Consider the following 279,648-nt stretch of genomic DNA (forward strand, 5'->3'; position numbering starts at 1 on the left):
GATTCTGAGCCACATGGCAGGTACATTTCTGAGATTCAGGACAGAATTTTGTTCAACACCGTTCTGAACTACCTAATAAAATAGTTCAGGATTACATAACTACGAAATGAGAGCTATATTGTCCTAGGAGACTAAGACTCATAAATTACAGCATCATAACTGACAACAAGTCACATCTTACTTTCAACCATTCACAAAATTATAGAAGAAAATTTTAATCTATTGAGATTTTTTAATAGTTGACAGGAGGGCAAGATGGAGTTCTTTACAATAGAGCATCGATGCATCCATCCATCCATCCATTCATCCATTACTTGCCCTGACAAAGACAATAAACCATTTTTATGCACTTCAAATCTGGAACAAACTCCTAGAGGACTATAAAGATGCTAAAAATACAGTTATTTGGAAATCTTTCCTTTTTTTATGCATGTATTTTGTTATTTTGCTATTTATTCTATCATTGTTACTTCCAAATTTGGACATTTGTTCAATTTTTTGAGTTGTTTGACTATTGGTCAAAGGAAACATCAAGTCTGGTATATCACATTTTTTCATCAGTATGGCAATTCAAATTCACCACAAAATATAAAACAGTAACCATTTATAAAACAAGCAACAAACATTACATTATGCCAAATGCCATCACCAAAATCATTAAGTAGATATATGTCAGATATATTAATCAATGTTCCAGTTCTTATGCATCAAACCTTTTTAAGGGATCTCAGTGTTGCGGCTGTTTTGCAGCTTTCTGGAAGTTTGTTCCAGACCCAGTCACAGATTACTCAACACCCTTCATTTTGTTGTCTTGCCTCACATTTTGAAAGGCATCTTAATTTGTCCAGTTTCACGATAACAAATGTGGAGCAATTCCTTTCAGAAAACTCACTTGATAGCATGATAATCTAAAAAAAGAGGTGGGGGGACGTCCAACTGTGGCAGTTACCAGAGAAACAACAGCCCCTGCTTTTTTCACAACAGAACCTGAAATCATTAACTTTAACAGCACCTGTTCTTACTTGGGGGTCTGTGGCACTCAGCAGATTCCCGGCTTAGCTTATCTACAGGAATCTGGAGCGGGTGGAATCCAAGAGTGGTTGGTTTGATTGTGGGCTATTATGGAAATGACTTTGTGTGCTATGAAGCTGTGACCGACCTCTCACATTCACAAACACATTCGTAGAGTCTCTATCTTATCCAAATGGAGACATTTCAGGACCAAATGCAGCAAAAGTGCTTCTGCCCTTTTATGTCCATAAAGGAGGGAGGGAATCAAATCAAATGAAGAGAGCAATCTGCCACCAACAGCAGTGTCACCGCAAACAAGAGCTACAAGAACAGAGGAGAAGTGCATTGTTGAACAGCGTGAAAACATGTGGGATGCAGCTGTGGAGCCGAGCGGCGTGCATCTGCGAAGGACAGAAAGATGAAGAGAAGCACAGTTTGACAGACCGCGCTTCTGAGCTGACAGACCAAGAGTAGCTCTCTAAACATACATAAACAGAAATCCATTCAACATTTCCATCTTTTAATTTCTGGCAGAAACAATAGACTTTAGCAGCGAACACAGGGCTGGATGGATGAAGCTAAATATCAATACTATTAATACTAGCGTGATAAGATCGATACTTTGTTTACAGTTTCTCTTCCATATGTCCATAAATTACTTGAATTTCTTCACAGAGTTCATACTAGTGCATATGTAGAAATTAAAATGCCAAATATGAAGAGTTTATATTACAATTTGAGCAAAGGATTTTATACCTTTGTAATGTTTGCAGTTAAAACATTTGCTTTTTTCAAATACAATCTGTTTAATAAGCACACTTTTACTATTATCTACTCAGGCAGTTGAAATAAATCTTACAGGAACTCAAGAATATATACACTTATGTAAAGATATACACCTCAAACCTGAAATGTGAATATGGCTGAATGTTAAATATTAAAGGAAAAATATTATTCTTATTTAGGTTACATGCAGATTGCAATTACAAACTCACTAGTCCTAATAAACAGTTGCTTGAAGTAGAAGGTAGTAAGGGAATTATGTTGTTTCTATGCTGCTACATTGCTTTCTAGTTAGTTAATAAAAAACACTTGTCATAACACTGATAATCGTCAATAATTAACTAATTGAAGTCAAATAGTGAAATTATTCAATAATAATGACATTATTTTTAAAAAAGGTATCTGTAGCAATATTGACAGTGCTGACCCTGTTAACTTAGTTTCTGATTAATAACAAAATTCACAGTATTGCACATCTTTTTCAGAAGTTAATCTTTTCCAGCCTACATTTCAGGAGCATTTTCTCCTACATTAAAAATACAAGAGAGTACATGAGCTAAAACCTGATCAACTTTCACTGCTGCTTCTGCTGTTTCAAACAGAAATCATTAAATATTGTAGGAACTACTGGGTGATAGATGTACCAGAATGACATATCTTCAACTTCAACATCTTTGATGATCTCAAATCATTTATATCCAGAGTTGGGTATAATTAGTTATATTTACGCTGTTAATTTTACATGAGTAACCTTTTGTGGAAAAATACTTATAGGAGTTTCTTTATTAAAGCTGTACTTTTTACTTTTACTCAAGTAATTTTTTTTAAATTAAGTATTGCTACTCTTACTTGAGTAAAATTTGTGCCCACTTTGAATACCTTCACTGAATGAAGAACAGGCTTATTTTAACGAAAAAAAAAAAAAAAACTACCAGACACAGACGAAGCAGTTTCATAAGTTTAATATAAAAAATTTAAAAAATTTGGAAAATGTGTTTTTATAATATGAATTATTTTCATTTTGACTTTACCAAACTTTTCACATATCTTTATATTTTGGTCTATTTATGTAATTTTAAAATTTTAAGTGATTGATGTTTTCATCAGTTACTCTGTACTTGTCTTTCCATTGAAAGACTTTCTAAGACACTGGAAAGAGTATTTTACTCTTATGAGTAAAACATGTTTTTACTCTTACTTGAACAATTTCTTGCACTTCTACTTTTTACTTTTACTTGAGTAAAAATAAGTTAAAGTAGTGCTACTCTTACTTGTGCATATTTTATTGGTATTCTACCCACCTCTGTTTATATCCACAAAAAAGGACCAAAATGTAGTAAATAGTGACACATGCATACATGTAGTACCTATTATATTTAAATACTCGTCATAGTTTATTGAAAATATAACTGAATAATGACAGCAGCAGATTGGTTGATCTGCAATGTGCTGAAATCCTGGTGAGTTTGTTTTCTGTTTCATCTTCCTCTTTTTCTGACTAAACAGCTAATTAACTAAAAAGCTATTTTTTTTGCCCCAGTCATTCTCTTGTAAAAATCGTATATCTGTGAGTGGAACAGAGTGATTCATCTCAGCCCAAAGAATATGAGAAGGTGAAGCTCCAGGAGTGTGGAGACCTTAAAGCACGTCAGGTGGTGCCTTTAGCACTCACTGGATTCAGTTTAATCAGAAACATTGATGCTTCTGAAAAGAACAGGTCTGAAAAGAACAGTGGACTTCACAGCGCCAACCAGATGTTTCTGGTGAGGTTAATAGAAAATACTCTGATGTCACAGATGTGTCTCATCTTCAAGATAAAATAAACTACTACTAGGCATGCTGTATTTAAGATAAATAATTATATCCTTTTGAAAATATAAGTATATCTATAAAATACATTAAGGTAGATACAATTTTAATTTAATATTAACATTAACACATTACTAAATTATAATTACATTTTGCATGGAACAGTGGCACCTGCATACATCTGGCCAATCATCAGGAAGTATGGAGGCATTTCACAGAGTCTGGTGTCCTTCCTTCCTTCCTTCCTTCCTTCCTTCCTTCCTTCCTTCCTTCCTTCCTTCCTTCCTTCCTTCCTTCCTTCCTTCCTTCCTTCCTTTCTTCCTTCCTTCCTTCCTTCCTTTCTTCCTTCCTTCCTTCCTTCCTTAGTTAGTTTGTTAGTTCCCCTGTTCTATCCTTTCTTCTTTACTTCGGTCTCTCCTTCCTTCCTTCCTTCCTTCCTTCCTTCCTTCCTTCCTTCCTTCCTTCCTTCCTTCCTTCCTTCCTTCCTTCCTTCCTTCCTTCCTTCCTTCCTTCCTTCCTTCCTTCCTTCCTTCCTTCAATTTTCCTTTAGTTTTTCCTTCTTGTCTTCCTTTGTTCATTTGTTAGTGCGTCAGTTCATTCCATCCTTCCTTTCTTCCCTCTTTCATTCTTCTGTTTCTCTCTTCCTTTGTTGAGTCCTTCCTTCCATTGTTTAGCTTTTAAAGGTAAAAACTGTATTTAAATCTTTAGACTCACCAGAGAAATATCTGCTGTGAATTAGTATGAAACTCTTATATTTATATGTTAGGAATGGGCCAGATTTATGTCTGGAAAAGTGTGGAATTTGGACACAAGAAACGTGCTGGAAAATTAACGAGACAAACATCACACTCAGTGTCAGCCTATCGCAGTCTTTATGTCTTATAAAGTTTAGCACAAACATGAAATCATAAAAGTCAGCCCGATGCTAACCATGTGTGTGCTTCCCTCTTCTGACAGCACACAGCAAGCAGCATTGTGTTCCTCTCACACCTACTTTAATGGCCCGGCTTTGTTTGGCAGTCGTATGCCATACGGCATACAGACCTCTGCAAGTGTTCACAATGCCATTAATAGTCCTGACAACAGCTTAATGAGCCTCTGCCATCTGTTTGTGAAGGCTTCAGGGTGGAGGGGGAAAAAAAGGAACAAGAAAATCAGACTCAGTAGCGATTTCCAGTCGTGTGAGTGCCTCTGATTTCCACTTGAACAGATCCAAACACATGAGGACATTTTAAGTGTAGTGACTTATGTAGCGTCATCCAGCCTGAGTCAGTGACTGAGGCTGGGCTGTCTGCCCAGCATCAACAGCCTCTAAATCACGGGCTTCAGCCATCAGACCACACAACCTCGCTTTTAGCTTCCTCGCCCCTCCTTCGCTCTGTACCACCCTGGAGTGTCCTTAGGCCTTGTTTGGCTGAAGTATACACATGGCATAAGTAAGAAAAGCCACCCAGGGCTCCCTAATGTGGTGGCACGAGACACATACAAAGTTGCAGAAGACAGTGACACTAATGTGTTGCCTGGTTAATGCCACCGTGGTGTCTTTAATTACGCCACGCAGGAAATTGGATTGCCTGGATTTGACGCTGCAATGCAGCAACTTCTTAGAACATTCCTGTTTCATTTTCAGCTGGACATGGAACAAAAAACTGTGTTCATATGTGAGGATTTTTAATCTGAAAAGTATTTATACAACTTGAACTGCTTCACTCACATTTCTAGAACTGCACTGCTTATGGTCTTTTACTTTCATTCTGATTTGTTCATTTTGTGGAGTTTTTGGACGTTGTGCTGCTGGAAGAGGGTCTGCTTTTATTTTTTCACTTTTTGACAGTTGCTATGATGTGAAACTTTGGCAACAAGGTGCTTTTCTTAAAACTAGGAGCAGCAGATTAGCATCTCCAAAGCTCAAATTATACCTGAACTACGACCCCAAATCCCAGGGGAGTGGAGAAGGAGGCTTCATGGATGCAGAGAAGAGAGAAAACCGTCTCTCCTATCGATCATAACGGTCAGGAATAGTATCCCCATCTCCAACATCTTTCCACCCGGCTTTCTAACAATATGGCTAGACTGACATGTAAAGAGGAGCAGCAAAAGCAAATGAGATGGCTTAGCAGTGTTTACCAACAACTGATCTTGTCATCCAGGACATGTCACTAGCATGTTTCCATTAATATATATTTTTAATTTTTTTTTCATGTGCATTTTGATGTACCATATTAGAAAGTTAGATGGAAATGGGAAAATTCGAAAAAAAAGAAAAGAAAAGAAAAACATCCTAAATTTCGCAAAAAGGTTTTTATGCTCACTTTGAATTTTCTAGAAGGGAGTTAATTTGTAAAAGGGGAAATGGAAACATATTTACCAAATTAGTTCTGACATAGTGAACTTAACTGGTGGGTCTGTGCACCACAAATTTCAAAGTCAACCTCTCCAAACAATTTTTTAAAAATTGCTCAAAATTTGCTTCACAATTGAATGGAAATGTAGAATATCGTCTCTGCTGCCCGGACATCGAGGCATTAGAATGTCATGACAGTCATACAGCAACAGTCTGCAGTCAGAGGTTTCTCTAGAGTTGTTGGAAGACAGACTGCTACCACAAGTTGCTCCTGCTCACAGCATCGCCATCCACAATTTCTCTTTGAAGATGCTTGGATATGAGTAATGACAACATTTAATTTTCCTTTAAGATTTATGAAGTACTTTTATAGTTGAATTGAATTTAAAGTTACAACAACAAAGTATTTTTATATATAATTTATTAGCATTTTATGTGATAGATCAACACAAGAAAGAGCTTTACTGTGAAGGGACAGGAAAATGAAATGAATGACTATTTTAGCCTTTTTTGTACAATATTAGAAATGCATTATAACACACAAATATACAAACGATTCAATTACTTTCTTAGGGAATGAAAATTGTATTGCCTAAAATGCAATAACAGAGCATTCCTTAAGTAAACACCTGATCATTTGTAGCAAAGGATGCATCTGTAGCTAACACAATATTTCCGACATCAACATGTGAAAAGCTCAATCCTTTCTGCTTGACTTAACGTCAAGCAGATGTTAAGTCAAGCAACAAATATGATGAGTGTTTGTTGCATTAGCTGATTAATAATTGTATAGCAATAGGTGCTTTTAAAGTATTTCAATAAACTAAAGCTGCCACTTAAGGAGCTCTGGGTAGAACATATGGACAAGCAAAGGTTTATTTTTTTTATCTTAAATGCAAGAACTAAATTAGTTAACCATTATTTCAATAATCAGTTCATCACAATTAATCCGTTCAATTGTTCTAAATATATAATGCTGGTAGAAACACTTTAAAAAGATTTGACTTTGTAACTGCAGACAAAAGTGACTCTAAAAAGTAAAAACAATAAGGAATGTGTGCAAATACACTCCAGATTTGGAAACCTATGTATATTTTTCCTTAAGCATCTCAATCAGGCACTTTAAATCAGAAGATTGCCAAAAAATATATTGTAGCTTGGGATGTGAATACTTTTGCGAAGCACTGTATTTCCCATCATAAAATCCCATATGAAATAGACTGCAACTTTAACAAATATCTTCTGGCTGAGTTAAATTTTACAAACTTGTTGACCTAAAATAGTTCCCCAGAACTGAAAAACTGATTTACTTTAAGTCAGTACCAGTGTTTTTACATTTTCTGTTGGGCGCAAAGTGGAGCAAGCTTATCTGTGCTTGAACAATATCTGCAGACTGATTGTCATATGAGGAGATTCTTCCCTGCATTCCTTGCCAACAGCAGACACGAGCCAAATCTAAGACATGCATCTGTTCTGCAGCGGTGAAACACAGAGCCAGGAAATATGTTGGACATCGTCTTAGTTTGTACGACAAGGGACGGATATTGAAATGCCTTCAACAGAAGGAGGGATATCTGGTCATCTTGTGCGCATCTAAAACCTTTAACTTCACTTTAATAATGGTATTTTGCATTCATAAAGTAGAAAACACAATTCATCTCTGTTTCAAAGTCTTTGTTCTCGCCTTACTCATACAATGAAGAATCCTTCAAAGGAAAATAAGGAGGTGATATGCATGTTTCTGTTTCGTGGTCGCTTGTCTGTAAAAGATTTGATCAGGATGAAAAAGATTTAAAAGATTTTAGGCGCAGTGCATGTATGTGCAAATTGCAGATTAATTACAGATAAGAGTCACTGTGCTGAAAACGGTTTGGTGGGATGGAGGTGGGCGGCTGGTGGTAAATGTTTGGTGTGGGCAGCAGTGATGGTGGTCCCTCTCTCTCTCCTCCTTCCCTCCCTTTGCTCCCTTCTTCCCAGTGTCCTGTTGTCCTCAACCCATCTGTTCCTGCTTGGCCTCCCAGGCTTTCCATCAGGTAGGCCTCAGTAACTGAATGCTACTTTAACTTATGGCATCTGAATATGTCTAGTTGAGGAATCTGTGTCCACCTGAATGTGGTTTTGCAACATTTTGTCTGTAATTGATGGTAAACACTCCTCTTGAGCTATAAGTGTGGTGAACTGATTGCATGTAATCAGATATAAACCTAAAATGATAAAATGGATGCAATTTTTTTCCTTCTGTTGGAGAAATTTTTAATTTAATTTATTTAATCGTTTCTTTTTTTGTTTCATGAATTACAAAACAACCTTTAATGTCAAATTGAAATCTGATTTCTACAGAATTAAACCGAATTAAAAATATTTCACATTAAATAAGTGATTGCATGATTATTCTCCCCCTTCAAGTCAGTATTTAATAGATGCACATCTGGATGCTGCAGTTTTCCTCCATTCTTCCTGCTAAGCTTTTCTATCTCTATCAGGATAATGATGTCTGGGCTTTGGCTAGGCCACTCCAGGACATCCACCTTATTGTCTTCAGACTATTTCTGTGTAGCTTCAGCTGAATATTTTGGGATCTCTGTCACAGCAGCTCTGCAGAAATCTTTATCTTTCAGCTTGTTGAGTTTTTATTTTTTTAAGTAAGCTTGGATTCTTCCAATAGATGACGAAGAGATTAAACTCTCCACAACAGACTTATATATTCAGCATCTTGCCGCAAACACTGAAGAAGCTCCCTCAACAAGTCCAGTGGAAATACCATCAAAGTTCTCCAGTTGTTTTGAGCCTGTAAAAAACGTCCACCTCTGCTTAAGGGTGGCTGATTATTACTAGAATAGAAGTGTGCAGGGACAGCAACAACAAAAACGATCACCACACCACATTCAGACCTTTGTCACTGTGGGAAACTGCACTGCAGCTGGTGTAGCATGAATCACAGACATAGAGAAGGACAAACAGCTCCAAATTGTGCCCACAATGGAAAAGGAGGACATTTTCTTCAAATTGCAGCTTTGTGGTATATAATACATGTATTTGTATTTTGCATTCTCTGTGCATGATTCCTTCTGATTACACTGCAAAAACAAAATTCTCACCAAGTATTTTCTGTTTGGTTGCTAATGCAAATATCTTAGTACCCTTGAAATAAGACGAAACTAACAATAAGTAACTTTCCATTGGATCCCATACTTTTTTAAAGTCAATATTAAGAAATTATTGACTTACAAGTTCCTATATCTTGCTGAAAAGTTGTTTGTAAGTTAGTTTTGTGTTATTTCAAGTGTACTAAGATATTTGTACTAGAAACTAAAAAAGAAATACTTCTAAAGATTTTGTGTTTTTGTAATGTGAGGAAGTGTTTAGGCACGAGTGAATGGCTGCCAGGGGAGATTAAAGGATTTCTCAAACATGCATCCGAGAATCAAAGCAACACTCCAGGTATGTTTTTGATGAGGGAGTAACATTATAACATGATATAAAGGTCAAAAAGAGTCAATTTTGCATAATACCTCTCCTTTAAATGTTTCAAATGATAAAACTAACTGCTCTAACTCTAAGCATTCTGAAGCTGATATCATCAGATGAGTAAGAGATTAAAAATTGATAAATAGATTACATGGGAAAAATTTATTGTTATAAGTTAAATAATCTGCCAGTGGTACTATAATTTTTTTTTCTACAATCAATTAAAGAATGCTGCTATGCCATGCTGAAAAGTTTCTTGTAAGTTTGTTTTGTCTTATTTCAAGAGTACTAAGATATTTGCACTAACAAAACATACTTGGTAGGATTTTGTGTTTTTGCAGTGTTAATCATTAAGCTGTCATCAACAAGCAAAAGGTTTTTCAGTGCTGAGAAAACTTCCAAACACAAGGCTGAAACCGATGGGAAATTGCAGAAACGTTGAGACAAGATAATGGAAGCAACCTTGTGCAGCGACGATTTAACTGCAGACATGCTGGTGGCAGCCATGTTCTATCAGTGTGATGAGAAGTTCTGGTGCTGGATAATGACGCTGTTCAACCGAGAGAGGCCTACCTGAGTGTGGCTGATCCCCAGGTGGGTCTAGACGGTGAGGTTGTTGTCGAACGGCAGCTCTGCTGTGGAGCATGGTGAGGGAACAGGACAACATCTGGGGGAAGAAGAAAATAGCAGGGACCTAATTGCTGATTACCAAGAATTCAGCAGCATGACCACCTTCACACTGCAGGGGGTCCTTCAGTGTTGTCATTATCCAGCCACTTCCTAATGGGCTGTATAAGTGGCGGAGAGCTTAGGGAGGCCTTCATCCTGTGTGAAGGTGGTCTTAACTTACACTACCAAAAAGATCACCCTCTCTAGTACATCATTGGACCACCTTCAGCTTTAATTATACCACACATTTGCTCTGGCATTGTTTCGATAAGCTTCTGCAATGTCACAACATTTATTTCCAGCCATTGATTTTTCATCAACATCTTGCACTGATGATGGGACATTCGGACCACTGAGCAAAACCTGCTTCAGAAAATCACAAAGATTTCCAACCGGGCTAAGGCCTGAACTCTGCGGAGGCCGATCCATGAGAAAATAATGTCTCATCCTCCCTGAACCGCTAATTCACAGTTTCATTTTGGAAAATCCTCGTGTCTATGCTTAGAGTAAGAGCAGCTAATTTAAACCACTGGCGGGACACAAACTACATTGAATTAAAAAATGCTAAAATGTGTTTATTGTGATTTTTTTTAGGTTTAATCTGCTCAACAAAAGCAGTGTTGTTATGAACTCTGTTTATCATCAAATATCCAAGGGCTTCTGACTGTTGCCTTATTAAAGGAGAAACAGACAACTTACAATTTTGGGTGATCAGTTGTTTTCTATTTTGTTGACCAAATTCTCGTCAACATGAATTTGTGGTCAGGGACCAAGTTAAATCATTTCAAGGGCCACAAACGGCCCCTGAGTCACACTTTAGTCACCCCCAGTGCAAATAATACAAATATATTTTGGAAAAGATGACTAACTTATAACATAAAGTAAGAAATTGATGCAAGAATTTAATCAGCATGTCAGTTTGTAAAGGTTTGCTGGGTAAATATAGAAAAATATTGATGTAATTTTGCAAATGTAGTTTTCATATTAAAAATAAATGCTTCAGTAAATTTAATTGGGCATTAGGAACAAAATGTATTTGGTTTTGTTTGGAAAATCCACATTCTCCACTTCTTTTTTTAACTTGATGTGAACCATAAAAGACAGAGCAGCCTTTCTCAAAAACTAAATCTGTTTGGGAACGTATTGCGGTTGCTTGTTCCCCAGAAACATTTTGAGTCCTCGTTTCAGAATAGCAATTTCTCAACAGTTTCTTTTTATTAATTCTTTTCAAATCTGAAGTGAAAACTTCCCCATTGTCGTGGGTCTGATTGCCAGGCATTAGTCATTTTTACAATGTGTTTTCCTATTTTTTTGCTCTAATCCCACTCACTTTATCCAAGATTGCATGAAAACACAGTCCAGTTCTTGGAGCATATTTTCCTTTTATATTCCCAAGTATAACTTAAACAGATCTCTGCCTTGCGATTATGGTCCATACAAGCCATGAGACATATTTAGTGGTACCTTTGAAGCAATGTGCAGAAAACTGTAAAATGCCAGATTTGCCACCTCTTTTATTAGCCTCCTTTGCCCTAAGCTCAGTGTGTCATTATTACCGTGTTTCATTTTTTATGTCCAGGTGTGTTTCTGCTATGCTGCTGAGTTTGTTCTTTATGTATCACTCACCACTTTAATAGCTACAAAGTCTCAGAATTGGTCATGACCGCCAGCATTTTTGATGTGTGCTGCCTCCTCATGGTCTTCAGGTTGTTTTCATTAATGGCAGGCAGAGCCTGGTGTCAGAAGGTGGTCTCCACGCTGGACTTGTTTCTAACAATGCTGGACTCAGTCATCACCAAAAATAAAATAAATTAAAAAGAAAGCAGGAAGAAGGAGAATATTAAAGTCACCACACAGCTAATAATGGGATTAAATGAAAAAATGTGGTAGTTGAGTAAATGTGTGGTTGCTTTAGCCCAAAAGCTCTGCAGCAATGTCCCAGCCAACCGTCCACTGGCCATTTATCCATTCATCCATTAATCCAACCATCCATCCATCCATACAATGGGGGCCAGTGATTATGATGTTTAGTACAGTAAACTAAGTACAGTGTAAAATATGAAACCAAACCAAACCTAAAGACATTAGTACAAGATAAATACTGTCAATTTGACTAAAGTCAAAGAGATGAAGAAAAAAACTGTTTCAGCAATCAATGCAATATAAATCAACTCTTGAAATTTCTGTGTGGCTCTTTACGGCGATGATGAGGTTCATTTGGCTCTTAATGGTGAACTGGTTTGCCACCCCTAATATGGCACATTTTAGCAACAAGGCAACAAGTGCTATATGCCATAAAAATACAGAAACCAATTGTGGAACAAAGGCCATCAACAAAATCATCAAGTAAATGTACATCAAATATTGTTGATTAATGTTCCATTAACTAGGAATCAAAGGCAACTCTAAACAGGTGAATTTTAGACAGGAACTCAATGTTTCCACTGTTGTTTTCTAGACGTTTCTTCCAGATTACAGGAGCATAAAATCTTAATGCTGCTTCTCCATGTTTGGTTCTGGTTCTGGTTGACTAGAACTAGAAGACCTGAGAGATCTGGAAGATTGATACAAAACAGCAGATCTTTAATGTATTTTGGTGCTAAGCCATTCAGTGATTCATAAACTACCAGAAGCATTTTAAAGTCTAGTCTGAGCTACAGAGAGTCAGTGTAAGAACTTAAGAACTGGGGTGATGTGCTCTATTATCCTAGTTTTAGTGAGAATGCAAGCAGCAGTGTTCTGGGTTTGACTTTTTAGGCAGAACTGCAAAAACACTGTTGAGGTAATCAATGCAACTAAAGATAACGTTTCTCAAGATTATGCTGTGACTTTCTCCTTTTAATCATGGAAATGTTCAGGTGATAAAGGCCGTCTTTGTAATTGTGTTTATGTGTCTCTGAAGTTTCCTTTCTATAAGGACAGACAACTACTGCAAACATCCATGTTTTTGATTCTTAATCCCAGCAATATTATTCAGAATAATAGAACAAAGCTAATAACCCAATAACTGAGGTGAGTTTTTTACACAGAGAGTGCTTGACTTATAAATGAGGAAATCTCAGCTTTTTGCTAATATTTATAACAACCCAGAGAAGCAAAGAGCACCTTGAAGCACTGAGTGGGGTTGAGCACTCACGTCTCATCCTCAGACTTCTCTCAACAGGGTTCATCTCCCACTAATGGGGTCACTACTGTCTGGCACTGTATACCCTTTCTCATTCGTCAAACCCTCCATAACAAAGACAGACAGACAGACAGACAGACAGACTCACAGATGTCTTCCATGCATCCATGCATGCACACAGACCAGTCTGCATGAGAAAACAAAATACGCAAACTGTTGCAGCGCTGTTACCGCCGAGCACTCAAAAACATAAACACTGGTTCATTATCAAGCCCTCCCTCATGTCCTCAAAGCCAATTAAAGCAGACAGCAAATTAACACAAGTTAGTGACCATAAAGACAGGCTGGATGTTTGGGCTTTCTTGTGGGAAAAATCATTTTGTAAATAATTGGGGGTTAAGGGATAAACGGGGACAGTTTAAACTAGGAGTTTATCTTTGGCTAATTGCAGAGATACGGAGCAGAGCTTTATGGGTGAAGTCGCCATGATGCTCCGTTCCAGATGTTGAGAGCAGCAACGGACCACCAAGGAGCGTTTCAAGATGAATGCATGAGCCGAGAAGAATGAGAGCTTTGATAAAACAGAAACACGTTTTCACTGGCAGAGATGCATCCAACCATGCATCCAACCAATGGACTGACTGGCCAATCATCCATCCATCCATCCATCCATCCATCCATCAATTCAACCATGCATCCAACCAATGGACTGACTGGCCAATCAATCATCCATCCAACCATACATCCAACCAATGGACCGACTGACCATCCATCCATCCATCCATCCATCCATCCATCCATCCATCCATCCATCCATCCATCCATCCATCCATCCATCCATCCATCCATCCATCCATCCATCCATCCATCCATCCATCAATTCAACCATACATCCAACCAATGGACCGACTGACCATCCATCCATCCATCCATCCATCCATCAATTCAACCATACATCCAACCAATGGACCGACTGACCATCCATCCATCCATCCATCCATCCATCCATCCATCCATCCATCCATCCATCCATCCATCCATCCATCCATCCATCCATCCATCCATCCATACATCCTGATTTTTCCCTGACAGCACAGCTGATGCTGTGTTTCATGTTCATATTTATGTAGTTATTAAAGTTTCTGGCATCTCAAATCTCTTTGGACTTTGGAAAAGGTTTAGCATAATTATAAACAGCGGCGTTGTTACACGAATTGCGGTCGTCATGAGCAGGTGTTTAGCGTCAGCGTTCGCAGATGTTGAATTTGTGGTAACATGCTGTAAATTGCTGTCTGTACCCCCAGCCCCCAATTGCCAGAGAAATATGAGGGAGTAAATTGGATTTCTTGCCAACATCAAGCCATAACTGCAATCTGACACAATGTCTTTGATTAGTAAGGCTGTTATGATTTTACAGGCCAGTACGTAGAAACCATACAGCATGTTTTACATTACGATGCTAAATGAACCGAGCCCTTATGTTCTTGCGGTGCATTCAGGCCACCAAAGAGCTGTGTGAATTCTGATATTCACGAGCTCGACAGTGCCAGGAAGATAAACCAGCGAGGAAATTAGAGGACATTTTAATCATAAATCATTTATGCTGCAGTGTACAACAGTCAGATGGATTTCAACACTTCTCCTTGGGAAAGTGGATTTTTTTTCCACCAATCTTTCACAACCTGTGACTTACAGGCTGTTTCAAAGAAAATGAGACTGCCAAACATCACTATAAACTCCACAAATATTTGTACGGTCATGTGGTGAGTGCTGTGCCCTTAGATTACATAAGTGATGCTAAAATACTCGTGTTTTGCAATCAGATATTCAAAGACCGAGGTTTTGCTCATACATACATTAAAGGATAGATTCATCTTTTTCTTCTTTTCTGCATTTAAATTATGTAATAAATTGTGATAAAATTGTTTCTTATTTGCAACAAAAAAAGTCCAAATCAACTTAAACTGCAACTGTAACTTTTCTTTATTATCCAAATCCAGGATATCTGGTGTTCTTATTTCTACAGTACCAGGTTCTTCAGTGATGAAAGATCAGTTACAGGCTTTGGTTCAATGGTTTCTTTATTTGTGTATGAAAGCTCTAAAAGTGGCTAACGTGAATACCAAAACCTTAGAAATAGCTAAACTACATATTGATGACTTTGGTTCTCTATACTGAGATATTTTAAGTTCAACTTCAAGTTGTCAGATAGTTTCAGTTTTGGAGTTTTTTGATTCAGTTGTTCAGACAGTAATCAGATCTGGTCATGTCTGTAGAACTTGAACCAAAAAAATGTGCTTGGACAGCAATAAATAGGAAAATTATGGATTTACAATAGTTTGGAAAGTTTTCCATCCTTTATAAAATGATTGAATATTTCAATGCTGTTTTTTAAAATTTTTTTTTTTGGGTTGACTCGTTAGATATTAACGTTTATTTAATGATGTGAAAAGTAATTTTACACTGAAATATTAACTGACAGGGGTGATTCCAGTTTTCCTGACTGGTCGTCTTCATAAATATGTTTCTCCACTCCTGGTCTGTTGGACCCTTTTCAGCTTTTCCATTCTGGATTTGTTTTTGTTTAGCGATTAATCACTTTAATAAAGACTTAAATATGTCACTTCTTAGAGTAACACAGCAACTGTAGTTTTGATTAATGCAAAACTAAGGTAAACACTTGTGTTTATTGAAAATGACAGCAAATCCAGTACAGTAATGTCTAAGACATTATTTGTGGACTTCACTGACAGATTCATTGGTTTAAGATCATATTTTACAAATGTTTGCACCAACGGGACAACTTCGCCAGCAGTCAAACAGAGACCAGCCATGTGTTCATAACTTAGAAATCCATTGCTTTCGTAAATTCAAATGACGAAATTGGTTTCCATAATAGAATACACAAATGAACTCTTTTATTATTCTGGATAGCACAATGTTATATTTGTAGTAAGTGTAATGTAATTTTTCACAACTTTTGTTTGTTTAACTCTCCTGGCAATAAGATATGCATGGTTTATTAGAATTTATTTATCAGAGCAAGTAAAAATATTTTGTTTAAACTATCCTCCAAAGTAAAACAACCCTCTGTGTGACATAAAAGTAGACCTTTGCTGGTTCAGGTTTTAGAAGGGAAATAGCGACAACCTGCTGCTGATCAGAAGCACCTGATTAACTCATCATCAGTGTGAGCATGTCAGGAGCTGCGTTTTCATTACAAATGTGCTCAGAACTTTGTCAATTTTGCAATTATGTTGTTTCCATTAAATAAAAAACAATTAAAATCACACTTGAATAAGTTTGTTCACACAATAAGTCATTAAAAAACATACCATGATCGTCCAACTACTCCCAGATGTCTCTGTGGTTTGCGCAAGTGGCAACATCCGGTTGATGATCATGTGAAAAAAAGTTTTCGTTGCAGCCATGCAAAATAAACAAATTTCGATATGGTCAAAAAATACTACCTCATCTCAGCACCAAAACTTTTTAACGAAAAACAAGATTTTTTTTTTGTTTCCATTGCATGTTCCCATTAAGCAAGTTTATTTCAAATGTCAGATTGTGCAGTTATATGGTCATTGGAAAAGCAGCTTATGAAAACAATATTTGCAGAGTACAGGTGTGATTTATTACAATGCCAGGACAGAAAGGCACTGTAACTGTCACCGCTCCCAACAAACTCAATATCTTATTTCTGTTGGTATTTGCACAGATTTATTGTCACTTATTGAAATTCACAAATATACATGCACAATTTGTAATTTCTTTTAATTAACTTACTTAATTGTACATTCCTTTGGATTGGAGGATCTATTTTGAATAACTGCACAATATTGTGTAATGTAAATTTGTAATAATGTACAGTATGTTCTTGATACTTTTTGTTTTGTTTTCATCTACATAATTTAACTACATGATTGATTCTGTTGCACCGGAATATCTCTACTCTGGAACAATGGAGGGCATTTTTATTCTATTCTATTCTATTCTATTCTATTCTATTCATTGCTCTTCCTTGGGTTTTTAGGACCCACCATTCACCGTCTCTGCGTTCTTATTCTTATTATCCAGTTCTGAAATGAGGTCATCTCGAAGACAAATTGGTAGAATTTCATTCAGTTGGTTTTACAAACATTTAGAGGGCAGGAACACAGTGAACCCAGCCACTGAATAATATTTATAGTGCCACCTTTGCAGCTCAAACTGTATGTTTTCTTGTTCTGCGGTATCAAAAAGAAAGTCAGGAACAGTTTGACATCTGAAGCTAACAGAATATCACAGAGCATTTTCAATCCAAATACTAAATCCTCACATGGAAACATGAAGGAGGCCGTGCAGTATACAGATGATGCCAGTGATAATTGTGTAGCAGGTTGTTTGGACTGGCTGTGTGTCACAGTCGGGAGTCCTGGCTAAATATTTACTGGCTGCTGCAAGGGGGTTTAGGAGGCATACTTGGCCTTGCTTGTGTCTCTGGTTCAGGCGCAAAGACACGAAGAGAGTCTAAGATGTTGAAATCATCGTCACCAACTGATGTTGTCAGAGAGAGCCCTGACGATCGCGTCTGACCCTTTTACCATTTAGGGGGTCCTCGGACTGATACGAGTGTTACTGACCCAGAGGCCATGTGTGGCATGTTTGGGGTCTGCAGAATATATCCCAAGCTTTAACCTATACAACAGAGCCAATTATAGCTGTGAAAGGCCAAACAATACAATCCATCAGTCAAGCTTCTTTGGTAAACAGGAGTGGGCGGCCCTGGTCCGGGTATAAACTCCAAGTCTCAGAGAAGCTAAGGGTCAGCGGAGCTGTTTGATTGTCTAATTGGGGGAAGGCCAGACTCCATCTTTTATCCTTCATGAGGCAAAATGAAGGATAAGAGCAGAATATAATCACAGGCATAAATAATCTCCAATACAATGTTTTGTTTTGTCTCTTTTTATTTGTGCATAGTCATTTTCTGATTTGGTTGCTTTGTTTTATTTTGGATAGTTAAAATATCTTTCAGTTCCAATGGAAATTGTTCTGTTCAAAATTAAACTTTGTTGGTTTTTGAGAGAGCAAATTGCATTATTATGCCATTTTAAATCTATTGCTTGAAATGGTCTCAAAACAGCGATATTTCAATTTATCGCAATAATTGCAGGGACAATTTATCATTTAGCAAAAATGTTTTATTGTGACAGGTCAATCAATGCAAAACTTTGGAAATAATTCTTCTAAATGAATCTTTAGGCTTTTTTTGTACTAATAATTAGGCAACTAATAAGCTGCTAGTTGAAATACCTGCAGTGGAGAGAACAATCAGCTGCTGCTGCTGCTCGTCTTCTGTCCAAAGTCCTGCTTCAGAAAGACATGATTTTCAGAAACTTCTCATCTTCTGTGACATTTCGCACATGACTGAACTGAGAATGAACGAAAAAGCAGAAAAATACAAAAGAACAAATCTAAAAAACCAACAGAAAATGAACAAAAACTCATGAGGAAGACAAGTTTAAAAGATTGAACCAATGTGCTTTAAGACTTTTGCACAGTTTATTTCAATGTGTGTGAGTGTGTGTGTACATCACATCTCAAACAGCGCAGGTCTACAGGCACAGAAACACCTAATGAATGTATGTTTGTTCTTCAGACCCCACACACATTTGTTTATTTGAACATGGGATAGTGTTCCTGAGCTGTTTTATCCTGCCCGTGTTTGCCACTTAACACATGCACCGCAGCGTCGGCCTGGTCGGCCTGCGCTCCACTTTTTTTTTTTCAGTTTTTTTCCCCCTCCTGCTTTTTTTGGAGAAAATTATAACTCTGCTCGAGAATAATGACAGACAAACAAGCTTTATCTTGTAGTTTGTGGACACAGTGTTCCCCTTCGTTACTGTTCGGTCTTCATTATGGAGCTGAGTTATAATCCAAACAGCGCCGGAGCGAGCCGTGCCAGAGGCAACGGGCCAACGGGAGATTGGCGGTCGGTTTAGTGTCAATGATGTGGTGATGTGGGTCAGGGACAGCAGCAGCAGTGGTCATTGCACAGTGGCTAAGAGCCCAGGGAGACCACCGGGGAGGAGGCTTTCACTCTTTTGCTCAGTCAATCACTCACACATGTGAATGATTCAAGCAAACACAAGCAGTCACTCTTGCTCACACCTTGACATCATAATTTAAAGCCAACCTTAAAATAGTACAAGATTTCAGTTCAAAGAACTCACAGCTTAACAGTGGTGAGTAAATTGCAAAGGATGCACAATGTTTGACTACTACCAGACCGGTTTCACCAACTTCTGTTTTTCTTATTAATGTTTTGTTTATGTGAGCATCTCTTACCTACTTCAAAACTCCCACAGCTCCGAAAACCAAATGAGAGTTGAAGCAAGTGATTTCTAAACTCTGAGAAATAGATCTGATTTTGATGTGAGGCAATGTTCCATCAACACATGCCACTGGTTTAGCCTTATATTTTCAGACCAAGCAAAAATGATTCAACCTCACAATTTTTAAAAATTGCAAAACCCAAAAACAGTTTGTAAACTTTGAAACAACTACCAGAAAGAATAAACCAAAACTTAAAGACAGCCTCATTTGATTTGGCATGAATACATTTCATCATTTTCATTTGGGATCTCCCAGGGCAAAATCAATCAGTCTTCACTTCTATTCATTTGTGGATCATAAATTAACACAACAGTGATAAATATGACAACACATTCACATTTAAAGTGTCATTAAATGTTTGAGCACCAAACACAACATGCTGTCATGATTTCACATGAGGTGGCGTTCATTTTCAGAATTGTAAGACTGTCTGTCGTTTAGCAGGAATCATAAATAAACCCCCTCCTCTGTTACCAAGCTGCTCGCAACACAGATGATGCAACGCCGCCAGAATCTCCCAGAGCCAGAAAAAAAGGTGTTCAGTTCAAGCACTGGACTGATTTGCTGGACACTTTTGTAACTTTTTAATATGAAATTTTCAATGACAAATTTGTATCATAATCAACTTTAATTGCCAAGTTTGTGCCTACAGAAAAGAAATTGGACTTTCTTTCTGCTTTTAATTTAAGACCTTATACATAAAAAAGGGGCAGAAATAAAAATAAAATTGTTCTTTCTGGTAAACAGGTATATGTGTAAATTGGTGTGCATGCATACAAGAGAAGTGGGGAAGGAACACACCCCTGAGGGGCGCCGGTGCTGATATATATAAATATGTATTTTTTTTGTAAGCTATGTTTTTTCAATTATTGTTAATTTTACGGTAAGGATGGCCAAAAATATCCATGCCCATTTATTCAAAAATAGACTTAGGCACACCCATTCATTAAACTTGGCTAAATACGGCGAAGGTTTTCGAAGGAAGTTCTGGTGTTTGTTTCTGGAAATAGACTGAAGATGTTTTCTCGACCAGGTGTCTGCAGCCTGTGGCTCCAGAGCTTTCAGTAACTTTGGCCAAGACGAGTTACAAACTGATCAATATTGTATTGAATTTCTAGAAAACTGTCCTACAGGTGAAATTCATCTTTTTTTAGGTAACAAGATTAATTTTTAAAATTTCCATAAATCTATAACTTAAGAAAATAAATTTATTCTCAGTTTATTAAAGTTAGGGGTTTATTTTCTTTGTGCTTCAATCTAAAATATATACAATTGTTTATTGATTTAATCATGGAACAAATAAAAATTCAGCAGTATAATGAGTGGACAAAGTTCATTTGGGACGACACAAGACAGACATGTCATGTTTTCATTAAATGTAAGCGAAAAATTGTGATAATGAACAGAAAAAAAGGTTTTCAAACATCCATCTATGTGTATTTAATCTATATAATGTGTTTCATTTAGTCATTAAGCGCCTAAGTTAAATGGATTTTTCAATAATATTGTAATTTATCAATGTTACAATATTACAATTACAATATTAATTTGTAATTTGTAACTTGTTTGCATTTTTAAAGAGGTTTTCACTCTTTTACTCAGTCAAATTTTTTTAAAACACACATTATGTTGTGTGTTATTAACTAGACTCATCTAGTTAAAAACGGTGCAGATAGTTTGGACACCAATGGTTCTCCAGTTTCCAAAATTGACTCCCTGAATCCCTGTCTGCGTGGATGAGTTCATAATTCATAACCTGATTCACATACATGTCTGATGTATGTGAAACCTGTGCTGTTCTACTGTACAATTTTCCCAAAATTTCAGAGTTCTTAAGAATAATGAGTCTTATTCCTAGACAGTTAAAATGAACTAGGTCTTCTAATAGTTAGCTACCTTTGCTACAAATAGTATCAGAGTAACACCAAGTCTGTAATGGAAAACAGCATCTCTAAATTTTAAAAGATTATTATTTTTTACAATATATCATGTTGATATGATATCAGATGAATGTTATTTTTAACATAATTAGCTAGTTTATTATTTTACAATACCTCATGCTGATTAAATATCAGATGGGTTTTATTTTGTAACATAACACTGATAATTTTGATATTTTTCCTTTTATTTCTATAGCATGTGTCAGCAACAAGGCAGTTCAAAGTGCTTTACAATCACCAAATATGAAACAAGCAAAACTTGATATTTATTAAACAAAATAAATATCAAGTTTTTCTACAATTTTAAATCAATTTCCCAGGCAGTCAGAATAAACGTGGATGCAGCAGTTGATGAGTTGAATATTTTCTCAGTGTATAAATCCTGCCAGCCCTCGCTGTTGTCTGCTGGTGATGCTGCGATGGCGCTCGCTGAGAGTCATTCTTCCAGAGTCTTTGAGTCGCCTCGAACGCTCTACTTCAGGGCAAGGCCTTATTGCCCACCCAGATAGGTTATAGGGATTCTCGACTGCCCTCTCTCTGCCTAAGTGGGTGGTCCTGTGGGGTATGGCTGAGACACAGGTGGATCATTGTAGGGGTGCTCACAAAAATACCCCCTCCACACACACAAACACACGCACACACACACACACACATACACACATACACACTCCTCATCAGCAGCACTTTTTCCCCTCTCTTTATGCTCATTGGAAAGGTAAACTTAATGTTGCACAACTGTTTATTGCATCAGTGAGACACTAATCTTGATAAGTCTCTGTTGGATGTGTGTAGGAAAACACATAGATCATCCCCTCACCAGTCTGACTAGCTAACCTGTAAGCAATGAGCAGTGAAGGGGGGTTGTGTCAATAAATAAATTGGTAAATAAATAAGACCGCCGCCGCCGTCGTCATTTACCAAAAATATTCCCAGGCTCTGGATTTGTAAATAATTAGAGTTCTGCTGAACTTCGTTTATAAAGTTTAACTTCAGTGCAGCCTATCTATTGTTTGGGACCCCACAAACCACCAGCAAGATGTTGACACATGGCAGTTCTGGTGTAGAGCACAAGGCATGGATTAGTTGGGAGCATAATAAACAGGAGGATAAAGAAGGACCTGTACAGGCTGCCGTAGGCTGACTCTCCTCAGACCTCCTTGTTTTTATGTCTCTCTTTCTGAGACTTCTCAGAGGCTGAAGTGGGAAGTAATGCAGGATTTGATCAAGTGACATTTCAGTGGTAGGTTGTTGATAGACACTTTCTATTGTGTCTGTCATAAAAACATTGGTGCACACAAAATATCACCATATAGGCGCATTTAGCCAGAGTTGGAACTAACTGGTTCCATTTACTTGAGTAACTTTATTATTAAGTTTCAATAGTCTTGAGTAAAATTTCTGGACAAGTGTGCTCTTCCCTGGTTGAAGAACAAACCAAAGATTTAACCAAAAATTCACCAGACACAGACACACACTTTTAGTTTTTGTTAAAGTTTCATAAGCTTTAAATTTAAAGAAATTGATTTGGAAAGATGTTTCTTTTGCTGAATTTTGTGATGTTGTAGTTATGTTATTTATATGAATCATACCAGTAAGTTATATAACTAAAACCAGAGACACAAGTGGATCCACACAGGTGGTGTATTCCTCAAAAAGGTGATATATTATGCTTCCTTGAACAGGTTAGGATCGGTCAAACCAGGACAAGTCTTTCTTTCCAGCAGCCATTGTGCAGCACACACACAATGGCTGCTGTTGAAATTGGGTGGAGGAGCTGAGTGGGTAAATAGTGAGAGCAAGCTTTTAGGAAACCTGAATGGTTGTCGTTTCAGATTGTATGAAAGAATCAAGGCAACAATCCGGGTATGCTTTTAATGTGGGAATAACTTTAAAACATGATAAATATGCACATATAAAAGTTCATAGAGCTGATTTTACATAATGCTCCCCAAACCCCTCTGAAAACAGAGTTCATACAAAGCCATTGTCACCTGAGACCTGAAGGCTGAGTGATGGATAAACTCCAGAAATATTTGATCTAAAGTGTCAGGTGCTGAAAGTTTCCAACCTCAAAAACTTAGTTTTGCTTCTTGCTCAATAAATTAATAAGAAACTATAAAAGGATCTGATCTCTGGAAAATGTTCTGCACACTGGTCAAGTTGTCCAGATGGTCCCACACAGAAAGACCAGCAGAGTTGATCTTCTTCATTAAATATTGCTGCAGGTCTCAGAGAAGTAAAAAAGAAGAAATGTGGAAGTTTTCGAATATCTTCATATACTTTTACTGTAGAGGATTTCTCTGAAAGCTGACAAATTTGGCAATGCCCGTGGACTCTCAGTAACAAGCATCTGAAGCAATGACTGGAATGTTAAAGAACCAGCCAACTTCATGTGAGGCTATCAGAGTTCCTATCCTCTGACGTCTCACATAACTTCCTACTCTGATCTTTTGCAAAGGCCAGATGGTTACATTGGCCACTGGGGAGAGCAACAAGCCCAGATAGACAGTTTTACAATGTGCAATTACTGGACAGATAAACTAAACGCTCAACAAAGCTAGGCATTTCCAGATCCCTGGCTTTTAGACTTTGATAAGGCAACAGTCTGCATTCCTTGGCCAATTTACTGCCTTCAAAACCGAAATACCTCTACTGATAGACACTTATGCTTTAGCTGATGAAGGAGACTTTTGTCCTGTGTGGTATTTTATATATTTATATCTAACAAAGTGCACTCTTGAAAACTAAATCCCTCAAATCTGACTAACATGTCTTCTGCTTGGCAAAACACCAACTGATGCTAAAGGGGATAGAGTTTCTTCACCAATGATCCTGGTTCCAAGTATTGCTACACTCTTACTTCAGCCTTTTTTGTTCCACATTAACATTTCACAGAAGATCAGGCGCCTGCCCTCTGAGCTTCACTCCAGGGAGCAAGAATCCCCCACAAACTGACACTGATACAATCTCCAGGTAATGGCCGCCCATTTGCGAGGCCAGGGGCCGTCTGACGAGATGCCGCTTGTGTGTGCACAAGTGCGTGTTTTGCTCGAAGGGGTACGCAGCTCATCTGGTGTGGTCACAGGGCCAAAGTTCACTCAAGAAATGTGTGGCCCGGGGTCGAGAGGTGCTACAGCCTCCGTTAGCTGTGAAGGTAGAGTTTCAGCGTCCAGCCTCACCTATTTCTACAGGCTGCGACTTTCATTTCTCACCGTGACACATGAATACCTGATCGTTAATCAGCTGGCAGAGGATGTGAGGAAAGTGATGAAAGAATATGTAAGTTGTCTCGATTTCGAGGAGTAAGAGTTTGTTTCCAAACACAAGCTCACCAAAAGTGATTACCCTTCATTTTAGGATGCTGTGATGCAACAAAAAGGAGGAAAGAATTGCAGCAACTTGCCCGGTTTGGATAAACATAGAAACAGAAGTGTGACAAAACAGTTTTTTTTCCCCTAAAAGGTGCCCCTATTCAGTCAGTCATTCTTTCTTCCTTTCCTTCCTTCTTTCTTCCTGCTTTTGGTACCTTTGGCAGTCTGCACTGGTACCAAGTCCTGCTGGAAAATGAAATCAGAATCTCCATAAAGCTTGTCAGCAGCATGAAGCATGAAACGCTCTAAAATTTCCTGGTAGACGGCTGCGTTGAAGGTGGACTCCAGAAAACACACCAGAGAGGAAATGAAATGCAAACTTTACTTTCATCTGAAAAAATGACTTTGGATCACTGAGCAAAATTAAATCTTTTTTCTCTGCTTAGCCAAAGTAAGACTTGTGTGCCATGATTTGTCTGTGTCTCTTAGGCTGCGTTCACACAGCAGGCAAATGAAACCTGTATCCAACTTTTTCATCGCAGTCCAATTCCAATCTTAAAAAAAAAAAAATAAAATCTGATCTGCACCACTTCCATATGTGGAACTAAATCGGATACGAATCTGATTTTCCTTCAAAGCATCTGTAGTCTGAGCGATCATTGATATGATATATGCTTCTTCATGATTCTGGATGTAAACAAACATAAATCTGGATGTAAACTGAAGATTATGATTATGAAATTCCGAACAAAGCCTGTGTCAGTGAAGAGCATGACATCACAATCCGGTCGGGTTTAGTTAATAATGACCACGCACAAAAATAAAAAGGATTTCAGCAAAAAACTCAGAAGTGAGCATCAGGACCTGCTGTGTGAACGAAGCCTTAATACCCTCAGTTCACTTCGTTTGAAGTTCCCCCAAATACTTCGCTTGATTTTTCTTGCCAAGTTTCTATGACTATGCTTGGATAAAGAACTGTGAGAACAACCAGCTTCTTGTGGACAGAGTCACCTGCTGTGTTTCCATTGCTGCGCGTCAATTTTGGAAAAACTAATTTTTTGATATAAGATGTGCGGTATAATGAGGTGGTTTGTGTTTTTCAGACAACGACTCCATCAGAGCTCTGACAGCATCACACAGTTCATAAAACCTTATGTGTGATTTGAAAGTGTTGAAATCAAAGCTCATCTATAAATTTGCTGATTACGACCTGATTAGATTGGGACAATATTTCCAATATTTCACTTTTAGTTAAATTAGATAGTTAAATGTGTTACATGCAATATATGAAATATTTCACAAAACTTAGCGACAATATATTTTATATTTATATTTTGTTGTAATAAGTTTACATAGATTGAGTCTGTATCGGGGATAACTGTCAGAGTTTTACTTTCTGGAATGAATGAACAGATGTTGAACTTTTTCAGGAGTTTTGAGCTTTATCTGTGCGTGGTAGAGTTCAATCAGTTAGTGATTAGAAATGAAGTCGTCATATGTGCCCGGTATTGTTTTTATTAGAGGAATTTAAATAATAAAAGTAGAAATAAGAAAAACATTGACCTATATTAGAATTTCTGCAAAATATTATTTTGATTAAAGACTATATAATCCCAATGAATATATTTTGTTTTCAAGCAAAGACAGTTTAATTCATTTGGATGAATTTCTGCATGAAAATATGTTTGCAAAATGTTACCTGCTGACTCAAGCAGCAAACTGGGGAAGCGATCTTTTCATTTATGAAGGACAGAGATTTGGAAAAATGTTTCTTCCTGCACAGTTTTGGGAGCCAATCAGTTTTTGTGGAATAATGTGAAGACGTCACCGATGTTCCTGTTCCAGTTCAACACCTTCCAACCGCAGCCACTCAAGGATGGCTGCATAAAAGTATGTGTAGTGAAAAAGGGAAATGGAAACCACAAAGCATCTATGACTTGAATTTTGGCTCTTTCTTGTATGGACTCATGTATTTCATTTGACATTTGTAAGATTCAGTCAGTGTTTTAAGCTCTGTGTTGTCTTTGTAAGAGATGTTGCGCAAAAGCAGTGAGCCAGATGTTGTCATGCATGGCTTTTTTATACGCTGACCGAACAAAAGGGCAAAAGGACACAATTAACAAAACTTATAAGAGAAGGAATCAAATAGAACCTTAGTAAAAAGAACAAAACCTTAAATATCATAAATGATTTTAACTTATGATGTCAGATTTGGTTCTCGCCTGGAATATTAGCGGGAGAGAGGCACCAGCAACCCTCCTGACCTCAGTAGGGACAAGGATGTATAGAAAATGGATGGATGGATGGATGGATGGATGGATGGATGGATGGATGGATGGATGGATGGATGGATGGATGGATGGATGGATGGATGGATGGATGGATGCCAGATTTGATTATTTAGCAAATGGTTTATTTAGTAAGGATGCTTTATATTTAGAAAATAAATTGTGGGATAAACTGTTTGAAGTGCTTAAGAATGAGGAAGATGAAAGAAACTGGTTATTCAGGAGCAACCCAGAAGCCATCAAGCTAAGAAGAACTGGAAACCATTGGGTTACCATCTACACAGAGGAAGACGCTTTAATATTCTGCTAATGTCAACAAAATGCAAACAATTTTGCAATTAAATGTTTCCAGTAAAGAAACTCAATAAAAAATCACACATGAATAAGTCTGATCCCTCAGTAAGTCATTAAAAAATATGCAGCGCCATCATCATCCTACAACATTGTGTCGTCTTCATCTTCCAGCAGTCGTCACATCTGGTTGTTGATCATACAACTCGTATGATGCAAAAGAATTTCTGCCATTGCAGTTTGGTGAAATACACATATTTGGATGCAGCCAAAAAACCACCTCATCCTAACGCAAAAACCTTTTATGGAAAAATGTGTGTTTCTTTTCTTTTCATTAGCGTGGATTTATTTTATTTTTTTTCGTGAAACAAAAATATGGATGAATGGATTGACTGAGAGTTAACATGGATTGGATGAATGGAGGGAAGAAAGATTTTGTTAGTTAAAATAAAATTTTGGTCAGATCTGAAAGGTTTATGTTGAAGAGGCTGCACCAGTTCTTTCAAGAGGAATGGGCCAAAATTACAGCAAACCTCTGTGAGAAGTGAATGTATGGATACCCAAAACGTTTGACCCAACTCAGACACTGTGAGGAAAATTCTACCAACACTGGGGAAATGTTTGTAATGTTTTAATAAAACTTTCAAAATGCCGTGGCTTGTTCTAGTATTTAGTAGGAATAGTTTATGTTTTCTGAATGGCTGTTAAAGAGTAAATGTTTAATGTCACACTGCAAAAACACAAAATGTTACCAAGAATTTTTGTCTTATTTCTAGTGAAAATATCTAAATAGAGTTAAAATAAGACTAAATTAACTTAAAAAAAAAACTTTTCAGCAAGATAAACTTATTTTAAGTCACAAATTCTTGATATTCTTGCCATTTATCTTGCTGAACAGGTATTTGCACTAGAAAGTATTTTTCCAGTACAGATTGTGAGGAAAAGTGTTTAAACATTTAGTCTGTAATGCACACAAACTAATATCTACGCCTTCGTAACATATTCAACATCTAAATGTCTAATTACTATAAATGCATGCTTTACTATTTTTTGATGTTTTATTTATAATACATAGAAAAGTTTTTTTATATCAAAGTAATTATTTGTCTAACACCAGATGAACAAAGACATCTCTCCCTGTTTTATTGCTGCATGATTCGCTGTGGAAAGCGGAGCTTCACAGTCCTTTTCCTTCTGCTTTGGAAGTGACCACTTCACGTAATATATGGTATTTTCTTTGCCACATGCTGCAAATTTGAACCCAGACAGCATGTGATCCTCAGACAGGAAAGTGTTTCCTCATCTTGTAAGATGTCCTGTCTGAAGGATCAGCGTGGCGAGGTCACCCAGACGCAGAGAGAGAAAGCAAATATCTGTTTTATCATGCTTCTGAGCCCAGAGGAGATTCTTCCTTATTGTTTCAGTTTTTTCATTCATTAAACTAAACTTGTCTGCTTTATATCATCTAGATTTTCTTTTATTGATACATTTTTATGACTCTTTCCAGTGCTTTTTATTTTATTATGTCATTTTTTTTCTGCCTTCACTGGTTTCCTCTCCCCTTTTTTCAGTCTCCTCTCCCTCTATCTCTGCCTCGGCGCTGGTGTTTTTCTGAAACATAACAAGGTCTGGAGCTGCGGTGCGTGTGCATGGATGCTCTGGCTGCACTGAGGTGGCTTCTTGTGTGGTCCCCCGGCAAACTTTATGATTTATTCAGCTAAAGGCAGAGGAGCACGACCCCCAGTGACCACAGAGAGAGAGCTGCACGTGGGTTTAATGATTTCACCACAAAAATGTCTGCTATGGCTGGGTCTGCGAGGAGCGAAGAGCCCCCCCACTGGATGGATGAGGAGCTGGGGGCCTGAAAAGAGAGCCTGGCTGACCGGCCTAAGTCAATACAAATCTTACCGCTGCATCTGTAGATGCAGGGATCAGGATGGAGGACAGAAAGCTACATCCGTTGGCTTGATGCAAATGTTTTGAACTCTTGCCTTTCAGCTAATCCTAAGTGTTTCCTCAGGTTGTATTTTTCTTCATTAAGCATTCTTTTTTCTCTCTCTCCCTATCCATGATGTATTATTGAAATGTGGACACATAAAATGATGTAATGAAGCTTTCATGACCAGAGAGATGGGGGTGGGGGGGGTAATAACTGGCGGTGTGGATGGGGGAGGCGGCAGAGGTATTTGGCATATTTTCTGTCGCTGCTGTCCAGGTCTGCTGGCCAAAGAGTGTGACTGCTGAGGGTTTGGATCTGGACACGATGCTTGGTCCAGCTTTTCTCTCTGTCTGTTTGGCTACAACTCCACAGAGCAAGATGATGTCATTCACAGGGATTTGTGAACATTTGTGATAAAGAAAGGAAATCACAAGGGCAAACCCTGTAACATGAACAGGCCAAAAAGCTTCACCGTTGCTTTCTATTAGCTCAGATTGAGATGGTCAGTCATTACGGCTCGCAGTGTTTATCAGGAGTTCAGAAAATGTTTATTTGTTTAATGTTTAATTTATTTAAAGTGTTAGTTTTAAGGGTCCTGGGAATGACTATTTCCCAATGGATTTATAGTAAGTTTTCATCAAAGCCTATTTTCAACCTGCAGTTCTTGCAAATGGCAATTTACAAAGACCTAAATAATACCTTCAAAAAAGTCTTAAGCTTTCTCATGGTGACTTTTTCCACTTTTAAAAAAGCATTATGTCATTTATTAATAAATGCAAACCTATTAAAGGGAAAGTATAATGTATTTTCCAGGAAGATAGTTCTATTTTATAGCACAATCAAGAAACTATGTTACCCCCAGTTGTTATAAAAATACTACATATATTAAATTTGACTTAAAAGTAATGTGACTTTCTAATTTAACTCCTTGAATTTGTGCCTCTGTCACTTTAAAAACTCCTGCTCTTTCTGAAACTCCACCTTCAGAAAGTCATATGTTAACAGTGGAAGTAGCTGGTTTAGGTGCAGATCCACCAGGTGTTTGCTAATTGCTCCTGGCTAGTCTGTAGGAGCTGAGTGGGGGAGTTGTGGGAGAGGGCTGCTCTGTAAGACACAAGCTTGGTAAATTGTAAATTGCAGCTCCAAGGAGGAGCTTCACCTTGAAGGCGGAGCTAGGTCCACCCTGGGGTTTTGCACAGCTAGATGGTTGCCATGGAGATTAAATTATTTATCAAATATAAAACAATCAAAGCAACACTCCAGGTATGTTTCTGATTAGGCAATTACATTATAACACCTTGTTATATTGTAAAACATGCAAAAAAAATTTTTTTGCATAATACTGCCCCTTTAAACTCAAAAGAACTCTGAATATGAGATAAATCAGCGGTTTCTGCTTGCAGGAAACAAATAAACATTGACAATAGAAGACTAAAGACACCATAAAAGTAGCATAAAATAAGTTGAAACCACATAAATGAAAAGCTGTACAGCAAAACGAGTGTATGCTGCTGCTGCCAGACACCAGACAGGCCTTTCATGTATGACAGGCTGAAACTCCTGAGTAATGTTGGTGTCTTTAGCTGCTGGAGGTTTCTGAACCAGCTACATGCATTCCTTCCCGTCTGATGTCCGGTTAGTGTACAGGCTTCATGCTCAACAGGAAATCACGGCACTGTCAAACTTGCACACGACACAACTATGATTAAACTCATCAAAAGCGGTGATGAGTGGGACTGCAGAGGAGAGGGAAAGCACCTGGGTGCATGGGAGCAATCACTGTGTGCATAATTATGAGGAAACAGATCAAAATCAGTCCAAAACATGGATAAACCTGGATTCCCAAAGAGTGTGTACAATTATCGGTCAGCTACTAGCATGCAGAATCTTTATGCAACTTAATGAGAAATAGAAATTCTCCCATCTCACTTGTTTAGTTGTATCTGCTAAAATGAAAATAATACCTTAATACAGAATTGTCTCCTTAATTATATAGCTCATGTGCATTTTGACCATGTTGACATTTTATGCATATTCTCCATATTCTTGTGAGCAGAAGAAGTATCGGTACTTATTGTTCTGCTAATGGAACAAAAAGTACTTGTTCCATTAGCAGATTATTTCACTTATAACCAGACATTTGTCCCATTTTATAAGGGAACATGCATAACACTTCTAACCCATGTTATAAATAAATAATACACCATTGGAACAAGTAGTTGTTTAAATCTATAGGAAGGAATTATTGACTTAAACCAAACTCCTATATCTTCCTAAAAATTACTTTGAGGTTAGTTTGGTCTTGTTTCAAGTGTGCTAAGATATTTGCACTAGAATCTAGACCAGAAAATACTTTACAATATTTTGTGGTTTTGCATTGAAGATATGCAAGTTCCTAAAATATCAAAACATTTTGGAAAAACAATCTTAAATGTTGATGGAACAGCAAAGTCTGTTATATATCCTAGTTGACACGGTCATTTGAATAATCTGTAAAGTTTATGGGTCTCAATGCGGTACAAGAGTTTCCTGCCTGTCCTCCAGTTCGTTAGCTCGGTCAATGACTGTCCGGTCAGCTAATATACTTTCCCTGAGGATGTAGAGCATTGTGCACTATAACCTTCTGTCCCAAATTTTCCCCAAAATTCACATAATTTTTGGGAGGATTCCTCCTCATCGTTGCACTGATTACCTGTACAAACCTGAATTTCATTTTCCTACTGAACTGTACAGAAGCTGATGTGTGGCAGTATCACTTACATCACAGCAGGTTTCTGTCTGCGTCTGCATGACTGTCTCCTGAGTGCCTCTGTATGTGTGTCAGAGAGTGAAACCATATCAAACCAGTCATCATTACTAGCTCATTCCATTACCCCAGGAGGGATTACACAACGGTCAGTGCACAGTGGGTGTGACACCAGCCTCTCTGTCAACCTCAGGCTCAGGGTGCGCAGTGAGTAATGATTCCACCCAGCACAACCCAAACCCACGCCCACGGCCCGACAACATGTGTGTGCTCACCGTGTCTGGAATGATAACCCCTCTCAACCCTCGTCTGGCCAGCAACAGGAACTAATATTTGACTTTGATCCCCCAAAATCCCTTTGACAGAACTTATTAAAAGGCCAACAATGTTAGTTTTAATCACTTCAAGCATCCTGTTGCTCCACAGCTGAACACGTCAACGTGGATGTCAGCCTCTCGATGCCTTGCAAAAAGTATCCCTATCTGACTATCTTTGTCAAATTTTGCTGCATTACAGCGGAAAACATGTTCATGTGATTTGTTTGGATTTAGTTTGAGACTCAAGTGGCACTGCAACTTTTAGATTAATCTCCGTTCCAATGCACCTGAACCAAAAGGCTGAATTCCCACATGAATCCCCCTCTCAGCTCCTTCAGACTAGCCAGCAGCAATTAGCAAGCACCTGGTGGAACTGTACATCTCATCCTCAGTGCAACTCTGATAAAAACTTTGTTAAAGGTTAATAGAAGAGCGATGTGATGACTTTCTGAAGGTGGAATTTCAGAAAGAGGAGGAGTTTTCATAATTTGAAGTTGTTAAGTTATTATACTAAATACAGGCTATCTCAGGAAGGAAACCAACACCTCAAGTTTGGAAACAAGTTCATCTGCAGCAACAGCTGATTTTCTGTCACAACGTGACCAACTATGAGCAGAGAAAAATGTTCAATATATGTAGTTTTTATATACACAAAACTTGGTTCTACAAGTTTTGTGTATATAAAAACTACAAAACTACATTATTTTACTGGCAAAATAATGTTGAAAACCAACTATACTTTTTTGCACTTTACAATTATGCTCTACTTTGTGTTTGTCTAACTTTAGAAAGATGCTGTAGGAGACAGATACCACCATGCAAAGAAAACACTAACCTAAAATATCCAGGTGTAATGAAGACAATAATCAGCTCCCAGTGGATTTTGTGCTGACATGTTAATTAGCCTTTTGAATGAATGATGCAGTAAATCCGCATCCAGGAACCTTGTTAAACAATTACAGCAGACTGTCTGAGTTCACAGCTTCACAATTCTAGGTTCTTGTAAAGTTAGGAGGAAAATTAAGGAGTTCCACCATCCACATTGGAAACTTGAGGGGAAAATGTGGTACGGATGTACATCCAGGCAATGAGAGCGCTTTTTGTTTGTCTTGTCTCTTTCCTCTGTCTCACCTCTTGTCATTCTGGTTTCCTCCTCCCTCCTCTTTGCTTCCTCCTGCTCTTTGGAAGGATTTGGTAATCCCACTTGGATCCAAGTGTGACATATCCACCCGTTCCTGCTCCCTTGCTCTTCCGTTCTTATCCCCCTCCCTTACGTCTTTGGCGCCCGGTCACTCTTTAGAGGACCGTTTGCATTGGGCCCGGTCACCAACCACGTAGCGCAGGACTCGAGCCTCAGCGGCGGGGAACCGACTCTTATTAATTATTGCAGTGCAGTTGAGTCATAAAGAGAGAGAGAGAGATGGTGACAAGCATTCTCTGCTATTTTTGGCCCCTGACATTGGCCCCATAAGCCACTTTGCTCTCCTCTCCCCCCTTCTCCCAGACCCTCTGATCTCTGGACCTCCTCAACAGATGAAACGATGACTCTGAGGAGGGCCCGAACTCTGGACCCGGTCCCGTGTCCGGTGGCCTGGTGTGAACAGCTGTCTGTTTTGGTTTGTGTCATACGTGCAAACATTCCCACACCGTGTTTGAGTTTGAGGCCTGTCTCAACAGGTCCTCAGTGTCCTGTGAGTTATGACGAACATTAATGTGCTGCCTTACACATTATTTGAGCACATGCTGCCAAAACAGAGTGTTTTCCTAAAGTATGGGTCAATTGACTGTGTAATGTTTGAACAGCTGTGTTGAGCAGTTAGCAGCAGAGGCAGGGAAATTCGCTATACATGAAGGTTTTATAATGAGAAGGGGACCATTTGGTCAGTCAATACAACATCTTACTCTTTGTGGTGTAGCTTATCCTAACTTAATGTTTTTATTCCATAGCAAAGGTTACATTTCAAGGGATCAACTGTAAAATAATAACGTCTAACGTTTCACAAAGACACTTGCATGTAGGAAACTGAAACAACTGCACTCACCCATTTAAAGCCACTAAAGTATGACCCAAATTAGACTATGAGCTAGTGTTGTAATGACTAGCTATGGCCCCAATCTTACCCCTCTCAAGTTTTAAATAGGGACCCATTTGCTGCAGCATCAGTGGTGTAGGTAGCAGAGCAGCGAGCCAACCATCCACTCTCAGCCAGAGAAATCTATCATTACTGGTGTAATAAAGGGATTTGACTACTTTCTGTCTTACAACTGAAAGCAAAATGAATGCTTCCACACAAAGTGATAATCATGAAGGGCTACCAAAGCTGAGATTGCACAAAAGTTACTGTTGCTTTCTTTTTGTGAGTTTTTCCCTGTGGTCTTGGAGGGTGTATTGTTGTTAGGTAGCACTGACAGAAAAGAAAGGAAAGGAAAGGAAGAGCTGATTAGAGCTGCATCCAGGTGAAAACCCAAGAATACTTCAGCTGGTTGGCTTGGAGTGTGACCCAGACAAGCTGTAAGTCTTTAAAGGGGCAGTATTGTGTATTTTCCAGGCACATAGCACCACTTTATATCAAGTAACTATGTTACCTCCAGTGCTATTTATATTAAATATGACTTTAAAAAAAAATTTGACAACGTAATTTTTCACCTTGAAATTGGGCCTCTGTCATTCTTCCTTGTGAAAGTCATCATAGCATTGCTCCTCTATTAAAACTTTAACAATGTTTTTTCCAGCTTTTCACTGAGAAGTATGATGAGCTCAGCAGCTGCACAGTTCCACCAGGTGTTTGCTAATTGCTTTTGACTAGTCTGAAGGAGCCGAGTTGGGGAAGCGCGCCTCAGTGAGGCGGAAAGCTGGAGGCCTGGAAGCTGCAGCTCTGAGGAGGAGCTGCGTCTGGAAGGCGGGGCTAAGTCCAATCAGGCGATTTGAACAGGTAAATGGTTGCCATGGAGATTAAAGGATTTCTCAAGCATGCATGAAATAATCAAGGCAATACTCCAGGTTTGTTTCAGATAAAGAAATAACATTAAAACACGACGCCCCTTTAAATAGAACAGCTACCTGCAATGCTTAGTCTTCTTAAGGCCTCATTCACATCAGATTAAGCTTCGGACTCCATGACCTCCACTGGTATTCAGAGTCCTGATGTTGCTGTTTTCTCATTGCTTGTAAAATCCAGTATTTTGACAGAATTTACTCTCATCTGCTTCATCTTGATGGACCTCACTTTGCTCACTGGTGTCGTGGTGTGAAGTCATTTAGAAACAGGAGGGAGCCATCCCCAAACTGTTTCCACAAGTTAGGAACAGGAAATCAAAAAACCTCATGATAATAATCTCGACACCAAAACATTACACTTTTACAAACCAAGTGTCATTCTTCTGCCTCGGTTTGGCAGATACTGAGAACTTGGCATGCAGCTTCCACCCAGCTCTCCAAACCGCTTTTCAGTTAACCTGACAGTTTGGATGTCTGAAGTTTTTGACTGCAGAAAGTTTGAATCCTGATAATTATTGCAATTTAACTGTATGTTGTATCACAACATCAAAGTTCTGTTTGTGTACTGTTTAGCCTGACAATATTTGGTAGGATGAAGTGCTAATTATATGTTGGGCCAGTAAGATGATCTTAAACTGTCCTTAATTCTCACTGATATACAGTTAAAACCAGATATTTACATACACAAAATCAAAAACTTTTCTTGTTTTAGTTTAGTTAGAAATACCAAAATGATTTATATTTGCTAAATGCAAAAAAGCTTAATTAGGATATTTTGTAGAGAATCTTGCTTTGCAACTTTCCTCGAATTTAGTTTACATATATTTGGTCAGTATCAGTTATAACTGTACCAGTAATATGTCCAAGCACCTACTTGGACATATTACTACGGTCAGAACTTTAGCAAATGATTAATTACATAGGCTTTAATTTTAACTGAATTAGTTGCATTTTGTTCTGGGAAATTGTCCCAAGACTGAAATTTCTCGTTGTGTTTCTGGTATCAGAAGTTCCTGAAATACTTAAAAGCTGAATGGGAATAATAGCACTTTGGATTATTGTCCAAAGTGCTATTTGGACAAGAGTCTTGTATTTCTTAAAAAATATAGTAGCAAAAAGTGGTTTTGACTTGAAATTATTGCTTATTTTGTAGATATATGGTTTTTGATTAATTACCCTGCAATTAACTTGATTATTAAAGAAATTACCGAGTCCCACCACTACTTTAAATGTGCTGTTCATTATGATGTATTTCTGCAAACAGCAAGTTTGTTCTCAGCTGTTTTGTGTTAGTCAAGATTCTGCTGAACTTTTGTTTTTGTTGAAAGAAACTTCCCTCCAGACATCCTAAGACAGAAAACTTTCTACCAACTGAACTTCACATTGTTTTAGAATTAGGATTGCATTGGATTATGATTACGATTGTCTAAATAATTTAGTTATGTATTTCTGTATATAAACTCCATCTGTTTGTCTTGTAAAGTGCCTTGAGACGACATTTAGTTGTGAATTAACACTACATCAACAAATGGTCGATGGTTTATTGTAGAGCTTTGTGCTTTTTTCTGTTATAAAACATCATTGACGCATGTTTTTTAAATTCTAAATCAGAGTTTAGGTCAGCCACTGTGTTGGAAATCACTTATTGTTGTGTGGTCTTCCACCCATTTTCCATTGTGTGGTCAAGGGAATTGAGAAAGCCTCATATAGCACTCCATCCTGCCCAGTCAACACACTAAACTGGTGGGGGTGGGGGCTTCTGTCAGCAACCAACAGTCATTTGAAGATGAGGTTTGTGGCTAGTTTCCACCCGCAGTGCCAAGCTGCCTCTGATTAGACCTGGGGATCTAATTTGAGTAAGGAGCCATGCGAGTGGGTTTGGGGTGTGCTTTAAGAGTCTGAGCAGAGGAGAAATCCTCACCGGGGCTTCAACAGAGGAGGGCAGAGGATCCTGTAAGAGCAGCACTACTTCAGCATATTTTTCTCAAGTAGGAGTAAAAAAAGTCTGGTAAAAAGTCTGCTCAAGTACTGAGTAACTGATCAAATGATCAATCATTTAATGTTTTAAAATTAAATAATCAGCTGGACTAAAATATAAAGTGGAAATTTTGGCATTTGAAGGACGAAAATGACAAAAATTCATAAAAGTAACAAAAAATAAAATCAGGAAAAGTAATTTTTTTCTAAATAAGTTTATTTCATTAAAAAACTTATGAAACTTTAACCAAAAACTGCAGGTGTGTCTCTGTCTGCTGAATTTTTGTTTTTCCTTCAGTGGGTAGAAAATCCAGACATTTTACTCAAATAAGACTAGCAATACTTCACAATAAAATTACTCAAGTAAAAGTTAAAAGTACAGTGTTCAAAAAAGTTACTCAACTAAATGTAACTAAGTAAACGTGACTAGTTACTACTCATCTCTGGGCTTCAAGCACAAGTACTTAAGTTTCTCTCACGAAATGCATCACGAAACACATTCCAAAAACTTCGAGTAATATGCCCCCTGTACACACTCATACACGTATAAAGCTTCTGCTGATCCCTGTAATCACAGCGCTGCTTGACCTGGTGACCTACGTGATGCAGCTCTGCGCACCGTGTCACCTCCCTCAGTGTTCTGGCTCCAGTCTGGGTCATGCATTGTCAGGAATGTTGATGAAAAATGACAGGCCATTATTACATGCTGTCCCCTCCTCCCTTTCCGACCGCCTCCGCCTTAATAGAGTGATACTTTTGAAAAATGATCAAGCCAAGTAGCTGCTTAAAAAAAAATCTATTTGCAAGCCCCATTTATGAGGAGCAATTTATTACACATTTTACACAAGGTTTAGCTGCCATTTCCTCTTTTTTCCCCTTCGTCCCACTCCGTTAGGTTCTGACGGACTCAGGTTTCTCTGTTGAGGTCATTGTAGTGCTAATGTTCTGCAGGGCAAGGAACAAAGCACAAAGCATGTAAGAGAGGGCTGGGTTCCTGAGGGAGGAGATGAAGCAGCTGCAGGCAACGGGTGTTAAGGTTTCGGTTACCTGTTCATTGCCCAAACGATCTGAATCTACAACCCACAGCTCAGGACTACCTGGGTGGGCCCTGCTACTCCTCAAGAAATCTTATAGTGTGGACACAAGCAGAGAGAGAGAGACACACACACAGCAGCAGCTAAATGATTATCACACACTCGGATGTGATGAGCCCACACAACTCAAGGCTCCACTGACCCATATCTGCTGCGCACAACTCCCAGGGTATTGGGTGGATGTCAGGAGGTGTGGTGGCTGTCAGCGGTGGCTGACCCTGCACCAGTTCCCTCATATCTCCTGTCACACATCACTGCTCAGGAAGCACTTTCCTTTCTCTTCTGGCCTCTGCACACTTCATCATGCTGTCTGACTGCAGCGAGGCTCTAACCACACACCGCCGACCCGCGTGAGGCCGTGTTTATGTGTGTGTGTGTGTGTGTGTGTGTGTGTGTGTGTGTGTGTGTGTGTGTGTGTGTGTGTGTGTGTGTGTGTGTGTGTGTGTGTGCGTGCGTGCGTATGTGTGTGTGTTTTAAGCAGGATTAGGGCTACGTGGAAGGTTTAGTTTGTGATTACTAAAACTTTTTTATTTTTTGCATTAATAACAGCAAATATGTATATTTACCATTTGATTATTATTCATTTCTCCTTTTTGTGAACAAACTAAGAAATAATTTTATTTGTCTGCTGCACGCTAAACACGTGAAGCGCGGCTCGCCGTCCGCTTGGACAGAGGTCAGGAACGTGGGTCAGGATTGCGATGTCCCTCCCGTGCACCTTATGAAGAATTCTGTTTCTTTATAAAAACGTATATTTTAGAAAAACCCTACACTGAAGCACTCTTATTGGTCACCATGTAAGTGTTGGTCTTATTTAAAGGAACTCTGCGTTTCTCATTGAGAGCTGAGGATCTTACCGTGAACAAAGCTGCTAGCAGTTTGACCTTTGGGGCATTTCGTCTCAAGTGTGGTTCTAATTATTAAAAGAGTTTAAAGAGATGAATACTTTGTCATTTTTTTAAAACAGTTTTCACAGTAAAACAATTATGTTGGTAATAATTTCACACTTATTAAAAATCAAAAGGTCTAATAAACAAATTTGTATCATTCTTAAACTTGGGGGGCACAAAAAAGCAAAACGGCACACCATCGGCCCTCAGGCCACACTTTGGACTCCCCTGACACATAACCCATTCAGATCTCCTGTCCCCATCAACAAATGGCTTGTCTGACAAGTCATATATATATATGTACATATGTGTAATGTCATTTTCTTGGCTCAAGTGGTCTTTTTTTGACAGTAAGTGGACAAACAAAGAGGGGCTGTAAGGAGGAAGACATTTAACAAAGGTCAAAAGGTCGAGACTTGACCTGAACCTGTGATGGCGGCGTCGAGGACTAAGGCCTCTGTATGTGGATTTTGCGCTTTGCCCCTGCGCCACTGCCGCACCACACATTTATATTTAAATGCATCTCTCCCAGAATTACCTGACATGAACATCATGCTTGTTTTTAAATGTTTTTTTGTAATGTTGTGTGTGTTTGTGTGTGTGTGTGTGTGTGTGTGTGTGGTGTGTTTTGAAGTGACAGGCTTTGTGGCCGACGGCAGACTCCTGACATTAAACACAGACGGCGCTCCTCAGTCTCACTCTGGACGTTTCCATTCATCCCCCTGTTGATGTTGCACTTGATCACCGTCCAGCGTCGAACACGTGGAGCGCGGCTCGCCGTCCACTTGGACACAGGTCAGGAACGTGGGTCAGGATCACGATGTCCCTCTCATGCACCTTCCTCTTTCAGCAACGAGACGTAAACAGCTTCAAGAGTATTTCACTGCGCCGCTTCCTGCTGCTATGTGTGTGGCGGCCTGCGTACGTCAGCTGATGAGACTTAAAGCGAGTCTGTTTTGGCCTGTTGTAAATACTCAGACACTGAATGGAAGCAGCCAAATTACCAAGGACTGTTTTGATTTAACTGTCAGAGTGTGGGGTGGGAGATCTTTCTGAAATTGATGATGATATGAAGCTGACAGTGACATGAAAATCATTTTTGGACGACGATGGTTTCTGGATGCCACACTGCAACACATCGGGTTGCAATGTGTTTTCCATGTAGAGTTATGATTTTAAAATGAGCAGAGAAGGTCAGACAGTAAAAAGATGTTTATCTTAAATATAATGGATTCTAAGCTTCATTGGATTGTTTCTCTTTCTCAACGAACCTTAGAAAATCAATTATTTGTGGAGTTCCACAAGGATCTAGTCTGGGATCATTTTTTTAGTTTAACATTTTGCTTTTATGTTTGTTGTTCAATAAAGGTCAACAGTTCTACTTTAATAAAAACCATTGTTTCGTTGTCTCACTGCAGTCAAAACCTGTTTATTTTGTTTTTTTGAACATTAGTCAACATCACACACTGCAAAAACACAAAATATTTTTGGTCTAGTTTCTAACACAAATATCTTAGTTACTTGAAATAGAACAAAACTTACAAGTAACTTTTCAGCAAGATATAGGAGATTACTTTATGTTACTAATTCCTTAATATTTATGAAAAAGTATTAGTTTCACTGGCAGATTATTTCATTTAAAATGTGAAAACAATCTTGTTACAAAATAATCTGACAGTGGAAGTAATAGTTTTTTAAATCAAAATTAATTAATTAGTGACTTAAAACAGACTTCTATATTTGTTGAAAAGTTACTTGTACATTAGTTTCATCTTATTTCAACTGTACTAAGATATTTGCAGTAGAAACTAGACATAAAATACTTGGTAAGATTTTGTGTTTTTCCAGTGCACTTGTTTCTTTAATGTTATGTAAATGCATTTGAACGTGTTTCCCCTTTACATCTAATCTTTGGTGAAAATAAGTGTAATACAGAAATGACTGAGAACAAAAATCACCGAGAGCCAAATATTTTATGTTCCTAGCAAAGATTTGGAGCTAATTCAGACACGAATCTGATTGTTTTCAAAGCGTCTGCAGGCATTTCGGATTTTATCTGGCTTTTATTTCAATCAATGTGAGACATGCGTCATAATTCTGCACCAGAAGACAACAGACGCGGTAAATCAGGATGTAAACAATGGCTAAAAATTATAATTATGGAATTATGAAAGAAGTCTGTGTCATAAAACAATCAGAAAACTACAGGCTCTGACTTCACATCCAAACAGACCTCCCTGCAGAAATGCTCCACAAAAAGCCATTGCTATTAGTTATCCTTTCTTTTTATTAGCTTCCTTCGTCTTGTTATGACCTCTACTGTCGGGTCTTTTTGCTGAATAAACTTTAAAATCAATCCATAAACGACTCCATCCGTTATAACTTCTGTAAACAGTGCGCTGCTGTGTGACGTCTATGTTCTTCTTCTGCTCATGCAGATCACTTTGGGAGCATAAATCCTTCAAACAGAAGAGTGATTGCAAGAGGATGAATGACCACGCAAAAAAAAAAAAAATCAGATTTCAGCTAAAAATTGGAAATGAATGCCAAAGTTTTAGACTCAGAAGGCCCTTGAAGTTTCTGGAGTGTGTTTGTAGCTGGACAAAGGCAAAGCAAAGATGGAAACTAAATAGAGAGCACGACTCCGTGACCCAGAGGTCGTCGGCATTAGATGATCTGCTATAAGCACAACTGATATCCTGTCAGTAATGATGGGGCCTAATGTTGGGAGAAACAAAAGCAGAGGGAGCTGCAGGAAAAATAGCAAACCTGCTGAGAACTCCCTTATGTTTTTTCTCATCTGAGTGCCAAATTAGGACGAGGAGGGGGTGAGGTGAGTGAAAGAGAGAGTGCAGATGGACCACACTGGCTGACTGGTTGGACTAATGTGGACGTTTTCTCTCCAGGGTCAGATATTTACTCTTAATTAGCTGGAGGAATGCGATGCATGAGAGCGGAACAGATACGTTACCGTTTTGGCCGGAATTTCCTTCCCTTCCGTGGCATGTGCTCCTTTAACCTGATTAGGTATGGCACTTATCAGGGAAGATGAAAGCGCTCAGGAGATCGGCGATGCATTGCTGGACACCCCAACTCACTTCACCCCTCATTTCCAGCGCGGCCCTGCTGATGGCCATTACTGTGTGGTGATACAACCTGAAACAGTCAAACCGCCACTCTGACCTCAGTCTGGCACCTTTTTTGGAACCAGATCAAAAAAGAAGTTTGATGAAGCTATGACGCTAGACTGGAATATAAAGTTGGGTATCAGAGCAGGTTTTGTGGTCATGGTTGATTTTAGGCCAGTCCTCCTCCTAATGAAGGATCGTATGGATTTAATGGCAGATGAGGTGAGTTGATACTGCCAGTTTGGTGTGGTTCGGCTTTGATCGGACACATTTGTGAGTTTCCAAACAAAAAAAAAGCCATCTTGACTTTTACTGTGGGATATTTTTCCTTCATCCATCATGTGTAAGAAGATTTGGTTCCAGTTCACAAAGATATGTGTGTTGGCACAATAAAAAATTATTCAGTTTATGCATTGTTGTTATTTTTTCAGATTTCTCCCCTCTTAGTGATTTATTTAGTTTTACCTTGTCTGGTTAGCTTTTTCATGTTTGGTGACATCACCAAAGTGTTTTATTGGGATTTGTGTGATAGACTGACAGTCTGAGAGGAAAGATAAAGTTTACAGCAAATAACGCAAACTGGAGAGTAGTAGAAGAAAAAAGCAGCAGAATGAGGAAAAGTGGTCAGTTTGTCCTCCAGCAGCCTAAACCCAAAGCAGCATAACTACAAAGAAAGTTCAGATAATTTACTGAATTATTTAATTTACTGAATTTACTGAAGTCAACCCAGAACACTGACTTCAGTCATTCACAAATGATTTTCACAAATCATTTGTGAAAAACTTGAGCTCCTCTGCCTTCTCCCAGTGCCACTGTTGCTGAAATGCACCGCTCCCAACCAAAAACATCCAGTCAGAACCTGGAGGAGGGTCTTAGCGCAGCCAATCAATCTCGTGTGCGTGCTGCTCAGTGTGCTCATGGCAGAGAAACAACTTACTGTTACAGGAAAACTGATTATCGTCTGCTGAAAATTCATGGAAGAATTCGCAGCATAACAGATTGAGAGGGGACGAGCACCACATACACAAGTATGATTGACAGGACTAATTGGTAATTTAGTTTGTTGTTTCAAGTTAGCACTGGGAGAAGGCAGAGAAGCTCATCTTTTCGCAGATCATGTCTCATAAACTGTCACAACACTGTGACATTTTCAACAAACGTGAAAACAAATGAAAGTTTATATTAGTTCCATTCTGCAGCTTTAATTCCCCAACCAGGTGCTTGTTGCTGAGCTCCAGGTGTAGCTCCAGGAGACGGCCTCAGTCTCACTAGTCTGGACAAAGTTCTCCATCAATTATCTGCTTCTGCCCACCTTCCAAACACATGCATGCTGTTAGCTACCAAATCTAAACGCTCCTTCGGTGTTTCTGTGAGCATGAATGATTTGTTTCTGTGTGTTTCTGTCCATGATGCAGCAACAGCCCAGTGAGCGCCTTCTGCCTCTGCCCTAATAACTGGTGGAATCGACTTCTGCTTATTGAAGCATGAGTTATATTATGTGAATGTGAACTCCATTCAGCGCAACCACAATCAAACCTTAATGTGTGTAGGGAGAAAGAGCTAAGCTTCGTTTCATGGAAGGACATGGTGGTCTTCCTATTGTGGGTACCACATTCCGGCTAAACAGATATTATTAAGAAAACCTCAAGACAAACAGAATCAATCACCTGCTGTCACACAAACCACCACTGAGGTGGAACTGCGTAACCATCAATCTTATCAGGAATCATTTTTTCAAGAAGTAAAAGACGACTGTTCGATTTAAACGATTTAGTCTCTGTCTTTCCTCCATCTCTGATCGTCTGATCAAAGAACAGCAATGATGCAACATTCCCCGCTGCTGCCATATGGCATATGAGAGCTATCACTTCTGATTGCTAGACCCACTTCTGCTTGTGGCCAGGGGCACATCTGCGTACCGTCTGTGGTGGTCTCTGCCTCTGTCAGTGGGCTTCATTTGAGTGCATGTCTCTGCGCACGTGAAGCAGACAAATACGCTCACAGAGCACAAACATGCTCACCAACAGTCGCAGGTGGGCCGACTGTATGATAGAAACAACATCACTGTCGATGCTTAATGAGCGAACTCTGTCCAGCATGTATTCCCAGACATGGAACACACTTCCTGCGCCTAATGTTCAAGCAGGACATGGTGCCTCAAAGCTAATAGTTAATGTGTAATCCCGTTACGGTAAATGACAATGAGGTAATACCCCTAATTTTCATTTTATACCCCACACAGAGCATGTTCCTGCTTTTACTGCTGCTTTCCTTCCTAAATACACACACACAGGCTGATAGACTGTATTTGCTCAGGAGTTACTGGAAGAGGCCACAGTGAAGTCTGGAAACAGAAGGACATCCAGGCTCAGTGCCTCCAGGCCCAGTGGTTCCACTGATTTGACCTAAAAAGAACCAAAGAGTCCCTATCATCAAGTCAATGCGTCTGCGCGTGAGAGCAGCATGTGTGTGGGCATGGATGTGCGTGTGTGTGTGGACACCACCTGACCACACACACAGTTGCATAAAGCATTATCATTTGCACATTAAACTCCTGCTAAAACGCTCCAGAAAAAGTTAGAGCCAAAATCTGTTTTGAGTCTGTCTTCACCTTCTTTCTTTAATCCCACATTAGACGGCCAACATCAGCGGCCTGTCAGACCTGTGAGTGTGTGTGTGTGTGTGTGTATGTGTGTGTGTCTGTGTGTGGTTGTGTATGGAAAGATGAAAGTCAGTATGCATCTTGTGACAGACAGAGAGATTAACCTCAGTCCAAAGTCCATCAATCCTGCTCTACTGTCAGGCTATGACTTTCCGTTAGTTTGGCCATTGATTAATCCCTTGATGTTTTTAATTTAAATGGCATGTTTTAGACCGAAACAATGCAACATAATTGATGACATTCATTACAGCTTAGAAGATGCAAGTGATGCTTAGCCAGCAAACTGTCGTATGATGTGGAAAACCCATAAAATATTTCAGGTATTGTAAAACCTATCATCAAGTAAAAACATTTGACTCTTCCTTAAAAATATTGTCAGTTCATACTATGATGTGCAGGACAGACTTGACAGAATGGACTCAAAGTAATTATTGCAAACTTCCAAGGCAAGAAACAACACATGTTTTCACACACAAATACACACACATGCATGCAAACACGCACACACAGGAGTTTGGATTCAGGTGTTTACAGATACACTCTATCTTGGGCTGCGGTTTCCGCTAAACGCATCTTGTACTAATTAGTACTTTTCTGTGATGTTGTTATATATGCATATGATGGTCGCTGTGGTTTCTCAGCTCTCGTTTTTTCTCTTCCTGCAGGTGCAGAATCAGATTTATAGGGTGCTCTCTTGTATTCTGGCCATCCTTTTTCTCTCCTTTACTTCTCAACTTTCTTGTGTTGCACCTCTGGCCCGCGTGTGTGTGCACGTGTCTAAGGTGTATGAGCTTGAAATTTCACATGCATGAAGTACGCCAGTCGCTCAACTGGATGAGGACAAGTAGCTGTCACCTCATCGTACAAGATTCATGGAAATGAACGGAAGGAACATTTCTGAATTAACATATAAAGCAAAATGGCTTCCTTTAAACCTTTCTGAATATAAAAACCTGGAAAACTGAGAATCTTCTGCCATGTTTTGGCAGAAATATTTTCTTAAACATCTTTTGAGTCCGTGCTTATCGTGGCGGTTGCCCAGTGTGGCATTAGAAAGTGGTGGGGCACCCAAGAACTAAAAAATAAAATATCTTATCTGTCAATTGTCCGTTGAACAAGTTTGGTACTACTTGTATGTACCAAACTTAGTGGACTAAGTTTCCCTTAGTTGCTGTTCAGTTTTGAAAGACTACATTACCGTTTTGTCCTTAGAAAACAATCATATAATTGCTTGCATTTTAATTGGTTGGAGTGCAGCACCTTTCCTCCAAGAACCACAATGGTGTGCAGTTTTTATTTCAAAATATATTTGTCCTAGCTAGTTCTTCAGTAAGTACACAAAGGTGGGTAGAGTACTCAAAAATTATCTAGTAACAGTCGTAATGTTCTTATATTTGTTTCATAAATTAGATAGGAACGAGGCGAGAGCCAGTTGTAAGCTTGTGTCTTGTCTATTGTTATAGCAACTCCATGGCAACTGCCTACCAAGATGGCAGTCAGCGACAAAGTTCCCAGAAGTGACGTCACGTAGTCTGTCTGTCGCAGCTTCATGCAAATCACTGGATACAGGGGCAGGAAGTGCATAATGCAGGTTTGGAGGTTGTAGTGCAAAATAAAGACCATGTGCTATAAGGAAATATCATCTGCTTTATGTCTCAGTGATGCTGTTGACAAATGGACAGTTTTACATTACATAGTCTTTACTAAACACCAACACTTCTTTTTACTTAACTTTCCTTGGCAGCCATTCTTCTTATTGCCGGCCGTCAACACCACCATCCCTTTCCTTTTTTTCACGTGCCCAGTTCCTATTTATATTGGACTTTCTGGTGTTTCACATCCCCATCAAACGGGGTAACAATGCCAATACTGTAAGCTGCTTTCATTCATCAAACACACTGACATCAGCTGAGTGATAAATCCACTCCGCACTGTGTGGGTGGTATGCACTGTGTTCTCTGGGTGGTCATATTTGGGGAAATGTGAAGTCCAATAAAGATGTATTATTTGGAGGGTAATTTCATTCAGCCTTCTCCAGATGTACACAATGCCCAGTGATAAACAGTTGTTGCAACACTTTGCAGATACGTGGTCTCAACATTCTCCCCAACCAAGTAAAAGTTTGAAATTTAATGAATTCCCTTGGAAGCAATTAAGAAATTCCAGGTTTTTTAATCACAAACCAATGAAATGAAATTTGTTTTCTTTCGCAGGAACTGGTCAGTCTCATGCCAAAATGAATGAATTTTGCTTTACACATGCATTTGTATTGCAAAACTTTCCTAATTCTTGGAGTTGATGGATGTAAGAAGCAAGTGGATAAGAGTGACCTTATAAGAAAAGTGACTGACAGAAGGCAGCGGGTAAGAAAGAAGGGAGCGGATGAGTGTTTTGGCTTTTTGACCTCCAAACACAAGAAATCTCTTAAGTTCAAACTCCAGTGATTATACGCTGAGCTGGTATATAAAGCGGCGCTGCTCCCCCTCAACCTCTCTTCGTCATGTGCAAATGTGCCAAAGTTTACTGCTTCAGTATAAGATATATAAACCTGTATATAGATGTGTGTGTGTGTGTGCGTGTGTGTGTGTGTGTGTGCATGTGCGTGTGTAGGGGTTTAGCTAAAAAGGTAAGCAGGGTCAGGGGTTGCTTGGTGGGGTTCTGGAGCCAGTGGGCCTTCTTCATTGTTCAGGCTGGAGGAGCAGAAGGGGGCAAAGAGTATTGATGCTGAAGATATTGCTTGCTTGCGGCAGGGGGTTAGCGTGAGTGTGTGTGTGTCCTTAAGCATGCGTGTGTGTGTGTGTGTGCGTGTGTGTGTGGGTGTGTGTGTGTGTGTGTGTGTGTGTGTGTGTGTGTGTGTGTGGGGGTGTGTGTGTGTGTGTGTGTGTGTGTACGTAGACACTCATTCCTGGAAGAACCCAGAAGGGGCGGGAAAGGGAAAGTAATTAGAGATGATATAGGACCAAAGAGAGGAAATTGATTAAAGAAAATGGCAGACCAGGAAGTACACGGGGGTCTTTGTTTCCCCTTCAATTACAGTGAAATGTTTCAGTGGTGTTTCTCTTTGAGCTGCACATGGCAGTGCTGGAGTGTGAGGGAAGTCAGGGGATCTCTTTGACGGAGGTTAAAGACTTTGACGTTGACAGATAGGTGGTCTTATAGACTCTGATACCCTCCATACCTTCTTATCTTGACTGTATTTATCAAAGCGGAGGCCATCATCTGTTGGTAGCCTGCAGTGGTGAACCCTTAAATAATAAAGTTTGTTGTAGGATTTTAAAAAGCAAACATGTTCATTTAAGGGAGTAACATGAGTGTCTAATCCCCAGCTATGTTAGAAATGCGTGCTAAAAGGCTGTTGACATTTAGATAACAGGGACAAGGTCTTATCACTCTGAAATATTGAGCTTGAGATGCTGGAACATACAGTATCTGTGAAGAAATGCTGCAGAATCAAATAGAGATTTGATCCTACCAGATTAGCTGAGGTACTTTGAACATGGTATCACACTGAACACCAAATAAATGTACATTTTCTGTATGACACCAAAAATTTACTCCAGTTAATAAACAAAACCGTATCAACAAGAGTTTACGTTAGAATTTAGATTGAACGTTTGAATAAATGCGTCATCATTTATCAAATGTTTTCTGTCAGGTTCACATGCTCAAGAATATTCTGGAGTTTAACATGCATTGTGAATCATGATAAATAATCTTTGTTGGTGAACTGATTGAAACTTTGAATAGTAATTTTGGCCCATTTATAAAATGTTTTTTTCAGATTTTCAACTCCGACCTACAAAATTACTTAGGACTAATGACAGATATCACAGAAACTGTATTCTACACTTGAATTATGATAAATATCAACCTTTGTAAGTGAATATGTCTAGATTTCAGACTGAACCACATGCATCTGATTCTTTCTGTTGCATTTTATTGGCTTTACAGAGTCCTAGTGGTTAGTCGAAACAGACAAAATGAAGACAAAGAAGAGGTGATACTTTTATAAAACATTTGAGATCTTCTGGGTTTAGCTGAAAAAAAAAATAGTCATTTAAACAAACAAATTGTGTCTTGTGTGTAAATGTCCGTTTTTCTACTAAACGTTTTCTCTTCCTCACATTTACTGTTACTCTTCTGTCCCCCTTTGGCAAACGTGTGCATACAGTATGAATAGTTTTACAAGGCCAAGGGAGGAATAACAGTGAAGGAAGCTGCTTGTGTGTGTGTGTGTGTGTGTGTGTGTAGGGGTGTGTGTGTGTGTGTGGGTGGGGGTGTGTGTGTGTGTGTGTGTGTGTGTGTAGGGGTGTGTGTGTGTGTGTGTGGGGGTGTGTGTGTGTGTGTGTGTGTGTGTGTGTGTGTGTGTGTGTGTGTGTGTGCGCGTGCGTGTGTGGGGTAAGGAGGGGGTAAAGAAAAAGAAAACAGGTTGTCAGTGTGGTTGAACAGCAAAATAGCATTTTCTCCCCTGGGCTCAGCCTCCACAGATGTTTCATTCAGGCCCCATGGCAGGGCCACTCTAAAAAGTGCTCCAGCCCGACACAATTCAGCCCCTTTGTGCGCTAAAGGAGAGAAGCTCGGCCCACTGTTTACTGCTCATCCACCACCACGGCCCTCTTGTCCGCCCCCCTCTCCCCACGCTAGCAGGCGGAACAATTGGGGAGGGCCTTGCACGGAGCCGGGGCAGTGTGGCAGGTCAACAGAATAGGCTGTGAATCCTGTGCCTCTGAATCCTCCGGGTGGGTGGTCCGGCTCTCTCTCCTCTCTGACTCTCTCCACACATTTGCACGGAAACAAACCATCTCCTCTCTCCGCGTCTGACGCTCCTGTTTGGGGTCTGTGACGTGGCGAGAGGTGGAAGCCGAGCGCGGGTCTTTCTACAGGATTAGTGGACTCCATGTCCCCCCCTCTAGCTCCCCGAGAAGGTCGCGAACACACCGGGTCAGGCCAGACGGCAGGAGGGGCCTGCAGTGGCCCACGTGGAGCCTGCCAGCAACTGGGTGGCAGTTAACACTAATCCTGCAGCTGATTACCATTGGCATGGGCAAATAAACAGTAATAAAATGAACCTCTAGGACCCAGCGTACATGCACACTCAAAACCATACAAGTAAAGCGACATTGACACACTTGTAGCATAGTGCACTCACACTGGGACAACCAGAACAACTGAGAAACAAAAATAGCCTCTAATCTCTTATTTTATCACTTGATAAACGGATTATTTGGTCCATAAAGATCCTGATATCAAAATAAAAGTTCTCATATTCAAAGTCTGTTAGTAGCCAGTTACATTTTTTTCAATTACATTTACTTAAATAACTTTTTTGAAAAAAATTACTTTTACTATGCTGTACATTTTCCTTTTACGTGAGTAAAATTTCTGGGTTCTCTACCCACTAAATGAAGAACAAACATGTTTTAACCAAAAATCCACCTGATAAAGACACACACCTGCAGTTTTTGTTAAAGTTTCAAAGGCTTTTTATTGAAAAAAACTGATTTGGAAAAAAAATTTATTTTGCCTGCTTCTGTTATTTTTTGCTATTTATATGAATTCCTGTCATTATATTTTGGTCTGTCTGATTATGTAATCTTTAAATATGAAATAATTGAATATTTGATCAGTTTCTCAGTACTTGAGTAGATTTTTTTGCCAAATATTTTTTATCCTTACTTGAGTAATTCCTTAGACAGCAACTTTTTACTTTTGCTTGAGTGAAAATATGCTGAAATAGTTCTTCTCTTACTTGAGTACAACTTTGCCCACCTCTGGAAATATTTCAATTCAAATAACAAAAACAAAGCACCTCATTAATATTTAATTAATTAAAGCAGATTTTGCATCTAAGAGGAAAGCACATTGATTATATATGAATGGATTTTGTTGTGGTGTAAATTTAATGACAAGTGTTCTGGTCATTTGCTGTTCGTCCATATAATGTGTTTTTCCTTAGTCACAGTGACATCTAGTGAGCGTAAACCTAAATAGCTACCTGCTACAGACAGAACTATTATGCAACATTCTCAGTGTCTCAGGAACAGGACAAGAAATCCTCTGTTTTAACCCATTAAAGTGTTATATTAAAAAGCACATTTTTAAAATAATAAAAAAGGTTTTTCTCTTTACTCGTTTAAGAAAAACTGAAGTGGCAGAGCAGCAGTTTCCTCTCCTCTAACCTGTTTGAGCAACAGTGTTTTTTTGTTGTTTTTTTTAGCATCCTGCTGTGGTCACAGGCAGGCGTTGATCCTCTTTTTGTTTCTTCAGATACGTGCAATACGTTGAAGAACTAAGGAAGTACCTCACCATATGAATGCATCACCTCTAAATGCGGAGCTGTACTCATTATCTTTCTGGACTTTTGGACTGGTGTCATCAAACAAGCTCAAAATGCCATCAATTTATTTGTTTTACCTTGGTAAGAGAACATTTTATCTATATTTTATAATAGAAACATGTTCTGATTATTTGCAAATGAATAAATAGAGGTAATGTCAGTCATCAGAACTGTAGATGTCTTATACAAAAATTTAAATTACATATATTTTTTGTCTTAAAAGTACAATTGTACCCTTTTCAACAATATTTTAATGTAATGTACATGGGTATGTGCATTTGTGTTCTCTTTTGTTCCCAAATTGCTAAATATGATTGCAAAATAGAGCAATAACTTGAATTTTCAACCATTAAATAATCTGTAGTATTAATATTTTGTTTAACCAGGAACGACCCATTGAGATTAAAAACCTCTTTTTCAAGGAACTCCTGTCTAAGATGTAGCAAATAATATACGGCACATACAAGAAAGAGGTCATCATACTACTCTCATCCATTATAATGGATGTTACTTAGGATTTTCTTTTTTTTGTTTGGTTTTCAAAGTCACAGTCTTTCCCTCGTCTTTAGCTTCCTGGCATCAGTTTGCATTGATTAATTAACAAAATCAAAATGTTTACTTGAAGCTGAGAGACTGCATGCCTCAACTTCATTATGCTAAGTTTTGACAGAATGAGAGACAGAATGTTGCTCCGTACGCAGTGAAGATGACTTAGTGTGGCTCAAACTGAGAATTGGAACAAAGGAAGAAAAGACGTTGTTCACTGATGTACTGGGACTTAATATCCAAAAAACATCCATTGTTCACCAGTTTGTAGAAGGTCTACTATTTAAATAATGTTGCATTTTCCATTAACCAAAAGCAATAAACTGGGGTCCTTTGCAGCTGCAGGACCCACTCTTTGAACAAATTAGTGGGTTTATATTAAAATAAAACTTTTTGTTTTATTTTAATATGTTATTATTTTTGTCATAATTTTTGGTGTTTCTTAGTATAGAGTAAAACGAACCCTCTGTTAAAACCTTTAGAACTGCCTATTGTAATAGTTCAAACACTAAATATACCTTCATATGCACTAATATACACAGTGTTTCAGTCTTAGCTCTACTACAGAAGCTAACGTCTTAGGGAGCGCCAAATTTTTCTTTTGAATAAATTAATAAATAAATTACATTTCTGCAACTAATTTGGAGTTTTGGTCCTGCAGAAAATCTGTGAATACTGAACCATGAATAGATGGCAATCCACTGATTTTGGTCAAAATAATGTGTTTTTTAATGTGCTTTAAAGGTAAATTGGCATTGAAGGAATTGACGTTATCAGTGAGAGTTTGTCCTGATAAATTGCTTGAGTACCACTGACATGTCTTGCCAGTAGGATAAAGTGCTAACAAATGTAGCATTGAGAGTCAATAACAAACAGTTGAATCTAAGTATATATATATATATATATATATATATATATATATATATATATATATATATATATATATATATATATATATATATATATATATATATAATAAATACCAGAGCAATAGAGGCTCAGATCTACCACACCAGACAAGACCCAAGGTGTAGGTTGTGCAAGGAGGCCTCTGAGACAGTCCAGCACATAACAGCAGGGTGCAAGATGCTGGCAGGGAAAGCGTACATGGAACGACATAACCAAGTGGCGGGCATAGTGTACAGGAACATCTGTGCCGAATATGGACTGGAAGCCCCGAGGTCAAAGTGGGGAACACCCCCAAAGGTGGTGGAGAATGACCGAGCTAAGATCCTGTGGGACTTCCAGATCCAGACAGACAAGATGGTAATGGCGAACCAACCGGACATTGTGGTGGTGGATAAAGAACAGAGGAAAGCCGTTGTGGTGGATGTAGCAATACCAAGTGACCACAACATCAGGAAAAAGGAACATGAGAAACTGGAGAAATACCAGGGCCTCAGAGAGGAACTGGAGAAGGCCTGGAAGGTGAAGACCACAGTGGTGCCTGTGGTCATCGGGGCCCTCGGGGCAGTCACCCCCAAACTGGAGCAGTGGCTCAAACAGATCCCAGGAACAACATCAGACATCTCAGTCCAGAAATGTGCAGTTCTAGGCACAGCCAAGATACTGCGCAGAACCCTCAAGCTCCCAGGCCTCTGGTAGAGGACCCGAGCTCAGAGGATGAAAGAGACCACCAATGCTAACTGAGCAAACTTGTTTCCTAGCATTCACAAAACTTATAAACATAATGCAATGATATTAGTTTTATTATAGGATACTGTTACGCCACTCTGTGGAAGAGGTTTGGTAATATCTGATCAAAATGGCAGTCAGTGAAAAATGATGAGGCTCCAGTCCCTTTTCAAGTCCTATAAACTAGGTCACAAGTTTGTTTGTTTTTCTGACAAGATAAAGCAGCATTTCAGAAGCTGTGGAAGGATACTTTGGTGAGATGGAGGTAGATGATCCACTGTGGTGCTGGTTCCCTAAAAACGAGCTGAAACAAAGGGCCCAAAAGCAATTTGAGTTGTCAAGACAGCTTGAATGTAATGCTAATAACATATCTACCACTTAACTGTTTTTCTGTAGGACTGGCTTTGACCTCCGTTCAGATGAGCACAACCCAGGATTCCAGTAGTCCAGAACCCATTATCTCCACAACCACTGGCCCAGTAGATACCAGTACCTCTTCCATGACCACCAGCATCACCACAGAGACCTTGAAAACCCCGGAGACCAACGGAAGCATGAATGCATCTGATAGTAACACCAACACCACAGCTACTCCAGGAGACAGGAATGGTGAGTGCCATGAACACAAGCCACTAAATGTTTTCTCCTTCAAGTCACATTTATTCCTTTTCTTAACATCTTTAAGAATTCCTAATATGTTTATGATTTTTAGAAACCCAGACCAGTGGTGGAGGTGTCGCCTACAGTACCACCCCCATGAAGCCTTCATCTATGTCTACTCTGACTCCCACAACTAAAACATTTTTATCTACAAAAAAGATAACAACAGGAAGACCAACAACCAAAACAAACCCCAAAAACAGTAAGCTGCAGCGGCTACAGAGCAATCACATGCTGTAGACATATTTGTATAAAAAGAATCCCTAAAACATGATATGAAAGTTAATTCACAATTATTATTTTTTTCGGGAGCAAATTACTCCCACAATAAAACAGGAAGTGGATCAGGTTTTGTTGGACAGATCTGACTCCCCACATCCACTCCTGAGCATTCATATGGAGAAAATTGATCTCCATAGGACTTTTTTGGAAAAAATGTCTTTTATATCATATCATTATTTTAATGTGAATAAATAGATAAATTTGAATATAAAACTTTGTTTGTGTTGTAAACACAGCATGCGTATTCACCTGAAAGTTTAATTTCAAATGCATCACTTATGAAGTAAAATGTGACAAACAACAGTAGGTTCCTAATTTTGTTTGGTGTGTTTGTGAAATATTTCCTCTTTGAAAATCAACATTTTGCATTTCTTACAGAAGGAGGGTCAAACGAGACTACCGGTGAGTTTTTTTTCTGTTTCAGAGGTTAAAATAAAGCCAACCTCTCAACAACCTCTCAACAAGCACAGAAAGACAGAATTTAAATCCAAAACCTGTATGAGTCCATCAGACCTAAATAAGACTCCATTTACTGCCTGATTACAAATATATTGATATCTCTTTGTCAGTTTGATGAGGAACATTTTAATTTCAACTGTAGCCTTTCAAGTAGTCTATGTTACATTTGGAGGAAAATATGTTATTTACATATTTGTTAAAACTGTCACTGGGTCATGACAGTACAGCATGAGAAAGATAATCTGTCAAAAAAGAAAAACTAACTCCTCCATCTCCTCTCTGATCCACTATCCCATCTGAAGAAAAGTGCCTCACCCAGTCAAAAACAACCAATCAGAGCCAGGAGGAGGGTCTTAGCGCTGTCAATCAATCTTGTGTACTCTGCCAATGTGCTAATGACAGAGAAGCAACTTCCTATTTCATTCAGTGGCCATGCTAACTAGCCTTAGCATTTGTAGCAGGATGTTATGGTGAACCAGCTGTAGCATAGCAGAGAGAAAGGGAGAGTGTGAGCAGTGTGTACACAAGCCAGTTCATTAAAAATTTCTCAGTATATCAAAAGATGTATTAAATGAGATAGCATTTATAATTTAAGCAGATCCAAGATAAGAGAAAAAATCACAATTAAACAAATGGAAAGTTAAATTTGCGTTTATGGAACAAATATGTGGAACAATCTGTGTCTAAAGAAACCAAAAACAGATAAATTAAGAAAAATATTACACATTCAGTAGATTCAGTAGAGTGCTGTATTATTGCAAAGATAAAAAGAAATTCTTTATTATGTTTACATATGCACGTTGCCTGCTTTGTGTATTAATATGTATCTGTATGGATAGTTGATTGATGCTTAGTTGCTTATAGTGAATTGACTTCCATAAAAACCCCGCATTGTTTCCGTTTGCGCACAATCTGAAAATGGAAGCAAATCTGGCTGAAGCTGACTAAGCCCCGCCCGTTGAGAAGGAGCTACTGACAGGTGAACATAATGAAACGTGTTCTCTTTATTCACAATCCCTGCTGCTCTGTCTTCAGGAATCATCGTCGTGGTCGTAATCGCCCTTGTAATCGTTGTGTTTGCTGTCGCTTGCGTCGTGTCACGGAGAAGAGGAAGGGTAAGAGGAGCAGGCCTTTAATTCAGCCACGTTGAATCTTATAGGGCTAATTATTCAGTGCAAAATAAAATGCTCTGTCTAAAGATTGCACATGATAACTAAAACATTGACTGACTGCCTTCTTTTGCAGCGCTACAATGTTGATTTTGCCGCTAGCCCCGATGAAAACGTCCCACTCGGCACCATGGACCCGGAAGTCCGTGCTGAGTCTGCGCCTCAAAACGGTCCGGCCAACATTTCCAAAAAACTATAACCTCAAAGGAAACATAATTTAGATCAAACAAGCCTTGTTTGTTTAATTAAAAAAAAATTGTACACTTTTCAGGTCTGAAAACCTTTAATAGCACAGAAGCGGCAGCTACTGAGCCAAAAGGACCAGAAGCAGCACCTGAAACACAGGAAGAGAAAAAAGGTGAGTTTTATGTTATTTTTTTGTTAAATAATAATAATAATAATAATAATAATAAGCAAACAAAAAATGTAGTGTGTAAATTACGTATTTGTAATAACTCGTGTAGGCATGAGTTGCAGGCGAATTGTGTGCTGTTTTCCTTCCTCTTTCCTAATAACATAAAAGAAGAGGAAGTTTGGTTCACACATTTAGCTAACTATCTTTTAACCATCTAAGTTTCATGATGTAAGTATGAGAGTGCATTTATAACTTGTATAGAGTGTTTTTTAATACAAAAACGCGTCAATATTATTTTACAACAAATATGGGTGGTGACAGCTGATGACGCTGATTCTCAGAAACCTAAAACTGACCAACTTCTTCTTCCTGTTTAGATCTGGTACTCATGACTACAAGTTCTTGCTGTGGCAACAATCTTACCTTCTTATCTTAAAAGCATTAGCATTATGTGCACATTTAAAATAAATGCATTATTAAGATATTTGTTAGCTTAGAAAGTTTGCTTTAAATCAAACAAAATTATTTTTTACTGAATTCATTTTTTTTGTTAGACATGGTAATCTGATTTCATTTTGTGAAAGGATCCATCTGAAATCTCATTATCAATCTAATTAGTAAACTCATTGCAATAAAGTATTAGCACAGTATCATTCTATCTTAGGAACCTTCCTTCTGATGCATTAAGAAAAGCATTTGCCAGGAAAAGAAAACAAGTCCAACATGTTAGAAATCTAAATGTGTTGGATTGCTTCTGTTCCTCACAGTCTGCCAAATACTGTCATAAATAAAGAGTGCAATCAAAATGTCCCACAAAAACAACTTTTTATAGCAGTTCAGGGCAATTTGGGGATGATCTGTGAATCTTCCCCTACAATGGAACATTGCATTACAATGTGGTAACAAAGAAGCTTAAATGGCAACATAATTAAATTTTGGACATGTGGTCATGAAACTCCACATCACCACAGTGAGAACATGCGGTCAGTTTAAAAAAAAAAAAGTGGTAAAGAAACAGAAGATAATAAACTGATCAACTTCAAGCACCAAGAACACCAGGATGGTGAATCACTTTAAAACTGAAAACATTTTTTAATTTTCTTTGGCATACCACAGGAATTTGCGTGGAAAAGAGGCAAAAGATGGTGAAGCCACAAAGTGCAGAAGTTTTTGTGGGTTATAAAGCTTCTGGGTTTGCCTGTAGAAAAGGATGCAGATCTTTGTAACACGTCCTCTGATATGAAAGGAAGTTTGGTTTTGTTGTTTTTCGGTTACTGTTGGCTTTTGGTAGAACACAAGTTTCATCATTGTTTCCGATCCCACCCAAAAAATGTTTTGAAATATTGGTGACGGAACGACTTCCTGATCGGAGGCAAATGAGCTGCAGTACTCTGATTGACCACAGGGTGGAAACAGAAGCTCAGATGGAGCTTTTAATGTGGCCGGTGCCTTTTAACACTGTGGTTTTCTGTACAGTTTAAGTGGCCAGTTGGAGAAATTTTGAAAGTTGTTTTGAAATTTGAAAAGTAAAAAAGATAAAGTATTTAATCGTGCAACTTCCTGTCTTTGTTAGTTGGTTATTTTATTAGGCAGAATCCTCATTTGAGACCAAGGTGCTCACATTTGCTTGTAAATGTACAAAGTGTTTCTGCTTTGTTCTGGGGGAGTTGGTGGGTTACAGGTAAACGGCGTCATCATGTCTGGGCTCGTCATTCTGCCTTGAGCCATACTGGAGTTAAATGGAGGCTGCTGATTTTAGGGACGGTTTAATCCCATAAGATTTACTTCCTGTGAAAAGAAACAGCCGAAAAAAACAGAAAATGTTTTCCTTTGCTTTTTATTTCCCAGTGGTAATTGCTGCAAACAGCTGTCAGATGGTGTGTTTGTTTGTTTGTTTGTGCTGCAATAAAAAAAAAACTCCCAAATTTACTCCTCTGAATCATCTTCTTGTGACAAATGTAAAATGTTTCTTATCATCAGGAGAAGTGTTTCTTCCTCAAAATGATTACTTCAGTGCTTGCAACATTTTTCCATCCAGAAAAGCTAACCCTCAACATTTGCATAAAAGGCCTGCTGGCAGAAAAAAAAGCTACTTTTTTTTTTTTTTAAAGATTTCCTGAGCTAATTTGGAAAGTTAAATGACAGGAAACTTTGTTTTATTACATGACCACTGACAGTAAGATGATGACGCAGTTTTATTTCAAGAACTTGGAGTTTTTCATTATCTCAGCTTTGAAGGGAATCAGAAGAATTAACACATTAAGCAGCATTTTTCAGCAGCAATACCTACAGGTGTTTCGTGGACATGAGCTCAGAGTCTGCACAGGTTCCACTGACATGAGGAAGGTCTAATCAGGTGCAGTAAGTGAAATCCCCTGTGTGGGTGGAACTTCGAGGACCGATGCCTTTAGCTAAGGCAGCGGAGGGAGTGTTATGATCTGCAGTTTCTGAAATACCCAGCCCTGCCCATCCAGGTTGAAACTCACTGAAATCAACTTTTTTTTTCACCTTTTTGATGCTCGATTTGTATCAGTGGCACTTTATTAGGAAAATCTTACTTACAGCTGGATGGGAAAAAAAACTTAAAACACAGAGTCAGAAAAACTGACAAAATCCTATTTTGTCAGTTTTTTGGGTAACACTTTATTTGAAGGGGGTTGAATAAGACTGACATGACACTGTCATAAACATGTCATAACACCTGTCATGAACATGAATAAGTCTTCATGAATATTTATGACTGTTGTCATAAAGCGCCATTCGGTAAATTATGACACTTTTAATACAAAGTTGACATTATTCAAAATGTCTTTGTTATGACAACTTGACATTAACCAGGAAATCATTACTGTTTAAACTTTACCTTTAATAACATAAAGTTACCTGATTTTTAAAGTGCAATCAGTAATACTTTTATAACAAATTTATATCAATAATGATTTATTGGTTAAATGGTTTTTGTTGTTTTAAAAATGTTTGTGTGCCTCATCGGTGTGGTTGCTACCTTTTCTAATCTTTTTCCTTTGGAAGGGATTCAAAGAAGGAAAAACTTGCAAAATTCCTTGCAGATATTTCTGAAGTAGCACCACAAAGTTAGTGAAAGGGTCTTCAGTCTATGTTGAAAACTGAGCCACAGGGAAATCATAATGAGGACATGAAGTGAAGTAACACCCACATTGTAAGTAAAAACCTTCCTGGGTGCCAACATGGCAGAATTATCGAGGCCATTTTTTTAAAAGAAGAAAACCAGGGAAACAATTGGCATTCAGAGAATTTGGCCAGTCCTCCTCTGGAAATCGCCTGAAGACAATCGACTTCACCAGCAGACTACAGCTCCTGCTGTGGTTCTATGTTGCTGTTGTATGTGAGACAAGAACCAAATTCCCAGCATTTAAAAAGAGAATAATAAGCAGAAAGTGATATTATAGGTTATGGTAGTGGTAGATTTATGCTTTGATCATCAAACGCCTTCCTATTCCCCTCGTCTCGCCTTTCCCTGCTGTGAAAACTGGGTCAGGTAATGATGGGGCAACCCGACTTTCCCACAGACTCCAAACAGCTGCATGTCTCTGGCTTGTTAGGAGCTGCCCAGTAATCAGTCGCCTCATTATAAACTCGCTGGCCCCCTAACAACGGCGTCGCACAGGAGAATTGCTGCCTGTGTACAAAAATGCCTCAGGCAGGATGGGTGAAAAGGTTTCTACTGCTGAGCAGCTCTGCATAAAACATGTGAATGATGAAGAAATTACCTGAAAATTTTACGCAACCTGAGCTGCAACGGTTGCGTTGCATGAAAGTGTTGCTTTCTTTCTAAATTTGGCCCATAGATGCAGATGGAAGCTTTTCATTTGTAATCAGGGTAAAAATTGTTACCATCATAATCTTCTTGCACAGCACAATGTAAACTACAACACAAAGTATTCGTCTTCTTGTAACCAAGTTTTAACAAAAGGTGAAACCAAGTTTACCCAGAGACTTTTACTGAGAAACCAACTTCGCTGCACCCAAGTGAGCTTTTATTCTTTCTTAAACTTGGCTGTAAATGCCAAGCATTTTGAAACAAAGTGACCCAAATCCTGTTCTTATTCCTGAAAATAATGTATTTGATTGAGCCCAAAAGAAAAGGAAATCTACAGTACTATTACTTTACTATTTAGCACAGTAAACATGCAAAAGAAAAAAAGTAGTACATTTCTGACAAAAGAGATTTTGCCAACATTTTTGAGCAATCTCAGAAAAAAAACAAAAAAAAAAACAAAAAAAAGCATCACATTTGCTGGAAAAACTATATAACATTTTTAAATATCAAAAAATTTCAGAATTTTAAATGTCAAAATTTTGGAGTTATTGGCGGAAATTTACTTATTTTTTTCTGTCAACGATGTCCCTAATACATGGTCATAAAAATCTTTTTCAAGGTTTGAATCTACAATAAATATCGGGCCACTTTATCTGCTTGATTTTATGTTGTTGTTTCTGGTTTTTTGCTACTTTGAGTCTACAGTTTTGGCCCACGCTGCAAAACGTTTGGACACCCCTGCCTTGCAGTAACTGTCATAAAAATGAAAGTATGTGTTAATCAATGTCGATATTTGATTTTGTTCAGAAGAGGCTGCCATATCTGCTGCTGCACCCAGCGCTGAGGCTGCTGCTCCACCCGAAGCTGCAGCTGCACCGGCACCAGAAGCTTCACCTGCTGCTCCACCAGAAGCTCCAGCTGCAGCTCCGTCTCCAGACACTTCAGAGGAAAAACCAAAAGCGGATGACGCCAAGCAGAGTTCCTCTGCACCCGTGGACCCTCCTGCTGAAGAGAAAACCGATGATGAAGGTGCCGTCTCCAACAAGACTTCGGTGGAGTCACTGAAGGAGACGAATGAGAACAACAGCAACAACTCTGGCCGCAGCCAGAGGAGAGGTTGGTGTTCAGGTCATATCTCCACTCAGTAGTTATAGTCTGTTTTCATAAATGTTATAATTTGCGAAGGTCTTAAAATGGGCACCATGAGTTCAAAATCATTCGTGGTCGTCCAACTTTCAGTCAAAAGTGTCTGAAGGCTTGAGACTGATTTTAATATTGGTCCTATCAGGAGTTTGTATGAGGCTGAGTAGTCATAAACCAGTATGTTGGATGTACAGGCACATTGACAGAGTTGTTGTTGAGCCAGATACTGAAACTCCTGGGCACATCAGGACACTCTTATATCTTAAAGCTACAGGATTTTTTCCATATTTGTTGAATCTGTATGATATGAAATGGATAATCTGAAAAGCTTGAGCTCCTCTAAACATCCTCAAAATACAATAATCACTTTGCAAACTTATCCCACTGGTTCACAGACTGGCAGAGGAGCAACACAATCTGGGAAGTCGGTGTGGACTGTCCAGTGTGAGGTGCGGTGTCCACCTTGGATTCCTGCTGTCCCTCAGAGACGAGGTAAGACAGCAGCTGATGCATGTTGAGCTTCAGCTGCTCAGCCTGTTAAGGTGCTCGTAAAATGGCGGCACCCCCTTCTCCACATTATAGGCTACAAGTCAACACACCACATTCAATCGGCTGGAGTTACAGCTTCCTGTCCTGATTTAATCTGTTATAAATAGAAAACTCATAACCATTAACTCTATAATTATGGCCTGTGCTTTTCCCTAAATTGTATATAGCCTGTCAGCTGGTGGTTAAAAATACACACTGCAAAAACTACTCTAAAATAAAACAGCATAAAAACATGTAACATTTTGCTTTCTTATTTTTCCATTTTTATTTTTAAAGTCAGCAGCTATTGGGTTGTGCATCATTTCATATTCAACATTCATGCAAAAGGTCTGAGACAATTTAATTATCAAAAATGCCGTTAGTTTCTTTTACAGTGACCTAATGAATTCTCTGCTTTTATAGCATGCAATATGGAAGTTAGTGAAATTTCAAATGGACCAAATTTAGTTCAGAGCAAAAAAATAGTCTTTTAATAACCACGATTCCTATAAAAGAAGGAAACTACACTTTAACTGTGCAGTGAGTTCGATTTCCTGGGAGAAAAACATCAAAACCTTCACGGCCCTGTGCGAAAAACTGATTTCTCCCTGACATTAATGACTGGTTGTTTCACCCATAGCAGTAACAACTGCAAACAAGCATTTGCAATAACTTGTAGTGAGTCTTTCACAGCTGTGCAGGAATTTTGACCTCATCTTTGCAGAATTGTTGTAATTCTGCCTCGTTTTCCAGCATGAACTGTTTTTAAGGTCATGCCACTGATGTTCTGAAACACTGAATTGTGACAAACATGCATTTCACATCTTTAAATAGTGGTTTTGTTTCTGTATACATTTCACAGTAATGTGAGTGTTGAGTTCAGCAAACTTCATGAATAAAACAGTTTCACAAGGAGGCATAAACATATTGTCTTATTAAAACACAAAGATTATTGAAATTTAGTTGATGTTTTTGTCACATAGTTGATACATTTTTATTAATTAGACTTTGTTGTTAAAATTATTGAAGTGAGATAAAACAAGCATACTCTACTTCCTTTTCCTTATATTTGAATATTTTTGCTTTGATTTATTTTGATGGGCAAAATAAAATTGCAGTTGAAAATGGGGTTTGTAAACCCAATACAATGATAACAACTAAAAAAACATGTTTATAACTAAATTTCTCTTGTTCTGGAAATATTAAACCGTTGACTTTAATCTTTCGTTCCTTTAACTGGCTGCTACGGATGGATGAGTGTCTTGCAGCGCGAGTAGAAACCTGGCCCTTGTCAATCTAATCATCAAATGCTCCAGGATGTGAGGTCCACACCTGCACCAGTTTCCTCTTCCTTCTGCTCATCAACACTTTGGGCTGCAGCAGCCCGGGGCGAAGGCATTCACACTGCTCCTCACAACTGGTGATAAGCTCACACCTGAGAGGACGGGCTCAGTTCGGCTCTTTTCTCACAGAAAGAAAAACACACTTTTCACCATAATATCACCACTACAGTCACGTCTGGTCTAGTGAAGCAGTACATGGATGTGGTTTTCATATTCTGGTTATTTATGTGATCTCCAGCATCTAAACCTGTGATACTTTAAGAAAAAATGTGGAAAAATGTAACTAAGTTCTACTCTCATTAATTCTATCAGTAAAACCTGTTGGCAGCTTCAAAGTTTTTGCACAGGTAAAGATTCTTTGCAAACTGTTTATGCATGGTGAAGCAGTTCCCAGACGTCTGTTGTGTCTTAGATTGTTGCTTAAATCCTCTGATTATATCTTAGATCTCGTCAGATTACTATAGCTGGAGCTTAAAAGTCTCTATAATTGCATAATTGATATTCAGAGATGTTGAACCTTTAAAAAAATCTACAAAGGGTGACGCAATATCAAACAGAAAATGGCTTAAGACATAACTTTAGATGCTTTTGATCTGATGTTGACATAATTTTTAATACTTAAGTCCTCCGCTTTTCACTTCCTCACTCTCTCAATGCGCTTCGCATCATGTTGCCAAGGACTGAAAATCAGACTTTGCAGTGTTATAAATGGCAAGAATTTATAGATTTAAGAAAATACAGACTCTAGTCTTAGCCCAGTATGTATATAAAACCAGTATGAATATAAAACCAGTCTAACCTGAAAATGAAAACATGAACCCTTATTCCCACCTGGTTTGCGATGAGACGAGTAAGTCGGAGTTAAAAAGGCTGTAGCCAGAGATAATGGACATGAGCTGACAGCTCATAAACTCCAGCTGCGTAATTAGACCTGTTCTTTACGCTGCTATTTTCCAGTTAGAGCGCAGCTTTCATGTTTGATAGTTAATGTTTGAGGAAACGGCCTCAGTGTCTCACAGACAAACCCCTATGACAATAAAAAGTAATTTGTTTTATTGGAGAAGTCGTTACTGGAAGGAACTGGTTAGTGCTGGTAAGAGCAGAAAAATAATGTAGGAGCATTTGAAGGATAATGTAAGCATAATAGTTCATGGGTCTGGTTGGGAAAATGTCACTAATGACGGTGAAGAGAAACGTCCTGCTCAGGGGGTTTGATGTGGTTTAAACTGGGCAGCTCTACAGAGGGAGGGACTGTTGGGAATCGCAGATTGACTCTTCCTCTACGCTGCAAGGTTAAAACAGCTGGTAGAACTGACTCCGCCCCTTTTCCCCTAAATTTGTACCTCAGATTTTAGTTTGAAGAAGAAAACAACCTGCAAATCAAGATGACATTAATGAATTATGTGAAATTATGATAACCTCACCAAACGCCCAGTATGTAAACAAGAAAATAAACAATAACAAACCTGCAGCTACTTAAGAAAAATGCTTACTAGTTCATAATTTCAGTTGGTGTTTGGATAAAGTTTGGGAAACCTCATCTATACCCAACCCATTGGTTTCAGCTGACACAATATGGTGCAAAAGTCTTAAATCACCAATGATTTCACTTGTGTTGAACCATATCTGCCCAGGTTCATATAAAAAGGCATAAAAGAGTCATCGAACTACAGAGTAAGTACCTAACCTACTTCAATCTGAGTTAATCTCACAGCTACCTCAGATAGTTAAAATTAAAGCTTCAATATTTCTGCTAAAGCTTCCTCACTTCTGTGACCTGCAGAGGTTCACGGTTGGGCCTTTCCAAAGGTCACAGGTGAGACGGTTTTAATGAAACGGTTCACCATGACGATGGAGAAATACTGTTGTTTTAGTGTCAGTCATCTGATTTACCGTTACAGAGGCTATTGGGACGTTTGTCCAAACGAGGACATTGTGACAAAAGAGAGGAAATTAAAAATATAACTGTTGAAGATATGAAAGTATCATGGAATTATTTAAAATCAGTGATAAGAATTTGTACTTAAGCTGAATGGCTGTCCTAAAACTGGGAAGTACAAAGTGAGTTGCCTATTAATAGCTCAAACATACTTTTCATTTTGCCAGGGAGCTACTTTTTATTTTAACAGGTGTGAATTACACCAGAACTATTTAACATGGTGACAATATCTAGATTCTTACTTCTTCAAGTGGCCTGTAACATTTTTATAGCCCGTCCTAATTTAGTAGAGTACGTTCCATGTCTTTACACCAAGCCAACCGGCTCTTAATGAGGGAGGGAGGGGCTGACATAGTGACAACAGTTTGCAAGGAACACAGAAATAACTTTACGTGGGTTGGTTGTTAACAACCCCACTGTGTGATTTCAACTCTGCCTTGCCTAGATACTAAAGCTTTACTGGGGTTTCAAAACAAGGATTTGGACTACAAAGGGTTAGATTTTTGTCCCAATTTTGGGTACAAAAAAGATCCAAGAAATGTTTACACATGTTGGTCTAATAAGCTTTTGAGTTGCTTTACAATTTACATAAACACGGCAAAGGTTTTTAATACTTTTAAGGAAAGCCTACAGCCATTTACTCTTTATATTTCTGAACAAGAGCTGGAGTAATCCTTCTAGGTTTAAACAGTTTACTTAACTCACCTTTGCATGCTGGATGCTTAAAGAGGACCTATATGCAAAATTCACATTTTTGTATTTCTATTTGAGTCTAAAAACAGCCCAAGCATTTAAGAAAAACCAGCCAGCTGATTTTGGTGTCAAAAACCTTCAGAGTCGCAACATAACAAATCATGGGGTGATGAGAGAATGTCTTCTCTCAGAGCTTGAACAGCTACAATGGAGTTGAGGCGGTTCTGGACACCATTTTGCACAGCAAGGCAGAAAGTTTGCATCTTAAGCAAACCACCTCAATGTGGAGTGTGAAGAAGATCAGATGGAAATAAACTGTGTGACTTGGTCTTGCCTGGTTCTCCTCTGGATGGTTTAAAGGTCCGGAGCTTTTAGGAGTTGGCAGCCTGGAGTCCTGCTGACGGATGGATGGACATTCATCCACCTGCTGCTACAGCAGCTCCACATTCCTCAGGCAGTCGAACAGCCACATTCACACAGCGGCTTCGTTAGATCTCTGTCTCTCATCATCATGGTTAAAGTGAGCTGAGGTGAAGTCAAGTATGGAGCTAAAAAAAGCTATCAACAATTTTTACAAATCAGTTTTCTTTAGATATTTAAATGCTTCTGAAAAACTTTTAAAAAGTTCCAGCTATAACTTTTTTTTTTTTTTTAGAATTTCTGTTTTGATTAGCTCTTCTTAACTGCATGCATAAACTCAAGTAAAAAGTTAAAGTTCTAGAGTGTGAGATTGACCTGCTGCAGGTAAATTTGAAAGTTGAGCAGTTCAGCCAGTTTAGTTGGGCATTTCCTTCCAAATGTCTTTCAGCAACCTGCTTTCTGTGATTTTAGGGCCATTATAGACAGAAAAATTTAGTAAATTTCCACCAAAAAACAAAAATATTTTGAGTTTAATCTTAGAAATTTTCTATTAAAAAACAATGAAATTTCTGAGCTCCAGAAGTCGTTCAAAAGCAACTCTAAACTCAATTTGTAACTGATTTGCACCGACAAACTTAAAACTGGAGACGAGGGGGAGCAGAAATACCTCAATAAACCAAATGTTACAAAAGTTAAATACATTTGGGGGTGCTGTGGTGGCACAGGGGCGGGGCGCGGCCAGCGTGCTGGGGCCCTGGTCCTCGTGCCGGTGGCTGCGGGTTCGGTTCCCGGCCTGGCGACGTTTGCCACGTGTCTTCCCCGTCTCTCGTGGCCCTCTTTCCTGTCAAACTGCTTTCAGGTGGAGGCCACTAGAGCCAACAAAACCTTAAAAAAAAAAAGTTAAAGACATTAGTGAAAGTTGTTGGACATAATCATCTTGAAGTCATGATTGTGCAAAGACCACTGAGTAATTTGGGCAAATTTAGACAAATAATTCATGCTAAACTTCAGGAACTAGACCGCTTTTCAGCTGGGATTATATCAGTTATCCTCTTCCTCTGACAGATGTTTCACCTTTTGAGGTTAAAGGTCATGCATGAGGCTTTCATAGACTTAGTCAAACCAGAAGTTAAAGCAGTAAAAGCAGGAGGATATGTGTCTGTGGCAGAGGATGCTTTGTTTTCATTGTTCTGTCCTTTTGCTCTTCCTCTTTCAGGACGCAGAAGAAGCCAGATCGACTGCAGAGGATTAACTCACTTCAGCTCATTCTCTGGGTTTGAAGCTTGATCTCTTGTTGCCAAGTGTATTTTTGTGTAAAAGTGTGAAATATTGTACATCATTTTTACATGGTTTCTGCTTCAACTCGGTGTCTGATGTACAAAGTAAACTGTGTATGTGATGACCTTGTAATAAATGTTTTTCCCCTAAAAGCACAAAGAATGTATGAACTGCAAAAATAAGAAATCTTTCCAGGTACTTTCGTCTTGTTTCTATTGCAGATATCTTGGTACACTTGAAACAAGACAAAACCAGCTTACATTTACTTTTTAGCAACATGTAAGTGTTGCTTTAAGTCAATAATTCTTGAACATTTATCAAAAGTATTGGTCCCACTGGCAAATTATTTTATTTATAACATTGGAAAAATGTCTTGTAACATGGAAGTAGTACTTTTTTTTATCAATATTAAGGAATTATTGGTTTAAAGCAAGCTGCTACATCTCGCTAAAAACTTCAGATTCTCCCAGTTGAAGTTGAAAAAACCTGCACAGTCCTTTACTCAAGTTCTTAAAACTTTCTGAAGCCAATTATTTCATATTTTACTTGATCTTACTTTTAACTCCATAGTGATTTTATAAGATTTACATCTTTAAAAAGTTCTTATTCATGAACTATTCATGTTTTCTGAAATTTAGTTTATTTACTAGTGTTTTTGAGATGTGTGCCAAAACCATTTAGGGTCTATTTATAAACGTTATGAGAAAGTTGGAACTGAAGTTTAAAAACTGTTTGCAATCTTTAGATTCTTTTTCTTTTTAAAAGTTGTGATTGGAGTTTATTGTAACTAATAAATGTTTCTGTTAAATTTGCATGTTCACTTTTTTTATTTTTTCATGCAAAACAAAAATGCTACATGATAAAGTGTAAAGCCACATTTTGCCATTGGCCAGGAGGAGATGTATGTCAGTCAACATTTCAAACTCTACAGCCAACATCTCTCATCACCTGTAACATCAACATAGAGGCAGATGTTTGGGAAAATAACCCCAAGCATTCAGCTACGAAGATTTAGATTAAAATATAATAATGCATTAAAATGACCAATCCGATGGATTGAGATTGAGCAATTTTGTAAAGGAGAATTGGCAAAGCTCTCGATTGGTCATGACCGAAAGAACGAGGTCATGGATACAAGTGACCAAAATTAGTTTTCTCATTTGGGCTTTTGTTTTATTTTTAGATGTTCAAAGCTGGTAGAACTTATCAGATTCTACCATTTCCAGTCCAATGAAACGTTGGGCCTGGTCAATGGTTTCTAGTTGTCATAACTCTGCTCTGGATCCAAAGAACTAAGTAGCTCGATCATGTAGAGTCCACTGTTTTATTTATGCTATATGTGTAGAGTCATGGATACTACTTCACAATTTATCACACCATAAAGCTCAGTTAACATACATTTCCTGTTTAATTTCACGAGCCGTATAAACGGTGATGACTTTCCTGGTTTTTGGGAGTGGTCCAGCTGTTATATTAAGCCTGTTTCCACGGACTTCTGCTCCGGTTTAAAACCAAGCGATGGCATATATCGGTGTGTCCACAGAAGGGTTTAATCCACCATTAAGCAGGTGAAACGTTGCACTGAGCCTGCGGTGCAGCGGTGACGGCAGGAGCGCGCTTAGACCTGACCGCAGTCATGAATGCGCTGCAACAAACCCCTCAGTGCAGCAGAACACAAACCTCTTCTTCCTCGAAACTGGATCCAGAGGTCTCAGTATCCTCTATATTTATGCAGAGTATATTTACATCGGCCTGGATGATTTGAATGCTAGAAAGTGGCGCAAAGAGAATGTCAGGGGGAATCTTATTCAGCTATTCTAAGGAGGCACGAAGTTCATCATGGGTGAGCCTCCTGCTCTGACGTCAAAACAAGCTTTTATAGAATCAGTTTGAGCTTCTTATTTATCCATCTTTGCAACCTTCAATCAAAACCTGTTGGCTCTTGATGGATAAACATCTCAGCATAACTGTTCAAGCTGTGCTGTTGGTAGCAATGGTGCATTTCAGTTCATATCCCTGCCCGGGTTCTTCCTGCTTGGAGTTTTCATGTTCTCCAGGTTCTCCGACTTTATCATGACAGTTGTCTCATAAAATTGTCCGTAGGGATGCGTGTGTGAGTTTGGAAGAGGATTAGGGCCCACTTGAAAAGATCAAAATAAAAAAGGGTATTGACAATCTCAGAAGGCAGATTTGATTACAGGAGCCTGACTTTAATCTCAGAATCAGAATTGTTGAAATTGTTTATGCATCATCATGAATTGCCATTTGTGAGCTCAAAAAGTTGAGAATTTTCAACTTTTAAAACACTGAAAATTTCTGAAAGAGTTTCGACTTCACAATCTGTTTCTTCTAAAAATAAAAAGTGTGTAATTTATCTAAAGATTTCTGAGTTTATTTCTTCCAGACATTCAACTTTTCAAGCTCTGAAAATTTAAAGTTTTGTCAACAAAACATCAAAGATTATTCTCAAAATTCCAGATTTTTTTCTTGCATTTTTTTTTTTACTTTTGGAGCTGAGAAATTTCCTTGTTTTTCTAGACCTTTTTTGAGATTAATTTCACAGTTTCTGAGTTTTTTTGGCAGAAATTTACTTCTTTTTTTGTATCTACAATGGCACTAACATACTGTTGTAATACTGCCTATTTGCAGTTCTGTGGAATACATTTGCAAAAAATGTGCATATTCACTGAATTTTTTATAGAGTAAATCTAAAAGTTTCAAAAGAAGATGCAGCTTGGGAACTTAACACTCTATTGACTGCGGCTTGTAAAGTAACTAATCCAGGAGCGCCAGTCATTTTGATGTTTGTTTATTGGCTGCACCTCCAGCAATGGAGATAAGGAAGACTACAGATGCTAACTTCTGCAGTAGTGTTAAAACAGCTTCTATTCTATTCCCTGATTTTAGGGCGAATACCAGGGCTTATCTAAGATTGCTTAGCAATCACAGCTCCCCACAGGCTCAAGCTAACAGAGGAAACTATAGTCTGGATTGAAAGGACAACAGACTGTGTCTTCTGTCTTTGTGGCTGTTCAGGATGAAGGGACAGGATCTACTCAAACTTTGTGTTTCATCCATCATCGGATCATTAGTGACTGCTGTCATCAAGAGCTTTCCCCAGGATGAGGAGTTGATCCTGGGCGTCTGAGCCTGGCTTCCAACCAGCATCTCTGTCTGTTTACCTTGGACTCCCATTAAATGCATGTCATGTCTTTCAAGTCTGAATTAAAAGGAAAGCTAATGGCTGCATTAATGTACTTATCCCAACAACAGGCGCAGTTAGCAGCTAGCCTACATAAACGATTGTACTTTGTTTTATTTATCACTCGGTTTCAGATAAATAAGTTGCCAGCTGAGCCCACAGCTCCTTGATTTTTGCTTTGTCTTTTTAAAGGAAGAAATGTAAGATAAACGCTGGAGAGCATTGGTTTGTTTCTGTAGTTACACCATTTGGTATGTGTCCCACGTGTATTTTTGGACAAGTAAGGAGGCCAGGATTTATTTAGAGGATGCAATGAAAAGCGTGATACAGAATGCCTGAATGCAAACGGCATCTCTGCTATCTGGCCCACACATCAAGGAAGGTTGCCCTAAAAACATCTCTGTCCTCAGTCAATTAAGGGTTTATTCCTCATTTACAATCTGAATTATTCAGACATTCTGAGGAGTGCTTTTAAATTAAAATTGTCCATTGACAAGAGTTCCAGCCAGCAAACATACGAGAATATGACACTTTGTAGGTTTGGTAAATTAAAAAAATATATATAATTAGTGTTCAGTATGATGAAGAAATGGTAAATGCTGGAGATCAACTGGGAGGACAATCTGTTCCTAAAGGTTCCTCTGTATTTTTATCTTCTCACATCCTTGAGCCAGGAGTGCAGATCCTCATGTTCTCACTGGAATGATGGCTTCTTTTCACTTATTTATATAGCTTCAGATATTTTTTCCTAATCCTGATCCTTTGTCTATTATAGAAATGCAGTTTATTTCTACATTTATAGTTTTCATCTATACCACAGAAACTATTTTGAAGGCAGAATACATATTTACAAAAAGTAAATACATTTGGCCCCATAAGAAATTTCAGACTTGATTTTTTTTTTCGTCAGAAATTGAGCCCATGTGATTTTTGCCATAATACATACAAATCGTTTTTGTTGTTTTTTTATGTTAAAATTCTACTTTAATTAATCAAGTTTAAATGTATCAAGTCATTAGAAGGCACCAGAGCCTTCTGCATTAAATGTCCTGTACATCCGATTTTAACATTAAATCTACGTCTGAACGTCATTTAGAGATAAGTCAGCAGTAAGTCTATTTGTAGTCCTGATTTGGAGCAACATATTTTGTCTAGGCTTATACTAAGTAAAACTGCCTCATTTAAATTGTCAAACTTTACCTTTTTGATAAAAAAAATCATTAGGATTACAAAAAGAGTTGCAGGCTGACTCTGATAGTAGTTATGAGATTGGTAAGTCATAATTATCAGATTTAACTTTGTTTTTTATCAGAGTGGCATAAATAGGCTTAATATTTTTCTAATTTTCTAAATTAGAAAAATGTGTGAAGGTAGAAGTTACGTCTGATTGTCATGATGCATAACACCTGATTATTTATTTGCAAGTGTTCATCAATAAATTATGCTTTCCACCTCAACAAAACACATTATATGCAAGTATATTTTTATGTTTACTTAAGTTTGCAAGATAAAACCTAAAAAAAAAAACATTTCTAATGTATAGCCAATAGTTTGATTAGATTATGAAACACAGAAAACATTTGTCCAGTATACATTTTTTTCTCAATTTCAAATTATATTTTGATTGTTGATTTTACACATAATCAACAATCGCACTGTACACATGCCAATAAAGTTGGTTTATTTGTTTCTTTTATTCTCCCATTGCATTTTAATGACGGAAGAGAAGGGGGGTAAATGTTGGTTGGAGCAGCTCTTTTTCAGACTTGTCCAATGGTCTTTCTTAAATTAGCCATGGGGGCTGGAGGCTCCCCCCCTGTGCTTACAGAAGGAGGAGTCAGAGCCTGTCACTGTCTACTGTTTCATTCTTACCTGCACAGCCCTGCAGCCTTCACACACTCGCGTCTCTGTGTGGCCACACAGACACACAGGGACTGATTCAAAGGCACAAACCAGCAGGAAGACGTCTCCTTTTTCATGATTTTTTATTACTATTTCATCCAGAGGCAGAATCTGTGATATATATATATATATATATATATATATATATATATATATATATATAAAATCTCCAGGACAACTAGCAGAGGACATGGCTGGTTGTCTGCAAAGTTCCCAACTTTGCAAAAAGTGGGCATTTCTTAGATGCCTGCTCTTGACTCTGTGTCTCAGTTCATGTCTTGTTCCAGTATTTTCTGAGCCCTTTGATCCCAGTCACCTCTATTATCACAAGTCTGGACCTAATGAAGACGACATCATCATTGCTAATAATGGGATCAGGGTGCCTTTCGGGAGGTCAGTGTTTTTGGACCCTGTGAAAGACCTTATTACAGAAGTGCAGCCCAGCGACCGCTGCCACATAACAGTTTTGGACAATGACCCGCTGACCCAGAAACCTGGGATGCTGACCCCAAAAAGGTTTCCCTGTTCTTTTGGAGCTAACGAAGTGAAATACACTCACTTTGGATCTCGTAGCCCCAGCAGGGACCGTGTAAAGATGCAACTTCGCTATGATTCCCACACAGACACGGTTATCATCCCATTCATGTTGGAAGTGGAGGTGGTTTTCCAGCAGCTCGAGATCCTCCTCAAGAATATGCCTCTTAATGTGGAGAAACTCAATGGGGACAGCAGCCTGATTGACAAAAAGGCTCTGGAGTTTTCCTTTGAGGATGGGGTCACGCAGTGTAAGATCACCACGCTGGTCGGCGCCGGAGGCCTCCCCAGGTATGGCACGCTTTTCAATAGCCCCCCCAATGGCCAACTGGTTGATTGTGATGAGTTTGTAAATCTGGGTATTCACTACAAACACACTGCTAAAACCAAATCACCGAACAGAGACTATATTCCAATGATGGTAGAGCTGCAGGATAATGAGGGCAGCACAATAATGCAGGAGCACTTCCAAACAATGGTCAGAATAAGAGAAGGTGCAGAAAATACGGCTCCTAAACCCAGCTTTGTAGCCATGATGATGATGGAGGTTGATCAGTTTGTGATGACGGCTATTACAAGCGACATGCTGGCAGCTGAAGATGTTGAATCTGACCCAGACAATTTGATTTTCAATATTACTTCACCTCTGAGCCCTCAGCAGGGTTATATAATCAGCACAGATGATCAGAATCTCCCCATCACTTCCTTCAACCAGAGGGACATCAGGGATTTGAAAATAGCATACAAGCCTCCCTCAGAGGATTCAGATCAAGAGAGGATTTTCCAATTAGAGTTTGAAATTGTAGATACTGATGGCGCAGTGTCTGATCCATTTGCTTTTATGATAGTGGTGAAACCTATGAACACCTTAGCTCCTGTTGCAACCAAAAATACAGGTCAGCTACTGTTTGAAGGCCAATCCCGAGCTCTGTCCAGCTCCCAGAATCTGGAAATCAGTGATGAGGATAACCTGGAAGATGTAAGGATTACCGTTGTTGATGGTCTGAAACATGGAGACCTGACTGTGCTTGGCGTGCGCAGGAAATTTTTTACGCCGTCTGATCTGGACGCTGGCATTGTTGTGTACCAGCATGATGGCAGCGACACCTACAGCGATAACATTATTTTAAGAATGACAGATGGAAGGAATGAAGTGGAATTTTTGTTTCCCATCACCATTGTTCCCACTGATGACGAGCCTCCAATAATCAACGCCAACACCGGTCTGGTGCTGTTTAAGAAAGAAATGATGCAGATCTCTCCCTTCATCCTGAGTGCCACAGATATTGACTCAGAAGACTTGTTTATAAGGTTCATTCTGGAAGCACCATACTCCACCGTGGGGGAGCTCTTACTCAGGCAAGTCGAGCCACCCACTGACCCCTCTCAGTGGAAGTTCAGTGAGACAGATGAGATGTTCGAGCAGGTGGTAACTGAGTGGTCTCAGAAGGATATTCTCGATGGAAAGCTGTTCTATCGACACGTCGGACCTCACAGCACCACCACAGTGACAGATTTGTTTGTGTTTCGTGTCCAGGATGACAACGACCCCCCTAATCAGTCAGGTGAGCACACGTTCACCATTAAAATCCTCCCTGTCGATGACCTTCCCCCAGTGCTGTTCCCAGGCACCACGCTTCATATGACCGTCCAGGAATATGAGCTCACTTTCTTCAGGAAGAATTTCTTGTGTTATACTGATCTGGATTCAGACGACAGAGACCTGAAATACACAATCACTAAAGTACCAACCGATACCGATGAGAACAATCTAGCCCCCTTGGGTAAGATTGTACTGACTGACAGCCCTGACACTGTAATTACAGAGTTTACACAAGCCCAGGTTAATCACCACAAAGTAGCTTACAAGCCTCCAGACCAGGAACTGGGCATCACTCCAAAAGTCGCTCAGTTCACATTCATTGTGGAGGACACAGCTGGTAACTCAGCAGATGGCTTATTCACAATTTTCCTCCAGCCAGTTGACAACAAACCCCCAGAAATCATCAACACAGGATTTACTGTCAAGGAAACAAGTACTTTTATAATTAGCAGCAAGGAGTTGTACGCCACTGACACAGATACAGATGATGGAAATATCATCTTCACTTTGACCCAAGCTCCTAAATATGGACAGCTGCAATATTTAGGCATTTATATGTCAAATGGTGAAACGTTCACTCTCGAAGATATTGCAAACGGCCTCTTGACTTACCTCCATGGTGGAGAGGAATCTCTCAGCGATGTCATCAAACTTTCTGTGAGCGATGGTTTCCATGAGGTCCCCATTACTCTTAGGGTCACTATAGAGCCAGTAGACGACGAAACCCCGACTATCATGCTCCCAGCTGGCGTGTTAGGGGCTGCCATCGATGTGTTGGAGAACGGAGCAACGGAGATCACCAGTAACATCATTCAAGGACGTGATAAGGACACGGATGACCTCATGCTGGCTTTCATTGTTGAGGAACCTCCAAGGCTGGGTGAAATTCTAGTTAACGGAGCTCCAGCTGAGAGGTTCACCCAGGAGGACATCATCAACGGAGTGGTGGTGTATGCTCACACTTCTGGTGAAATCGGTCCAGTCAAAGTACACGATTCCTTCAACCTAACTCTTTCTGACATGTCTGAACAGTGGGTTGTAGGTGGCAACAAAGTCCAGGGTGTGACTGTTCATGTGACCATCCTTCCTGTTGATAGCATCCCACCTGTTGTCAGAGTTGGGGGACAATTTGTTGTGGTGGAAGGAGAGAAGAATGTCATTACCATAAATCACATTCAAGCTGAGGATGTTGACACCAACAATGAAGACATCCTATGCACTATTATTGTCCAACCAACATCTGGTTATGTAGAAAACATCTCCCCAGCCACAGGATCTGAGAAATCAAGAGCTGGTACTGCCATCACTGCCTTTACCATTAAAGACATTTCGCTTGGTCACATCTACTACGTCCAAAGCATCCACAAAGGAGTTGAACCTGTGGAGGATCAGTTCACGTTCCGCTGCTCCGATGGCATCAACTTCTCTGAACGCCACTTCCTCAACATTGTCATCATTCCGGCCAATGACGAGAAACCAGAGATCTTCACACGTGAGTTTGTGGTAATGGAAGGCATGAACTTAGTGATTGACACTCCGGTTTTGAACGCAGCTGATGCTGACATCCCCGAGGACGAGCTGTTTTTTGAGATCATCAAAAACCCCAAGCATGGGGCGATAATCCAACAGCTAAGCACAGGCACTGTCCCTGTAGAAAGGTTCAGCTTAGAACAGATCAAAGAAGCAGCCAACATCGTCTATGAACATGATGACTCTGAGACCAAAGAGGACAGCTTTGACATCAGGCTTTCCGACGGAAAACATGCAGTAGAAAAAACAGTTCTCATCATTGTTATTCCTGTTGATGATGAGACACCAAGAATGGCTATAAATGACGGCCTTGATGTTGAGATTGGGGAGACGAAGGTCATCAGTAACAGGGCTTTAAAAGCAACAGACCTTGACTCTGAAGATAGAGAACTAACATATGTTCTGCGATATGGTCCTGGGCAAGGCTACCTTCAGCGTATAAACAAATTTGGTAGTGTTTTGGGAAACATAACCCTGGGGATGAACTTCACACAGGATGAAATAGACAAGCAACGCATTCTGTACGTACACACAGGCCAGGAGGGCATCCGAGACCTGCTGAAATTTGACGTCACAGATGGCATCAATCCTCTTATTGATCGCTACTTTTACATCAACATTGGCAGCATTGACATGGTTTTCCCAGATGTAATCAACAAAGGTGTGACACTCAAAGAAGGGGGGAAAGTAACACTCACCACTGACCTCCTTAGCACATCTGACATCAACAGTCCTGATGAGTATCTCAGCTTTAGCATCACAAGAGCACCCAGCCGGGGGCATTTAGAGTGCACTGATCTTCCAGGTGTTCCCATTTCCACCTTCACCCAACTGCAGCTGGCTGGCAACAAGATCTACTACATCCACACCTCAGACGACGAGGTCAAAATGGATAGCTTTGAGTTTGAGGTGACAGATGGTTACAATCCCGTCTTCCGAACCTTCAGAGTGTCCATCACTGATGTAGATAACAAGAAACCTGTTGTTACTGTGCACAAGCTGGTTGTGGAGGAGGGAGAAACCAAACTCATTACACCATTTGAACTGACGGCTGAGGATCGGGACACGCCTGACAACCTGCTCCGCTTCACAGTCACGCAGGTACCCGTGCATGGCCAGCTGCTCTTCAACAACAGCCGGCCAATTACATCCTTCACCAAACAGGACCTGAATGAGAACCTTATCAGCTACAAACACGACGGCACAGAGACCAACGAGGACAGCTTTTCCTTCATAGTCACGGACGGCACTCACACAGACTTTTACGTCTTTCCTGATACGGTGTATGAGACTCGCAAGCCTCAAATGATGACCATCCACATCAACACGGTGGATAACGGTGTGCCCCAGATTGTGGTCAACAAAGCTGCGGCTTCATTGAGAGTCCTCCAAACGGGGCACCTGGGCTTCATTTTTACCAGCAAGGTCCTTAGATCAGAGGACAGAGACAGCCCTCAGAAGGTTCTGAAGTACAGCGTGTCTGAGGAGCCGCTGCATGGCTTCATCATGAATATGGAGCTGGGCAATCATAGCATCAACACCTTCACACAAGGTAAGCAAGCAGCACACCGTGAAATTATTTCACATTCTGATGTTCAATTACATCAGTGTCTGCATGTTTCCTCCACATGTTAGATGTTTCCCTGGTTCAACACATCCAAGTAAAACAGAAGAATTATTATCAGGCCTCTAGATGACGTGATGAGAAGGTTATTCAGTCATTTGTATCAGTGTTGGAGCAGGAAGAAGCTGAAAACATGCAAAAACATGATTGTTGAAAAATTTGGTTTAAAAATTCTAATTTTATTCAGAAAATTATAAAATGAAAATATTCTTGAAGTACAATTTTTTTATGTACTCTTTTCCTTGACTATCTTGACTTGGAAAATGATCGAAGCTAATTACATGCTCAATTTTCTTTAGTATTGCATTTTTCTTTTTAGCTTTTCTTTCTTTTATTGATTTTTTTTCATACGTATTACCTTTATTTATTAGTGACTTAAAAATCAGAATGGCTAAACAATGAGGAAAAGCCCCTAAGATAATGTGATGTCACACAGATGTACGTTTTTCAGTTTTCATTACCAAATCAGTAACTAAAAGTTTGTAAAAGAAATGTTGCCTTTCATCTATGTTTTTGTTCCTCTCTGTTCATAACAACAGCTGAAATCAACGACATGAAGATCTGTTATGTGCTGTTGGATGGGAGCAACGCCACAAGTGATATCTTCTATTTCACAGTCGAGGACAACGGTAAGAATCACAAATCCTTTTACCTAATAGCCGCAAAAAATATACAAGTTCTGCTCTCTGTCAGTCACAACTGTTTGCATCACAAAGACTTAGAGCAGCTGGCCATGACCGACACCAGGGACACGGTGCCGCCTCTGTTGGCAGCAGTGGAGAGGGTTGCAGGTTCAAAGGACAGGGGTCAGAGGAGACCTAAAGCTAGCTCTTATTGTGGGTTTGTAAAAGTGAAGGACTCCCATTTGCTTCAATGTCCATGAACAAAAAGCTTGTTTCCTCAGGGAACTTCTCAAAGCTTTTAAATGTCACATTTAAAATGCCTGCAAAACATTTACACCCAGAGCTCAGCAGTTCGTTTTAAGAATGAGAGCTTTTTTGTTTTGGCTGTGTGCATGAAAATAACAATAAAAATAAATGGTATCACAAACTAATAAAGTAAATCTCTAAAGCAGGTACAACAATTGAAGGTGATTTCTTCCAAACTTTTTATACCACAAGAGAGACAGAAGTAACAGTGCGTTTCTGGAAGAAGAAGATGTACAGTTTAAAAATCTATTTTTCATCACATTGTGAATTGGTTGGTACTTATGGAAAGTGTTCAATGTTGGGGAACCATTAAGCATGACTGCTGAATAGTCTTCAATCAGATACATACTGATGGTTCTAGAATACAATTTTTGGAGCTTTACAAAGCAGAGTTGCTGTTTTACTGTCTGCATAAAATAATTCTAGCTATAAACCCAAATAGCATCTCCAAAGTTGGGGACAAACTGTTTACAGAAAATTGACCAGGAGCTATTCAAAGCATTTTATTTGGTCCTTTATGCTTATGTTCAACCTGCATATGATTGCATTTTTGTTTGCAGTTAAGTATTAACAGTTCGCAGGTAAGATTTTATCTCTCATGTTAAATCTTTACAATTTAACATGATTGTAAGAAGTTCTTCCTTTTAAACGATTTATGTCGGTTATGATTTTGACAGTGGACTCATTAAACAACGAAAACGTTTTAGTGACCGGCTACTCAAATACTAAAAATCCAACCATAAAACAAGCATTTCACTTGGTTCATGAGTAATAAGACTCATGAACCAAACAGTGACACCAAAACATCCTGTGGAGATTAAACTGGTAGATTACTCCTGGGAAGTGTTAAAAGTCTCTGCTGGTGGATGTGGCAGCATCCTGGACATGCAGCAACATGCCACTGCAGTGCATGCTAATGGTCAGACTGTCTCCTGATAAATCTAAGCAGGTGAGCTGTTTGTGTTTGAGGGTAAAAATTGAGGTCAGAAGAGATTTGCACCTGAGATTATCCGCCCAGTTTGGGCTTTAGGTAACAAACTTTTCATCCAACATATTTGAACTGTGAAGTTACTCAACCACATAATACAGCACTTAATATGTCATAAAATCTATCATCTCCTTTTAAAGTTCTGTGTTCTTTCTTAAACAGAACATACAACTTTAAATAAATAATCTAAAACTTCATATTAAAAAGCTACTTGTTTATTATTATTTCTAAAATGTTTGTTATAATTATTAATGATGGCTGTAAATGCTACTTGGGTTGAACACCTACATGCTTCTAGAAATTCTGCACTAATTTCACCCATTTCACAGTTTAATTAAGTAATAAACACGTCTGTTATAGAACATGCAAATTATAATGTCACACCTAAATTGGTGGTTGAGAGTTGTAGTTTTTCAAGGGCAGATATAATTTGAATTGGAGTTAGCGCTTTAGCATAAACACTGTGTTGTTGTTGTAGTTCTTTAGCATTAATGGAACTAAAGTTTATGATTAGCACAACTAACTTTTAGGTTAGCAGTGTCTACCACTGATTTACTAGCTTAGTTAATCTATGCTTTGTGCATTCAACATGTCTCTCTTTTTACTGTTTGAGAAGTTTCTACACGTTGCTCTAGGTGACCTGTGACAACTCTGCCCGCACAGAACAAACACATTTGCTTCAAAGGTTGCAGGGAGACAGGAAGTGACTACCTTTCATCTGAATTATTTCTCTTTTCTTTTCATATAGCAATTATAGCTGAAACAGGACGTTACAGAACTGCTGATGTATTGCTTAGTATTTTGAGTAATGATGAGTTCTTGTAAAGCAGTTAGAATGCTACATTTCACCCTCCTCCTCTAATAATGGCAGTGACCTCAAACACAAACTGTAGTTCATGTTGGGTCGGACTCGCTGTCTGCTGGGAAGGCGGTAACTTCCCTGACAGATGACCAGGTCAGAATCTCCCTTCAGGCTTTCAAACAGTGGGACTCTCAAGCAATAAATACTTTTGTTTACAAGTGGATTCACAACTTATTCATATCCGTGTCCAGCAGATGTAGTTCTGCTGGGGAAATAAAAATGTTCACCACAGATGAAGGAAATATGGTAAAATATTACACTGTTGTACAAGCTAAATTAATAGTTTAAGAAATAAAAGAAAAAGCATTCAAATTTTCAAGGCATGTATGTGTTGCCAAAAATGTTATCAATAAGAATGTTATTAAAAAGTTAATCAAGTTCAGATAATTCCCTAAGTGAACACATTACATAGATTAATTACACAAACTCATATTTTCAAGCCTTTTATGATGATTTTCCTAAGTAGTGCTCCTCTCGCTTGAGGCCATTTTTGTATTCAAGAAAGATAGTAAAAGACAGTGGAACCTGCACTTTTTAAAAAAAAAAAAATGTTAAGGAATTATTGACTTAAAACAAGCTCCAATATCTTGCTGAAATGTTACTTGTAAGTTAGTTTTGAACTAAAATATTTGACGTAGAAACTAGACCAAAAATACTTGGTAAGATTGTATTTTTGCAGTGCACTTAGACTGGGTTTCTGATCACCAGCCAATTTTTCTGTGAAACTCTAAAAGAAACTGAGGATAATGAAAGCCTTTGGCATAACTTTTACGCCATTTTAATAGGTAAAATAGCCTTTTTTATTAGTAACAATTGGTTTGGAGGAACAGGAGACTCTGGAGTGTTGAGTGTCATATGATCACTGAGTGGCAGACAAGGGAATGCAATTCCTGCAAGGCTCCAGACTCCAGAACCACAGACAGAGAACGGGTTTGAAGTGAAGTGGCATCCCAAGCAGACAGGTGTGTACGTGAGAAGGGGGATCCCCTTTCAAAGTCTGTGGTCACTCTGCTCTTAGGCCCCCAGAAATCCAACCCAATCTCACAAAGCCTGATAACCCCCTCTGCGTGTTTTAGAGCGGGTAGAGGAAGATTAGGAAGAAAATATCACTTTAAGTGGCCATTTTTGTCATTTTCCTCAGGTATTTTTTTTATGCTGTGGTGTTTCATGCTGACTGACACGACCGCGTTATACTTCCTAACTGTGTTTGGGGATCTTGGATGTCAGTCGTGTCAACAGTCACAGGAGATTTAGTGACTAATGGTGCCACAGTCAGGGCCCCCCGTGACTCCTGGAAGCCTTGGCCTCTCAGTCCTCCTCCACAAAACTTCGCTCTGCTCTTTAGAGACCCTTTAGGGCACCACCATTCTCGTTCCATCTGGTTCGTTTGCTAATTTCCCATTTCTCCCCTTCTAATATTTGTGGGAATTCCCCATCTTTGTTTTTTTTTAAACAAGGAACCTCTTCACTCTTTATGTTTCTGTCCTTTTTTTTCTCCAGCCTTGATTTATGGTGCTTGCGGGGCTTTTAGGGTGTGGAGTTTTGATGTATGGCTTCAGCAGTTATTCTTATCTGCTCTCATATGGCAAAGCTGTTGCAGCGCCTAGCGACGCTCTCATCGACTTACTTCTGCTTTTCTTCAGAGCCATATTCCAGTTTGTTTGACTGCCAGGCCACTGAAACATCCATCATAACCAGCCCAACTGTGAACATTTTAAGTATCATATTCAGAGGTGTATAATTGGACATTATTTGTTCCATTATTAAGTTAAATTTTATGAATCATAGACTGCAAAAATGCACAATATTACTAAGTATTTTTGTCTAGTTTCTAGAGCAAATATAGAAATACTATAGAAGAGGATTACAGATACTAAAAAAAAAACAATCTGACTTTAAACTCTTCTGACTTGAAATCTTTTTATCAATGGCCCTAATCCACTACACCTTGATGGAAAGTTAATTTCCCTGCTTTCCTGCAAGGCATAGGAGTTTGTTTGTTTACGCTGCTATGCATTCTGGGTAAATGGCGTGTGCTAGGTCTGATTGCGCTAGCTCCGACTAGCTAAAACAGCGATAAATAACGTAGTCCAGCCTTTTCAATTTGAACCGCAGCGCGTTGAAATGGATGGGAATGTAGAAATCGCAAGCAGTAATGAAGATGAGGAAGACCAAACGGAGGAAGAGGAAGAAGTTGGGCGAAGAAGCTGCTGGTGTTTGTGCTGCTGCTGTCGCCTTCAGCTTATGGGGGGAAACAATGAAAGACACGTACCTCTCTGGTCCGGTAAGTAGTTGCTGTTTAGGGTCCGGTCTTTGGCATACCTGTCAAGTCTCCTATTTTGGCCGGAAAATTATTTATGTTTATTTTACCCCTTCTCCCGTCTCAGCATTTTCCTGTAAATTTCCCGTTTTGTAGTAATTACGTCACAACCCCGGTAGTCAGTCCCCCGTCCCCATTGGTCGTCTATCTCTCTTCTCTCTCACCCTTTATTACTCTTACTTGAGTAATGTTCTGGCAACTTTTTATTTGTTATTTTAAAAAACAATATTATGGAATTATTTAGTTAAAAAAAAAACAAGCTTCCATATCTTGCTGAAAAGTTATTTGCAAGTTAGTTTTGTCTTATTTCAAGTGTGCTTAAGATATTTGCACTAGAAACTAGACAACAAATACTTGGAAAAACATATTTATTCTTTCAGTGTGCGGCTCCTGCTGATTTGTTTAGGTTGTTATTCATTGGAAGCCATAATTCAAACATTAATAAAGAAAAACTCTGACTAAACATTTTTGAGATTAACATTGTTAACATTGTTAGTCATCGTCTTTCAGCTCTTTGATTAACCAGACCAAAGCTTTAATGTGTGATGCTGCCTGGAACTCACACATTATTTATACTTGTAGGATGATTGATGAGGAAATGAAGAGGGGCGATGGTTGCTTTATGAAGATATTCTTAGCAGATTGCTCCTCTTTGCATCATGCTGATGGACGTCAGAGCATCATGTTGACCTTCTTCTCCTGTGATATCTCTGGCCTGACCCAATATCTTACTATCTATGTTTGGCTCTGGCAGCAGAGCTGAGAGGACCTGTTTTGGTCCTGCTTTGTTGTCTCTATGGTTACATAGACTATTATCAAGCTTCCGGCACAAGTGACGTCTTGACATTCAACCACTCTTGATAGCAGAATTAGTGAGAGTTAATTTCAAGTGAGTTCTTTTGTATTTCAGCAACTTTGTCAATGCTGCCACTACTATGTTATGTGCACTGCAAAACTACAAAATATTACCAAGTATTTTGGTCTAGTTTCTGGTCCAAATATTTTAGTCCACTTGAAATAAGACAAAGCTTATGTCCTAGTAACTTTTCAGCAAGATATAAGAGATTATTTTAAATAAATAATTCCTTACTATTGATGAAAAAGAAATAAATAAATCATTGCTCCATTGGCAGATTATTTTACTTATAACAAGACATGTTTCCCATGTAATAACTGAAATAATCTGCCAATAGAATATCAATATGAAGGAATTATTTGCTTAAAACAAGCTATATCTTGCTAAAAAGCTAGTTAAACAATAGTTTTGTCATATTTTACGTAGAAATGTTTTTAGAAATGAGTGAAATAACAGCATGGCTGTAAACATTGGGAGCAGTGATGATATACAGAGTTTCACTTGTACTGGGAGGAAGAATCTGTGATAACGCCCCTTTGTGCAACTAGGATGCAGCAGTCTGTCACTGAGGGAGTTCTCTGCTTCATCTTTGGGATGGGAGACATTGCTTTGTGTTTTTCAGTAGAAGAAGCTCAATCCTCATCTCGTTTCACAGTATAACTTTCCTCTAGAAGACGGTTAGCTTTAAGTTTGAAAATGTTAATGCCAATGGAGCCGATTCTTTCAAAGCTAAAGTTCTTGGCTACCTTTAGCTTTGGCTGTTTTCAGGTTCTTTCTGAATATCCATCCATTTTCTCTTCACATTAGACTGACAATTTAGTTTTTTTCTCCACGCCTTGATAACTATACATTATGCTTATGTATAATCTGGTATACATCTGGTAATCTAGTCTTGGAGTTGTTTAATCCTGCAGCTGGTTATGGCTCCAAAAGACCTCCTGGTTTAAATCTTCAATCTTTACTGAGTTCCTTGGACATTATTGGTCAGTCCTCTGAGGACATTATTCAAGTTATTTTTGTCCTATCAAGTTTTTAAGTTCGAGAAAATCCACAATAATTGTAGATTTGTGTGCAAAATGCTTCTGTTTTGAGTTGTTTAGGAAGAAGAGGGTTTAAAACTTATTGAAAGTCTAAAATCAATGCAGTATTTCAGGATTGGTGTATGTGACCATAACTGTAATTTATGAAATAGCTCCTTACTGTGGCATTCAGAAATACATGCAGCCTATAAAACGTTTCATCCCAGCAGAAATTATGAGGATGGTCAGTTTGAAAGCTAATGGAAATGTGAGTCGAGCCCAGCAGCTACTGTAAGTATTGGAATTGATAGCCGGTCTAATATAGAGAGAGCATCATAAAAAGTGTCATAAATCAGACCATCAGTGGGACGTAAATCCACGTCTCTCATGTTTAAAAGGGCTGTGTTTGCATGAGCTTTTCCCAGCCTCTTTTAAGTTTTCATTTTGTGTTTTTGTTATGTCCGTCTGTGCCACCGTGGGAAGTCTGGCGTCCTGATTATTTCTCGATTTGTCATTGCCCACGCCAGCTTCCAGCTCACCGTTTGACAGGATGTACAAAAGCAGCCGGCGCGGGGAGATTCCCCACTCCGGCTCTGTTTCTGAACAATGTGGAGGCAGGCAGGGAGGCATGCCTTGGTGGTAGCTCTGGCCCACCCAGACTGTGGCCTGCTGTCCTCCTCGGCCGGTCGTCGCCCCCCAGGCGAACAAAGCCGGCACAGGGAGGAAGGGCAACATTGAGGGGGAGGAGGAATCTGAGCTCAGCTGTCAATCTGCTCCTCAAAGTCTGGCGGGAAATAAGGAAAAGGAGTGAGAAACTGGAAGATCAAGCCGAAGGGAGAGCTTTGTTTTCATGTTTGTAACTTAATAGCAGCCAAGTTAGTTCATTTCTGGAAGATTGGCCACTAGAAAGAGAAAATGCTTGATAAATTCCCTATTTTTTTTATTATTTTGCTTTGAGGGAGCCAGAATTATTTTTAACTTTTTCTTAAAACATAGTTCCTAGATTCTTTAAAGCTGTAGTATGTAACTTTCATAAAAAATATTTTTTAAAGTCATAATAGGTGAGACTTCCCCAGTGCTCCCAGTAGTAACTAGAATCAACCAATCAGAGCCAGGAGGAGGGTTTTATTGCTGCCAATCATGCCCGCGTGTTTGGTGTCTGTTATGGTTATGCTAGAGCCTGTCTTGAATGTTAAGGCTAGCTAGCAAACCACAGATGATGATAAACAGTTCTGTAACTGTAAACAGTTTCTCCACCACACATTTAGCAATTAGTTCACAAGGTTGATTGACAGCACTAAGGTCTCCTCCTAGCTCTGACTGGTTGTTTTTGAATAATTGAATAATTTATACCAAGCCAAAACAACCATTAATAACAGTGATAATTGTGTTCCTTTGTTGCAATTTTAGCGGCTCAGGAAGGCGATAGAGGAGATTTATTTTTTTCACAGATTATATGCCTAGTATTATACTGTCACAACATGGTAATAGTTTTAAGAAATATGTAAAAACATATTTACATACAGCAGTGAACTGAAACACAACGGATTCTGCAGCACAGCTACATGTCAAAGTCAAGCTAGCATAACTGACCTTGCTTGACTTCAGTCAGTTATGCTAGCTGACTGAAGTCACTTCCTCAATATTTTTTTTTCAATAAATCTAGAAAACTATTGATAAAGATTAACTAAAAATGTCTGGATACTTTCAAGCAAAGCATAGAGGAAATTATAGATGTTTTTTGGTCATTTCTGTACACCATCCGCTGCAGCCGATGTCTCTGCAGTACAATGTCTAAGGTGCAGCAGTTCATGAAATACCTGCTGCTGATTCATAAAAACTCCTTTGTATTTTTTTCACTCCCTATTTTAAACCTGAAAACGAAACCTTCCTGATTTCTTGACGCCAAACCTGAAGCAGCTTCTTGTCTTCACCGTGTTCATTCGGTAATCCTCGATGATAGCCGCTGGCAAAGCTTCACCTCCGTATCAGCTTCAAACGGGTGCTGCAGCCAGTTCCCTGAAACTCAGCACAGAAACAATCTGATAACTGAAGCTAGTCAAATACTTTCTGTTTTTCTCTTATTTAATGCACAAAGCAGGAATGCTGAATAATTTCTATTTACAAGTATTACCGGGCAAATGTGAGTCTCAAGGTAACAAAGAACAATTCTTCTCGTCGTTTTATGAATGTAATACACAACTTGAATAATTTATGCCAAGCCAAAACAACCATTAATAACAGTGATACTTGTGTTAGTTTGTTGCAATTTTAGCAAAAACAATCTGGCATTCACTCCATTAGGCCTCATCATATTAGCAGTTCAGTATTCACTGTTTCACCTATTGCAGCTTTTTCCTGTGGAATGTGATTCCAAATTATTTGCAGATTTTTTCCATGGAGCATATCCAAAATATTCTGACGTAAATTTTGCACTTTGACCTGCCTGAATGTGCTCTCCAAATAACCTTAAAACTTAAATCAAGTAAATCCTGACTCCAGGATCTCTTTGCAGAGGTTGAATCTGGTCATGCTTCTGACTGCATCTCGGTTGTTCTGCATCTATTGTTACTCTGGCTGGTCTAGTGTTGAAATGTTCCCCCTTTCCTATCCTAAATAACACCCCCACCCTGTTTTCATTCTCTCCAGTCACATAGCATAAAGGCTGTGGCCTCTTTCTTTGTCGCTGAAGCAGAACTGAGCTGAATGCTGGTTTATAGTGAAGCTTAACCCCCATGTTCTTTTGTTGTTAACTTTTTGTTGCGAAAAAAACCCCCATTTAATTTTAAGTTCACGTTATGATTTTTGATACCTGTATCGTGACGTAAATACGGTGGCCTTGAAGTGCAAACCACTTTTACAAATCACTAAGCACAACTACACATTGAAAAACACAACATATTCAAAAACACGAGATTGACTAACTACAAATTAAGAAAAGACAACATTAACTACAACTACATATTAAAAACAACAACTTTTAACAATACAGCTTTGAAGTAGTGTAGAACCGGGTGATTTATTTGAAAAACGTGTCACAATATAAGCATTTCATATCAGTCAGTATTGATAATTATTGATTAGTTTTTTTGTTTTAAATATCTGAAATACAGACAAACTGGTGACATAACCTTTTCTGTTATCCTCTATTTTCACTCTATTTATATTTATAATATTCTATCAGACATATTATCTATTGATATTCATTGTGTTTCTATGTATTGTTATTTATTATTGCCCAGCCCTATTTTGGGACATTTGTTGGAAATATGAATCCTACCGGTGATGCAAACATAGCTACAGCTATCCAGGAATATTCTGAATGAGGACATACTACGAATCTCAGCTTTTCTTTTCTTTGTTTTTTATAGTTTGGGCAATACATGTCGACCCTCCTATCTAAGAGAGAGTGAATCCCAGAATAATTTCCAGTTCTAAAGTCAAAAGTGGTGTCATCCAATCGACGATGTCTCAAGTTTCCCATTGAGGCTTCTTCCGTTTTATTTTCTTGATTTGCAGTTGTGCTTAGTTAATGTCGTTGTGTTTTTGAATATGTTGTGTTTTTCAATTTTTAGTTATGTTTACTGATTTGTTGAAGTGGTCGCTACCATTCTTAAAGCTTTTAGGTTTTCTAACCGTATTGCCAAGCAGCTTTCCTCTTTCTTGAAGAGATTTAGGTCAATGAGGCTGCAGTCAGTGTGACTAGCAGTGCAAAGCTCATTTCCCAACCTCCTTGACCAGAACTCAGAGAAGAATCTGCTAAGATTGACCCTTTTCCCGTCACATGTCACGGGCCGCCACACCAGGCTCATCTTACTGCAGGATCAGCTCCAATTACACAGGAGAAACCTGTGATCTTAAGTATTCCTAAAGTATCGAACTCCAAACCTACAAGCTAAACTAATCTGACAGTTAGAGGGATTATTTGAGTCATGAGATAGTGTGGATTAAGGAGTAACTTGAAGGTTTTGGATCAAAGTTATGGGTCCTTGAGCTTTACATACTTCTTATTGAGTGTGATATTTGTTTTGCATTGCATTTTAACTAGTTGGTTAAATGTCTGTGGAATGTTTCACAGCATTTTGGAGCCACCAATAAGTTTCTGACATACACTTGACTGGATATTTAACTTTTTCCTGGAGTTATTAGTGTTCATTTAAAGTAGGAGGTTCCCTGGCATGGATTTGGATTGTAAGCATAGTTTTCAGTGGGAAGTCAGGGATTGGAGAAGGTTCAAAAAGTTTAAAGTTGGTCTTCTTTAAATATCCCAAAATTAGATTTTGGGATAAATTTTTTAGTGCATAGTAAATGCACCTACCAATCTAAAACCTTCATACAGCTTGAATATTCCTCTGGTTTTCATTTTATACACCTCAGCAGTGTTGAAAATTGCACACCTCTTTTAAACAATTTACATAAGAGTCAGCTGCTGCTGCTCCTTAATGTAGAATAAGTTCGTCATTTACACTTGCATCAGTAAAGTTTGGAAAGCAAACTATTAAAATCCTCTAGAAGTGAAAAAAGAGGAAACTTGTGAGACTTCTTAAGCTGGCATTAAGATCAGTTTCAGGAAACCTTGGTATTAACTTATCATGTTCCCACCTGAAATGAAAAAGTCTCTTTTCTTTCTTTTATCTTTGAGCTCTCTGCGGATTGCAGTTTACACACTTCACTGACTCGTAATGAGAACAAAGTCGATTGTGGCACAGTAGAAAAGGATCTTTGAATGAAGGCCCTTTTCTCCCTCTGCAGGTGGAAACAAACTCAAGCCGCAGCCGTTCCGTCTTAACTGGGCCTGGATCTCTCTGGAGCGGGAATACTACTTAGTGGATGAGGACGCCAAATTCCTGGAGGTGACGCTGAAACGCAGAGGCTTCCTGGGGGAAACCTCTTTTGTCAGTAAGTGTTGACTCTTGCTCTGCTGTTGCAACGTAATGTAAAAAATATTTGGTTTCTTTTTTGTTTGCAGGTAAATATTCAGTTTAATTCACTTTATATAGTGCAAATTTGCATCAGGAACTAATTATTCTTTTAAAAACTCCTTAACTGTGTTTATTCCTTTCAACAAGAACAACCAATCCTGCGCATTTGGAAACACTTGCTCTTTATTTACCGATGTTACAGGAACGGGAGAGTTGTGAGCCAAATATTTCAGTTCTCCATGATGATTGGTTAATTCTCATCCCATTGGGTAACAAAATTACAAAGTGTGAGCTTCAGGCTGAAATATTGTGACTAAATTAAGTATCCAGGCACAGTTTAGTGATATAAATCACACTTATTTAAATATGTGGCATCCTGAAAAAGCTTATTTCCAATAGGAATGTTTTTCAAGAACAGTATTTAAGTTTGTGGCGCTATAAATGCTGTGTCATGTAGTTACCTACAAAAGAAGTAGTAGTTTTTTTTATTGTTATTACTTTAAATTAAGGGTTGTTGAAAAGGATAAGAAACATCCCAAATAAGGGAAAATGTGAGCAAATCCTGCAAGAATCTGCTGGTCGGAAAAAACCCATCTTCCTGTTTTCTCTGCCTCAGTTTGGATTGGATTAATTTGTTTTAAATAAATGAATCTGAGTTCCTAACCTCACAGTTCAGTGGGTTTCCCTCTCTTTCAGGTATTGGAACAAAAGATGGCTCCGCTGAGAAGGACAAAGATTTCCGTGGCAAAGCTCAGAAGCAAGTCCAGTTCAACCCAGGCCAGACGACAGCGAGCTGGAGGGTGAAGATCTTCACTGACCAGGAGTTTGAGACCTCAGAGACCTTTGAGATTCAGCTGTCGGACCCGGTCATGGCGGTTCTGGAGTACCCTGATACTGCAACGGTGGAGATTGTAGATCCTGGAGATGGTAGGAATGTCATGTTGGAGATAACTTTTCTCCTCTAAGACTGGTTCATTTTTTTGTTTTTTAAAATAAAACCACAATTAATTGGTTTTGCTGTGTCATTCTTCCCAAACAGAATCAACAGTTTTCATTCCACAAGCAGAATTCAAGATAGAGGAGGATATTGGGGAGCTACTAGTGCCAGTTAGGCGATCAGGCGATGCCAGCCAGGAACTTATGGTTGTCTGTTTCACTCAGCAAGGTGAGAAAAGCCTGTTTTTAAAAAAAGAAAAACTTCATTTCCTACTTTTGTCCACCAACGAAAACAAAGTTCCTGTTAATCCACAGGTACCGCCACCGGCACCATACCCTCCACTGTCCTCTCCTACTCCGACTACATCACCCGTGCTGAGGACCACACCAGCGTGCTGCGCTTCGACAAGGACGAGAGAGAAAAAGTTTGCCGAATCATCATCATCGATGACTCCCTTTACGAGGAAGAGGAGAGCTTTAACGTCAGCCTCAGCATGCCGATGGGCGGCCAGCTGGGCGCCAGTTTCCCATCTGCCAAAGTCACAATTTTGGCAGACAGCGATGATGGTGAGTGGAGAATTGAGTTTTTCAGTTTGTTTAAAATACTAAACTCCTAATTCATTAAACGAGGCAGAAAAAACAGTTTTTTATGTAGATACACAAAATAGCAATTTCTGCTAATTGACAAACATTGCTGTTTTTGACAATTAGCAATTTTGTTGAGGTAACTAGCCTTCAGTCTGCTGCTTTACAGAAAGAGCTTACATGTAGCTTGAGAACTGTAGTTTTAAAACAGCATTATGTTAAGAGTGATGGGTGGTGCTCCTGCAACTGTACATGTTTTTCTAAATCAGTTCTTCAGTTTCTATGCAATGCAGAATTCCTAATTTGTTATAAAAACTTGTTGTATTTACATAAAATTGAAAACATTGCTATATTGATAGATAATAAAATCATATCACAAGAATAAAGTCAAAATAATACAACAAAGTCAGAATATTTCAAAAATAAAGTCAGAGGATTGTGACTTTTTCTCGTAATTTTATTACTTTTTTTCTCATAATTTAGTAAGGCTCTAATACTCTTTTGTGGAATTTAGCATTGCAAAATGAAATTCTTGCATTTTTTTCCAAGGCTGGAATCAGACTGTTTAGGCTCAGAGCTGCATGAGGGTCAGATGTGAGTAATCCTGCTCCCTGAAAGCCTTTGACGCTTTATGTGTCGATTGTGGTGTCTGAGAGGACGGCGACTTTAACAAAGATGATGAGACAACAGCATTCTCATTTCCATACATTGCCCTGGCTGCCTGCATCTTTACAAGGTAACGGCAGACAGGTGTTACCTTAAACAGACGATGTTATGCTGCACCCAGATAAAAAGTGACCCCCATGTCATCGTTGGTGTATCCTTTTCTGAACAAAGCCTAGAAGACAGGTGGTGGAGCAACAGGGACCATTGTCCACATGACAGACATGTTTTCCTTCTGTCCCATCTGCTTGTTGGAATTCAAGACCTCTCTGTCTGTTTCTTTTGAGGTTTTCTGACTCTTCAGATTTGCCTTTCCCTCCCACTCACTTCAAGTAATTTACTGCATTACATCAAAGTATAATTAAAGTTACTGTCTAAACAAACCGCATACATTTCCAGACATGTGAAAAACAAGAGAGGACACCTCTGTCTGAACCTCTGTTGTGGCTCCACTTCTTGGTGGGTCCTGAAATAACGCCATAAATCTGCTTCAGTGCCTCCATATGTGTGTGAGTGTGTTAAAGCATCTGTCTGCCTGAGTAAACTTCAGGTTTGGGTTCTTGCCAGCATTCAGCCTCCATTGTTACTGTATTTGTCTGAGTCCTCATCCCATTGATCTCCAGGCTCATTTCCAGCTTTGTCGCCTGCCTCTGTGGTGAATACAAGCAGAGTGGAGCTGAAAATGTGCCAGCAGTGCTGCAGCCTCTGCTTGAGATTATATTTATGGTCACACTCCAGAAATGTAGAGCAAATGTAGCAGAAAAATGCATTGCTGCTCTAAGCCCTAGGGTGTTTTCACACCTGATACACTTGGTTCGACTGAAATACATGTTTCTCAAATAAAATCTACTGGTGTAGCTAAATGCAGATCATTTTAAGGAGACTTTCATGCAAGTGATCATTTGTTTTACACATTTTGCACTTTGGACGATAAAAGTTTTGCACACGTCTTTGACAAGGCTGGATGAATCCTGTAGGTTTTTCTTCCACCATGCGCAGTGAGAACGATGGTGAGATGGTAATTATGGAGTGAGCTCTATTGCACCAACATCAAAATGTTGTCGCACAACCTGGCAACCTAAATCTTGTTCATGTTAATTACTTGTAAGTAAGGATAATAATATATATATGTTTATTTTTCCTTCTGCAGCCTTAGTGTTTAAAGATTGCAGCTCTAAACCTGCCCATCTTTCAGATAATCTCAAAGAGCTCTCACCGGACACAGGGCGATGAAAAGCTGCTTAATGCAAAAGTGACGAGAGATTAATGGACTTTTTGTTCCAGCACTCTGAATTCTTGGCCTGTTTCTTTTTGCAAAGTGGCCGGTTGCCTCCTGGTCTCCCTGCCCGTGCTTCTTATCAGCCTCTGGATCGGCACGAAGCTGGAACATCCCTCCACGTCAGTCTGCATGCATGTACAAGCGCCCGCCTCATTCTTCAGGTGTATCCTCGGCCCTTTGGCCTGGAGTTCAGACAGCGCTGTCTGGATTTATAGCAGCAGGGGGAGGAATGCTGACGGAGGGGAGGATAAGAATGACAGCTCTCTTCCTGTGGCGAAACAGAAATAATGGCTTTTGCTAAACTATAGTTTTGTCAAACGATACAGCAAAACTACTGGAATGTACTTCAGAGAACATCCCAGTGTTTTTTTTCCTCTTTTGAATGGACAAAAAAGAATATTCACTACAAAAACACAAACTTTTACTAAATATTTAGAGTATTGTTTCTTGTGCAAATATCTTTAGTGCACTTGAAATAAGACAAAACTACCTTTCAGGTAACTTTTCAGCAGATATAGGAGCTTGTTTTACGTAAATGATTCCCTTATTATTCATTAAAAATGTACTAGTTCCACTGGTAGATTATTTCACTATTAAGTTACTTTTTATGATGAAGTAACAAAACTAAAAAATAAAAATGACAAAAATAGTCATAATATTACAAGAATAAAGTTGTATGAGAATAAAGTTGAAATAATTCGAGAATAAAGTCGTACAACTATTGTGGTAATATTATGACGTTATTACATTTATTCTCATACTACTACAACTTTATTTTGTATTTTGACCTAATAATTGTAATATTATGACTTTTTTGTCAATGGCCCTTGTAATCCATTATCAGGACCAGTAATTTTTCATCAATATTAAGGAAATAATTGTTTAATACAATCTTCTATAACTTGCTAAAAAATATTTGTAAGTTAGTTTGGCTGTATTTCAATTTTGCACCAGAAACTAGACTAAAAATATTTGGTAAGATTGTGTGTTTTTTCAGTGTCTTTTGAGAAGTTTAGTTGTTTTAGTTGAAATCATTTTGTCTGTTCTCTCACAGAGCCTTCGCTGTACTTTGGGGAGCCTGAATATGTTGTGGAGGAGAGTTCAGGCTACGTGGAGGTGAAGGTCTGGAGGACGGGTACTGACCTGTCCAAGACCGCCACGGTTACGGTTCGCTCCAGAAAGAGCGATCCTGTTTCTGCAGAAGGTCAGACATTCGGTTTGACAACATCCGTGACTCCCAGTCACTCTGGTGAACCACCCTCTTCCACTCTGTGTTTTAGCTGGACTCGACTATGTCGGCATTAGTCGCAACCTGGACTTTGCTCCAGGAGTCACCATGCAGACATTTAGGGTGACCATCTTGGATGACCTGGGTCAGCCAAAACTGGAGGGGCCCGAGACCTTTGACCTTGTGCTGAGGATGCCCATGAATGCTGTATTAGGAGAGCCGAGCAAGACGACCATCACCATCAACGACACTGTCACTGACTGTGAGTGCAGGAATTATTACCATTGATCTGAAATGGTCATAGACTGGAGGAAGAGTTGATTGATTTTATATCACACTGATATTTAATAATATTATTAATAACAATAAGAAGATGTTCGAGCTGAATGTGGTGGATTCAGAGTTTCTGCTTTCTGAAATTTTTTTATATGTTTACTTTAAAGGTCTTATTTGGCCAAAATAAATAAATATATTTATTGTTGTTATAATGAAAACTAACAGTGTCAAAGTTCTTGCTGATCTGGACCTCTGGACACCGACCCAAACTTTCAGTTACTGTCTTTTCTGAACGTACGATGATTGTCTTGTAACGGAACGATTTTGTTTCAGTGCCAAAGGTTCAGTTTAAGGAGGGGAGGTACCAGGTGGATGAATCTGACGGCGAAGTGAGCGCCATGGTGTACCGCAGCGGAGACATCAGCCTCAGATCCACAGTGCGCTGCTACACCCGGCAGGGATCCGCTCAGGTTATGATGGACTACAGCGAGAGGCCCAACACCGACGCCTCCATCATCACCTTCCTGCCAGGTGGGAAATCATCCACACACCTCACTGTCCCTGTGGTCAACTGTTGTGTTATCTGAATGTTTCTGCTTTGCTAGGCGAGTCGGAGAAGCCGTGTGTGGTTGGCCTGATGGACGACTCAGTCCATGAGGAAGATGAGGAGTTCCGCTTGGTGCTGGGGAGTCCGAAGAGCAAATCCCCGTACGGAGCCTCGATCGGGGAGCAGAAGGACTCGCTGGTCACCATCACAGATGAGAAAGACAGTATGAAATGCATCTAGTTGTTAAAATGATTTTGGTTTGGTAAAACAAATCCATGCTCAGTTATAGAACAGGACTCAGTCACCTTCTTTTATTTAGAAGAGTTTAATAAATTACACAAAAGCTGATTTGGGTGAAGCAAAGTTGGTTTTTCAGTAAAAGTCTCTGGATAAGCGGGATTTTACTTAGCATAAAAGTTTAGTTGTAAAGGAACTAATACTTTGTATTGTAGTTAACATTTTCTATTACAAGAAAGTGATGTTACATAATTAAAAATATGGAGATTAATAAACATATTTTATCATTCTTGAGCTTCTAGAAAAAAACTTGGTTATTTCTGAGTTTCGAAGTCCAAAATTTTCGATGTTTGAAATTCAGAAATTTACAGGTTTTTTTCTGGAATTTTTTCATAGATTAATGTCAAATTTTCTAAGTTTTTTTCTAGCAAATTTTTGATGTTTTAAACTCAGAAATTTCTACTTTTTTTGTTTTAGATTTATCTAAAACATTTTTGGTGGAAATTTACTCGTTCGTCTTACTTTCTGTAGATATGAGCTATACTTAAGTTTATTTATTTGTGTGAAAAAATATGCTCTTTCGCAGTTTTTCTGTATGCATCTCCCTGTTTTTAGAGCCCATCATCCGTTTTTCTGAGATCAAATACAGCGTGCGAGAACCTCAGGTCAAAGGTGAGGTGGCCAGAGTGAAGATCCCCATCCTGCGTTTTGGAGACACATCAAAACTGTCCGTGGTGCGGGTGCACACGAAGGACGGCTCTGCCACGTCTGGAGAGGATTACAACCCGCTGTCTGAGGGTAGGAGGCCCCAGTTTGGGTTTCTGTTTTCGGCTCCTTTCAGCCGCCCGGTGCTCACCTCCCGCTCTGTGTTTCAGATGTGGAGTTCAGGGAAGGTGAGAAGGAACATTTTGTTGAAATCGAGATCCTGTACGACGGTCACAGAGAGATGAGAGAGGCCTTCACGGTTCACATGAAGCCTGACGACAACATGGTGGCTGAAATACAGGTGAGCCAAAGACCGCGTGGCTCACAAAAACAAATAGAAACCAGCAGCGTTCTGCACGGCTGCGCATGAGAACACGCATCCTCTGGTGTCAGCCCGTGTTAAAATAGGCAGGCAGCAGCTGGCAGTGCTGTCAGCACAGCCGAAGCTCAGGCCTTTAAAAAGCTTTTCCCTCTGGAATGAGATGCTGCAGAGCCCAACAGAAGACAAACCTATAAACAGAACTGGGACATTCTACCCATACGCTCTGCAGCAGCCACATGCCATTCAGGTTGGAAATAGGTTATCACTTCCAAAATTGTTTTGCGTTTCATTATATCGTAATTAAAACTGTAAATCCCAAAAGGAGCACAGTGTTCTCTGATTTAAATCTGCATTTATGGAATCTCACCCACTCCCATTTGATCTCTGATTATAATTAGACTCTGAAAGACGTGTACGAATTAAAATTAGGTGCAGAAATGATCTTAATACCCAATGAAAAACAAAGAGAGGTGATGACCTGAGTGAGAGATTTTAAAACTTTCTGACAGAATTACACATATGGAGCACAGATGTATTTAGAACTACCAAAATTAGAAATAAAATTTATATGAAAACATTTGAGATGATTAAAAAAAGTCTGAAGCTCAGAAACTGCAAGTTTTAATAAATCAAAACTTGCAGATTAAATCTCTCCACTTCCTGTAAGAGGTGACAGCGGAGAGAAATTAAACTACAAAAGCAACAGAAAGAGCTTTCAGTGAATGAATGAAGGCAAATTTCTTTGTCACCATTATTTGTTGGAGAAGTTACAGTTCCCACATGTTTTCCTCTTTCTGCCAGATGAACAAGGCGATAGTGTACATTGAGGAGATGGACAGCGTCGCAGACGTCACGTTCCCTGCAGTGCCTCATGTGGTGTCTCTCCTCATGTACGACGACACGGCCAGAACCCGAGACCGGCCCAGCCCGCCCAACGGATACCCTGTCGTGTGTGTGACGGTGGGTGCAGTCCTGCTTCCTCTGGTCCATCCACTTATGTCCAGAATGTAACTTATATAAAGGTTGACTTTTAATCTCTTTCTCTTTGCTTCCAGGCCTGCAACCCAAAGTACCACGACTTTGATAAAACGGGTTCCATCTGCTCTGCAGAGAACATCAACGACACTTTGACCCAGTACCGCTGGCTGATCAGCGCTCCAACCGGACCAGACGGAGTGACCAGCCCCATGAGGGAGGTGGACACCAACACCTTCTTCACAAACACCAAATCCATCACCTTGGACTCAATCTACTTTCAAGCTGGTTCCAGAGTTCAGTGCGCAGCAAGAGCCTTCAACACCAACGGAGATGCTGGCTTAGAGCTGTCCAGTCCCATCTTTGTTATCAGTACGGAGGAAGGCGAGTATTAGAAGACGAAGCTCTCAGTTCAAATGGATACCTCTGTGAGTTGGGGCTGAAACGATTAATCGGATTACTCGTGATTAATCAATAATTGATTAACTGGAGTATACAGATTTTAAAAAGCCATTTGCTGAAAGAAGAACATTTTCAGAGTAATTAAGCCAAAACTGTATCAAAAATACATACATTTTGCATTTAAGATGAAATAAAAACAAACATTTGTGAATATGTTTTACCCAAAACTGAAGTGGCATAGTTTTAGCTTCACCTTGTTCAAATTCTGTCAAATAAATCTTCTATTAATCATCTTTTGCTATCCGATTATTAATCAGTTAACGATGAAATAGTCACCAGATTAGCCATATACTGTATTAATGACCAGTCAAGGAGTAGGGCTCCGATTTTGCAACAAATGATCAAGCTTACACTAAAAAATGCCATATTATTGTCTGTTAGGAAATAAAATGTTCATTTTCTCATTTACAAAATAGACCAAATGATTTGCATCTTTAATGTATTTTTAATATTCTATAAAATGTGACAGTTTTTTTGTCTGATTAATCGATTAATCTTCAAAATAATGATAATGGTTGATAATGGTAGAGAAATCAGTAACTTAAATAATTGTTAGTTGCAGCTGTGAGTTAATTCCTTTTTAATTGATTTTAATGCCAGGAATGTGTCAGCCTCGCATCCCGGGAACTGTCGGAGCAGAACCTTTCTCTGCGAAGATCCGCTACACGGGTCCAGATGATCCAGACTTCCCCAACCTTATCAAACTGACCATCAACATGCCGCACATGGATGGTAATTATCTTCATACACAACTATTGATTTTTGGTCATATTGACCAAAATAATGAATGCTGAGCTGCTTTCCCTTCCCCAGGAATGCTCCCGGTCATCTCCACCAGGCCTTTGTCTAACTTTGAGCTCACGCTGAGCCCAGACGGCACACGCGTGGGGAACCACCGCTGCTCCAACCTGCTGGACTTTAATGAGATCCAAACCGGTTACGGCTTCATCACAGACGCAACAAAGAACCCTGAAATCATCGGGGAGACGTCGCCGTACCAGTACAGCACCGCCATGCGCTCAGCCAATTCACTGCGCTTCTACAGGAACCTGAACCTGGAAGCCTGCCTCTGGGAGTTCACCAGCTACTACGACATGTCCGAGCTGCTCAACGACTGCGGCGGTTCCATCGGCACTGACGGACAGGTCAGCTGGTTCTGTTTTATTAAAGGTCCACAGTAATCCTGTGTGGTGTAACTGGTGGTTTAGCCATACGTTGCTTTCTGTGATTCACAGCTCGAATAATTTTCTCAGACTTGCAAAGCTTCCCCTTCTTCCTTCCCATGCAACAATAATCTTCAATTTTGGTTCCACATTTATTATTATGCTTCCTTAAACAGTTTAGAACGGATATATGGGCTATATAAGACATGCTGATTATGTTTTTGCACAAATCATTGTTAGATAATGAGATTTCAGAATGAGCTGTTTTAATGCCTCTGTCACTTTAAGTCCAAAAAAGCTGCAGCTGGTCATGCCATCTAAATTTTAACATGCAGGTGCATCCTTTGTTACAAAAAAAGGAATGCTGTTAATAATTTTATGGAATTGAATTAATTGTTTATTTTGTGTATTTCTGATCTTGTAACCTGAAGTGGTAAATGAAAAATCGGCAGAATTATTCTGACTAATAGGATTAACATTAACATTAACTCTCACAACAACGTAAAAGATTGAAGGAGTCCTACAGAAAACTACTGGATTATGTTTCTGCTGCTATTAGAGGCTCTACAAGACGTTGAATCCCTTTGGCTTCATTTTTGTGAATAAATAATTACATTTTGTGTGTTTTGTACATTTGAGATTCTACAAAACCAAGTATGATATTGTATAATTGAAAGAAGCTGTACTTCCTTTTCGATAGGAACTGATTAACTTTCCAGGATGTTCTTTTTTCTTACCATCTAGGTGTTGAACCTGGTCCAGTCCTTCGTCACTTTGCGGGTTCCTCTGTTTGTGTCCTACGTCTTCCACTCCCCTGTCGCTGTCGGAGGCTGGCAGCACTTTGACCTGCAGTCGGAGCTTAAGCTCACCTTTGTTTATGATACGGCCATTCTGTGGCAGGACGGCGTCGGCAGCCCGCCTGAAGCTGAACTACAAGGTACTTCAACTCTTCTCTGCTAGTCCCTGCCAAGGAAACTGTAGCTGGGTTTCCATTGCAAATCTTTCTCGCTATTCTGCAAATGTCATAAAAACACAATTTCACAATTGCAGTGTTGCCGTGAAAGAAGGAATTTAATTAAGATAACATGAATAATCTTGTTCACACAACATGTTATTAAAAATTGTGGCAACGACGGATATAAACGGTTACATTATATATATATTTCAGCTATCAGAGGAGATGTCATGTAAGAGCAGCTACATATGCGGCGTTTTGGGGAACTCGTAGTTGGCCATTTTTACAGAAGAGTGATGGATTCAACACTTTCAAATGACACACAACTTTTTATGTTGTGATGCTGTGAGAGCTCTGATGGATCCAGCTGCACATTGTCAGAAAAAGCAATTGTCAGATTACCACTTCCTGTTTTCTTCTTTGCTGTTTCTACCTGTAGCAACATCCAGTTGTTGGTCATGACTGTTGTGATGCGAAAAAAAACTTTCCATTGAAGTTTTGCCAATTATATCTATTTGATAAGGCCAAAAAACTTTTTATTGAAAAACGTGACGTTTTTTTTCACAATTGGCCTGTTTCCATTAAGCAAATTTGTTTTTGTAATTTAATTTCTTTGCTTAATGGAAATGCAGCTAATGTGGTAAAGTTGAGGACATTGTTATCTTCTGTTGCTATAGGAGCCATGTATCCCACCAGCATGCGCATAAATGAGGAGGGACGCCTGGTGGTCAACTTCAAGACCGAGGCTCGCTTCAGGGGACAGTTTGTTATGTCTCATCCAGGTATGAGCTTGGCGCCCTCATGCATACATTCATACCCTAAACTTGTCCCGAAGGATAATTCTGTACAAGCAGGAGCATATTGGGTTACTCTGTGGCCAACATCCTCTCTTCATCTATTTGTGGAGTTCCGCCTCTGGGGTCTTTCTCTTGTGAAACTGCCAAAGGTCATTCAAGCAAATGTTGAAGTGACCCTGCAGCATTTACAGTTGGGAAGCCTGCGGCTCCAAGAATGCCCCTATAAATATTAACAGACTGGCTGTTTAGATTAGGTATAATGCTGCCCGTATTCGTATTTGTCTTCAGGAACCAGTGTGTCATCCTTGGTAATGTGTGCCGACATTCCCGGACTGACCTTTACCCTGGCGTTGGTCAGAACTGAACCGACCTACAACCAGCCCATGCAGCAGTGGAGTTTCGTCTCAGATTTTGCAGTGAGTCATTTTTTTCCACCCTTAAAAGGAGAAGCAGCTGAATGCTCCCATCGATTCACTGGGCGTCTGGTTTGTAGGTGCGGGACTACTCTGGGACCTACACAGTGAAGCTGGTTCCCTGCATCGCGTCGCCCAATGGGGAGTTCAGCATCCCTCCTGTCTGCCACCCGAGAGAGGCGCTCACTTTTGACATGGACATTCGCTTCCAGCAGGTACATCAAACCCACTAGTTACCCTGGGCACAGTTCAGCAGAACAGGTTTTTCTTTGAGCAAATGGAAATTGAAATGTGTTGTGCACAGTATTGGCACTGCAGGAGGCTTTGATGCTCAATTCCAGTTCTTTGCTGAAATGTGATCTTTTTTCTTTTTTGAGTGGTTGTTCATACTACTACTTGAATATGACAACAATATGACTTCTGTGTGAATGCTTTCCAACTCCAAAGCCTACCTTGATAAAACTGGTTTAAAAAAAACACATTAGAACTTGTTTCTAAAAAGTGGAAGATCCTTGATCTAAAAGTTTAAGTCAAGTTATTTAATTAGCACATTTCAGCAACAAGGACATTCAAAGTGTTATACACCATAAAAACTATACAGTAACCAATAACCTGCCATCATAGCAAATTTTGCTGAATGATAAATTGTCCCAGAAGTTATTGTGATAAACGATAATATTTATCAGAATAAATCGGCCATGTTTAAGTACTGTAATGTTAATAGCAAATAATGCAGGAACACATATTCATGTATCAATAAACTTTAAATTCTACCACATATTTAACTGGAAGACATTTTAAATATCCAAAATAAATAAACAAAACAACAAATAAAATGAATTATGAAGTCTCTGTAGACAAAATTGTTCTTAAAGATGCTGGTTAAGAGCAAAGCACCAGGCTTAAGACTTTTGTCATCCAGTTTTTGTTAAAAAAAAAAAGAGTAAGAAAAGAGAAAAACAATGAGCTCGTTTTATCATGCAATTAAATGTATTGTTTATTGCGACAGGCCTCGTAACAATTATGGAACAAACACTAAACATCACGTTTTGTCAAATATAATGATCGGTGTTGCAGTTATTCTTAATCAAAAGCGACTCCTAACAGCTGGGTTGTTTAAATGAACTCAGTGTTTCAGCTGTTTTGCAGTTTTCTTGAAGTTTGTTCTAGATTAATGGTGCATAAAATGACTTGGTGACCTTGATTTACCTCCAGAGTAATGGCCTGTTGGATGTGTAATCCTTCTCTTGTAGGTGAGCGACCCAGTGGCGGCTGAATTTAGTCTAAACACTCAGATGTTCCTGCTGTCTAAGAAAGAGCTCTGGTTGTCTGATGGCTCCATGGGCTTTGGAGAAGGAACTGATGCTGCTTTTTCAGAAGGTTGAACACCACTGCCATCTAGTGGAGCCACAGAATACTACAACCTTTATGACTTTCGGACTCTCTCACACTTCTGCTGTCCTTTTGTTTCAGGCTCCACGATTTACGGCCGTGTTATGGTAGACCCCGTCCAGAACCTGGGTGACTCCTTCTCCTGCAGCATTGAGAAGGTCTTCCTCTGCACGGGGGCGGACGGATACGTCCCAAAGTACAACCCTACCAACAGGGAGTATGGCTGCCTGGCAGACGCTCCCTCTCTGCTGTACAGATTCAAGATCTTGGTAGGATGCAACAAAGTTTGAGGTATTTTAGAAGATTTGTTGCTGTTACTTGTTGTAATTTTAATGCATGTTGTTCTTCAGGACAAAGCCCAGCCGGAGACTCAAGCTTCAGCATTTGGGGACGTTGCTTTTAAGGCCAAACTGGCCCAAGATGCACCTGGAGCTCAAACATTGGTCACACAACCAGGGTCAGACGGTTTCATGCTGTCTTCTTCACCACTTTTTCAGGTCAGTGTCTCTCAGACCGATGATGTCCAGCAACAGGAAGTGGGAAAAAAATTGGGGGGTTTTCTGAAACGCACCTCAAAAATACAATTTCTTATCAAGTACTTTTGGTCAACTTTCTAGTGGAAATATTTTAGTACACTTGAAATAATAAGAATAGAAACATTTCTGCTTTGTTTTCCAGGTGGCTGCTGGTCGGGAATGGTTCATCCACACCATCTACACCCTCCGCTCCAGAGAGAATGCGAACCGTCACATTGGCAAACGCAGCGTGGAGTACCTCCAACACAGCGTCTCTTCGGTCGCAGGCGGTCGCCAACGCAGGGCCGCCCCGGTGCCCTCCGGTTCTGCTCTGGTCCAGGACATCGGCGTCAAAAACAACCGGGGCACCAACATCCAGCACATCGCTCTGGACCGATCCGACCGCATGGTGGTGAGCCAGCGGCAACCCTGGTCGCCCAGCGGTGACCGCCTCCTGGAGCGCCCCCTGCTGGAGAGCTCGGGCAGAGAGCCGGCTGACACCTCCTTCCTGCCCATGCTGGTGGGGTTCGCAGGTCTGATCTTGCTCATCTGCCTCATCGCCATCGTTGTCATTCTGCTGCTGAGGCGCAAGAGGAAGGAAAAGGAAAAGGAAGCTCAGTTCCCTCCTTATGCCACTTCCTCCTCATCTGCCTACTCAGGCTACAGGCCTGCAGGCCTGTGGAGCAGTTCAGACAGCTCTGAGGTCTAAATGCGGGCTCCGATTCTCTTCCTCTTCAGTCTCCTCTTGAAAAGACTGCAACAGTCTTCCTCCACTGTGCCTTTGATTGTAGCACTGGATAAAGCCGAGTGCAACGTGTGGACAGCGAAGGCTGTCGGCGCTCAGGGCCCCCATGCAGACAGCGTCCCAGCTTTGAGGCTCATTTTAACATTAGTGTCCTGTAGGTTGTGCCTTGATGAAGCCTTTTCAGAATTATGGAAATATGTGGATTCTACCCTAAAATACTGGCCTTGTTTATCTAATGTCCTTCTGTAACATACTACAGTATATCCTGTTTGCAGATGCATGCAGTGCACTGCAAAAACACAAAATCTTACCAAATAGTTTTGGTCTAGTCTCTGGTTCAAATGTCTTAGTATTTCCTGAAATATGCAGGAGCTTGTTTTAAGTGAATAATTCTCTAATGTTGATTTAAAAAGTACTAGTTCCACTGGCAGATGAATTCACTTATAACATGGGAAAACATATCATAAGTGAAACAGTTTGTCAGTGGAATTAGTAATTTCTAAATCAATATTAAAGAATTATTTACTCAAAACAAACTCTTATTTTGCTAAAAAGTTGCATGCGGGTTACTTTTGTCTTATTTCAAGAGTAAGATATTTAAACTAGAAATTAGACCAAAAATATTTGGTAAGATTTTGTGTTTTTTTCAGCTTAGATTAAACAAATTCACGACTAAATGGAAACTTTCATCACAAAAGCCTAATTTTTCTATGCATAACTTTTATTTTATTTTTTATTGTTGTAATTCATTATTGAGTTTTGTGACAAGCAGACTAAAAGAGACTGAATGGGCAAAGCAGGTTTGAATGAATGTGATAAAATGTTACGTCAGCTGATTAATAGCACTACATTGTTAAAGGGATTGTAAATGCACCATAAAACACCTTTGTTCAGATTGAGCTGTGTAAATATTAAAGGAGGGTTCAATTTAAATTTTCAGTTTTGTTGATCACTTCAAGAAGTAAATATTTTCATAAGGAAGATATTAAAGAAGCAAAATGTCACAGAACAAATTCAAAGCTTTGGATAAACTACATTTTTACAGCCAAATGTGATGTCATTTTTTCCTTTGTCTTATTTAAAGAGGGATGTATTTGTTTCTTTATTACTGAATTCTTCCTTTTCGCAAATGAAGGGAGAAATAAAAACTACATTTATGTGATGGTGATGTCAAAATGTTAAAACTGCTTTGAAGATGTAATCCAGTGCTGCTTTGTGTACATATGGGATTGATGACATCACAAGAGTAGAGCTGAACACCCGGCACTATGGCAGACGTGCAACTTTTGTTAGATTTAGACAGATTGTGAAGTATTCAACTTGGCCTGTCTCTTTAAGACACGCCCCCTTCAGTAGTCTGTCATCCGGTGATAATGTTTATGACTGTTCTTAGAAGCAGCTGCAGAATGAGTCAAAATGCTTAAGAGTCAAAAAAAAAAACACTGGGTGTGTTTTCAATGAGGGAATAATGCATACAAAGTCTATCTTACATAATACTTAGGATTATGTACTTTCCAGGCACAAAGTGCCATTTTATAGCACAATCAGTGAACTATTACCTTCGCTACAGACCAAAAATAACTGGATTCGACTTCACGCCTTCAGCTCATCACAATGCTTCTCCAGATCATTTGACTGTTCCAGAACCAGCTGCAGAATGAGTCAAAGTAACTCTGGGTTTGTTTTTGATGGAGTGACATTTTAACATGATCTAAAGCTCTAAAAAGTCAAATTTACATAATAATGCCCCATTGAAAAACATTTTAAAAGAAGAGTTATGTATTTTGCAGGTACATATATCAAAATCAACTACATTCCCTTCAGTTGTTATATATCAAGAGAAACTATTTGACTTCGGATCATAACTGTATCCGTCTCTTTAAGAACCTCCTACTGGTTCCAACACGCCATGATAACGCTTCTCCAGTCCGTCCATTGATGCCATTTGTTCTTAGGAGCAGAATGAGTCAAAACGCTGCTAGGGGTTTGTTTTTGATGAGGGAATGACATAACATGACATAAATATAAAATAAAAAGAAGTTCATGGCCTATTCTACTGGAGGCAAATATGATCCAAAGCTTAATTTCATGGAAAAGCCTAGCTAGTGGTTTTAATATAAAAAGGGGACATTTATTTGTGATGCTCAAAAAGACATTTTATACTCCAAAGAGATGCAAGAACAGATGTTTCCAAAAAAAAAAAATACAACCGGTACATTTTGAGCAATGGAATGCAGTGCAACCAAATGGCATAAATACAATTATTTCAGTTAACATCTAATAATAAAAAACAAACAAAACTACCAAACAAACAATTTAAACCAGCACAGCCGAAGTGTTCAGGTCAGTGACGACAACGCAGGCCCATAAAGTAACACTTCCCTAAAACAACCGGATCAGTCGTGGTGGATTTTAAACAGTACATTATCACAGCCTGCAGGACAGACGGAGACTAGGACTGATGACGCTGGAGCTGGTTGACATGGTCAAATTCTCATCTTTTATTTTGTGAGCTGCCTCACAACTTGAGCTTCTTCCTGCGTCCTCGGCCGTCGGGGGTTCCCTCTGCTTTACGTTTCTGCGCCTGGAAAAGAGTGAGATGGAAAAACGCTTTCAGTGAGTCTGAAGTCAGTAAAACTGCTAGTGAATTATTTCAGGAATCAATTCCATTTTCTGACAATTCTACAGATTTCTCATTTAACCACTTCATTAAATGAGAAATCTCATTTAATGAAGATTAAATGACGCAAGATGCAAATTATGCAAATTTGCATCTTCAAATTTGCATAATTTGAAGATGCAAATTATTTATTTGCATCTTCATTAAAAGATGCAAATAAATAATTGAATTCCTTTATTAAATAAGAAATTAAATATTTTATTGTCGTTTCCTGTTCCCTGGAAACAAAAGCATCCCTTTAGTAAGTCTGAAGCAGGTGAAGCTAAATTATGCCGCTTGAGGCGTTTTGCCTAAAATACATTTACAGACAATTTTTAACTTAAATACAAAATGTAATTCTGGCTTGGTTACAGCTCTGAATGTGTTGTTTTTTTCCTCCAAATGGCGTTTTATTTGAGTCTGTCTACTCTAGTTTAACAATTCATTTATGACTAAATTAGTTGGCGATTATTCTGATAATCGATTCATCGTTTCAGCCTTCGCACAGATATCCCATCTCTCTAAGCTCCGACTTACTGAGCCGCTCTTTGGTCCCCTCTTCTTTTTCTCAGCCTTCTCTCTCTCCTCCAGCTCCATGTTCTCTCTCTCTATCAGCGTGATCAGAGTGTTGCATCGCCTCTGCAGTTCCTACATCAACAGAACAAGCCCCTAAAGTTTTACTTATGTCAACAAACAAGAGGAAAAACAAGAATCAAGAAAGCTCCAGGAAGGATGAATTCACCATGGCTGTCCTGGATTTGAGGAACCAGTCAAAGCGGAACTGAGGCGAGTTGCGGATGCACTGGCGGAGCTCGTCGTAGACGCTCTCCTTGTCGAAGCCCAGCTTGTGCAGCATGCAGATGAGGAAGCGGTCTTCCTCCTCCGTGTAGTTCTTGCCCTTGTTGGTGCCGTAGGAGATGCGGAGCTGATGGAAGGGAGCCTTGTAGCGTCCAATCTGCACACAGGAACATGTTGCAGGTTGGGACACTTACCACAGCGAAATTAAAGCATTTTCAAAGTTTTTCAACACCACACTTCAGAGATAAAAACAATACAAATTAACTAAAAAAGGTAGTTTTGATGCACTAATGTTTATTACTGTTAATAGTATATTGTTATAGTATTCTATATTCTACAGAAGGAACGAAGTAAACCTAAATAAAACTATTTTAAGTTTTGAAATGTCACACACACACACACCCACACAGTAAAACTGAAACTGAAAAAATAACATTACCGTAATTACATTGTTTAAAGTAAAAAATATAAAGCCAACCTTAATTTTAATTACACAGCTCAATAGGTTATTGAAAAATTAGAAATTATGTCTAGAAATATTCTTGCTATGTTTTCTGGCATTTATCAACTAGAAATAATTTCTTTAATTCTAACAGATCTAAATTAAAAAAAGAAAGTTTGGTCTGATTCATCTTCTAACAGTGAAAGAAAAGGGTAGCGTGTCTCGATTAGGTGCATGAAACTATCTCGTTTCAACTGTAAAAGAAACACTTTCCAAATTTAGCTTTTTAATCAAATGTTAGTTTGCACTTTATTGCAAATCTGTTCAGTTAGAATATCATGCGCTTCCAAGAACTTTATACATAAATGAAGCCCTTTAAAAACCTGGAAATCTGAGCATTTTGGAGCTCAGGCCTGATGTTGAGCTGCTGCTTCAAACCAACAGACGGCGGCTCACCTTCGAGTCCAGAGCTTTCTTGATGCTGATTCTTCTCTGAATTCTGGCTTCTCCTCTCTCGATCTGGGCCATGATCTTTTCGATATCCTGTAACTCGTTGCAGCGCTCCCAGAAAACGGCTGCAAAAACATAAAGAACACACACAAAGTTAAAAAAATACCCCACAGAAAACTAAATGCATATTTAAATTATTTATGTTTATTACTTACCAGAATATTCCATAACTTCTTCAGGTGTTTTTCCCTCGACTTCTCTGGCGATGTTCTCGATATCGTCTCTTCCCCATTTCTCATTGGCTTTAATGAACTGGTTGAAGTCTCGTTTACTCCAAATTGTGAATCCCTGCGGAAAAAACCCCCAAAACTGATGAATGTAGCAAAGCTCTATGATGTTTCTCATCATTTACTCCTGAGAAACAAAACTGTGCTGTGCATTGTAGAATTATATCAAAGGAATACAATTAAATGTATTTTTAAAGACTTTTTTAATAGCTTTGTGGTGAATATTGGAGGTCAAGGTGCAAGTATTTATTGAAACATACAGTAGTGCCTGCACATAAAACAGAACAGAAGTTTCCACTAATGGTAAAAAACCAACAAGGAATTAAGGTTGGAAAGACAAAACTACATACAACATTTTGAACCAAGATTCTGCTTAATTTGCTTGGTGAAATTCTTAATCTTGTAATAAATAAAACAGGAAATACAGTTTGGTGAAACCATTAATTTAAATTTAACTTATTTTCCTTGTTTTGCATTTTCTAAAACTTGAAAAGTATCAAAAGCAAATTCTTTAAATTTCAATCCTTAGAGACTAAAATACCATCAGACCCAAGTCTACAGTCTGATCATGTAGGGTTTTTAATTCATTTATGTTTTAACTTGGAAAAAAGACTAAAAAAACAACACAGTGCTTTTATTTTGAAAGTCCTGACAGAATGATGACAGAATAAGATGCGAGTTTGTTTTGGTATAATCAGGGTTGTTCTGAGTGAATAGGAATATATCTGGTGAATAAATCAAACGCACCATTTTACAGAATATGCTCATTCCATCAGACTGACTTTCTCTTGTGGTTTCAGAACGTAACAGATCAAAGTCGCAGTTCTTTACAGACTGACTCCGTGTTAAACCAGCCGATCTGTACCTGCTGCAGTAGATTCTCTTTCTCCTCCAGCTCCTCCTCAGTCAGAGCTTCGGCCTCGTCGATCTTGGCCTGCTCTTCTTTTTGGACCTGGGCCGAGTTGGGGATGTCGGGATTACGTGGAACCTGAACCAGGAGGCAAAGTTAAACAATAAAATATCTCAAAAGACGCCGCCTGAGGAATTTAATCCACTAAATTTGAGCTTTTTTAAACCTTGTATCCGATGGTCTTTCTGTAAAACAGGATCTCTTTCTCCAGAAGCTCAAACAGACGTGGAGGGAAGAACTGGAAGTCCTGGACGTTTGGCTGCTTCGGCGGACGAGGAGCCTGAAAAACAGGGAAAACATTTCCATTAAGAACAAAACAATCCTGCTGTCCCTCTGCATTATATGCATTATACAGGATTCATACATTTTACCACAGTAAAATTCAAGCACTTTGAAGGCAAGTTTTTAAACTTTTCCAGTACAACACTTTGGAGATAAAAAAATAAATAAATACAAATGAACTAAAAAGAAGTTTAAATTAACTAGTGTATATATATATATATATATTTTTTTTTTTTTTAACTCTTATTAATAATGTCTTGTGACAGTATTCTACATTCAAGATTTTTAATTCACAGATCGTCAAAAACAAAGTTTTCTGGCATTTAACAAACGGAAATAATTTTGGTAATTCTAATTGAAACAAAAGTTTAGTAAACAAAATGTTATTCTTTACATTAAAACAATCAAAATAAATCATATTAAGGCAAATGACCTTTCTGCTCAAATTAAATGCTTAAACAAAATATAAATCATAGAAAAAATTGTGCAACATTTTCTGACGTCAATTTGCTGAATTATTTCAAATCAGCAAATTGAAATAAAGGAGGTAACTTAACTTACCTAAAATAATAAAAACTTACTCTGATTTAACTTCAGACAGAGAAAAAAGTCTGTCTTTTTATTAGGTGTATGAACATATCTGGTTTTAACTGTAACGCTTTCCAAATTTAGGTTTTTAATAAAACATAAGGTTGCAGTTTGAATATCAAGCATTTTCCATGACTTCCTACAGAAATCAGGCACTTTCCAAACCTTGAAAATTGAAACTCAAGCATTTAAAGCATCTTTGTGACCCCAGATTATAAAGTCTTGGTGTTAGCAGAGTGATCTGGTCCTACCTTGGGTGCTTTGGGCTCACTGACTCGCAGAGCTTCCCTGAAGTACGCATCTACGGCGTAATTGGCTTTCCGTTCTCTTTTGGGAGGCTCAATCCAGTTGGTGATAACCTGCAAAGAAAAAAACAAACCCAAGTTTTAAAATATGACACATGGAGAACGACAGCTATTGCTGGTCAGGACTTTTACCTTTTTCTTCTCTCTGTAGTCCTCTCCTTCGAACGTGTACACGCTGGTGTTCTCAGTGTCCATGGTGAAGTTCCTCAGTGAGCTTTCACCCAGAGATGACAGCTTCTCTTTCATCTCCATGGTCTACCAGAAAACAAAGGTTTACATTCACAGGAAAACAGCTTAAACCTTTTAGGAACAGCTCATCTGAAATCCTCTGCAGGATTCACCTTTCTTTCTCCGCGCTCCAGGATCGCATCAATGTCATCGTCTGTGATCTCGCTCTCTTTGGAAGCAAACACGTGTGTGGCACCGTGCCGGATGATGGACAACATCTCGTCTTTACCCAGCTTGTTCGCACTTGGATCCACAAGTCTTCCTGCAAACAAAACCATCTTTTAGCTTTGCTTCCTCATTCCACCAAATCCACTCACAGAACGGACGCGAGGCTCACCCTGCTGGATGACGATAGAGTCCAGGCGCAGCTTCATCTCGGCCCTCTCCACAATCCTCTCCTCCACGGTGTTTTCCGTGATGAAACGGTAAACACGCACCTGCTTCTGCTGACCGATTCTGTGAGCTCGATCCTAAAAGGAAAACCAGACAGCTCTCAATCTTTCTGCTTTCTTCAGATAGAAACTAATTAACTGTGGCCGCGTTTGAAAGCAGAGCGCTCACCATCGCCTGCAGGTCGACTTGGGGGTTCCAGTCCGAGTCGTAGAGAATGACTACGTCGGCTGTAGCCAGGTTGATGCCCAGACCGCCGGCCCTGGTGCTCAACATGAAGATGAACTTTGTGCTGTTTGGCTCGTTGTAGGCGTTGATGGAGACCTGGTGGCATTAGAGAGAAACCGCTTTGTTAAGAGTCAAACGATACCAGCAGGGTTTCCCCTCAGAAAAGCATAAGCCTGGTGGTAGGGGAAGCCCACCAGCGGCCACCATGTTTTTGCATTAAAAACTGACAAGAAATTTGATTATGTGTTTTTGGAATCCATAATGTCTTAAAACAGGCAAACACAAAAATTAGACAGTTAAAATATATATATTTTTTGAACTTCAGTTAAATCCTCATCTTAACTATGTAAGGCAGGCAACATTTAAACATTTAAAAATAAAATAAATATTATTTTTCAGTGTTCAATACACATGAACATTATGTACCTGTCTTTCTTCGTGTGGTGTTTGTCCGTCCAGACGGCAATACTCATAGTTCTTCCACATGCAGTAGTCCTCCAAGATGTCCAGCATCCTGGTCATCTGACTGAAGATGAGCACACGGGAGCCTAAACAAACAAACAAAACAGCTCAGGACACTCAGAAGTCACCCATCTGTCCATCCATCTTCTTCCGTTTATCTGGAGCTGGGTAGCAGAGGTAGCAGCCTAAGTAAGGAGGCCCAGACTTCCCTCTCCCCAGCCACTTGGGCCATCTCCTCTGGGGGAACCAGAGATACTTAAACTCCTCCACTTGGGGCAGGACATCTTCCCCGACCCAGAGGAGGCGCGCTACATTGTTAAGCTCTGAAACCTTTGGGAGAAAACTGAACCTTTCCTGTGTTTAGTAAAAATAATTTCTGTAATCCATTTACTCTTCCAGACCGTGTCAGATTGATATGAAAAGCTAGCTGGATGTCAAACAGCCTACACACCCTGCTCCTTCATTTTGGGCAGCAGCTTGTCCAGCACCACCATTTTGCCGCCGTTCACCACCAGGTGGAGGTCGGTGGTGTAGGGCGGGCCGGGCTCCGCCCCGTCAAACAGGTACGGATGGTTGCAGCATTTCCTGAGCTGCATGAGGACGTTCAGCAGACGCATTTTGTCCATTTTGCCCGCAGAGTTTAAGATGTCGATGTCCTTCATGAGGATCTTTGTGTACCTGATGGGTGGAAATACAGCCGATGTCTTTAGACGTCCAGTTCAGATCAAATTTAATGTCAAAGAATCTTGAAGCTTCGATGCTCACCACTCGCGCTGCATTTTACTGAGACCCACGTAAATCTTGATCTCTTTTTTGGGAAGCAAAGTTTTCTCGACGTCTGCTTTGATACGACGAAGCAAGAAAGGACGCAGCACCTGAACAACAACAACAACACGGTATTTAAAGGGATATTCAACCCAAATACACACTTTAAAAGGATGAGATTTACATTAAATGTTTGGAACTTACAGTGTGAAGACGTTCAACCAGCTTCTGGTCACCCAAGCAGTTGTTTGTGTCAAACCATGAGTCGAAATCCTAGAAAGAAATGAAAACTTGGTAAGTAACCTGATGCATGAACTCGGTCAGGCGACAGGGGAAAACAGGATGGAAGTAAACACCTCCGATGAGTTGAAGACGTCAGGCAGCAGGAAGTTGAGCAGAGCCCAGAGCTCATGCAGGTTGTTCTGAAGCGGCGTTCCAGTCAGGAGCAGCCGGTTGGTGGTTTTAAATTCACGCACAATTTCTGACAGCTGAAAGACATGACATAAATTATTACTGCTATTAACAACATTCTACATTCAAACGTACTAATTCGAAGTTACAAAAAAAGTTTAGTCTGATTTAACTTTAGACTGTGAGAAAACATTTTATTAGGTATTTGAAAGTATCTGGTTTTAACTGAATAATACTTATAAGTTTAAGTTTTTAATCAAACATTAGATTGCACTTTGTTACAAAACTGTATAGTTTGAATATTGAGCATTTTCATTAACTTTATGTAGAAATCAAACACTTTCCAAACCTTTAAAACACCTAAATGAAATTCAAGCATTTTCTAGCACCCATATGAACCTTGAAGAGGGCAAAATGTCAGCAGCTCCTGACCTTTGACTTCTCGTTCTTGATCCTGTGAGCTTCATCGATGACCAGGTACCTCCAGTTGAACTTCTTAAACACGGCCTTTTCAATGATGAGCATTTCGTAAGACGTGACGCAGACGTCCCACTCTCCTGGCAGCAGGACGTCTCTGATCAGGGCGGTCTGAAGGAAATCAATCAGAACCCAAATGTTTTAAATGACAGAGTTTAAATCAAAAGCCTTAGATTAATCATTATGTCACAGCTTACACGCTGATCCCGATCTCCGATCAGGCAGACGGCGCGCAGAGAGGGGACCCATCGTTTGAACTCGTTCATCCAGTTGTACAGAGTGGACTTGGGGACCAGGACCATGTGAGGACCTGGGATGTTTCTGTAGTGTTTCATGTAACCCAGCAGGGCGATGGTCTGGAGGGTCTTCCCCAGTCCCTGAACAGGTTCAGAGAACATGTTGAAGGCCAGAATCCAACTGGAATTACAGCTGCAACTAACCGTTATTTTAGTCATCAATCGATTACTTTTGATGATTAATCAGCAAAAAAAAAAACCTGGCACATTTTGCAGATGATTCATTTGAGTCTTTTTAGACAATATTAACAACACATTAAAAGATGTGAATAATTCAATTAATTTTTAAAATAAGAAAATATACACTTTATTTCCTAAAATGCAAAGAAATAGCATTACTTTAGTGAACATTTGATCTACAGTGGAAAATAAAAACTTTTAACATACAAATGTGAAAAGCTCAGCCCTTTCTGCTTGACTTAACATAAATACGATGGAGGACAAACAGTTGACTGTTTTTTTCTATTAGCTGATTAATAACTGGATGATAAACGGTGATTAATGGAAGTTGATTTTTTTTTTCACAGAATTTGAACCGGGTGAAACTAAACTATGCCACTTGAGTTTTGGGTAGAGTATATCTATAAACTTTTTTTTTATTTTGTCATCTTAAATGATTGCTCTGACTGTGTCATATCAGAAAATTGCCTCTTTTTTTGAGTCTGTATACTCCAGTTAACGATTAATCAATAACTTAATTAGTTGACGATTATTTCAACAACCGATTCATTACAATTAATAGTTTCAGACCTAACTGTAATTCACCCACATGCTTTCATCAGCGGGGAAATACTGACCATCTCATCTGCCAGGATGCCATTGATTCCATTTTCATACAGAGAAATGAGCCAGTTCAGACCACGGACCTGGTAGTCCCTCATTTTTCCTGTTTTCACATCTGAAATGAGACACGAGAGAGCGGTCAACCTGAAGAACAGCCCTAAAATTCCCTTCAGCTCCAGAAGCCGGTCTGCGCTTACAGGAGGGAGACTCATCAAAGCGAGTGCACACGTTGGTGGTCTTTGTGCTCTCGTTGAGAAGCTCTTCATCCTCCTCTTGCTCGGTGCGGCGGTGCCGGTTGCTGAAACACAGAACAGGAAATGGGTTTAAGTTTCTGAAGGTTAAAAACAAGCAGAGTTGTTGGGCCGAATACTCACTCTCCAGCAGAGAGCAGGTTCTGTTTCTCGTCTTTCTTGATCCGAGGACGGCCTGGCTTCATCTTCAGCGGGGAGGTGGGGGTCTTCTGTGCAGCCGGTTGGATGAAATGTGCAAACAGCTCCGTTTGCTTTAACAGATATTCAAACCTGTTGGTTCGGTCAGTTTGCTGCAACAAACAGGAGGAAGTCTCTTCACTCATTTACCCAGAATTACAACAGTCGGATATGATACTTCAACTACACAAAATAATCTATTTACCACTTTCTCCTCATAACCTGGAGTGGAATCTTTAGTCTTAGATGATGAAGAGGAGGAAGCATCTTGTGCATCAGCACCACCTTCTGATGAGGATTCTTTTCCAGCATCTGAAGAGTCTGATTTTTCCTGAAGCACAAGATTTTAGATTAGATTTGCTTTGGAATATTCTAATTCCATAGGATCAACACTCCAAGTAAACTGATGAGGAACAAGACCTCAGCTGCTTTCAATGAAAATAAATTATTTAAAAATATATTATACTTACACTAACAACCTGGTGTCATGTCATGTTTTAAGAGTTATTACTTTAAAAACCAAAAACTGATGATGAGAATCTAAGTGGCCTAAGTAAAAGGCATCATATTTGAAAATTAAGTTGAATCAGCTGGTGTAACACAAGACATAAGTTTTGATGAGGCAATTTCATATTAGTTTTAGCAGGACTAAATTATCCAATTAACAGTCCACAAAGAGCATAATTATTGTATAATAGCAGCAAATCTGGTGCTGTATTTATTCTTTGTACATTTTTAGTGAATTCTGTATAGAACTGCTCGGTTGTTTTGTGTTAAAACAAAAAATAATTTATCTTCAAATAGATAAATTTAGTAATAAAAATGTAGCCTCAACATAAACCTACTTAAGTTTAATGGTATCCTAAAAGTTTTAACTAGGTCTGGGCAATAAAGCAATAACAAAATATATTTATAAAATGTTGAATTATTTTGCTGAACTCCAAAAAAAATCTATTCAAGTTTAATTTAACTGTCAAGATTGCTTGGTAGTTAGCCATTATTGCAGCTTCAAACTAACTCATTATAACTTATAATAATAATAGATTTTATTTATAATGCTCTTAACACTGGAATAAGTGTTTATATATCTGCCGTTATTTCAGTTTTCTCATTTGCTATAAATTGTCTATTGTCTTTTATGCAAAAAATAAATAAATACAAATGCACATGTTGTTCATTTATTAAATTACCATACTGGGTTGTACTTCTATTTTATACAAATATGCCATTTTCAATAACTGCACAGTACTATTTTTGTTACATTGTAAATTTGCCTTCATTGTAAAGGTTATTCTTATTTTTATATTTCTCATCTATTTACCTTTAATTTGCTGCTGATACATTAATTTCCCCACTATAGGACAATAAAGAATATTTCTATTTCTTCTATTTAATGTGCATTTAATCTAACAATAAAATGTGGACTAGTATGGCGACTTATGTGCAGATTTCAGCTTTAACGGTGAATTAAATAGAACATAGAAACATACATTTTGAGTTGTTTGAGCTCGTCTAAATATATCGTATTTTGTTACATAAAAATCTTATTTGGTAACATAGCACAGGTTAGCTTCTCACAGGCATACTGTCGTTTTTCTGAAAGGCCATATGAAGTTAGTGGGATACCGTTTTGTTTGTTTTGGTTTGTTTTTTTTGTTTGTTTTTTTTTTTGAAACACAACAGAAGGTGCTACAGATCCCAAACAGTTAGCATGCTTTTTCTGACCAGACTCATTGAAAACAAAGAGACTGATAGGAAAGTTGAGAAGTTATCCTCCTCACTGGTCCAGTTAAAATGTTTACATTCACAAGCACCAAGATGACCGCGTGTATTTTACCAGTGAACAATAAATGAGGGAATAATTTTGGTGCAATAACCTTTGGAGTATAAACACTGCTTATGGGGCCGGGGAACGTTAGCTTGGGCGGCCGCTGGACGCCTCTGATGCTGCTGCTGCTGCTGTTAGCTAACTGTAGCACCCGTCGTGGAGAGCTAACTAGCCTGGATACCTCACATTAACACTCGCACATTTAACACAAAGAGTACGGAATAACTTTCCAAGAGAAGAGAGAGTGCATTAACGACAACGGTGGTGTGTCTTAAAAACATTTAGTCAGTGATGGGAATAGTTTAAACCGTGTTACCTCCGCTCCTCCGGCTTCTTCAAGTTCAGTTGGTTCTTCCCGCTGTTCAACGCAGTTTTCGCTTTCGGACATTTTGACGAAAATCTCTCTTCGATTCAGAGATATGGTCGGTTATTTAGTGCCTTAATATATCTTGTTGAAACGGCCGTTAATGTTTTTCCTGAACCTTAACGGGTTTAGTCTGAACTATTGTTGATAATGAAAGACGCGCCGGTTGAACAGCCAGCACGCTAGCAAGATTTTTCTCGCGCTACAAAGCTACCCGGTAAACGTGCTCTCTCGCGAGACTTGTAAGTGCTACTTTCGCGGACCCTTGAAAATGTCACTTCGGCTGACCTGGTATGGCATACACACCTTACAGTGCTGGAAAAAAAAATCTCCCACTTATATTTTTTTGTCACACTTAGATATTTCAGATTATCAAAACATCCTGTATAAAGATCATCCAAATAAACAAGCAAGAAGCAAAAAAAGGAGCCAACTAAAAACTGTTTTCAAATTATGATTTAATTATTCAGTGAAAAAAAGAGAGAAAAAAACAATTGTTCAAGCCAACCTGTTCTTGAAAAAGCAATTGCTCATTAAACCCAATAGCTTGAATGCCTCTTAAATTTGGGTTTTGAACGTGGAAGGAAAGCTATAGAAAACATTTTGCATTCTATAGAAATAAAGTGTTTATTTGCACGTCTGGTGTGTTTTGTTAAATTAGGAACACTGTGTAACATCTGTTTGTGAACATGTTCCTTTGCTGTTCAACGCAAAATGTTTTGAGAAATGCAATGTTATCAATTTGCATTACTTACAGTGCATAGTAAAATTAACAAAGCCAACTGGTTATTGAAATAAATAGTGTAGATTTACATTGTATATCACAGTGCATAGTATATTTATAAGCTACACAAAACAAATTAAATTAAATTAAAATAGCAAATAAATAAAAAATTAAGGAAGTAAAATTATCAGATAGAAAATTACAGTTTCTAACTTTGCACTCGGAAATTCCGGCTTGCGACGACGGAAATGGAACGCACCATGCGTTTAGAGTGACGTAATTCCTGAACAAAATTAATAACAACCTATAAACCAATTAAAGGCAATTATTTGTATGAATCAACGAGTTTGTAACAAGTCGGTTTGAGACAAATGTTAAAGTTCATTTTTTTATGCTAATACGTAATAATGACCATTTACATGTAAATACATGAAATTTGTAATTTCAAAATAACATTGTGTTAGTCATATTAACTTTGTCATATTCTCTATAGTTTTTTAAAGATTAAATATAATTTCCATATTTTAAAATAATAAAAAATATATTCTGACCTCATGTATATTAATTTCTGAAATAGCAACTGACAAGCTTCCGTAGATATTCAAACATTAAATGGACGAGAGCGTTTGAGTGGAATGCGTTTTTAAATATTTGTTTTGGTAAAATCTGTGCAATTTTTTATGACGTTTCACCATTAATAAGGAATAAGTATTTATTCAAATTAATATTGTAATGAAGCACATCTGTACTATAACAGATATCAGTAAAACAGCTTCTTCATCTAAAGGTCCTTACGATGAAGGGGGCATAGACATGAATAAGAATAATTAATAATGAATAATTCTTGTCTATGTATCAGGCTATGTCAGAGGTTCCCAAACTGTGGGAACCTCTCCGTAGATCGGGCTGTTTCTCACATAGACATAATAAAAGGACAGACACCTAATGGACCGCTCTCGTCTTGTAATATCAATACATGTTTATATAAATATATAAACATAAATTTATATAAATATGTATATATTATGTATATGTATAATATGTGTATGTATAAACAGCTAGCTGTTTTTTTGCAGCTAGCTGGCAAAAAAAAACATTGCCAGCTAGCTGCCAATGATGAATACTGAATAATATACATTAGGCTATATATGCTTATATGCACACACACACTGCTAGTATCACTTTGTTAGAGTCCCAGTGTTGCTCTATAAAGAGCAGAATGACAAAAGGGATAATATTCTCACTAGTAAGTCTGGTTATTTAAAAAAATGTGAATAACTTTTTCTAACAACCACAAAATGACTACATCCTGTAACAACATTTATTGTATTGGCTGACACTTACATACAACTTGGACTGAAGGAGAACAATTTAAGTGTTTTTATAGAGATTTTTAGTGAAAAAAATCATTGAGTACTTGAAATAATTTGTTCTGGCGACAAAAGAATCCCTGAAGCAAAAAGAACTAATTAGCTTTATGTAGACTAAATATGTAAGTATAAATGCAAAGTAAATCTAAAGCTTTCTTAGTTACTATATAGAAATGCCCTACTTATTTTTAAAAAAACATCAAAACAGTATTAAGAAAAAGTATCTCCCTTTGAAAACAATAGTTACGTTTTACGGCAGGGGTGCGTTTTTCAGCACAACACCGGTTGTCGGCAGTTGGAATGACGGTAGTGGAAGGTTAATCAGCTGATTCTGAACGCTCAAATGAAACCTGAATAAAACTGTTTCATCTGTCAGGAGATGTTTGACTCGGCCTGAGAGCTTTTACATTTAGTTTGGAATGTGTTGACATGCTGAATTCAGGTAAGTTCAGGTTGATACGCTTATGAATTGCGGATGTATTGTGGTGGTATTTATGCTAAGTCAGAGTGGTACCTGACGGTTACTCGGCCTGTTTCGTTGCTTTGTTGTTATTATGGTGTGATTATTTTATTTATTTGGTTGGAATATGGAGTACTGCAGATTTTATAATAATTATTATAGCGTCGTGGTTATATTTTGTTAATAATTTACTATAGCTCCTACTCGTCTATAGGCATTTGTTGCATTTAAAGAAGCAACTAGCATTAGCACGCTAGCTGCCAGTTTCTACAGAACAGAAACAAAACAGCAATTTTTGTTGTCTTTCTCCTCCTGTGTAATAAATGAAGCAGAAAATACTGTTCAGTACCAAATAAATAATTTACATTTCTATAGTTACATTGGCTTTTAAATATATAAATAATTATTAAATGTTCACATTGGAATACTTAAAAAGGATGAGAAAATGAGAAAAAAAGAATCTTACAAATTTTAGCTACCTGCCTGCTAAAAGTATATTTTAAAGCTGCAACAGTAAAAACGTACTTGGTGAAAAGCTTACTTGAGTAATTTAACATAACATTTGATCATATGATTTAATAGTTGAAGTTATGAAACAAACCCAAATTAATGCTTAGCTTTGGGTTTCTTAAAAAAACATATCTATCAAGTGGATCGTTATAGCTGGGACAGTAAAAAATAATAAAAAAATTATGTCATCAGGTAGACAAAAAAATGCTGGTATTTTAAAGACTACAACAAAAATAAATAGAGTATCTAGTTTTTACCAATCTACTCCACTTATCTCTGTCTCTTAGAGATTAGGGATTTTCTAATATAAATCAAAGCGAAGCGATCTGTTCTGGAGCCTGTTGCCTGGTTATTATTCTGATCTCACTAAGTTACAGTTGATTCAAGACTTGTGACTTCATGGGCTGGTGTTGTGTGTTTTGAGTTAAAGAAGGCTGTAGTTTGGTTGTTTGAGACTTGAACGATCAACTAATTCTCAGAAACAATGTGCTGCTCACTATGCTCACTAATGTGGCTCCTTGGTTATTGAATGTGTTCATTAAAAAAAACAAGTCTAATGACTAATTTATTTATTTTTCCAAGTATAATCACTTTTTACCAACTAATCACTTTATTTTGTCCTCTGCAGCTCGAGATCATGGACAAGATTCTGGAGGGCCTGATCAGCTCCGATCACTCTGTCCCGGTGAAGAGGGCCATAGTGAAGAAGGTGGTTGAAGCAGCAGAGAACGACGTGACGCAGGAGCAGTGTCAAGCCCTATTCACACTCACCACCCGCCTCATCTTACTCGGTGACAATGCTTTCCAGAAGCAGATCGGCCTGCAGGTTCTGGAGGCCTACGCTCGCTACCACCGGCCCGAGTTTGAGCTCTTCTTCTGCAAAGACTTTGTGCTTGGTTTACTCCAGCAGGGCTACGGGCAGCTGGAACACAGAGACGCTGCCATAATCGATTACATCCACTGCTGCCTGCGGCTGCTCATCAGCTGCCCCTCCGTCCTGGAGACCTTCAGTGTCATCCAAGTGGAGGTTTTGAGGATGGTGTGCGAACGCCCTGAACCAGCTCTCTGCGCCCGACTCAGCACTTTGCTGTCAGACTTTATGCAGTGCATCCCGAGGGAAAAGTCAGGCGTCTTGTTCTGCCAGCAGCTAGTGAGGACCATCAGCTGCTTTCAGTGCTGTGCCAGCGAAGAGCGGGAACTGAGAGAGTATGTAGGCCAAGTGACAAAGGTCAGCACTCTTCTACAGAACATCTGGAAGGCAGAGCCAGCCACACTGTTGCCCTCACTGCAAGAAGTCTTTGCTATTATCTCCTCCACAGGTAAAGCTGCTTGAATTGTTACAAACTTTCTGTTTGTTAAAATTGACAAATGAACTGATATTTTAAAGTAAAAACACTGCAAAAATACATTTTACCAAGTATTTTGTCTATGCATATATATTGGTTCACATGAAATAAGTCAAAAGTCAAAACTAATTTAAAAGTAACTTTTCAGCAATATATATAAGCTTGTTTTAAGTCAATACTTCTTTTGATATAGATAAAGTACTAGTTCCTCTGGCAGATGTTTTTCACTTTTAGCAAGACAATTTTCATGTTTTAAGTGGGGGAAAAAATCTGCCAGTGTAACTAGTATTTTTGTATGTACATTCAAGAATTATTGAGAAATTTTTGTCTTAATTCAAGTCTACTAAAATATTTGCACTAGAAGTGAGACAGAGATTCTTGGTAAGATTTTGTGTTTTTGCAGCGTATGACTTTAAATGTTCTAAAATCTTGAGTTAATACAGGACAAATAGTGTATAGGATATTTTATTTTTGTGTTACCAACTGAAACTGCAAACATACTCACAAATTGTTATTATTCATAAAATAAAACAGGAAATAACATGTCTGAGATTTTTGTAGACCACAAACACATGGTGAATCGTGCTGCATCAGCTGTTTTTTTTTTGTTTTTTTTTACAGGTTGGCTTTTTATTGTGTCTGCAGATTTGTTTTAAATGTTTCTATCTAGATGTTAATACATATCTAAATAGAAACAACTCACAAGCTTCAAGGAACATATTAAAATATTTTATACAGAAAAATAACTCGATGTTGTTGTCCTTTCAGACCCATCCTTTGACCCATCTATTGCCCTGGCTAGTCTGGTCCAGCACATCCCTGTCCAGATGATCACTGTGCTCATCAAAAGTCTCACCACAGACCAGAACGTCAGAGATGCAAGCATGACCAAAGCTCTCAGCCGGTAGCTCAGTGTCTTTTTATTCTGCACTTATATTCAACACTTGTAAGCTGTAGGATGAAAGCATGTTCTAATTTCAGTGTGTAATATGCAGTTTATGCTTGTTAACAGTTGTTTGTTGTGTGTTTTAAAGAATGATCGACTGGTTGTCTTGGCCGTTGGCCCAACATGTGGATACCTGGGTCATCGCTCTGCTGAAAGGACTGGCTGCTGTTCAGAAGTTTACCATCCTTATAGATGTCACTCTGCTGAAAATTGAACTGGTTTGTAAAACTTCCTTGGTTTATGGTTCTTTGGAGAGGAGGTTGGATTTAAATATTATGTTACCAATGTGTGAAATAGATTGATTAATTACTGTAGTTCATATTTATTGCTGGTTGATGTAATTGATTTTATATTTTAGGCCTTTTATGACAAATGTGTTAAAGAAATTGACTTTAATTTGTCCTAAATTTAACTTATAAATCTTTGCTTTCTGTTTATTTTGACCTGCAGGTATTCAACCGTCTGTGGTACCCTATTGTGCGGCAGGGGGCGCTATCCGTGCTTTCCCACATGCTGTTGAGCTTCCAGCACTCTCCTGAGGCCTTCCATTTGGTAAGAGGTCCTCTGCCTCCTCACAGCTCATTTCCTCCTCATGTGACCAGATTGTTTGTTCTCTCATTTTCCTTCTGTTCTTGCTTAAATTACTTTGAGGCCACACAGACCCTCCTCAGTAATGATCTGCAAAGTATCTTAAATGCCAAGCAGTGGCCCTTGAACCAATTTAATTAAAACCTAAAAAACGCGAAATGATCAGCTGAACTCTCTGTGGAGGTCCTGATGTTCATCTCCTTCCTGCTGCTCATTTGATAGGAAAATTTTAGCTTCATCGTCCAGAATTTATTATTTTTATTTACTAATTTTCTGTTTTTTGCCTTTCAGGTTGTTCCACTCGTGCGCCCTCTAGTTCAGACTCTAAACACTGATGGTCTCCCCACCAGTCAAACCTTCCTGCTCCAATTCACTGAGCTTATACACTGCATGATGTACCAGTACTCTGGCTTCCCTGACCTCTACGACCACATATTGGAAGCCATAAAGGTGAAGAACTGATGTTTATGTTGGTATTTTCTGAGTTAATTCAAATCAAAAAAAGACTGCTCTGTAAATAAGGCCAGCCTTTAGACACATCCGCATTAATTATTCCATATTCTCTTTCCAGGATTTCCCAAAACCTTCAGAAGAGAAGATCAAGTTGGTGTTGAATCAGAGTGCCTGGACATCCCAGTCTAATTCGTTTGCTTCTGGTTTATTGAGGCCAGCTGGGAAATCTGAGACAGGAAGGACAGGTCTGATCAACCTGGGGAACACCTGCTACATGAACAGCATCATCCAGACCCTTTTTATGGCAACAGAGTGAGTCACTCAGTCACACCAACACATATGTCAAAGCTGAGAATGTGAAGAATTAAACTTGAGTTTTTGCTCTCAGTTTCAGGAGGCAAGTTTTGTCTTTACATCTTAATGGCTCCAACACAGTAATGAAGAGGCTGCAGCTCCTTTTTGCCTTCCTGGCACACACACAGGTCTGTTATGTCTTGACTAATGAAATATGTGTGAAGTTGGTGGATGTCATCATGAGTTGTGTGCTTTGGCCTACAGAGGGCAGCGTACGCTCCCAGGAACTTCTTGGAAGCGTCTCGTCCTCCCTGGTTCAACATGGGCTCACAGCAGGACTGTTCAGAGTATCTCAGATTCCTTCTAGAAAGGTACAGTGAGTCTCCAGCGCTGCTCCTTATGCTCAGCTGTTCCTGTTGTTTTATTTTTGCTTAAAGTCAATTAAAATGTCAAAGCTGCAGGCAGGAAAGATCTCTGGTAACACGTAGTCTTGATAGTGCCATTTTGTAGCACAACAGGCCTTTTGATCAGTTACTCAGTACTTGAGTTTTACCACATACTTTTTTAGTCTTACTTGAGTAAAAATATGTTGGAGTACAGCTACTCATTTGTCTATAATCTTTGGCTACTCGACCCACCTCTGCTAATGCCAAGTGTACTCGTATTTTTAAGGTTGCACGAAGAGGAGAAAACGCTTCACGTTCTGCAATCAGCCAAGCCAACAGTAGCCTCCCTGGTTGATCCGATCAGCAGAGACCCAACAAGTCCAACAACTTCTGAAGACCGCAAGGACTGCCATTTGGTTGAAGCGGAGAACCTATGCGCAAACAATGGAAGGACTTTGATAGAGCGGATGTTTGGTGGAAAGCTGATTACAGGCATTCGGTGCATGCAGTGTAACAGCATCTCCGAGAAAGAAGAGCCTTTTACAGACTTGTCTTTGGCCTTTTGTCCGTCTTCTTCCTCTCAGGGCAGTCCCAAAGCAGAGAGACCTACAGAGGAAGGCAAAGTGCTCTGTCAGGGATCTGTCAATGGTGGCAGTGAAGCTCCTGAAACAAGCAATCTAGCTACTAATGTTCAGTATGAGCCAGTGACGAACGAACCCCCTCTGTCTGTGCCTGACCTGGTGAACTATTTTCTGGCTCCTGAGATCCTGGATGAAGACAATGCGTACTTTTGCGAGAAGTGTGTTTCCCTCCAACGAGCTGAGAGGACCATGAAGGTGGTTTCCGCGCCCGAGTACCTCATCCTCACGTTGCTCCGATTCTCTTATGATGCCAAAAGCCATATCCGCAAGAAGATTCTAGATAACGTCATCATCCCGCCAGCCCTGAGACTTCCTGTCCATGCCTCTGCGACGCCAGTGCAGTGGTCCTCCGCCTCCTCGTCTCCTTTGCAAGTTGATTCCCCGGAAAGCAGCGAGAACCTGGCTAAGAAACTCAAACCATCACAAGGAGAAGAGGAGGAAGAGAGGAAGTTGAGGTTAGATGAAGCTGAGAAGATGACCAGAGGAAGAGAGACTTCAGTCCAATCAGTGCCCTATATGCTCAGCTCTGTTGTGGTGCATTCTGGGGTTTCCTCGGAGAGCGGCCACTACTACTCCTACGGACGAAACATCAACGGAGCTGATGGGACGCAGCACCCAGTGGGTCTGTCTCCTGTCAAACAGGATTCAGCGAGCGAACAGGCCGCTTGTAGCCTCTGCACATCAGAACAAGGCGACTCATTACCCAACACGGGCCTGGAGGCGAGGGACTGGCTCCTATTCAATGACAGCAGAGTGACGTACACTTCCCTACAGTCAGTACAAAACATCACCAATCGCTTCCCCAAAGACACAGCCTATGTGCTCATGTACAGGAAGCAGGAGATGCCAGGGTTGAATGGAAACGAGGGACAAATGGCAAATGGAATGAGGCTGAATGCCGAGCCTCCCCTGCAGAAAGAGCTGCTGGATGCTATCATCAAAGACAACAAGCTGTATTTACAGGTAATTCTCACAGGTTTGCATTACTGTGCAGTGAATTTGCAAAGTTGCAACTAGGGCTGTTAGGTGAATCAAATGATTGAAATTTTGAAATTCCTCAGGGCAAATTATCTACCTCAAGGATTTGTTAAAGCTGCAGTATGCAACTTTTATAAAATATGTTTTTGACATATTTGTAAGTATGGAATGAGAGATAATCTGTGGAAAATAATTGAGCTCCTCTGCCTTCTAGTACTAACTAGAAATAGCCAATCAGAGCCAGGAGGAGGTTCTTATCGCTGTTAATCAGACCCATTTATGCACCATTGCTCTCTGCTACGATATGGCGTCTCCCTGTCATGAATGCTAATACCTAGTTAGCATGATCAACGATGACGGCCGATAAACAGTTTTCCTGCAACTGTAAGTTGTTTCTCCTCTATCAGCACATTTAGCAACATGTTCATGTGGTTGATTGACAGCACTGGCTCTGATTGGTTGTTTTTGGTCGGAAGCGGTGCATTTCTTCAGATGGCAGTAGCAGCACAGGGAGGAAGTGGAGGAGCTTGACCTTTTCCGATTATCTATCTCATTTTATGCCGCCACGACCTGGTGATAGTTTTAACAAATATGTAAAAAAAAAAAAAAAAACTAATATAAAACATATATAAAAACATTCATAAAAGTTATGTACTGCAGCTATAAATTATGTTTTATTATTCAGTTCCAATATTTGTGTTGCGCAACACTCTCGCTTCCGCAATAAACTGTTGACGAATCCTAAGTGCTATGGAGGGAGAAGGCGAGGGTCAGAAAGAAGCGCCGCCAAGGGAGACACAAAATGTCAGATCACTTTAAACTAAATAGAAACAAACACACAGCTCAGCACGTTTACTGCAAAACAGAACTGGTGTTTCACAAAGCAGAGCCTCGATGCTCCATCCTCCAACATCCCAGCAGGAAACATCCATTACATGCATTGAGCTCACTGGTGCCTGCTGACTGGTGACATTTATGCTCCCTAAGAAAAACGCAAACTTATCTTATCTGTGATTGTTAGTAGAATCTAGCATGTGGTACATGTTCAAGGAAATGCATGTAGCTACTTCCTGATCAATAGTGATCTAGAGAGAAACCTGTTTTATAAAAGTTTTTTCATACTTCAAACTTGAGACTAAAAGTGAAGTGTAAAATAAAAGGCATTTGTTACTAATTCCTCGGTTTAAGTTAGTTTTTTTTTTATTTTTAAAGATTAATTTGAAATGTTTTATTTCTCATCTGTTTTTGCACTTTAAAACAGTTTTTCCATACATCAAACTTGAGACTAAACTTGACTTTTGAAACATTTGAAATTTTATGTAGTAAGTTTTCTTATTAAAAGTTAACTGTACTGTTTTTTTTACTAGCAGTTCTCTTTCATATATTTCTTTTACTAGCTTAAGTAGCTTTTACAGAACAGGACAATATTTTTTTATTCAATAGCTCAATTAACCATCAGAATACTATCAATAATAATTTACAACTGCCCTAGTTGCAAACTCACATTTTGACGTATTTTATAGGGATTTTGTAGAGTTGGGCAACATGGCTGAAAAACCTATCACAACATCAGCCGATACCGATAATTGTCAATTAGTTTTGTTGTTTTAAGTATCTGAAATGCTGCCAAACCTGTGACGTGACCTTTCCTGTTTTGTCCACAGTTTCCTTTCGAGCTGTTGGACTCATTTTCTCCCTTCACTGCACGCCATTGTTTTTTCTTTTAAGCGGTTATGAGGCACGGTGGCGATACCTGAAACTGCTCCTATGCAAGTTACTCAACAAGTTATTGCTAGGTAACAACAGAGTGAGTGAGTGAGTCAGTTGATGTCAGCAACCCCTGAGAGGTTAGCATGGCTAGCAGCTAAAGCCTGTCCTACAACTACATCTCCCAGAATGCTATGCAGTTCTGGATCGGAGTTTAGTGAAATTACTGAACATTCTGACATATTTTCTATTGGTACTGATCACATGTACATTGCGATATATAACGGTGTTGATTTGTTGCCCAACCCTGGGATTTTGTTTTGTTGATCAAATCAAAGCATAAAGGATAAGGGAAGTTTTGCACATTTTCCAGAATTTGCGTGTATTTGTATTTGGTGCCTCCAAATAAACACTCCTCCTATACTGCCACTACATATTTACATTTTTTAATGTTTGCTTCCATCATCTTTGCACATGTACACACTTACATTTTTGTTCATGCTCTTTCTTAGGAGGTAGCACATGCTTAGCCAGAATAAATAGGGCAGATTGAAGGGGAGTCTGTGAAAATGTGGTTTGAATTGGAATCTATCCCACACTCATCAGACTTGTATTTGTAAAAAAGAAACTGAAGACGGGTCATTTATCTTCCACTTCATAACTTTGCACTGCTTTATGATGGTGAGTGAAAAAATGTGGGGGGGAAAAGCTCAATGAGTTTGATTACATATGCAAGAAAGTGTAAGTGTGAAGTGAGCTGCAATTATGCTTACCACTGATTTAGAAGTTTGTGGGCATGTATTTGGAACATCTGCTTACTTTTCATTTTCAACACACAATCGACTTAAAACATCATTTCCGTTTCTCTTCACAAGCAAGATTTTATCATTAAAGTGGAGGATTAATCCAGGTGGAACGTAGCAAACAGAGACTGAGCCGCAGACTAGATTGATTTATGTATTCTGGTACTCCTCGAGTGAAATTCAGACTCTTCTACTCAAAAATGTGAGGTGTAATTTCACAACTCACTGAGCTGTGGTGTGTTAAACTGAAACTCCACTGAGTTTGTGTAAATAACTTCGATGCATCTCCTCTAGAGGGAGCTATAACAACGTGATGTCCATTGGAATGCCTGCTCTGTTTCTTAAAGAGTTTATTTGTCCGTATTTCCAGGGTGCGTTTTAAACTTAATCAAGCTTGGTAAAATATTTGTCTGTCTCCTTGGTGATCAACAGGAGCAGGAGCTCAGCGCTCGGACCCAGGCTCTTCAGGCGTCTTCGTCTTCCTGCTCATTCAGGCCAAACGGTTCAGATGACAACAACCCACCAGGGAGCTGTGGCCCATCTGGAGGAGGAGGAGGAGGAGGAGGAGGGGGAGGCTTCAACACCATTAGCAGACTGGTCTTCTAAAATGAAATAAAATGCAGAGGGAGACCCACATGAACTGGGGTTGACTGATCATATGAGAGGCTCAACTGTCATCTGTACAGAAAAGAAGAGCTCTGCTATAATTTAAATGTTTTCACACACTGAATATCAGGAAACTGGCTCTGATTATTGGTTTTCTTCCATCCAAAGAGATGGATAAAAATGTTTTCTTTTTTCATTTTTTTATCATCTAATGATTTATATTTCTTACTTTTAAACCCTGGAGAATACATTTTTAAATACAGTTAAAACCAGATCTTTACATACAGTATAAAAAGACAACTTTTTTTTTTCATGAAATTATATAATTTTTTTACTAGGTCAGTCAGGATTACTAATTTTTTCTAATTGCTAAATTGCAGAATAATGAGTAACATATATTTTTTACTTTCTTCATAGATGTATACTTGTTACCATTAATTGGTAAAAGTGTTTTTTTAACCATATGATTGGTTCCAACATTCTTGATTTCCTTCCACAAACATCTCACCAAAGTTTGCTGGAATTTAGTCACTTTGAAACTAATTAAGCATTTGGAAGACCTGTTTGCATCCAGATTTTTAACTTGGTGTCTATTTTGTAAATTGCACCTGTCCCACCAGACATGATGCTGCCACTTCTACCCTCCTTTTTCCGACCTTTTTTCCCCTTCAAATCTAGTAATGTTTATTATGGCTAACACTTTCATCTTAATTTGATCAAAAAAGCATTTTTTTCCTGATTTAAAGTCCTTTCCCTTGAGTGCATGTATAGGCTTTGATCTGAATGTCTGTACAGGACTCATTTCACCGATTTTAAATTAAATGTTGAACTTTCACAAACTGTTTAAAGGCAAAACAATTGTCGTAGCTGTAAATGTATTATTTTAAAGAAAGTAGTAAAAGTGTTATTTAAAAAATATTCCTTAATTTTGATCATTCTAGTGGAAATATCAAAAATGAAACAGGAACGGTTTAGTCTGATTTGATGTCAGTGAGAAAAAGTTGTCTTTTTATACGGTCCATGTAAATATCTTGTTTGAACTGTACATATATCCTCCATGAATAATAGAAAATATAGCCCAAGTACCTGTATAGTTCAAATTTAAAAGGTTTCCTTGTTTTTAAATGCACATTTTTACTTTGAAATATGTAAACATTTTGAAATGCCTGATTGGGGGATCAGTGTTTCTAGTATTTCCTCACACAAACATGATAGGTCATGTTTGTGTATTAAAACCACAGCTAAAATAATTGGTCTGTAACAAAGTGTTTTTATTATCCTGTACTTCTAAACACAGCTTTGGGACTTTGCTTACTTCTGTGATGCATCACAAGCTATAAACCTTTTCTCAGAATGGAAAGTTTTTCAGGAAATTTGAATTTCTTCAGCGTGTGCAGTTTGTTGTTTTAAAGGTTTCATGCAATAAAAATGTATATATACACGAATGAACCGTGCATTTTTGTATAATTTCAGATTATTTACCTGAAAATAATTTGAAACAACATATTTAATCCAGACATCCCTCTGTTCCCAGCAACCAGAACGGGTATATGATCCTTCCAGGGGACTCTGAGACCTCCAGCTGATGTTACTTTGCACAGTGGGAAGATTACACTCATGTCTTATAGAAAAGCAGGACAAGTCCCAGGTTCCGATTCCATTCAGTTCACCCAACATGTTTTTTGGCATGAAATTCATTATTTTGTTTTTTCTTCCATCTCATCAAACCCAATCTGCCTTCAGCCCTTCCCTCAGCATGATGCTTCCCTCTACATGCTTTACAACACAGATGGCCAACAATATAAAACTTGGTGTCTGACTTCCTCCACAAACATTCCAGGAAGTGGTGAATACTCAACTCAATATTTCTTACATTTTATTTTCATTTACTTATTGAATCTCTGTTTTGCCAGTAAAATCCCGCTGAGATTTTATAAGAGAATCCTGGTCAAGAGTGGCAACATTCACAACAAAAACATTAAAAATTAACACTGTCAAAAATCAATAGAAACATTTGCAGACAAATGATTTCTTCTCTAAGCCAGTAAGAACAACCATAAAAACATCTATTGCCATAAAAACAACTTCTCATTGGCATTTTTTTAGCTAAGTTAATTATTTTTTGTTTGTTTTTTCTCTTTGGCCCTTTTTTTGTTCAACTCTTGTCAAAATGTTGTAATATCTCCCAAATGAATGGAATTACCTTTAAACAATTAAAAAAAATTTCCTATTGCGTCTGTAAAGAAAATTTCCTGAATTTGATTTACTTTGGCTTTTATTTTAAGATGAGTCAAAAACATGGATTAGAAATGGTTCTAATCAGCCACCGTACGTGTTAACAAGCTGATCAGAGAAGAAAACAGAACTGTGATTTGTCAAAACAAGCTGCTGGATTCTCTGCATTTTTTTTTTGCTTTGGCTGCAAAAACTATTTCGCACAAATGGAAGTAGGTACAAAGCGGGGACTGAAAAAAGGAACTGGGAAATCACAAGTACATACCCCCCCTTGCCATGTAGAAACAGCTTCTACACAAGGCTTTGTTCCCAGAGCAAATAAAGAAACAAATATTTGCGTCCCAGTTGAATACTTCTTTATTTCAATATTCAGTTTGTGTTTGCAGTCAGTTTTCTTAACTTGTTCAGTGTTTTGTGTCACTTTTGTCTTTATTAAACTTGACTGACTTAAATCTCTGCAGACAGTAGTGCTGTTACGGCCCTGTGGTTTTCCTATGTGGTATTTATTTTGTTTTTCTTTGTGATCATTTTGTATGACCGGTTTTCTGCTATAAAAATCTTTTAAATAATTTTTATATACATGTTTGATGTTAAAAAGTTGTATCTACTTTTTTATATTTTATACTAATTTGTGGTTGAAGCAACAAAAATACAGCCATGTTGTTGTGCCAAATAACACACATATTACATGTGTGTTATTTGAAGACATTTATTATTTCACCAGAATGACTGATGTGTCAAACAGAGCTTAATATTCAGGCTTACCACAATATTATAAACAATGTTTAAAGAAGTGCTGTGTCCTTTCAGTGGATGTTCTTGTAACAATAGCATTCCAGTAACATTCCATGGATACCAGTCAGAGGGGAAGGGACCAGGCTTTTGGCAGTGGACTGGATCACTTATAGATGAGTCAAGTCATTTTGCTCAGTCGGTTGAAACTGAATATTTGGTTAAATGTTTAGTCTGTATCCTATCTGTTGACTTTGCAGTTGTTAAGTAGCTATTTGAATAAGAGATACGATAAAGTAAATTTGTTTATTTGAAATTGCATGTCAGCCACTTTACATGTGCATTGTGAAAACTGTTGTGATTTTGTAAAATGCATTGCTCAAAACGGTTTACTTAAACAGAGATGTTGCAAAACTAAAACAATCATTGCATTGTTCTCGCTGGATCACCGTGCGCTTGTGGATATTGTAGTTTAGACGTGCAAGGTTCTGTTGGGACACCTGAGGCTGTACCAGAGAGGTTGGGAACATTCTTTGTTTCTTTTTTAAACTATCCGTATCCCGTTTTGTGTTTTCGCACAAAGCTGACCTGTCTCTGTTACCTTGTGTCCTAATTACCAAATGGCAGTTTTCCCATGTTATAGGTTCAAGCGGGGGTAGCAGAATACAGGCAGTCACTGAACTACATGTCCCATAGTTTTTAAAATCTTCAGTTTTCCTTGCACGCTGCCGCCTCTCCAGTTCGTCCTCTGAAGAAGCGAGGTCAAGTTAAAGTGCTTGACTTATACAACTTCCGATTGGGATTTCCAAAATAATAATAGTAACACGTTAAGAAGTCATGTACAAAATAAAACGAGTCTCTACTGTTAAATTCTTCTAAGGAAGTCATTCAGTTTTCTTTTTTAATGCTAAAACATAATTACATCAGGGCAGTATATTTAAATAGAGACCAGGAAAAGAAAAGACCAGCACACTTTAATGAGTAGTTCAAGTTGAGCTCTAAAATTGGATCTATTATAAAACTTGTAGTTTGTAGTAATTTTACAGTAATTTTAATATCCTGTTTATGTCGATTATGAAACCGGAACCCGCTTTTCCGACTTAAATCTCTGCAGACAGTAGTGCTGCTACGGCCCTGTGTTTTCCTATGTGGTATATATATATATATATATATATATATATATATATATATATATATATATATATATATATATATATATATATATATATATATATACTGTTTTATATAACGTATAAAATATAGATATATTTTAATATATCTACTTATTACTATTGTTACGATTATTTTTTGCTTTAGTTTTGTTTATGTATTGAATAGTTTCTTTCTTTTGTTGTATTACTTGCGGCTTAGATGATTCATATTAGCCAACATTGTTCGACAAAGGGGAAATATTCGCTAACCTAACCCTTTGACGCTGTGCTTTTATTTTGAAAGCACGACATTCAAACGTCCGGGCTCTCTTGCGTTAGTGTCAGCTAGCTTAACAGTCATGTTCTAGTGGAGACTGAGTTTAGGGAAAAGACACACTTTAGCCGGACTGTCAATCACAATTAAGGAACCATGGGAGCAAACTGCTAGAGAAGCTCGGTGTAATCGCTGTGTTTACGTCCAAAGGTTGCTTTAAATCGAGCATTATGCAGCGGTACGCTGTGGGACGTTTGCAGCCGACCTCGCCAACTGGGATTTCTCGCTCCACTCTGGACTGGAATTAGCATGGGACGTTATATTTAAGAAAACAAACAAACAGAAAAACTTCACTAGACTCCTTGTTGTTTGTCGCTTTAGCGTTTCAAAGTACGCGAGGTAGTGTTTATCTTCGTCTAAAAGGCGACACGGAGGAGGACTGCGCCCGCTCCAAGCGTGGGAAATAGTGCGTGGATTTGACTACAACTAGTGGGAATCTGTTGTGTTCATTTCTGAGAAACTACCCTGCTCTCTGTCGGTGAGTCGACTTTTTGGAAAGAAGGAGTGACCGCGTCTGTGTGGCTCCCACAGACAAGAAAAGTGCTTCGTTTTAAACTTTTTTTCCTCTCCTGTTTCAATCACAGCACTGTGTTTCTTCTTTTTTTCTGTTTACTCCAGGCGGACGGAGACACTCCCCAGATCAGGCGAAGCCAAACGGCCACCGACCGCTGGGAGTCCGGCGCGCAGGGAGCAGAGATGAGTGGGGGAGAGGTGGTGTGTTCAGGCTGGCTGCGAAAGTCTCCTCCTGAAAAAAAGTTGAGACGTTACGTAAGTGCACTTTATATCCTACTTGTGACGTTGCGATAAATCAACCTGTGGGACCGCATCTCGCCTGCTTTTCTCTGGAGACTATGGAGCGAAATGACAGACATGTTTGCAGGCCTCATGTTGTGCACATTCAACAGCCTGATTTCGATTTTTTGAAAATTTCTTTTGTTTCTTCTTTCTTGCGTAAACTGTTTGCCTCCCATCCCCAACATCCATGAGTTTGCAAACTGTGGAGAAACAGCAATATTTTGAAATACACAGTATTGTCAGAGCTGATAAAGCTGCATAAGAAACCTGCAAATAAATATATCTTTAATTACATAATCTTGCACATAAATGTAGAAATTATTCAATAATTATTTCTTTCAGAATGGAAAACATTCCATTGCAAAAATGGAAAAACAGAATTGCAAAAAGGCTGGATGAGGTTCCAAGTTTTCGTCTCCATATTTGGGTATATTTTTAAAAAAGTACTATAATGAAAAAGTTGAATATGTTTTGTAAAGTCACAGTGATAAATCAACTTAGATTTCCTTGATTTAGGAAAATCAACCACCGTCTGATACTTTTCCACAGATCTCATCTGCAAAGGTCTAGAAATCAACTTTTACTTTGCTGTGAATGTGGGCTGACTAACAAACACACAGACTGTTGTCAACTTAGAAACTTTGTTGCTATATTTAGCAGTTTTTCCAGGCAAAAAAGTTATGTGTCAGTCAAAGCAGGTCAAGCTTTTTAAAGATTGGTGATCAGCCGGAAAACTGCAATCGGTGCTCCCCTAGTTTGTGGTTGCTTATTACAGTTATTGAAACTCATTGTATAGTTAGCTTTTTTTCTTAAAAGCCTTTATTTCTTATGTGTTAATTTTACATATGATAAATAAAAAAGGACTTTTTAAAACAGAAATTCTGAAAAGTATCCTCATTTCATTTCCTCTTGTGGTTGTGGCCCTTCTGCATTGCTTTCTGCATCAAGGCGGAGTGACAGGAGGGGATCAGCCTGTGGTTCTGTTGAGATTTAATGGAAGTCCTGATTGTTTGGATATAGTGACCTCCAGGCAACATGGATTCTGACCCTCTCCACTCTTTCTTGAAACTCTGGGACCTTTGTTTCCAAATGAAATACAAACTTAATTTTAATCTAAAAAGAGGATTTTTAGATCCTCCAGTTCTTTTGCTCCTTAGTTCAGGTTGATTGAATTTTGCTTGACAATCCTCTCAAGGCTGCAGTTATTCCTGTTTCTGGTGCAACCTTTCATACCACAGTTTTTCCTTGCACTTAATCTTCCTTAAATATGCTTGGATAAAGCAATTTGTTAAAAACCAGCTTTTTTTTGCTGACATTCTGTGACTTCCCCTCCTTGTCGTACGGACATTTGTCAAGTCAGCAGTCTTCCCCATGATTGTGTAGCCATAATATGGCATCTGCATAACATACAAAATGTACACATGTAAGTTTCAAAACTTGAGACATTTAATTTGGAGTTATCTGTAAGCTCAATCATTAAAATTATAAGCAAAGGCTTGAAATATTACTTACAGATTTATTCTGTTTTAGTTTTTGTCACGCTGAAACAATTTATTCCAAGCCTATGTAAAATAAGAAAAAGAGAAAAGAAGTTGCCCCTTAAATCTACAGACAGTTTGTGGCAACAACTGCCATTAAGTGTCTGAGATCAGCTTTACCTTTACCAACTTTAACCAAGCCACTCCATTAGCTTAATATGTTGGCATCATTAACGAATAAATTAGTTTTTCTGAAGTCCTGTCTTAGTTTTACCCCAGATGTAATGCAGTGCACATCTTCCAAATAGTCCAACTCAGAATATTTTCATTGAAATGTTGAGGTTCAGCCATCAAGACGTTTTATTGGAAATGTGAGATTTGCCTTTGTTTCTTTTGGGTCGTCAGTTGTTTTATTGAGTCAGGAATAGTGACCTTTGGGCCAAGTGAACTAGATGTTGTTCTGGGTTTATTTGTGACCTCCTGGATGTGTTTGTTTTTCTCTTAAAGAAATTTTGTTGGCAGGCCACTCTGGGAATGTTCGCCGCTCTCACATGTTTTCTCTGTTTTGTAGTTGGCTGTGTTTCTCTCTGTAGTTTGCTGGAGTCACAAACTCATAGAAATGTTTTTTGATCGGGACAATGATTCATCTCAAGATTTTTTAGCTCATTTGAGAGATTTTCATGTTCTTGTCAGACCAGTTTATGTCTCGGGTATAGAAGCAAAATGGTAGCTAATTCAGGATTTAACAAAGGAGGAAAGTTGTACTTTTTACCTGCTTCAATGTTGGTTGGGATTGCTTTTTTCTTTTGATACACAAAGTCACTGGTACGGTTTGGCACCATTATAGCAGTCTTCTTTGCTCACATTGGTTTCTATATGAAAACTCAGCTGATGCATCCCTTTTGTTTGGTGTAAAATCAGCAATCATGACTGGATGTTTTAAACATTTTTAAAATGTGGTTATTGTATCATGTTATTAGAATTGGGTTATTTCTTAATAAGGTAACTTCAGCTAATGTGTGGAGTTTTGAGCTGCCATGACTTTGAGTATTATTTGGTCCAAAAAAGTGGACAAAAGCTTTATAAAGTAAACAAAAATAAAGATATTTGGACGATTGTTTAAATTTGTAATGGTAATGTGAAGAACATTGAAATTAGAGATGCACCAATCAATCAGCACTGCAGCCAGATTTCAACTGATCATCTCTGATTGGCAATCTACAAGTAGATAACACAAAGATCTATCTATTACATGTATAAACACTGATAATTTCTGGCCTATTAACACATCAGCCAACAGATACTTTGTACTTTCTTTAGTTTAATAAAAGTGAGATAATGTAGAGTTGTCTGTTTTGAGCTGCATGTTCTGCACTTGGTGATCTTGTAGTCACTTCTTTATGTGGGATTTAAGGCTAATATCTCTGTCAAAGGAACTGCAGCCATCTTTGTTCTTTTATGTCATTAATCCTTCAAAAATGGAATCAGCAGATCAGACCTTAACAGGCCAGGAAAAGCCTAATGTGTGGATTTCTAGAACTAAACTATTTATTTTAGTCAAATATGTGTTTATAAGGCTCTTGACTGCATGGATCAGATTTATTTCTATTTTTTGGGGTAGATTTGATGTATTAACTTCCACCTGCTGTTAAAGAAAAACTACAGTTTTATGTTAAAACTATTTACACGATCCTCCTTTGTCATACGTACCTCCTATGTTTTGACAGCTCCAAGCATTGAGGACAGCATGACTTTGCTTTGTTCATTTTTTTGTGCTCCTGAAATCAAATGGGTGTGTGCATGCAGAAGAGGTTTTAAATCACTGCTGAGTGAAGGCTGACTAGATGAGGAAGAAAGTCCAAACCCCCGTTTATTACCTAATTGTGAACATTTTTATGATAACTCTGCATCCTTTTTCATTGCGGTGATGAGTCAGAGCTTCTCAACACAAACCGCGGCGGCGTCCTGTTCAGTGATGACGCGTCAAATTTATCTCTACAGCAAATTTTTCTAAACTGATCACCAAAGGTGCATCTGATAAGGTAACAGTGATGCAGTTAAGTGAGGTTTTCTGAAAGTATGAGAACATTTTGAAGCATGTGAGATTTTCCATTTAGTATGAGAACATTTTGAAGAGTTGCCACAAGAATGGCAACAAGAGTTTTTGTTTTTGGACAGATATATGCTGCTGATATTGAAACCACTTATTGCAAGTGGTTTCATTGCACGTTTTTGTACAGATCCCATAGAGAACTAATCAGGTGGAAAAAACCCGAATCGATGAATGAAACTGATCATGTATGTTTTTTTTTTCAAATCTGTCATGAAGCTGCGCTATGTTGGTCTTTCCCCAGCCACAGATTGTCACAACTATTTATGCTCCTGGGTTTTTCCATTTTGTTGCAGCTGCCTTCTCTATCTGGTTTTCCTTTTTCCTCTTTTCGATTTTCACACCATTAAATCTAATTTTGTTTCTTTTAGATGTTCTGTTGTGAAACCCTAAACAAGCTATTTCTAACATTTTTAGTTCATCTTTATTGAGGCTATCAAAGAAACCTTGTGACTCAAAGAGAAGACGCTAACTCAGCATTTTCAGTACTCATCCTGAGGACATGTAAAGTCATTTTTGCTTTGATCAAATATATTTTGTGCACATTGATGGAAGGTCTGGTATCTACAAGAAACTAATAAGTTAAGTTTAATTATTTCCAATTGGAGATGAGGGATTACTTGAAACAAAAAGTAAATGTGAAAGCTTTTCAACTTCCTCTTTCAGAGGAAGAGGAATGACTGAAGCTGAAATTAGATGGAAATAAAAGCACAATAGTGAGGATTCTTCAGCTCTTCACCCCCCAGAATAATGGCAGATTGGGAGAATATTCAAATTTTGAATTGCAGAAAAAGTACACACTCTCACACAGAGACAGTTCAGTGAGCAGTGCTGGATTACTTACATTTTAAACATTTACACTTTCAAAATCACAAAAATATACCTGCATACCTTTTCCCCTATGGCTTAAAGTCCTTTTGATGTAAGATGCATTTCTGGAATGCCTAGAATTTCCAGTCCCTCCCCAACCTGTTGCTGCACAGTGGTAGACAGCTGGCTGAAAGATGGTTGCTAAACATTTGTATCATTTTCATAAAAACACAAACCTGCCTGTTGGAAAAGGCAGTAATACAGTGTAATATTCTACATGTTAGTTTGAAAGTCATTAATTAAAAATGTGTATTTTTTTAATTACATTATAATAAGTGTAATATTCTTCAAAATAAGAACAATTGTTGCTTTATGATATGATAATATATTAATATATATGTGACCTTAGCAACCCAAAAGGCCATTTTTGCTCTTAGTCCAGCTAAATAAAACTCATCTTTGGCTGCAAATGTTACCTTATGACTATGTAACTAATAATTTTCAAAACATATTTATAAGAGGAAATGTATTATTTTTAAAAGAAGAAACTTTCACTAAAAGATAGATAATGATGTAAAATAAAAGTTTCTACATAATAACAGAAATGGAAGAAATGGTTCTAACAAAAAATCTTTTGTGTCATTTAGTTGTGGAGGTTTATAAGCAATTATTCTCAAATAATAATAAGTAAAAACTCAGTTTGTTAAAGTTAAATTACTGAGAGTTATTGTGGAAAGTCCAAAGAGCAACAAGTTGCAGACCCCTATCTCAGTGAGAACTTAATGCCGGCCCATGCTTACTGTCGCACTCAAAGGTTATGTTTGTCATACTTTGCCCCTTTTATTGCTTATAAATATTGCAGGGAAAACATAAATGTTCTCAATAATTCCTTTCTAACTTGACTCAGTCAGTGTAACTTCTGTATTTCCCTGATGTTTCCCCACTGGAAGCATGTTCAGGCTTTGTTGTGGAGTTTCTGTCTCCCTTAAAAGGGCCTCAATGGGAGAAAGCGAGGCTTCGGGGTTGAGCGGATGAAGGAAAATATTGAACCCCGGAGGTCCTCCTCAGATGCCAGTAAAACGGAGACAAGGGACCAAACTCCATGAGGCCTCTCGGCAAGGCGAAAGCAAATTTACAGCGCATGCTACACCCCGGATGAAACGGCGGCCGTTTTCCGACAATTGGCCAGAGAAACCTGTACCCAACAAATGTGACGGCACGGCCAAAGCGAAACAAAGGCCCAGCTCTTCGATTAAGTAGAGGATTCATTAAATCTGCTTAGCAAGTGGAACAGAGAACAAACGGTTTCTGTTGAACCCCCCCTCCACCGCCGCCACCACCCTGCACCCCGCGTGCTTCAAGAGACAAACAAACAAGCAACCCGGACGGATTGTAACAGAGGGGTACTTGTGCGGCATTAGCCTCTTAGGCTAACGAGGTAATATTATTGCACAGTGTCCTCGGGATTGTGGGCAGCATTCTGTTTTCAAATTGCTGCTGTGATCTGCCACAGCTTGAAAATGGATTGCACATGTCATTAATAATTTAACATCCATTACAAACAAATGACCATTAAAAATTGATATTAGTTCTGCTGTTTCCCCCGTCCACTTTTATCCCTGACAACAGACTATTGTTACTGTGCTACACCTGTGTGTGTGGATCAGTTTCACAGCAGCCACACTGGTATACACACCAGTTCAAAGGTGAAAATGTGAAGGTTGTTTTTTTTTTTGTTTTGTTTTTTTTTTTTTTCAAGAAATTTTAAAAATAATACAAAATTTTCTGAAAGCTGCATTAGTAACATATGTGTTTTCCTTAATTTCAAAGCTTTCTCTGTCCTGAGGTGCTCTTTGTTTCAAAACAGGACAAAAGTGAACATGTTTGTGGCGCGTCTGCATTCTTGTTTGGATATTTATAGTGGAGTAAGCCAGAAATCATGTCATTGCCTCACAAAGACAAACAAACCCGTGAAAACAAAACACCCAATTTGAGAAAGCCCTCAGGAAAAGCGGTAGCACATAGAAGGGTGTCACAGCAGTCTTTTGTTGCCATGCGGCGAAACATGGATGAATAATAACAGCCATGTTTGCTTATATTTTGCAAGACGAGAGTTGCACGTAATCACATCAGTGGTTCGCTAATCACAGCTTAAATTTTATAAAAATCAACTCGCAAGGATCTGTTTCTAAAATTGCGTTGCAAGACGTTTGTGCACTTTTGCTTTGTGAAATTAAATAAAACTGTTTATGTTCATCTAATAGTAAGTTGCATTTGATTTTGTATGCACAGCTATACTCTTCCAAAAGTATTTACACCCTTTGCATTAGCCACAAACTTTGTTGCATTTTTGAGAAACACAGTTATGCATAATCATGAAGAAAAGAACAAATTAGAAAAATGTGGCTTACCACTATATTCAGATGCCTCTACTTAGATACTCCTACAAATCCACATAAATTCAGTTCAATATTTATCCCAAAAAGAAAGTAAATGTTATTTAAGTAGCTCGTATCATCTAAGAATCTCAAGTAATAGTCAGTTTTGCAATGAATCAAAAAAAGCCTCTGACTGAAGATTGTTGCTATCTGACCATCTGATGGTTATGTCATGTTAACAGCTCAATTTCCAGGCAACCGAGACAATATTCCATCAGTTGTTGGCGAGCACTGCTAATCCACCTCATTTGCTTTTGCCGCTCCTCTTTAAATCTGTTTAGCCTTTTTGGTTAGAAAATTGGTCAGAGAGAGATTGTTTGAAGAAGCAGAGCCTCTCTGACTCAATACTTTTTTAAAACAACCATTCACTGCAGTTAGAGCTGCAGGTCTTTTGTGCTAAATCTCCACCAGGTGAGCTCATCTGCACACTGAATTACCAAAAAGCCCAAGCCCACCCAGATTGCATGGAACACGTTTACAAATGACACTCCTTGGGTTTTTACACAGATAATGTGGCTGTATGTTTAGGATTGTTGTCCTGTTGGAAGGTGAACCTCCACCCCAGTTTAAAGCCTCCAGCAGGTTGGCTTCCAGGATTGTCCTGTATTTAACTCAATCTTACCATCAACTTTGACTAATTTCAAAGTTCCTGCTGAAAAAAGCATCCACACAGCATGATTTATTGTTTCTTTACTTATTGAAACAAAATAAGTAAAGAAACATTAACTTTTAGAATTTTTCCCCTCTTTTATTCACTATTGCATAATTATTACATTTGTTTAGTGTAAATGTTGCCTCATCCCTTCTAATTTTAGTTGGTCATCAGTTCTTAGGATTTATTGTGGCAGAGCATAGATTTCAGACAGTTTCTAAGGTCTTTTTCCCGTCAAAACTTTTCCATATGTGCATCCCTCCCATGCGACTTCCCTCTCAGCTCCTTCAGACTAGCCAGCAGCAATTAGCAAACACCTAAGTGGAATTGCTGAGCTCATTATATGAACAATTTCTCAGTGAAAAGGTGGTAAAGACATTGTTACAGGGTTAATAGAGGTGCAATGTGGTCACGTCCTAAAGACAGAGTTTCAGAAAGAGCAGATGTTTTTAAAGAAACAGAGGCCCAATTTCTAAATTAGTCATTTTTGCTATATATAGCAATTTTAAAACAACTTAACGTTACACAGTTACTTGATTGTGCTATAAAATGCCACTATATACCAGGAAAATCCATAATACGGTCCGTTTAACTTATATTTTACAATAAATAACTAAATAAATAAATTTTTATAACGTTCCAATCAAAAATTCATGATTAATTTTTTTTTCTTTTTACATTTTTTTTCTCATCATCTCTGAGGACTTTGAATAACCGTGACTTAAATAATTTATTCTAATATATTTGTTTACAGCTAATCTATTTGGAAGCTCAATTTAGACATTTTACATTTTGAACCTGAAGTTTCAGGGTCTGATTATTTTATATGTAAAAAAAAATCAAGCAGCCAAGTTAGATTCGCTCATTAAACTGAAGTTTTAGATTTATTTATTCTCAATTTCTCTTATAATCAGGGTATTGTGGGCTTCTTGTGTTGGAATTTGTTTGCTTAGTGGACCAGTGACGTTGTAGTGAACTGGAAGGTAAAGGCTAACTTTGGGATGTTTGTGAACAGTTGACTCTGCTTCCTGGTGCAGCTGTTTACAGTCCTGTGTGCCAAATCCACAAAGCGGTGTACAGTGCTGCCGCTGCAGCGTTCCTTTGCATCTGGATGTTTGGCTAGCTGACTTTAGCCTTCTCTTTTATTAGAAATGAGTTACCATCTAAAATAATTCCTCTCTCCACCGGTATTTGGTACTTTGCCAAGTTGAACAGTTTGAAGTGCAGGTATAATTAAAAGCAGAAACTCAGAACTGTTCTGCAACAGTCAGGCTTTTTTTTTTTTTCCTGTTTCACTGCTCTAGATTATTCTCTCATACTGTGAACTAATGTGATCAAAGGTTTCATGCAGGGTTCAGCTTATTTCATGTTCCAGCTTGTCAACTAATGACACAAGAAGTAAAAATAGTGTGTGTCATAAGAGTGCTTTCTATTTCCAGAGTGTAGTTGTAGTTTGGTGAGGACTTAAAACAGGTCCAGTATGAGAACACAGATGGCCAAAGATGGTGGGCTCTAACCGCACTGCAAGACTTGCCATCAGATTGGCATCCATGTTATTTCAGAAATGCAAAATAATCACTTGTCAGATCTGTAATAACATTCTTTTAACTGATTCGTGCAGAGTTCAGATTAATACTAATAATTGCATGGGAATAACTGATGACTCTGCCAGGTCTGCAATTAATAACTAAAGAAGGTGCAAACAAAAAGCAATGTGGACAAAAGAGATGAGTGCTTCTCAATGCAACACCATGAGGCGGCCTGCAGAGAACAGCTCTCTGTTCTCTCCCTTCCCAGTGCTTCTTGGCAGGCTGAGGCGGCAGGAATGTGAGGCTGCTCTGTGCTGCTCTTTGCTGGGCTGCAGGGTTGTGAGTGCCTGGTCCCTCATTGCCGCCGCCGACTGTTTTAGTTTAGGCTGCGATGGGCCGGACTTCACTGCCCTGCCCTGTGCTGCTCCGCATTGCAATCCTCTGGCAATTGTTGATTCTTTTAACACCAAGAGGGAAGAGGAGCCGCTCCCTGGCGCCCCAGAAAGGCATGGCCGCCCCTTCCTGTGTGAGCCGCTGATGGCTACCAGATGGCGAGTGAAGAGAGGGAGAGAGAAAGAGGAGGGGTCCCTTCACTTATATTAGTTCTGCCTTTATGGTCTTCTGTTCACTGTAGGGGCTTTGCAGAATATATTTTTTTTATGTTTACTTCCATCAGTGCAAAAACATAAAATCTTACTAGAGCTAGGAACTAGAACTAGTTCCTAGCTCTAATATCTTAATACACTTGAAAAAAGACAACACTAACATACAAGTAAGTTTTCAGACAGATATACTTTTGTTACTTTTGAATATCTATAAAAAGTACTAGTTCCACTAGCTGATTTTTTTCACCTGTAGCATGAAAAAAATCTTGTAGGTGAAATAATCTGCCAGTGGAACTATAGTACTTTTTATATTTTAAAGAATTATTGACAAAAAGTTACTTGTAAATTAGTTTTGTCCTATTTCGAGTGTACTAAGGTCAAGCCTGTCACAATAAGCAATAAATCATTTTATCACATGATCAAATAAAACATGCTAGATAATTTTCACTTGTGTGATTGTTTATCTCATATGATTCTACCAAAGACTTGATAACAAAAAGTCTTCAGTGTGGTGCAGTGGTCTCAGTTAGCATTTTTTGAAGGGCAGTTTTATTTACAGAGACTTCTGTGTCTATTTTATTTATTTTTTTCGGTTGTTTTGTTTATTTTCTATATTTAAAATGCCTTCCAGTTCCAGTGTTAAATAAGTTTGTTGCTCTCTGGAAGGGCATACTTCATGCTAGTACCATTATTGTACTTGAAAATGGTCTCAAGATTTAGTTTTTGCAATGATCACCTGCTCCACCAGGTAATTTAATTCTCATTATGCAATGTAAGTGGGTTATTTTAAGCCTTTTCTTGTAGGCATCCAAGTTATTTTACCTGAAGTCATTTTACAAGCGGGAAACAAAAAAAGTGTCAGTTATAACTGACTCACGGAAGAGCTGCATGCTCCTTGAATGTCTCACCTATGTAACGTTTTACTGAAGGCTTTCTCCTCATTCCTCTCAGGCAGAAGAGCTTGTTTGTGGTCATTCAGGAGTTTCAGCAAAGACCTATGGGAGGTGAGAGGGTGGACCAGTTCTTCCAGACTGAAAATCTTTTTACTTCCCAACAGCTCTGTCTGAGCTCTGAACACAGAGACGGCGGTTAAATCCAGTCCACAATCCAGAATCCACGGTTTTTGATTTTTAAACTCAAGTTGTTTAAAAATAGAAATATTATAGAATTATTTCAAGTGTAACAAAAACAAAGCTACATAATTAGATTATCTCAAGATATATTTCAGCATGGACTGAAATGAGATTCCTATTGGATTAAAAAGTACAACTTCGCGTTATCATGGTGTTTCCTCATGGTTTTTAATGAGTCCTTAATATGTTATATTTTTGGTAACAATAAAAAAAGAAATATTTCCGCTGTAAATATTGCAGTTAGCAACTAATTGGGAAAATCACCAATTAGTTGCAATAGGCTGCCTTTGAACATAGAAATATGCAACGGACAGAACTTTAGTTTCCTATTATCAGTAAGTCTAATATTCAAAATGACAAGAAAAAAAGGCTGTACATTGTACAAAGGGTGTACATTCATTATTGTATCATTTATTGTGCTAAATTTCTTATAAGAATTTGATTTATCCTTGTCATGATAAATTCCAATTAATTTTTAAAATCCCCCAAAACTTGTCAGGATTGTCAATTTCACTATTTTCTCCAGTGTTCAACAAGAGGATCAATAAATATCAATAAAATTGAAGATATGGTTTAATTTCGTTACGGTGTGCAGCTTAGTGATATAAATCACACTTTATGTAACGAAGACTATTACAAATGGGAATGTATTTGTGTTTATGGGGCTATAAATGCTGTGATACACAGTCAGAACCATACAGTTACTTAAAAAAGAAGCCATTTTTATTGTTACTTTTATCACAATAGCCCACAAAATATGGTAAGTCCATATTGCCTTTTACTATGTGTAACAAATTGAGTTTCACTTTCTGAAATGAGTGATGAAAAACATTTAACTTTTTCATGATATTACATTTTTTGCGAGGTACCTTGATCCACATTTAACAGGTCACCTCTCATTTTAAACACACACACACACACACACACACCTACACACACACACACACACACACACACACACACACACACACACACAGCAGGCATTCTTGTCATGTAGTACTATGTGATCTGACCCTAGCTGCTATGCCCACAGCCCCTTAATATAGCCCACTGCTGTCATGGTACTTTTTGCCCCTCTTCACCTGCTCTGCTGTGAGCGTCAGTACATGTCCATGTTTATCCCAACCTGGCCGGGGGTTTCGGGGGTGTCTATATTGCGACTGGCTGTGAAATATTGTTACCATCTTGTGTTATTTCCCAAGTAATCGTGACGCAGACAGTCTTTCGGTCAAATGAGATTCATTCCCGTCTAACAGCCTTTTGTTTCTCCTTTTGTTTTTTAAGTCTTTTTGTTTTGAAAGGCCCAATATAAAGATGAAAGAAACAGGCTGATAAAGAGAAGAGGTTCTGGTCATGTTTTGGCCACAGTCCCTTATTGCATTAGAGCTACTATGGCTCAGTGAGATATCTTTGTCCTGGCCATCAGCCAGAGGACATGTACAGACAAACACACACACACACACACTGAGAAAAGCAAAGAGATGCAGCAGAGACCCCTGCTCTCTGAGACGAATCATTTTGGGGACTGACTGGAAGCTGTGAGGACCTCTCTCTCTCTTTCTTTTTGCCGGCATTCCAAGGAACTTTCACATGTCCGCCTCTTCCTGTGTTTTGCTCTTTTTCTTGACATGTCCTGGAAAACTTGAATACCTTCCTTAATTTTTCCATAACATTCAACAAATGGGACTTTGAGGAGCCACTTGTGGTAAAACTCAAAGGTGGGTTAGATTTCTTTACTTGACATTGAAACGCTGTTTGGTAAATTTATGAAACACAGCTCTTTCTCTCTGTTTTTTTTTTTTCTTTTGATCTCAAAGGACTGAACTTAATTAACCAGGTGAAAATTTATAGCAAAGTGGGGTTCCTTTACTGTGTTGCGTTTCATATGTTTGAAGTATTAAAGGGAGTTATGAGGCATTTTAATGAGTGGATTAGGTTACAGGTGGCAAGCGAAGCAAGAAGATAACAGGCAATTTTGAAAGATTGTATTCTTTATTATTAAAACTCTGCAAACACACTGGCTGGATAAAAACGTACAAACTATCACATTAATTTTTTAGCAGAGGTCAAGGTTGTGATATTATTTATTTTGGTTTTATTTTGCTAAAACGATCAGTCAGCTTGACAGCTGGGAGTTTTTTGAAACTATTAGACATCCTAAACTAAGACATCCTCTTCCTTTTTTCTGTCAACATAACTGAAAGCTGATGAATGATTGTATTATTATATTTTATTTTTCTAACTTGGTAACAGATTGTTCCTAAGCATAAAGGTTAACCCCTTAGTAAAATGTCCTAAAACTCAACAAGCATAAATGTAACGCCATCATGCCGATGCTGAAACTAATTTGACCAACTTGTCTCATATTCAACTTTGACCTTTTCCACACTAAACTAAAGGCCAATAAATAGCCCAAAAGAACAGAAAAACATTTGTTCTCTTCTTATAGCTTGTTCTTGAGGTATATTCAGTGTTTTTGTCTGAGAAATGGGAAGGATGTGTCTGCAGTGTGAAAAACCTGAGGACTACCAAGGAAGTTGAATTCTTGAAGTCTGAAATGCCCTGTTCACGTTGTAGCAGCTCTTGGAGAGAGAACAAACTTCTCTGTTCTCAGTATATTTTGGAGTACAAGTGGTTTGTAGGTTGTCAGACAGCAAAGATGACTGATGGAGTAACTGGGGATTTCTTGTGATGGTTTTAGTTGTATCTTTAAATAAGGGTTCACAAAATATCGCATATATTGCAATATCAGTGTGATCACTATTCATATCGTAAAACACTGGAATGCAATAATTGTCGGCTACTATATTCCAATATATATTTATCCTTTTGGACCAGATGCTCCCAGGGAACACAAGTTACATCATCCAAAATGCTAACGGTCACAGAGTGATGAACCAGAATGAAAAAGGGGAAAGAAAAAATAGCCATACTGTGCAATTGACATCGTCATAATATTTACAACCAATGCATGATGGCATATTTACAGATTTCTTTGTGGAATATAACTCCTAAATATTTGCAGAAAATTCCCCTATCCACAGGTTTCTCTGTATAACATATTGATATGCAGCCTGGGAAGCTAAAGTACCTTGATGCAAACCTTTTTGATTGTCTGTTGGTTGAGGTTTGCAAAGCAGCCAATCCAGGAGCAACATTAATTTTCCTTGGCACTGATTGGCTGTCCCTCCAAGTGCGGAGATAAGAAAGACTTGGGATGTTACCTTCTGCGGTAGTGCCAAGATGTTTCCCACTAACGTATTTATGTTAGTGGGAAACATAATTAGAATGTATCCCTTGAAGTATATATGGTGCAGAAGGAGCATGCTATGGGATTTCCTCCTTCTGAACCTCTGAAGTGCTTATAGTATCAGGAGACGCCCTCGTTCAGAAAGTCTTGCTGACCTCTCTTTTCAATTGCAAAAATATTCCCTGATTAAAAAACTTTGCCTGATGCATTGCTTGTAATTCCAGTGTCCAGTATGAAAGCAAAGCACAGATTTGTTCTCTAGATCAACATCAAAACCCTGAGATATTTAATTACACACAAGCAGGTGCTCAATTGAGGTCCATGCAGACCAGGAGACAGTTGTGAGTTTGTGCGTTCAGGCCACAGCAGGTGAGTTGTTCATAATTCAAGTGCAAGTGTTTAATTTTATTGCTGTATGTAATTACTGGGGCCATAGCGTTTTGTTTTTGTCACTGTGGGGAAAAAGTTACTTGTATTCATCTGCTTGATGTGTTACGGCTTAATGTGGCCTCTGTGCAGCTTGTTGAATACTAATTAAACTGGATGAAAATTAAGCCCAATTGAATATGTCATAATTTTAATAACTGACTGCTATAAGTAGATTATGACGGGATTTTGGAAGTGTTTGGAGTTCAGACCATTACTGTGCATGGGTTTTTGTTCCCTAGTCTGCCAGTATGACTGGTGATTTTAATTTATTTCCTCATAGTAAAGGAAAATTATTTAACTTCTTTGTCCTTTATGCTTCAGGTTATGCATAGCTCCTTTTTTTTATTGCCTCTTATGTAAACTTTGCCTTCAGTGTAAATGACTTGAAGGAAGATTGTGCGAGTTCGTCTTGTCAGCAGTGAAGGAGCCTTGTGATCATGTGAACCTAGTCTGCCATGCCAGAGGAATGTGTTGCATTTTAAGGATGCAGCTTTGGCAAGTGCATGTGACAAAAGGGAAAGAAAAAAGGTTCTGTACGAAAATGTCAAGGTTGTGGAGGAGCAAAGCATGACCTGCTGGATACATAGATGGAAATGCAATAGGAGAAACTGTGGGAATGTAATAAACTTTGTTTCAGGGAGGATCATGTCTTGAAGTCAGCTGAGCTTCTTTTATCTGTAGCACAGCTTTAGTTCCCATGGCTCTGTGTAGGCTGCCATCTGTACATGCAAACCGTCCTCAGAGTGTGCTGATTGAATAGAGCACTGTATGAAAAAGCCTAATTGAGAACATTTAGTCTGGGAATGATTTTCAGCATCAGTTCCCCTCGGTTATAGTCAGGGAGGAATCATAATGTTTTTCTAACGCATTAGCCAGAGAGACGCTCCGTTTTCATCTTTTGTCAAAGAAACAATCAAACCAGAAGACATCCTGATTAATAGTTTGTATTTGATTAGATTTTCAGTAAAATCAAGATGAAAGACAGAAAATATGAAAACAATGCATGAAAGATTTATTCTGCATGTTTAAGTTTACCAAAACACCTGAGAGGAAACTGTCTTCATCTACCAATAAATACATTTTCTTTTCTATATAGTTTTTAAAAAGAGGTCATAAGATGGAGTAAATTATGCTGCATTTATAGGAACTTTTTAATGAAATTGAGACCTAATTAAGTTAGGTTAGTGGTGACAGGCCAAAATCCTGTTGTGGATTTTGGCCTGTATTATTGGACTTATGATAAAAAGTAAATTATTTATTTAAACTTTTCTACAGGAGCTTGAATGTTTTGGGTTAAAACTGGTATTTCAGGATCAAAAGTAGGAATTTAAATGGTATTGGGGCACACAGTCTATCACAGATCTGTTGCAATCAGTATATAGCAATGGCTGATATGAAGTTGAAATTTTATCACGATATTTGTTCATATTTATTGTGATGGAAATGAATTAGAACTTCTTTCATTGTTGTCGAAACCCCACTAACACAAATACTGTTCTTAATAAAATCTATCCATTTTAAAATAGGCTTCAAAGTAATAATTTTGAACAATACTGTCAGTTTTGGGGTTTTTCAGAAATCATTAATAACTTATGATAAATCAAAATTCTTATCACAATAAGAAATATTTCTAATAAAAGAACATTTGCACATAAATATTGAAAATAAAAGCAACAAATATCACCTTGTTAGTCTTATAAATGCAGTGTATTCAGGCTCTATATGGTTGTATTATATTTTATGATTTAAAATGTTTTTACAGGGCATGAATATGTTCTCTTTAAGATGCAGCTTATGATTTAGAGATTTTGGTTCTGGTTGTGGATATGCAAAAATATCCATTTTCAGTTCTTTTATGTTTTGATAAAATGATCAAAGCTGCTGGATTTATTAATGAAGCCAGACGTTGAATATTCCAAACTAAACACGTGTAATTAAATTAAAGTCTCTTGATTTTCTCAAAAATCTTTAAATCTTGTAGCAAGGTGTAATGGACCTTGCTGCAATAGACCTATAAAAAGATTGAGTAGAACTGGGAAAGAAAAATCACATTTTATTGTTTTGAATGTTTATATGTAGGCTTAAACGGGAGTAAATTAATATTTATTTTAAGACATGGGTCCATCAGAATCCACAGGTGTGGAGGCACACACCCACAGAAGCCATTGAGAAGTAAGGACGTGACGCTGTAGGGACAATGTGAAGTAATAGTTTAGCTGCAGAAACAATTCAGCATTCCTTTCTGCTTGTGATGCGTTTGAGAAATTCCTCAAGTTCCTCAGTGGCTGTGAATCAGCATACGGTCAAACACAGGAGCGCATATGCAGGGCATGACTTCCAAGGTATGTGTTGATGCTACACACACTCACTCTCAGCTGAAAGTAAAGCAGTATCATCTGAATGCGACACCAGAGTGGAGGTGTGCGCCAGTTTCAGGGGATGGTTTTAAATGGAGGTGTGCCGTTTAATTTGGCCGGGAGACAAGCCCAGGCATGCCGGCAGCTCTGCTCTTAAGACACAACACCTAGCATGGAACATACAGCAGCTTTGTTGAAGAATCATTTACAGAGGAGAACAACTGCAGGGCTCTGCAAAAGTAATCACACTTCTGGAATCTCTGATCATTTTAAAGCCCCAGAAGTTTTTTTTAATAGAAATTTGAAAGGACATAACAACTTAGCATTACTTTGAAAGTAGAATGAAAAATTCTGAAGGTATTCTGGCATATGCTCCCATTGGCTTTGCACATTTACAGACTGAAACTCCTTATAGCTTAAGTTCAGTCAGATTAGATGACGAGCATCTACGAACAGCAGTTTGCTTCTCATTCAGATTTAGGCCGGGACTTTGACTAGGTCATTCAGACATTATGCTTTGAGTTAAGCCATTCTATTAACATTTTTAATCGACTTAATTAACTAACTGCATTTTAACTGAAAACCATATATTGATAAAATTTACATTTTCGATTCCAAAACGTTTTTAGAGTTGACATTTTTTTGAATACATACACATACAAGCTCAACAACAAATATATCTAAAGGCAGTATTATGTATTTTACAGGTACATAGTATGATATCACAATCAAGACTTGTTACAAAAACGCTATGTATATCAAATATTTTTACCAGCATTTCACTGAGAAGTAGCTCGTATAATGAGCTCAGAAGACGCGCAGTTCCACCAGATGTTTGCTAATTGCTTCTGGCTAGTCTGAAGGAGCTGAGTTAGGGAGGGTTGCTCGGTGAGGCAGAAGCTCAGAAACTACATCTCTGAGGAGGAGCTGTGCAAAGATTAAATCCCAGTGGGCCAAGACAGCAGCTTTGTTGTCCTTCACTGTTTGTGGATGTCGTTTGTGCATCAGATTTACAGGGGTACCAGAAACATGTGAATACAAAGGTTCCGGGTTGGGACTTTTGCATATTGGACAACAAAAAAGTGACTAAGTCAGTGAAAATGTTTAGTACATCAAAATATTCATAATTAATCTAAATGAATGCAGAAAAATTCCAGCCCTCCTTTTTGAATATTGTCAATCCACATCTTGTTGCAAGGAACCTGAAAGCTTCTGAAGGCTGATGTTTTGCTGAGCAGCCAGGCACCACTTTTTTATTGCTGCACAGACATGTTATCAGAGTCCATTTCCTTATTATATGCTCAGTATCTCAAGCCATTTCCTCATGGACTGACTCTTGCAAGAGAGCTGCTAATCAGATCATGTCCAAAGCAACCTCTCACTGGCCACTTAATGTGATTTTGAATAATTTTCATTGGAGTGATTGGATTAGACTGCTGTTGCTCACTTCATGGACCATGATGGGGTTTGATGCACCTACAGTAAAGCACAGAACGGCACAACGCTGCAAGAAAAACACTCTTTCTGTGGGTTGATCAGAGAGAAGAGAATATTAACATACTGTGTAACAAGTAAGCAAAGCATTCACACATTAACACACATGCACCCACACTCTCCCACAGATGGTTTTTACGCCTGACTGTAGAGTCATCCTTCTCACTATGCAGTGATCCACGCCTGCAGAAAGCAGAGAGGACCACTTTGGATCTGCAGCTTGTGAACTGGAACAAAAGCATATGCATTCATCACTGAATGCTTGTACTATTTGTTTTTATTATTATTTATGAACTATTTTAGATTAATTTAAACGTGTGCATTTCACTGCAGGCTCTAGCAAATTAAATTTAGAAGTCTAGAATATGTGATGCTTTGTAAAATGTGCTTCATTTGTTCTGCGTGGTGGTTAAGGTGTCATCTCGTAACAAAGTAGTAAAGCTCAGGATGCAGGGCAGTAAACAGACCCTTCTAAAATAATTTCTTGCGTAACATTTAGTTTTCCTGCACATTCACTACAGAAATCAGATTTTAAATCGGGCTGATTGTAGTTTGATTCGACAACAGAAATCAAAACATTCTTGTTGCATGATCCACCATGAACCTCTTTATATTTGCAGTTCAGTATTGGCAGATGTTTTTCTTCTGAGGAACATTACTCAGAAATATTTGTGGAAAATTTGCCTGTTTGCAGACTTCTTTCATAGAGGTTATCTAAAGTATCTGAAAGAAAATGCAGCTTGGGAAGTTGAAATACCTTGAAGCAGTGCTGTTTGACATGCCAATGGCTGGTGCTTGCAAAGGAGCCAATTGAGGAGCTCCATTAATTTCCTCGTTGCTGACTGGTTGTTCTCCCAACTGTGGAGATAAGCAATACTAGATATTTACTTATGTAGTAGTGCCAAGACCTATTAATGCATATTAAGGTATATTTGGTGTCTCATCTAGTAAAATAGGCAGTTCTATAAAGAAAATGATGCAACAGGTTGCAATGTCAGAAAAAAGTGCTGTAATTTGTAGAATTTCTTGTTCATTTTTCCTATTAATAATGACAGTATAATAATTATTTCTAACAGGTCTTTTAGGTTCTGTAGGAAAGAAGAGTGTCAGAGGTGAAAAGGTCAAATTTCAAGGTTTTGTTCACTCTACAGTACAAAAGCAATAGCCTCAAAAAACAAGACAAGGTAAATTGACACTTATGTTTAACTTTAATTGCGAAGTATTTTAGGCTGTTAAGTAAAGTGAATAAATAAAGTCATACCCCTGGCAGATTTGGCTTATCAGCTTTTTGCCTATTTAATGATCGATCTTTGGTGATGAGCTCCAGTTTTTGAAAGGCCTCATTTCAGTCACCCTAATCTTTAGCTTCCTTCACAAATTCTCTATCAGAAGTCGCCAAAACATTATCAATCCTTCTAGTCAAAAGAAACGCATCTGTAAAGTCAAACACATTGTTTTTAAGTTAACCTAATTTATCTAGCTCTTAAACTTACAAAATTATGTAAATTTAACACAAAATGTCAGTTTTAAGATGTACATTTTATGGTCTTTAAAAATTGTCCTGAAAATTGCAGAAACACTGAAACAAGCTGTGAACTGACAGTGGGACAGAACCCGCTTTGGCATGCGGATCCGCCTGTTGAGCAGCGGGAGATATTTTTGGTTCTTCTCACCTATCTTAAGCCGGCCTCTCCAAGGTGTTCTGTATTGCAGAGGGCCGTGTGCTTCAGGGGGCTGTGGTGGGCATTTGTTGCCAGGGGAGGTGATGTGTTATTTTCAGTCCATTGTGTCTACTTCCTGTGGGTCATGGGTTATTGGAGCTGGGTGTTGCAGACTTTGGAGAACAGGAGGAGGAGGGGGAGAGTCAGTGGAGTAGGCAGGAAAGTGGTCAGAGCAACTGGACAACAGTGACTGGTCAGCAACTTGGTTTCTTTGCTTGTTTTTCTGCTCTGCTTTTAGCCGAGCTACGCGTGGACTCTTCAGAATCAGGTAAAAGAATATCTTTTTATTGCTCACGTATAAGCTGGTTATTAGTTTATTTTTTAAATTGTGATTTTTACCTAATTTTGTGACTATCGTCAGTGGAGCAGCTCCTTTCGAGGAGAGATATTGCATTTTAAAAATAAGTTTTAAGTTTTCTACAAACAGCTTTGTTGGGATGCCACTATGGAATGGTGATGTTATTTCTCTCTGTTTTGACAAGAAAAGGCGCTTTGATCATTGCATTTGTAGAAAAAGCTCTACAAGAGATTTGGTTACTGTAGTTTAGAATTGATACATGTTTTGTATACCAAGATCAAGATATGACAGCTACCTTTAGTATAAATGACGGGTTTGGACTTGTGCAGCATAACAATAACAAACCAACAGATTAGAGTTTTTGACCACATGCACAGTTTTATGTTGTCTGATTCGAGATCTTAACCCAATTCCCGCTTTTTTGCACAGCGTACTGTCAGCGGTCCTGATCCAGGACAGATCCAGGTAACTGTTGAATGTTAGCAGAGCTTCTAAAGTTAGAACCTGACAAACCCCCCCAACACGACGACGGTGACAAAAGGAGGCAAAACAGGAAACCTTTTTGCACAGAATGCGTGTCGGGAACAGATGACCAGGAAGATAAAAAGCGCTAACAAAGTGGAAACTTCCACTCAGGGATGTTATTTTGCTTTGCGTGTGTTTTTCTCTTCTTTTTTGTGTGTTTGTAATTAAGCACCAAGTTGGTTGAAACCTCTGGTTGAGGGATTGTTGGTTTGGTTACGGTTTAAAAGGCAAAGGAACGCGGTGAACCAGTCCGGTTTCAGATGTTATAGGTGCTTCTGTGCTCCTTCAGTCATACACGATGGGATGTTAATATTTAAACCTGCTCCATTGAAGTTAATGCTTCACCGGGAATCTGTGTAGTGAGGCTGGTTTAACCCACCGCGGTGCTACTGATTGGCTCGTCTCTTCTTTGTGCACTCATCTGTTACTCCTTCCCCACATATTTCCTCTTAATATCCATCTCTGCGTCAGACTGGCTGTCTGAAGCTTATCAGCGATACAGAATGATGACGGTTTCTGTTCTCACACCACAAGGAAGAGTTGGTGCCTCGTTTATGTCTACAGCTTTCACACAACAACACTGTTGTCTTGAGCTTTGCTGACTAAAGAGAGACCGCAGGACCTCAGCAGGGAATATCTGAATAATCTGATGGTTTCTACAGAAGTTTCTGGTAAACAGCAATATTTAATTTATTGACTTTTGCTAATTTAATTTAAAAAATTTTTTAGACAATATTGTTTGTGCTTGCTTGTGTTATGACAGATCCTAGCCGCCTTGTGAGTTGGTCTAGATTTACATTGTGATCTTAATGGGAAATACTTTGGATAATCAGACCTGTCTAATTATAGGTCACCTGTGAAAGCCTAGAGATTATCACCTGCTAATCCTTCACATAATGAGCAGAAGAAAGATGGCTGCATGACTCATGGAGGTTGTATTTTTGTAGGACCGGGCTTCAGAGTAAACTTAGGCTGGTGAGAATTTTACAGCTGCACATGAAAGCTGAGTAACTGTGAGATGTAAACAGAGAAAGGGAAGAAAAGATTGTAAAGGGAAAAGACTAGAAACTGGCTTGGGTTCATGCACTTTGGTAATACTTTGACGGGGTGTGCATAAACTGACATAACACCTGTCATAAACATGAAGGAGTCTTTATGAATGTCTATGACTGTTGTCATGAAGTGTCAGTCAGTAAATAATGACACTTTTAATGCAAAGTTGCTTTAAAAGTCACATTAAAAGTCCCAACCTTGCATGATTTTGCAAACAATGTAATTTTAGTGCAAAGTGTCATGTCAGTTAGTGTTACAGTGTTACAGCTTTTGTCACAGTTTGGTCTTTCAAATCAAACAGATTTTAATACCTCTTAACCCTGAATGAATACATAATGTTCAATTTTCAAAAGAAAAGAGAAACTACCCAGCCTGTTCTTACTAGGCCTGATTACTGCCAATCTTTTCAAATCAAGAAATAGGTTGAATAGAACCTGTCTGGCAACATGAGATAGGTTCACTGGTGACATAAGGTAATTTAATTGTTTTAATACAGTCATGTAGGTTTGGATAGTTTTTCCTCCTTAATAAATGAAATAATCTCTTTGTTTGATTTGAGACACTTAAGTGAAACACAGAAGCAGAAGGAATCTCTAAGGGGTGAATACATTTACACAGCACTGCACATCGGCTGTATGTCATGAACAGATACAGTATGAACTTAGTAAACGGTGACATTTCTAACTATATCAGGTGTTTTCTATGCGAGTGTATCTGTTTAAAGTTTGTCTTCAGAAACCCTGCAGCTTCAAAGCCTCTAATAACCTCTCTTAACAGGAGTGGGCGTACGCTTGCATATTTTTTACAGTGTCTACAACAGATGTTGGTTAACCAGTTTATTTCTGGCCACACAGGAATGCACAAATGTTACCTTTAAACTACATGCCCCAGCTGCACAACACAACTGCCCTGCTTGGCCCCTTTTAGCTTATGCTGGCTCAGTTTCTTCACGCAGCAGTGTTCTGTTTGTTCTGTGCATCCGAACGCAACGTTGCCAAGTAATGAGCTACATTTGAATGAAGAAACCAAAATCTGGTGATTACTGCAAGCTTTTTGTAACCTATTCATTATGAAACTGCACAACACCTATATCTTAATTTGAAAGATCACATCAGAAAATACTACACTGACTTCTTTTGACTTAGTCATTCAAGGTTAGTAGTTTCAAAAAAGGAAATTTGACTTTGTTGTTCATCACTTCACTCATTGGCACTGATCTGACTTCTACCAGCTGATATTCATGTCTGTTTTTCTTTAAAGATTGGCCTGCAGATTTCAGCTGTGGCAATTTTTATTACATGTACTATAACACAAATCGTCATCTGTTAAAGAAATTCTGTTTTAATTTACCAACTATTTCTGCAAATTCAAGACAAAGTTTGTCAAGGCAAGTGTTTATTGCTGGGTAAGCAGAGACACAACATGAGAACCCTCCATTAATTCAAGGTTTCACTCAACATCCATTAGAAGATTCTGCACTGAGCTTGCTCTTGATGATGGACGCATTTAAACATGATCTCATCCGTCTTACAGCTGTCCTATAGGTGGTCTTATGATCACACCTGTAGGTGTAACTGTAAATGCTACTTTGTTGATGTCACCACCATCAAACTCTGGGAATAATTTAAACCTCTGTTGTTCTTTTTTCACTCAGTTGATTCAGTTCTGTGGTATTTATCCCAAAAGTAAATTAAAAGACATTTAAAAAAAATGGTGGCACTGTGGGGAGGAAGGATCTCCAGTAGCAGTCTACTGACTGCTACTGGAATACTTTCCAACAAATCTGCGGAGACTATATTTCACAGTAATATGTCCTGGATGAAGCCATCAGTTGTCCGCAGGCTCTGCTAATCCACCTCATTTTGCTTTTGTCACACCTCTTTAAAAACTCTCTAAATCTCAAATTTAGAAAAGATTCCAAAATCTCTTCTAAATTGGAATGCAAGTATCTTTACAATGTTTGCAAATTGTCCAAACAAATATGAGAACAAAAGTCTACAAAACAATAAATCAGAAATGGCATAACAGAGCTACTCCAACATGCTGCCACCGTGAGTAATGCGGTTCTAAAACAAGACTGCAATGCTCCCTGAGATTTTATAGTGCTAAAAATCACCAGTACACATTAGTTTAATATTGTTTCTTTTTTTAACTGGAATTTACATCCATTTTTTACTCCATCAGCTTTTTAAACAGCCAGATTTAAACTCTCAATTGCTATTTATTTTGGATCCATTTTAACTCTGTTGTCCAGGCTACGTCTGGCAGTAACATCCTGATGCACCAAATTTGTGGTTTCACAATGCTAGGACAAGCTAACTTATCTCATGTCTTTTTTTTTTTCTTCTGTTTGTTTGTCTTCTTATTACAGTTAAATGCAAAATTTCTCATCATAAATCTTTCGGATCTGCAAGGTGCTTCGTTTTATTCAAATTTATTGGGGCGTAACAAAGGTTGATTCCCATTTTAGGTGAAATTCTGCATGTCAAGCTTTCATTGCTGAGAAAATTAAGGCTTGAGCTCTTCAATAGCTGTGCTTCTGACCTGTGTGGGAGAAAGGTTGCTTACACACAAAGGGACCATGTGATGTTCCAGTTTAACAAAGATTTGTTCTTGTTTTCTCCCAGAAAGGGATGAAATTAAGAGGTTGACACTGATTTGGAAACACAGCTCCATTGTGGGGGAATAATAACTAACATGTTCAGAACCAGTTGGGAATTAAAGGTTCTGGTGGTAATACTTAGGAAGATGCTTGAGCTGGACACGGAGGCGCACACAGTGTTGTGGTTACTTCTGATTGTTTGCCTGGGTGGTCCTATCTTTAGCACTACTCTTCTTCTTCTTTATTTTTTTTCTCTGCTTTCTTTTGCCTCTCTGTTTAGGCATGGACTTTGTGTTTCTTCTTAAATTGTATAATTTAATTCTTGTGTCCTTAGTTATCGAATACCACTTGGTTGTTGGGAATGTTTCATTTTATTAGCTCTGGACAGAATTAGAAAAGTTCACCAATTGAAATTGATGTAATTTAATCTAATTGTGTGTTTTCTTTACATCCTCCTTACAATTTGCTTCCATTAGCTGTGGTACCGATGCCTGCATAAATCAGTCGAATTTTAAGACAGTTTCTGACTCCACATATCTGTAAGCGGAGCGTGCGAGGATTTCTGCAGTGGAAACTAAGAAAACAAATGGAAGTAATTACTCTTACAGAGTTAATTTTCAAACATCGTAATGCACAGAGCTTAAATGGATACACTCCAGACAGAAAGACCCCAGGCTGGGATTTGAATCTAAGACCTTCTTGCATGGTGTTCCAGTACTACCAACTGCAACACCATACAGCCAGTTTGTTTGAAACTGTTGGATAATTAGTAATATCCTTAAATCAATCTAATTTCACTGTGTGTTTTTATACCTTCAGAAACTCATTCCAGCTCACACCCATGCTGCTGCCTGGGTTTCTAAAATTGTCTTAAGATAAACAAATCTTTCTAAATTATTTGTGTTTTGCCTTAATTCTGGGAATTTATTATCTGCAGTTCTGTTTTTAGGGGATAGAAAAACTTGTTCTAATATGATTATGTAGCTCTTGCATGCAGAACAGGATGATGAAAAGTTAATTTACCACATACGTCTTTGCACTGAGAAAAGTGTAAGTGTGGGGAGGGTCTGCTTCAGCAGAATGGAAAAAAATTAAAGTAGTTCGCTGAACATTTAGAAGTCATTTATCTTGTGAGTTTAATCTCACTGCAGCCAAACAGCATGCTTTTCTGGTTGTATTATTTTATTAAATTTATGGTTTTGTTTCTGGTGAATAATCAGTATTCACTGAGAAAAGGAGGTCACTTTCACACCCCATTTCAAATTGACTGGACACAAACTCCTGCAAAGTTGATAAGGCAGAGGACTTACTGTCTCCCAGCTAATATGTCCTGACCAATCTCTCTCTCGGAAGAAGAAGGGCCAGTGAATTTTTGTCCGTCTGCACCGTCTGGGTCTATTAGTTTTTAACATGCTCTGTCACTTCTTGTTATGGCTGCTTGTTGACCTAAATGACCTCCTTTGAACAGCCATGACTTCAGCTTTGGGAGATGGGTTGCAGAGGAAGAGCTTTTTTGAAAGCTTTTCATGTTGGGGTGTCTGACATCTTTCTATTGACAGTGTGGACAGGAAACTGAATCGTGGATGCAGGGAAAAGAAATGAAAAGAGAAGCAAGATTCTAAACTACAAGGAGCAACACAAGAGAAGGGGTTTACTTGTATTTACATGTTAGTTAGCTTAGATATTTGAAAGATGAACATTTTTTATCTGTCTGCCATTCGCTCTAAGGCTTTGTCATAGTTTTGTTTCTGACAGATGAGTCTAAAAAACGCAATTTAAGCAATTCAAAATATCCCAAGACTTTAATATCAAACAAATAGGATTAAAACCAGTTTTCAGTGGAACGAATCCATTATCTTGCTGGTTGAAATAGTCTTTTCTACCACGTCTAAACTGCGGCGTTCTGAGGCTCGACCCTGATGATTTGGCTGTGGCGGCTCTCGGAGGGTCTGGGCCGACCCTGATTAGGTTAAACAGGAAGTCAGAAGTGGGAGAGGTCATGAACTGCAGAACCCACAACACACTGCAACACTTGATAAAAGCCAAAAGGCGCAAACAACAACAAAACAGCACACGCTCCTACTCACTGCCAATAACTGAATTACGTCAAAACAGACAGCAACTGCTCTGGGAATGACATTTACAGGGTGAGCTCATTGTACTTTAGTCACTCTCTAAAAGAATTATTTCATGTATAATCTTCTAAATGCTGCTTTTGTCTTGACAGTTGAAGATTTATTGTAAATTTTAAGGCAACATGATGACTCTTGTAGTTGAAGTTGACGGTTTACGATGAATGTTAAAAGATAAACTCTGAAGAAAAACACATGCAGAGGGTTTTTAGATTGAAAGAGTTTATTTGTAGTGTATCTGTTGCAGTGAGACTCCATCCATCATGTGGATTGGCGGGCATGACTTCATAACACATGTGAATAATTACCAACACACATTGCATCCCACACATCCCTTTGCAGTTTAAATATTGCAGATTATTATTTGCTGTTTGACTGTTTATAATGTGTAGAAAGAAACAAGAATTGTATAAAACTAGATCAGAATTAGCCTTCCGAACTTCAGTTGGTGTGTTTTTGTGATTTGGATTAATTTAAAAATGTTTTTCACAAACAGAATAATCTTGTTTTTACCTTGAGGCCACAGACTGATGGTAGCATTAGCTTTCTGCTTGCTAAATGTTAGTGTAAGATACGGAGATGTTTTATGGAAATCCCTTTGGCTTCCAGCAGGAGGCGTTTGATGACGCAATGCTTAGCCAAAGGCCATGCGTTCTTGCTTGTTAACCGCCCTTTCTTGTGCTCATGGATATAAAAATAGCAACTTAGCAAGAATCCCAATCCTGCCCTGCTAACAAAGACTGATTTATTCAAGTTGTGACACAAAACATAGAGGAGCTTTTGTCCTTCCCCTTCTTTTCTCACTGCAGACCTCGTCACATAGGCCATGGGTGCTAAAATCTCTGACGTTCCAATGCCTCTCTTAAAACAGCCTTTCTACAGTTCTGGCTCAGGAACGTCAAGTTGAGCTGAATTGAATGAAAGTAGATTTAAAAATTAGTTTTCACCACATTTCTGTCAAATAATTTTTTTGCAGCCTTCTGCATCAGCAAATGGAAGTATATAATATTCTGGTATTTAGCCGAATATCTTAAAATGTCAAACTCATGTAGAAGGTATTTTATTCTTTTACTGTATATCAAGTAAAAGGGTGGATTATTGCTGCTTTACTGTTGCTGTAGGATAACCTTTCTGCTGAATCATACTTATAAGAGCCATTATTTGTTTGTATACATGGCTCCCCCCCAGAATAACTTGCTAAGCCTGGTGGTTCGGGCAGTAAACCAGCGGTCTGTTTTTGTGTTAAATGGTACAATTCTCAGGACAACGTTGTAATGTGCCAGAACAGTTCCCAGAGTTGATACTTATTGGTGTTCTTGCAGATCAGAGAAAATATTAAAAATAACACTGAACTGTCAGTTTATTAAGACAATAAACCAAAATTCATATCATAAGAAATTCTTCACAACAATTCATAGATAAATGCCCACCCCCACTGACGTAAGTTTTATGTTTTTTTTTTTTTTTTTTTTTTTTTTTTTTTAATTTTTTTAAGATTACCGATTGGCCAGAAAACTGCAATCGGTGCATCGCTAAAAATCACCTTTTTGTCTTTGCTCAGCTTATCTTTGTCATTTTTATTGTGATGTAAAACATTCAAGTGTAACAAAAAACAGAAGTAATCTTTGAGGAAGCAAATACTTTTTTACAGCACTGTGTCATAATGCTGTAGAAATAAAAGGACCTGCCATCCAAACAGCACAGAGTCTTGTTTATTTCTGAACCTAATGTATTCTGTATGATGATTTTTGCCTGATAAAAGTAAGACACATTCTTTATCATCCAAATCTTGTCCTTCTCTGCATCAACTTCACCCCATGCATATTGCGGCCAGTCTCTTCGTTCCCTGTGAGTGTGTTTTCCTGAGGAGAAAACAGAGAAGCTGTCCTAGTCAAAGATGAGTCAGTACAGCTGGGGTGCAGGTCACTTAACCACAGCCCACTCAGATGGGACAGATGGCTCAGCCAGTCGCATGCTGATACATCTTAACTGTATATTCAGGACTTTGTTTTTGAAGAGAAGAGAGGTATCAGTTCATCAAAAAAACATCTGAAAAGATTAAAAATGAAGCTAAGCCCCCTTCAAAAAAGGTTACTTTCATTTAAATCAGCTAAATTCTCTTGAAACTGGAGTTGGTAGGAAGTGGTGATTTGTGACTCATAAGAAGTTCCTTAGTGCTGTTAGTTCTGGTAGAGAAAATAATCTGTTCACACCCATGAGTGGAAAGCCATCTGACCTTTGTTCTGACCTTTTCATGTCTTCTGGGATTGATTGGTGTGAAGTAATACATTTTTGATTCATTTTTGCACAGATATTGAACACAATGTTGCGCCCAAAACTTGCTGCAGTTTTATCTGGTCCAGAAAATCACCGTCCGAGTTATAACTGCCGCATGGATATTAGTTGTTGCTATAAAGCTACAAATCCCAGGGTGCACTACAACAGCCACAACAGCATATTTGTGCATTCAGTTTGTAACTAATTGCATTTTTCCACTTGTCTACCAAAAATACGACACGAGTTCCCTGAAGTTGTAATTCGTTTGTAGGAAGTTGGAGGTCTCTCCTGGTTGGTTCAAAATCCAATATGGCTGCCATTGTTTCAAAATGTAATGTTAATCTCAAATTGTTTATTTCTAATTTAAATGTAAATTTTCACTTTCAACCTTCCACCGTGGGCTCACTCATTCTCTGCTTTTCACCATGTGTGACCAAAAATGTTTTTCCACTTCAGGAACCTTTTGCCAGGAAGTAGAGCAGTTTATGGGGCTTCTATTCAAATATTTAAAAATGAAAAAATCAGATTATTCTATATTCATATGCTGCATCAAAACAATAACCTTTCATCTCTAAATGCATGCATTCTGGCCTCTAAATGCATCAGCCAAAACTAGAAAGGCCGAATACAGCCATGATGGCATCGGCATTGGCTAATTTTAGTTATTTTTAACATATCGCTATCAGTCCAATATAAACCAGGCCAACATTAATAACTAATTTTTGGCTTTTTTTTTTTTTTTTTTTTTACATTTTTAATCTTGTTGCTGTTTGTGTTTCGGGAGGTTGGCCATGTGGTATTTGTTTGGTCATGTGACTACGATGGCGATGCAGAACAGGAATGTGGGGAGTTTTAGGTGTCTTAATTTTAGTGTAATGTTTTTTGCTGTTGTTTTGTATAAAATATTTATAAATAAAATAAAGAAATCAAGCTGGTTGCTAAAAATATTCAGTTTTTATTTTTTTGTTAAACATTAATTGCAGAGGAACTGAATCATGTAGCTTTTTATCATCTTCAAAGCAGTTTAAATGGCTTGCAATTGTGCACAGCCTTGGAAAAACGGCAGCAGATGGAGGGTCAGCATTCAGCAGTGGTTTTTAAAACATTTACTGGGAGGTAAAAGCCACTGAAGTCATGTTTTATTTCTTGTTACAGAGGCAACACGCCTCCTTATTTGAGTGACTCGAGTCATGACTCCTTACTACTTCTGACATTTCGTCATTTAGTCACAAGGCCACTAAAGATGAAGTTGTGTAGTTTAATAGTCTGTGATGACTGCATGTTGGCATTAATGCACTTAAAGACCTTTTATGCTGCATTAAGCTGTCCAACGTATGAATTACAATTCAGCTTTTAAGAGCTGTAAAACCACAGACTGAGAACCCTAATTAGTGTAGAGTGGTTAATTAGCTACCGGTTTTATTTATTTATTTTACATTTTTCATTCCCACTGGTGATTGATTGATTAGATTGGTTTGTAATTTCTTTGTCTTTAAGCAGTTGCATGTTTAAAGAAATTGGCAAGTTTTGAATTCCTTCATACTTTGTTGGTTCTTGCTTTGAATACATATTCTACTCAACTCCTATATGCTGTCTTTGCTTGCACAAGTGAGTAGGGGTGGGCAATTCGGATGTAAAGTTTTATTGCAACACTTTGCGGTACCATTTTGATGATGATAAAAGTGCTAAGAACTATATATTGCAACTTTGTTAGGCAACTGTATGACTATTACTGTGTGTCACAGCAATTACAGCCCCACATACATAAATGATGCTCTTGAAAAACATTCCCATTTGTAATATGCACCAGTCTAGAAAAAGATCAAATCAGAGCTAAGAATTTACCGTCCATTGAGCTTCTGTGAAAGATTACATTTGGTGACTCGATGACTGAAGAATTGAGGGATTTTTTCTTCTTGGTTTTTGAAAACCTTTGCTGCTCTATTGGCATTTTCAAATGGTAAACTGCAGAAAGGCTGCAGTTTGCCATCCTTACTTATGACTCATCGTTAGTTCTCAATCATTTTCTCTGACCTTTAATGTTTTCCAGGTAGTCTTTATGAGCTCATCCACTATAGATTCCCTAATGGTTCCTTATCCTAAAGCCTTAATTGATGTTTCATTGCAGCAAAGACTGTGGTGGTGTGCTGACAACATAGTCTCATCGTCTGGCATTTTAGGAATTCCTGTAGATAAAATTGTGAAAGCCAGTTGTCACATGTAACATGTTTTTATCCAAGGCATGTCTGACATGAACAAAACGGAGAAGAAACATCCAGATTCTGAACACGTTAATTGTTGATCAGAGCGATGAGTTGAATTTGTATATTTGGCAGGAATGTTTTGTTGAATACCAACTCTCTGTATCAGCTAAATTAAGGCGAGAGATTTTACAGATGATGGAGAGAACATCTTTAAATGAATTATTTATTATTTTTACCAAATTGCTTGTTGAACTGAATTAGCTGTGTTGATTAGCGGCTTGGTTTTCATCCTCCTTCCGCTTTTGCTCATGGCAAATTTATGTTTCCTGACTTGCACAGTTTGGATTCTGCATGAGTTTTCTCCATGTCCTTCCCAAAGTCCTCGTTTGGCATCTCTGGATCAGATAGCATTTGGACAATAGACATTTATGGTACTGTTGTTGATCAGAATATAGCTGTATGATACCAACAATAAAATGCAGTTAGTGGTGGGCACTTGTACTGTGTACCACCCCTCCTTCCAGTTATTCACAACAGTGTTGCTACTTTGACCATTTTCTTCACTGTTGTGTCCATTAAAGCATCAATGAATATCAGTACATTTTAAAATACTAGTACATTGTAATACTGTGGATTTGGTGAATGATTCCATTAATTCCTGCTCTCTGTATTTATCCACACATTTCCCACTATCTGGAGCTGCTCAGGATTTTCCTTCATGCATATTCTGCCGTTTCTTGTTGACGTACACGCCTCCGCTCCACCTTTGCCTTTTTCATGGTCCAGTGATCTTGGGTCAGGCCTCCTCTGACAGCAGCATGACTCCACTGGATTGGCATCTCCTCTTAAGCCCCTCTGCTTTCTCCTCTGTCATCATGTTGGTGAGCCCCTCAATGCTCTCTCTGTCTGTCCCCCTTTTTGGCTGTGGGATATGGGAGGGATTACATAGTGGGACATCTTCCTGTGTTTCATCCAATCAGATGTGAAGCTTAGAAGAACAGGGGTGGCGGGCGGATATTTAGGAAGGGTCATCAGACTCTGTGGTTATGCCAGTCCAGTATCGTCCCATTCTGTCCCAGTCCCAGACTGGGAGCCACGAATGCTGGAGTCCTCAAAGCTAAAAGGGACTTCTGTAAATTTAAAAGATTTGATTTTGACAGCCCATTTGAACAGGATGTGAATTTGTTCTATAGTATTTAGGACTCCTTTCTGTCTCAGAACAATTTGGATTGGCTGCAATGGAATGAGCATATCTTGAATCAGGACTGCACGCTTCATTACATCCCTGAGATTGTTTGTGAGGTATGTGACGAGACAGAAATACTTAGTGTGTAAATACTGGAGAAGCTATGATGCTGCATCCAGTGTTTTTGATGATTTACCTCCCTTTAAGTTTAACATAAAATGTCAGAATTATTTAAACTTACCTGAAAAGCCTTTGCTATAAAGCTGAATTGCTGCTAAAAACTGCTCCAACTTCTTTCATAGGTCTTTTATAGAGTTGCATCAATCCACTTTTGTCATCCCAATACCAATATTGGTGGTATAGTATTGGCCGTTACCGATCTGATGCAGAAAGACAGTGCTGACTTAAAATGTTTCTATCACAGACATAAATGTACTAAATTGCACATTTATTTAATAACTCTGCACCAGTACAGCACATTTAAATACACCAATAGCATCACAAGCTTGGTCAAGTAAATAAAATCAACACAACTAATTTCTTTAGTCAACACAATTAAGAGTAGAACAGCCAATGTAGAGTAAATAATAAAGAAACTGAAACTGGCAAAAACAAGGCATAGAATCAGACTGAATAGATCTGTGCTTATAGATCAGGCTCATTGTCACTGATACCGGATCTACAAGTTTTATATATAATATTGGGAAAGATATAGATATTAATATCAGATTGGTGCATCGCTGGTATTTTTTTTAATGTTCATCTTGCTTAACCATATAATCAAATAACCTTTTAGTAGAGAAGGTCATATTTTTTCTGCTATGTGTTCTGGTCTGTATGAACCCAAACATATCTGAATTGTGGCGCTCCTGGTGGCAGCATGTTCTCACTTTCTGTATCCAGAGACGGCGGTTGCCAAAATAAACCCGACAACAAAAGGAAACACTTTGTTGTGTTTGTTTTTTAATCTGGTTTAGTTTAGCTTTTAAGGATAAATCGGATTACTGGCCTTGCAATAGGTGATTGCATTATATGCAAATGTGCTGTTATGTTACTTGACTTGATGCAATTTCTGCAGCTTTTCTGATAACCTGCATGCATACAATATATTGACTGAATGCATCTAGTAAACGGTAAAACAGTGTGAAGTGAGAAAGGAGCTCACCTACTACCTTGGATTCCATTTTCATTTTCTTTTCTTTTTTCATTTAAATCTGTCAATCATTCTGTGCTAACTTAATTTAATAATTTTTTTTAGAATCCTTTTTTTCATGATAATTATGATTTAGAATATTTAGGATCTCAACATTTACTCTTTTAAACAATACTGTAATGATGATAGTTGTGTTATATCTGCCTATTATCTTCTTTGCTCTCTTTGTGCTTCCATCACTCTGTCATTTTTAGCATTTTGATCTGTCATTTGTGTGGCTAAATATTAATTATCTTAAAAATGCAACACTTGGATTATATTATACAACAATGTTTGCACGCAGTCTTTTGTGATATGAATATTGCACACACTACAATGACATTCTTTATTAATGATATACTGTGCAGCATTATGTGGTGTGCATTTGTATTCAGCCCCCTATACTATAATGTCCCCACATGAAATCCTGCACAACCTGTTGCTTTCAGAAGTCTGTGTGCAATTTAACCTCAGTATAAATGCAGCTGATCTGTGAAGACCTCTTTAGTGAACAAAAAGATCAAGAATCACATCCCAAACTGGTCAGGGAATTAAACTTGGTAGTCGTGGTAACATGCTGTGGAACAAGGAAGCTGGATTAAAGAGGGAGTAAATGTTTTCTAATTTTATATATATTGTTTTGACTAATTAATTTAGATTTGAGGTAAAGTAAAATATATGAAAATGCATTTGTTTCTTGGAAAGTCCTAGTCAAAGAGCAGACCTTAACCTACTTAAGGATCTAGCTTCAGCTATATGGCAATAAAGAAAGTGTTCAAATATCAGTTTGTTCCCTTTTCCACAGCAAAGTGTAAACATTTAGATATTTTCTAGAAATTTCAAAAAGGAAAATTGTTCCACTGCAGAGCGTTTTTGTTTAGTTTTTGTTTTGTTTTGAGCAAACCCCATGCTCCTCGTTTTGGGGTTGTACGACTTTCCCCGTTGTCAACAATCATAGCCTGGACAGGCTTGGCCAGGCTGTAACCTAAGCTCCTGGTCCTCTTGTTCCCCTCAGGGTAACATGACCCAGGATTGCTTTGTCACATGCTGGAGAGAGAGGTTCCCTCCCCACACCCACACTGCCTTTGTCCAACACAACACTGGCCGTCAGTTTAGCTTTTGCAATTAAATTCAACATTGAGGTGGCTGTGCCTCCGAGGCTCTGGCTTTAATAAGTTTAGGCCTCGTTTGGACTCTGTGGGTGTATTTGTGATTATACAACACAGGCTTTTTGAAGTGGAATGTTTAAAACATAAACTGCATGTGAGAGTGATGTGAATTACAGTTTACAGTTTAATATCCAAGTCCTTCACATCTCCGCAACTGTCTTGGTTTTGTTTGTGAAGTGGAAAAGGCGGATGATGTGTCTCGGTGTGGGACTGGGTCCAGTAACAAAGAGACGCCCTGTGGACAGCAAACAGCTGAAAAATGACAAAAACAAACCAACACCACTGTCTTCATACGGACACAAAGCTTTCAGTTAGATTTGTTTAATCTGTGGTTATTCTGGTCTTCTGTCTAAGCTTTATAGAAGTTGCTTATCAGCTGGATCTTGACTGTATCTGTATTTCATGTTATTCGGCATACTTCAGCCGATGTCTAAGCATGATCCGATCAATCAGTTCATTGCAAGATAAATTAAACATGAGCTCAGTAATTTCTATTTTGAAGGGCAATTTTGTTTAGAGACGTCATAATCCATTTTATATATGGTTTTAGTTGAGTGTAGTTTTTATTTTCTTTTTATTTGTTGTTTTTGGTTATGTTTTTATTTTGGACATTTAAAATATCTTCCAGTTCCAGTGTGGAGTGATTTGTACGAGATTCAAGTTTATTAGTCTTTGAGAGGGAAAACTTGCATTATTATGCCATTATCAACATATTACTTGAAAATGATCTGGAAGCATCAATATTGTTGTTTAGTACAGTAATTTCTGGGACAATTTCTTGTCCCAGCAAAATTTGTTATTGTGAAAAGATTTCTTTTCACAATTACAAATAATAACAATAATAACACATTTTTAAAAAATCAATAAGTTTCATCACAGTTCAACTTGCTCAAAACATATATTTCCCCTACCAGAGCGAGACTGTGCAGAAAAAAAGAAGAGGGTGAGAAAAATGTGGCTAGGTTGCAACTCATTAATACAGTAACAATTATGCTGAGATTGTGTTTGTTCCTAATATTGTGCAGCTGTAGCTCTTAGTGCAGTTTAACTACAGATGCACTGTGATATTTTTAATCTGATGCCGGTGATTTGTTTTGTAATCAGAGTAGCTGAGACCAAAATTATCCCAGTGCTTTTAAATCTGTCACAGGCATCAAATTGTGCAGTTTGTTTCAAGAATATCGCCTCTCACAGTGGCAGCGTCGGAGCAGCTCTGTTATGTTATTTCTGATTTGTTCTTCTTGAGACTTTGAGGCGTTTCTTTTTTGGACAGTTATTCTCTCTGGTTTTCGATGCTGTGCAGCTGGAAATATTTTTGTTCTTTTTTTGTTTTCATATGGTTATTATAACAACTATAGCAGCAAGGTGGGGTTTTTTTCTTCAACAACTAGGAGAAGCTAATCTGAAAGCTTAAATTATACCTGAACTACGACCCCAAATCCCAGAGGAGTTGAAAAGGTTTCATGGATGCAAACCTTTTCATCCTTAAAAATTGTTTCATGGATGAAAAGGAAAAAGCAAAAACCCAATATAAGATTTACTTTTAAGTTCTGATACTATTATATACCTGAAAATTTGACTTTTAATCATTTTGCAGAGCAGAGAGAGAAGGAGAAAGTTCAAATCATCTCTTCAATCAATCATAACGGGCAACGATCTTATCACCAAATCCAATGTCTGTCTGCCTGACTTTCTAACCATACAGCCAGAGAGATTTAAAGAGGAGCTGCAAAAGCAAATGAGGTGGATTAGCAGAGCTTGCCAACAACTGATTGTCTCACCCAGGACATGTTACTGTAGAATATTGTCTCTGCTGCCAGAAATTAGGCATGTACCAACATTCTTAAGTCAGAGGTCTCTACAGATTTGTTGCAAAACTGACTGCTACTGAAGATCCTTCCTGTTCACAGCATCACCATACACAACTCTGAAGATACACAGATTTGAGTTACGACAACTTTTAATCTACCTTTCGGATAAATAGTAGCTTTGAATTCATTTCAGTATTTTTAATTTTGTTGTAATGCTTGATTTCTTTGCTGGTATGAATTGGGTGTCCGCTGCGGTCCATAAAACCTTTTTTATGGCGCCCAGCCTGTGAAGTCATATATCTGTTCTCCTTTCGTCTGCTTTTCCTCTGTCTGCTGATTCTAAATTTAAACTTTAGTGAGCTATGTGCTGCTCTTTAGTTCTGCAGAGGCTGCAAAATGCATTTGAACAAAATTAGTCAATTGCCCGTTTCTCTTTATAGATTTGGTTATTCACTTAAGTCAAAGTGCGACAGCCAACTATGTAGCTTTTGTTCTGGATAACCCAGACGCATAGTTCTGGTTGCGGGCCTCTTCCCTCCGGCGCTCGCTGTTCTCCAGTGAGGGCATTTTAGCTGGTGGAAAGGGCCCACAAGCTATGCGGCCCAGAATAAGGCATTTGGTCATACTGCGGTGATCTTGGAATGGAAAGGTCATGGTGTGAACATGCATATAACCTTTGACCTCATTTCTGTTCTCACCCTACAGGCATGGAAGAAGCGGTGGTTTATTCTTCGCAGTGGCCGAATGACGGGCGACCCAGATGTGCTGGAGTACTACAAGAATGACACTGCCAAGAAGCCCATTCGAGTGATCGACCTGAACTTATGTCAACAAGTAGGTTTTAGTTTCTTTTTCAAACTTTTCAAACATTAAGATTTCGCCCCCCAACAATGTAATCTTTAGATTTATTCATGTTTGACATTTTCAAAGCAACAAGCAGTATTTTATCTCTGGGATGTTTGATTGGAGAATGCCAAAGAATAGAAACGGTTGCACCTGAAATTATTCATTCAATTATTTAATGCACAAATATGAGAGGTACTTGTGAAGTTTTTGATTGTATCTTAATGTGCTGCACTGGTGCAGCGTTATAAAATAAATATGTCAGCACTGTATCGATCCATATTAAGCCTCACTTAATAATCCGAATAATTATTAGATTGCCAAAAATAAAGCTGGAAATTTCTTATAACCTGCTGTAAACATATTTTATAGTCAGAAACCAGCTTCTAATAACGTTCCTGAGGAATCTTGGGTTTATGATCAGCCACCTTTTTTTTAAAATCCCACCAGAGATTAGAGTTCAAGTCAGGCATCCATTAGGGCTGTAGCTAACGATAACTGCCCTGATAAAAAGCAACTAAACTTATCGTTTCAGGTGGATGCTGGGCTGTCGTTCAGGAAGAAAGACTTGGAGAACAGCTTCATATTCGACATCAAGACGATCGACCGCGTTTTCTACCTGGTGGCCGACACCGAAGACGACATGAATAAGTGGGTGCGCAACATCTGCGACATCTGTGGTTTTAACCCTACTGACGAGGGTAAGGATGACCGACAGAGCAGTGTGTTTATTTTATTTTAGTCATGCTAGCGTTAAGAATTTGCAGCCTTTCATCCAGACATTCATTTCGCAACATCATTGTTTTGACAAGTCTTTAAGACTCATAAAACTTCAGTTGATTAGTTTGAGTCAACATATTACCGTTATTGATTAGTTTTGATTCAGTATCTGTTTGCTTGTGGTCACATTTTGCTCTCCAGATGTCTTGTTCTCTGTGACAGAGTTAGGTGAGTGAGCTGAATGTGCAGGAAAGTCTCTATTCAGCACAGTTCTTAGCCAAAGTCTAATGATCCATGTGCTGATCCATGTGTGCATCCAGGCTCATGTTACTCTTGTTCCCAGTACTGGATAATCAAAGCATTGTGTGCCTGCAGGTCTTGCCGACTTTCTTTTGCTCCCAGCCTTTTATCTGGCTTTCATTCTCTCCTGTTTGCCGACTCCTTTTTCTCTCTCTTGTCTCGGAGCCAAATTGCAATCTGTGCTATTTGCACCGTGCACTTAGCCGTCTCTCATTTCTCCTCCCCCGCTATTAAACTGGTGCAAATTTTAGTGTGATTGCCACTGAAAACGAGTCCAGTAGTTCAGACCGTTAAGCTTCATTTTCTTTTTGAATTTTTACAAATGAGTTACTGATTAGGCTGCTGCAAGGTCATCTTTGAAACCATGCTGCCAGTTCGTTTTCACAGCTCGTGTTGCAGGGAAACGCTGATATTAGCGTTTATCATTTCTGTTTTACAGAATTGTTAGAGCTCACTTTTAACTGTAGATGAGAAAACTAACAGACTTTTCAAGGAGAAACCCGCTGCACAGAGATATTCTTGCAGCTAGGCCTTCGCAGCGCTCATGAAAAAGCATCCTTGGCTGCCTTTCTGCTTGCCTTTCTCTGCATGTTTGGCCCAACTCCCACTCGAATGTGGCCAACCTACTTGTAAAGGGTTGTGTAGCTGAACAAATATTGGAGGAAAATAAAATTTGCAGGGCTCAGGGAATGCAGGTTTACTGTAGAAGTTGTAAATTAACGTACAACAAGGATGTTTCCGATTTTCCTCTAAAGACTCAAAACTTAAAATTGTACGTGACATGAAGCAGAAGAAGATTCCAGCAATGGCAGATGTTCAGACTTTAAATGATTGTATATGTACATACCTTGTAAAAGTATCCACACCCCTTTTAAATTTTTTCTATATTGTCACATTTAATCAAACCTTCCAGTATCTGAGACACAGTAAATGCTTGATGGTTTTAATTGGGGCTGAAACGATTAATCAGATTATTCTTGGTGAATTGAAATAACTAATTTAGTAATTGATTAATTGATGTGAAGTCAAGTTGAAAGTATTGAGCTTTTCATATGTTGTTTAGCTGCAAATACATTCTTTGACACAAATTATAAATGGTTCACTAAAGAAATGATATTTCATTTTAGCAAAAAAAGGTTTATCTTCTTATTTAAAAAAATAAACTAAATTATTTTCTCATTTCAGTGTATTTCTAATATAGAATTTAAAAAAGAATCTTTGATGTTTAATGAAAAATCTACAAAATGAAAATTTCACCCAATTAATCGTGAAAATAATTTAAAGATTGATAGATTTACTAAAATAATTATCCTGCTTTACTGTCACCTCCCACTGCTTGTGTCTGCAGCAACACTTCTGAGATGAGTTTTTAGTTGCACAGTAACTGAATATGGTAAAAATATAGTAAATAAATAGTAATTGTACTATACTGGTTAGTTAGCCAACAATAATTAATCTGCGAGTTTATATCATAAAACTTGAACTGAACATCCCTGTACAGAAAACATATCACAGTTTTCCATGCATCTTGTACATTTTTCTATAAATTACCCTGTTACTTTACTCACCTTAGTAAAGCACTTTGAATTCAAATGATTACACAATTTTTCTTTCTTATTTGTAAAAAAGTGAAACCATTCACTTTACAATAATGTTCTTCTTCGTATCGGTTTGTCAAATAAAATGCATTAGAGTTTCTCGCTGACAAAATGCGGAAACATTTTGAAGGGTGTGAATTCTTTGCGAGGCGCAGTAGAAATGAACTCTGGGACCTTGTTTGTGTGAACAAAAACACAAACAAATAGAAAAACGAAGAATGGCAAAATATTTATCAGCATATGTTGTCTTTCAGTGCAACTCAGCAGTGAGCTGCAGCAGGAGGCTTTGAAAGGAAGAATTTGATAAAACGCTGAGCGACAAAGCAAAGACCTTGATGAAATGACGACTCAGAATATATTCAAGCTGAACTTGCATGAATAAAGCTTTTGATTTGTCCCTTTATGTTCATGCTGTAAATGAAACAAAAGGTGTGAATGCTTATTGATGAGGCCCTTTGAATGTAAATTCACAGAACCGCCTCACTTGGCTTACGTCTGGTAGCAGCTGTTTGCATCCATGTTCCTCGCCTCATGATCGATTTTAATTATGAGTTTGCAAGAGTTTTTATTTAGGTGCGAGTCGTGAAATGATGCGCTTCGGGGCTTTCTCACATTGAACGAGAAGGTGTTAGTTACTGTTTACCACCTTTGACCAGAGCTTCGGTTCAGAGCTTATATGTGATGAGAATGTAAAGAAACACATGACCTGTCCTTGGGTTGTTTTTCTCCAGGCTCGGCTTACGTTCAGTACATGTGGCCTTCATGTTCAGACAGCATTCAGATTAAAAGTTGATACAGCTCAGTTCAAAATGTTTCTGGCTGCAGTGTCGTATTAAAATTAGGTTGCTAGGAAACAGCTGATTGTTTTGCTTCATGTCTAACTTCATTAGTCACCTGCATGACCTGTTGAGTCTCCGTGAGAATTGTCCTCACCCTCTTCTACCCATTAGCTTTCTCCAGAAAATCTGCGTCATTCTAATTATGTCCGAGTTACCAAAAGATTAAAATAAACGAATGATTCGATTAATTGTTTTAAATGTGCATCTAAAGACATGATGAAACTGAAATATTCATAGGTTTACATGTAAGAGGAAGGATTTTAAACTCTAAATACAGAAGAGAGCCAGGAAAGAGAAGCTAAAATAGGAGAAATATAATCTTGGATTGTTTTCATCAGAATTCCTCCTGCAGTATTTTAAAAGCTTGTTTCTTTATGGAAACTCATTTGGACTCTTATCAAAAGAAAAAGGCATAACTCTGTTCATATTGGAATGATAATCACCACAACATAATCTGTTTGAAATGGAAATGCTTTCTGTTACTGGATAATGCTCCTCTTCTGTATCCTAGCACTGAAATGCAAATGTGTAGAAACAAGAATTTCCATTTAACAGGGATAGTTTACAAAAAATGTTTAACAAATTGGAGGTAATTTGTACATGCTGTTGCTGAATTATTTGGATAAATAAAACATTTTTCCTCATGACATCATTGCTTTACAATAAGCTTGTAAACAAATACCATTTCCACCGCTACTGTCTCAGCCTACTGACTCCTCTAGGGAGTTTTAAGTCATTAAATTTGACATTTTTATTTCTGGATATGCCGTTAATAATAACGGATGATGTAAAGAAATTGTATTTATATGAGTGACTTTAGTCCTCTCAGGCCTGTCTGCTGTGATGAAGCCTTTGGTAGCTCAGTTTCATGAGTGCAGGAGAAACCGGTTAGGAATCAAGTGACACAACTCTCCAGTTTGTTAGGTTTGCATTCAAACATGCCTGATGTTGATGTTCAGGCTCATAATTTCCCATTAAAACAACACGCCCTTTTACAAATAAAGCAAATACAGGGAAAATGACTGTCATGCTTTGTAGCATGTTGTAGACAGAATAATTTGGGATCCATTAACTGTATAGTACTTGTTACGACCATGAAAATACAGAATTTTGCTGCATATAATCCTACTCCTAGGTAAGCAGTTAGCATCTTTCTGCATTGACTTTTACATCCTTGGCATTAAATACACAATTTATTCATGTTGGCTTTTTTTGTTGTTGTTGTCTCACTTACTGTTTGCGCCACAATAAATTTCACATTCTCTCAGATTGCTGTTCTGAATAAGATGAGTTTCCAACCATAGTTAACCACAGCCATCTTTCTTTTCTCCTGCAGATAATTCAAAAAATCTTCAGCCGTCAGGCGCTGTCGTGGACACCCCTCCGCACCCATCTTTAGTTAATGTTGTCGGCCCGACTTCGTCGTTGCTGGGCGTCGTCCCTCCTCCATACCAGCCGGTCAGCGTGCGACACCTAGACTCTCAGTCCAGCTCAGAGGACCCGCAGGATTACCTGTGGCTCGCCAACTGTGAGAGCAAAAAGCCTGAAACCTACAGGTGACACTGATTGTCTAAATGACTGATTTTGATTTATTTCAAACAGGTTTTTAAAAACAAAAAAACAGTCAGTAGGGCAGAGAAAACATCTGCATACATAACAAACAGACAATTTCCACACTTCAATGCAATTCTAAATTAAAAAAAAAACATTAAAAATGTAATTTGAATGTGATTTACTTAAAATAAGCTAACACATTGCTGCTAAGATAACAGTGATTATTACAGTTGTAACAAGACCTTTTATACCTTTTATGTATTTAGATTTTTAACACAAACTACAAGAAAGCATGAAATAAACTTGGTATTGAATATTATATGCTAATGCTGCTGAAATCAGCTGTGTAACACCCACTTGTAGCTTGACAATAGTTGTTTTAAAACAATCTTACATAAATAAGAGTGATTGTGTTTGCTTTTTAGCTTTAGCTACATTTGTTGCTCTTGTAAGCAATTGAAAATGTATTTGCCTTCTTTAAGTCAGACAAATAACTCTACGCTTTCTCTGGCATCTCATTCAAGCAAGGCGACAGACAGTAAGGCGAAAACATTTTGAAATTGTGAAACTGTCCCTTGTCTTGTCTAGAATGTTTTTAAACTGGAACAAAAAATCTATAAATTTGGAAAATATTAGAAATATATTAAAATCCATCCGAATTATTCCCAGTGAGGTTCACCTTGACCCTTTCTGTTTTCTAACTTCACTGCTGCTCTGGTGTTTGTAGCTCAGTGGACTGCCAGGCCCCTCTGGAGGGCTATCAGGAATATTTGCTCCTGGAGGAGTGTGAGAGCAGGACTCTACCTCCACAGACTAGTGTGTGAGTGGCCAGAACCCGACTGGACCCGCCTGCCTGTGTGGAGTGCTGAACATTTGTGAACCACAGGAATGCAAATCACTTTGTTCGTCACTCTAAATGTAAATGGGTGATATTAATGCTGGATTTGAGACGTTTGTGTTTTTATAACCCACTTTGAGATTAAAATGTTCTCAACGTGTTTTTGCCTGCATATTAAACTACCCAGGGTTTTTTCCATTACTTTTGTTCACGTGTCCACACATTCTTAAAAAGTCTTAAATTCATGAATGTAAAATTAAGGCCTTAAGTTTTGTAAAGGAAGGACAAATAAACATATTTTTGACTTTTCATCAGGCAACACCATCATCACCCTCGAGTCACTTTATTCTGTGACTGAAGGCAGTTCAGGCTACCGCTAACTAGCTGCTAATATACTTTTGCTAGCTAGCTAGTTAGCTTTTTCCCATCTGTCAAGTGGAAATTTATTGCTAGAATGGCAATTAATGTTTTCAACCAAAGTTTTGTTTCCGTCTTGTTTTTTATTTCAAAAGGGCCAGTATATTACAGACAAATGAACGTGAAGAGAATTTTAGTGATAATTAAAAAGCACTTTTTATCTAAAAAAACTTGGGCTTTTTACCAGAGAGTAAAAAGTTTATCACAATACAAACAATACTAAAACAGCAGAATGAAAATAATAATTACTTCATCAGTGCCTTCATATGTGATCATCTGAGTCAAAATTTGAAGTTTGTTGATAAAAGACTGATTTGTTCTTAATTTAAATTGTTAAAAGGAATGTCTCCTGTTGTGATACACCTCTTAAATTTAATTTATAATGGTCTTAAAAAGACTTAAATTTGAGTTGCAGAAACCCTGCTATGTGATGCACAAAGTAATGCTAACATAATAAAAGTTGCCAAAGTGGCTGATTAAATATATCTTTGTCATTAATTCTGCCTGCCGGAGTGGTGTGGGGGTTTTCTGTGACTGTGTGGGTTTTCTAAGTGAAGTGTGTTCTGTTCTCAGAGCCCAGGCAGAATGCTCCAAGTCTACCTCTTCAGAGACGGACCTGAATGACAACCTCCCATCCCACCGCACGCCCCCATCCGCCACCTCCTTACCCAAACACACCTCGCACAACGGCTTCTTCCCGCAGCACCAGCCTCCAGCTTCCGCTCCTTCCTTCTACGACTCGCCTCCCTCGCGCGGCACCTCCACCTCGTCCGACGCTGGCATCTATCACCTCCCTCGCAGCTACTCACAGGACACGGTGCTGCTCCCGAAGTCGGCCACCTCCCCGCCAGCCAACCCGGACGGCGGGGACGAATCTGGACTTTACGTCTTCAACATACCAATGAGGAAGACGTCATTCGTGGAGTCGCACATGCGGAATCTTTCCGTCAGCTACGACATCCCTCCCACGCCCGGCGCCAACTCCACCTACCAGGTCCCCCGCACGATGTCGACGTCGACGGGTGTCGGAGGCTCGGAGGCCGGGGGCGATGTCGTCCCCCCTCCCAGACCGCCCAAACCTTCACTCAGCTCCACCTCAGGGCTCCCGCCGCCCCCTGCTGAGCGCTCGCCTACGGACACCTACTGCGTGCCTCGCTCGGCCTCGGAGACTGACGGAAATTACTGCGTGCCGACGAGCGCCGGGAGCAAGGCTCTGCGCAGCAACACGATCGGCACCATGGACTGTTCACGGCTCCGCAAAGGTTTGTGCTCAAGGTCTTACAAAAAGTGTTTACAGGCCTTTTACACATCTAGATATTTAACAACCACAAAATTTGTAATATTTTACTGGGGTTTCAATAGGGATGCACCAATCCTTTTTTTATTTTCAGTTATGTTTTAGTAGTAAAGAAATAATAATTAAAACAAAGTCCATCAAAATGGGAGATTGATTGGATATGGTAAGGTTTTGTTATGAGCAACTGATGGAGAAAAGTTTTTTTTTTTAAAGTAGAAGCAAATGAAAGGAACTTTCATTAAAACAGAGCAAAAACATTTACCACTCAATGTTCCCCTAGTGGTGAAAAAAGTTAATGCTAAAGTTAAATCCAAGGTTATTTCAGTAAAATCTTGTAAGAAACTTTGCTGAAAGCAGAAAAATGTCCTGGATTAGTGAAGTTTTTGACTTTATGTAACTGGAGCTGCAAGCATGTTTTCTTACATGTGACTGAGCCAAGACATTATTTCCAAAATGATTCTCTTCTTTTTGTTTCCTTGTCTACGGACAAAGGAATCCAAAGTAAATAAAAACTGCTTCCTTAAAAAAAGGTATTCCCAGCAGGTGTGCCAGTAACTGTGACAGTGGTGAGTCTGTTAATAATAAATAACAAAGATTTTCTTCTCACTAAATGCGATTCTAAAATTTTCAATGAAATTTCCTGCTGTGATAAAATGGTGTTTATGGATTTTTACACATCTTCACCTTTGGAAACCATAAATACAGACACCACTTGAAATGTTTGTTCACTTCTTCACTTACTGTAACTATTATTTGAAGCTGGAACTCTTGATTGTCTTTTAAGCATTTCCTTACTTAAAAACATGAATGAGAATGCTAAAACTGTGCTTAGCCTTTAGTAATAAAGGACATGTTTTACCCTTTTTTACAGATTTTGGATCACAGGACTTCTATGACATTCCCAGATCATTCTCCTCAGACAAAAGCTGTTCGTTTGACTTCAATGAAAGCTTCAACAGCTACTTTGTAAGTGTTTCTCATAGAGATATTAGTTTATTCGACTACTACAGAAAACATAGGTTGTGGCTTACAGCAAAGCATTCAAGGCTCCACATTTCATTGTCCTACATCCGCTTTCATCAGTCTATAAGACGATGCATCTTTTTTCATTAGGCCAGTTAATGTCCACCATGACGAGCTTTAACATCAGCATTTTATTTTTTTTTAAAAGTGACTGTGGGATTCTTCTAATTGTTTCAGGACTCACAGGTAACTGTAGATCTTCTTTTATCACCTGGAGCTGATCATCGGCTAAGTATTTGCCGTTTTGGCTCTTCTTTGATCCACAGGTTTTCTGTTTCCATCAACGTCATTCTGGCTTTGCTTTCCACCCTAAAGCATTTGGGATCATTTTTCCAAGCAGTTGATCATTTTCACCATTTTTTTTTAGTTTTTATTTTATTTATGTTTTCCCCTTTCAAATCAATGTTTTGGTCAAATTCTGCTTTTCTTCTGAATAATATCTGGAGCAAACCATTTTCAGAGGAAATCAACTGAGTCCTTTAATTCACGTGCGGGTGTCACACTTTAAACAAAAATTATTCAGTCACACACAATCAGGAGAAAGCATGTAATGACTGTTGGATCTGTTAGTTTTCTACCTTACAGATGGTAAATATTTGCCTGGTAGAAAAATAATTCCTACTAAAGACAGTGATTGGTCTGATTGGTTGAACACAACTCTATAAATCTCTGAAAGAATCATCCAATAAAGCTCTTATTTTATAATCACAGAGGTAGGCCTGTCGCAATAAATTTTGCTGGACGATAAATTCACAGAAGTTATTGTGATAAATGATAATGTTCTTTTGAGACCATTTTCAAGTAATCAAATTGCAATGGCAGAATAATGCAAGAACACCCGAACAATAAACTTTAAATTCTAGTGAACATTCAACACTGGAACTGGAAGACTTTAAATATCCAAAATAAATAAAACAACAGAAGCAACAAATAAAATGAATTATGAAGTCTATAAACGTCCATAAGTCTATAGAAAAGAGGAAAAACGATAAATCATGCAAATGCTTGTTTTAATCTATCGTGTTTCACTGATTTGTTGCTTATTGCGACAGGCCTACACAGAGGTAGCAGGGTCTCTGAGCCGGTGTCTGATTGCTCTGACTCGAGCTGTGAACCAGTCGTAGAAACACATCTTTGTCTCAAAAGCCACATCTGTTCTCCGCTCCTCAGAAGAGCAAAGGGATGATGCCGCTGAGCAGCCACTCTATGGAGGAGGTGGAGCAGAACTACGTCCCCATGAGCGCCAATTCGCCATCGCATCACCACTCGGGCAGTTTGTCCGAGCCGATGCACGATACGAACTATGTCCCCATGACTCCCAGCACCATGGAGTTCTCCTCGCTGGGAAAGCAGGTTCCCCCGCCCGCCCACATGGGCTTCCGCTCCAGCCCGAAGACCCCGCCCCGCCGGCCGGTGCCCACCGAGTGCCAGCCCCCACCTGTAGACCGAAACCTCAAGCCTGATCGAAAAGGTGAGACCTCAGCCTGTGTGCATGCAGTCGTACTTGTGATTTCGTCTGGATGTTGTTGCTTCGTAGAGCTGTTTATCAAACTAACACTACAGCTGGTAATGCTTTGTGTCACACTCAGCTGCTGGTTCATGGTCACAGAACTGTCTAAATAATAGAGATGCACCAATCCGATATTCTGTATATCTATCTGTACCGATATTGGAGAAAAAGTCTAGATCAGGTATCAGTGACAATTTCCCCCGATCTGCAGATCTATTCAGTCTAACTCTATGCCTTGTACTCTGGGCGACGTTATGATTTATTTATTTTACATTGTATTTAGAATTCATAATTGCATTTTATCAACCATTTTAAGAGGTTTGTTGCAGTTTATTTTTACAAGTTTGACAAAGGTAGCCAACCTGTTTTTGTCAGTTTCTGTTTCTTTATTATTTATTTTTCATTTGCCGTTACTCTCCTATTTGCGTTGACTGAACAAATTGAAGTTGTTTCTAGATGTTTGGCCAAACTTGCGAAGTAATTGGTTTATTTTAGTGTGCAGAGTTATCAAATAATTTTGTAATTCAGTCTCTGTCTTAAAAAAATCGTTTTAAGTGAATTCAGCAGTGCTTTTCTGTATCGGATCAGTATCGGCCGATATCAAACCTCAGATATCGGTATCGAAAGTGAAAAAAGTGGATCGGTGCATCCCTACTTCTAACTTTCACAGTAAAGCCATCTTTGCTCTGCAGATGTCGTTGGTAGGAAGAGAAATGCCTCACTTTGTGTGTCTGGTTTATTAAATACCAACTTCTTCTGCATGCATGTCCCTAAGCAGGCTGGTGAATTAGTTTCCTGCTAGCCACATCTTTTTATAAAGTTTTAACCCCTTGTCAAAAGCTCAATACACTCAAGCTTCTGAGAGACCCTGCAAGGGGCTTTTTAGAAGGCTTGTCATAATACCACGGAGCGACCAAAGACTGGAGAGATCACCTCCATCCTCTTTTGTTCTCATTTCAATGGAGTCCTTTGATTAGACCTGATAGCGAAGGGGATTCTGACTCTGGGAACAGCGAAGGAGAGAGCAGTGAAGGGAAGAAGAGACAAAGTGAATTGAAGACTGACAAAGAACATCACACAGGCCTAATCAAAAGCCATGGCTGTAATTGTCACAGCTGAAAATTAGGCTGGTTCATGCCAGCTAACGCTTCCCAATTAGGAGTTTTTCCTTCCTTATGCTCTTTGAACCAGACAGCCCAACACTTCACTGGGGGATTTTTCAAAGATGTGACAAGGTAAAGTCATTAAGTAGGAAAAGTCTTTTATGCTCCAAATAATTTAATGCTTCAGCTCCGCAGCTGTGAGATGATCAGATTTTACTGAAAATATAACTTTTACATTTCTTTAAAACATCAAACATGGTCAGAATTTTATAAAATTCACTTGTTGCTACTTTATTTTGCTACTGATATATCAGATAAATCCTTAAATGTGCAAAGCACATTGTCAAAGTATGTACATGTACCTTTTTATTATGCATGCACATATAAAAACTAGCATTTAAAAAGTAACATTTCTCAATGAGAAGTAAAAATGAGACATTATTTCAGTATTTCTTTGTGTAAAAAACGCAAAAATAAACTTTACTGGAAAACTTTCTTTAAAAAATCAGTTATAATTGAACATATTAAGTTTTCCATTACTGTGTACATCTGTAATAGAAAAATAATTAAAAAAAATAGGTAATGATAATTTTTACTTTTTTTGGCTAAAGTAGATTTTAATCTGGTACTTTTTTCAAATATTTTATGCTGAAAAAACTAATTGATTGTCGTATTTGAAATAGTTGCATCTGATTAGAAACGGCACAGCAAAATAAAAAGTTTTAAATAACATTATAATACACATAATAATATGTCTAACTCTTTCAAACAGAGTAGGATTAATTGTTACATTTCTATTTTAAATAAAAACAACAATTAGTCCTATTGGAACATTTTTTTGTGATATTACTGTGATGTTTTTACTCAACATCACACAGAGAGAAACTCATACTGACCCATGCTTATTAGTAATCCACTTCCTGTTTTCCCAGGTTATAATTATGACGTGACTCAGAGTAATGTTTTTCTGAGCCAGTCCTCAAAACTGGAAAAACTGGAGAGCATGGCTTTATAGAAGCAGATATTTGTTGCTCTTCCAATTTTGTCCATATCTACAGTAAGAGCTGAAACCAAAAATCAACAAAAAACCACATTTATGTCGCCCCCGTGCACATTGGAGAGGATTTTGAAAGGAGGTTAAACATTCATGTTTACAGCACTTTGATATTATTTTCATATGTTAATATATACATGGCTGCAACTAATAATTATTTTAGTGATTGATTAATCTATCGACTATTTTGACGATTAATCAGATAAAAAATTTACACATTTTGCAGATTTTTTATTTAACCACTTAAACCTCTTAAAGAATCTTAGATAAACATTAAATGATGCAAATAATTAAATTCCTTTTCTAAATGGGCAACATAATGTTTATTTTCAGCATATCATTCCTTTAATGAACGCTTTTTGAAAATGTGCTTTTCAAAATGTGAATGGCACAGCCCTTCTGCTTGACTTAACATCAGCATGGTGAAGGGCTAATTGTTGACTAATTTTTTCAATTAACTGATAATTGGATAGCAAAAGGTGATTACTTGAAGATTTTATTTAACAGAATTTGAACCTGGTGAAGATAAAACTTTGCCACTAAAGTTTTGGGTTGAACATATTTACAAAGGTTTTTTTTTAATTTAATCTTAAATCCAAATGAGTATATTTTTGTACAGTTTTCTATTTCTGTTGCTCTGAATACGTTTTTCTTCCAGCAAGTGGCTTTTTTGAGACATTATACTCTAGTTATTGATTAATCGTTGACTAAATTAGTTGTTTATTTCAACAAGCTATTAATTCAATTAATCGATTCAGCTATAAATATATTAATATTAGACACAAGGCTTAAACAAGTTAACTGATGCATTTATTTGGGCATTGAGCATAAAAATACCAGCTTAAATTCTTACTGATTATTATAATTTTATTATCAGCCATGAGAAATAGTTTTTTTGTCTATAAATCCCCACCTGTTAGCTTTATTTTATCCTCCTTTCTCCAAGGATTCAACAGGAATTCAGTGCCAGCGTCATTTCTATGTAATTCCATCAAAAATATTTGAAACTGTCGCTCTGTTTAAATCACCCCGCCCTTCCAGAAACGTTCTGCTCAGTGTGTTGAAGTGAAATCCTCCTAGTTTCCTAACATTGCACTTCGCCCTGCTGCAGATCTGACCTGATTTCTCCGTGTACTCGTCCACACAGCCAATCGTGCATGCACAGCTGTGATGTCAGTCTTTGTGTGGGAAGCCGTGCTGCATGGAGTGAGTTGCATGTTGGGTAGTTTGGTCCCGCTGTTGTCATGACAATTGCTCTCTTGATTTGTGCTGCTGGAAAATAAATAAATAAGTGGTTGTGAGTAAGGGCGTCGCTTCACTGTGCAGCAAAGTTATGTCTTTTGTTTTGCATGGCAGAGCAATTCTTACTTTAGGGCTTAATTGTTGTGATCACCCCCTTTTTTATATAATGAGCAAAGTCTTCTTTCACCAATCAGGTCAGAGTCCTAAAATAATAAGAGCAAAGGTTGTCGGTTTAGAGCGAACCGACTCTCAAACCGTAGGTGAATTCCCGAGGGGACGACGCAAGGGTACGTACACCCCATCGAACTGTTTCTGTGTGTCTGAAACTTCTCTGACCTCTGCATACAACACTTCATCCATCTGCATGTTTTTAGAGTTAAATTGTGGGATCTTTCCTCTTATCATGTAGGGGTTTGATTCAAAGAAATGTCACTTTGATTGAACTAATCCAGTCTAACTTAAAATGTTTGCAGGATATTCTTGGAATGTGGTCTTCATTCACTTTGGATTTCATGTGTTCCACAAAATACTCCCTAACATCACTTGTTAACAATCAAATACTAACATTTAAACCTTTTTTTTTTTTTTTTTTTTTTACATTTTTGTTGACACAAAACACATTAACAGATAACATTCAGATTTTTATTGGTACTAAAACACATGCATGCTTTTGGAAAATAAGAGATGGCTCTGCAGGAGGAAATTGAACAAAGATATGATCTTAGAGAGGAAGCCATGCATGGCCCATCTTTTTCACTCACGTGCTTTTATATACATGGTTTATTTCAGGATAAGAGAGTGAGAGTAAAAATGTTATGATCTGACCATAACATCTGATTTACTTTAAGATTATTTAATCAGACTTACAAAAATATTCTAATGTGCAAATTGTGGTAAAATGAAAAGATTGATAAAATTACAAAATAAATTTTAAGCAGAAGAAACAAATAAGACATTAGAACAACAAAGTTTGAGTACAAACAAGAGGTCTCACTTTGACATAAGTTGCAGGTCTGTGTCTGGTTTAGTTTTGGTTATGTTTGTACTTCATGGAGTTATTCGCACTGGGTCAGGTTTACAGAAACTTTACTGCAAGAGTAGCAATACTTTATATTTCTCAAGTGAATATGAAATATATGGTGCTTTAACGTACTCCTTAAAGTACTTCTTGAAAGAAAAAAGTTACTCAAGTAAATGTTACTTCTTACATTTACCCTCTACAAAGCTAATTCTAATGTATTGTAATTTGACATTTCTTTTTTATGACGACAAAAAATAAGAGTAAAACTAATCTTTTAATGAATATGTATGAAATATTTCATACATTTATACTGTGATGCAGATTGCAAACAGATATATTCACCTCTGCTCTAATGAAAAGGTTCTTCAACAAAGCTTTAGTTTAAGGGGGTTTACTGTGATCCGTTTTCCATTCCTCCACTATTTTATTCCCATTCCTGATGTGGGAAACTGTTACAATAGCGATAATTTGTTTTCGTGCTGGATTGACGAGAAGCAGGGACTGACAGACGTGCATTTGTTTGGTTTAGGAAGACCTGCACCATTAGAGATCAAACCACTACCAGAATGGGAGGAGCCCTGCACACCTGTCCGCTCACCTGTAACACGCTCATTTGCTAGAGAGTAAGTATCTGAAATGTTTGACATTAGGCTTTTTTTTTTTTTTTTACATAGTTTTACATTTTGCTAACACCAAAGGGCATGTTCTCACTGCTCTGCTCTCCTCAGAGCCACTCTAACAACAAAACTTTAAGGAAACACTTTGTCCATCTTACTTTTTATGCTGCAAGCACAGAATCCAGCTTCCATGAGTTAAACAGAGTCTGGTGAGAATGTGCCCTTTTATTTTAGTGGATCACTGAAGAAGTAAACTCTAACACTTCATGCATTACTGTAGTTACTGTTTGACCAAAGTAGCGCTGCTCAGACAAACAGGATCCTGGATCTGCCTCCAAGCTGCTTCACATTGAAGTCAGTCAGAGACGAGGTCTTCTTCTGTGCTTTTATTTGGTGCATTTGCTTCGAAGTTGGTGTGTAAACATTGTGAATGCTGCCCAGTCTCTCTAGGTTTCCAATGCCGGCGAGACCCTCGTCAGTGCATAGCACGGCCTCCAGCACTGACTCCGAGGACATTGCAGAGAATTATGTAGAAATGGATCCTAATTTACCCACAGACGAACCAGTATGTAACACACATCTATTCTCTGAATCAAAAAACATGCATTAGAAGTTAAAAATAAACTTTTATAAAATCTGCAGAAAATGTTGCTTTTTATTGTTTATATAAAGGATAAACATAAAATGATGACCTCTGCAGACATTTTTTACACCTGCATCATTAAAGCAGCTGGAATTTTAGCAAGACTTTGAGAATGAATTGCTATGTTGAAATATTTATAGAAAACATTAAGAAACGTTTTCTCCCAGATGGTAACAGTGAGTGTGGATAAAACACTGACTCCTGCAGATGGACTCCTCACCGCCTTGACTCTTTTCTTTGCAGTTTCCTTTTGCTCTCTTTTTCCTTCTTTACACCTTCTTTTACTTTTACAGATATTTTCAGTTTTATTGTGCAATTATGAAGCAAAATGAAACCAAATATTAAATCTGAAATATTCAGAGAAATATACGCACTGCCTTGCAGGAGTAACCAACTTTTCAATATTTCCAGAATTTGTTGCATTAGACCAACAAACTTATTTCATTTGGATTTTATGTGGAACATCAAAGTAGCCCAACAAAGTGAAAAATGATGAATGGGTTTTAATGATTTTTGTTGTTGTTTTTAGAAACGGAAATCTAAAAATCGTGGCATGCAGTTGTTTTCAGACCCTCTGAGTCAATAACCTCCAAAACCATAAAACAGGAAGCTATTATCGAAGTCGTAGCTGTCGAAGTTATTGGTGTAGTCAAAGTCTACACCAATATCTATTGGTGTAGATCTCTACCAACTTAGCAAATAGCTTAAGTTCAATCAGATCGGATGACTTGATTTTTTTTGTCTTGACACAGATTCTTATTTTGATTCATGTCCAGAGTTTGAAGAGGCTTTTATTTTTATTTTTTATTTTTTTACCCACACCTCTTCATGGGTATTGGCGTATTTTTCTGTGGAAATTATTTGAGAACATTTCACATGCTTTTGCAAAGCTTATCTAAAATATTGTTAAGAAAATGGAGCTGAGGAAGCTTACTTACAGAATGCTACCAGACACATTACTGGCTGACATTTCCAGAGCAGCCAGTCCATGAGCGAAATTAATTTGTAAAAGAAATTATATCCATGCATCATTGTCTTGTTCATCTCACAATTATTCACTATGTTGTGTTGGTTATAAACTCCCTGTAAAAGATTAAAGTTTGTGGTTTCAAAATGTGGAAAACTCTTAGGAAAAGAAGCACTTTTTAAACGCTCTAGAGGTGGATAACCACACCTTAACATTACTGTTTTGATTTTTGCTTTGCTGTTCTCAGCCATTTCTTTGCTGTTAACATTTTTTTACTTGCTTTGATACTGTTTGCTGTCTTGTTGCTCATTCTTCACTCAATTCATTCCCTCCCTTCTCTAGTTTCCCACTTCCTCGGCTTCCTCTGGCTCTGGCTTCAACCATTTTCTTTATCTTGCATTTTTGGTCTTAACCATCTGCTTTTCTTTTTTTTCCCCCCTTCGTTCTTTGCTACTTCCACCCCTTCTTACGTTCTGTAGAGAGGAGTCCTTCTACTGCACAGTCCCCATCACCCCTGTAAAGAGGGAGGTGGAGGAACTTGACACCATAGAGGAGGTGAGCAGGGTTAGACATGAATGACTTGCCCTGTCAGAACACCAGAGGTTTTTTGGGGGGCTTTTCAGGTGTTGCAATCAGATCACAAAGTAACCTGCACAGATTTAGCCGTGCTGTTGTCACTTTCCAGTCAATGTGCCCAGGACACTGAGGAGTTTGGGGGAATTTTGTAAGGGTTTTTAGATATCTTCCACCACTTTCTTTAATAGTTATGTTCTAGTTTTGTCTCGTCCTAGATCTAACGTTTCCACCGTACTTGTAGTCCAGAATTAACGCTACCTTTAGACCCAACATGCGTTTGAGTTGTCACAAAACCACAATGCTTTTTTTTATCAGTATAACTGCACTGATAAAAAGACACATTCAACTTTTTTCTCACTTTCTGAAGTTAAATCCAAACAAACTTTTCTTGCTTTAGGTTAGATAGAATTATCAAAATTATTTCTATTTGCTAAATGTCAGGAAACCTTTTTTTCTACCTAAAACATTTATTTGCATGTGTAACAGGGAACCTGGGTATTTTTAATTATGCAAGATTTTGCAAAGTCCTGGAAAATCTAGACCTTCCTGCAGGATCTTGAAGGTGGGGCATTAAACGGGACCTATTATGCAAAATTCACATTTTGAAAGTTTTTGTACTTCCATTTTGGTCTCTACTGCACCTAAAACAGGCCAAGCGCTTTAAAAATTTGAAATAAATTAATAGTTACAATTCAGAAACTACTTGTCACATTGTTGTTGTTTGTGCAGGAGTTTCTACTTCTGCTTTTCAGAGTTGTACAGTTTTATAATTGCTCATCTGTTTGCAGCCATTTTCATGTGCGAGTTTAAATGTTAAGTTGGGGGGCGTGGCCAGCAGCAGCTTATTTGGATTTAAAGTGACAAGACACCCTAAAACAACTTATTCTGAAAGGAGCTCAAAATAGGCAGAACTAAAATCTCATCATCTAAAAATGATTGGAATGTAATGGACATGCCTTGTGTAGCTCATGGACCTATTCTAACGTGTTTAAGGAAACATAATAGGTCGCCTTTAACACTGGTGTAGGGTTTTCATCCAGTGTGAAGGTCTTGCTAAACATTTCTTGCTAATTTATTGTTAAAATTGTGTCTTGATAAATTAAAACACCTTAAAAGTGAACAAACTGGCAACTTTGGTTTTGCACCAGTGATGTTTTTGTTAAATGGAATGAATCCTAAAGAATTGTGGGTTTTGTGACAACACATTAGTTCATTTGGATTTGAGCTTTTACTTTGTTTGGCGAGCACAAAACCAAACTTGTCCCGGCTCACGCAGATGATGAAGATGGCGGCACCATTGCCTGTGGATGGTGGGAGTAGCCCCATGGTGAAGCCCAAAGGAGACAAACAGGTGGAGTACTTGGATTTGGATCTTGAATCTGGCAAGTCTACCCCACCTCGGAAGGTACGAGCACCCCACCACCACATTGGGTTTTGCGTTTTAGGAGCCTACATGTGTTTATTTTCGGACCATTTTGTGTTTTCTCAGATGAAAAACAATGGAACCGGCATTTCTGCGTCAGACGAGCGTGTTGACTACGTGGTTGTGGACCAACAACGAACACAAGCCCTGAAGAGCACCAGGGAGGCATGGAGTGAAGACCGCGTGTTCACAGAGACGGATACCCTCTCCAAAGCACCCAAATGAGCCCGTTCCAGACCACCAACCCACCTTCTGAACCTCCAGGCTGCCGGGCCTGGAACGCTTTCCACAGAACGAGAGCCGCTGGCTCATCAGGCGCAGCAGAACGCGTGTCTGTCTGGGTATGCGATGTGGGCCACGAATAAGCTTTATGCCGCGTGAAAGCAGGCATATAAACTGAACTTGTCTTTCTGGGGTTTGACTTAAACAGACTATGAACTTTAAACATTCACTGCCTTCGATGAGGATTAAGGGCTGTTTTTCCACTCGTCTGTCCCGACACCTGCAGGCTAATCCAGAGTTAACATTTCCTTTCGTTGTAAAGCTGTTGGGCGTTGCTTTGAGGTGTAAATGAAATCCCACGACAACATAATCACGTATCCTTGCGAATGCAACTGTACTAAATAGCAGCGCAGGTTTAACAGTGTTGAATTTTCAGTTTCTGGTGTTTTTATCTGGGGGAGGTTTTATTCCACGCTATTTTTACTTTTTTATGTACGCCAAATGTAGCGCCTTGCAAAAATATTCACACCTGGAGAACTTTTCCACATCCTGTCAGGCAAAACCACAAACTTGAAAGTATTTTTATTGGGTTTTTATGTGGTAGACCAACACAAATTAGTGCATAATTGTGGAGCGGAAAGAAAATGAGCTTTTGATCTCTGCCGTCTCCTTTTCAGCCTGTGAGTTTTGGAGGCTGGCCGTGTTTTGGTAGTTTTGCAGCTGCGCCGTTATTAGTTTTAGTATTGACTCATGCTTATTAATGGGAAGTTACACTATTACCTTCAAATTTCTGACCTCTGAATCTCGTCTGATGTTCTCTAATAAACATCTTTAAATACGAATTTAGTTTTTCCTGATGGCAAGTTGTTGCTCCCGATGTATCATGTACAGGAAATTGAGTGAGTTGATGTTCTCAGTTTGATACTCATTCCTTCAAGTAAATTGTTTGCCAAGTCAGTGTGCACGTAGCTGTGCTGTGGAGGGAAGTCCTGAAAGTGTGGAGTATAAATGCACTCCACACTTTTCAGATTTTTTTTGTCTAAAACTATTTTTGAAAACCACTTTCCGCTTCACAATTATGCAATAGATCGTTGCAGACTATTATATAAAATTTCAGTAAAATACCCTGCAATCTGTTGTTGCAATCTGACAAAATGTGAAAAGATTTAGACGTCTGGATGTTTTTGCAAAGCATCGTAGCCTCACGTCGACTCAACCAGGATCCAGAGTCGATGCGTTAAACCCGGATCCCGTATGATGGACCGATTCTTGGAATTCAAAGGCAGTCGAACATAAAAAAGTGCTAAAAGTAAGCTTTAGATTTACTTAAGTTTCAATCACTGAATCCGATCAGATTTCCATTTGTTCTGTAAGTGGGAATGTTTCAGTCTGTTTCTGGAAGTGAAAAGCTGTACAGAAGTGTTTTGTGTATATAAACAGGAAAAAAAGTGTCCTTTCTATTTGTATGAAATCTCCACCGTGTTTTTGACTCAAAGGTATACGGATTCTGCAGGGTGGAATTCTTTACCGGTCTTCGATGGTTTTCAGGATTGTGATTTAATGAATGACTGAGTTTTTAAAGAGTGTGACAAGTTTTCTATAAGTTAAGCAAAGGCATTACAGCGGGGTCACACAGAGAAAATCAGGTACTTCTTTTTTTATTTTATTTTTTTTTATAAATGTACACTAATACAACTTTCCTTCTCTAATTTATTTCTGGAGTAATTTCATCGCGTCGATGTCATGACCGGTTTTCGCTCAGTATTCTTGATTCAAATGGAGGAACATTAGCTGGAGTTTAGTTTGACATCCGCTGAGAAATTAGAGTCAGAAATCCATTTCTCTGTTCTCTTCTGCTCGTCTTTCTCCTCGTGAGTTTAATTTATTTTAAACTGAACTGGCACAAAGTTTTGAGAAATTGACTGCCTCGACTCGTTGGCTCTAAAGCACTGAGACAGCTGAAATATTCCGCCTCCATACATCTGGCTTTACTAAGCCCATCGTCTCTCCCTGAGAAATCCCAAGCATGTTGCTACCATACGATCAAACCGTTGCTGTAAATAGTTTGCCATCAGCTGTATTAACACATATCTCTTAAAAGACCTACAGAGTCATTTTCTTTTGACTTCCGTCTTTCCGTGTTGCAGGTTCTTTGTGATACAGGCTGCAGAACTGATGATGTTTTCTAACGAATCTCAAGTGAAAATTTAAATTTGAAAACTGAACTAATAAAAACCAACATCTTATCCCTGGTTTGTGTTTTGTTTTTTATTACAGCGTTCAGTAAACATTAAATCTCTGCTTACTTTTCCTACTTTAAGGCCCTTGATGTGGTAGACCAACAGAGCAGTACATACAGTTGACATAAATATGCCAAATTAAAACAAAAAACTTTTTTTCTTACTGTCTGAAGTTAAGTCAGACTGTTAAATCTCGTTTCAGGTCAGTTAGAATGACCACAATTATTTCTAGTAGTGAAATGCCACAATAATGAGAGAAAATATCAGATTTATTAATGCCTTAAAAATCAAACTTTTACATCCATTGCCTCAGTATTTGCTAGCATTGCCTTTGACCTTTGACCCACTGTGTTGCCTGAGCTGTTACTTCCTTGCTGATGTTTTTAGATGTTAATATTTCCACATAATCTTTCATCATGACATCTATTTTGTGAAGTATACCAGATCCTCCTGCAGCAAAACAGTCCCACAACATGATGCTGCCACCCCCATACTTCACAGTTGAGATAGTTTAAATAGTAATTGTTAATCTAATTGTTTTGTTTTTTTTGCTTTATAGAAATGAAAATCTGAAAAGACCCTGACCCAATATTTTGATACTTTCACTAATGACCTATTAGTCAAAGCTGTAGCAAAGAAATAAACCTTAATTTCTTCAATGTCATGCTGAGTTATGTTAAAAAGGTGATTTTTTTAAGTGTAAGTGGGATTTACTGCCGCTGATTTAGTTGTCAATAATTATTTATATGTAGAGAAAATGATCCAACCTACCAAATAAGAATGAATCTGTTTAAATAAACCTCCAGTGTAGTTTCACTTACTTTCTAGCAGTTGTTGCAGGGCAATAAGCAGATTTATGTCTCTTTAGATTTTAAAGCACATTCCTACATCAAAATCTCACGTTTGGTTCAACATATATGTATTTTAAGGTAGAATTTGAAATGATTCCCTTGCTGACCACTAGATGGAGCTGTTGCTTGTTCCCGGTTTGCTTCGGTTCTCCTCCTCACCGCCGTTCAGCGCTGAGTTATTCCCGCCTCCTTCAGTCTAAATGTTTGCAGGCCAGGCTGCCGCTGGACGCTGTTGAGGAGCTTTTTCAGAAACGATAATTACTGGTGTTCTTTACTTTAAGTGTTCATCGGGCAAAATTTAATTTTAAAGCAAGCAACCTAAAAAAAACCACTTCATTTTTAATTTATTCTTTTCACCAGGAGTCATTCATGTATTTCTGCATTCATCTGATTAATACCTCATAACATAATTACTTATTTAAACAAAAATAACACAAAAAAACCCCCTTCAGATTGTGCTGCTGGGAATTGACTAGAGCTGAAAAAAATTTATAGAATTGATTGTGAATAATCAATTTTTGAAATAATGGCAACTAAGTGGCATTTTTAGCTTCACCTGGTTCAAATTCAGTTAAAAAAAATCTCATTTTAAGCAACTTGTGCTACAGATTTGTTAATCCAAAAAATAACCAAGCTGCAGATGCATCCTGATCAACCCTTCAATAAAATAATGCTATCATTGCATTTTAGACAATATTTATTTTATTAGTTTTATTATTGAACAGTAATTGAATTATTTGCATCTTTTAATGTATTTCAAATATTGTGGAAAAAAGGTTTAAGTGGTTGAATTAAAAATCTGCAAATGTGTAAATTTTTTTATCTGAGAAATCAATTAATCATCAAAATTATCCACAGAACAATAAATTGCTAAAATAATTGTTAGTTGCAGCCCTATAACTGACACCCATTCCTTTAAGGAAGTGGTCTTGTTTTATTTTTTTTAAATAAAGATTTTTGTCAATGTCTTGCTTTTACTTGATCAATAACTCCCTCTACTGGCTGATTATCAAGGATTTATGGATAAATAGTATAAAACCCACCATATGGGTTAACTCACTTAATAATCACATATAATCCTATTAATCTTTTGTACTCAGCCCAGTGAGGTATGCCCATGCTCTGTAAATCTTCCATTTCCTTACACTAGAAGCATGAACCCTCGTAATCACTCTGCAAACACCTCCATTAATGAAAATGTCACGCTTACCTTGATGTTGTGCTGTAATTGCTGCTGTGCGTGCGGCCGGTTGTAAATGTTGCTTCACGCTTTGTTCATCTGAAACTTGACATTTTTTACGCACTTAACATTTTCATTTCAAACTTTCACGTTTTTCGCTGCTTTTACTGCCAAATGCATTGGAATTAGATTGCTTCTAATGTCATCATCTGCTCTCTCGCAAAGGGTCCAGCTGTTAAAACCACGGCTATTTTTACCTGATTCTTGACCGCCAGGTCGCGACGTGCATCCTGTTCCCCACCGGTTAACATTTTATCTAGATTGCTTCTTGCACTTAAGAACTCGTGATTCACTCATCCAGATTGTGAGGAAGCATCAACACATCTCCAACAGTAATGACGGAAATTCCAAGTCATTACTACATGCTGTTAGAGCGCTGCCAGCTCTTCTGTTTGTCATGCTTTTAGGCAAATGCAAAGCGTTTGGGAGACGCGTCAACAGCTTTTTCTCACTGAAAACCTTTAAGCAGTTGTCTTGTAGAAGAATGAGCATCTCAATCGCTCTATGCGTGTGTCACAGCAAAGAGATACTGAGCATTAAAACCCAGTTTGAGTCTGTCTGATTGCTGCATGCAGGAGCGATACTTTGTACTTTCCAGTCTACATGCGGACAGTATAGATCACATGATTTACATATGCATAAACATGCTGGATAGAAATTATTCTTAAGCCATATTTTTGGCGCCCCCTGTGATGCTACAGGCGCTTTTTTTCATTTTCAGCTGCAGCCCAAACTCATTTTTGCGCCACTCCTAACTACAATGGCATATTAGGGCCATTGCAGATAGAAAAAAAAGTAGCAAGTTTCTGCTAGTAAAAAAGAAGAAAAAAAAAACCCTCAGAAATTTGAGGTTAACCTGAAAATGTTTGAGTTTCAAAAGTTGGAAATTTGCTACAAAAATATTACTAATCTCAAAATTTTTTAAGAAATAACCCACCAGAAATTTCAGTGAAGTAAAAAAAAAATAATAATAATAAAAAAAAAGCTTGGAAATTTCCGAGTTTCTGAATTTCTGAGTTATTTTTTTCTTTCTGAAATTTGAAAACAATTTCAGAGATTAATCCCAAAATTTTCTTTTTTTTTTTCTAGAAAATCTTGGGATTTTGGAGCTCAGAATTAATTTGAGAATTAATTCAAAGTTCCTGAGGTTTTTTTTTTTTTTTTTGACTGAAATTTAACTCTTCTTTTTGTGCATCTGCAGGAGCCCTGATACACCATGGCACAATGTGGTAGGTATGTGGTGTTGCAGACCGTTTAGCGTCTCTGCACCATCTTTGGCTCTGTCTGAGTAACGGGGCACATAAAGAAAGAAAGAGAAAGAGGAAGAAGAAGAAGAGAGGCAGGGAGCCTCTGGCTTCTTAACAGGGCCAGCAGAATAATTATGAGGCAAGCTGAGAGCTTTTTCCAGGGCAGAAGGCAGCCAGTCAGCTTTACTGGGTGGAGCTTTGACATCTGTCTGGACTGATGGAAGCAGGCTTTAAGGTGTCGTGTCTTATGGGGCTTGTAACAGTTGTACACATGTTCAGGGGTGTTTGGCGTTCACAGAATAAACTGGAGGTAGTTCAGAAAATACTGGAATACGGATATATATTAACACCATTAGTCTGAATGAAAAGGCAGAACTGTACGTTTATTTCTTTCAGACTGAAATAACTTTTTCTTTAAAAATTTATGGAAATGCAAAAAGTGGGGCGCAAATATTGCAAATCAAAGATGCACCAAAAAATACTTTTTATGGACGACCCTGGACACTAAAGTTAGTGGAAAGTGTGCAGAGCCTGTTAGTATTGAGGTTTTTTTTTAATGTATGTTAGACTGGAAGAAAGACCAGTGGAAACAAGAACTAAATGAGTTATCCTAAAGTTAAAAGGTGGAGCAGGTGGCATCACTGAAATTCAAATCCAAGCCTGTGGAGTTTGCATGATCTTTGTATGGGTTTTCTCTGGGTTCTCCAGATTCATCCCACAGCCTCTCTAAATATTCTTGCATAATTTTGCTTGAGCTTATGGAAGCTGAATAAAATCTTTCCAGATTCTGTATTTCAGTTAGATGTTTTTCCAACTACTTTCTTTTAAAAATACATAGATAACATGATATCTGAATTTTTTATTCCATTGACTCCCATAAAATATGTATTAAAAATGTAACTAATATTGCAATTTGATTTCTATGAGTAATCTATATTTACCATAAATCTACCAAACTGTATTTATGGGTTAGGGAAAAAAACTTTCAAACATCTTTGCAGAAAATTGATCATAATCAACACTGCTGCCAATTTCTTACACTCCCAGATTCGTCTCATTTATTGAACTAAATGCCTTTACACACAAAAACACACCTGCAATCCTCCCAATAGAAACACTGAAATAGGAGCCGTTTGTTTCTGCAGATGAATCTAAACTGGTATTTAGTCTCCTGGCTGTTTGAAATCAAAGTGCAGCCAATCAGACACGTGTCACTGCAGTCCACTTCCTGACAGGCCTGCATCGAGCTCTACCATATCTGCCACTCGGGCTGATCTTCCAGTCGTTGCAGCTGCTTGTTAAATTGTTCTCATCCAATCAACCTCTCATGTGGTCCACCATTTATCTGCAGCCGCTCTTTGTCTTGTTAGTCTCCAGCTTTCTTCTCTCTGTCCCTGTTTCAGACCTCTAATTATATTAAGGGCCAATCCCCCCCCACAACTCCTCAACGTAACATCAGTGCTCACAGAGTCCAGATCCATGACTTTTCTGTTTTGTTCTGTTCGGACAGAAATCAATGTTTTCCCTTTGTCCAGCAGCTCCTCTGGCAGCTGCCCAGCGTTGTTTAATTATTCGACCTGGGAAAGCATGACAAGAAAACAATGCAGTTCAACAAGTCAAGAGCAGCGTAGATTTCTTATTAATTTATTTCCTATTCAGTGCAAGAAATACACTCAAAATAAGCTTAACAGCTTGTCGCCATGAAAACACACAAACATAATAAAGTCGTTGCAGCAACAGCAATGCATCTGCCTTCAATTTCAGTAAGTCGGTCAAAAAGTTAATTTATTATAAAAATAACAAATGTATTTTTACAATTTATTTCATCTGAATTTTTGGAAGAGTACGAGCAGCCGTCTGTTACCAGGAAGCTTTGGTCTGTTTTCCTGTGCAAATATTTAAGTACACTTGAAATAAGACAAAACTAACTCTGTCCTAAAGATATTGGAGTTTGTTTTATGTTGATTTTTCATTCATTTCACTGGCAGATTATTTCACTTATAACATGGTAAAAATGTCTTGTTATAAGTGAAATAATCATCCAGTAGAACCAATACTTTTTAATAAATATTGATGAATTATTGACTTTAAACAAACTCCTATATTTTGCTGAAAAGTTACTTATAAGTTAGATTTTACTTATTTCAAGTGTACTTAAATATTTGCACTAGAAACTACACAAAAATACCTGATCAGACTTTGTGTTTTTGCAGTGTGTGGGTTTGAGAAGACAGAACTCCACCAATAACCCTGAAGGAAAATGTCCTCCCATCAGTTTGTGGCCGCAGGCGCAAGTCCAATGGTTCAAAACGCTGCAGGAAGTCGACCTCTGAAAGTAAAGGTTTCAGGTGTCCTAGTCAAACTCTCGACTTACATTTGACTGAGCTCCTGTGTTAAGATGCTGTACGTGTTTGAAAATCACATTATTTGACTGAAATTAAACAATTCTGCAAAGAAGAGTAGGACAACATTTCTACACAGCAACCTAAAACACGACCAGCAGCTTTTACAAACACTTGTTGGTAGATGTCACCACCCAGATTGGCAGAACATATTAGTAAGTTTAGATTGCAATTAGATTTTCACACATTATTAGAATAGTTTGGGTATCTCTTTCCCCTATAGGAGTATCATTTAAGAAATGTATTTGATTTTTATTGAACTCTTTGATATAAAAATCAGTTTGATGGTCAAAGAAAGAGGGGATACTTTTTCATTGTCATAATTCCATTTTTTTTCCACCACAGGTTGAATCCTGTCTTACAGCCTCTTCACTCTGTTTAAATATTTTACTGTACATGATGAAGGAAGCATGTTTCCTAGATCAAAGTCACCCGTCGCGCTGTCCCTCGGCATGTTCCGAGCGCTCGGTGGCAACATGGCCTCCACTGCCATGTTTTTGAAATTATACTTCATATCCTGCCTCCTGGCAACAGGCCACAGGGACGGGAAAAAAAACGATTCTGAAACCTTCTCTCCTTCCCCTCGGCTCCAAAGCTGTCTCTAATCAGATTTAGTAAAGGTGTGAGGATTGGGCTTTTGTGTGAGGCTGCAATGTCATCAGCAGAGATTTGGAGTAGTAAAACCGTTAGAGCCAAAGGTAGGAGAGGTAATTGTATTTAGGAAGCAGAATTGAACATAAAACCTTAATTCAGCTTGTGATTTTCATCATTGCCACTTCAGATTCGCTGCATTTACTGCACATTGGAACAGGTTCATTAACTTAGCTGATGATTAGTGTATTAGCGAGAATAAAACTGCACATTAAGTTGCTCCAGATACTAACTTCACACTGTATAATGAGGTACTATTAATTTTTAATAACTTAAGGAGTTTGCCTGAAGATGATACTAAATTTATCCCTTCTGATAATGCGCTATCATGCTTAGGCTAACAGCAGTTATTCCAGGCACCACAGGTCTAAACGTTGCCCAGGAGTTCAGTGTTTCATGAAAAAGATTTGCTTACCCCTCAGCTTAACAAATCCCAGAAGAAGGTGAACCTTTAAGCTGCGCATATTGATGTCCCAGGCTTTGATTCATAGCCTCCAGAGGACTGCTGGTGTTTTTATCCACAGACCGGAGGTTTGGTCCTGCAGTCTGCTCTGGGGTGTGTCTGGATTTGTTTCTGCCTCTGTCGCCACTTTTTGCTTTGTGAAGCGTCAGCTGTTCATCTCTGCAGCTGCTTGTCCTACACAGCATCTTAAGAAAAGCTGTCCAGGCTGACAGCGTGTCAGCAGGGCTTGTGTCACACCGGGGCCAGGAGAAAATCTCACTCAGGATGTTTATTAACTTACTGTAAATGCTTATCTGAGGAGCATGGTAAGTACAAGCACCAGCAAGAATCTGAACGTGAAGGGGAAATGATTTAGCTGCTGTAAGCAAGACAATAGGCTGGCGTGTAATTTAGTAACAAATCTTTTTATGCTGGTTTAAAATGAGCTTTTATAAAGATGTAGCTAGTGGGGGGAAAAGTGCATGGTTTTCAGATTTTGTTTTTTGCAAATGTGAGGTGTTTGTAATTAGGTGCCTCTGAGAAACCTAACGGTAATCAGTTACCGTAGAAACTAAAATCCACAAGGTGTACACTGAAAAAAATCCACATTTTCCCAAGTATTTTCTCTAGTTTCTAATGCAAATATATTAGCACACTTAAAATAAAACACTATTACTATTGATTTTAAAAAGTACTAGTTCAACTGCCAGATTATTTCCCCATGTTATAAATGAAATTATCTGCCAGGGTAACCAGTACTTTTTAAAATTATTGACTCATAATAAGTTTATCTATTTAGCTGAAAAGTTACTTGTAAGTTAGTTTTGTCTTAGTGGACTAAGATATTTGTACTAAAAACAAGACATAAATACATAGTAAGGAGTTCTGCTCAATACATCACCTGAACAAACTGTAAGAAGACATGACTGATCACCCAAACTAAAGGCTGGAGAACAAGATTATTAATCAGAGAAACGGCCAAAATGCTACAGAGCAGCAGAGCCATGCACTCTATAAATTTCCCTTCATTGAAGAGGGCAAAATGAAAAAAATCATTGATGAAAGAAAGTAAACAACAAATATGGAGGAAAGTCCTCAATTAAAGAAATGATTCAAATTTGACCCGTCCATCTCATGTGGTTGATTTTAAATTTATTACCAACATAATTTTCTTTCAATGGAAAAGTGAAGTACATCACAAAGTTTTCATCTTTTTACAACCAAACTTTTACAATAGGTAGAACCAGAGGCAAGCTGACTTTTCTGCACCCAAATCAGCTTTTATTTAACTTTTTAAACTTGGCTAAATGTAGCAAGCATTTTGGAAAAAAGTGACCCAGATCCTGAAATGAAATTTGAAAACAAATTTGGTCAATCGAGCCCAAAAGTGTTGGAAATAAGATGCCATTTTTTTATTTGTGCAAAAAAAAAAAAGTTAAGTTTTGGATCTACAATGATTAAAATCTCTTTTCTAGAAAAAAAATTAAATAAAATCTGACAACTTCATTTGTTTAATTTCAGTTTTATTCCCTTGTCCTGTACGTCATTGTGACTCGATGGTTTTGGCCCATGTGGCAAAAAGTTTGGACATCCCTGATCTAGATCAGAGCATAATCATGTGTTAATATGGCCCAGTCAAAGTCCAGGTGTACTGTGTGTTTTTCCTCCCTGTTGTTGGATAAAAAGGGTTGAAACAAAACATGGCTGATTGTGAGAAACGGTTCTTTAAAGTGGATTCTTCCTCCTCAAATATCTCCTGTTAGAAGCCGTGTAGGGTTGCTCTTAGCCTTTACCAGACTGCAGCATCCTACCATTCACTCTTGTGCACCATAGGTCATTGTAATTGTAACTAAGTAACAGTACTTTGTAACTTGGACACCCGGCTGAAAAGCTGGCACCTCATCAGATATGAGCGGCCTCATATCTGATGAGGTGAAGTGTTTTTAACAGGCCTCTGCTTCTGAGGGACACTTGACAGGAAGCATGGCTCACTGCATCTGGCCTCTGTTCCCCCAATGAAAGCAGTTATCCATCTGTGTAATAGGCCTTGTCATAGTTTACCAGGAATCAGCATTTCGCTTTGAGATCAGGAGGCATTTGCAACCGAATGGGCCACAGAGAAGCCGTGCAGCCCATGGAGGGAAGCAGGAAGGCATTGATGTACAGCAGTGCCCTGACACTCCCGTTCTTATTCACTTTCCACCATCAGGGCTTTAAATGCTTCGCTGAATGGTATCTGCACACATTCATTTATTCATCTTTCACAGTCACTCTGTATATTTACCAAACATATGCAGCATCATGTTGGATATAATCACCAGACACAGACCTGCAGTTTTTGTTAAAGTCTCAAAGTCTCAAGTTTTTTATTGAAATAAACCAATTTGAAAAAATTCTTTTTTCCTGATTTTGTTATTTATTTGTTAATTTTGGTCCTTCAAATACCAACATTTCCACTTAACATTATATTTTAGTCCATCCGATCATGTAATTTAAAAAAATTAAATGGTTAATAATTTGTTCAGTTACTTGAGTAGATTTTTTACTAGATACATTTTTACTTTTACTTGAGGAATTTCTTGCATGGCTAATGTTTAATTTTACTTTAGTAAAAATATGTTGAAGTTGTGCTACTCTTTCTTGAGTTCTCTACCCACCTCTGCTGCCTGGTTCTGTATTGTGGCTGTTAGTGATTATATTTGTTTTTAGCCACTGTTGAAGAAGATTTTAGGTTATAATATATTTTTGGAAAATCTCTGGCTCTATCTTCTTCTCACGGATCCCAGGTTCTCCCAGCGGGCCGAAGTGAAACCACACAGAAAACAACAATGAGTGTAGATGTCACAGAATTTCAGAGTTTAATCCAATAGAAGACAAGTTATGAAATTACAACAGAAACTGCAGAACAACAGAGACATGCATACATTTACCTGAGACAAATGGAAAAGAAGAAGAAAGAAAGAAAGAAACAAAGAAAGAAAGAAAGAAAGAAAGAAAGAAAGAAAGAAAGAAACAAAGGAAGAAACAAAGAAAGGAAGAAACAAAGAAAGGAAAGCAAAGACGTCTTTGGAGAATTGCAAGAGCAAATCTGATTTATTACTCCTGTGTAGAAAGTTTTATAGTAAAGTATTCTTGTCTTTTAATTTATTCAAATAAGGCGTATCTTTGCTCATCCAACCAGGAGCTTGTTTCAGACCCTCTCTAAAGTTAGAAACTACCTGCAATTTGTTTCCAAGATCAAAGGCCATTTGTCCCCTTTGTCTAAACAAAGTGGAAGCAGAGACTTTCTGGTACTGACCTGGATACCTGCTGGTCTACGGCTTTTCACAGATCAGCGTGAAAACTGGAACTTCTCCTGATTGTTTCCCCACACAAACTAAAGGCACTTTCAAAAAGATCTTAGCAAACAATCTGGTAACATAAAGGTCAATAGGGCAGAATAAGTTATTAATCTGAAAACTATAATTAGGCTATTTCAGTCAAGACATGTTAAATTTTAAAACTGGCATATTCTAAATTTATTTTCTTAACACCACTAAATAGATGAGAGATTAAATGTGGGACGATGATAAATAGCTCAGAAGACCTCTGATAAAATTTGCCCCTCTCCTTTCTGAGATGATTTTTGCCCCTGACCGAAGAGATGAAACTAAATCAGTTTCTTAGGTTGATATTCGCTGGCACAGAATCCGTAACTAATTGGCCTCTTGGACCAATTTCTTGTTTTACCGTGACAGTTTTACTTGAACAATAAATTAAAAATGAAGCTTCAGTCATTGAGATATGATCATAACCAGGAGAAAGCTCACCAATTCTTTAAATAAAAAAGAACATTGATACTTACAGAATTAAATCACATGATGAATGTTTACATTTCTTTTTTAATTTCTGTAGCAAATAAAACACATCTGCCCTTTCTGACTTCAGATGTTAATGTCCTGATCTGTAAGACTTTGAGGTCAGGTTTGTCACATTTTAAGTTTTCTTGAGTGTTTTTCTCTGGTTAAAAATTATTTTACTGAGCCCTTTGATTTCCCATGTTCACTACATTAATTTGTCATCCATGCGATTACTTGGTTGTAATTTCCCCAGTTAGGCTGCAGCTGCTGTTCCCATTTGGTTAATCAGTCTCACCTGTTTCCTCTCCACTAATCACCTCCCCTGTATTTATCTTCCTCGTTGTTCTCAGTCATTGTTGGAGTCTCAAATTGAAATGCCAGTTGTGCTGCTTACGCCTTGCTGATTTTTCTTTTGTAGTTGCTTTTCTTCCAGTTTTATTATACATTTTATAACTCTTTAGTCAGTTTGCACAAAATACTTGATTCAGAATCCTGCCTTTTAAACATAAAATCTTCCTATGATTCATAAAAAGTAGCAATATTTGATCATTCTTTTCTTCTGCATCTTTCCATGAACATAAATTTAAAGTTGTATCATTTTTTTGCAGAACAATCACCACCTCTTTCTTACCAAAAGATGGAAAAAAAAAATACTTTTGACCAGAAATGACATCAGCCATTATTTAATGGAAGTGATGAAATGGACTTTTGAGGGCAATTTATAAAAATGAATAAAAACAGAAAGGCAGGTCTTCTGGATGACATAATCTCCAGCAATAATTGCAATAGTTTCTCTTTTAATAAAAATGTATGCATGAATTCCCACAGATCAACTTTATATTTATTTCATCTTTATTTTATTAATTGAATTTTATGAATTGACCAGTCTTCTTTTAAAAGGTATTGATTATTTTCAATTGTTTTGAAAATAAAAACATTTTCATAAATGAGACCAACATGTTTGCAGGGTTCATTTCAAGGCTTTAGCTTCACAGCTTCACTGTTTCATGACCCACAAAGTCCCACTTTTATCAAGACAAAAAGCCAAAGATTAAGAAGGCAAAACCCTTTTGTGTTATTTTATTTTTATTTGCAGTCTGCAGACATACAGTCTGTGAGGTGAATGCATAGATTTCCTGAGTCAATGTTTTTACCTGGAAAAAGGTAATTAAATCAATTAGTAGGACATTGTTTTACAAAGAATTGCTTGTTCTAGAGTTCAATGTGTCGCAGGGTTTCCCAGTGCACAAGTCTAAGGAACTGACCCATAGTGACTTCCAGCAGGTCTGCTGAAGAAGAGAACAAGTCTCAGACATTTCGTTTCCCATTTTGTCCAAGTTTTTGCTTCGAGAGCCGAAACTGCAGATAGAAAATCAGGCTGGGTTAAAGTAAACATGGTGCATTATCAGAGTTTGGTTGATGTGTTTAGAAGTAGATAAGGATGCAACCATTTAAGAGTTGGTGACCTCAGACATTATCCTTAACCGTTGTGCTGATTGGATTTGTGCAAAGTTCAGGATTTATATTCAGAGTAAAGCTGGAAGAATGCAGAAAATCACACTATGTTTCTTTCTTTCTATTTTCACACAGATTATTCTCAAGCTTCTGTGCGTCTATTGAAACATTTGTTTAAGCTCATAAAGATTTTTATGTTATTCTGCAGAATAAGAGGTCAGAAAGGCCTGCGCTGCTTTATAGACTGCAAAACACATCATTTGGCGCCGGTGCGATCTGAACTTATTGGCTGCCAGATCAAACCAGTGAAGTTTCAAGACAAGAATATGTTAACGTTGCATTTTCTGTCTCCCTGGACTGGCACGCCTTTTAAAACTGGAGTCGTTCCAGTCGTCGTGACAATGACGGTGATTTATTCGAGCAGAGAGAGAAGAAGCAGGACAGAGGCTATACTTCTCTCTGAAGCTTTCCATTTGGTAAATGATGCTTCGCTGCTCACTTTCTCTCTGTTGACATGAGCTTGAAGAAGTGTGGCATCGCTGCATGGTGGATGCCGCGCCGCGTCTGCAGACATAAATGATACAACAGTCAATACTTTCAGCATGTAACGAGGCCGTTCTTCAACAGTTTACCTAATGTCTGCATGGATCTGATGAAGCACGGTTCACATGACACAGAAGAATGAATAAACACTTTATAATCAAGTCAAAGACAAGTCAGTGATCAAATAAAGCAAATCAAGGCATTTCTTTCCTTGGTACTCCTCTTTGTCTAAAGATTTATTGATGAATCATTTCAGAGGCTTCAACAAGCTGAAAATATTATTTTCAATAGCTTCAAGCCATTATCATTTAAATGTCTCAGAAAAACTAGTAGAACTGTCTTTTTAAACTCATAAATAGATTTTTTTGTAGTTAAATTTCATAATAAAAGCCTTCTACTTAATTTTCCTTGGAGATTTCAGTGGATCCCTGGGATTGGTGGTTTGATACCACAACAGTCCATTAAAATGTTAAAATCAGCGAGATCCTCTCTAAAAACACTTCTAGTTAATATTTTAAACAGAAAATATATTTTAATATGCATTAAAATGCACAGTGATAAATCACATTTGTTGAGGTCAATTTACCAGCCAAACCCTGAACTAACTTCTGTCAGAAAGTCCCCAAAGCAGAACCTGTCTGACAACACGAAGTAAAACCAAAAGGCCTCAAAAATCACCATGTATCCTCGAAGTGGGGGGCAACTATTCCTTCAGAAGTTCAAATTAAACTTGTGTTGTAATTGTTGGAAACATTTAAAACAAAAACATATCTTTGGTGGGATAAATAAAGCATAAAATGACTCCCCAGCCCTTTTCCAGGAGTCTTCCCCTCATCATGGCTCCCTGCAGCTCAGATGCTGTAAAGCCTTCCTCTCTGCCGTCTCCTCACCATCCAGCACCGTCTCCGTGTCCACACTACCTCCATGTGGCTCTGCCTGTTTTCCTTTCCCCGCGCTGTGAGGCAGAGAAGGCGCTCATGGCTGCCATGCCGCAGTGACTGCAGCTGTTTGCAGAATCTCTTGGTGAAGTTCCCATAAACAAAACAGCCGGGCTGCACAGAAGTGCTTCCAGGGCTGTTTTTGGCTGCGCTGTCTCGCCACGTCTGTCTTCTTTGTCTTTGTGTGAGTGGACAGATGCAGAGCAAGGCCTGAAAAAATGATGGTTAAAAAAAAAAGAGAGAGAGGAAACAAAATTTGTGTGTATATATAAAACAAGATTTTTCTAATGCTGCTGCTTCAAGCACATTAATAAGCAGATGAAAAGGTTTTCTCATTGAAAAATGCTAATATGAAAAGATATGGGTAAAGTAAAGCTTTTCATGCTTTTTTTTAAAATAAATGTGTTTTCTTTAAACATTTTGTGTGTATTTGTAGAAACACCTACAGCTTCTTCCTCTATCTGCATGAGTACAACGCCTTTACCAGATGAAAGAAACATTTAAAATGATTATCTTCTTCTCCAACCAAGTCAAAGCTTTACATCTCCGTCATATTTGACGCAGGGCTCTGAGCCTCTCGTAGGTAAACGGATGAAAGCCATTTATTTTGTCATTTCTGTCAATATGCTGCTGCTCCCGGTCTGCTGCCACTGAGAATTCAAACCCAATCAAGAGGAAAAAACCTGCAGTTTTTAAATCATAGTAACAATAAAGCACAGTGTTTACATGCTTACTCTTATTTCCCATTTCCAGTGATGTGCAAAAGTTTTAAACTAGGATTAGGTTTTTTATATCATGTGTCGGAAGAGACAGATAATCTTGTAATGTTTTAGGGAGACTCTGAACAATTCTTTTGGGAAATTGTTCAAAGTCTTTCTTTTATACTTTATGTGATTTTACAGGCATTTCTAATCAAGCATGTGACTTCCCACGTTGACAAGCCCAGATCATTAACCCGCCACCTCTGTGCTTGTCAGTATTTTTACATTTTACATTTCATTTTTATTTCATTTAGTGTATTTTATCCTGAAAATCTTTTTGGCGTTCCTGAACTGCAGCACAGCATTAGCTACTCTAAGAGCAGCAAACGGCCCACGAGCCTCAGTTTGGGCATCACTGTTATTTAGTTCATCAGAAGTTATCTACTTTTTTTCTGCAAGTTTAGTACTGACTGTAGGGAACACAAGTAGCCTTGAGCAAAACATTAAACTATGATTCTGAATTTAATCTTCAAGTTTCAAGTTGCTTAAAAGAATAAAACCATTTCAGATTATTAAAATATTTATAAGAGAAGACAGATTTCAAGTCTAAAATGTAGTTACCTTAGTGGTAAATTATCATAATTATTAATTATTATTATATGTTGATTATTTTCTTTGAAATAAACTTAATTCTCCCATTCATACAGTTTCAGATCTGTCCTTGAATTTTTCTTGCCAAGTGATGAAAGAAAACGGTTTTGATTCTTCATATTACATTAATATGTTTAATTCTCAGTATTATAAAAGGGTCATTATAAAATGACCTATCAACTCGTCGTGCATAACCCTTTAATATCCCTCCAACAGTTGTTTTTCCATCTTTTAGCCGTTTGTTGTCCTGCAGGCTGTGGCTCATTTAAGGGTTTTGTGTTGAAGACCCACAGAGTTCATGCCGGGAAAATTATGCAAACAGTTTCTGTTCAGTTCTGTTTTGATACAAAGACTAACAAGTATTGACTTTGTCACTCATTCAGATTCAGAAACATGTGACAATTAAATTAAGGTTCATATTACTGTCATAGAAGACAGGATAGACAGTGAAGCTTGTAACTTGTAAAAGTTTAACTGGACAAAGAGGTTCAATTAAAAATGGAAACTTTTGTAGATTGATTATTTCTAATGAAGAGAAAAACAATCCAGTTTCTCAGAAAATCCTAAAAATAGATTAAATTAATGTAGAAGAATCTGGAAGTGGAGCGTGGAGAGGTGATCAGTTCATAGAGCTGTGAAAATGTTAAATAATTGATTTAATTCTGACTGGACTTTCAAAATAATGGAAGATTTATTTTCATCCGAAAAAACTTTGGACCATTTAGAAACCTGCCGGTCCTTTAACTATAAAAATCGATAGTATATGATCAGTGTACCTGTTTTTAAAACTGCTGACTTATCATGTACCTTAAGTCAGGATGAATATGGTTGTATTTTCATGTTTTCTTTTTAAATTTATTTTCTAATTTATGTTATTTTATGTCTTCTGTATGATATTGTGTTGTATGATGTTTTAATTCTTTCTAAACAGGTTATTGTTGAAAATCAGATTTGTTCTCAATCAGTTTATCAATTTATTTTATTTAAACAAATTTAACTAAAATAAATAAACCAATAAAATCTGCTCAGGTAAGAGACTACTGACATTTACTCTGGTTCAGATGTTGCTTCACTCCAGTAATGTGACTATTTATCCCATGTCCTGAAAACATCTGTGTGATGCTTTTCACTCTTTGGTATCTTTACCTCCCCACATTTTTCCTCCCACTCAACTTTCCCTGTCATGTAATCCCCAGAACATTTCCGCAATAAAAGATTCTTCCTTTATTTCTTTTTCTGTAAGGCTTAATCAACAAGGTTAACAGAAATAAATACTTGAAATGTATCACACTGTTTAACAGATCTTCAAAAGGGGTTTCACATTTTGAAATGAATTATTAAAATGATCTTTCCAGAGATATTCTAATCTTCCAGTCCTGATGAATGGACCTTTGATATGAGTTTGCAGAAGTTTGCACAGACCCTGATAATTCTCCGGAGAGAGCGAGAGGAAAATGCAGAGGGATTAGTGTTATACAGAAAGAAATGCAAAACTTCTCATTATTCATCCTTCCACCTGTCAGTGTGAAGCATTACTGTCTCCTCCAGGCTTGACACGCACTTACCAACGCCACAAGGGGCCTTTCGTTTAGCTGCTGTTCCTTCACAGTGATGTTAAATGGCTCATTAGTAAGGCTAAGGTGTCATGTTCTGAAGGACAAATGTATTGGTTCTGCAGCTTTACCTGGACTCTAATGCACAGAAAGTGTGGGAAACGGAGATTAAAGGGATCTGCTGAGCTACAGACGTTTGCTGGGAAGCCAATGAAGTGAATGGATATTTTTAGGTAGATACTGCTACTGAGGAGGATGTAAACAATGTCTTATTGGACTCTGGCATTAATTTAGTTTGAGCTTAAGAACAGTGTCCCCAGATATTGAATATATAGTCCAACTGCGTCATCCTGAAAAATTCAGAAAATCTACATTTAATGTGGAAAAATGAATTTTGTGTAGAAAACATTCAATTTTACACAATCAAATGAGCCGAACCTATTGCTACTGCTAATTCATGGAACTTTCAGCACTTTATGATTTATATAAATGTAAAGTGTGTTATAAACAATATTCATATTACTATAAGATAAATGTAATTTAAACAATTTGTTGTATAGTTTACTTCTTCAGGTTTCTACTAACCTATGAATAATAATCCTTGTGGTTTGAATGCGGATACAAACGGACTGGAGACCGTTCCAAAGCCAGGACTACAGTGCAGAGCATTCTGGGTAAATGCAACCCAACAAACGCTCATAGCTAGCGCTAGCAGGAGAAATGAATCCTGTTTTTTTTTTTTTTTTACCAACGACAAAGCTGGTACTCACATTTTAATGTGAGTACTCCATTTTTGGTTACATTTTGCAAAGGAGGAAGTTGCGTTCATGTGTTGTTTGGACATTTTTGTGTCGTTTCCTTCAGTGGTTCTTGGTGCAGCGCCACTACAGGCGAGGGGGGGAGCAAGATTTTCAAATGGTTCGGTTCGTTTGACACAGAGCAGTGAGAAAGTAAACCACTCCTGCTGAAAATACTGCAATTTTAGTCCCCAATTAATATATACATACCTACTGGTTGCTTGATAGGGAATGGTTGGACAGAGACTAAATGAAATCAAACACTTTTATTTTGGAAAATGGTTGAAATGCCAAATGAAAGCAACCTCATTTTACTACCCTTTAATACTTCAGTAGTGAGGGGACAGATTACATGGACACATGAGGAAAAGCTCTCCAACACGATGTTTTATGGTTGGCTGAGTAATAATCAATTTACAAACAAGGAGAGAAACAAGGACGGCAAACGTATGTGGAAAACAAAGGAATGAGACAAGAGGTTGAATCTCATCTCAATAATGTAAGAGGAAGCACCACCAGCTGAGGTCGAGACGCTGCAGAATGGCTAATGGCTGAGCAGAAAGAGACCAAAGGAAGGGAGGAAACAAGACGGGTGGAAAGAAATGGCTCAAATGTTTCAGTCAATAATGTATGAGCACACTCTATTGCAATTGTCGTTGGACTAAATTGTGAAAAATGTTTTCTGTTTAATGTTGCCAAATCTTAAATGTTTGTTTCCAAGAGAATTTGCGATGAAAATTTGTTCTTGTTTGCATAAATATAATTGAGACAAAGTTTGGAAAACAAAGCGAGAAGCAGTCAAGCCGAGGAAACCAGAGGCTGTGGATGAAACACGTCTCTGCAACAGGTGGTCCTCCACCTCGTTTGAACCTACAAAACAGCAACCACTTCAGTTATGTTTGAAGGAAGATTCTGCTGAATCAGTTATCTTACCTGCAGCAAATAAAATTCAAGTATAAATTTAGATTAATCACTACGTCTACCGCCTTAAAACATACATATGCAAATATGCATAACAGTTAATGCAGACATTTTTTATGACTCTGTAAACCATCATCATGTTTGCATTAGGCGGTTCATTATGCAGGAAATGAAGTGTGAAGAGCATACTGAGAACAGAACATGAAAGGATTTCAAACCAGAGTGACCACCTATCAGGAACATTACGGTAGAAACGGTGACAATGGCTTAAAAGATGGCTGGGAAAACAACTGACTTGTCAACAGTCCAGTAAATAGTTGCTGTGTCAGCCTGAAAGATTGGTGGGAGAAAAAAATGTGTTAAATAAGGTAAACGACGATAACTGGAGCCTGGAGAGGATTCTGAGTACCTTCAAGAGTTTAGGAGAGACAAAGTGTGGATTGTAGCCGCAGTCAGAGCAACAGTGCTACTAAAAGCTTATAAAAATGTAGGTTTCCCTTCAAATGGACAAAATACCAACTTGTTGTGGACAGAAAGTCGACAGTTTACACCGAGATGAACCAAAATGCAGGTTGCATGTTGCAGGGTTGTAGTTTTGGACCTTTCAACCTAACAGCATCTTCAGGTCCTCAGTTTACATCATCTGCTCTCTTTTCATGGTGCAGCAGCAGAAGGAGTTTGCAGCCTTGAGCAGAGATCTTGACGCTGCAGCAGAAGAGCTCTTACTGTTGGAAACTGTTCAACGCTGGAGTGTTTTGGAGGATTCTTTGCGTTTCAGACTCCTGCCTGTGTTGTCTGAACATTAATTAATGAGGCAAAAGGAAATGTGTACGAACGTGTCACATTATTTATGTCGGAACTTTATTCCACCTGTAATTCTTTCATGCCATATGAAGCACCCTTTTGGAAACCTTTCATGCAAATGCAAGCAGTGCTGCTTCCTTTGTAAAGCTGCAATGGGCTGAAGTTTGTGCAAAACAGAGCGAAATGTTCCAAACATCGAAGGTTTGAAGGAAAGTTGAGCTGAAGTGCTTCCACTTCTGAAAAGATATCTGCAATATAAGGCCTAGTAAGAATAAGAAATATCTTTGACTTTACCTAAACAAATACATTGGGGATATTGATTGTTTAGCTGGCAGCTGCGTTATCAGCAGAAGATGTTTTATGATGGAAACTCTACACATTCTCTATCATAAAATGGATCTACAATGCAAAACGCTTTCATTGGTGTATTTGTCTTTGGAAATAGGAAGTTATTGCAACAACTTGTCAGTCTTTTCTTTTATTTCTCATTTTTCTCCTATCCCATCTCCTTGCCTATTTGCAGCCTCCATTTTATCTTTGCTCTCTCCTTTTCTGCCTGTTCAGAAGAAGAAATCAGTTCAGGGGAAGAAATAGATTGTCTTCAATGTTGGGAGACCAATTTGTATTCATAAAATGAAGTAATAGGCCATGAAATATTCTGTAGAGGGGTGCTGTCTGTTTCAGCTTTGGTCAGGGAGATTAGAAGCAGATGAATCCTGATAGCATCTTTTGTTGAGGCACCAGTGCTCCTGTGGGGGATTTACCGTCCGCTGTACTGCACTTCTTCTTCCTCTGGTGGTCTATTACAAGTAAACAAATGGTTTCTAATAGCTGTATGGTGGAAACAATGAAGGCCTGTTAAAGTTGCCACTAATTCTTCAAACACCAAAAGTGATGAGATGTATTGTTCATGTTATGAGAGCTGAAAACATTCTTAGACTGTGAGGATGGAAGAAATGGTGTAGCAGAAAGACTCCACAGTTCAGCCGCCGGCTGGTTGCCCTCGTTTTACCTTTTCTACTCAAGCACATTTCAGCAACAAGGCAGTTCAGAGTGCTTTACATCATAAAACCATCACACAGTCATCAATTACAAAGCAAGCAGTAAACATTACATTTTGTCAAATGTTACCACCAAAATCATCAAGCAGAAACACATCAAATATGTTGGTCAATGTTGCAGTTACTACTAATCAAAAGTAGCTCCAAGAGCCTTGATTTAAAGAAAATCTGGAAGTTTCTTCCAGATTAGAGGAGAATAGGGTTAGGTTGCAGAGCAGATCAGAACCAGCAGACCTGAGGGGTCTGGAAGTTTGATACAACAACAGCAGCTTTTTAATGTAGTTTATTACCAAGTTATTCAGTCTTTTATAAACTAACAGTTGTATTTTATTCTCTGAGCTACAGAGACTGAGGTAATGTGCTCTACTTTTCTAGTTTTAGTGAGAACATGAGCTGATTCTTTAGACAGACCCATGAAGACACTGTTGCAGTAATCAATGCAACTAAAGACATGAGTTTCTCTAGATATGGTTGCTGGAACATTAGTCCTTTAACTCTGTGAAAAGATTCTTTCAGTTGATAGAAGGCCGACTTTGTAACTGTCTTTATGTGTCTATGAAGGTTCAGGTCTGAATCCATTACACCCAGTTTTCAGGTCTTATCACTGGTTTATATCTATAACAACTGAAACTTTGTGCTGACTCTAGATTGTTCCTCTTTGGGTTCAAAGATAATAACTTCAGTTTTGTTTCTGTTCAGCTGGAGAAAGTTGTGTCACAATTAGGTGAAATTTGGTACGACCTTGTGCTTTACCAGGTGATTTAGTCTGGAACAGCTGGTAGAACAGTGCTATACGGTAGAACCTTACAGCAATAAGGTCCTGGATTTGAATGCCAGCCTAAGATCTTTCTGCACGGAGTTTGTTTCCTCTGGTCTCTCCAGATTCCTCGTGGCTGTTGGGAAGTGTCTCTGTAACTCCACCACCCGACTCTGAACCCGAGGTTTGTACAGGTTTAATAATGGAAGTAAAAGACAGTTGCTTTCTTAAAAACCAAAATCTAGTTGGACAAAAGCTTGTCAGAGATATTTCAATATGACTTCAGGAAATTGCCTCAACAGGGGCTTAATGTGTCTCCTTTAAAGTGTGATTTTCCATACATTGCATCATTATTAGTTGAGGATCTCTTAATTATCTGCAGTCTGCCAGGGCCCCGGTAAGCATTTTATTCTTAGCGGCGCACTGCCATCTCATTGCCCCACGGTATTTTCTCCAATTTTCAACAAAACGCCGCATACTGTGATATTTCTCGGCTCTCCAAATAAAGCCGTTTTTCATTCGCACCGGAAGCCAGAAAACCACGTCTCCAGCCGGCAGACGCGATGCCATACATTCAGTTGAGTCATTGAAATTCATGAGGAGAGGAGAAATAAAATAAGGCTAATTTTTCAAAAGCAGGTTCAGAAGCAGCAGGCCATTTGTAAAATCTGTTCACATGAATACACATGAAATAAATGTTAACTCTGCTGACAGGTTATTAATAAAATGACTTAGTTTTAGAGGGAAGGCTCGCCTGTGTTCAGGATGGGATGCTGCAAGCCTCATGCTTAAGGCAAACCTGAGCTTAATTTGAACGTGGGCATTCATCAGGCAGTAAAGGCTTTTGCATTGATTACTTTTCATGGGAATCTTGACAGCCTTAGATCTGCTCAAGCAAAAAAAAAAAGTATAATCTAGTCAAACCCTGACAAGCTTATTTAAAACTTAAAACAAATTCTTCTGCACATAAATCTGAGCAAAAGAACTGAGCTCAAATCTGGATGGTTCACAAATTGGTGGGATTTCCACTAGACCTGATCAAAGTGTTGTAGATTGGCACAAATTCATGAAATATGGATCAAAAACTGTTTTAAAGTCAGAATTCTGAGAAAAAGTTCAAATTCTGGGAATTTATTTTTTCCAGTGGCCCTAATTGTATTCTGTAGAAAACACCAGACAAAAAAAAAAAAATCAATAAGCACTCAATCCGTATTTCCACTTTGAGTCATCTAATTTCTGTAAAGACTAGCTGTGCTCCAATCTAATTTAGTTTAGATTTCGATGCGATGCAGACGTTTTTTTTTATAAACACATTTAACATTTAGTGATGTTTCTGGTCACGTTGGAGTAAAACTAAAACAAAAACCTCCCACATATTAACTGTACTGCTTCAAATTGAACACATAGCTTAATATATTGTTATAATTACATAATTAGCAGCAGAATCATGTTCTTTATTCACATTCTTCTATTGAACAGTAGCTTTAAAAAATACTGCTGTCAAAACTCTAAAGAGTTGCCAAAATAATCTTAATTTTCAGTGTATATAGCAACAAATCCACTCAGTAACTCTGTAATTCAGACGTATGTCCTGGATGCCCAGCTCCAGTTGTTGTTCCAGATGTTTCTGATCCAGCGCAGCGGACTCTGATGGTCCAACAAGATGTCAAAGTTCTGCAGAGGTTCTGCTAATGAGCCACCGTTTTATTCAGGTGTGTTGAACCAGGAAATGAACTAAAACATGAAGGATATCAGCCCCTCTGGAGTGACTTTGGACACCCCTGGTGTAATTTACCAAACCTTTCTGGTGTGAATGATCATTAATTATTCATTCATTAATTCACGGCAGCATTAAACTGTGTGTGAGTCTGAAGAAATTTCTTTCTTGTTAATCAGTCTTTCTCCCTTGGTTTCCTGTTTTTTCACTCTGATTGTTTTGTGTTGTTGTTTTGTCACATTCCCACCCTGCCTCAGCATCTAAACCCCTAATATTTTATTGAGTCTTATGTTTTATTGTCCATAGCTCTGACCAAACACTGGACATCTCTTTGAATCTGCTCTTTTTGCATAAAAATGGTTGATTCTAAAGTCATCTTCACCCAAATGCCTTAAAACTGGATGAAACTTTGCTTTCAAAAACAGGGAAAACTATGCAACTCCAGTTTGCTGATGAACTCGCCTGTGTTGTACGGATCCATCCCAGTTGTCATAATCCAATTTTCACTCTGATACAGGCAAATCAGAGAGCCAATCTAGACTCAATCGGTGCTAAAAAGAGACCACTTAGAATCTCACATTACTTCTTAGGTTGAGAGCAGAGCGTCTTGGAGATCTAAATTAGGTTTGCGGTGAAAGAAAACTTAAGTGGCCAGATGAGGTGTCTCAGCCGGTTGCCTCAAAGCACTTTTGTTTGTGGAGATATTGATTTTTCACAGACTTGTTTTAAAGGGAGTTGTTACTGACTTCCTTAAACAATGTCTTAGTTTTATCTTGGTAGCTGCTACTCCAGAAAAAATCTTTTTATTTCTCCAACAGAATTTTTTGCTACTCTCTCTCTTTTTTTTATGTACCACTTCTGCACATTGTGCTGCAACAAACGTAGTGGGAAGAAGGGAAACTAAGTCAATTATGTTTTCTCATGAAAGAAAACATAATCAAACCTTGTATTTTAGCAAATGAGTTTAATATGTTTTTATATTTAAAGAGTGAAAAACGGTTTCAATGCATTAAAACAATTTTTTTCACACCTGCATCCTTCTACCTGAAGTACAATTGTATCTAATATTCATCCTGATCATTAGTTTTTTAAACAATTCCTCTCTTTTAATTCATACTGATTATCTATGGTATTTGAGTACTTTCTGCACTGGTGTCTAAAAGGGTTGAATTCTTGCAAGGAATGACAAAGTACAGTCTAATTAGGACATAAAAGCCGATATAATTTCACCTTTACTGTTTGTTTTTATTTATTGTATGAAGCTAAAGATTTCCCCCAAAAAAACTCAAAGAGAAGTAAGAAACGATCAATTGTAAAAAAGCCCGCAGAGTTGCTGCAATCAGCAGGTCGGCAACAGAAGCCATTGAGGCATTGTTGATGCTGGGAGCTGTTAGTTTAGTAAGCTGGAAAAAGCTGATGTTCACCTCCTGCTGCCTGCGAAACGCCGATCTGCACAACCTGCTGCGTCTACCGTTTCCTCACCAAACTGAGCAAAGTTCTCATCAGCTGCAGAGCGCCCGGCAAAACAAGACAGAGTACGCCTTTCCAGCTAAGTGGGCTGCTAGCATGCTTCATTATTTACAACAAGGTCCAGGAGAAGGAGCGTGTAACATAGCGAGTGAAAAGCAATCTCATCTGAATAGAATAACGCACATTATTAGTGACACCTATGCTGCATTACACAATAATGATATCCTTCTCTCCATGTTTTTCAGCGTGGACGTTCAAAAAGCTGACCATGAAAGAATAATTTGACATTACTTTCCATAACCTGAAGGAAAAGGAATGGGTCTGAAGTAATGTGATGTACCCCATTTCCATTCAGAGATTTAGTTGGGGGAGGGGGGATAAGTTCAAAGCCATGAGAAATGTGCAAAGCGAGGCATTACGCTGACATGGAGGGGAAAGAGATTGCAGGCCCATTCTCGCCGGGGGAATGTGCCAATTATTAGATAATGTTCAGAACATGGATTAAAGCTTTGCAAGAGTCACGATGCTCTTCAAATGAAGATGGTGCGATTAGCATACATTCAGTTTTTCCTGCTACCACAGGATGTTTAGTCTGAATTAAGTTTTGGTCGTTTTTTTTTTTTTTTTTTTTTTTGTAAATCCTGTACAAGAAAGGCAATGTCAGGATCCCAGTTGCTTGTATCTTCTCAAAGTTTAATAGCTCCAAGAATTCTGTCACACATTTTGACAAATCTGTCTGGAATGTGCAGTGACAGTATTTTTCTCCAGCCGATGAAATTTGCATTTTTGAATTTTGGTGAACAAAAGCTTTTGACGTAGGATTTAAAAATCCCAGAAGGCAAACGTTGTAAAATCTCATTACAATTCAAGAAACACAACAGAAAGTGATGCAGGGGACCACTGGGATGTGAAATATTAAATTCTGTGGCATCAACACATGCATGTAAATATTTATGTTTATATGCATATTTTCATACTTATGATTGTAGTGGTACATAGTAGGAAAGGTAACACTTTATTTGACATGTTGTGCATAAGACTGACATGACTGTATGATAAACATGACATAACACCTGTCATGAACATGAAGGAGTCTTTATGAATGTCATTATTTACAGAAGTGTCATTCGGTAAATAATGGCACTTTTAATGCAAAGTTGCATTAAAAGTCCATTAAAAGTGCCAACTTTGCATTATTTTGTAAATAATGATGTTTGTACATTTATGCAGAGATATAGGTCTGAAATTATATTCATATTGATCTTAAACAGTCTTAAGTCTGAATTGTTGAAACCTGCAGTCATATACCGTCCATAGGAGTCCTGTTGTTGTTGTTTCCCCTCCTCAGTCACAGGTTTGGAGCAGTGGGCTTGCCTGAGGCTGTGGCTGCTGTCTCACCTGAGAGCAGTCTCCTCATTTTCTGTCTGGGTTCATAACAAGTTTCGTGGAGATCTGATGGTCGACCTTCCTGGCAGGAATCAAACCAAGACTCTGTCTCCTAGACCTTCTTCAGCACATGTGTCAAACTCAAGGCCCGCGGGCCACATGTGGCCCGCCATGTCATTTTATGTGGCACGCCCCAGCAATTTATAGGCCGATGATTGACTTAAAATAGGTTTTGAGGTTTTCAAATGTTTTTCAAAACAACATACATAATATTTTATTTTCCAGAGATATTGTATTTTGAAGTGTTGATATTATTTTTGAACCATTTTTAATTTTCAAGTGTTGATTGTATTTCAGAGATTTTTTTTATTTTAATGTGTTAATTTTATTTTGGAATCATTTCTAATGATTCCAATGGTTCTACACAACTCTGAAGAACCATTTTGTCTCTGCTAATGATATCTTCAATACATTTTTTGATCCCAGGCTTAGTTTATGGACCGAACAGACAGAAACAGTTACTATTATACATTTTGAACTGTTGAAAATTAAAAAAAATTTGAACCATCACTTGTAATGTGTTGATTTTGAACTATTTGTATTGATTTGGAACCATTTTTTTTTTATTTCAAAGTGTTTTTATTTTTGAACCCTTATTTATTTGAAGTGTTTTTATTTTAGAAACCTTATTTATTTTGAAGTGTAGATTTTATTTTTGAACCATTTCTTAATTTTTAAGTGATTTTATTTTTGAACCCTTATTTAGTTTGAAGTGTTGATTGTCTGAAAGACCTTAGACATGCATTGACCCATACGGGGTTTGAACCAGCGACCTCAGGATTATCAGCACGGTGCTCTAACCTGCTGAGCTAACTCACCTACCTTACAAATTGTTGAGTTTCCATGGATTTAAGAACTCACATGATCTTACCACAATGAAAATTTGATAAAAGTGCTTATATTCAAATTTTTTTCAAAACAACATACATAATATTTTATTTTCCAGAGATATTGTATTTTGAAGTGTTGATATTATTTTTGAACCATTTTTAATTTTCAAGTGTTGATTGTATTTCAGAGATTTTTTTTATTTTAATGTGTTAATTTTATTTTTGAACCATTTTTTATTTGTAAATATTCATTTTATTTTATAGCCATTTAGCCAAGTCTCTGCAGAACCATTTGTCTCTGCTTTTGATCCAAGGCTTAATTTATGGACTGCATAATGTGAAATTAGGTACAAGTATAAGTTTGGCCGTTTGTTCACCAAGTTACTGTGCTCTTTGAGAGGATCTGTGCTATAAGTATTTGACATTCTTCCATGCCCATTGGTGATGTTAGTCTCTAACAAAATTTGGATCATCTACCAAGAACAGTGGAAAGAGCATGAGTTTCTGTAGTGTAGTGGATATCATGTTTGCTTAACATGTGAAAGGTCTCTGGTTTGAAACCAGACAGAAACAGATTTTGCATGTTCACCTGTGATTTTGCATCACAGGTGTTTACTAAAGGTCAACAAGGGATCTGTGGTGCCATGGTCTGTACTCTGAATCCAGGCGTCTGAGTTCAAGTCTCAGTTGAAATTTTCATGTTGCATCTCACATCATCAACTTTGGAACCTCAAACTGAAACAAAGCAAAGAAGTTCAGTTCCTGTAGTGTAGTGGTTATCATGTTTGCTTAACATGCAAAAGGTCTCTGGTTTGAAACCAGACAGAAACAAATTTTGCATGTTGTGTTTACTAAAGGTCAACAAGGGATCTGTGGTGTCATGGTCTGTACTCTGAATCCAGGCGTCTGAGTGCAAGCCTCAGTTAAAATTTTCATGTGTTGCATCTCACATCATCAACTTTGGAACCTCAAACTGAAATAAAGCAGAGAAGTTCAGTTTTTCGAAACAACATACATAATATTTTATTTCCCAGTGATTTTGTATTTTGAAGTGTTGATAGTATTTCAGAGATATATTTTTTAATGTTTTAATTTTATTTTTGAACCATTCTTTATTTGTAAATATTCATTTTATTTTATAGCCATTTAGCCAAGTCTCTGTAGAACCATTTGTCTCTGCTAATGACATTTTCAAAACAAATTTTTGATCCAAGGCTTAATTTATGGACTGTAATGTGAAATTAGGTACAAGTATAAGTTTGGCAGTTTGTTCACCAAGTTACTGTGCTCTCTGAGAGGATCTGTAAGTATATGACATTGTTTCATGCGCATCGGACGTTAGTCTCTAACAAAATTTGGATCATTTACCAGGAACAGTGGAAAGAGCATGAGTTTCTGTAGTGTAGTGGTTATCACGTTTGCTTCACACGCAAAAGGTCTCTGGTTCGAAACCAGACAGAAACAGATTTTGCATGTTGTATTTATCACAGGTGTTTACTAAAGGTCAACAAGGGATCTGTGGTGTCATGGTCTGTACTCTGAATCCAGGCATCTGAGTGCAAGCCTCAGTTGAAATTTTCATGCGTTGCATCTCAAATCATCAACTTTGGAACCTCAAACTGAAACAAAGCAGAGAAGTTCAGTTCCTGTAGTGTAGTGGTTATCACGTTTGCTTAATACGCAAAAGGTCTCTGGTTCGAAACCAGACAAAAGCAGATTTTGTCGGTTATGCATCTCTTGGGGTGCAGTGAGACAACAAGAGCCTTCCTCTTTGGTGATGGTTCATTTGCCAATCGACTTCAATGTAGGCTTCTTTGAAATCAAAACTACTTTACTTCAATTACCAATTGGCAGTTCAATGGCGTAATGCACATGTGTCAAACTCAAGGCCCGTGGGCCACATGTGGCCCCCCAGCATTTTATAGGCCGATGATTGACCAAAAATAGGTTTTGAGCACAAATTGACTACAAACTACATCTCCCATAATGCATTCCGATTGTTACCAGCCAACATTACGGCTTCTCGCCACTAGAGAGCAGCAGAATCACCTCAAGCTGCTTATTGATTTTCCCAGCGAATAAAACTGAGACATCGACAAGCTAACATCAAAACATCCAAGAAAAGAAAAATCGATTTACAAGTAAGACTGTGAATGAAGATGTGTGTGAGTTTGTGTCAGGGCGGCAGGTCGCGCTAGACTTTTTTTTGTTATCCTTAGTTTGACCGACAACATAAAAAAATCGGTCATGTACTATTTTTATCCGTGAAATTATAATCATATTAACATCGGCTATTTAGTCGCATTTTATGCGGTTTAGTTAATAATCACCGTGAATCCAGATCCCATCACAGATTAAGCAGATAAATGTATCTACATTTTTCTCGTAGTGACAAAAACCACTGACTGAGGCTCCAATAACTTTTAATAAATTAAATAAAGCGACTTTACTTAAATTAGCATCACTTCACCCGCTGGGGTCTGAACGCACTTCCTCCTGGTTCCCATCTGCAGAAAAATCTGCGCTAATTCATCAGTCAGTTGGATCTGTCTGATCCAAACGGATCAACTGAACTCTGTGAGTATTTTACCCTGCGCAGGCCGGTGTGAGCTTTTACCAGGATTTTGTTTTTTTGTTTTTTTGTTTTTTTGCGTGGTTTCGCTTCTCCGAAACGGACAGATGTTACGTCTGCAGCTCCTCCAGAGCGCCGCTCTCCTGGGTAACGTGAACCCAGAAGGCTCCATTTGTTAAATCCGCTGGATGAGTTACTTCCAGCGGTTTCTAAGTCTTCGCAGCGGCGGAGCCTCGTCCGCAGTGGTTGAGCAGCGGACTGTGCATGTTACAGTCTAATTAACTTTTGCATCGTCATTTATTTCCTCAAGATAAACTGCCGGCTCCTCAAATGGATTAACACAGTGTTGCATTCTCTTTAGTTTTCTCTGGTCTGTAATGGAGACTTGCATTTAATGCGCCATTTCAACCAAAGGTTTGTAATGCGCTTCCTAACCAGACGCTCCAAAGCGTCCGGTCCATAACTCTTCAACACGCTGTCAGCTCCGGTCAGAAAGACGCATTTAGTTCAGAGACCATGAGATGATATTCAGAAAGGATTTTTAAATTAATTGATTTCAGTTGCCTCTGAGACTAAATCTTTGCATAAAGTCTATAATGTCTGCCCATGTGACTTGTTTTTATTATTTGTTTGCTTACCTTTAAACAACTGATTTAAATATTGTAATTTTTAAACTGAGCAGTAATTTTACATCCATGGAAACTCAAATATAATATTTAAAACTTCAATACATAAAATCAGTTATTTAACAATATGAGGTGTTTAATGTATTTTTAACATTGTATTTTCATACATTTATGCTAGGGCTGCCCAAGTCTAGTTTTCCAGAGCTACCATCTGCAACTTTAGATGCATTCCTTCTTTAACACACCTGGACCATTGACTCATTATAAATCTCTACAGAACTGAATGAGGGAAGTCAACCTTTTGCCTGGGGTGTTTTAGCAGGGATGCACTCCTGATTTGTACCGTCAATGTGGCCCGTTGAGGGGGGCCAATATGCTGAAGTGGCCCTCGGTGAAATTGAGTTTGACACCCCTGTCCTAGAGAATCTCATGTGTCCCACTTATCTGTGTTGTCCTGTTTTAATCCAACTTCAGCTTCAGGTTCACAACCTTTCCAAGTTCCAGCGTTCTCCAAGCTAACTCAAAGTTTTCCATAACACTCTGGAAAAGTCTCAGCTGCAGGTCATCATCCTTCTCCCATGAATCCTCCAGCCTGCCGGCTCTCCAACTCAATCATCTGTCAAGCCCCAGCACAACATCGCTTCCCTTTTTGGTTCAACTGCACACTCGCCTCCGGACCTGAAACATCTTCTCTCATATTCAATAAGCTTTATTTCCATCGCTCCTGCTATCTGTCTAATACATCTCCCTTGCTTCCCTTCAGATAAACCAATCCCTCCGGAAAACAGATCATTTTACCGATAAATACCAAAGCCTGATTATGGTCCCTGAGTGGTTTTCTGCATGTTGGTCACAAAGCGAACCTCAAACATGAAAGGAACTCAGCAAACAGGCCAGAGATAACATTTTAGAGAAGTTCAAAGCAGGTTTGGCTTAACTGATTTACATTCCAAGCTACTATTGAAAGGAAAGGACACAAGAAATCCTGTTTGAAGATCGCATAAATAAAATGACACAAACAAGTGGAGGAACGTGGTTTGGTAAAGTAAGATTAAAAGTGGACATTTTTGGCTATTTCAAAATACCCCGAAAGCCTCATCCCCTTTGGAAAACATGATGGCAGCAGGAAGCTGTGGAAGTTGGTTCAACTGGATGAAATCTGTGAAACAAAAACAGCCACAGCAGGGGTTGATGTCTCTAAGGGTAGAAGAGAAACATCAGCTACCACATCTGGAAGCCTTCATGTTGACATTCAAAACATCAAAATTCGAGAACTGTTGGATTCAGTTTCCAACTGTCCATCAGGATGGAGGCACTTTTAAAACTTGATACTGATAAAGTTGGTGCTTGTCATAAACAGTTAGAGAAACACAGAGTTGAAGGAAATGAAGGTGGAGAGGAACTCCAAGCTGTGGTCACCCTTCCTGAAAGTTGGTAACTGCTAAAGCTACAAAATATAAAGTGCAAAAAGTGAATATGACAAGAGTCTTTTGTGGTTTAAACTTTTCTGATGAGTTTTCTTGCAGTTTTATTTGAAATCCAAGTACATTAGCAGTTAGAAAAATGCCTTTGTTGGCAACTTAAAACATTCTCAATTAAGCTTTGAAAAAAATTAGAAAATCATTGACAATATCAGAAAATTAAAATATAAACACAGTTTCTTTGAAGCTATAAAAATAAACATAAGAAAACAAACAAACAGCTTTTCTCAGAAATGAAAATGGCATAAAACCACAACTGCTGTTCACCAACACTTTAATACACCTTTTAAAAGGAGAAAAAACTGGATTTTTCTTTTGGATTCCCAGATGAAATTTTTCACATATAAATGTCTTTTTCAACTCTTTTTGAGGAAACTTTTTCTACCGTGTGTGGAGGAAAGTCTCCAGTGCTGCCCAATCTGCCTTAGGCACACAGAGCAAACACCTTATATTGAGATCCTGCAGTACCGATAAATATACATGCACACTCAGAAAAGAGAAGTTATAACCCAGCAGACTTGGAAACTGTTTAGACAAGCACAGCACCTTGCAGACGTATCCACACCTCTCCAAGTTCTCCATGTTATGTCACATAAGAATGACGAGCCTGAGAGCATTTCACTGGGACTTACACAACACAGCACATAAATGTGAAATAGTTGGGAAATTACAATAAAAAACTGCATTAGGGTGTATTCTTTAACCCCAGTAAACCCAGCTGCTCTGTGGAGCCATCAGGAGTTTGTTATAGAAAATTAGTCAACAAATATCAGAAAATTTGCCTTTTTGCAGATTTATTTTGTAGAACATTTCTAAAATATATATATATATATATATAAAAAAAGTGCACTTGGTGAGCTGAAATACTTACACATAATGCTACTCAATGTGCTATCGGCTGACTTTTAAAAAGCAGCCAATCCAGCACTAGTATTCACTACAGTTGGTTATCGGAAAGCGGAAATAAAGAAGACAGCATGTGTTAGCTTCTGTGGTGGTGCTATGGTGGTTTTTACTGACTCCTGTATTTATGTGTTGTGGTATATTTAGTGTTTGCACCAATAAAATAAGAAGGAATATGCAATAGATCTCAGGTATTTGCATATTTTAGCTATTTCGTTGTGGCCTCTAACCCTCATGAATACCAGGAGTCCATTGTGACTGTATACTCCTAAGATAATTATTCATGTATTTGTGGAAAGACTCCAGTTTGTAAAAAAAAAAAAAAGGGAAAGATAATTAAATGATCTCATAAAGACAACATGTCTCTGTCAGAGTGTTGTAGTGTTTTTTTTTTCTTTTCAGAATGATAAATGACTCCTCCAGAGCTCAACACCACCACACTCACATTGGCATCAATAGGAATTAATATGTGCTCAGTGCGATGAAATAAATTACCCGCCCGTGTTTCGGTAATGTCGATGTGCTCCAGCTTGTGAACCATGAAACGTCGGCGCGGTTCACTGCTTGGTTACTCTGCACGTCTATTTGTACAGAATGACTCACTGCTCCACCTGTGTGTCGTGTTTATTAGTTTTGCAGTTATACAAACCTGTGTTACTCGGGGCTGTTTAATATATCTGGATTTATTATTTCATTTTCCATCACGCTGGTGAATTTCTGAGCAGGTAAGTCTTGAATCAGAGCGGCCAACTGGGGAAGCTTGAGCAATAAATTAAACCACTGCATGAAACTGATGCTGACCACAACCGGGGGAAGTGAAAACAGAGGAGATGTCAACGATATACGGTGAAAGGACAGAAACTCAATGTTCATGTTGGTAAACAAGGGAGTTTGGTAAACAATGGGATCTGATGAGATGATTTGCAGCAGTAATGAAATCCACAGTAATGTCTCAGCTGATGCAGAACTTCACAGAACACATTTACATTACTGTGTCAATAGCATGTTTTAAAGTTAGGTGTGAATCTTAAGGATTTTAACTCATACCTTAATAAACCACTGCAGTGTAATTAACAAGCTTAATATATAAAGTTATTGATTTAACTGGAAGAAGATTTGAGTTTATAAAATGTTGCTTCCTCCTTCCACCTGAGAAACAACAAACTGTGCAGGCGCCACACTTTGGATGCCGACGTTTTACTGTACTCTGATTGGTGCTTTTGCTTCTAATTTAAACTATCTGGGTTCACTCTTAAATTTTTTTTTTTTGTAACTACTCTTAAATAAATATTCTGAAAATATGAATGGTGGAAGACAGCTTTCTGACTTGCTTTTGAAGAGAAAAAGGTAAAATACAACTTCAACTCCGACTTCAGGTGAAAATGAAATGTAGTTTAGGCCTATCCTAAGGGGTTTACTCCCAGGCTACACAACTATCTCTAAAGTGGCACAATTTTCTTCGCCCCCTCTTAAATTTATCCCAGTCTGCCTGAACCACGTGAAAGCTGGCGGTGGTAATGGTCGGGTCCGCTGTAATTCTCACAGCCACTTCTCTGTGAAACATAAGAGCACCCTCACAACCATTTCTTCAAATCTCTAACTGGAGGCATTGATTCTCCAATCACTGCAGTGTCACCATGTCCATAATGGTGGAGGAAAAGTAGCCTGTGTCTCATCTGCCTCATAAATCTTCAGCCTATCCCGCCTGTCATTTTATTCCTCCTGGATATCTCTGCTTATCAGCCTCTGATTTCTGCACAAACGCCTCTTCTTATCCTTCTCACTGCTTTATCTGCTTTAATGCAAATAAATGTTGTGAAATAAAACTTTAAATGAGCAACAGACTCTACTAGAGGTTTTCAGATCTTCTAGTCTTACACAAAACCCCCCAAATTACTTTGCATTACTGATGAATAAATGATTCATGAAATGTTAACAATAAAAAATTAAACTTGATCTTACCTTAATATTGGTCTTACTATAAATGTACAAATCTAAACTCTAGTCTGAGATGGAAGTAAGTGAAGAGAGTTTTCAGTACAACCTTCTGATGGAGATAATTTAATCTTTAACAAAAAAAATAGATGAATATGTTTGGATATGTTGACAATGCGAGTTCCTAGAAATATATAAGTGGAGGTCAGAAGAGTAGAAAAAGTAAGAGCAGCTTTACTTTGAAAGATTGTTACCTAAGTAGAAGTGAAAAAGCTCAGTATTTTCACCCAAAAATGTTACTTAAGTAAAGATATCTGAATAAATTGTAACTAGTTCCATCTCTGCTTAAAAGTTAAGGGAAAGTTGTTTGGCAAAGTAACCCTTAGGGAATTTATTCATTTATTTATTTATCTTTATTTATCATTTTAGCTATTCCCAGTAGCATTGGTCAACTTTTAAAACACAGAATAACATGGGATGATAATCATTTCTCAGGAAAAGCTTGTGCTTTGGAATGAAAGAAAGAGGAACAGAAGGGAAATGTTTGAAATGTTTTTGTTTTTTCTGATGTCGAAGACAGCTCAGCGAGACTGCCGACATATTACTGTCTTCTTTAAACAAGACTTAAAGCCCCGGCAGGCAGCAGGGGTCTCCCACATGCAACTCCAAAAACTGCTGGCAAACTCAGTCAGCACATTGCAGACAGTGTTATGAGTTTTCCTCACACCCCTTGTGGATTTGTACTTAATTACGGAAATGTCTCTCTGGGCTTACAAAACTAAACAAAAAACATAGTTTAGCCAGTTTTTGACAGCACTCATCATTGGAAGGTGTTCTTGACAGCAGAGGACCTTTTGCATTCATTAAAACATTAAAAAGCACCTAATTGCTCAGTTTATCCTTAACACGCGTTAGGAGGCTGCTTGTCTTGTGCTGTTTGACTATTAGTAGCTGCAGCTCTGCAGACAGGAAACCAACTAACATCTTAATCATCAGTGAAATTATAAGGTGTTGTTTGGCTTCAGTGTGACAGAAAATATATGCATGTTGCAGCGTACGGAGAAAGCAGACCTCTTCACTTGCTCTAGGCTTTGTTTATCTAGCCTGCAATAGTTGACTTTGGCTAATTAGTGCTGGGCCAGATCCTGGTAAGCCTGCAGGAAGAGCTGCTGTGTTGGCACACAAATACTGCCAATAATTAAAGTATGCATGCTGTAAGATCCTTTTATGTAGGTTTATTTTAGCAAATATCTGCAACGTTTGGAAAATTAGTTTGTTCTGTTTCTTTTACTTCCAGTGTGAGTAACTTCAGATTTCTGTCAGAAGTTACCACAGGATCCGTCTCCAGCTGTCTTACTCGATGTTCTTTGAACATTTTTGAAAAAATTCTTGATTTTTATTCCAAATTCGTTCAGTCAGCGTCACCTGTTTGGTTATATATCTCTGTTATGCTTGTTCCTCGAAGCAGAGAATCACTGCAGCTAATATAGTTTATTATTCACCAACAGAAAGAGCAATCTTTCTGTCTTTCTGCTGAAACCACATGCATGCTGCACTATCATATTGTTTCTTTGAATATCTGACACTTTACTTGAAGCTAGTGAGAAGTGTGTACCAATGTTGTACCAAACAAACTTGACTTTAAGTATAACAGCAAAAATCACAGAAAAGTTTATTTTTATGGGTTTTTTAAAAGCTTCACTTTGTTTCAGTACAGAAATTGAACTGTGGAGTTTAACAATGTTATCATCCATCCATCCATCCATCCATCCATCCATCCATCCATCCATCCATCCATCCATCCATCCATCCATCCATCCATCCATCCATCCATCCATCCATCCATCCATCCATCCATCCATCCATCCATCCATCCATCCATCCATCCATCCATCTTCTGCTTATTTAATTTTCTGTATAGTTGTGTATTCTGGTCTGTGGCCACCATGACATGCATCTCGATGCCGTGCCAACTATAGTTTAATTATTATAAATAAAGAGAACAATGTGACATGGCCCAGTTCACCTCTCTACCTCAATGCAGTTTTACTCAGAAGATGGAAATAAAAAACAACTTGTTACCTTTCGCAAAGAGATGTTTTCTATCAGACTTCAGCACCTTTATAAAACCTAAAAAATGCTTAGAAGTGACAAAAACAACAAGCTTTAGTGTTAATTAACTTACCAGGCTGCAGATTAGCTTGACATTGATTCAGTAATTCAGCAGCAAACAAGAAGTGCCTTCTAAATTATGAACAATAACACCAGAAATGACCCTTCAAAATTTTTCTTTTATAGCATCTTTGCTTTATAGCTTCTTAAAATTCGACACTGCTGTAAACTTACATCAGTATCTCTGTTATAAAGTCGCATTATTCAACGCTGAGGTAGCTCAGCACCAAAACATGCAGGAGCAACTGAGAGGCTCGTTCTCACTTGGAGTCAGTAAAGGTGGATATTGTTGCAACGAACAAGCCTGAGGCGTCTGTAATTGTCTTTGAATGACCAGAACTGCTAAAGGTAGGGAATAAGAAGAGCTGGATACTTTTAAAGCTCTTCACCAGAGACGAAACAGAACCTGAGGCAGGTTAAACTGGTGGACTTCCACTTTCACAACATCCCCATCCTGAACATTTAATACAGTTATATGCAGAAGTTTACAGGTTTAGTGTAGAGCCCTGAAAATATGTCCGGAATGTGATATTGTTTAATTGGTCAAGCAGTTTTTTTCATTTAGTATTTGGTTGAACAATTCATTTAGTTTATTTCTAAAAAATGTGCTAAAATTACTTTTTTCTTCTTTCTGTCTAAACAATGCCTCTTGTGATGATGATGCAATGCATGATGGGAGTAAAAAGTGTTCTGTGAAGACAGAACTACATGCTGTCCGCTCGCTCGTGGGTTTTGCTTAATAAAGTTGCACAAAAGTGAAAATATGTTAATTTTTTAGTTGTTTTTAAGGGTGCAACAGTAGCTTGACTGTGTTTTCTGTTTTGTTGTTGTTGCTGCCCCATATAATGCGTCATCAGAATCGCCTACAAAGTATGCAGGACATCAAGAAGAGGAATAATCAAATAATTGGGTGGATTATGTTTCAAAATAAAAACATATGGATTTTTTCATGCATGAAGATTTAATCCTCAGAACTGCCACAGCTATCTGTGCACATTATTTTCCAATGCAACATAATTAATCTTAACATTCATAGTTTGTGGAGGCCTCCCAGGTTTCCCTCCCTCCAGCAACTTCTTGGACCAACCCAGGAATGTGCAATGTACAAAAGAAGCAAACATAGATCTTGTCTTACTTCAGTTGAACCAAATTCAGGAAGTTAACTGAAATGCAGGACATTGGGAATAAACACAAACACTTGTAAAGCATGACAGTTAGGAGAAATGGTTTGCATTTAGATGTGGAGATGGAATGAGGTGAAAAAGTTCTGCATAAAGGTGAAAAACTCCACCATCTATGTATGAAAGACAATCTTAGAAGAAGTTTCAGGAAGGACAGGTGTCCTTGCTATGAAGAGCAAGACGCCATTTTTGCATTCTCAGCACCTCCAGGATGGAGGAGGGGATGTTGTTTAATTCATATGGAAATATGAAGCTGCAGGTGAAACAGATCCAGCAGCCAGCAGTATGTATAATAATACATTCAGCTCTTGAGATGAGATGATACTGGGTTTAACAAAACAAGGTAAGGTATCAATAATATTTTGGAGAAAACTAACAATCACCATTCACAATTAAAGCAGAAGAGTTATTTAAAAAAAATCACAAATTGTGATTTCAAGAATCAATCAGCTTCACTCAGGATGAGTTTGACTTGGTTGGTCTGAGAAACACCCAAGAACAATTTAAATCAGAGTTTGGGGAAAGTAAGACATCACTCCATAATATCTATTGTAATTTCCAAAGTGCTCTAAATGTACAAGAATTACATCCATATGCGAATACCCACGGGTCAAGCTGGGCTTTCAGTTTGCTTTAATAATTCTTTGCAATAATTTGCCTGTCTTTATCTCCTCTCAATAAGTTTTGAAGCACTTCCATCTTCTCGCCTGGAGGTTTTCCTTTCTTTATCGGATGTTTCAGGCTCAGAACTCTAACACAGATGTTCCAACCCGTCACTGCAAACAAATTTTAGAAAGCTAGAGTCTTTATAATCTAATCTGCATTAATACATTATTTACAGCCACATCGGAGGCGTCGCTGAGTCTTCTTGCCACCAACTTCTGATTGTTTTCCCCCAAAACAGCCCCAAGGCACTTAAAGTGGAATATAGCAAAGTTTGTTGCCTCTGGATGCCAGTTAACTCTTATCCCCCTTTTTTTGCAACTGCTGCCCTCCAGGTCCGACTCGTCTAACTCACTGTGTGTGATTCTTCAAGGTCTGAGAAATTCCTTAGAGATGATGCCATTTCCCCTTCACAAGAAAGCTTTCAGTTTGTGTCTCACTCAGTCACAGTGCGGAGGAGAGCTGTGGTTTGAAAAACAGAGAGCGATCACCTTCAAAGAGGAAAACGGTGAGAGTGAAAGGTCAGGCCGGACTTCACTGACCACCCGCACTTGAAAGGGAGGAGAGAGATAAAGTATGTGAAGATAATCTTCCCCGTTTTGGAATTGAAGGGTTTGCTTCTTCAAGAGCAGAATCAAACATTTTATTTGCTTGCATTTTATTTCATCACCACCTTCAGACTTCTTCAATTAGAAAGGCCACAAAATGTGAGGAGGTTCTATTTTAGATATCTGAAATGAAGTTGGAAATATTTTCTTTTAGAAAAGCTGATTTTTTTTTACACTTGACCATCATGTCTTTCCACAGACATAAAGTAAAAGTAACCACATGTCTAAAAAAATCAGCATACTAGTAACCATAAAACATAATGCAATGATTACATAAAGGTTATTTTATTAATTGTCATAATAAAACAGTTAAACTGATGCAGGCTGCTGTTTGCCTGCAGGAAAACAAGGAAAGTCTGCATCGACTGCTTCAGACTGAACAGACCGATTGTCTCTGAATTGTACATTATTCAGTGCCAGTTTAGTATTTGAGTTCAAACTTGCTAGAAGCAAAAGCAGTGGAGCAACTTGCAATATTAAAAAGTAGTGAGTATTATAACTTATTCTGTAAACAAACAGTACGTTAGTGCAGTTAAGAGATGTTTTTATGTAGTGAAAAGCAACATCTCTTATTCTGGTTACTTGTGTAACTGAATAAAATTCATGTAAAAATACAACTTTAGCCTTCCATTATTCTTAAATTTGATCTTCTTTTAGCTTTTGAAACAACTGGAAATGACCATAATTGAGAGTTCTTCCTTTCCGCAAGCAACTCGCATCAATTTTTGCATCAATTTGCAGACGTGATTTGAGACATTGCAGAAAAATAATGTCCATGGAAAGTTCCAGGTCCTAACAGGATGAAACATTCCTCAGAACACCAGACGTATCGGAATAAATCAGCAAGAGATGGGGATGTTTCTCATGCACCACCACAGTCAGTAATACAAAGTACAAATAAAAATATTCAGGCTGTGAGAGTATTATGTACTCGTTCTTCTGGGAAACATATTTGATGCTGATCATATTGAGACAGGAAAGTATCCCATTAAAACCAGTTTGGACCTTTGATAGAAAGTGCGTTGGATCCATGTTGTTCATGTTGTTTATGCAAAATCCTTTAATCAGATTGTTGCAAATAAAATCAGGATTCATCATCAAGGGGAAAATCTTTTATAACATGTTGGTGTCTAATTGTGGTGAGTCTGTAAATATTTTTTTTCTGTTTATTTTACATTCCTTGGTTGCTACTGATGCTTTTCTATGTTCTTGGTATAATTTTCCTCTGACCTCCACACAGGATTTGTTTTCACATAACTGCTGCTCACCAGGTATTTTCTTGTTTTTGCACTATTTTCTGTTGAGCTGATGAATTTTTGAGGAGCACAATATGAGCGGCAGTGCTGCTGCTTAAAAATCAAACTACCTGGACCATGTTTTTATGTCAACACTTTGCTATATGCTGGTACTAAATCCTAGTAATGTACTTCATTTAAATCTGAAAACTTGACAATTATTCACTGATTAATTGAAAAAATAATCAACATATTGATACTAAATAAAGGAGAAAGGGCAGATCTTCTCACATATTGACGTTAGAAGTATTTCTGCATGCGTTGCTACAAATGATCAAGCATTCACTGAAAGTGCAATAAAATGTTTATTTTCTTGCTTTACAAAAGGAATTTAATTATTTGTATATTTTAATGTATTTCCAACATTGTGTAAAAGAGGCTTACATAAGTAAAAAAAAAACCTGCAGAATGTGTTTATATTTTATCAGAAAAATTAATAGAATAAACGATTACTGAAATAATCTTTGGTTGCAGCCTTAACTTAAACATGAAATAAAATGACATTCCCGTTAAGGTGATGAAAATCATGAAAACCAGGTTTTGTTCCTAAACGTCCAGAGACAGCAGGTCACCTTTCACCTGCAGAGAGAAGTGGCTGGAAGAGGAAATATCCAATCACCTCATGAAGGTGATTTAAAAAAATAAAAAACAAAAACCAGCAAACCTGGAAACACAGCCTGACTACAAAAAGCCAATTATTTGTAGGGCGTATACAATAATTTCTCATTACCATGCAGCACTCATATTTTCATACTTTATATACTTTCCTAATAATGGCTCAACAAATCCTACCAATATTGTTTCCCATCTGGCATCGATTGAAGTGAAGTTTGAACGTACACTCTGGAGATTTTTTTTTTTTTTTGCAATATGTGCGCATCTTTAACATGCTGTGCATGTTTAGTGTGCTGGTGAATGAAAGTGTGGGCTGACTCTCAGTTCTGGCTGCTCCCTCAGTAATTATCAATTAGACCTTATTTCCCTGGGGAACAATAAGTCACTGCATGTGGTGGCAGAACCTGATCCAGTTGCTGTGCGTGAACAAAGCACTGCCTCTGTGTAATTGCTGCAGAGGGACACCAACAGTGAGAGAGAATAATAAGTAGTTTATGTTTTCCACAGTGTTGTTGGAAAGTTTGCGAACCCGTCTGAACACTGGATATTTTTAGGGAAGGAAGTGTTGAAAACTCAGTTCCTATCTGCTTTCTTTGCTTCAAAGGGGACTCATTAGATGCTGGAGAAAAATTATTGATCGGTCTGATTAGAATAGGATAGAAAGTTTTCTTTTTAGTCCCCCAGTTAAAGGAAAATCGAATCATGCAGATTCAAACTGAGGTACACAGCTCCACACTTCTGAGCTTTTATTACCTTTAAATCTGAACCTTAAAGCATCTGATTGATCCCTGCACTCATTCATCTTCACATCAACTCCACTATTTTATGATGTTGACTGTTGCAGTCCTGTAGGTTGTTGCATCAAGTTTAATTAGCTGCCACCAAATCTCGAACACAGAGCCACGTAGTGATTGTTAAAGTCCTCTAACTCTGACAGCAGGAAGACAATGTGTGAAGTTTACCACTGAAGAGAAGCCGTTCATTTAAAGAACAACAAAACTCCAAAAACCTTCATTTAAAGACTTTAAAAAATGTTATTTTTTGGTCAATTTTCTATGAACAATGAAGTTTTCATAACAATTATGAAAATAAATTGTCTCAATGATGCTAATAAAGTAACATGACGTTTAATTAAATGTTGTGTGTTTTTTTAAACACACTCACTGCAGTTCTGTTTACCATTTGGACCAATTAAAAATGATGAGAAATGACATGTTAGGACGTCTGATCAAGCCAAAATAACTCACCTGTTATTAGATAAACCTTATCTGAGTCGTAAAGTTACAGAAAAGTAGCCGAGTATGAACTGACACACCGTCGGGTTAAAACACCTACAGGGTTTATCCATCCTCAAGGTGGAGACAAATGGACACATTAGTTAAAAAGAAACGTTCCTAAATGGATGAACGGTGGGAACAAAACCTTCCTGAGGCACGACTGACGTAATGTGGATACCAAAAGATTTTAAAGCGGGTACGGATTAATGTATTCCTAGTTCGAAATGACTCTGGCTGCTCCAAAATGATTATATTGGGTATGAAATCTTGAATTGTTGGAGTTCAAGTGTTTCACATATGATTTTATACAATTTTCCAAGTTTGGTTAGTTTTTATTATTACATTTTCAGTATCACAATGCACTGAAAAAAAGAAAACAGGTGATCCAGGTTAAAGTAAATAAGTTTATCCTAGTAAATATATTAAGATATCATAATAAACACAGATAAGTTGACAAACTTAGTTTGTTTATAAACTGACTAATTTTTTTCAGTGTAGTATTTGTTAGATTCATGCCTGAAAACGCCTCACTCTGTCTTTACATGGCTGTCTAATCCTGGTGTTTTGCATGCTTTTGTCCCTTGCTGAAAATTGAATCCGTTTTTTTATTCGTGTATGATAACATCTATTGATTAAATGACTATGAAAATGACAAAGCCTGTGGAAGGTTGAAAGGTGTTCAAAACCACAATCAGACAGCTGAGGTTAAGCAGATGACCATGTGTGGTTTGCCCCATCTCTCCTACAATTCTTCATCATTTGTCCCATTACTCATCCCATTCACCAAGCTCAGTCCCATTAAAATGACTGACATCCCTGTGTCTGCTCTGAATGGGTCCCTAAGGCATCCTGAATGAAGCTCAAACTCATCACTTTCTTTTGAGTGAAAATCTCTACGCATCTGTCAAACAGCAAAAATGGGTTTTGCTGTCAGAGTTCAGACCTTTGAAAATTTCAAAGCAGCAACTTCGAATGCCAAAATATCAAACTCCAAACGGCAGAGGTAACATAATTTTATTTATCTGTTTTGATGGCTTAGAATAAACTCCAGAGACACATCAAGATGTGTTTAAGGAAATTCACAAAAGTAGCTTATTGAAAGAGAATAGTTAGCTGCTCCTTACGTTTTAAAGCCTCGCTTTGAGACGTGTTCAAAACGTCTGGAAGCATTTGATTCTTTCTAGTTTGCTTCCAAGCTCTTTTACTATATTTTACAGCAGTCTTAATCAGTTACTTCCCACACTTTCTCAGACAGCCTGACCCTTGTTGCTGACCATGACAGCATATTTACAGTTTGTGTTTCAGAAGTTAAAGAGGTGGATAAATGGAGAACAAAATGTCTGACCTAAATAAACTCTAAATCTCTGGATGAAAAGTATTTAAAGATCAGGTTCTGAGAAAAAATGAAGTAACTGAGCAAAGGTCTAACGCATATGACGGTGAAACCTTTTCTTTCATGTGTATTTGGGAATCTGCTTGAGTTTGTTTTTTCTTTTTATAGATTCCTGTGTCGAGTTTTTATTCTAAGAAAATTCTCGTTTTGCTCCCGGGAATGTTCTCGGTTTCCCTTTATCTGTCGTCATCCTGATTTCAAACTGTGTAGGTTTCTTGTTGTTTCTCTTGGTAATCTCCATTTTCTCCAGCTTACTTCCTGCATTTTGGTTCTCAAACTAGCTTGATTGTTGATGTTAAATATGTTTATAATAAAAAAAAAATTAGTTTGTTGGTGTAGTTTTCCTTATACTGGTTTTGTTTTTAATTGTTCAACTTAGAAACCTATAAAGTGATGAGCTTCTCTAAGATATTTTTATGACACACTTCCAGCCATTTCCATCACGTTTTCCCGCAGCATTCCTAATATCTACAGACCGGATGGAGACTGCACAGCCAGCTTTAGGAAGCAGTAGGCGACATGTTGAGAAGCTTGTATGCAGACTTTCAGTTAATGTTTTATAACTATGTTGGCAATTAAAGTAATCCCAAAGTAAATAAAATAAACTACTGTCTATACAGCCACTTTTGAAAACACAGAATCGGGGCTGCTGCCTCTTATAGATCCTTAGTGATGATTTCCTCAGCTGTGTTGCTCTTTGATCCATGTGGATGAGGTGCAGCTCATCAGCTGCACAGGAGTGAATATATTTTAATATAAATCAAAGAATGTCAGTTGAAATGAGACAAAGCTTGAGAAAAACAGGACACCTCGCCATGATCAGAGCCGGGTACCTGTAGATTTCTGCACAACTAAAGTCTCTTTGATGATCAGAGCAGCTAGTGCGGCATGTTACTGCAGTCGCATCGAACTCTGTCTAGTTTCACTTTAGTAAGATGTTTGTGGCTTCAGTTTGTTTTTTCATGAAGAGGAAACATGGATGTGGATGTTTATAGTCCGAATTTGGAACAAACAAGTCAGTGACACAAAATCATGAGAAAATTATATGTTTTTATTATAGTTTAACAATAGAAAAGTTTCCAGTTGTTTGTCACTTTAGCTTTGACTGTTTCTGGGTTTTTCTAACCAGTGAAACCATATTTAGATTAGATGTTTAAAGCTGAGACACCACAGTGTGTTCCAACAAGCCGACAATCCCAAACACATTATATAACTGGTGTTATGATGGAAAAGGGCAGGAAAACATGTTTCTAGCTCACATCTAATGAAAAGGAGAAAAGAATCTTACAAGACATATTGATGATAAACAGAGAAGAAAATGAATGTACAGATGTAGTGTAGGAACAAACTGGCACTGATTGAGGCAAAACCAGAAGAAGAAATACTGGGAGGTGATTATTTGAGGGTTCTGGGTTCGATTCCCAGCCCCGGTCTTTCTGCATGGAGTTTGCATGTTCTCCCTGTGCATGGTGGGTTTTCTCCGGGTACACTGGTTTCCTCCCACAGTCCAAAAACATGACTGTCAGGTTAATTGGCCTCTCCAAATTGTCCCTAGGTGTGAGTGTGTGTGTGTGTGCATGGTTGTGTGTCTCTGTGTTGCCCTGCACTGGCACTGGCGACCTGTCCAGGGTGACCCCGCCTCTCGCCCGGAACGTTAGCTGGAGAGGCACCAGCACCTCCTGACCCCAGTAAGGGACAAGGGTGTAAAGAAAATGGATGGATGATTATTTGAGTGGAAAGAGGTGGACGGCTATGCTAATTTAGAAAAGGGAAATCCATGGTGTAACTTATTGAGGGAAATCACTGAACACAAACACACAGGGGCAGGTAACTGATTGTTGAGGCACAAAAATGAAAACAGAGCAATACTTTATACTTGAAAATCCTCTGAATGCCAGAACCAAATCACAGCCTTGGTTCCGGAAAAGATGGACCAAAGCTTTTCCAGAACTCTGAATGGTAGAAGAAATTTATTTATTTATAGATTACTGATTAGATATAGATTAGATTACTGAACACTGATCAGACATGTTCTTTTTTTGGTTAGGTAAAAATAAATAACATTCTTATTAAAATACAACCATCATTTGCTGTCTTCCTCTGTTTGTTGCAGTCGTTGAGCCAGGATGTAACAAGGTTCATAGCAAAAATAGGCCATAAATAATTAGTTTTCTTTTCAGCAACAGGGAAAGAAAAATAAATCTCATTATTTCCATCTCAAAAAACAAGCTTTTATTGAAAAAGTTGCTTCTTGGTGACGTCTACAACTTAGTTATTGTTCCTCAAAAACTTTGTCATCTAACCTTCTCTTATCCTTCTATACATTTCAACTATGTATTAACAATAAGTGTCACCAGAATCTTAGCCTCTAGAAAACCTGACTTAAAAAATTTACACTTTTAGTTTGTGCAACAAAGAAAAATGAAATAAGTCTATAACAACTACAAATAAATAACGTTAATCCTTCAGGGACCGTTTGTAAACTTCAGCTACAGAAACTGCATGGGCCTGATGAAGCTGGCAGCTGGGAGAATATGAGTGTTATCATATAGCTAATATTTACTATAACACTGGTAGCAAATGAATGATTCTCCTCCAGTTTGCATGTCGAAGAAGCTGAGGAGAAGCTCTTTGGGGTTGGTGCAGTGAGATGTTTACTCAGCAAACAACTGTTTAATTTAGAAAATAATTTCCAGCTGCTGTTGATTTTCTAGCGTGGCCCTGCGTGTGCGTGTGTGTGTGTGTGTGCGTGTGTATGTGGGAATAGATTTCAAGTATTCAGAATATAGCTTCTAAATAATTAAAACCATCCAAGGGGAAATTAATGGAGCCAGCTTGTTACCGCGCTCCATCTTGATAACTCTCCTGGCCACACAGTCGGTTTAACAGACCTGTCAGGATTCAGTGCAAGTGACAGTTACTATTCGGGGTCCGATCGCCTAATTGATCCTCCCTGAGATTGCCTGCAGAGAGAGCTTCTCACAAAGTGCAGGAACTGAGAAAGTATTGACGAAATGTTGGGGAGACTTGGATGGAAGTACACATGCTATTGAGCAGGAAAGGCTTCCTTGGGGGAAATCTTGTTTCTGGATCAATGTTATAGTATGGGATGGATTGAATGAGATGCAGACTGAGGCATCCCACCTGCCATGAAAAGCTGTAGGTCTGATATAACTGACCCATGAGCAGCTGTTCAGAGTAATAAATTGTGCAGATAAAGGCACTAATGGGTAAATTCTATCGGGTTTGGTTGTTTTTCCAATTCTTGATGTTCTTTTATGTTGCACATGAGCAAAAAACTAATTACAAATAAGGACTTGAAAAGGGCATAAAACAGAATGTGAAGTATTTTCTTTGACTTTGAAAGAAATACTTGAATGATTCCTTGCCTAGTGAATCAATGGGTTCCCATTTTTCTTCTCATTTTGCCTCACCTTCATCTCAGCTTGTAGGAGAGTGATTAGGATGTAGGAAGGCTGACTTTGTAAAGGTAAAGGGTAGCTCAGTTCCCCTGCCTGCGTTGGGCCTTTACAGGCTGTTTAGGTTTTGTCAAGAGAAGAAGGAGAGTGAGAGGGCAGTATGGGGAAGGCGATGAAGGCAAAACCTGGAGTCAATCTGTTTTTATAGGAATGAAAACAGTAACGAGTTGCTACAAATGAAAAACATTAAAAATTAATCTTGTGATGATGTTAAATGATTCAACTTTCTCATAATTTGAGGATTTTGGTTTGAGTTGCCATCAGATAAAACGATGCTTTGGGTGTTATGTGATTCTCAATACAATCTTGAAGTGAAAAAATATCTATTTTAAAACATCATGGTACTTCCATTAACATTTTGAATTAACTTTATTAGGCAAACTTATTCAAAAGTGTGTCGACACAATTTGCACGTCAGTCAGTAAAATGCCATCTAAATTAAAACGTGTCATCAGATTTATTAAAAGGTAAAAGAAAACCGACAGTAGTTCAGATTTGCAGAATACCTTCCCTGAATGCAAAACCAGTCCAGCCTCGGAGCAGATGGGCTGCAGCAGCAGATTTTACTGCTGTAAGACCAAGAACAGAAAACTGAGGCTAAACGCAAATCAACTCCAAAATTGGACAATTTGCTCCAAGCACCATGAAATCTAACAAATGAGCTTCATCTCAACGCATATTGTAATTTATTGAATGTGTAGCACATTCAAATAAGCTTGGCAACTGTTGGCCTAGACAAATCTTCGATTAGCTGCTCAACAAACATTTTGCCCTGAGGTTGCCAGATGTTGTTTTAAAGCTTTGTTATGAGTGATGGGTGATGTTTATTTTCTCTCCACATCATGGCTGTCCACGCGTTTTATTGAACTTAGAATAGATTTTATGTACAACATCTGCACAAGTGAAATTTCTCCATTTCACAAAAAATGTTGCTTCTTTCTCTGTCACACCACAGAGATGTGACTTTCTGTTTGAATCAAACTGTAACATTTCCAAAGTCAGAATCCAACCAGTTTGCTTCCCAGAATCTAAATGCGAGTTCTGGCTCTGAGACAGACAGCATGAAATGAATCGCAGGGACTTCACAAGGTGGTGAGGAAACGCATTCTCCAGGCCCGAAAGGAAGGAATCAACAACACGTACAGTAGAATAACTAGCTGCCTCCGTATCAATGCCAGTTGTCAGAGCAATCAAGCACCCAGCTGGACTATTATTTGGTGCCACAGGAGTGGTTTCAAAGGTAATAGGATTTCTTGCCCTGCAGAAACAAGCAAGTCTGCCTCTGTGTGTGTTTGACCAAGGAGACTAGATGTAGGCATTAGGACAGAGTCCAAGAGTGTGCTGCTTTCTCTTGATTGAAAACAAACTCATTGTTTTCCTTTAGGCAGTAACAGTCCCACTTCCTAAATCATCTTTATGTTTTTTTCTGTTTAAGCTCCTGTTGGTGAATTGATCTTCCATTGAAAACAACTGTTGCAGGAAGACAGGGGCTTGCAGGGCTGACTTTTTATACCTTGTTTTTGCTCGAGTGTAAAGGCAAAGGACTTAAACTTGGTTCATACAGACACTAAAACAGCACAAAATAAGGCATGTTTTGCACAAAAGAGTTGTTTTTTACTCCAGATTAAGTTTAATTTATATTCAAACTTAAGCAAGTGTTGTTTCAGATAAATTATTCCTATTTTATTTTTATTGTATTAAAAAGACAAACCCATAACATCCAAATAGAACTTTTTGTAAAAAAACAACAAAAAAAAAACACATTTTGAACAAAAATTAATAAGGTCAGTCATAATGACTGCTACCCAGAGGCATGGACTCTGTTAAAGTTTAAATTTTACCCAATTGCTGGCATTTGGGCATGGCGAACATAAAGCAGCAGTTTGATGCTATGAAGCTTACTGGAAATTGCATGTATTGTAAACAACCATCTTCCATTCCAAAGAAAGATGTGCTGAGCCAAATAATATGGTTGTTATTGTTAATTCAATATTTGGAAGCTTTGTTTCTGCCCTGAGGTAAATTATTTCTTTGTGCCATGTTTTGTTTTATCCCTTCTGAATCTCTCCTGTCTTAAAATTTCGATACAACTGGGACAGAAGGGGCTGGGATGTTGCAGAATGTGGACGATGTGGCACGAGTTGGAAAATGGTCATGCGTGACGATCTGTGATGAACAGAAATGATTGACTACTGGTAAGATGTAGCGGTATGTGTAAAGATCGCATCACATTGTTCCCCCTCAGGTAGGTTAAACTCGCTGCCGATGAAGCAGCTCACTGATCCTGAACTTGCCTCTCCTGTCTGCTGAAAGGAGTCAGCTGAGGTTGGATAAGATCTAATGAGGATGCCCGCTACATGCTCCAGGGTACCTTATTGTACTGGTCAGGGAGCCTCGTGGGATACAAAGCCTAAAGTTGTTGTGGTCTGAGAAAGAAAAGAAGCAGAGCATCCAAGCGAATGTACTTCTCTTGCTTCAATGGTTGCACACTTGTCAATCAAAGGCAGAAAAGGCTTCGAATCAGACTTGTGACTGTGAAGCCATTGTTGTAGCCTACTTGCACTTTCTCAGTTTGGTTAATATAAAAAGGCTCAGTCACTTTCACAGTTTGTTTTCACTGGTAAAACTTCAGCCCTGCCTTTCAAAACCACAGAAGCAAATCACGACATTCAATCTTCTGACAAAAACTCCATTTCAAAATCACAAAATAGTCAATAAAGCTCATGCACAAATGCTTTTTATTGAAAATACTTGACTCTTTGATCACTACTGTACATACTGTATGTCCAGTGGTCGCAGAAAAAGAATGCCAGAATAGCTTACAGCTTTTTATTTGTCATTTTTCATCCATACCTGGAGATTTACTCTTTGCCTGCAGCACAGCAGAACCGACCAGAGTATAGAACAGCTCAGTGTGGGCTATACATTCAACATCATGTTCCAAATTAAAGTAAAGATTTAAAAAATTGTGACAATGTCTTTAAATTGTACACAAAACTCAAAATCATAAAAAAGCATAACAAAGTCTAGTTCCTATCTATTAGAATGCTGAATCATTGTGGTGTGAAATATTAACAAGGTCTTGAATATTTAAGGTAAACATTCTCAGTTTTTACAGCACTAGCAACAAACATCACCCTCGTTACTGGAACAAGATCCTGGGTGTCTGCTCTGTGCAATGACTCAGTTCAAGTAACCAACATAAAGAATGATTTATTTTTATCAGAACGAAGCTTTACTTCTCCATAAAACATCCGCGTTTACATTAAAAGTTCTCAGAAAATATTAAAACCATCAAAGAAGGCAGACCATTGAAAGCAATCAGGCATTAGACTGTTTCTGTGGTAACCCTTACAAACAACACATTTTTCAGGTAAAATAATAATAATAATAAAAATTCTGAGAATCCTCTACTGTTGTTTGGGATAATTTTCTTTTGGGAGTAATAATTAGTCAGCCTTGAGATTTGATGAATTTCTTTGTGGTGCTACATGCTTTTCGTTTTCCTTGGTGATCTGTCAGTTTCTCATTCACTATTTTTCAAAGCAATTGCACATTGGAATTCCATTTCACCGCAGAACCTTTTTATTAAAATTTTTGACATGGTTAGACAGATAATTTATTTATATTTTACATTAAGTGAAGGTTTGTGCAGAATGCATACTCAGTTTTCATAGGATTATGAAAAAGTATATTGTTTTGTTGAAAGCATAATTTTTTGCAGAGCAGATCCTTCATCGAAATTTGACTCAATTAATTCTACTTGCATAGGACCAATTCACAATAAATGCCACCTTGATGCACTTTACAAAAAATTATTTTAATTCAGTCACACATACATTCCAATTTGCCCCAGCTATTAAACAGTACCGTGGGCTCAAATAATTTTTTAAGTAGTTTAAAAAGTTTCTATTAGAAGAAACCAAACAGAATTCATCAAGTCTGAAGCTGCATTTCCACTGACCAAATGATAAATTAGCTCAATTCAAACACAGCAAGTAAAAAACTTGTGCTTTCCAATAAAAGGTTTTTGCTTTTATAATAAGGTTATTTTTTGGCAGTATTGAAATACTATATAATATATAGATTATTTCGCAACACTGTGATGGAAACACTTTCTTTGTATCTCACTAGTTACTTGATCAACCGGATGTTTCTACTGGCACAAAAGATGCTTTTTTAATGACTTATCGTGAACAAACTTATTCAAGTGTGAATTTGATTGCATTTCTTATTTTATGGAAAAACCACAAATGTGAATTGCATTTTTCTAAATTAGTGGAATATCAGCAAAGTTTTGCACACATATGCAAAGGAATCGTAGCTAATGACCTGCAGCAGTCACTCCTCTTGGATGAGCGCACAGCGACTCTAGACAGTAACTTGCATTGTGATTGACTGTGCAGCAATCCCTCATATGAAGAATGAGACAGTGGAGAAAAACATCTCCTATTTAACCAGAACCAGAACCCGGCTCAGTACGAGCGGTCATCTGCCACGACCAACTGGGGGTTTGAGAGGATACACAGAAAAAGAAACATGTTCATGAAAATTAAAAACTAACACCAGGAGGGAGAGAATGATTGGTCAGTGGCAGTTTTATCTCTTCCAGGAAGGCCTCACATCCAAAACCGGACACCAGACCAGGAATAGCTTCTATAGGCAGAAAAATAACTGAGAGAAAACAAACAGTTAATGTTGAATTAACAGCAAATAAATGACTGCAAACAATGAGTCCATCTGTCTGCAGTTTGACCGGGAATCTAACACTAAAAGTCATTTTCAACAGTATTTTTCAAAGTGTACACAGTGAATCAAACTCACAATTTGAAATGTTGTGGTGAAAAATTCTCTGTCATACTTGGTTGGTTGAATTTGAAGCAAAAAGTCACCCGTTTGCTCATGTTTCTGTTGTTTTATCAGTTCTCTTGCACTGAAAAGCAAAATACACTCCCATCCTGTCCAGCTCTGTCTGAATACATTTGTTTTGTTCGTCTGCAGTGATAATCACATTGATCTGCTTTGCCTGTGTATAATTTTACTCTGGCAAAAGCAGTAGAAATATGTAATCCACTTTCACCACTACTGTTTCATTATTGTGTATATTCAGCAGCATGGTGGACCGGAGAAAATAAAACATCTAAAAGAGTCGCTGTAATTTATGGCTTTAACCACCTGCTACAATATTAATGTGAAGAATAAAACAGAACAGACCCAGACAGCATGCAGTGATAATCGTAATGCAGAAGTGCTTGTCTCTGTGTATTTTCAGAGCAAAAGAGGAGTAAAACTATTCTTTTCTGCCTTTATATGTTTGAATGTCACTTTGGGGCCAAATGTGCAGCATTTGATGCTCAACACTACCAGAAACAATGCATGGCTCCTGCAGCAACATCACAGAGAAAAGCAAATGAGTCGAATATTCTGCAATATTCCAATGGGAACTATCGCAAACTAGAGTTTACATTTACTCCAGCTAAAACTTTTAATGTGTATGCATTATGTAATCATTTGAGTGACCTCTGGTTGGTCAGAAAGTAAGTTTGCTGGGTGTACTTATTTTGTGACGATCTGTGCTAGCTTTTTAAATTTTCCTGCCCTACTGTGGCCTTTCTGAACAGCTAATGCGATTAGCTTTCCTCCCAGCTGCAGACAGTAATGTTTCCTTGGTTCAGTTGGTATAATTTAATGTTTAAATCATTAGTCAAAAAATGTGTCATGAAAAAAAAAAAGAAAACATATAAGCCACACCTTACTATTAGTCAAATGACCAGCAAAACTATGAATAAAAGGGCAACTTATTGTCTGGAAAATACTAATGCAGTTCAGTGGTAGCATAACTTGAACATAACTTAAATAAGGTATGGTCAGACAATGTTACATATCTTTATTTTTCAAACTTAAGGAAGCATATAATGATAGCCAGAAAAACATTTTTCAAGTGTTCATACCTGGTGTACCATAACTTGATAACCAGATGCTGCAATACCTTCTTGTTCTAAAATAATTTGTTCTGTACCAAGGTAAGTGCCACATCAGACTTTATCTGTATATAACTTCATATCTGAGGAATGAAACTACATCACAGAAACACAGAAAGCTTCTTATCTCACTCCCCAACAACACACTCCAGCTTCCCTGAGGGAAACTAAAGCACCTCCAGACCAGCAGAGGTGCACAGTCCCTCCAGCAGGATTTACAAAATCTCCAAAGACCAACCAGCTTCCTAATCAGACACCTAATAACAACCTAAGTGGCCCTCTGTCCAGTGGGAGGATCAGGGTCTCTAGTCCAAGCTTCCCTGAGATGACACAACCCTGAACCTCTCTCTGTCTGACCCTGCTACCCTCCACAGGCAGATGCTTTTATCAGGGTTCTTGGTTTTTTGGTCATGATCCACATCATAAGGGAGTCTGGAACCCACATGGTTCAGTCGAACTACAGTTGAAAAGGTTGTGAAATATTGTAAAGAGAGTTGTTCAGTAATAGCAGACATGGTGAAGGTCCTGGTGGTAATGGAAAAGCAGCAGCTAGCTGCATCTTTTCTATTTAAGAATAGAGTGGGAAGGTATGACCTGCGAGGGAAAATGCAATTTAAAGGAACCATACGTTCACAGCACTATTTAAAGCGTGGATATTGGTTTGTGGAGTGACTTCGTGGAATGGCTTGGACAAAGAAATTTAGGTAAAATGTTGTACAATTTAAGATCAAACATAAGGAAATTTTTTCCACTAATGGAAAATTTGAATGCATGAATATAATCACCATTTTGTGTAATTATTTTCCTGTTTCCTTTCATTATTCATGCTGCTCCTCTGCTTACAGCCCCTCCCTTACCTGCTGAGTACCTCATTGCTGTGCTACAGCCCATAGACTCCTTCTCTGAGCTCATTCAGTGAGAGATTGTCTGTTAATTCCTGAGACCTTGTTCACATGTAGCTAGATCTTTACAAAAATGTATGTCCCCTACATCCATCCATTTTCTTTACACCCTTGTCCCTTAGTGGTGTCGGGAGGGTTGCTGGTGCCTATCTCCAGCTAACGTTCCGGGCGAGAGGCGGGGTACATCCTGGACAGGTTGCCAGTCTGTCGCAGGGCAACACAGAGGACAAACAACCATGCATGCATACACACACTCACACCAAGGGGCAATTTGGAGAGGCAAATTAACCTGACAGTCATATTTTTGGACTGTGGGAGGAAACCGGAGTTCCCGGAGAAATCCCACACATGCACAGGGACAACATGCAAACTCCATGCAGAAAGACTGGGGCCGGGAATCAAACCCAGAACCTTCTTGCTGCAAGGCAACAGCTCTACCAACTGCACCACTGTGCAGCCCTGTCCCCTACATCATTTAAAATAATAATTTTGTGCATGAGATCCGTTTCAGAAAAGGTTTCATGAACTCACACAAATACACCTTGGAGTGTGTTAAACATGCCAAACTGATAACCAACATCTGTGTCATCCAATCAGATTGCTTTAAGCCAATTATGACTTCCTGATGGGAGTTAAACATGGCTCAAGGAGGTTTAGCTATTTATCTGTAGCTAAATCTACAGATACATAAGTTTAACTACTTTTAAATAGTATATTACAATATAATACACAAGACAATGTTGATTTGAGTTTTTTAAAGAGTTGTTTCTTGAGGCACTGACATAATTTCATTGGTATTACTTTTGAAGCTGCATCTAACTGTCAGACGCTGCATTGGGTGAATTGAACGTCTATCACATCTGCAGCAGGAGGTTGTCCAGGAAAGCAAAGATAATAAATGATGATATTCTACTGACAGAGAAATGTCTTTGATGTGTCTGTTCCAGTGGAAAGGCTTGTGGAGTGAGCCTCAATTAGAGGAAACATTCAAGAAAAGGACATGTGGATTACTACAAATAAACATTGTTCTAGTTTGTGTTTTTAAAGTCCAGGTTCAATTGTAATTAAAATATCCAATTTCTCAAAACCCTTTTATTCTTCTAAGTTAACCAGAACATTTTAAGAAACTTTCAAATCACCAGTAATAGATGTGAGGTATCCATTGAGGTATTTGTGCAATGGTCTACTACTGCATTGTGTGTTTATAATTCCTGCAGTGAGTCAGAGGAAATGTGTGGCTATAGAAACAATTGTACCTTTCCAGAGGAATGGGAGGGAAACAATAATGGCCTATCTGCTTGTTAGATCTCAAGAGATTTGGCAAACTATCATTTGCAATGACAGGGATGTAGAATGTGTCCATATGTGGAGAGCAGGACCTCAGATCCAGTTTGACATCAGTGCAGATACGAGGTCTCTGAAGTGCTTCCAGCCCCACAGGTGTCTCCTCAAAGTGCTGAGCAGGTTAACACTATCGAATTATTTACAACCTATTGGGGATCCAAAAAAAGTCTTAAAAATGTCACCCTTTATGAAGACAGAGAGCAGGACCTCTATGTTAACACAACACAACAGATGTATGTAAACACTCCACAACATGCAGCGAACTCTAAGTGCATTGTGCATCCCTGAAGTGCTGCTGCTGTTATTCAAATGGAACGAAAGAAAAGAATAAAACATCTGCCCGAGTTGACAGCAGACGGATGACTTCAGATGACCTTCCTGTTATCTAAGAGTTCATGAAGCCCTGCGATGAACTTGTCCAGAGTGTACTTTACCTCTTACTGTCAACTGAAATGGGATGCACAGCGTTGTGATGAAAGCAGCAGTCAACATTAGACATAGAATAAAAATGGAAATATGTTTTATGGCTCCAGTACAGTTTGTTGTTCAGGTGAACCTCCATGTACTTGGAAGAGTACCCTATATTTCTTAACACGTTTTAGTGGCTATAAAATTGATGAGATTTCCTGGTCAAAATTTGATGTATTTAGATATCAACATGTGATTAAAACCAGATGAAGTTGGATTAATCTGTCCAGCTGCACAAAATCTATACATTAACATAAAGCATTACTCAATCAAATGGACCGCCTATTTTTCCATAAACTTGTATTCAGGGAGAACATAGGAGATAATTGGTTAAAGTCATAAAAGGCTCCAAAAGATCTAAAAAAATCAAACATTATCTCTTCTGCTACTCATCATGTTGTTGTTTTCAACAAAAGCTTAGCTGATGCAGTTATGCAACCTCCAACCTTAAAAAGCAAACAGCGCTTTGTACAATCTCACCTTCAACATCAACATAATCTGCTGATAAACTACTACAAATACTGATGGAGTTTCCTCCTGCAGAAACCTTTCATACATATAAAGTTCATTGGTAGATTTAAGATAAAAATCCCAGTTCCATTGTCAAAGCATGTTTATAGAATTTTGATGGAAAAAGAGAGAAGTAGGAATTAAATCTTCCCAGATTTGATCTGATGCGGTCAATCGTGAAAGCCTGAGAACTGATGTGAAAAGGTTTCCTTTCTATTAAATGTACTTTGAAACAACATTTTTAGTTCAATGTTAGTTGAACGCAATCACTTCTACTCCCTGGAAAACAAAGCTCTTCTCTTCTACAGATTGAATGATCTCCTTCAGCCCTGCTAAATGCCTGCTGCCTGACGATTGTGCATGCAGGGCGTTTGGTTTCTGAGTTAATGGCGGCCAGCTAACACAAGGCCATCTGTATGCATTGCAGCAGGCGCAGCAAAAACTGTGGAGGCAAGTCAAATTTTATAGATGTCAGAGACTGCCTGCTAAATTGTCCCTGAGGTCCAGTGTTCAGGATATGTTAGAGTCTTCTCAGAATACCGCTGAAGCAGTTCTTACACCAGACTGTGAAGCATCAAGGATCAAAGAAACACTAGCAGTAACACAGGGAGTATAATTTAACATTATACATTTATTTGGTGTGATTTTGCACTATTACGACAGAGTTGTGACAGAAAACACACATTCACAGCTGCAGCATGGTGTTTTCATCACATACTGAATAGTCACAGTCAAATGTTTTGAAATATCTCAATTATTAATTCTTTAAAAATGCTGTATCTTCAGCTGTTCAATGAAATACTTGCGTCATCTTTGTGAAGTAGAAAAATAAATGCCAGGCGTACGTTATATAACTTCTATTCTCAGGAATCCTTTGCTGCACATATCTTTTATCTTCAATCTTTCACCTATGTTTTATATATCAATGGCTGCCTCTTGAAATAGATAAATCACAACGCATGAAGAATACGCACCGCCTGCAAAAACCTGAAAGATGTGCTGTGTAAATTTAGACCAAAGGATTACAACTTGGTCATTATGGCAGCAAGTAACTGGAAGTAAAATGATTTGTTTTTTTGTAATTTTGCTGATATTAGGATTGTGAAGACAGAATATGACTTTATCACACATTTCAAGGTGGATTGTTCCCTCCAGCTTGAGGGACAGTTTTTGCCTCAAGCATTAGGAGTCAAAGTTGCCTTGTGTATGTGTGAATATATAATGTTGACAGATTGAGCCTTATTCTGCCACAATTAGAGCCATACTCCAATGTGTCGTCGCAGTGAAAAAGAGCCAAGCCGAAAGCTCTTGATTTAGTAGTTTGTCTGTGTTTCAGCCCTCGCATGTGGTCATGAGATCTGGATCATAAACTGGAAGAATATCTCAGGTTCATTTGATCGCTCATTTTGTAGACTTATATTATTGTCTTAGCTTCCTCTGTAGGCTGAACTTTTTTCAGCCGGGGAGGAACTCCTAAGCAGAGTCGGTGGTTCTCCTTGAGAAGAAACTGTTCAGTTGGTTTGGAAATCTTATCATGACCCTGAATGTCCAGTCACTGGAAACAAGTATCAGTATTCAGTTTCACTCCTTTAAACATGCGATAAGTTTTATAAAAAAAACAATAAAAAAAAAACCCTGGTTTTTACATATTTGTTAAAACTGTCACCATGTTGTGACAGAACAGCATGAGACAGATAACTGAGCTCATTGGCCTGTTCCCAGTGCTCCTAGTACTAATTACTGAAATACACAACCTGTTCAGAAACAACCAATCAGAGCCAGGAGGAGGGTCTTAGAGCTGTCAATCATGCTTGTGTACATACCACTCACACCCTGCCCCTTGCTCTCTGCTACGCTCCAGTATTACTACATTGAGCAGTTTGTACCCAAGGTTGATTGACAGCACTAAGACCCTCCTCCTGACTGTGATTGGCTTAACAAAAAAAAAAACTTTTTTAGAAGTATCACAATCTTGTGTATTTTGTATCACAGTCAAACTATACATTTACTTCTTTCAGAGGAGCAAATCAAACAATTCAAAAAAACAATTACTGAAACAATATGAAGGCTCTCATCCATTTGTCTCTGATGCCATCCAGCGATGACCACAACAACAACAGTGATGTGGTCAAGACTTTCTGAAGGTCATGAAGTGAAAGTTATTTAAAAAAAATAAATAAAAAACAAAAAAAACTGTGGTCATGAATTATTTAATCACTTAAAAGTTAAAAACAAAAACAAAAAAAATCCAAATTTAATCTGGACTTTGATGTCAAATGGATCTGGAACACTTTTTTTCATTTTACAAAGACATTTTTCACAATTTTACTTAAATCAATTCTTTTTGAGAATAGATTTTTAAAAAATGAAATGTGCCAGAAGGACTCCAATAGCACCGTTTCCTGTCTGTGTGCTATTTGCAGACAAAGTTTGCAGTTTCTTTTGATTCATGGCAACTTTTAGAAGTTGGCCTGGTTGCACAGATCAGCAGTAGCTGCTAAAAGTTTCCCCAACACCTTATGGAGTATAAAAAAATCTTCATTGTAAACTATCAAATAAAGAAAAAAATCCTGTAGAAAAATGTGAAACCATGGTCCAGAAGTCCTTTTTTTTTACAGCTGTTTGTGGTCTTCATTAGGGCCAAAGCCCTGCAATTTATATTAAAAAAGGCCTTCACAGAAATCCATCTCCAATGTGGCCTTTACCCCTTAATTGTCTGCTAAGCAACAACAATGAGGAATCAAAGCCTTTGAAGATAAAGAGAAGCCATTAAGCTTACACTGCGGCACCAATCATTATCACCCAAATCCCAGCGACAGGCCTCATCACAGGGGCAAAATAAAGAGCAGATAAGGCCGGAGCTAATGATGATTTTTCTCCCGGCTTTCGAAATGAAAGGCAACAAACGAGTCCAGAGAGGTGTGCCGCTGAAAGCCTTGAAGGAGCTCACAAAGGCTAATCACCAGGGTTAAAAACTTTCTGAAACAATCACTTTGATGACTCCTTCACTGCCGTCGTGTGGATTAAAGTTTTTCTCATTGTTAAAACTTAGATTCACGGTGACATGGTAATAAATCTAATGGGCTGAATATGTTGAAATTGTGTGTCTAAAAGAGGAGACTCAAACAAAAAGCATATTTCCTGCTATCATTTTAGCTTAACGTCTTAATAACCGCCCGGCTGCAGCCTCACTCCTGTCGCACGGTTTAAATGAGGGCAGTTTTTCAATAAAAGCTGAAATCTAATGACATAGCTCTCATAAGCTTGATTCAATTTTCCACATTGATTTATAAAGCTGTCAGGCTTTCACCTCAACAGATGTAGTTTTTAGATACCTATCCCAGCTCTCATTTATCAGACCCATTTAGAGCAGTTTTTAATGAGTTTTCACTGCCTGTTGTCTTTATTTGCGTTAAATTAAATCTGCTGCTCAAACTGAATTCAATAAAAAGCTTTGCAACTCCCTGAACGGGGCCGGCACGCACAAGTTGTAATTAAGCTCTAACAAAGAATACACCATCAGAGATTCACAGTGGAATTGGTCAAGACGAGGAAATTACAGTCAAATAATATTTGTTATTACATATTTTAAATGACGTTAGTGACTTCCAGTCATATGGGATGAACAAATGGAAGTAACAAGTGAGGAGACACTCATTCGAAATGCATGGCTGACTTCCTCCAAACTTTTAAATGGGCATATCCGTCCTGAATAAGATGTTCAACAGGTTGTTACCAATCATTTCTGACATTTTGAGACAACAAACAACATGAATCTATTTTCTCTCCTTCTCTTTATTATAGGTGTGGAGAGATGACAGGAGTCTGCTGCACTGAGCCCTGCTCCGCCACAGCTTTGATCAGGAGGCGCATGCAGGCGACAGACTACCATCTAACAGGGGAAGCACTGCAGAGCTTTCACAGCAGGTGGGGGTTGATGCAGGAACTTTCCAAAACAAGGAAACTGTGTGACTCTTGAAAAAACACCACTACCTTATGACGTCCCACACTTCTTCTACATTTCTGCAGACTTTCGACAGGGAGTCTGATTTACTCCACAGACTAGAAGCTCCGTATTTTAACTCAGAAGTGGTTTAAAAAAATGTTAATTTCCTTCAAAAATCTACTGTATATCTTCTTTCCCACTCTTTTACGGTTTCTGAATTTAGCATCTTTTCATCTTTGACATACAGTGAACTGTGAAGAAGATTTCTTCTGCTTTTGGTTTTATATATTTCAATAGAGGAAAAGAAGCCACACTGCAAAAAACATGAAATCTTACCAAGTGCTTTTCATTCAGTTTCTACTGCAAATATCTTAGTACATTTGAAATAAGAGAGAACTAACATACAAGTTACTTTTCAGCAAGAAGTATGAGCTTGTTTTTGTTGAATAAATTCTTAATATTGATTAAATTTATTCGTTACATTGGCAGATTTTTTCACGTTATAAGGGAACTTATGTTCATTCATGTGAACGTGTGTGTAAAGTTATATGTGAAACAACAGAAAGTTGTATTTGTGGGGGGCAGTGTGACCTCAGCTTCAGCTGCGTTACAGAATGTTTATCCTCAGATCTATTGCAGTAACTTTCAGTGCTTCATGACGGTTACTTCAGTGTTCATCCATATTTTCTGTTCCTGCTTCAGTGAAAGTTGAGCCCCAAACAGCATCGGCTCCCTCCATACATGATGAAGCTCATCCGGGGCGGATCGGCGGTTCCAGTGTTTGTGTTTCACTTGACATTTCCTCTTGCTTGGAAGTCATTGTGCAAACGATGAATAGGAGTTTTTGCAAGCGTGCTGCTCTAACAATAGCAATTGTTGGCATACAAACAATTTTCTTTTTGAAAATAACTTACAAGACTAAAAAGAATGCAAACAGAAATAGAACAATTAGAAAACGGACCTCCTGACATTTTTCCTCTTGGTTACATTTTCCACTGAATCTGTTAAGAATGTTGGTTCACCCCCCGACTTGGACATCAGTTTCCCCATTTTGACCTCTATATACATAATGTGTCATCCCCCTCTGCCAGGACCTATTTCAGGCAGTTTTTGCTTTTATTTTATGTCTCTGGTGGATAAAAGCTAATAAAGGATCATTTGATCAGTTTTGCTAACTGCTGCATACAGTATGTCTCAAAGGCTGAGCTGGGTCAAGTTGAGACGTTATAAGATTTGATCTACTACTTTCTGATTCACTTTCAGAATTCACTTTTCTTCATTTCCTACATCAGTTATATTGGATTTGGCTAAACCGAAATACAGCACAGTGTTTTTCTGTACTCTACGATTCTCTAACCAAAGTCCTGGTTGGCAAAATGGTTACAAAGGATCAAAATGTAAACAAAAATGAAGTGGCGTCAGATTTTAGTGGTTGTAAAATTAATACACAAGCCATTTCTCCCAGTGTTTAACACCTGCCTTTGTTCTGGTTGTTTTTACCCAGAATGCCTTGTGCTATAGTCTGCTTCCTGTTTTTGGAGTGGTCTCCAGTCTGCTTGGCTTTCACATGTGTATTTGAACTGCACCAGAGTTCACTTAAACCAAACAGAAAGCTAGGTTTTTAGGCATCAGAGTCTGATCGCACATTGACACCTCCCCAGACAAACCGGACCTTCCAGGTGGATTTAACCAGACTGTCGGGATTCTCCCTAAGAGAACTGAATCCAAACGCTAGAAACAGAACACAAAACTAAACTAAGAAATTAAACATGAAGAAATGAGCTTCTATGAATTAATTAACCTTTTGCAACATCTAAAAGTGACAGAAATTAAATGAATTTGGCAAGACCTTTAGAGCATAAATAAATCCTGAGGAAATAATCAAAAACACAGAACAAAAGAAACCAAATGCCAACCAACCAAGGATTGTGGCAGAAGTCTGTAGACGACCGAGCGCACAAACAATTCGCTGTGTTTAACCATTGGCCTCATGAACAGTTTGGCTTCATCCTGGGCAATGGAAACTGTAAAAGCCAATTTGTTTGTTTTAAGTTTGTTTTCAAATAAATTTCATGATTCATATTCCTAATGTACTAAACCTGTTGATTCATTTTGAAAGAAGTACGTTTCAACCTTCTCAATTCAACTGTAAGCAAATAAGTCTTGCACTGACCTGCAACTTATAGCTTTAAGGCAGTGGTGATGTCCTCGTTAAGAATGGCTGACTGTTCAGAAACGTACATCTGTAATCACAATATAAGGTGATCTCCAAACCAAGGAAGCTGCAGGGCTTCAAATGCCTGAGGCCAAAAACGTCAAGCTACGTAGCATGGCTTAATTATACCCGAGGCTCGACAAACATCCACGAATACTCTCCTGGTGTTGAGTGAATATCCTCAGAAAGAAGTGAAACTGATCCAAATGGTACTTGAACAATGTCTTTTTAAAACCTTTACAGTTTAAAACGGTTTTTCTTCCACTGGCCACTTATCCTGCTGCCATCAACCTTCAACTAATGCTTCATAAATAAATCAGAAAGAGTAGAACCAATTTTTTATTGAAATCTGGAGTGTCCTTATGAATAATCACATACATGTAGAAGTACTCACTACAGTCCAGCACTGGAAGATGAAATTACTACTATTAATCCCTGACAAACTGACAGCAAAGTAGAAGAAATGTTTGTCAAAGCAGGTCAGTCAGCTCAGGTTTAGTCAGATGTCAAAAATACTGTAGCTTCCTCATCACCCCTCAGATCCCACCCAACATGTTTGATGGGCAGGAAACATCTGTAGATCTTTACACACTGTGCCACTGATTTTAATTCATATTCACTGATTTCAGTTGAGTTAACAAAGCCGCCATACTGCCACGTCTTTATGTTGCTGTCTTAGTGTTTGTTTTAACTGATAACAGTTCCTCTAACCTCCGTTTTTATTGATCCCTACATTTAAGAACAGAGTGAAAAAATGTTTATGAGTTGACTGAAAAGTAGAGGCTGTAAGTGCAGCTTCGCTTCTCTAGTTAACAAAACAATGAAACCAAGGCATCCCACTGCTAATCTGAGTTCCTTTTTTGTCCAAGAAAGCACAAGAACTTTTAAAAAATAGCAATTCTTGAAGGCAGTGGAAAAAATAACAAAATAAAACAAGTTTGTTTAAACAAATACGAAAGATATAGTACAAGCAAATCCAACATTTTAATGTTGAAGCCCTGACTAACCCGGAGCCCTGATATGTTTTTATTGTTTGTTGCTTTAGTCTTAAATAAGACAGCTAAATCTAAGCAAACTTGGGAGTTTCAGAGATGGTGCTTTTCATTGGTTGTCTATCTTAATAACTCAGGCTCCTTGCAAAAGCATTTTTATCTACTGGATTGACTAAACTCTCCAAATTCCTGAAATCAATTACATTATTTCAGTGTTTTCATGTAAACTGCCCTGGTGTCTGCAATCTGGAAGTTTTTTAATTTAGTTTCAAGGACAATTTTTCTTAATACTGCAATGCAGAAACACAATAAGGAAACACATTGCCCTGGTAAATACCTGTAGGCAGGTTGTGCAGTTTGCATAAAAATCACAACTTCATTCAGAATAAAAGAAAAGTTACAAGATCACATTAACTTCATATAGACAATTAACCTCAACTTTCATGTTTTTTTTACTCTTCTCTTGCATTTTTCCTTTTTCTTTGTATAGATTGTCAGACCCTTGTTTTAAAATCAGTTGGTTGGGGAAATACAGGAGATAATCAGGATTAAATCAGGTAGAAAAAGTGTTTTTTTTTCTATTTAATCCGATCACCAAAAAGAGGAAGGAAGAATTGACTGGTTCCAATTTCCGTTTGACTGATTGGTGCATCACTTGCCACTTTTACAAAATACAGAGGCTGAAAAAACTCCTTCCTTTCCAAAAGTCCTGCTTTTGGATCACAAACTACATGAACAAATAACCCCAAGATTTTATTTCTTCTGTCCACACTTACTTTAATATACTGAAGATTTTAACTTGTGATTAAAAATGCAGTATTAGGGGGAAGTTGTGAATGGATGCCATGACCTTAAAATATTCCTCCTTTAAATAAAACCCAACATGCCGTTAACTCCTGCAGTTCATTCTAGCCACAGAAAATTGATTTTATATCAGCGTTACACATTGGTCTGATTAGTTTCACACTTGGATTTACAACATGTTACACTGTAGCTCATATAAATGTTATTTAATCAATAGAAAAATTTAGTGCCATAATAAAAATTTTGATGTCTGCACCTATCCAGCGACATAAATCATGTTTTATGTGCAGCGCTCTGTTTTCTTCAGGAAGCAGTTTGAATGTTTGAATGAACGTGGAAGTTTAACTCTTTTTCTGATTTCATTACTAGATTCAAAACCTTCTATTGTAATTAAAATGGTTTGTGTGAACAATAAATAAATTCAGAACAGCTGAGCTGCTTGGGCCAAAACGGTCTGATCCTAGGAATATTCATGGCTGAAGGAGAGCTGCAATGAGACTCGTCATTATAACCACGTTTCTGGTTCCATAAGGCTGCAGTGAACCCTTTTGGTACAAAGGCAAATGTCTTACAATTCAGAGTGACATAAATTACCAGGCTTAGTGAATCACACCATGTTAGGACACAGCTGCCAGGAAACATTTGTATTTTCGCCTCTCATGAGAAGGACAACAAACAGCCAGGGTTTTGTTGGGTGCCACAAAGCAAGCACAATTGCTGTAAGGAGTACTGCCTGCTGGCAGCCGTCTCGATTGTTATTATCCCTCCACAACTTGAAGGAAAACAGCTTCAGTCCAATTCAAGTCACCTGAATGCAAATCATGTTTATTTCTGTATTTTTGTTGTGTGTTTTCAGCTCAATGGCAGATGCAAAGCATCTCCAGTCTGAGACGGATGCAGCAGGATCCTCACAGATATTTGAACAAATATTTGCGGGTGCTAGATGTGCAGAAACCAGTTAGTGCTTTTTCCCTTCTCTGTAAAGCTGGTCCTGAAATAGTTAAATCTGGTTTTAAAAAATCTGATGCTGCTTGCTCAAATTAAAACGACAAACTACTGAATAAAATTCACAAACCTGTGCCAAATTTTGTTTTGTAGCCATTTTACTTTCACTATTTGCCATGTTTCTGTTAGAAATTCATAAATTAGATTTCACGAAATACACAGAGCAGAAATGCAGACATTCTAGAAATGAATTTTCACTAATTTCTGCTTTAAGTAGCAATTGTTCTCTCTAAAAATCAATCAGTCAAGTTTATTTGTAGAGCACATTTAAGCAGCAAGGCAGTTCAAAATGCTTTACATCATAAAAACAAAAATACAAGGTCATAGAACACAGTCAATAAGTGAGAAACCCAGTAAACATTATATTTTGTCAAGTGCCATCATTACACATCACAAAATGTGAATACAGTGAAGTGAAGAGATCAAGGAAACAGAAAAAATATACATTTTGGACTTAAGGTCACGACCTGGTCACACTCCTAAAAACTTCAGAAACATCTGGAGGAATTATGTCAGACTCTTGTTTTTAAAGTCAACAAGCAGCATAAATGATGCTGTAAGAAAATTAATCATCATGCCAACATTCCTTTGGAGTCAAAAACACTGATCAGAATATAAAATTATTGCACATTTTAAAAATTATATACCAATTACAAAGAAACACTCTGAACATATTCAAGGTTGTTACAATACATTCATTCATTGTGCAGCTGTGCATTAAAAAAACTAAATTGCTCCAAGAGTTCAGATGGATGTCTTATCAGATAGAGACCTGGTTATTTCTGTTGAATAAAATAATATTTAGAAAAGAGTAAAAGATTTACTTCTGTCTCTTTGTTCACTTTTGCGTCTGCTGTGATGGTGAGTGCAGAGAAGACGACTGCTGTCTAAATCAGAGCTGACATAGCCACTAATCAGCACTTAACACCCCAATATTTAATGGATTTTCATAAGCAAGTTATTGGATAGTAAGGTACTACTATAAAAAGTGACTTTTCTTGTGCTCAAATTTTTGCCTTTTTCTTTTTTTTTTACTTCAGGACAGTTGTGATAATGTAAAACCATGGCAACAAGCTGGTTTTCACGGCTAAGCGTAGCTCGTAGCATGCCTGGACAGACTGTCATATAGCAGCAGTCTTAAGTTCGAGGTCTCTACAGTGTTGTTGTAAGACTGTTGGTGAAGATCCCTCCTTCCCACAGCATCACCAACCACTGTGGCTCTTTGAAGAAACTTGAAATGATATGTGACATTTAATTTTGCTTTGGGATAAATTAATTATTTGGAATTAAAATGAAGTTTGTCAAATGAAAAGAAAATATAAACCCAGCAAATTTGACCACAAAATGAAGTCAGAAATGTCTCATCTGCAATCTGAGTAACTGAACTACGTTTTGGCAGCTAAGCTTTTAGAAAGAGGTAACATTGGATTAGACAGAAAGAGCGCCATTTTAAAAGAAATTACAGCTTTGAAATCAAATTCCATTCAGTTATCAAACAGTAATGAATACAAAGGTGTAAAAATATATATTATAAAGTTAAATAACTTATAAAAATGTAATCATTTCAGCACAATTATTCAATTTCCAGTGATAAAATATTTCATTTTACTGCCCTACTTTAAAATTAATGTTATTAATTGCAGTGTGATCTCATGAGAGCCTGCTCCACCCTTCATCTGCCTCTGATTGGTGAAAGAGCCTCACTGCTGTTCCGCAGTACAGCGTTAAACTCAGAAAGTCAGAGAAGTGACAGAGGGAATGCTGACACATTGTGCACATAGTAAGATTTATTGGGAGATCAGGGTTCGTTTTGATGCATCAGTGCCTGATGAAACTGCAGGCGCCTTCAGGTCAAAATCTGTTTCCTTGTCTGACTACAACATTTCTCAGGCAGTGAGAAACGGCTGTCATGAAACTCCTGTGGTTTAACTCTATCTGCACAGCTTATGTGTGTTTAGTTCAGGTGAAACATCATATTTATGTGGATCATGATAATATTTGAAGTTTGTCATGAAATGCATAAACATACAACGCCATGATACTTAAAAAAAAACAATGTGTTCACTGACTTACCCAGCTTTGCACTGCAGCTGGTTCTGATGACAAATCCAATCATCTCATCTCAACCCTTGTTAGGTTTATCAGAAATATCTGACTGCTTCCATGAACAAACATCCTCCTTCTGCACAAAATATCACCTTCTGAGTTCTGTTTTAAATTACATGTTGGCAAGAAATTAAGAATTGATAAACTGCTGGTTTTCATTTCAGACTATTTCAATGTTATCAGAATACTAAGGCAGCCGTGGCCTGAAGGTTAGAAGCAAAACAGTTGATGACATTCAGAATTACAGCCAACGTCGACAACCGTGTTAAAATTCATGAGAAGCCCTTGATTTGCAACGTTGATGCAACAGCTTATTTTTTCCACTTTTCCTTTTGAATTTTTTGGGGGGGTTTTCTCAGTCTGACACTGTCCTCCTGCAAAGTGATCACAGTTTGTGCTACATGCTCCTCACATGTAGGTCAGCCAGGCAATCAACTCTCAGGTGACAATGACTCAATCAACCCCCAGATTGGACCTGCTGAATCACTGACGGCATCGTTATTTCAGCAGCTGTTAGCACAAGACTTTACTCTGCTGCGTAAAGTCGTTTAAAACTAACACGAAACTCCACATCTGCCAGTCTGAGTTGAAGAAACTTTTGAATGGAAGGCTAAGAAATGTTTGAGAGCAATCACAAAATGTAGCGCTGCTTCAATTTATTCAAAGATTCAAAATTTCCATGACCCATTTGACAGGGAATTTTCAGCAAAACTCGACAGTTGAATGTCAGGTCTCTAAAAGTAACATGTTCTGAAAATTATGGAAATGACTTGATTTATGAGAGATTGTGACATAAAAGTAAGAAATGTTTTCAAGCAAAAAGAAAAGATAAAAAATGCATGAGTGGATATATTTGAACATGGATAAAAGGAGGGCGGGCGCCTTGAAGGAAGAGATTGACCAGAAAAAAAAAAAAACTACAAAATTCACCCGTTTTCTATAAAGATGAATAGACATGTCAGGAATATTTTTCAGAGGTTAAGTTATACAGCTACCGTTGACAAAAAATATGCAAGAATGAATTATTGGGGTGGAGAACAGGAAATGAACTGGGAGCCATGTCTGTCAGGGACATCTGGGCTGTTCAGAAAACGTCAGTGGGGATACATTCATGCTGAGAGCATGAATATAAATGTTATCCAAACAAGTCTTATAAACTGTCTGTTGTTTCTGATGTGAAATAGTAAAATCACAGTAAATGTGACTGACAGGCACAAAGTTGGAGTCAATGAATGGAAACTTTTTGTGCAAAAAGCCTCCTGTGAGAACTGATACTACACAGCACTTTCAGTTAAAGCTGCTATGTAACTTTTATAAGAATTTTTTTTACATATTTGTTAAAACTGTCACTATGTCATGGCAATGTAATGTGAGACAGATAATCTAAAAAAAGAAAGAAAGAAATCTGGGCTCCTCCACCTCGCCCCCGAGCTGCTATTGCCATCTGAAGAAATGCACCGCTTCCTGGCCATTTGAATTGAACAAACTTGAAATGTAGGTCTTATAAATTTGATGTTCTTGAGTCAAAAATAGAAAAGATCTGATATTTTTATGGTTAAATAATCACGATAACTACCGACTGGAATACTGCGGGAAAATTATTTTGAAAGACAAAATAATTTTCAATGTCATTATCAACAACTGACTCAATCTTTCAAAGGCAGCCTAATTCCCCCCGATGAATAATAAAAAAATAACAGGTTATTATGATTTCCCTATGTGAATTTAAAAAGTTTTTCATGCTGCTTTTTCTGGCGATCATGGGTCACATTTTTTAATTAACCACTTAAAACAGTGGACAAGAATTGAGCAAAAGCTTGTCATGGGAGAAAGAGCCAGCCTCTGGTGACCTGGGGTTCCCAGTGGCCATCCTTCATTTCAGCAACCAGTCAGTAAATTGGGGAGAAGGAAGTGCAACTTGGAAAAAGCCCCCCACTGTGGCCAGCTGCCACACTGTTTCTCACACTTTATGAAAGTAGCTGACTTTTCCTTTACACTTCTTTGTCGCAATGCACAAAACCATAGTTTGTTGTGAGAACGCTAGAGAGGAAAGCATGAATGATCCACCCGTCTCTGCTAACTATAAGATGTATTTATTTAATAGTTCACTGATATAAACAAGGAGATTCTTCCACACAATTTATCACAAACAAAATCAAAGTCCATATCTTTATTTTTAGTATTCTTGCTTTGCTTCACAAAATGCTACCCTATGTACCTAGCAACTATGCTTGTGGCTCACAAAGTCAACCCCATGATCTCATCCATCTTTGTAGTTGCTAAGCAATCTTCTCTGAGTTGCACTGAAGTTCAGTCTTTCATTTTTGTCAAAACATTTTTTTACAGAAGATGCCATTGAACATGATGGTTTTGTGGATACTCATGAGAGATAAATTAATACAAAGTGTGATTGCAAATGACTGGAATGATTTCCTTCAGTGTACTTTGTGACAGCAGAGCTGAGTGAATGAAAAGAAACCAATCTGAAGTTAATCTCTTTAGACCAAAAGAAATCTGGGTGTAGTGATGGACTCACACTTGAAGCTTCAGAGACACATAAAGGCAGTTACAAAGTCAGCCTTCTGTCACATGAACATTTCCAGGATTAAAGAGCTAATATCCCAGCAAGATCCGGAGAAACTCATCCATGCGTTTAGTTGCATTGATTACTGCAGCAGAATTAAAGACCTTAATAACGTTGATCAAATTTTGTCCCTTATCTTATGCTTTCAACATATAAAGCACATTGAATTGCCTATTGCTGAAGTGTGCGATACAAATAAACGTGTCTTGTCTTTAAAATGTTTTGCTGTGGATTACTTCCAGGTCATAGGCGGGACGGTGGAGGAGACGGGATGAGCAGGCACAAATTAGATAAATGAGAGGAGACAGGTGTCTCCAGCATGATGTATGAGAAGCTGCTCTAAAGGTAGACTGCAGACCTCATCGACATAAGCTGCAGTATTGCAGATATTCATCCATAAAGCTATACTTTCATATACTGTGAAATCATGTTTTCTAAATTATATCTGCTGCTATGTGTGTCAGTTATTTTTCAGCTGCAGCCTGGCAACACCTTGACATCTCACAAGGAAACAAAGGGAAGATCTTACTATTTCATGCCCTATTATCAGAGTTTTTTGACACTTTTTTACTTTCCTCTCACACGGTTCAAATATGTGTGGACTGTTTTCCAGACACATAAAATCATTTTATACCACAATCAAGTAACTATTTCACCTTAAGTTGTTATAAAAATGATGCATATATATAAAACAAGTGCAGTTGGCTAGTCTGAAGGAGCTGAGAACAACAACAATTTGACGCTGATGGACAGTAGTTGTGACAATATTAATTTAAAAATAGTGATAATTTAAGATTTAACACACAGGCTCCGTTAACAGGATATCTGTTATCATATTCTTTTATTTTATTTTATTTTGTATTGATGTTTTGCAGGTGTGTGGTAGAATCTTGCTCAGCTCCACCCACCAGGTAGACTCTGCAGCTCCAGCATAGAAGAACACACACAGACTCAACAGCCCCAAACTCTGACAGGTAACTCTGAGACGAGTCCTGCACTGGCATGGGCTCAAAGGTCACTCAGATGATTAAGCCATAAAAAACAGATTGCAGTTTGCAAATGGACACAAGGACAAAGACCTTCATTTTTGGAAATAATGTCCTGTGGTCTGATGACCGTAAAATTTTATTTCCTGCTCATAAGAGCATCGTTAATGTCCAACATTTTATTTGGAGGAAAAGGGAAAGTCTACAACCCTGAAAACAGCATATATTGTGTGTGGCAGCATTGTAATTGTAATAAGGGCTTTTTTTCTACAGAAGGAGCGCTGCATCCCCTCGAAAACTATATACTGAAACAAAGCTGAGACATGAATGGGTTTTCCAAATAGGCAATGACTATAAGCTTAATGTTAAATTAGTTTTAAAGTGGCTTAAGGATAACAAAGACTGTGTTTTGTTGTAGACATTGGTCCCAGTCTCATTTCCTCAGAAAATGTGTGTGCATAGTGGTGTGAGGCGACCTACAAACCTGACTCAGTTAATTCAGTTCTGTCAGTAAGAACCGACTGAGGGATACACAAAACCTGACCTAGGCCGATGCAGGGAGTTTCATGTGTTCATGTTTGTAGGAGTTTGCACAATCGGATCAAATTTAGCAATAAATGTGTTGGTCTGAGATTATATGATAAAATCCACAGTACACTGAGTTGAGCAGAGGGATGGCTAAGCACTGTAACAGCGTCAGAGTCATGTGTCAGTAAAGCACATTTCAACCTAAACTGACCTCAGTTTCTTGAGGGCTAATTAAAAAGTAGCAGTGAGAGCCCACCTGAGTGCGGCTCTTATTATGAGGTTTGACATCTACGGATTAAAACATATTTCAAAAGTTGCTAGCCCCAGCTGATGAATGGGACAGCAACTCAGCAATGCATCTGCCCAGACCACCTTATCTCCAACAGCGTTCACGGTACACAGAACTGTCATTGTTGAAAACTGCCTCCGATTCTGCCAGTGTAATTACTGCCACTCACCGCGAATGTTATCAAGTACATTAATAGAGAAATTATGTGATGGAAATGATGAGTTCTGCGGTGAACAGAGATCTTCTCAGCCAGTTACTGGCTGCAGTGTGTTCAGACGTGGCGTCTTTTATATTATTACTATTGTGATGACAATAGTAGAGAAGCTCGTGATATAAATTATTTAGCACGCAGTTACACATGCCCTTTCTCAGGGTTTATTCAAGCTTGTTCGTGTCCTTTTTCTCTAGACTTCTCCCTGCCAGGCTTTCTGCCTTCTTTTTGTGTTACACTTTGCTGTGCTAAGCTGCACGGTACTGTTGCAGCATCCTGAGAGGCCGTGTCAAGGAGGCTTCCATGAATTGCTTCAATCCTCTGAGCCATGCAAATAATTGTGTTCCTGACTGATGTCCCATGCATTTTTCATACCGGATCTGAGCTGTGTGAGCACTGAGCAAAGAAGTTTTTTCTTCTTTTTTTTCACTCCCATCATCAGTTTCCATCTTCTCACCAACAAAGTGCATTTTTCACCTCCTCATACCCTGTATCTTGACCTCATACCCATTTCTCCACATGCACATTTCCAGCCTCTGTCATTGAAATCAATGGAATTGATTCTGCTGCGGTTAATGGATTTTGCTGCCAAGGTGAGGAGGATGCACTTTAATCATGGCAGATCTTAAATATTTTATCAGGGAGAGCAAAAGGTTTAGTGCTGGAGCCTGCAATGTGAAGGCATGAATGATGGGAGGGAGAGGTTCACGGTGCATCTTAACACTTTGGTCTATCATTGGGCCAAACACGGCACGCTTCAGCAACTATCAACAAACCGGTATCAAAGAGACTATGGCATATGTCAGAAGGATTGTTGGATAATCACCCTGGGTACATAGAAAGCTGTTATATTTATCTTTTTTTACAGGGATGTTTCAATCAGGATTTTGTTGTCCGTGGTACAGAGTCATTTAGAAATACGGATTTGTCAATGCAGTTGGCCCCTGTTATCCGTAGGGATTAGGAAACATGGCAGCACACAAAACGCTACAATCTGCAAATACATGAGTCTATAAAAACATTAAAATGGCCTATTTTTCTTAATTTACTGTTTCATACACAAAATATATATTAATATGCATTAATGCGCACAATGGAAACCATCTCAACACTGCTGCAAAAGCTTAGCACTAAAATAAATTAACAACCTGTTGTTGCAACAAAGCTGCAGACCACTCAGGTCTTCTAGTCCGCTCTGCAACCCCAGAACCAGAACCAAACATGGAGCAAACAGCATTCAGCTTCTATGCACCACAAATCTGGAACAAACTTCCAGAAAACTACAAAACAGCCGAAACACTGAGTTCCTGTAAATCACATGTGTCAAACTCAAGGCCCGCGGGCCACATGTGGCCCGCCATGTCATTTTATGTGGCCCCCCCAGCGTTTTATAGGTCCATGATTGACTTAAAATAGGTTTTGAGCACGAATTGACGACAAACTACATCTCCCATAATGCATTCCGATTGTTACCAGCCAACATTACGGCTTCTCGCCACTAGAGAGCAGCAGAGTCACCTTAAGCTGCTTATTGATTTTACCAGCGAATAAAACTGAGACATCGACAAGCTAACATCAAAACGTCCAAGAAAAGAAAAATCGATCTACAAGTAAGACTGTGAATGAAGATGTGTGAGTTGGTGTCAGGGCGGAAGGTCGCGCTAGACTTTTTTTGTTATCCGTTATCTTGACCGACAACATAAAAAAAAAAAAAAAATTGGCCCTGTACTATTTTTATCCGTGAAATTATAATCATATTAACATCGGCTATTTAGCCGCATTTTATGCGGTTTAGTGAATATTCACCGTGAATCCTGATCCCATCACAAATTAAGCAGATAAATGCATCTACATTTTTCTCCGTAGTGACAAAAAAACCACTGACTGAGGCCCCAATAACTTTTAATAAATTAAATTAAGCGACTTCACTTAAATTAGCATCACTTCACCCGCTGGGGTCTGAACAACTTCCTCCTGGTTCCCATCTGCAGAAAAATCTGCGCTAATTAATCAGTCAGTTGGATCTGTCTGATCCAAACAGATCAACTGAACTCTGAGTGTTTTACCCTGCGGGGTCCGGTGTGCGCTTTAAGGATTTTTTTTTTTTTTTTTCGCTTCTCCGAAACGGACAGATGTTCCGTCTGCAGCTCCTCCAGAGCGCCGCTCTCCTGGGTAACGTGAACCCATAAGGCTCCATTTGTTAAATCCGCTGGATGAGTTACTCCCAGCGGTTTTTAATTCTTCGCAGTGGCGTAACGTAACTGCCTCCGCAGTGGTTGAGCAGCGCACTGCGCATGTTACAATCTAATTAACTTTTGCATCGTCATTTATTTCCTCAAGATAAACTGCCGGCTCCTCAAATGGATTAACACAAAGTTGCATTCTCTTTAGTTTTCTCTGGTCTGTAATGGAGACTTGAATTTAACGCGCCATTTCAAACAAAGGTTTTGAATGCGCTTCCTAACCAGAAGCTCCAAAGAGTTGTTTAACAAACAATATGAGGTGTTCAATTTATTTTTAACATTGTATTTTCATACATTTTATGCTAGGGGTGCCCAAGTCTAGTTTTCCAGAACTACCATCTGCAACTTTAGATGAGTTCCTTCTCTAACACACCTGGATCATTTACTCATTATAAGGCTCTACAGAACTCAGTTGCTGCTAATGAGGGAAGTCAACCTTTTGCCTGGGGTGTGTTTTAGCAGGGATGCATCTAAAAGTTGGAGTCTGAAGGACTGCAGCTGGGCACTCCTGATTTGTACCGTCAATGTGGCCCTTTGAGGGTGGCCAATATGCTGAAGTGGCCCTCGGTGAAATTGAGTTTGACACCCCTGCTGTAAATCAAGACTAAAAACCCACCAGTTTAGAGCTGCTTTTGATCCATAATCACTGGAACATTGACCAACATATTTGATGTGTATTACTGATTTTGACGATGGCACTTGATCAAATGTAATATTTGTTACACAATTGATGACTGTGTAATGTCTTTATTATGGTTTTGTAATGTTTTTACAATGTAAAGCACTTTGAACTGTCTTGTTGTGGAAATGATCCACAGTTTTCCTTATATCTGCTGTATCACCGTTAGCTTTATCCACCAGGACACACATTTTCCTTAAAGAAAAGTCTACAGAACAATTTCAGAGATCATCAAGATGTTTTTTTTTGTGAGACTGGCCTTTGTGTTCTTTTTGATCTCCAGTGGTTTTGACCACATTTTCAAATGAATGCCATTTTTGCAGGGCCTCTCTCTTATTGTTGAATCATGAAAATTGTACTCTCCTTTAGATGTTGTCTTGGGTTCTTCTGAAACCTCCTGGATTTGATTGTTAGTCAGGTTGCACAGTGATTTTGGTCTTTTCTTTACCCCTGAAAAGGTTTCGCACCATTCTGTGTTTTCTCTTTCACTCCATTTTAGAAAAACAAACATCAAACCAGCAGTTAAATACAGAGGTGGTGGTGAATCTTGCTGCTTCAGAGGCCTGGACAACATGGCATATTTGATGGAACAATGAATTCTGCTCTCTTGCAGAAAATGCTGAAGGAGAATGCCTTGACATTAGTTTGTGACTTTCTGCTTAAGTGCACTTTTGTTATGCAGCAGGACAATGACACAAAGAACAGCAACAAGTCCAACTCTGAACAGATGAAGAAGAAAAAACAAGGTTTGCTTCTGTCCTCCGATCCATGCAAATAGTTGTTTTCATGACTCGTGTCCATTTCATGAAGGTGCTATGTTATTAAGGAGAGCTAGATAACAACATTGTAACTGGAACTGCAATTTTGAGAGCCAGTTTTTTAGGCTTTATAGATAAATATTACTACGGAACCCTACCTTTTAAAACCTACTGCCAGGTAATATCCAAGATGGCATGAGGCAAAGCGACAAGAAGGGAAAACAAAAAGCTGAAAGCGTAATGACACCCTCTCAGCGTTGCCATTCCAGCATGCTTTCAATCCAGAAAGCTTTTTTTCTTTGTTTTGCTCTTTTTTTTTTTTTTTTTTTTGGTCTTTGTTTCTATGTTTTTGGTGCCTTTTAGGTAATTCTGGTGCACTGAGTTTGGACAGACAGGCTTAGTAAAAAAAACTACATTTCAGAAAAAGGAAATAAACTTACAAAGTCCCGTTTCCATTAAAATTCAGAATTTGTAATGACTTTTATAAGCTACATTTTACTTTTATTGTTAACATAGTTTGAATATACATTTTGAAAAATCTAAATCATAATACAAATCAAATTTGATGATTTATTAATTCAGTCATAAAACAAAATGTATTTTGATTAAAAAAATTTTGACAAAAAATAGACTAATCATGATCACACAACTACAATTAGAAGCATTTTTTGTACATGTTGCACCACTAATTTGTACATTATGTTGAATTGTCTCAGCAATATTACCTGAGATGCAGACAGTGCTAATATTAGCCAACATCATGATCATAAAGAAACAAAAAGGCTTCAGGAAAAGGAAAATCAAATTTGAATTTCATTCTGGTTACTCATGTCTTAAACTCCACATTAAGCCACAAGGGTGATATTTCTCATTAATTTTCTTTTTCTTTTGATATGTGGTTGTGTGAAATAGATTGAAAGAGCTTCAAAAAATGTTTTGTACTGTGGTAAAAATTCATCTCAACAGACGGTCTTATAAAGAGAAGAAATGACATGTTTTTCTTTGTTATGAGGCATTCTGAAATTATGACAAAAATATCTAAATAAACACTTTTCTCACCTGCAATCAAGTTCACAACTAATGATGAAGACTTGAAGAAATTAAATATTAACATCACACTTCTTAAATTTAAATGTATCAGTTGACAACTAGAAATAATTTAATTATGTCGCATTTCATTACAAACTCAACAACCATTTTGAAATTGAGTCATTTAATTTCACAAGTACTTTGGCATAACTGTGCTCAATTATCCTCTCTAATCATTTTAATATTTGCTAAAATCTCCCAACAGCTGTCATCCTCTCTGACAACAGAATTGGCTCCTTTAAAGAGGATAATTATTGCATGCAGATTATGTGGATGAATTAAATAAGAGGCTCAGTTCATATGCATTACCGGCCATCAGTTCAAATGGCCCTAAAGGTTAAACATGGCATCTTGCATTGTCTGAGTCATATCTTAGCTCCTCTTTGTTAAACAGAATTATCTGTGTGTACGTGGGAATAAATGTCAAACGGCAGGAAAGAGAGAACAAATTAAAAGTTTGTTAGTTAAGCAGATTGTGCTGCTTTTGAGCTTATTAAATAAATGCTGAGAACAGCCTTTCTATTGATAAAAAGTGTTTTTTGTGTGAACTTACTCCATTTTTGTCCAAACTGCAGAGTGAAACTGCAGTTTGTCGTTGAACAGTATTTAACTGAACCAAATCTCTGCTTTACCTATAAGGGGTTGCGTTGTGCATTGTTTATTTGATTTAGCTGAAGAGACAGACTACATGAGATGTTCCCAGACAGACAAATTGCGAACACATGGAGAACACATGGATCTCTGCCGTCAGTGTGACAGCGGCCAGGGATCGGGATCGGAGAGGGGATGAGGATCAGGAGGAGATCGTCCTCTCAGCTGCTTTTCTGCCCATTAGGAGCCCAGAGTTGGCAGATTTCACATGAGTCTCTGCCATCAGACTGCAGTTACATGGTGAGCTGTTCTCGGTTTTCATTGTCTGGATGCATTTTGTACTTTAATTTGATTTCTATTATTAATTTATTATACTCTAGCCTTAATTTTTCCTCTATTCAATCATTTCTCAGAAAGATTATTCAGAGAACTTGGCCCACATTGACAGCATCATACAGTTGATTCACATTTAGTTTGGTTCATCCATGATGTGGATAGTCTTTCCCACCATATCCAAGAGTAATATTACTCTGAGACTTTGCTACTGATGTCATGTTTGGCTGTAATCGTCTGGCCTACATTCAGAGTCACAGGATGTGACATGAAGAAGTTAAAGGCATTTATTCACGATATGCACAGAGAAGGAAAATGTGATCAAGGTGGGATTTTCAGAGTTCATGGTTCAACAATATCTGGAGAACAAATACGAACTTGGGTTGTTTTTCTAACTGATAGTGCGGTAGACTCGGTTTGATGGGGGACCAAAATTGCAACATATGTTACAGTTTCAGCTGCTGCGATTCGCTTTCACATTGGACTGTGATAAAGGATTCAAACTCTTCGAAAAAGTTGTTCCCTTCCTCGCTTGTAGTGGCGATGCAGCAAGAACCACTCAAGGAAAAAACATAAAAACCTCAGAAGACATGAGAACAACTTCCTTCTTTGTAAAATGTAAGTACAATTGTATTAGAGTCAGAATTCAGGACGTAGGACGTCTCTTTAGCCTTTGCCAACAGACCACAAGCCATTTCCCTTGCTAGCGCAAGACTCATGCATTTCTTTTACCCAGAATGCCCTGCGCTATAGTTTGCTTCCTGAACGAGCCAGAGTTCACTTCAACCAAACCAAGATCGGTGTGTAGGCAGACCAGACGTCAGCCTGTTGGAGATGAGGAAATGCAGTGAACAATGTTGCCGTGAGGGAAGTTTCCAGAAGGTTCTGTCACAAGGAGAACTGACGAAGTAATCCAGAGTCAGAGTGGTAACTTCAACCAGGGGAGGAAATGTGAGGTAAGTCTGAGCAGAGTAAGTGAAACATAAACTTTCTTTCAAATATTTGCAGTCATTAGAGACCGAAAACACAGGGATCTTTAGATGCTGAATCGTCATCCTGCAGCTCCTTCAATCCCCAGCAGAGTAATGAGGATTGCAGGTAGTATCCAGGAGACCAGCCACGCCTCCAGCAGAGATCCTCTGTTTAGGATGAACTCACTGACACAAAAACTCACCGACACAACAGTGGAGACCCCTGGAGGAAACAACATTCAGCCCTGAATTGAAGCTCTCATTTCTCACCAGCCTGCCTGAGGTTCACAATGGTAGCTAGGATGAAAACAGTGCCAAAAAACTCGTTTTATATCCTCAAGTTCTCATTTCTTGATTTGATCCACTCTTTTCAAGTAAAACTTTTGATACTCTCTATAACTTCTAGTTTGCAGAAATTCTGCTTGATCATATTACAAGCTGTGTTTTCCCAAGTGTGAGCTGAATGTAACTGTGTTTTATTTTTTATGGATCCTCTAAACTGCATGTGTTTTTAGTCTCACACTGTCATAGCGCAGTATTTCTATAGCACATCTAAGTTTGAACAATAAATAAATTAAGGTTTTCAAAATACTGAGTAGTTCCTTTTCAAAGAAGAGTCCAGAAATGATATTTCCAGGCTGGCTTAGTGTTAGACTGTGCAAATTGCCCCATGATGTTATTCTCAGCATGTGTTGTTTAATCCATGATTTATGCCGCAATTGTCCATTTGCAGATTTAATGATTGCGTTTATTTTAATTTTTAATTATGTTTCCTTTAATTTCATGTATTTTCTTTGGCTATTTAAAAAGCAGTAAAAAAAAAAACAACATTTTACATAATATGTTATGCAATAAACTCTTGAACTCTTAAAACTGTAAAAATGTTATCAAACAGCAACTGTTTAATGTTCTCTTTCGCTTCTTTATTATGTCACAGAGGGGGGTGGGATTCATCTCCAGCATTATAACAGGAGAGACTCTGGACAGTTTGGGAATCCATCACAGAGTAACAAGCAGCACAGACAACTTACACCTACGAGGAAACAATTAACTTAACATGCATTTCTTGGACTCCATTCTGAGAAACTGGGATTTGAACCAAAAACCTTTCTGCTGTAAAGCATCAGTGCCAACTCGAACAAATATATGTGCTAACACAATCACAGTCTAAACTGCTACAGCTAAAATATTTCAGGCTGACTTTCATGTTAGCATGAAGTCAGCAGGTGGAAAAGATTCATTAGAATAATTTTAAAGGGCTCATGCAATTCAACCACAGGTTATTATGTAGCCTTTATACAGTCAGTGTAATGGATTATCCCACAGTCAGGCACTTGAAAGGCTAAATTTAATAGAACGGGAGCCGGAAATCCTGAATATCTTCAAAGTATAAAATTAAATGAATGCAATTGGAATTTTTCAATGTGTTTTAAAGGAGATCATTAATTTAATAGCACTATTTTCTGAAACACAAAGAGCCTTTGGAGCCAAGCATGCATGTGCATGTGGTATAACAGATGGTGCTGTCATTATTGTTTTCATAGCTGCTCACAGTAGTGCAGCTAAAACCTGAATATGGGATGGATAGACAGACAGACAGTAGCTGAGTTTCCATTTACCTTAAAATTGTGCAAATTGGAATTACAAAATAAATATGCTTAATAGAAACACAATTTTGAAAAAAAACAAATTTTTAAAACAAAGGTTTTGTTGCTATGATGAAGTGGTTTTATTGAAATTAGTGTATTTCGCAAAACAATTTTCTTGCATAACACGAGTCATGTGATGAATAACCGGCTGTCATTACTGCGTATCGGTGTATAAATGTGTCAGCGTTGGTGAGTGTGAATGGATGAATGTGGCTCTCGTGTAAAACGCTTTGAGTGGTCAAAATGACTGGAAAAGTGCTGCATAAGTTCAGTCCATTCATTTTCTGGTGATAGAAAAGATGTAGAAGATGACAGGAGGTGGTAGGAGGAGGATGTGGTGGCACATTTTTAATAAACTTAGTCACATGTGATTTTAATTTAGTTTTTATTAAAAGTTTACACATACATACATATATAAATGTTGTAGTTATATGCTATGTATATTTTTACTCCTAACACTATGTTCAGCACATTCTCTCTCTGCCTGTAGAGATTTTCTTTGCTTAGACAACAAACGCCCTTGTCTGATTTTGTGTTTGCAGAAAAAAATATGAAGTTCAGAAAGTCATATTCTTGTAGCTCACTGTTGAACTTTCTCTACTATGCAAAGTGTAAAGAATAACGTATGGTCCTATGTGAATCGGCCCTTCAAGAAGTCTTCATTCTGAGAAAGTTCATCTTTGCTATTCATATAAGACCATGATGGCATTACTGTGTGCAACATATTTTGCAGAGCTATGCTAAATTTAAGGTATACAAATTAACCTTACAGAGAAATGAAATATGTTGTGTCATTTAAAACTAGAAAGCTAAGTTGCTTTAAAAACAAGATGCACTGACAAGAAGCAGCGGTACAGTGTGATGGGAACTCAGAAATAAATCATTACAAATACAATTAATGTGACTCGCATGTGGGCTGGAGCTTCTGTAGCTATGGTATCTGGGAGAAAATATGCTTTAAACCAAGGTTCTTTTATAAAAATACTATTGTTAGAAAGTTGTCCTTCATCCACAGAACAGCTCAAGGCAGCCAATAGGCAAACTAGCAACATTTGTATTGATTTGTAGAAAATCTATTTCTTGTAATTCTGATGGAAAGATTGTTTTGTAAAGAACTGTTAGAAAAACAAAACTTCCTTTCTTCACAAAGAGTAACTTTTAATTTTAACTGTTTTATAAATAAGTTAATTTGTGATTTCAAATTTATTTTATTTTTTTTACAGAGCAACTGGTGCTCTGAAAATACACTAGAGACATGTGGTGCAATGATTAAAGAGGAATCATAGCGCAGGGCCTCATGTTTCTGTCAGGCCAGATGTCGGCGAGGCACTGATAAACTTCCTTCAGACTGCTCCTTTGTGGTGTCAGAAAGATCAAACCTACTGACAGAACCACATGAAACCTTCCTAAAAAACTGGCAGTTTTATGTTTATATCAACAGACTGCAGATAGTTTAGAGATTTAATCTCTGAACACGCACTTGATCCAGCAAAATCAAAAGATTCTTCACCAACCGTCTGCTTTATTCATTAACACTACATACATATTTCAGCAGCACAATGCTAATCTAATTATGTTCAAACTACATTAGATTATATTGATGTTTATAGATCAGTCTCATAGCTTCTTGAAAATTAATACTTTAATCTCTTTACATCTCCATGAAAGAGGACGTTGCTGCACAATGTTGGGATCCGGAATCAAAAAGAGGTTAGTTTTTACCATTTGGTAAAATAAGCCAACTTAGCTGCCATATGTGAAAAATAACATTCTCCAGGGTCTTCAATATCATCTTCTGCTCATAAAAAGTATTAGTTTGGTACAATTGCTAAAGACAAAAGAGAAATCCTACAACCACTGAAATCTGATGCCATTCCTTTAACATTTCAAGGAGGAAGTTGTGCTCAGCATCTTGTTCAGATGTTTTCTCATGTCCTTCTGTAGTCTGTGTATTCTTTGACAGCACCATGTGAAAGCAAACCACACCAGCTGAAAATATAAATGTTGCAATATTTTTCCCCAATTGAACAGAATCCACTGGACCATCAGGTGTGAAAACACCCTCAGAGGCCATAGTAACAGTGAGTCAGTATTTTGACACTGTGCAGGGTTACAAGGTTATTTGCCAGAGCTAGACATGCGTGGTTTGCTATCATGTGTAAAGTTTAACATAGCCTTCACATAGGATTGAATGTATGCAGTTAGCTGATTACTTTTCTCAATAGGGGAAAGAAACAAATGACGGTTTTTAAGCTGTTAAACATCAACAGAACAAGACAGCCAACCCAGAGCACCGCAAGGTCTGATTAGCACCAACTAAACTGGTCATTCTCTTGAATGAAGTTGTGCCTCATTTTGTAAAAGCATCTGGGTTCACATTGAAGCAGGCAGGTGGTGCCGACTATTCAACTAAACAAACATTAGCTGATTGAAACAAAACCCACCTTCAGCTCATGTTGGAACAAGGAACCATGATACCAGGGATTTTTGACTCACTCAGGACACAAAGTAGTTTAGTGAAGTTTATTTACAAGAATGTGTACAGAGATGGCTCCAGAGGTTGAAGCCTTATGTTGAGGGGAAGGAGGAGAGCCTTCAGCACAAGTCGTGTTCCAGAAAGATTCTAGTTGGAAGTTAGTGATACCCAAGCACAGACCAAGGAGATTGGAGCAGGAAAGTGAATGATGACCAGACATAAGTGAGCAGCAAGGAGCAACAGCGGGATGTTAGAGAGATCTTGGCGCTTCCATCGTGAAGGATCAGACCACCAAAGTCCTCTCCATTGGCCACCACCGATCCCACATTGCATCCTTCCTCTTTGGACCCACCCACAGGTGATTAGCCCATGGAAGAGGAACCCACATCTTCTCTTTGGGCTGTGGCTGCCCAGGCTCCATGTGGGAAACCCAGGCACTCACCAACATGCCTCACCTCCAGGCCTGGCTCCAGAGGGGGGCCATGGTGACCCACATCCAGGCAAGGGGACAGACGCAGGTCCATTTCCCACAAATTGATTGCCATTGTGGCAAATGAAAGGAGTCTTCGGGCTGCACTTTGTCTGAGCCCTCACCTAGGACCCGTTTGCCCTTTCCCAAGTTGCTGGGGGAGAAGGAAGTCCCTCTACTTTGGCTGCTGCCCCATAGTGGCACAGTGGATGGATGGACTCTCTTGGAGAACAGATCAGCAGAAACACCAACCTGGCACACAGAAGGTGAGGTTAGCTTAACAAGCATACATTACTTTCACTACAAATGTACTTCAAATTACCTTAAACTCAGAAATAATTTACCAAAGAAGTTGATCATCATACAAAGTCTTCTTTTGATTTTACTGGCAGTTGGCAGAGTAATTTAAGGGTATTACCACTAAACTGAAAGGTAGATCTGGAGAATTGGCAGGAAGGGAAAAAAAAAATTTAATTAAAGAATCCATCAGAAATCACCTAACCTTGTTTGCTGGCTGATTTGTCCTCCAATAGATCAGGTAACCCAACTGCTTCTTAAATATCCAAAGCCTGATGAGATAATTGCTGCCAGGTGTGCAGACAGAAGCAGGTGAAACACACAGCCAGCAGAGATCCTCTGTTCAGGAAAAGATCTCACACTCAGACACAAAAATCCACCTAAATATTAGTTCCCTGACTCGAGGTTGCTAATACGAAGGGAAACGCAACTTGAAACAGCTGAACAGCAGAATTAATTCATGCAAACGTTTCACAAAATAAATGACAAGTAGGAATCTGCTGAACAGAATATTAAACGCTGCCAAACTAGGAAATTAGCGACTAATTCCTTTTTTAGTTCAAGGATAGATCTGTCTGACCAATCGCTAGAGTCTTTTGACTCCAGCTCTAGAGTTGGTCAGCCAACCAGATGCCTACTTGGAACATCACAAGCATAGTCAGAGATGAGCCTTGAAGATTTGAAGATTTTCATGAATCCATAAAAAACATCTCTTTACCCATGAGAGTCTTATTATGAGTGACATTTTAGCCTTCAGTCACAAGAAAGACATCATTAAAAACATTCACATTCAAAGTTCAACACAGTCAACAATCTGTATTACAATTCTCACTCATAGATGTTTTGCAAAGCTTTCTAGATTTTTAAATCACAATAATATTTTCAACCTTAAAAAAACTCTGCTCTGAATTATAAGTGACAGGCATTGTCATAGAGTCTTAATGTTTTGAGAAAAAAGGCCACGACCTGCTTGGATAAGGTCTTATTTTGACTAAATCTCTAATTCTACAGGCAGATTTTCAGTGACCTGCGAAAGAACAGTTCTGTAGGTTGAAGTTCACATCCAGTGGGTTTCAGCTAAAGTGTTAATTATGTACACCTTTACCATTGTTTGAGAATGTAAGTATTCCCTACTGGCTCATTTTTTGTTTGTTTGTTATTTTAAGACTTTGAGCAAGAATAGTGTAGTGTAACCAGAGCCTGGACGTCAGCCGCAGTGCAGTAACAGAGGACGTTGTAACCTGACATGACAACACATGATGAGAAATCAATGGCCTGTTCTCTGCAGATCGTTTGAAAGGAGGAGGAGTGGCAAAGCAAGGATTGAGGGGATGGATGTCAAATTCATTTTTAATGTGGAGTAGATGGATCTGGATGCTGACAGACATTTATTGTGTCCCCAGCAGGCGAGACAGCACAGCTGAATAATAATGATCTATCTGCACACTCGTCTTACATGTTTTATTCTGTATGTGCTACAGGACATATAGCATATTTTCCCCCAGAACATAGTGTCTTTTACTTTCTTATGTATGTACAGCTGCGATCGCCTCGCTTACATTTTTCCTGCTTCTGTTTGTTTTGAGTTATATTATTATTTTTTATTAATTCTGTTTGGTTCAGTCTTTGGTTACCTCAGTAGGTTTTACTTGTGGCCTGTCAAACTTGACATATTGACAGACAACATGGGAGGAAATCTGTAATGATGCCAGTGAAACTGTTACAGTAGATATCTACATAACAATCTCCAGTGTATTTGGTGCTGGGAGGAAAGAAGGTGCACACTAAGTAGAGGGAGCATATTATTATCCCTGTCAAAAACAAATCAAATACATGCTCCATAAAACATTGATGAAACTTCTTAAGCACAAAATAACCAAGGACATTATACAGCATTATGGTGTCAGAAAATGTGCAAATTATTAACCTTAATCAGCACAACTGTACATGGAGGGACAGCATTTTCTATAAAACACCAGAGAGACGGCTTATAGAGCCCAAGTAGTAATTGTGTCACGTCGAATATTGACGCTGCTCTGCTGGATGGTGAGTAGCGGTCTGCAGTGGTGTTAGCAAAAATACTTGGTTGTGTTATTTTTCAAAGACAAAATAATCAATATGGATCTGCCATCCATCCATCCATCGTCTATGCCTGCTTGTCCTTGCAGAATGGTAGTGGGGTGCTGCTGCCTGTTTCCAGCAGTCATTGAGCGAGAAGCGTGGTAAACATTGGACATGTTGCTACTCCATTCCAGGGCAACACAGAGACAGGATAGACAACCATGGATTCACACACTCACCAAAGAGCAACTTAGAGATACACAAATTGACCAAAGAGTCATGCTTTTGGACTATAGGAGGAAGCTGGAGCACCCGGAGAGAACTCATGCAAGCACAGGGAGAACATGGAACCACCAGATAAATCTAAATGCCATCAACATTTAAAGGCAATGTCAGTAATCAATTCACTGTAGATATGTCATTTTGTAAATATCTGGACCAGTGGTAGATCGTTTTATTGAAAGCATTTGTTTTAAAGGGGCATGAATATGTAAAACCAACCTTTTTAAGCTTCACATCAGGTTATAATGCTTCATAAACCCATTTGGACTGTTGTCCTGATTCTTTCATGCATGTTTGAGAAATCCTTTCATTTCCCAAGACAACCATTCAGCTGCACTGTCTTCAAGGACGAAGCTCCTCATCGGAGCTGTAGTTTCCAAGATTCCAAACTTGCACCTCACAGAGAAACACTTCCTGGTCACCACTCCACTCAGCTCCTTCAGACTAGCTAGGAGCAATTAGCAAACACAGTCTCTCCCTCAGTGGTGTTAGGCGTCTGCTGAGCTCATTATTGGAGCTACTCCACAATGCAACGTTGTTAAAAACGTTGTTAAGGCGTTAATAGAGGACCGATAATGTGACGACTTCCTAAAGGCGGAGTGTTGGAAAAAGCCGGACTTTCTTAAAGAGACAGAGGCCCAATTTCAATACATTAAATTTAAAATTTATTTTAAGTCATATAGGAATATGCAACATTTTTTTATCACAACTTAAGGTAACACACTTTCTTGACCGTGCTATAAAATGATTCTGTTTCTCTAAAACCAATGGCACTGCCCCTTTAACATTAAATGCCACAAAAACAAATGTGTAGGTTTTAGAAAGTTGCCATATCTTACCAGAGTTAAATCTAAGAGCAGATCCAATAAGATGAGTAAGTTATGGTTTCTTTCTGTAAAAACGACTCATCTTGAAATATTCAATTTATGCTGGACGATAGTTTTCAGATTCCTACCTAAGGTTGTTGTCATGGTTTTTGTCCTCATTAATAGAAAGAAAATTTCCCTTTAGGTAAAATTAAGTTGATTCATCTGAATAAATTCACCAGCGTAAATGCAGCAGCACTTGACTGCCAGTCGACCTGCGGCCCTTCAAGGATTAACTGGGTGCAGAAATGATATGAATACAAAAAGGATGTTCATTTTAATTCAATCAGTCTGACTGCAACCCCTAACATATCATGTCTAAACTTTTTTGAATTGTCGTTATACACAAGAAGCAAATTATTCTTAGTAAAATATTGCA

General features: G+C 38.2%; 5 protein-coding genes and 1 non-coding gene across 10 annotated transcripts; 5 read left to right on the forward strand and 1 right to left on the reverse strand.

Moving 5' to 3' along the window:
* Nucleotides 1-51,439: 51,439 nt before the first annotated feature.
* LOC106925282 (uncharacterized) lies at nucleotides 51,440-68,502 on the forward strand. Its single transcript, XM_014999536.2, has 10 exons — nucleotides 51,440-51,582; nucleotides 54,079-54,291; nucleotides 54,395-54,544; nucleotides 55,003-55,026; nucleotides 56,119-56,198; nucleotides 56,329-56,422; nucleotides 56,524-56,610; nucleotides 61,214-61,522; nucleotides 61,945-62,041; nucleotides 67,629-68,502. Exons 1-9 carry the CDS (start codon nucleotides 51,474-51,476, stop codon nucleotides 61,995-61,997), a joined length of 1,119 nt encoding a protein of 372 aa, XP_014855022.2. The 5' UTR covers nucleotides 51,440-51,473; the 3' UTR covers nucleotides 61,998-62,041; nucleotides 67,629-68,502.
* Nucleotides 68,503-72,961: 4,459 nt separating this feature from the next.
* frem3 (Fras1 related extracellular matrix 3) lies at nucleotides 72,962-105,226 on the forward strand. Its single transcript, XM_014999533.2, has 24 exons — nucleotides 72,962-78,013; nucleotides 78,625-78,714; nucleotides 89,812-89,958; nucleotides 90,678-90,908; nucleotides 91,021-91,146; nucleotides 91,233-91,484; nucleotides 94,499-94,648; nucleotides 94,725-94,934; nucleotides 95,282-95,479; nucleotides 95,554-95,718; nucleotides 96,348-96,530; nucleotides 96,608-96,738; nucleotides 97,561-97,719; nucleotides 97,815-98,118; nucleotides 98,797-98,928; nucleotides 99,010-99,341; nucleotides 100,104-100,296; nucleotides 100,992-101,096; nucleotides 101,400-101,527; nucleotides 101,605-101,739; nucleotides 102,778-102,904; nucleotides 102,998-103,185; nucleotides 103,267-103,413; nucleotides 103,595-105,226. Exons 1-24 carry the CDS (start codon nucleotides 72,985-72,987, stop codon nucleotides 104,138-104,140), a joined length of 9,408 nt encoding a protein of 3,135 aa, XP_014855019.2. The 5' UTR covers nucleotides 72,962-72,984; the 3' UTR covers nucleotides 104,141-105,226.
* Nucleotides 105,227-106,306: 1,080 nt separating this feature from the next.
* smarca5 (SNF2 related chromatin remodeling ATPase 5) lies at nucleotides 106,307-117,777 on the reverse strand. Its single transcript, XM_014999534.2, has 24 exons — nucleotides 117,510-117,777; nucleotides 115,571-115,696; nucleotides 115,312-115,478; nucleotides 115,135-115,235; nucleotides 114,952-115,052; nucleotides 114,056-114,235; nucleotides 113,814-113,969; nucleotides 113,327-113,458; nucleotides 113,175-113,243; nucleotides 112,971-113,080; nucleotides 112,657-112,883; nucleotides 112,170-112,291; nucleotides 111,687-111,839; nucleotides 111,463-111,595; nucleotides 111,239-111,387; nucleotides 111,030-111,152; nucleotides 110,844-110,951; nucleotides 109,889-110,002; nucleotides 109,678-109,800; nucleotides 108,741-108,873; nucleotides 108,532-108,650; nucleotides 107,578-107,790; nucleotides 107,373-107,483; nucleotides 106,307-106,760 (listed from the first exon to the last, which is right to left on the reverse strand). The coding sequence occupies exons 1-24, from the start codon at nucleotides 117,579-117,581 to the stop codon at nucleotides 106,695-106,697; spliced, it is 3,108 nt and encodes a 1,035-aa protein (XP_014855020.1). The 5' UTR covers nucleotides 117,582-117,777; the 3' UTR covers nucleotides 106,307-106,694.
* Nucleotides 117,778-119,918: 2,141 nt separating this feature from the next.
* On the forward strand, nucleotides 119,919-130,814 carry usp38 (ubiquitin specific peptidase 38). The gene is made up of 11 exons (XM_014999532.2): nucleotides 119,919-120,093; nucleotides 121,250-121,940; nucleotides 122,736-122,871; nucleotides 123,002-123,131; nucleotides 123,364-123,465; nucleotides 123,793-123,951; nucleotides 124,073-124,266; nucleotides 124,343-124,436; nucleotides 124,513-124,619; nucleotides 124,921-126,238; nucleotides 129,196-130,814. Exons 2-11 carry the CDS (start codon nucleotides 121,259-121,261, stop codon nucleotides 129,367-129,369), a joined length of 3,096 nt encoding a protein of 1,031 aa, XP_014855018.2. The 5' UTR covers nucleotides 119,919-120,093; nucleotides 121,250-121,258; the 3' UTR covers nucleotides 129,370-130,814.
* A 3,001-nt stretch (nucleotides 130,815-133,815) lies between these two features.
* Nucleotides 133,816-193,124, forward strand: gab1 (GRB2-associated binding protein 1). 5 transcript variants are annotated; one of them, XM_014999519.2, is made up of 14 exons: nucleotides 133,816-134,299; nucleotides 134,440-134,589; nucleotides 171,777-171,905; nucleotides 172,450-172,615; nucleotides 176,708-176,927; nucleotides 177,653-177,745; nucleotides 178,754-179,442; nucleotides 180,349-180,443; nucleotides 181,671-181,971; nucleotides 185,604-185,696; nucleotides 186,960-187,053; nucleotides 187,489-187,612; nucleotides 190,510-190,638; nucleotides 190,723-193,124. In XM_014999519.2, exons 2-14 carry the CDS (start codon nucleotides 134,518-134,520, stop codon nucleotides 190,879-190,881), a joined length of 2,364 nt encoding a protein of 787 aa, XP_014855005.2. In that variant the 5' UTR covers nucleotides 133,816-134,299; nucleotides 134,440-134,517; the 3' UTR covers nucleotides 190,882-193,124. The 5 variants fall into 5 exon arrangements, with proteins under 5 accessions (XP_014855005.2, XP_014855009.2, XP_014855015.2 ...); XM_014999523.2 differs by lacking the exon at nucleotides 177,653-177,745; XM_014999529.2 differs by lacking the exons at nucleotides 177,653-177,745; nucleotides 185,604-185,696.
* Nucleotides 193,125-220,825: 27,701 nt separating this feature from the next.
* trnav-cac (transfer RNA valine (anticodon CAC)) lies at nucleotides 220,826-220,898 on the forward strand. The gene has a single exon. It is a non-coding gene; the product is annotated as a tRNA-Val (tRNA).
* Nucleotides 220,899-279,648: the final 58,750 nt, after the last annotated feature.

The sequence above is a fragment of the Poecilia mexicana genome, unplaced genomic scaffold (genome assembly GCF_051168715.1).
Source record: "Poecilia mexicana isolate PSO_F unplaced genomic scaffold, ASM5116871v1 scaffold_1, whole genome shotgun sequence".
Taxonomy (NCBI): Eukaryota; Metazoa; Chordata; class Actinopteri; order Cyprinodontiformes; family Poeciliidae; genus Poecilia; species Poecilia mexicana.

What these genes read in the sequence shown, in the direction of transcription:
- LOC106925282 (XM_014999536.2), top strand. Translation starts at nt 51,474, where the DNA reads ATGAATGCATCACCTCTAAATGCGGAGCTGTACTCATTATCTTTCTGG. An exon ending in CAAAACAAACCCCAAAAACA is followed by an intron (nt 54,545 to 55,002) that starts GTAAGCTGCAGC and finishes CATTTCTTACAG; the next exon opens with AAGGAGGGTCAAACGAGACT. An exon ending in TGGCCGCAGCCAGAGGAGAG is followed by an intron (nt 61,523 to 61,944) that starts GTTGGTGTTCAG and finishes ACTGGTTCACAG; the next exon opens with ACTGGCAGAGGAGCAACACA.
- frem3 (XM_014999533.2), top strand. Translation starts at nt 72,985, where the DNA reads ATGGCTGGTTGTCTGCAAAGTTCCCAACTTTGCAAAAAGTGGGCATTT. An exon ending in TTTCACAGTCGAGGACAACG is followed by an intron (nt 78,715 to 89,811) that starts GTAAGAATCACA and finishes CTCCCTCTGCAG; the next exon opens with GTGGAAACAAACTCAAGCCG. An exon ending in GTTTGTTATGTCTCATCCAG is followed by an intron (nt 101,097 to 101,399) that starts GTATGAGCTTGG and finishes ATTTGTCTTCAG; the next exon opens with GAACCAGTGTGTCATCCTTG.
- smarca5 (XM_014999534.2), bottom strand. Translation starts at nt 117,581, where the DNA reads ATGTCCGAAAGCGAAAACTGCGTTGAACAGCGGGAAGAACCAACTGAA. An exon ending in AAGAAGCCGGAGGAGCGGAG is followed by an intron (nt 115,697 to 117,509) that starts GTAACACGGTTT and finishes CTTGTGCTTCAG; the next exon opens with GAAAAATCAGACTCTTCAGA. An exon ending in TCAAATCCAGGACAGCCATG is followed by an intron (nt 107,484 to 107,577) that starts GTGAATTCATCC and finishes CTGTTGATGTAG; the next exon opens with GAACTGCAGAGGCGATGCAA.
- usp38 (XM_014999532.2), top strand. Translation starts at nt 121,259, where the DNA reads ATGGACAAGATTCTGGAGGGCCTGATCAGCTCCGATCACTCTGTCCCG. An exon ending in ATGACCAAAGCTCTCAGCCG is followed by an intron (nt 122,872 to 123,001) that starts GTAGCTCAGTGT and finishes TGTGTTTTAAAG; the next exon opens with AATGATCGACTGGTTGTCTT. An exon ending in ACCCTTTTTATGGCAACAGA is followed by an intron (nt 124,267 to 124,342) that starts GTGAGTCACTCA and finishes TTTTGCTCTCAG; the next exon opens with TTTCAGGAGGCAAGTTTTGT.
- gab1 (XM_014999519.2), top strand. Translation starts at nt 134,518, where the DNA reads ATGAGTGGGGGAGAGGTGGTGTGTTCAGGCTGGCTGCGAAAGTCTCCT. An exon ending in AAAAAGCCTGAAACCTACAG is followed by an intron (nt 176,928 to 177,652) that starts GTGACACTGATT and finishes TGGTGTTTGTAG; the next exon opens with CTCAGTGGACTGCCAGGCCC. An exon ending in CCCGAGGGGACGACGCAAGG is followed by an intron (nt 185,697 to 186,959) that starts GTACGTACACCC and finishes TGTTTGGTTTAG; the next exon opens with GAAGACCTGCACCATTAGAG.